The sequence below is a fragment of the Miniopterus natalensis genome, chromosome 2 (genome assembly GCF_054644295.1).
Source record: "Miniopterus natalensis isolate mMinNat1 chromosome 2, mMinNat1.hap1, whole genome shotgun sequence".
NCBI classification, from domain to species: Eukaryota; Metazoa; Chordata; class Mammalia; order Chiroptera; family Miniopteridae; genus Miniopterus; species Miniopterus natalensis.
Genome location: NC_142082.1, coordinates 172,654,456 through 172,877,942, shown reverse-complemented (window position 1 = coordinate 172,877,942; position 223,487 = coordinate 172,654,456). Strand labels below are relative to the sequence as shown.

The 223,487-nt window shown below is 42.7% G+C and overlaps 2 protein-coding genes across 2 annotated transcripts; one reads left to right on the top strand and one right to left on the bottom strand.

The window, feature by feature from the left end:
- The first annotated feature begins 38,451 nt into the window (after positions 1-38,451).
- SLC5A8 (solute carrier family 5 member 8) lies at positions 38,452-76,052 on the top strand. The gene is made up of 15 exons (XM_016223161.2): positions 38,452-38,802; positions 43,482-43,547; positions 45,816-45,867; positions 52,568-52,635; positions 53,641-53,795; positions 56,384-56,524; positions 59,433-59,562; positions 60,843-60,931; positions 61,790-61,902; positions 64,192-64,259; positions 65,039-65,125; positions 67,844-68,046; positions 69,364-69,467; positions 75,594-75,673; positions 75,927-76,052. Exons 1-15 carry the CDS (start codon positions 38,452-38,454, stop codon positions 76,050-76,052), a joined length of 1,833 nt encoding a protein of 610 aa, XP_016078647.2.
- Positions 76,053-85,491: 9,439 nt separating this feature from the next.
- On the bottom strand, positions 85,492-210,188 carry LOC107545102 (anoctamin-4). Its single transcript, XM_087813978.1, has 25 exons — positions 210,110-210,188; positions 200,578-200,714; positions 197,668-197,826; positions 173,167-173,267; positions 169,713-169,757; positions 163,601-163,732; positions 138,526-138,632; positions 133,335-133,390; positions 130,900-131,021; positions 127,532-127,666; positions 126,167-126,263; positions 121,634-121,694; positions 117,624-117,706; positions 113,667-113,807; positions 110,697-110,861; positions 107,761-107,797; positions 105,625-105,736; positions 104,629-104,686; positions 104,393-104,490; positions 102,275-102,417; positions 94,567-94,719; positions 93,420-93,567; positions 89,474-89,593; positions 87,138-87,243; positions 85,492-85,683 (listed from the first exon to the last, which is right to left on the bottom strand). The coding sequence occupies exons 1-25, from the start codon at positions 210,177-210,179 to the stop codon at positions 85,492-85,494; spliced, it is 2,778 nt and encodes a 925-aa protein (XP_087670104.1). The 5' UTR covers positions 210,180-210,188.
- Positions 210,189-223,487: the final 13,299 nt, after the last annotated feature.

Here is a 223,487-nt window from a genome sequence, read left to right as displayed (position 1 = left end):
GAATCAGAAAGAGAAGTGAGAGCCTCAGAACACCAGCAAAAAAATAAATATATATATTTTTTCATTTACTCATTCAATGAATCTTTATTGATCAGGTACTGACTAAGGGCTGAGTGTACAGCCTTCATGCATGTTCTGGTGTGGGAAGAGAAAAATAAACATGTAAACCTGTAGACAGTCAGATGGCGATAGTGCTTTGGAGATAAATATAGCAGGTGGACAGAGTGTTGCAGAAACTTAATGGTTCTCCATAATTTATCTCCCTTTCATCTCTTAGAAAAAGAACCTCTACCTCAAGTTGTAGATGGTAAGGTGGCCATGCATTAGAGACTACATTATCTCCACTTCATTTTGCACCTGGGTATAGTGTTGTGACCAAGTTCAGGCCAGTGGGGTATGGGTGGAAGTGCTGGTGAGACTTCTAGGTCTTTTGCTGCTGGATAAAGTCCCTTGCCTTGCACCCTTTCTTTCTCCTTCCCACTGGCTGGGAAATGACATTGACTGGAACATCCTTGGGAGCCAAGTGTGGAAGATGGCAGAGCCCCTAGATTTAGACTGCTTAATTTTTTATTGTTACATGAGAGGGAAATAAACTTCTCTCAAATATAAGCCACTTTGTTTTTGAATCTCTTTGTTATTGCAGCTTAGCAGGTACCCCATTGAGGGAGCACCAGAGCAAAATGGGGAGGGTTTGCTATGTTATATAAGGTGATCAGGGAAGAAGAAACCTGAGGGAAGGAGGGAGGGAAGGAGCCATGGGGTGAAGATAATTCTAGGCAGAAGGACAGCAAGTGCAAAGGCCCTGAGGCAGGATTGAGCTCTGGCCAGGTCCAGGAATACCCAAAAGCCCAGCATGTCTGAAACATAGTGAGTGCTGAGGAGGGGAAGTCAGAAGGGGTGGGGGAAGTGGATCAGGTAGGGTCTTATGGATCATGGTAGGAAACTGCTGAAACAGCCTCTTAGAGCTAACAGAGTCCCAAGGCAAGGACAATGCAAGAGAATTCGTGGAAAAGGACATTGCCAGATGCCTCATAGTGCCAGAGAAAGGGAGGTCACCGTCCTCTTCTGGAGCATCTGTAAGTTGATCTATGTTTATATTCATGGGGAATTCCAGAGCAAAGACATCGTGATTTCAACATATACTCTTGGATCTATTCTCAATTAAATGCTGTATTTGTAATCAAATGCTATCTGGGAGGATTATTTTCCAGAGATTCAGTGGTGATTTAATCTAAGCGATCAGTAATATTCCACCAACATCTCTGTCACAAGAGCTATGCAGTCACAGAATTATAAACATTCATCATTTTATAGACTAGGGAAGCCCAGAGATGACACAGTAATTTAATAGCGGAACTGGGAGCTATAATCCATGTGTCCTGACCCCAGCTTAATACCCTTTCTGTTATAATCCACTCTACTTGTTGCTAGGTACAAAAGATGATGGAGGAAATTTCAAATCCCAGAACAATCCCAGTGACTTTTGAACTGGGTTTGGCTGGGGAATATATTATTTTACACCAGCAGCAGATTTTCTTTCCTGATTCCTTGCGCAAAACAGCGTGGGATGAAAAACTGCCCTGACTGCACACTAATCAGATAATCTGGATGAAGATAATTAGTATTAATAAGGTCTTTTATTTATAAAGGACTTGGAGGTTTTCAAAGATTTTAGCATCCATCATCTCCCCTGATCCTATGGCAGCCCTGTGAGGTAAGCAGGGTAGATATAAATTTCATCATATTACAGATGAAGAAATAAAATAACCCCAGAGACAACAAGTGACTTAGCCAAGGTCATACATCTTTAATTGCTGGTGTCAGACTTTCTTATTCCCTGTTCAAAGGGCTTGTGGACACTTGCACTTTCCCAGATGACTAATAGCTGACACTTTATGGCTCTGACTACATATCAAATAATATTCCAAGTGCTTTGCATATAATGACTCATTTACTCTTCCTGTAAAGTAAATCTCTTACCCCATTTACTGATGGGAAAACTGAGGCACAGAGAGACTGAGTAACTTGCCCAAAGTCGCATAGTCTCAGAAAGCAGTCAGAACTGGAACCCAAACATAGGCAGGCTGTACCCAGAAACCGTGTTCTTAGCCACTGCACCGTGCTACCTCTCCAGTTAGGACTTGGGAGCAATTTTGATTCAGGCAGCTCATGAGCACACTTCAAGGGTCTTTCAGATGAAGTTCAGATACCTTATTGCTCCTAGATTGTCACAAGCCCTCCCTTTGATGCCTGTGGCCACTTGATCTCATTATCTACTATGTGATAGATGTGATCAAAAGTTGATTTCCAGACCATTCATCAGGGCTGGTGGAAGAAGCATTGTGCACAACAATAGCTACTTTGGCATGAGTGTTGAAAGGTTTTTACAAGTGAACTGCCTTCTGCAGAAGAATCAATGCTAAGGTCACCTACCGTCCAGAAGGCTGGAGGGCGAAGCCTGTGAGACTGACTTCACCCCACCCTTCTGGAAAAAGCATCATGGTAAAAAAGCTTGAGAAAGCCCTGGGAGTGAAGTTGCCAGAAACTAACCTCTTTGAAATTGAAGAAATTTGCAAAATTCCCGATGACACCTGTGCGGCAAAAGCTGTCGAATGCCCTTAATTTTTGAATGTACTTAATTTTTCAATAGCTCAGCTTTGTGATTTCTAAGTCACAGATGACAATAGCACCTCCTTCGTGGGGCTGTTGTAAGGATTAAGGGTGTTAGGGTGTTATGAACATTGCCTTGTTCATAGCCAGCATCCCACCAAACTTACCCGTTGCTGCTGCTGCTGCTATCAGCTCCTCCTTAGAGACTTAGCTTGACTGTGACTTCCTAGGCCCCGGCCAGGTAGCTCAGTTGGTTAGAGCGTTGTCCCGACACACTAAGGTTGCGGGTTTGATCCCCAGTTGGGGCACACACAAGAATAACCTGCCAATGAATGCGTAAGTAAGTGGAACAACAAATTGATGTTCTTCTCTTTCTAAAATAAATTTTTTAAAAAGCTACTTCCTATATGAAAGCTTTTCCTCCCTTTTCCCTCCTGTTCCTTTCTCTGCCTGAGTAACAGTGTATTATAACTGTTTTATGATTGGTCCCTCATCTGCATGCTTCTTGAGGACAAGGATTGTGTTTAGTTATTTTTACATCTTAAGTACCTAGCATAGTTCCTGGATAGGATAGGTACTCACTAAATATTTATTATGGAGGAAAAATGGAAGTGAGGGAGGGAGGGAGGGAGGGAGGGAGGGAGGGAGGGAGGGAGGGAGGGAGGGAGGGAGGGAGGGAAGGAAGGAAGGAAGGAAGGAAGGAAGGAAGGAAGGAAGGAAGGAAGGAAGGGGAGGGAGGGAGGGAGGGAGGGAGGGAGGGAGGGAGGGAGGGAGGGAGGGAGGGAGGGAGGCCATGCAAGGGTCTACATCCTCTCAAGGGTAGATTCATGACAGGGCAGCCTGGTAAACTGCGGAGCAGCTTTAGTAGTCGCCAGATCCCAGGTCCCAGAGGGTCACTTGATAATGAACCCCACCAGCTGAGGAACAAGGCTGTTTGTACACCCTCTGTGCCCTGCTTGGATGCCCCTTGTGCCCATCCTGTCGGCCTAGCTGTAGCCCGGCCACTGCTGCAGCGCCAGCCGCCAGCCCCTCCCCTCAGGTGCACTGCACCTCGTTCTGCTCTGGGGCTACTCTCACCCCACTCCTGTGGCCACACGAAGAAATGTGCTTTGAGTTTCACACATGCAAACTGCAAGAGCGAGAGAGCTGGCATCTCCGGGGGCAACTTAACCACCGAAGGATGGGAGCAGGTGGATAAATGTTTCTCTCTCCTGGCTGTTGGGCAGATGATTCTGAGAGGGTGACTGACGTCCTAGTTTTCCCAGGACTTTTCTGGTTTTCAGACCGAAAGTACCGCATTGCAGGAATCCCGATTCTGGAAGGCATTCTGCAAGGCTCTTCATGGGGTCCCAGTGGGGTAAGTCCCAGTTGCCCAGAGTTTGATACCACACCTGTGCTACCTTTTCTTTCTTCCTTGGGTTCTGTCCCAAAGTAAATTGCCTCTGTGCAAGCCGCTGTTTCGGGCTCTGTTTTTTGTGGGGAATCTTGCTGGTCTTTGAGTGGGGCAGCCCTGAGCTCAGCTGTGCAGGGGTGAGTGTTTGCAGCTTCAGAAAACTGGAAAAGGCAGAGGAAGTGAGTCAGGGCCCCAAGCAGCCAAATCATCACTTTCCTGATGTTACGAAATTAATCTTGAAGATACGGTACTGTTCAGAGATATCATCATGAAGTATTGTAAGGCTTACTTGCTTAAACAGCAAGGAGTTAGTAAGGATTACAGACAGACAGGAGACTTACGTTTTAGTCCCACTTTGGTATTTAAAATTTTTTGTGACCATCGTTTTCTTTTCCTTGGCCTCAGTTGCCTGTCTGTAAAATGAGGAGGTTTGACTGATCCATCCTTGGCTGTTGTAGTGACTTACAGGGTGAGGGGTGTGGACGGCAGAGGTTGAAGGGTCAATAGGTACGGTGGCTACGAAGGGAAAGGGGCTGAGGCTTCACATCTGCGTCAGAAGTGGAGTATGTGTCGCAGAAGGATTTTATGATGGGTCGTGGTGGGCCACGAGGAACTCCTAACTCATTTCCCCAACATTCTCGAGACTTTACAACTCACCTCAAGTCCTCTTTCCAAACTGTCAACTAAACAAGATTTCAGGGCCAAGAATATTTGCCTCTGAGCTTTAAGAAAGATCTTCTTAAATGAGGAACTTGAGGCCAGGACCACCAAGACCAGGTCGAACATGCAGCTAATGGTGTGTGGGAGCAGCTTGCACCTGTTTGTAAGAGCTGAATCACTAGATATTCAGGACATTTGTGAGCCAGAAAACCACTGGTATCTTGAAACCCATATCTTATCAATATGGGAGTATTGACACCATAGAAATAGGCAAATGCTACAAAACGGGGCTCCCTCTGCCCCCCAAGCTGGTTTGCCTACACATCACTGCATTCGTCTTTGAACACTGGTATCTTCTTATCCAGGACTGTGGCTAAATTAAACGTGTGTCTTAAAAATAATTTTTTTCTTTCCCACTTTTCGGTTTGTAGATACAAAGAGCGGAGTCATTAAAACCTATCTCTCTCCCTCAACAGTGGCTTTCCTTACAGATTCTATGAACCTGGAAGATGCAAATTCCTGCCAAGGTCTTGGCGGGACTCCACCCGCCCAGGCCCTGCAGGTCCTGACAGGCCAGGCCCTGCCAGGAAACTCTCAGAACCCCATCAGTGCATCAGGCTGCCCTAAGGGAGTCTGTCCTCATGAAGTGCCTGTTTGGGGGCTCTGGGCAATTCTTTAAGGATTTTGGGAGCCTGGTTAGAATCCGTGCTCTGCCACTTGGTCGCTCTGTGACCGGGCAAGTTTCTTAACCTAGTTGAACGTCCTTATATGTAAGTGGATAATGCATACTTGAGAGGGCTTATGGATTTACCATGAAGCTAAGGACTGTAAGCATCAGCACACCTCATTTGTATGGGCCCCTCATCAGGGGGCCTTAGGCCATGTTGCATTTTTAATTTTGTAATTAACTCATGCCCTCCCCCCAAAGTGCATAATCTTCAGAGTGTCATACAACTTGAATTGGCTCCTGTTTGTGGGAATGAATCACATAACACGTGTAAAGCAATTAGCCCAACATCTTGTCTTTTCTAAGAGTTTCACAAATATTCCTTGTTGTCATGCGGGTATTTCCCTCCATCACCACACATCCTATATAATTTTCCTCCACTCCCTCAATGCCAGCACTCATCCGTGTTTTGGTCAGAGTTCGGTTCTCTTCCACCTGTAACGCCGGCTCCTTGCCAGTAATTCTCCACTTGTCACTTTGCCAAACTTATTCCATGAGGTACAGCATGCGGTGCCCTGCTGCGTCCATTTCAATGATGGGAAAACAAAGTTTAGCAATTACAGTCCTCACAGAAGTGATGTGACAGCAGGGAGAGATCATAAATAACTTGCCCAAAGCTCCTTGGTGTGATGGGAATCAAATTCATATGAATACTTACCAAAGCAGCCACCAGGACAGAAAACAAAGGACAACTGAGGCAGTGTTGCGATGTTGTGCCAGTTGTTAAAATAAGAGACCAATTGTCAGTGGACTGTGAGGTAGAGATGCTCCCTTAAGAGCATGTGTATTTTAGAATTATCAAAGGGCCCTCAGCCACTCTAATAATGGGCTTTCACCTCAGGCAGAAAGACCAGAAGCCACATTTCGTCTTCAAAGAAGCAGCACTTTGCACTGAAGCTGAAACAAGAATCGGAGACATTGTCTGGACGCAGGGTGAGCGAGCCGACCTGGTTGTCCTCCTTCCCTGAGCCATGAGAAAGGAACTTGGCTCAGGTGCGACTTCGGTGCAGCCATTATTGGCGGCCGTTTATTGTATACAGGTGCCAGGAGGTAATGAGTAAAACCCGGTCTCCGGCACTTTCTGTTATGCTGGAAACCGTCCAGGCAGGTGGAGAGAGTAGCCGTTGAGATCAGATGAGTCTGGGTTAATCCTGGCTCTGCTTTGTCACATAGCCTCCTTGAACCTCAAGTTTCCTCGTCTATAAAATGGAAAGAGTATTACTAACCTTGCAGGATTGAGACACAGAGAGTACTTAACAAATGTGAATTTTCTTACCTCTTTCTGAAAGCATAAACCAGTGCAATTTGGGTACTCTCAGAAACTGTGTGTGTAGCTTTTCTGAATCTTGTATTATTTTAGCAGTTGGAACATTTTATTACAAATTCTTGTTACAAAAGCATACCTTTTTTTGTAGCACAAGAATTAAAATATTTAGATAAGGAAAAAATTATACATAAATTCAATATGTAGTTCTAACTTCTTTTAACACCCTCGCGTGTATCCTTCCAGAACATTTTTATGCCTATGAATACTTATTAAACTATAATTATATAATGCACATATTAATATCTGCTTTTGAAAAATACAATAGATCATTATTATGAGAAACCCTTGGGAAAACCTTTCATGACAAGGCCAGGTAAAAATTTTCCCTTGTCATGGGAAGCAGTTGAGATTAACACACTATGACAATTGCCTATTGTTACTAAGTAAGTTATACCAAAACTTTTCCTGGAGAAAGGCCACTTAGCTGCTATAAGGAAAGAAAACAAGTAACATCTACAAATCCCCTTCTTGAAGTCCCTTCCTTTAGAAATTATGCTTGTTTCCTTTTAACAGTTGTATATAAAATAGAAACTTACCCTTTTGTATTCAAAACAAGCTAAAAAGAGATTCGTGGTTGGATATTGCCTTAGTTTGTGCCATTATAACATAATGCCATAGACTGGGTAGCTTAAACAACAGACACTTATTTTCTCACAGCTCTGGGTGCCAGCAGGTTTGATTCCTGGTGAGAACTGTACTCCTGGTTTGCGATGGCTGCCTTCCAGCGGAGTCCTTCCTTGGTGGGGAGAGAGCTCTGTTCTCTTCCGCTACTTACAAGGACATTAATCCCGTCGTGGGAGCTCCACCCTCATGACCTCATCTAAGCCTACGTAGCTCTAAAGGCCCAACTCCTGCTCACATCACATTGGAGGGTTAGGGCTTCGCCGTGTGAATTTTGGAAGGGTACACAAACATTCAGATCATTGTTATAGGCCCATAACTTCTGCCCTAGGGGAGATAGTAAAAGGGGGCAAAATACCTCTACCCTCTGTGATCCATCTTGTTAGAAAAAAACAACTGCATTGACTCAGGCTACAAGGCTCCTGCACGGATGGTTGAGGAATCTCAGGCCTGGCCTAGAGGTGGAAGCTGTACGGCTAACGTTTGCATGTTACTTAGTGAAGCACATCATAGGGAACCAAGGTAGAGGGGAGCCTGTTGGTCCATCTGCTGTTTGTTGTTTCCTCAATATCCTTTTCATTATAAGAAAACAGGAGTCAAAATAAAGTCTTGACCAGAGAGCGGAAATCCCTAATTTGGGCAAGCTTTAAACTATTCTTACTTTTATACAACAGGAGAGACAATGGTTGCATAATATGCAGTTGTTCAGGTTGTTTATCAACTTTTCAAATGAAGATTAGGAGAGCGCTCCAACTATTTGTGAAAAGCCTACCTACACTCCAGGGATTGCCTCGTCTTCCCTGGAGCATGGTTTGAGCTCCTGCTGTGCTCCAGACAATCTTTTATGTGCTAGGGATACTGTGGTAAACAGGACAGGCAAAGGCTTTCTCTTCCCCGGCAACTTACCCCCTGCTGCTTGCTGCCATAAAATAGGTTCGTTTATAAACTTACCTCGGATGACCCTAGCACTGGGATGCGTCAGAAGCCAGGTGAGGGAAGCTGCACTATAAGCGAGGGCCAGCTTTCTGGAATGCCAATGTCACCTGAAGATTTAACGGAGAAAGAACATCGCTTTTTAAAATTAAAACATTGTGCGGACCTGAAGCCCAAATTTTTAATGAGATTCTAGAAGAAACGGAAGGCACACAGGTATTTCTTGTTTGTGGCATCTGTTCACAGCTGCACCCCTGGGTCACAGGGCTGAGAGCTGGCCCTCTGCATGTTAAGGGCATTTTGGTGGAACTGCCTGAAGGCTGACCTAGAGTTTATATCTCCTTTGCAGAGTTGTTCAGAGAGGTAGACAGCAAGAACAGTGCAAGACGCCTGACACCTGACTGGTTGTCCCGCCTTCCTTCCTCACAGCAGTGGGGGGGGGGGGATCCCTGGGCTTTGGGGTCAGCACACAGGTCACACAGAATGGGCAGTTTCCTAAGTGACGCTTTTAGTTCATTTTTACTCAAACAACACATGATATCCTGGATGCCTAGGTATGTGAGGCACTGTGCTAGGCTCTGGGCAACTAAAAAAAATGCCCATTTTCCCAAAAAAGAAAAACTGATTTCATGTCTCCTCCAGAACCTATGTGACTGGGGTTGTGGCGCCCCTTGTCTAGAGCAGGATTCCCAGGAGTGTGCCCACGCTCCGTGGTCACCCGTAAAGAATTCTGTCACTTCATAGGAATGAATAATGAGCCCCGGCCGGGCACTTGGTTGGTTAGAGCGTCATCCTGATACACCAAGGCTGTGGGTTTGAGCCCCAGTCAGGGCACATACAAGAATCAACTAATGACTGCATGAGTAAGCGGGGCAACAGATCTCTCCCTCCCTCTCCTTGTCTCCCTCCCTCCCTCTCTCTCCTTGTCTCCCTCCCTCCCTCTCCTTGTCTCCCTCCCTCCCTCCCTCTCTCTCCTTGTCTCCCTCCCTCCCTCCCTCTCTCTCCTTGTCTCCCTCCCTCCCTCCCTCTCTCTCCTTGTCTCCCTCCCTCTCTCTCCTTGTCTCCCTCCCTCCCTCTCTCTCCTTGTCTCCCTCCCTCTCTCTCCTTGTCTCCCTCCCTCCCTCTCTCTCCTTGTCTCCCTCCCTCCCTCTCCTTGTCTCCCTCCCTCCCTCCCTCTCCTTGTCTCCCTCCCTCTCTCTCCTTGTCTCCCTCCCTCCCTCTCCTTGTCTCCCTCCCTCCCTCCCTCTCCTTGTCTCCCTCCCTCCCTCTCTCTCCTTGTCTCCCTCCCTCTCTCTCCTTGTCTCCCTCCCTCCCTCTCTCTCCTTGTCTCCCTCCCTCCCTCTCTCTCCTTGTCTCCCTCCCTCTCTCTCCTTGTCTCCCTCCCTCCCTCTCTCTCCTTGTCTCCCTCCCTCCCTCTCCTTGTCTCCCTCCCTCCCTCTCTCTCCTTGTCTCCCTCCCTCCCTCTCCTTGTCTCCCTCCCTCCCTCCCTCTCCTTGTCTCCCTCCCTCCCTCTCTCTCCTTGTCTCCCTCCCTCCCTCTCTCTCCTTGTCTCCCTCCCTCCCTCTCCTTGTCTCCCTCCCTCCCTCTCTCTCCTTGTCTCCCTCCCTCCCTCTCCTTGTCTCCCTCCCTCCCTCCCTCTCCTTGTCTCCCTCCCTCTCTCTCCTTGTCTCCCTCCCTCCCTCTCCTTGTCTCCCTCCCTCCCTCTCCTTGTCTCCCTCCCTCCCTCCCTCTCCTTGTCTCCCTCCCTCTCTCTCCTTGTCTCCCTCCCTCCCTCTCCTTGTCTCCCTCCCTCCCTCCCTCTCCTTGTCTCCCTCCCTCTCTCTCCTTGTCTCCCTCCCTCCCTCTCCTTGTCTCCCTCCCTCTCTCTCCTTGTCTCCCTCCCTCCCTCTCCTTGTCTCCCTCCCTCTCTCTCCTTGTCTCCCTCCCTCTCTCTCCTTGTCTCCCTCCCTCCCTCTCCTTGTCTCCCTCCCTCCCTCTCCTTGTCTCCCTCCCTCCCTCTCCTTGTCTCCCTCCCTCTCTCTCCTTGTCTCCCTCCCTCCCTCTCTCTCCTTGTCTCCCTCCCTCCCTCTCCTTGTCTCCCTCCCTCTCTCTCCTTGTCTCCCTCCCTCCCTCTCTCTCCTTGTCTCCCTCCCTCCCTCTCCTTGTCTCCCTCCCTCCCTCCCTCTCCTTGTCTCCCTCCCTCCCTCTCCTTGTCTCCCTCCCTCTCCTTGTCTCCCTCCCTCCCTCTCCTTGTCTCCCTCCCTCCCTCTCCTTGTCTCCCTCCCTCTCTCTCCTTGTCTCCCTCCCTCTCTCTCCTTGTCTCCCTCCCTCCCTCTCTCTCCTTGTCTCCCTCCCTCCCTCTCCTTGTCTCCCTCCCTCCCTCCCTCTCCTTGTCTCCCTCCCTCCCTCCCTCCCTCTCCTTGTCTCCCTCCCTCCCTCCCTCTCCTTGTCTCCCTCCCTCCCTCCCTCCCTCTCCTTGTCTCCCTCCCTCCCTCTCTCTCCTTGTCTCCCTCCCTCCCTCCCTCCCTCTCCTTGTCTCCCTCTCTCCCTCTCTCCCTCTCCCCCCCTCCCCCGACAAGCCAGCTCTTCCCAACACGGATCTGTGTCAAGCCTGCAGTGGGCATAGCTGCCCGGCCTGGCAGTGTGTGGTGGCATCAGGGTGGGCTCGGTGTGCGGACACAGTCCCTGCCGTTTGCCCTGCTAGCCCCCCGTGGGGCGGCCTCTGTCCCCCGTTGGGAAGCTTCCCCGCAGCCAGTCTAAAGCCAGGGGAATGAGGCTACGAAACGCTTCACTCTGAAGAGCCTGGCCCCTTTCCAGCTAAATCTTTCGGCCACGTCGTTAAGCGGCGCGCATTGTTAGGAGGGCCAAGGGGCTCCTGCAGGGGCGCCTCTTCATTTTATTAAAAGGAATTCCGAATGAGAACGGGGAAGGCAGAGAGTGAGGCCAGAGAACTAGCGTTTATTTAGCACTCGCTCTGTGCCGGGAGTTTCTATCTGTCGTCTTTTAGGGAACCTGGACTAGAGAGGCCACGTCCTCACTTACCTGTGCACCCACCGCAGCAACTAGCACGCTGTCTTGTCTGTAGTAAGTGCTCCGCATGTTGAACGATATGAATATATACATGTTAGGCGTACACCTGTCTGTCTATCATCATCACCTATTTTTCTCTAAAGCTCACGTCATTTAAAAGTGCACTTAACTCTGGTTCAGTTGAAGGCCATTCCATAATTTCCATGTCAAATAACTGATTTTACACATAGTATCATATGATAACTGCGAAGCTAATTGACTTGTTATTACAGTCCTTTGACCCTGAAGGTGTTTTCAGCAGCGTGGATTAAACACCTCTGTCTTCTCAGGGTGACGTTCTAGCATCGAAGGACAGCTGCAGGTGACACGTGCATGGTGGGAAGTTGAATAGAGGGGAAGAGAAAGCGGGGTACGGGGGGACACACCAACATCTCCGGTTTCAACCCCCCCCCCCACCACCACTTCTTAGGTATTTCAGGTCGGGATTGAGACTCGAGATGAACTGATGGGCGATGCCACCTTCTGGGAATCGTTTGTGCCTTCGGACTTGAACACCCATCAGGTCGGTGACTCCCAGAGGTCGTCATTCTGAACTACCCTCCCAGTGTTCGCAAGACCTTTCTGTTACCTGTACTATGTTGATCTGATTTTTAAATCAACTCACTTGCCTAAAATTAATTTTTTTTTTTTTTTTTTGGAAAAGGGATTTTCTAGCATATCATCAAATTGGAGACAGCATCACCTACTAAACATTGAATGTAACTATAAAAGTAAACCTGATGAAAACAGAAAACGTTAGAAAAAATTCCAGCTAACCCTCTCTCCTGAGATTTAAGCCTGAGGCAATTCTCCCTGGGTAGCTGGCTATCAGAAGACTAGCAGCAACGGAGAGTTTACCCTGGGTGTAATCAGGAAGAGTAAAACGAATCGTAAGAGGAATCACTTTTTCCCCGTATAATTTAATATATTTTAATGCCTGTCCGAGCCATGACCTAAAATCATCGTCCATAACACACATCATCCCACACACTGCAAAACCTTTTATCAGAGGAGAAACTTCTCATGATTGTGACATTTGTTGCATGCCCGAGTCTTTTGTTAGAAACACCCGTCATAAAATTGGAAGAAGTAGCCTTCCACGCACTTTAGTTATTTCAATCTAATGTGTCTGGTTAGAGGTTTTCAAGTTAAAGGCACAATGTCTTGTCCTCTTTCTACCTCTCAAAAGAAAAGAAAGAGGCATGCTATCAAGGTCAGTAGGGACAAGGGACCAGTGGCCCACCATGTGCCTAAGGTTGCTCCCTGTTTTTAGAGGGAGTCATTCATAGCGGCATCTACCATCTCCTGGGGGAAGGGTGGGCCTGGTTAGACTGACTTCTCCGGAGCATCAGCTCACAATCTCGATGATGTTTCTGCCCTCGAGGGCTCTTCTTCCTAGACGTCTTCCGAATTGTTGCCTGTAGCCGTCAGTGCATTCTCCAGAGGGGTCCTGGTGGTTCTCCTCGAGGCCACTCGGGTCTCTCATCTCTCCCTGCAGTTCAGAGATACTTCAAGTCAAGGGCTGCAGACATTCACTTGATAAAGGATCACAGATGAGCTGCAACCACATGCTTATAGTGGAGTTGCATTAAATGCATATTAAATGTGCAAGAAAGATGTGCTAGATACTGTTCTAAGTTGCTCTATAATTATTAACTCATTTCACTTATCACAGGCTTGTGAGCACCTACCAGGTGATTGTAAAGCACTGTACTTTATGGCATTATCTCTCATTCTTACAGTAATCCTTGGAGATAGTATTATTTCCATTGTTGTTACCACTCCATAGAAATAGGAAGGATCCTCACCCAAAATTTGGTTGGTATGTCAAGACTGATGATGTCACACACACTCCAAGAGGGTAGGAAAGGTTTGTTACTCACATGATGACACTTTCTGGAAGAGCTGGTGGCTCCCAAGCATATGAAAAAATGGCTTGAGACAGGGCAAGGAAAGGACACTGGCTTGGGGGGGGGGGAAATGTGTGTATATGGTTAGGGGGTGAGACTAGGGTGAGGGTTCCCACACATGGTTTGAACTTCTCATCAGGACAAAAGGAGGGAGCACCCAGGCTTTCTGATCAGTTTTTCCAGATGTGAGGCAGAAGGGGCAAGAAGAAGGGGTGAGTCTTAAAAGCTGTTCAAAAGTCAACATGCAAAAAATGGAGCCTGATTCTTTATTACACCCATTTTACCAATAAAGAAACTGAGATTCTATGATGTTATGCTTTGAATTAGGCATGATTTTTGATCAGTCATTCTACATTTAATTTAGTTTATATTGCTCTGTGGTCACATAGTGGGTACCCTTCTTGAAAATGCACACCCCTGATCACTAAAGGGGAGTGAGAGAGGAAAGCCAAGACGTCATTGCAAATCCATCTCTACTAGGGACACTAGAAAAACAATGCAGCTTGGCATGGGGGGAGGAGCGTGGCCTTTGGAAACAGACAGATTTGGTTATGATTTGATTTTGTCACTTACCAGCTGAATCTTACTGGTACAGAGTATCTCCAGTGACATGGGACTTTGCTAGACATCCATTTTATTTTAGGGAGCTTCGTTAGAAATGTCTTTCTTAAATAATGGCATTTTGCTATCTCAAGTTTGGCTTCCATACACATTTCCTGAACACAGGCATATCAAGGCAGGTTACCAGGAATTCTAAAGTATAAAGTCATAACTGGCCACCTGGGAAAACTACTGAAGAGGACATTGGCAAGGAGAGATTAGATCCAGGGACAGTAAGATCAAGCTCCTTAACAAGTGATGAGATGAAGGCATTACTCGGTCTTTTTGGGAATCCAAAGGACACCAGGAACTACCCAAAGTGAGGAGAGAGTTGAAGAACCTGGACATTCATTGATTACTAGCAACAGATTCAGTACAATACTTGGATTTGCTACTCAAATGTTTCTTCAGTCCTGCCCCAGGAGAGTTTAATTCTCAGGATGGCTCTACATTTTACAAGCCCAAAAGTGAATGCCTTTTTTTTAGAATTGTAAGATTTGATGTATTGATCTAGATATATAGATGGATGCACACACACATACACAAACACGTATGCACAATATAAATTTTAATTGGCTTGAAGCATATGATAGAATGGTGTAATACTATTTATTTTAATTTTTATTTTTTTCAACTACAGTTGGCAGTCAGTCTTGTATGAGTTTCAGGTGTACAGCACAGTGGTTAGACATTTATATAACTTACGAAGTGATCTACCTGATAAGTCCTGAATGCCTCTTTTGTAATTGTTCTGGCATGAGTTCCAGGGATGACTCTCATTGATCCCAGCTGGGCCACGGGCCCACATCCCCACCCGTAAACCAATCAGTGTGACTGATTTATGAGGCCCCAGTGACTGGTCCGTGCCCCCCTGGCGTGCTGTGCTCAGCTCACCTGAGCTGCCTGGCGTTACTGAGAGAGTGGAAAAGGCAGCAAAATAGCACGTACGGGGCGTCCCTCAAAACGCGCACACACTTTTTCCTGATAGCTCAATTGATGTTTCTTTATTTTCAGATGTAACCCATTGGAGTTAATAATTAGTCAAAGTGTGCATACATCTTTTTGTAAATACCCACCTCCTCTCGGGAAAGCGACCTGGCCTCTCACTTTTCACGCGTCTCTAACTGTGGGCAGCGTTCCCGTGGACCACGATGGGAAGGGAGCCCCTGGGTTTGTGCGGTGCCTTGTTCATCTCCCTCTCTCCCAGCCACCGCTATAGCTTCAGCTTCTAATCTCACTAGGTAGGTATTCAACTGGTGGAGGGGAGATAGGGCTCAAAGCTCAGGCTCCCGCGGATATACTGGGACTTCAGATAAGTCACATCACCCATGAGGAGCAGCATATAGAGCAGCGATTTTCAGCCTTTTTCATCTCATGGCACAGATAAACTAGTTACTAAAATTCTGTGGCACACCAAAAAATAGTTTTTTGCTTATTTGGCCCCAAAATAAAAAGTATAATTTTGATTCATTTGCACCGGACAGCTATTGTTGCATTGGCTGTGTCATTGCTTTTTTTCATTTTTGTCTTTACTTGACAGTCTAAGGCAAAAGAGGTCAGTGCCCTGACTAAACAGTCAGCTACTGTGTTTTTTAAATACCCATGCGGCCACCAGTGGAAAACTGCTGATATGGAACCTAATGCTACGGTCTCCAGGCTGTGGACTCAGACCTTCCGGAGCACACATGTGCTTTTCCTGGAACACGGAAAACTGATCCTAACTGTATCTTCAGAATTGTTTTCTATTTATCAGGGGTCATGTGTACCTCTGATCATAATAGTAGTCACTATTTAATAAATGCTTACAGATGAGCTTTTGGAACATTTCCTGTTCATAAGCCTGTGAATTTGAGAATGTGTGTCAGCATTAAGCTGGCTAGACGTGCTGTATTGCTTATGAATTAACAGGGTTTTATTTACTTATCTGTGTGTTGGACTGACACAAATATCTTGCTCCAAACCACTCAAGTGTAGATACAGAAGTCTTTTTTCTTCATTTCTTCCCATAACCTCAAAGGGATAAAATTTGAACTAGCAGTAAGGTGGAAATAAAGATAGAATTTATCAGCTAAAGGGAAAATTATGTCATCTATCTATCTATCTATCTATCTATCTATCTATCTATCTATCTATCTATCTATTATTATTTCTATCTACCTACCTACCTATCTATAGTATATTATATATAGTACATATACTATATACTAATACTACATAAAGTAGAAAGATCATATTATAAATATAATAATGTATATTATAGATATTATATATAATTTTCTTTTTTTTAAAATTGGGAATATACCTGTGGTCCTAACCAATTTATCTTGCCTTATATGACGCATGTCTAAGAACTTATGGGGGAATCCAAAGAGATGACTAATATAAAGGCAATTTAATCGGCTTGATGGAAAAAAAATAATAAAATGCTTGACTGGCAGTATTTTCATAGCAAAACTTCCATAAGGTTTATGATACTCTTTTTATTTCTCAAGGTTTGAGGAGTACATAGGAAATTTACTAGAGTGTTTTTCTACTTTGGATCAGAGATTTCATTTTATTTACTCTGCATCATTTCCAAACTCCTTGACCTTCTGGACTCCAGACCACCCTTCATAAATACTTATACTAGCTGTGACTATACATCAGGCCAACGCACATGGCCCAGGCAGGCTAATAATTTGGAGCCCCTCAAACTAATGTTACTTAACTTTGTGTTCAATTCCCCGTTCAAGCCTTCAGATGAGCCCCTGGCCCTGGCTGACACCTGATTGCAGCCTTGTGGGAGACCATGAAGCAGAGGACCACACTAAGCCATGCCTGATTCCTGACCCACGGAAACTGAGAGGTAATAATCATGTGCTGTTTTAAGTACTAAATTTGTGGTAATTTGTTACACAGCAATAGATTACTACAGGCACTGAGCAGGGAAGGTTGCATATACCACCTAGCAAAACTTCCAGTGTTAACTAGAACCACCTCCTTACAAGGTAATTTGACAACCAGCTGTGTTACCTGAACATAACCTTCAGAGACCTTACCCTTGTATTGGTCAGAACTCTTTGGACTTCAAGCAACAGAAACCAACTTTAATGAGCTTATGTAAAAATGAAGTTTATCGGCTGACACACCTGAGAATCTAAGGGTTTCCAAAGCACCTTCAACCTCAGATCTCCTGAAAAGGATTCTGATTGACCCTTTCTGGCATAGATGCTAATATTAGGACCAATAATTGTGTCTAGATGGATGAGGTTCTCTGAGTGGTTGGCTTGAGTTGCATGCATACCCCTGTAGTGGCAAAATGGGGTCAGGGGAGGACATTGCATCTGAAAGCCTTGTCATGTAATAGATAATTATCCAAAGGAAAACTGGAATTTTGTTTCCAGGAGAACAAGAGGTATACAGAGCAGGCAAAACAGCAGCTGTCTCCTGTACTATTCTAACCAGCATCTCATGAAAATATTGCTTCCAACCACAGACAATCTTCTCTCCAAGAGTAACTCTGGTAAATATGGATTATTAGATCTCTTTATACTCCTAGTGATTATAAAGCCTTTTTATTAAACTAGAATATACATTATAATCTGCACATATTATAACAGTGCATACATAAATTTTCATAAACTGAATGCACCCTTATAACCAGCACCCAGATCAAGAAATATTACCAGTACCACAGAAGCCCTGCGGCATGTTCCTTTTCAGTCATTATTCCCATTTCCCTCCCCCACAGGGTTAACTACTGTCCCGACTTCCAACAACATTGATTACTTTTTCCTAGTTCAATATTTTATATAAAGGGAACAATACATTATGTTCTCTTTTGTGTTTGGCTTCTCTGCCCAACCTTCTGTTTCTAAGATCCATCCATATCGCAGCTGTAGTTATAAATTATCGTTCACATTCCTGCACAGGATTTCATTGTGCAACTCCACCAGTTGGTTTCTCCATTCTGCTATTGGTGGGCATTTGGGAAATTTCCATTTGGGGGCTACTATGGTGCCCCTCAAACTAATGTTACTTAACTTTGTGTTCAATTCCCCGTTCAAGCCTTCGGATGAGCCCCTGGCCCTGGCTGACACCTGATTGCAGCCTTGTGGGAGACCATGAAGCAGAGGACCACACTGAATTTCCTTTAGAGTGCTGCTGTGAACATGCTGGTGCCTGTCTTTTGGTGGCTATGTGTACGCATTTCCGTTGGGTATACACATAGGAGAATTGCTGGGTCTTGGGGGTTGCTTACAATCAGCTGTAGTACCAGTTTTCCTAGCGGCTGTACCAATTTACACTCCCACAAGTGGTGTATGTGGATTCAGGTTGCTGCACATCTTTGCCAAGTCTTGGTATTTTCCGTCTTTTTCCTTTTAGCCGTTCTGGTGGGTAAGTATAACACAATTATGGTTTTCATTTACAATTCCCTATGACTTATGAAGATGGACACTTTTTCATGTGCTTATTAGCTATTTGGATATCTTTTTTCAGTAAGTCTTCTGGACATTGTTTTGTTTTTTTTTAATTTTTTTATATATCTTCATTGATTTCAGAGAGAGGGCAGCAGAGGGAGAGAGAGATAGAAACACCAATGACGAGAGAGTCATTGGGGATCGAGCCTGCAACCCGGGCATGTGCCCTGACCGGGAATCGAACCTCGATCTGCTGGATCCTAGGTCGATGCTCAACCGCTGAGCCACGCCCGGCCGGGCTGGACATTGTTTAATTGGGTGTCTTTTTCTTATTGCTTTCTAGAAGTTTTTTACATATTCTGGATATGAGTCATTTGCCTAATAAAATGATTGCAAATATCTTCTCAAACTTTATGGGTGCTTTTTCATCCCCTTTTTAAAATATGTTCTTACTGATTTTAGAGAGAGAGAGGGAGGGAGAGGGATAGAGAGAAACATTGATGAGATTGGCTGCCTACTGCAGGCTCCCTGCTGGGGATTGAGCCCAAAACCCGGGCGCGTGCCCTGACAGGGAATGGAGTTGGTGACCTCTTGGCTCATGGATCAGTGTTCAACAACTGAGCCACACCAGTCGGGCTGCTTTTTCATTCTTAATCATGTCTTTTGATGAACAAATTCTCAATTTTAACATAATTTATTAATTTTTTTCCTTTCATGTTTAGTGGGTTTTGTGTCCTACTTAAGAAACCTTTGTAAACTTAATTCCGTGATGTTTTATCATATCTCAGTGATATTTTAGGGGCCAGAACTTCAGGTTACTTCTCATCAATAATAAACATCAATTTAGGTTGATATTTCAGTTACTTTGGAAAGATCCTTGAATTTTTGGTTTCTGGGTAGAGCCCAATAACCAACAAATGTTTCTTGGGATGTGTCACATTTCAGTAAAATATTGCTTTCACCTTACTGATTTTTTTTTTGAGTCACCTCCTACCCCTCAAATTGGGAAGAAAAATCAAAATGTTGTTTACATAACTTTTTCTCAGAGTCAGGTTGAACTAAAGGAAAGAGTACCCATTTAGTACAAATGGGCTTTTGTCTAATGCTTTTTAGTAGAAAATCATTCTCTCTCTCTCTGAACCATAGTAGCCTCATCTGCAAAAGTTGGGAAATAATTTCTGCTGTGTCAATATCATGGTATTGTTATGAAAATAACAACAATAATAATAAAATGATAAAGTGCTGATAATACACCAATACTTTATGGAATATCTACTATTAAAAGACATACTGACAAGAATTTTGGCTAGTAGAGCGGATATGACACAGAATCTGAGGTTTACTGTTGACCAGGGTGACAGAAAAGTATAAAAAATGAAATTTTTCATGGAGAAAGTTAATTCACTAGGGAGTAAACACATTTGATTCCCTTTGAAGAAATGTTCTTTTCTTGTACAGGTCTTCCCAAAGACTTTATACTTATATACAAATGACAAAACCAACCCATAACTTGTAGAGCCAAGTATATAAAAGGGTCAGTAGTTGAATTCAATTCTTGAATCTGATACTAACATTTGAAACTATCCACAGATCCATGGCTCTGTTTTGTCAGTTCCAGATCAGAATCTGGTTACCCTTTTCACTGATTATTTTGGAAGCCTGCCACAGATTAAAACCATTTGAGAAAACTGTATGTACTTCTATAAGAACCAATTTACAAGGCTCATCAAAAAACCTGTCTGCCTACTTTTTAATGTTATTTTTGACCAAAAGTGGTTTACCCTTCTTGGCATCAGACTTCACTCTGAGAGATTTTAGACTGTCTAAAAATCACAACCACCTTCCAAGGAAGACCGTGATCAGTTAAGTTGTTTACCTAGAAGTAGCCTGGTGTAGGGTTGTCAGAGTCAGCAAATAAAAATACAGGATGCCCAGTTAAAATCAAATTTAAGATAAAAATGATGAATACTTTTTTAGTATAAATAGGTTCCATGCTTATACTAAATTCAGATTCAACTGGGCTTCTGTATTGTAGCTGGCATCCCTACCCAGGTGTTGAAGATGATTCTAGAAGAGGAGTTTCTGAAACTGCTTTGCTTTGTGTAATGGTGGCATTACAGGCCTGGAGTTGCTCATGGCCACTACCTTGAGATTTTGTTTTGTTTTATTTTTTAATTAAATTTTTTTAATCCTCATACAAGGATATTTTTTCCATTGCTTTTCAGAGAGAGTGGAAGGGGGGCAGGGAGAGAGATAGAAAGAGAGAGAGAGGGAGGGAGAAAGGAACATCGATGTGAGAAAGACACGACTGGTTGCCTCCCTATTGCTGGGGGTGGAGCCTGCAACCCGGGGTATGTGCCCTTGATCGGAATCCAACCTGAGACCCTTCAGTCCTCGGACTGACTCTCTAACCACTGAGCCAAACCGGCCAGGGTGAGATTTTGTTTTCAAAAGAGGGATCGCCTTGTCTGGTTGTCAGACTTTATGACATTATAGCCAATAAAAGCACACAGGAGGCAACAAGCCACAAACAGCAAGTAGATTTTTTCGTGTACGTTGTTTGTTACACCTTGACTAGTAAATAAACATTAGTAAATAAACAGTTCCTTGGAAACCCCCTAAAGTCAACCTAGGCTTATTTAATGAGCCAGATGGTCATCTTTTCTTTTTAAAAGGAAACACTTCCTTGAAGAATGATTGACATGTAAGAAGCTGCACATTTTAATGTATAGAACTCAATGAATTTGGGCAGACCAACTGGTTTTATTGGCATATCATAGGGAACGATGGGTAAAACAAACAGAAAGGTTGTACCAGAACAACCTTTGCAAATACAAATGCGAAGACGAATTTCCCATTGAGGACTGGCCTCACCTTTGACCAGTTCCTGTCTTAACTTTGTTCCTTGTGACTGCCAGTGGAGAGGTCCAAGATTTTCTAAGTCGTACCCAGTGTCTCCTGACTTTGTCTAACTATTATTTAGTAACAGCAACTTGCCATTAAACAACCCAAGCAGTAAATGCCATCAGCACACAGCTGGCTCATAGAAATGAGAGGGCTGATGCTTGAGGCATGCGGTCAGACGTTTTGTATTCTTTCAAGTACTTGAACAGCAATGCTGATCATACACTCAGTGTTTCCTGACACAGCCTGCCTTCTACACTCAACAGGGATTTCCTTTCAATCCCCTATCTTTGCCCTTTCAGTAGTTCCCAGTTTTTTTAAAAAGTGAAAAGTTACTTTTCTGTACAAGAAAAGCAATAGAAGAACTTTGCAAGAAAGCAGAGAAGGCAGTAAGGAGTCTGTTCTCATTCTGTCAATAGGAAATGAACTTAAAAAAACTTAGTTTCTTTGATTAGCCAATTGCTTTCTCAAGAATTGTATCTTCCTGCGTATACAATGTGAGATGCCTAAAGCTGGAAGAAAGTTGAGAATTGTTCCTGCTTTTGCAAATCTGAGTCTTGGTCTCAGGATGGAGAATAACTGGGACATTAAGGATGAAAGAATTGGCGGAGAAATAAGATGGGGTGCAGGTCACAGCTGCACCCGCCGCCTCTCGCAACCACATCACAATCACAACCAAAATACAGAACCACCGTCACTCAGAGCCTCCTGAAATTGGGCTGAACAGAAGCCCCACAACCCGGGAGCTGAAGCAGCACTGAGAGCGGGAGGAGGGGCAGAGTCCCGGGTGGATCAGGGCTGGATTGCAAAGGCGCCACCGTGGGCCCACACCCGGTGCTGCGGGGTAAACCCGGGAGGGAATCTCGGCGGTGGGGGTTTCCTGGAGGAGGGAGGGGTCCCAGCCCCACAGCAGGCCCCCAGCCCAAGGCTCAAGGGCTAGGAAGAGACGTCCCCACAACTTCAGGCTGTGAAACCAGCGGGGACTGTCCCTGAGGGTCGCGGAGGCTGCGGGAGCCCCAGCAGCTCCTCTAAAGGGCCCGGCGCGGACTCACTCGGACGCTCCCTCTGAGCCCAGCGCCGGGCAGCGGCCTGAAAGGACCCGGGACACTCGGGGAGGAACTAACCTGCCTGGAGTCGGGGCAAGAGCTGGAGGGGCGGCTTCCTCCCAGGCAGAAGGGCTGGCGGAGGCCATGGCTCCCTTGGCGAGTCCTCCCCGCACACAGCCGGCAGGCAGGCGCCATGTTTGAGTCGCCAGCACCTGACTCACACCTTTGGCCCCGCCCCGTGATTCCCGGAGGCCCCGCCCCTCCCCACCTGCAGCTCATCCAGGCCGTTTCCAGGGGCTTTTCTGTGCAAGTGGCCTCTCGAGCCTCATGCTTAGGACTTTCCTAAACTCAAACAAGCAGCAGCAGGCCCCATAGGGCTTGATAAGCGGCCCCAGGCCTGGCCCTAGCGGCAGCTGCATTGGCTCATAGCTTGGCCTCTCCTGGGCTCCTCCAAGCCCAGCACAAGTAGCAGCCAACTAGGGTTTGCTGTGTAGCTCATGCTGGGTGGCCCTGGGCAAGGCACTGGCACAGGCTGACTTTGCACCTCCCGGGAGGCCCCAGAGACAGTGCACCTGGTGGTCAGACTCGACCACACTGGATTACAACCCTACCACATCCACGAGTGACACACTCAAGGGGCGCACTTGGTGAACACCAAAGCCGCACTGAAGTAAATCCTGCTCCATAGGGGTGTCTCCAGCACAGCAGCTCTTTGGCTGTATTTGCATCTGGTCCTCACAGCTGATTGGCCTGGGGGTCAATTCCTCCCGGTGACGCCAACAGCAACCAAGGCTCAACTACAACAGGACAGTGCACACAGCCCACACAGGGGAGCACCTAGAAGGCCCAGCTCAGGTGACTGGGGAGGCTGAGCCACTGGATCCTACAGGACACCTGCTACACAAAGCCACTCTACAAATTCCAGGAGACATAGCAGCTCTACCTAATACATAGAAACAAACACCAGGAAGCAGCCAAAATGCGGAGGCAAAGAAACATGTCACAAAGGAAAGAACAGAAGAAATCTCTAGAAGAGGAACTAAATGAAATAGATCCAAGCAAGCTAACAGATACAGAGTTCAGAATTATGGTTATAAGGATGCTCAAGCATATTAGTAAGACTATTATCAAAACAAGTGAGACCATCGATGACATAATAAAGTACCAATTTGAAATGAAGGCTGCACTAACTGAAATGAAGAATAATTTACATGGAATCAACAGTAGAGTAGAGGATGCTGAGAATCAAATCAGCAATTTGGGACATGAAAACAAAAAACACCCAACCAGAAGAGCAAAAAGGAAAAAGAATCCAGAAATAAGAAGATAGTGTATGGAGTCTCTGGGACAACTTCAAGCGGCCCATTCGTATAATTGGGGTGCCAGATGCAGAAGAAAGAGAGCAAGAAATTGAAAACCCATTTGAAAAAATAATTACAGAAAACTTCCCCTATCTGGGGAAAGAAATCGACTTACAAGTCCAGGAAGCACAGAGGGTCCCAAACAAGAGGAACCCAAAGAGGCCCACAGAAGGACACATCATAATTAAAATGCTAAAGGTTAAAGACAAAGAGAGAATCTTAAAAGCAGCAAGAGAAAAGCAGTTAGTTACCTTCAAGGGATCCCCCATACGACTGTCAGCTGATTTCTCAACAGAAACTTTGCAGGCCAGAAGGGATTGGCAAGAAATATTCAAAGTGATGAAAAACAAGAACTTACAACCAAGATTGCTCTACTCAGCAAAGTTATCATTTAGAATTGAAGGTCAGATAAAGAGCTTCACAGATAAGAAAAAGCTAAAGGAGTTCGTCACCACCAAACCAGCACTACAGGAAATGTTGAAGGGCCTTCTTTAAGAAGAAGCTAATGAGCAAAGGAACCTGACAAATGAAATAGATACAAAGACATTGATGCATGCAACAGACAATCATATTTCAGAGGAAAGAGGGAAGGGGGGTGGAGGGTGGGAACAGATTAACCAAAGAAATTATAGGCATATATGTATAACCCATGGACACAGTCAATAACAGGTGAACACCTGGGGAGGGGGTGGGAGTGAAGTGGAGGGGATCAATAGGGGGGGAAATGGGACACCTGTAATACTTTCAACAATAAAGATAAATTAAAAATAAAAAGATGAAAGAATTGCTGAGAGGTTAAAAGAAAAGAAGCGAATGAGGAAATAAAAGGGAAATAGTTATTAACTCTGGGGAAAGCTAAAGGTTACAAATTAAATTTCCTCTTAGTGCACCATGTGACTTGGCTGTGGATAAACTTACATAGTCATAATAAAACATATGCCGAATTTTTTTCCTTTAACAAAAAATTATGATAGATCTCTATTGGGAAAATTGGGGATGGAAAGTTTGTGTACATGTGTGTCATGATGAGGGAAAATGGGGGCCTGAGAAGGGCACTAAATTCTCAGTTTCCCTAGTAAGAAGTTAACAGGAAATACTTAAGCCTTAAATTATTAACAAATAGCTATAGCACATAGCTATTTAGAAATACGGAGGCCAGTACTAGAAGAAACAGCTGAAAGGATATGAAGTCGTTTTTCCGGGGAGTTGGAATCAGAGGTGAGGACACTTGTGGGAGGAGGGTATTGCTTATTTTCTTTTAAGCCTTGTAGTACCATTTGACTTTTTTACCCAAATACATTGATTAGCTTAATAAAATTAAAATTGTAATAAAACTAACCCAATATTAAAATTTTAAAAATAATAATAAATCAAAAGGAGATGATTTTTTTGGGAAGTGTGTGGAATATATTCTTAGTTCCAAACAAGTTTTGTAAATAAATAGATTTTAGGAGCATAACCCATTCATAAGGATGGGACTTTCTACATTCCACACTCAATAATGATGTGTGAACTGCCTTAGGAGATTCTAGGTACAACCTGGCTTCCCCCACTTTCTGGGAGTGGACAGCATTGCAAAGCACCAGCCTTAACAAAGTTAGTGGGTCTAGGTGCATCGAATTCAGTTTTTCCTAGAAATAAACATGGGAATAAAGTTTTGAAACCTCACGGGCCTCTTTTTGATCTGACAGTGAGCTGGGAAAGGGGCTGGTGATGGCTTTTGAAGGGGAGAGCTTTCCCTAGATTAAGCACTCAGGATGCCATGGGAAGTAAAGTAAATCAGCAATAGAGTCAGCTTAATGGCACTTGGCCAACTTTTGGAATTCTTCAGTCAAGCTTTAGATTTCTGGGGACAAGAGGAAGCTCTTAGTCTACCAGGTTCAGCCTTGGGTTTGGATTGGGACACAGGTGCTCTCCACTTGTCCAGCAAAATCGCCCCAACTGCTAGAACTGGAAAAGCAGCCAGGGCTGAGCTGGGAGCATGTCTCATTGCTGTGCAAGGCCATGTTTCCCCAGGAACCAATTAGCCTTTGGCATCAAACACCCTCTGGCCAGTGAAAGTCCCGACATACCACCTGGTTCAGGTGGCTGCCCTTAGAAGAAAGGGGCGGAAGAGATACTCCTGGTGCCAGTGAGCAGAGCTCTGGCAATGTGGGGATACACTCCTTCCCTTCCACCTTTACAAGAAAGGAAGTTCGGAGTGTTTGCTCTTTGGCACGTCTCCTCATCTTAGAGTCTCTGGGCCCATTTGTGTCAGTAGAAACAGTTCTCTGCTTGTTCTGTCACAGAGAGGACTGGACTGGACCTTTGCCAAAATCTCCAGTGACAGCCCATGTCACATAGAGCTTGAAAGTCAAGTACGGGCTTGCTGCTGGGGTGCCACGATTATAAGACATCTCCCTTAGGCATGCCTAGGTCCCAGGAGGAGGGGAAGCGCTCCTTATCTTAAGCCTGAAATGGAAAAACTGAGTTATAAAGTCACTTAGATAATGTATCTCTCCTTTGAGATGAGGTGCCTTTACAAAAAGAATTTCCACAGGACTTCTTAGACTATTAGATGGATAAAAATTCCATATACAATATGTCTTTTTCAGACTTGCATTGTATAGGACAATAGTGCTTGGGTTGGATATAAATGTTAACTAAAAAAATTACAACTATTCTTCTGGATGATTTTCTGCTATTAGAGACACCCCCCCCCCCCTTTCCTCCTAAGTCCTATCTCCACTAGAATATAAGGTCCTTGAAGTCAAGGATCATGTGACACATTTCTTTCTATCTCAGTTCCTAGCCCATGGTAGGTACTCAATATATGCTCTGTATTGGTGACATTTACAAATACTTTCCTCTCTACATATAAATATTGAAGACAATCCATCATAAAAACCTGGGTTAGACTGGGTATATTAGGCCTTCTTCCTTTTGTTTATCTGCAAATTCTAATTTTTTTTTACAATTGGGAGTGGGGGAGAATCTCTGTCCTCAACAGCATTCTCTCCTCCTTGAGGGACAAGGGGCCACAAATGTGTTTGAATGTAATAATAATAAATAAAACAACCAAAGCTAAGTTTTATTGAGCACTTACTTTATGCCAGGAATGGCTTTAAGTTCTTTACATTGTCTTAGCTCATATGATTCTTCTAATCCCAGATGTCAACATTGTCTTAAGAAATGTCCTGGGCTCAAAAAGCTGGGTTATTTCCTGATTTTACGTAAGTAAGCAGATTGGTGTGCTTACTCTGTGAGTCCAGTCATAATGATGCAGCAACACGTGCACATTCTTTTGAAAGACTTTAGGGGAATTGGAGTGCTTTCCCTCTATCATGAAATTGGGACTAGTGTGTGTCATAAGTAGAGGTACAATCAAACTAAAGAAATTCTTGTGATTAGAGATTTTGAAACTGAGCGTCAGCTGGGCCCCATGTCACTGCTTCCTAGCATGGAGAGAACTTGCCACTAGATGAGAATGTTCCAAGCACCACCCTCACTGACTAATTCATCTCAGGGCACACAGAGTGACCACACATGCACTTAAAGTGGCTCCATTGAAAGTGAAATACAACCTGTGACATACAGGTGTTTCAAGGTTGGCCTTTTAGCCCCAAGGACTGCCTCAGCAGGTGGGCAGTGGAAGCCAGTTCACCCCACCTGTGATTCTCTAGCGTCTCCAGGAAAGCAAATAGTGTAGGCAATGAAAGCAAAGAGAAATCAGCTCCAGCCCAGGGCCAACCCATCACCCCACCCAAACCAGAAGAACAGGAGCTTAATGCCATGGAATGTGCTGGGCTTCTTCCTCCCTACCAGCTACTAGCTAGACTCCTGGCTGTCGGAGGTGCTCCTGGAACTCAGGGCAAATGAAATTGGGAGAACAGGTCACACCGCACTGCCAGAAACTGGAGCAGTCCCTGCAAGGACAGCAGAACCTATTGCTTTAAAGAAAATAACAATCATGGAGACTATTAGTGATGAAAGCAATTCCACCTGTTTTGTTTAGATTGGCCTACTACCATTCTAGAATGTTTCTACCCTCTGGCCCAGAGTGAAGAGTAGGCACCACAGAGGGGATGGTGGGAGTGGTTAATGTTGGCAGGAAGGAGAATTTTGGAGCTGGGAAGTCCTAAGACCTTCTACTTCCCAAGAGGCACAGAGAAATTCAGACTTACCTAAGATCACACAGCATAGTCAATATTAGAATCTGGATCTCTGGATTTGCAGTTCAACGTGCTTTCACTTGGGACAGGACTTTTTTTTTCTTTTTAAATAAAACAATGTAACATTTCAGAAAATTTGGAAATGTTCGCAAAAGAATATCACCCACCAATAATCACAACTTTCCAATAACTATTAGCATTTTTGTATTTTTTCTTCAAACATGTCTTTATCTCATGTTTAACATAACCATAATTACCGACCATAAGTGTTCCTGTTTTTAAAACAAAAGAAAAAGTGTTTTCTCATTTGCAATTTAAGTACATTTTTTGTGTTCATTCTTATTTATTTATTGAATGCCTACATGTATCAGGTACTTTTCTAAATAAAAGAGTGTCCCTGTCCCACAAAACTAACATTCTAGTGGGGTAGACATAAAACACATAAATAAACAAGTAATGTACAATACCTCCCCCCACAATGTGGATAATTGTTCCTGAACAAAGGCCCTTATGGGGAGAAAATTCATTTTCTTATAGGCCGAAAATGTCATCAAATATTTAATGCAAAAAAGAAAAGATAAGCAATAAAGAGTAAAGATGTGGATGAAAATGATGCACAAGATGAGTACTTCCAACAGTACTTTAAAAGAAGAAACTTGGGCAACCTGCATGTTTTCCAAGACTGCAAAGATGACACATGGGCACTTACAGTGAACGTGCCCCATGGCTTCCTAGCCCAAGAAATCCAAATTCAGCTTCTAAATGTGAATACTGCCTCGTAAGCTGAAGTGGAGGTATTAAATAAAACTGATTAAGTCTATTTCTTAAAACCGCCCCCCCCCAACACAGTTTTATATAGGGTAGGACTGAGCAGCAGGAAGTTATAAGTGGTAGGGAGAAAAACACCAAAGTATATAATACTACATATATCTATATCTATGTGATTTGTGTTATATATACGTCTCTATAGATATAACAAAAGTAAAATATACATCAAGAAGACAGGGAACAATGGAGGTAGAGATGGGGTGAGGGGGGTTACAGCTAATACAAGATACAAGGAAGGAAGGTCAGACTGGTCAGAGGTGACATTTCAGCACAGCTATGAATGATATGAGTGAACCATGGGACACTCTAGGGAAAGCATCTGTCATGAGAATAGTATGTGCAAAGGCCCTGTGGCAGAGCTTGCTAGCTGTGCTCAAAGAATGGCAAGGAGCCTGGTGTGAGGGAGCCCAATGAGAAAGGGCAAAGTGGTAGGAGCCCATGTTGGTCAGGTAGCCAGGTGCTAGGTTAGGGAGGCTTGTTGGCTACGCTCAAAACCTGAGCGCTTTGGAATCCAGTGGAAGATTTTGAGCAAAGAGTGATACAATCAGATTCATATCTGAAAAACAGACTATGGGTCAGGGAGATAAATTAGGAGAACATCATGGAATTCAACTGAAAGTAGGAAATAGCTTCGGTCAGGGGTACAATGGTGCAGAGACAAGCAGTTATATAGTATTTTAATTGTATTTTGAATACAAAGCCAACAGGATCTTCTTTGAATTGAATGTGATACATCAGAGCAAAAGAGGAATCAATACTATTAATAACAGCAACAACTAACAGAAACCTAATGCATGCTCTGTGCCAGGCCCCATTTCTATGCTCTACTTAGAACAATAATAACATTGAATGTACTTCTAGTGCCTTCCCTGTGCCAGATTCTAAATGCTTTAACACATTCACTCACATCTTCACAACAGTCCCATAGGGCGGGCACTTTTATCTCCATTTTTGGATGAGAAAACTGAGGCAGAGAGAGGTTTGAAGGTTTGTGTAAGGTTAACCCAGACAGGAAATAGCAGAGCTGAACTTTGACACCAGGTATTCTGGTTGCAGAGTCGAGATTCATAACCACTGTGCACAAGGCCTCTTGTGATTACAAGATTTTGACCCAAACAGCTGGGTAGGTGATGGTGCCATCGGCTGAGACAGGAAAATCTGGGGCACAGCAGCGGGTTTGGGGGCATGGATATCAACAGGTTGGGGCTTGGCCATGCGAAATTTGAGATGCCTATTAGACCTCCAAGTGGAGATGTTATGTGGCCCTGGGCGGATGTAAAGAGCCTGGAGTTCAGGGCTGGAGAGGGCGATGGGCTTGATCAGCCTATACTGTAAGTGGGATTTAAGGCTAAGAGTCTGGACGAGATCAGCTACGGTGTGAGCGCTGGAGAGGCCTAGACCCTGAGGCCCGCCAGCACTTAGAGTTCAGGAAGGGAAGGCAGCTCCCGCAAAGGACCCTGGGAAGGAGCCGGTGTGAGGCAGGAGCCAAACCAGGAGAATGGGCTGGAAGCCAAGATTTTCAAGGAGAGAACCATCTACTTTGTGAAATGCTGCTGAGAAGCCAAGTGAAGCAAGGACGTGTCAGTCCTCATGGCGCTGAGTTTAACTGATGCACACAGCTCCTGCAGGTGGAGGAGGCCTTTTATTATTTACTCTCGCGTTTTCAGTTCCCTCGCAGATAGCTCGCCAAGTGGAGGAATCAAGCTCACTTGACTTCAAGTTACGCTGTTAATTTGAATTCAAATTAAATGACTTTTGGGTATCAGGTATGGTACGAGGCACCAGAGACGTAGGGGTAAGCGAATCCCTGATTGTTTGCTCTTGAGAGTGGACCAGGCAAGAAGGGGGAAAAACGGGGGGGGGGGCGGGGGGGGGGGAGCGGAAGGGAAAGAAGACGTTGATGACACTGACACCCAACGGCTGCCTGATGAACTTAGTCTGAACACTCCATAGAAAAGCCCCAAACAGTGACGAGTCACTTAATCTTGGGCTTAGGCTCTGAGAAATGTGCGGTGAGGTGATTCTGCCGTTGTGTGGGCACCACAGAGAGAACTGAGACAAACCTAGACGGGGTGGCCCCTACATGCACCGAGGCTCACGGCCTAGCCCAGTGCGTGAAGCCTGCGAACCCGCACAGCCTGCTGCCGGGCCGGACACTCCGGACCCCTGTAACACGGCTGTAAGCACTTGTCTAAACATGTGCAAACATAGAAAAGGGACAGTGAAAATACAGTGAAAAGAGAAAAGCAGTTCACCTGTGTAGGGCGCGCACCACGAGTGGAGCTCGCAGGACTGGAGGTTGCTCTGGGTGAGTGAGCGGTGAGTGAACGTGCGGGCCAGCACATTGCTGTGCGTTACTGTGCACCTCATAAACACTACACTTAGGCCACGCTAAATTTATCAAAAATATTTTTCTTTCTTCAATAAATTAACCTTAGCTTACTGTAACTTTTTTACTTTATAAACGGTTTCGTTTTTCGACTCTTGTAATAACACTTAGCTGAACACAAACACCTCGCACAGCTGTACAAAAATGCTTCTCTACGTCTCTGCTCTGTGTCCGTCACGGTGAGCAGTGCACTCGCTACAGCGTTAGGATCCCGGCCACGACATAACTCGGTGATGTAAGTGTTTCAGCTCTAGTACAAGATGACAGGATCATCGCTGTATGTGCTGTCCGTTGTTGACCAAAATGTCGCTATGCGTCAGATGACTGTAGCTGACGCGCCCCCTACCCAACGATCCCCTTAAGTATGAGGGGGAAATAAAGGCTTTTTCAGACATGCTGGCTCTTCAAAGAATTACCTCCTAGGGACTCTCTCTCAGGAAGCCACTGGATGGTATGTGCAGCCAAGACAAAGGGGCAAGACGATCTCATGTTTATTATCTGAAACACGAGATTCAGATAATAAGCGACCATTGATAAAGACCTGGAAAATCCCCAGAGTGTGATAAGCGGTGATCCCAGGCCAAGAGCCCGGCGGCCTGCGGCCCAGAGAGCAAACAGTCCGCAGCGGCTGCCTGGTGCGGGGAGACCTACTGAGTGGGCATTTGCACTCTTGAGGAAAAGTCTGGGAAAGCGACGAATGGGGGGGGGGGATGCAGGCGGTCTTCTTATTTTGAATATGTAGAATTCCCTTAGTCCCCAGGTTTCAGTACAGAAGCTTGACCACCGATGTGCCCAGGGTCCTCTGTCCAGAGTCCCTCTGGTGTAACCTCTTCTGTGAGCGAAGCTTCAGGCTTCTGCTGGGGGGGGGGGGGGTTGAGGGGAGGGGGGCAGTTGCTCAGCTGCATGGGGTAGGTGAGGGGATGAGGTAACATTTCCTCATATACAGATTCTCAACCAATTTCCTTTTCTGCCCCCTCCCACCACCTTCCCCACATCAAGGACTGCTGTTACCTCCAATTCCTGACCCCTTTTGGGCTTCTAAGGCATAAGTCAGCCTCCTTTTGGGCCTCCCATGCTGCTAGCTTAACGTTCAGCTTTCTCTGTTTTTTTAAAGTAAGTTTCTACTTATTCATCTACTTTTCAGCTTCCAAAATTGTATCCCTGTTTTTTTTTACTCTCTTTATCTTTTATGGTTGATGCTGTTTTTATTCCACTACAGTCATTTTAGTGAGGTTTAAGATGGAACAAAAGGTAAATATATGTTCAATCTGCCATGCTCTGTAAAAAGCAGTTTTTAAAAAATTGTATGATGTTTGTTTGGTTTAACAAATAATTATAATGTGAACAATCATTAACCAAAACTCAAAGAAACAAAACATTGCTAGCACCCTAAGAACCCTGCAGGTGTCCTGATCATAACGAGGTCTTTAAGTTTCATATTTCAGAAATTTTCAGGACATTCTCAATGCCAGCGAGCATTATAAAGTAGGATCAGTACAGTAGCAGGTTTAGCATTTTCTTTAGGCGATAAATAGTGCTGGGTTCTTTGGTTTATAAAGATGAACAAGCACAGTCCCCTTTCCCAAGGAGCTTATCTCCTTTTCACAGGAGATAATTAAATGACAGACTTTTTGTTTGCTCGTTTAATTTATTTTTATTTTATTTTATTTTTTCCAACACCATTTATCCCCTCTATACCCTCTTTCACCTCCCCCGCCCGCCCAAAATCACCACACTTGTCCATGGCCATGAGTTCTCTTTTTTGCTCAGTCCCTCCATCCCCTCACCCTTCATCCCCCCACCAGAGCTGTCTGCCTGCTTTCTATCTATGAGTCTAAATGACAGGCTTTTAAAATATATATATATCTTTATTGATTTCAGAGAGAGGAAAGGAGAGGGAGAGAGAGAGAGAGAAACATCAATGATGAGAGAGTCATTGATTGAGCCCACAACCCGGGCATGTGCCCTGACTGGGAATTGAACCCCGATCCCCTGGATCCTAGTTCGATGCTCAACCGCTGAGCCATGCCCGGCCAGGCTAAATGACAGACTTTTAACAGAGAAGACACCTTTCCCAGTGTCTAGCCAGCTCACCACCTTCCTATGTGGGGAACTGGTCTGCCTTCCCCAACCTCAGAGTGAATCTGTGCAGCCCCAGTGGGAACCCTGCCATTCTGGCCACAGCCAACTGAATTAGAGGTTCAGGGACATGGGACCCAAATTTCACCAATCGGATTTCTTCTCCAAGGGATTTGAATTAAAATTCAAAGATGCTAATCGTTCTCTGCTGCCCACTGAATTGAGGGCATATAAGCACTGGCTTGGACATTTCTGACCATGTGCCTGTGTCAATGCAGAGAAAACCCTCTGGAGAGAGAAAGGGAGAAAACCAAGCAGGCATGTAGAGTGCCTTTCCAGTTTCTGCTTCTGGGCTCATGGGATCCATGGGCTATTCCTGCCTTGATTAAAGTGACTATAACACTGTACCGCCATGAAGGCCAAAAAATTAATATTAACATGCAAAGGGGGCTCAAAGCAAGAGACAGGGTTTATGTATCTGGTTGTAGAACAGGTGGAATTAGGAATAGTGAACTATTACATGAAAAATGTTGACAATGGAGTACGCCACAAATGATGGGTAAGATTCTATCAGGAGGAGATGGGGTGAGAGCATTTATAAGTGAAAGGAAACACACAGGGGAGAGAAAAATTGGCAACCTTGTTCCTAGATGAGTGGGAGAGTTATGTCTCCTTGTGAAAACTCAGGAGCTCCTTGAGCAGTTCCTATCCTTGCATGAGCTATGACACATTCTAGGTCCTTTCCCTACTTGAAAATAATTACCAGCAGTGTCACTTCATTCTCATCAGCCTCCCTCTAGCTACTTTGCTATTAACAACAACCAAAAAAAGGGCATCTAGAAAAACTCCTGTATTTCTACAGAAAAAGCTACTCCATAAAGATGTGAAGTAATTAATGATGCAATGCTGTGACCTCCAGTATAAATTTCATTCTTGTTTCCTTGTTCCAGGACAAGTGGTAGTTAAATACTTCCCAGCAGTGTGAGGTGAGTTATAGGAAATTCAAACATAATTTCACTCCAGGGAAACCTGTTTGGCTCTGTTGGCCCTTTTTTCAACATTTATATCCCTGGCCTTCAGATGTATTAGGCCACCCATTTTCAGGACCACCAATTACTTTTCTGGGAAAAGAGATACTTTGACAAATTTTATAATCACACCAAAGATGGTACTTAAGAAAAAAGTGTGTAAAATAACTTTTGTGGTTTAAACAGCCATTTTTCATAAACTATGCTTCTAAAACTTGAATGAACTACATCCAGTAATAAGGAATTGCATAAATAGGCATATTTTATGTTTTTATATCTTTATAAGTACATTGGCTAGTGAGAGGAGTAAAACTGAACTCAGTAGGGAAGTTTTGGAGAGAAACAAAAAGGGGAGAATTTGTACCTCATAGCGAATATTATTTACCTTACTTAGGGAAAGATCTAGTTTTTATGCAAAAATAACTTTTAGGCAACAGCCCAATGAAGTTAGAAATTTGAAGGAAGCTCATGTAACTCTCTTAACTGTTGTCCTGTTCACAATTTTAAGTATTATTTATTACCAAACCAATCTTTATCATAGCCTTATATTTAGAACTCCTGTGAGCTCAAAATCCTGTCTTTTTTTTCACTGAGGGTCTGACAAAGATATTCTCGTTACAACAGATGTCACTGCAACACTTTCTATATCATGAAGAGATTTCATATGCTAGTCTTAAAATGGCATCATCTATATGACAAAACAACTGGGATAGTGCCCTGTACATGATCTTAATGAGCTTTGACTTTACTCCACTCTGTCTGCTAAGTGTGCTCTTAAAGTCCATGCAAACGCATTTAAAAAAGCAGATCGCATTTCAAAACACACTTGAGAAATGCTTTCTTCAAGGGCTATGAGCAGCCGAGTAAGGACTTGCCCACTGTGGCCAGGTACCACACTGGCTGCTCGGTGCCCTGACACTTCACGTGTAGCTCCTGTCTGCTTCTCTGTGGCCCTAGTTCCTTGAAGAGAGAACAGCATTTGAAAAAACACAAGGAGAAACTGGAGACTATCAACTTTACACAGAGATAGGCAAAAGTCGGAACTAGTCATTGTTGCAATCAATCTGTGTTTTTAAATCTGAGAATTCAGTGTGTCAGCAAAGGATGATCTACAGGGAAATAGTAAAACTCTTAGAAAATCGGTCTCTGAGAAAGAAGTCTGGTGAAAATTGTGCTTAAGTTGGATGTGGCAGAGACAGCTGGTTGTCCCCTGTATTCACACTTCCCTTCGTCCTTAGAAATAGAACACCCCGTTTTCAGTTGGGCACATGGCCCCTTGGCACAAAGTCTTTCTCAGTCTCCCTTGCAACTAGATGTCCCACATGACTAAGTTCTATCTGATGGGCTATAAGTGGGACGGTCACATAAAATGATGGGAAATGTCCTTAAAGGGTATGGACATATATCCTGAGTACTGACATATGCATCCTTATGTTCACTGCAGTATTATTTACAATACCCAAAATGTGGAAGCAACCTAAGTGTCCATCGTAGACAAAGGAATAAAGAAGATGTGGTATATGGTAGAATATTACTTGGGCCATTAAAAAGAATGAAATCTTGCCCTTTGGGACAACATGGATGGACCTAGCGGCTATTGTGCTAAGTGAAAAAAGTCAGACAGAGAAAGACAAATACCATACATGTCACTTACATGTGGAATTTAAAGAACAAAATAAACGACCAAAGAAAACAGAAACAATCTCGTAGATCCAGAGAACAAAGTGACAGTTGCCAGATGGGAGGGGGAGTTGAGGGGTTGGGTGAAAAAGATGAAGAGATTAAGAAATACGATTGGAAGTTACAAAATAGTCATGGGCATATAAAGTACAGCAAAAGGTGTACAGTCAGTGATATTGTAATAGCTTAGTATGGTGGCAAGTAAGTGCTTAGAGGTATCAAGTGGATCACTTTGTAAGTTACATAAATGTCTAACCACTATGGTGTACACCTGAAACTAATATAATATTGAATGTCATCTGTAATTGAAAAAAATTTAAAAAAAGAAAGAAAAATATCTACAAATTTTGAATAAAAAAGATTACTACCTAAGGTTTCTAAGCTGAATCTCCTCCTCATGTGTGAAAACAATAAATAACCTCATATATTCCACGGCTCAGAAAATAGAAAATTCATGTATTCTTTTTGAAAACATTATTTGAATATATATGTCAGACATTTGAAAGATCTGAAAGTAGACCAGGGTATAGTTCATGGCATAGTTCATGGCATTATATGAATGTTATAAATCAAGGAAAAATAACTAGGGAAAACAGGCCATTTTGAATAGTACTTCCAAGACTCCCATCAGCCCCATTCTCAATACATTGGAAAGCGGCTAAGCAGTTATACAAGGCCAGCACTTATAGTTCCAAGGGCTATTTGTATCTAATCTCATTTAAACCTCTATAACTCTATGAGAAAAGAATTATTATCCCCATATTAGACATGGGAAAGTAAACCTCAGAAGTGCTTGCCCAAGATACCATGCCTAGTGGATAGCAGTCAGAAAGTCCGGTTTCAGAGTCTAGTTTAACCTCAAGTCATTCTGCCTCTCATTTGACTACAAAGATATATTGGCCATTAGCTGCCTGAGATTCTGTTCTTAACTTTAAATGTCTAAGGAAATAACATTTTTCACATCTAAAGTTATTGACTTTAAAGGAAGTTCCCAGAAAATTGATTCAATTACTAGAAGAGTTTTTGAGCTGGATTCCTCTGTGTTATGCTTACAGGCTCTTCCCTCTCTCCCCCTCTCTCTCAAATCCATGCATTACTTGTATTTAAATTCCATTTCCTTCTTTATTTCCTTGTGAAAATGTTATGCAAATAATGCCAGGTTACAAGAAATAAAAGGCTTTATTCTCGTACTGGGCTGGGCTAAACGCATTCTGAGGATTGTTTACCAAGACCAACTGATAAATTATACAGATGTATGAAAATGGACAAGGATGGCCTGAAATAGACCTATGCCTGGGCAAAGCTGGCTGGACGGTCTATTTTATTTTATTTTTTAAATTTTAAGTTTTTTTTTTTTTAAATATACCTTTATTGATTTCAGAGAGGGGAAGAGAGAGGGAGAGAGAGAGATAGAAACATCAATGATGAGAGTGTCACTGATGGAGCCTGCAACCCAGGCATGTGCCCTGACTGGGAATCAAACCCCGATCGCCTGGATCCTAGGTCGATGCTCAACGGCTGAGCCACGCCGGCCAGGCTGGACGGTCTATTTTAGAAGAAAAACCTGAGAATCACATTGCTTCACAAGTGCGACTCATGCATTATTAGTAATATTTCAGGGCGAGGCACTTAAAATATACCCTGAGTACCGCCCCAGGAAATGATCTTGTCTTCCTCATGCTTTCAAGTATTTTCACTTATGTGTACATATTTATGACTACATTGAACACGTATCTACATTGGGGCTCTACAAGTATAGCACGTGAGAACAAATTCTGAATCAGGCCTGGATGACACATCGCCGTCTCCACCGTTTCCTTGGGCAAGCGACCGAAGCTTTCGAAACCAGTTTTGTCGCTTGAAAAACGGAGATGCTCCCTCTCTCAAGGGTCCTAATATATGGTGAGGGGAGAAGATAGGACTTTGGGGGGTGGGCACGCAGAGCAATACCCAGGCCTTGTAACACAGGAACCCACCCCTGAAACCTGTATGTTCGCATGAACCATTGCCACCCCAATACATTTAATTTAAAAAGGGTACTAGTAAGAATTACACTCGTTGATGCACAAGGTGTCAGGCACGTTGCATGTCACACGGTAAGGCTCATTCAATGGCAGCTATCATTTCTGTGGAGACTGTTGGGCATCAGAAATATTTGCTGAATGACTGTCTCTTCGACAACCGCTTCCCTGCCACCTGGGCTCAGCGCGCACGGCCACCCGGTCGCCCCGCAATGGATCAAATAAGGCGACGTAAAAGCCCCAGGCGTTATCTCCTCCTCAGGACCCGGACTTTTGAACTGGAAAGCTCAAGGTTAAGGCGTGACCGCTGCCCTTCGACCCGCAGTCCCGCAACAGCCTCCGGCTGCGGTGAGCGGCGCACCTGCCCGCGCGCAGCTGGTCGGATTCGCGCCGAGCGCCCCCCGCGCTCTCGTCGGGCGGGGGGGGGGCGGCCGGAGGCGCCGGGACTCCCCTGCCCCGGCGTCCGTGGCCCTGGGAGCCGGGGGCACCGCGGCCGACCCCGGGCGGGCTCCGCGGGCGGCGGCGGGCGCGCGTCCCTCCCCCCGCTCGGGGCGGGCGGGGCGGACACCTGGGGCCGCCTCCAAGCCCGCGGGGCGCCACGCCCGCCACGCCCGCGGCGCGGGGAATAAGAAGTGAGCGCCAGGCGGCCGGGGCGCTGCACCGGCTCCCGCTGCGCTCCTCGGTCGGAGCCGCCCGCTCGCGCGCAGGGGCCCCGGCGACGGCGACCGCGCGGCCATGGACGCGCCGCGCGGGATCGGCACCTTCGTGGTGTGGGACTACGTGGTGTTCGCCGCGATGCTGCTCATCTCGGCCGCCATCGGCATCTATTACGCCTGCACCGGGGACAAACAGCAGACCTCCAAGGACTTCCTGATGGGCGGCCGCAGGATGACCGCCGTGCCCGTGGCGCTGTCCCTCACCGCCAGCTTCATGTCCGCCGTCACTGTCCTGGGCACGCCCACCGAGGTCTACCGCTTCGGGGCCATATTCAGCTTCTTCGGCATCACCTACCTGCTCGTGGTGGTCATCAGCGCGGAGGTCTTCCTGCCCGTGTTCTACAAGCTGGGCATCACCAGCACCTACGAGGTAGGGCGCGCGCCCCGCGCACGGCGCCCGTCGGCTCCCGAGGGTCCGGCAGCTCGCCGCCCGCCGAGCGCTCCGCCGCCGGGCCCGCCTCCTCCGGCGCCCCCTCTAGGGAAGGGGTGCCCGCACAGGAGGAGGGGTCCTTGGGGCTTGCTCTGGGGACCTCAGTGAGGACGACGCTTCCTAGGACACGGCGCGACCCGGGCTCGTGCCCCCTAAGGCCCCTTTCTGCTTCCACATCTTTGATTCCCAGTCAAGAATTTAGGTTTTTAAACTTTTTATCTTGGGGGAGGGCAAGTCGTTCCAGGCTCAGCTTCTCCTCCTGGCTGCGAAGGCCCTTGTCCCAGGTCCTGGGGCGCCGCTCACTTGCCCCAGGACAGCTGGGGAGACGTTTGTAGCCTTACCCCCCCCCCCCCCCCCCACAGGCGTTTTCCAAAGAGAGGCAGGCGCTCCGGCGGGGAAGGCGCTGTCTCTCCTGTCCCAGGACCTGGGTTGGTGACCAGATTCCACCTCTCACCAGCTGCGTGGCTTTGGGTGACTTGCTTAACCTTTCCGCGCCCATTTCTTCATCTCAAAATGAAAATAATAATGCCGCCCACCTCGCCCAGACGTTGGGGGGATTAAGTGAGATGATGCAACTGTAGCATTTAAAATAGCGTCTGGTCCGGGGGAAGCACTGAGTAAATGCTGGCGGTAAGGATCCGCGTGGTGCTGGTGCTGGTGGTGCTGGCGGTGGTGGTGGTGGTGGCAGAGGTGGTTATCTTGGGATCGCTGGGAAAACCTGGCTTGTGAGGCTCTCAGACAGCTGTACCTTCTCTCTCGAGGGAAAGGCGCTTAAGGAAAACCACCTCTCCTAGTGCACAGGTCCCCTGGTTGTGGGTTTTCTCGAGTCGTCCGCAGGAAAAGGCTTTGCAAAGGTGGCGAATGTTTGGTTTAGTTTAAAGAACTGCTCAGGGAACCAGTGGGGTCCAGCTCCGTGCCCTCGGGGGTCTCTAGCCCAGGAGCCACATACACAAACCTGCAGATGTTTCCTCTCTAATAGGCCATTATCCGGAGGGCTGAGGCTCATTCTCGGCAGCTGCCTCTGTCCTTGAACTTGCAGAGTCTTTGCTCCAATCCAGAGTCACTGGCAGGTGGTTTCCCAGTAAGGCTGGTTCAGCTGGTGCTCCGGATAGGGCCCTTATGGCTCAATTTGTGTTGGTGACAAACTGCGTGGGTTCCAGTGATGTCATCCAGGGCAGGGCACACCTGGGACAGCGTTGCTTTCCTCCGGTCGTTGTGTTTGGGAGCATTCATTCATCACCCTAGAAGTGAGCAGGGTGCAATTTCTGTTTTGCTCAAAGGTAGCAAACTGGCTGCCCCAGGCCAAACGCAGTCTTCAGTCATGGTCTTTTCTTTTTTCTTTTCTTTTTTAACTTTATGGCGTTTTGGAAAAAAAAAATTAATTTAGCATTTAACGATGGTGGAAGTCAAATAAAATTCCAGATTCTGGCTTCTTTTGAAAACCCAAAAAGACTCGTGACACTGAGCCCACATCCCCTGTGGCCCCAGGAACTCCAGTTTACAGCCGTCGCTGTCACTCCCTGTTTCTCTATGGAGGTCCCCTCATCGCATCTGCACGGCAACTTCCGTGAGCTAGAGAAACCTTTATCTGCGTCTATGTCTTTATCAAAAATGCGAAAGGGAAAATGGACAGGGGTGAAGGGAGCTATTGTTTCGGGGGAGCTGTGGGAGGACATACGGCTTAGTGGCCATGAGGAACGTTCTAACACATGGCTATAGGAAGGCCTGGCCAGTGCCACTCACCCTGCCCCTCATGGGCCCTGCAGGCATTGGAGCCTGTGAGCTCTGACCTGTGGCTAACCAGCCCCAGCTCTCAGAAGGAGTCTGAGGAATCTGGCAAGAGGACTTCGGTTCTCACGGGGAACGCAGCTCTCAGGGCCACTGACCCGTGCGAAGCAGGGCGCAGCGTTAACTCGGCCAGAGCCCGGCTTCCCACGTGCTGCCCGAGTGGAGGCCGTTAGCAGGGTGCCAGCCCAAACCGGCAAAACAGCGCGCCAGTGTTTATTGGGCCCTGGCTGCATGTTTTACATATGTTCTCAAACTCAGTTCTCAGAACCAGTCCTTTATTAGGGAGGCCCTAGGAGAGCCCCACTTTGCAGACAAAGAGGCTCAGAATAAATTAAGCTGCATAAGAGAGCGTGAAGCAAAGCGGGCACTTGCCTAGAGGCTGAGCGGTGGGGCGTATTGGCCGCTTCTGAAGGCCCTGCTGAGTTTCCCGGAGGAGTATTTTGTTTTATGGTGAGAGATGGGGCCACCCATGCAGAATAAGTCCAGCATTGGATGACACTGGCATTCTCGCTCAGGTATGAAGTCTCTCCCTATTTACAGTCTCTGAGTGAAAACCGGCCGTCCAGAAGAATTTTTGTCATCTATTTATCGCTGCCTTCAAAGTGTAGTCCCGATAGGAGTTTAGCAAGGTCCAGACTCACAGATAACAAGTAAAAGGCAGGAATGCAATTTCATTCATCACTTCTCCGGTCCTTTCTGGAGCCAGCGGAATCTGTGTGTTTGAACTGAATTGTCCAGACTTTAAAAATATTATTCAGTAGAAGCTTTAGTGTTCCTAAATCGTTCAGAGTTCTGAGGACTGCCACAGATCGTGGGTGACTATGGGCACCTACTATTTGTCACTAGTTTTGTCTGGGAATCCTAGAGCTATTCCCTGAACCTAGTGCTCAATGACTTGAGTTTCTGGAAGGTCTTCAGGTATTTCTCTAGCAGCCCAGTAACCACTGATGGCTGAGATAATGATAGACTTCTTGGTTCTGTCTTGAGTCAGTCTTGTGTGAGTTTAGATCTATAGGTCTGTCTGGATCCAACTGATCTTGGGGGAAAAAATAACTTGGTTGAACTAAGTTATTTGGTTCAGTTTCACTACATACATTCTTACCTTCATCACATTTTTCTCTTCAGTTTTCTTTAGTTTCCAGCAATTTAGATTCATGCACCTAGAAAAGGCAAAGACTTCTCTGTCTACTCATGTACATTCATTTTTAATAGTTTTACTAAAACAATTCTGAAGAGCTAACACTGCCCTTCCACGCTTGCTTCTTGAGTATTCTAAAAAGTCCTCTAAATTATCCTTGGATGATTTTGACATGTAATTCATTGAGATTCAAATTCTCAGGGCCTATGGATTTGAATACCAGCTTCTTCATGTCTTACTTCTGAATGAACAGTTTACAACATTTCCCCACCCCCTTACATCATATGGTAGTCTCCAAAACCCTGAGAAGCATGAGGGGAAAGAATTATTTCTAAGAGCTCATTTTCAAGAGGAGGGAACATGAGATTTTGAGTGACTGCCCCAAGCTTGTGGTGTCAGGAGTAAAGCTGGGACAAAGGCTGGAACTCTTCCTCTAATGTGCTACACTGTACACATAGATTTTACCCATTAGTTGTTTTTGGAGGTCCTACTATGTGCCAGTGCCACCCACTCACTCTGTAGGAGTTTTAGACAATGGTCAGTTTGTTTACTTGTTTATTTCAAATAATATAGTGGTTACATGAACAGATCTTGGCATCAGATGGTCCTAGATTTGCATCGTGGCTCTGACAATTATTAGGTTGCAACATTGTGGTTCTCTCTGAGCCCATGTCCTCATGTGCGTATACTTGGTACCTGCTCATTTATAAATGTTAGCTGTGATTATGGAGCAAAAATACCCCACCCACCCCCCCGTTCATTACCTAATGTCAATTTTTTATTTCCTCTTTTTTCCCCTGCTATATGAAAAGACTATTGTCCATCTTAAAATTCTCTTTACATGTAATAATAATAATAAAGTTAGAGAATGTCTTGGACACCAGCTTCATTCCAGCTGTGAGATTCTAGGATTCTAACTCCGCCACACATTCTGCCCTATAATGTAGGAGATGAGCAGACTATATTATGAGATATAACAGATGTCGAGGAGAGTTGGAAGCATGACAAGGCTGTAGGCTCTGAACAGGAATTGACTTGGGCTGATTTAAGTTAAAAAAAAATATTGGAAGACTATGAGAGTAGCTCATATAACAGAAGGAAAAGCTGAACAGACTAAAGACAGAAGCCAGGGCGGCCTCTTAGACCACCCACTCAGAAGCAGTCTGCTTCTGCTCCAGTCATTTTCTGTCTTTATATCTTGCCCCCAAGATGCAAATACCCAGAGAAGAGAAGCTGATTGGCTGAGCGGAGGTCATGTCACCACTTTTTGGTGGGAAGAGGCGTGGCACCTTGATGGACAATTCCATCGAGACTGCCTGTAGTGGGAAAGGGTCTATCCCCTAAGTGAATCCAGGGGAACGTATGGCGTAGATACCAAGAGCAACACTTTGCTCATTCTAGTAATGCAGAAAATAATTCCATTTACATGACCTTCTGGGGGCAGGGTTTGACTACAAAAGAGCAACAAGAGGGGTGAGGGATCTGTTCCGTAGGTGTTAAAACTCACTGAACTGTACTCTAAGTAAGAGTCAACTTTGCTGTGTGTAAGTAAAAATAACAGTCAAATAGAAAAAGAGAATACAAATTAATTACGAAGTTTAAATTTCTAACTCCTTTACTTCTTAAGCTGCTGTTTAAAAAAAAGTATCCAGAGGTTTTACATATTAACCATTTTTCCTTTTCTTGGAAACAGTATTTAGAACTTCGATTTAACAAATATGTTCGTCTTTGTGGAACAATCGTCTACATTATTCAGACGGTGAGTAGCTCTCCGTTAGTCTTTTTTACCTTTTGTCATCTAAAATGTTTCTAATCAAGGCATCTGGGCCAAGCTTTTTTGGTGAACACATGAGAGATAAAAAAGAGATGCCGAAAACAGGAGGAAACAAAAAAGGCAAAACGCTCGTCGCTACACAGCATCAACCCTCAAGATCACCAGACAGTGTTTTAACAAATGCATTTCCTCCTGGGAAAACAGAATGATTTCAGTGAATGTTAAATATCATATTGATCAAGCACGGTTTTGTGTTTTAGAAGAATATGCTTTTCCTCCCAACCAAAGTGACAGTAAGGGCACGGCTCAGATGACATAGAGTTCTGAAAGAGCTGTAGTAGCTGAGAACAGGAATTGTAACAAAGGGGAAACACCTTGTATGTGTCATAGTATTTTTGCAACATGTTAAAAAAATAGGTTTGAAAAAATTAATTGACGTAGGAAGACATTAGGAAATAATTTTTTTTGAAAGCATACTTAAAAAATGAATCTGTTCTTTCCTTTAAAAATGGAACCTGAGACCCAACTGAAGCAATCACTGAGGGTAAAACAATAGAACCATATACTCTGGAGGTGTTTTTAAAGGCAAGCACACAACCCAGTCATTCAGGAATGTGCAGGTACAGATTCACTGATTGACATAATAGGAAGCGAAGCTTTGCCAGCAGCCTAGATGAAGGGCCAGACAATGCTTCCCGCCCTTCATCCAGGCCGCCGGAGGCCTGTCGCAGTCATTGTCACGGGATTTATGTATATCTTCTCTTGGCAGCTAGGTGCTTTAGGGATGGGCTTGATAATGGAAACCTAGGAAGAAGTTTTTATTCTCATCTTTACTTACAACGCCGTTTCTCCAATCAACAGCTACCTAAGCATTTGCCTCAGCCCGGCAGAGTGCCTTTGTAAATTATTTGACTAGACACCTTCTCATATCTTTCTGAATTATATAATTTAAATTGTATCAGTCCTTAACACTTGCAGTGTAGAAGGAAGGAGCCCTTTGGGGTCTGGTAGACATTCTGACACAGAGCTGAGGCTGGTAGCTTGGGTTTGCTAACAATTCAGACCCTCTTTGGATCATTGTTGGAAATACCAACAGAAATGAAAAGTGGGGACTAGTGTTAAAAAGTGGGCTGTGGCCACATTTTCAGATCTTCAACTTGGACAGGATAATGACTGGAAAGCTAGTTTATTCTTTCTAAAAGAGGGGAGCTTTAGCATTTCCCATTTGAAGGACTCACTTCTAATACTGTGTTCTTTTCATAATATGTTTATATAGAGTAATCATAGAATTAACTTCTATGTGCTATATTTGAAAGGTGAGTTGCAGGCCTGGCCGGTGTTGCTCAGTGGTTAGAACATTGGCCCTCGCACCAAAGGATCATGGTCAAGGGCACGTACCTCGGTTTCGGGTTCCCTCCTCGCCCCTGGTGGGGGCACATGCTGGAGGCAGCCAGTCAATGTCTCTCTCTCACATCGATGTTTCTCTCTCTCTCCTTCCTTCCCTTCCACTCTCTCTGAAAAGCAATGGAAAAAATATTTATGAAATGTATGAATGAAGAAAATAAATAATATAAAAAGGGTGGAATGCAGTTATGGTTGGCTTTCAGGAGTTTTTAGGGCAAATTTACACTTTCGTTTAATTAATGGGCATGCAAACTTTTGCAAACCAGTTTCTAAAATTTTCAGTTTTCCTAATTAATTATGCAGTGATTAACAATAGTTTGAAGGCAGATGACTGAGGGACCATCCGCTTTTAAATTTGTATTATTTCCTTTGAATTGTTTTAGATCTAGGAAAATTGGTTTCTAGCTTGAGTTGATGGATCAGTGACTATCTCTACACATGAAGAGTCCCTGTTTTTTAAAAATGTTTTTATCGATTTTGAGAGAGTGAGAGAGAGAGGTGGGGGAGAGATTGATATGCGAGAGAAACATCTATCAGTTGCCTCCCACACCTGGGATCAGGCTGAAACCTGGGCCTGGGCCCTGACCGGGAATTGAACCGGCAACCTTTCAGTGCATGGGATGGTACTCAGCCAACTGAGCCACCCCAGCCAGGGCAAGAGTCCCTCTGACCGTACCACAGATGGAAAAGGAGAGTCAACCTTACTTAAATAACATTTTTTAAGTTATAAACACATTTTATTAAGTATGTTGAAAGTGCTGTTTTAATTCATGATTGAATTTGTAGAAAAATAGTGGTATTTCATTTTGTAATTCATTTAATTTATCTGGTCTGCTTTTTCCCCCCTAGGTGCTGTATACTGGAATTGTTATTTATGCCCCTGCCCTGGCTTTGAATCAAGGTACATTTTAGAGTGACCAATTATGTCAATTTGGGGCTTCTTTTTTAATAGACCTGATTCTCTGGGGGGATGGAGGAATGCTTCCAGTAACCTGTATCAGCTTGAGGTGGGGAAGGTGAGTTCAGTGTCTACACTAGCAGTTTCTTTGGGTTCCTGGATCCATAGCTTCAAAAGGTCTGTGCATTAGTAGGACAGACTTCACTGAGCAAGTGAGTCCCTGGGACACGCCAAACAGCTGTCCCCGATCCCTTCAGAATGAGCGTCCCCTGTAGTCTAAATCGTGAACGGCTGCACATCCTCCCTGTGGCTACAACCTCCAGCCCATCTCCAAGAGGCTGTTTTCCTGTGTTCTTTGGCTCAGTTACTTTGTAAAATGTGGCAAGGAGAGAAGCTTTTCTTCTCGCTTCCAATGTGGTCCAAAATGCAAAATATATAGATCTGTGTGATATGAAATATCAGACTGCTCCTAGTGACCAAAGGACAGATGGCTATAGAGTCCTTATAAACAAATATATGAAGGTTGTGATGATCAACAGCTTATTATACTCTCTAGATTTGGGCAGATAATAGCAGTGAAACGGATAGTTCATTGAGGCCTCTGTTCATTTTCGTCATATTCTCAGAAGGCTTCAGGGAAACTCCACATTCTTTGGATTCTTATCAATCAGAAGGGAGTTTGTCTCTGAAACTTCCTTGTAAAATGGACAAATGGACTCAGTGATGGGAAAATGTGGCGCAATCCCTGGAGTCAATATAGAATGAAAAGTAACCTTGCGAACTCCACACTCATAATTTTTTAAATTTCATGACAGGTAGAAATCGGTTATCACTGAGTTATCACCCAAGTTTATGAAGTACAACAGTATCATTACAAAGAGGAATTCCATTACATCATGTGCTCCTGACTTTCGATTGTTAGGCATGTTCCGTGGCGATAGTGCCAACATCGTAAATGAATCATTTCACGTCTAAGCTATTAAACTTCATAGGTTATGTATTGGCTTAAGTGTTATGAAGACGTTGGCTTTAGGGTTTTAAAGTGCAGTTCTAGGAAAAAGAGAGCAGTGCCTTCAACATGTAAAGAAACCAAGGACTCTGTTCTTATCCGTTTATTGAGCAACTCCCTTGGGATAAATGAGAACCTGAGGGAGCGTTTGGCCACCTGAATATCAGTTGTGTGTTTCACAGTGGCCAAGACAGTAGACATGCTACTTATGGCGTAACAGGTGCTCAGTAGAAACTTGTTTAACTGAATTGGCACTTAACATTCTCTATGTCCCATCTCTTCCCTTTTCGTGGAAAGCTCCAAACATCTACTAAAATAGAGAGGACAGTATATTAAACCTTAATGTACCCTTACCTCTACACTAATAATTATCAGCTCTTGGTTTAATTAACTCTCTGTTTCCCTCACTAGATCATTTTGCTGTGAATCTGAGATATTTTATATTTTTAATTAAGTCAATGTCTTTTAAAAACAAATACATGCTTTTTTCCCCCCATTGAGGTTAATTGACATGGAACATGATGTTAGTTTCAGGTATACAACATAATGCTTTGATATTTGTGTATTTTGCAAAATGATCACCACAATAAGTCTAGTTAACACCCATCATCACATATGGTTACACATTTTTTTTCTCTTGTGATAAGAGCTTTTAAGATCTGTTCCCTTAGCAACTTTCAAATACGCAATACAGTATTATTAACTATAGTCACCATGCTGTGCATTACATTCCCATGACTTAACGTATTTTATAACTAGAAGTTTGTACCAGGATATGTTTTTAAAATATTGCTATACCATCATCATATTTAAAACATTAACATTAATATCTCATTTTTGTCTAGCAGGAGCCTCTTTAAGTTGTCTCTTGAATTCTTTTAACATGATTCCAGTAGCATTTAATAGCTACCTTGCTTTCTGGAATGGCAAGATGTTTCAGTCTTACCTTGTAAATTTCCTGGCCCGGTCCTGGTCTCAGCTATTTTTTTCAAGGGGAAATTGTATGTAGAGATCACAATCTAAATATTAGAGGTATTTATTGCTACTGAGTTGTTCATTTATTCTAGGTCTTTTCAGTGGACAGAACTGGGGGATATATATCAAAGAAAAAATAAATTAAGAGTTCATACTAATAATTGCCAGTTTTTCAAATTCAAATTTGTGTGTTTGCCTAATTTGTTTTAATATTTTGTTTCTTACTTTATGCTGAAACTCTTGTTTTTTTTTAAACGATATTAATGAGGTTATTTTCTTTATGCAGATATATATATATATATGTATTGTTTTCTCAACCTTGCTTGCACATTGGATTCACCTGGGAAATTTAAAAAAATACTAATGCTTAGCCTTCACTCCTTGTGATTCTGAATTAATTGGCCTGTTGAGTGGCAGAGTCATTGGGATTTTTAAAATCTTCTCTGGTGATTTTAATGTAGAAATTTGAGAACCACTAATGTAATAGTTTTAGATTAGCAATTCCAATACTTTTACTAATAATATGATGGCCAAAAACAGTTAAAATTTATTCCCTTGAAGTTTTTTCCCCCTTAGGGTGTATCCCAGTAGGGATGGATATGAAATTATTGTGCATTAAAGTCTTTTGACATATTTAATTTCTGTGTGGTCATGTCACATACTTGACATACACCTAGGTTTATTTATTTCATTTTGCTTTTGATTTTTAGGAGTTTTTAATTTTAATTTTTATAATTATATAGAACATTTACATGGTTCCAAAGACCAGTCTACAAAATGAGATCTATTTAGAGAAGCCTAATTTATATCACTGTCTCTTCTACCCTGTTCTCCCTCCCTTATAGGTAACTCTTTTTCCGTTGTTTTTTAAATTTATTTTTCCTTTTAAAAAAACATACTTACACTTTTTTTTAAAGGTAATTTTTTAGAGCAGTTTTAGGTTTCAACAAAATTGAGAGGAAAGTACAAAGATTTTCAATATAGCCTCTGCCCCCACACATGCATAGCTTCCCCCCGTTATCAAAATCACTCACCAGAGTGGCACATTTGTTATCTAGAATGAATCTACATTGACATGTCATAACCACTCAAAGTCCATATTCACCTTAGGGTTCACTCTTGGTATTGTACCTTCTGTGGGTCTGGACAAATGTGTCATGACATATATTCATCATTATAGCATCACAGAGTAGTTTCCCTGCCCTAAAAGTCCTCTGAGCTCTGGCTGTATTCATTCCCCCCTCCTCTGGCAACCACTGTTTTCTCTACAGTTCTGCCTCTTTCAGAAAGCATGTAGTTGGAATCATGCCACATGTAGACTTTTCAGATTGGCTTGTGTTACTTAGTCATATGCATTTAAGGCTCCTGCATGTTGTTTTGCAGCTTAATAGCTTATTTCTTTTTAGTGTTGAATGATATCCATTGTCTGGATGTACCACAACTTATCCATTCACCTCCTTAAGGATGTCGTGGCTGTTTTCAAGGTGTGGCAGTTATGAGCAAAGCTGCTATAAACACACATGGGCTGGTTTTTGTGTGGACATAGTTTTCAACTCTTTTGGGTGGATGCCAAGGAGCACGATTGCTGGATTATATAGCGAGAGGATGGTTTTGTAAGAAACTGCCGAACTATCTTTCAAAACGGCTATTCCCACCTTACGGTCCCTCCAGCAATATATGAAAGGATTCTGCGGTTCCACTTCCTCGTCAGCACTCGGTGCCGGTGTTCCAGGTCTGGCCATTCTGTTAGGTGTGTGCTGGTATCTCTTTGTTTTCATTTGCATTTCCCTGATCACGTATGATGTGGAGGATTTTTTTCATTTGTTTATTTTCCATCTATATATCTTCTTTGGTGAGGTGTTTGTGAAAATCTTTGGCCTATTTTTGAATCAGGCTGTTTTCTTAGTGTTGAGCTTTAAGAGTTTTTTGGTATAGTTTTGATAACAGTCTTTTATCATACACATATATATATATATCTTTAAATATATCTTTATTGATTTCAGAGAGAGGACAGGAGAGGGAGAAAGAGAGATAGAAACATCAATGATGAGAGAGTCATTGATCGAGCCCGCATTCTGGGCATGTGCCCTGACCGGGAATCGAACCCCGATCGCCTGGATACTAGGTCGACGCTCAACCGCTGAGCCACGCCCGGCCGGGCTATATATATATATATTTTTTTTTACAAAATTTTCTCCAAGTTTGTGGCCTGTCTTCTAATTCTCTTGATACTGTCTTTATAGAGTAGATATTTTTAATTTTAATAAAGTCTGGCTGATCAATTATTTCTTTCATGGATCATGCCTTTGGTGTAGGATTTATAAAGGCATCACCATATCCTAGGTATCTTGTTTTACTCCTCTGATGTATTCCAGGAGTTTAATAGTTTTGCATTCTACATTTAGGTCTCTGAGAGCCATCTCGATTTAATCTTGGTGAAGGGTGTAAGGTCTGTATCTAGATTCATGTTAATTTACCTGTGATGTCCAGCTGACCCAGCACCATTTGTTGATAAAACTATTTTTACCCCATTGAATGGCCTTTGCTCCTCTGCCAAAGATCAATTGACTATATTTATGGGGTTTATTTCTGGGCTCTCTGTTCTTTTCCATTGATCTACTTGTCTGTTCTTTTGCCAGGACCACACTGTCTCGGTGACTAGCTTTATAGTAGGTCTTCAGGTGGAGTCAGTCCTCCAGCTTTGGTCTTCTCCTTCAATGTTGTGTTGGCTGTTGAGAGTCTTTTGCCTCTCCATGGAAACTGTAGAATCCGTTTGTTGACTCTACACAGTTTGTAGTTATATACCAACTGACTTGCTTGTATTTTGATTGGGATTGCATTGAATTTATAGATGAAATTGGAAAGAACTGACACCTTAACAATATTCAGTCTTTCTGTCCATAAACATGGAATTCGATTTATCTAGTTCTTTAATTCTGTTCGTCAGAGTTTTGCAGTAATCCTTGTACAGATCTTAGATATATTTTGTTAAATTTGTAGCTAAGTATTTTATTTTTGAGATGCTAATGTAAATGGCAATGTGTTTTTAATTTAAAATTCCATGCATTGATTGTTGGTACATAGGAAAGCATTTGGCTTCTGTATATTAACCTGTGTCCTGAAACCTTGCTATAATTCCTTATAAGTTTCAGGAGATGTTTTGCTGATTCTTTCAGATTTTCTCATAGATAATCCTGTTATCTGTGAACAAAGATAGTTTTATACCTTTTATTTATTTTTTCTTGCCCTATTAGCAAGGACTTCCAATATGATGTTGAAAGGAGCGGTGAGAGGGAACATCTTTGCCTTGTACCCAATTTTAGTGGGAAAACTTCCATTTTCTCACCATTAAGTATGACTTTAGCTGTAGGTTTTTTGTAGGTAGTCTTTATTAAGTTGAGAAATCTCCCCTCTGTTCCTAGTATACTGAGCGTTTTTATCATGAATGTGTGTTTGATTCTGCCAAATGCTTTTTCAGCATCTATTAATATGATAATGTAATATTTCTTTTTTTAGCCTATTGATGTAATAGATTTCATTAATTGATTTTCAGATGTTGAACCAGCCTTGCATATGTGGGATAAATCCCACTTGGTCATGGTGTATAATTCTTTTAACACTTTTATGATTCGATTTGCTAATATTTTGTTGAGCACTTTTGCATCTGTGTTTATGAGAGATATTGGCCTCTAGTTTTGTTTTTTTTTTAATTTTTTAAAAAAAAGTCTTTATTGATTTCAGAGAGAGTAAGGGAGAGGGAGAGGGAGAGAAAGAGAGATAGAAATATCAATGATGAGTCATTAATCAGCTGCCTCCTGCACACCCCCTGCTGGAAGTTGAGTCCAAAACCCGGGCATGTGCCCTGACTAGGAATCAAACCTCAATCTCCTGGATCACAGGTCAATGCTCAACCCCTGAGCCATACTGGCCGGACAAGTTTTCTTTTCTTGTAATGTCTTTGGTTTTGGTATTAGGGTGATGCTGGCTTCATGGAATGAGTTAGGAGGTACTACTTCTGCTTCTGTTGGTATATTTTTTCCTTGAATGTTTGCTAGGATTCACCAGTGAACCCATCTAGGCTGAAGCTTTCTGTTTTGGATGATTATTAATTCAATGGATTTAATATAGATCTATTCAAATCAACTATTTCTTCTTGTGTGAATTGTGGCAGATTGTGTCTTTCAAGGAATTGGTTCATTATCAAATTTGTGGCTGTAAAGTCATCCTTCTATTTATAAAATATAATATGCCCCTCTACTACTTAGATAAATGGTAGCAAATTATATAGACTTTTCTCTACCTTAGTCCCATTTTAGTAACATGCACAACTTGTCTTTCAAGGATTAGTAGGATAGCATGTTTATTTGAACCGTGGTGACAAACACCTTGGTCTCTATTCAGTCCAGATAGCTAGTTCATAGTATTAAGCAGTTTCTTAGCTTAATTACAGTGTTAATGTGTTTTAATGTAATTATTTTAGCCAATTTTGGATCTATATATGGTGTCTGAGGGTAGAAACCAGGTCCATGTAATTCATCAAATAGAATTAGAAACTCCAATTGTTTAAGTATATCTTATAAGATTTGGACCTAGTTTTAAGCAAGTGGGTTAAGAGGTAGATACCCAATAAACAATATAGCTTCCCCCTGATTTTTTTTTGAGAAGTACTTTTGTTATCCGTGTTTCACAGTTATACATGCATTTTCTTTTCTTCCACAGTCACAGGATTTGATCTGTGGGGCGCAGTGGTGGCTACAGGGGTGGTCTGCACTTTCTACTGCACGCTGGTATGTCAAGAAAATGAATTCTCCTTTTACTCTACACACTTGCTTTGCAAAATTGAAAGTTCCAGCAGTTGTGTGCTACCATCAGGGTTTTTCACACCTACTCTCCTACATCCCACATGTAGCTATTTTTGATAAGGTATATTCAGTCTGGGATAAAACTTGATCCTTTGCAGAACAATGGTCATAACTGAAAATGTTTTCTTTCATTTGAGCCATACAGTGGTCCCTAATCTTGTCTCCTAATTCACCCTCGCTCTTGCTAAGTTATTAATCTTGTGTTTATATTACTCCTTAGCCCCGAAACCTGAGATAACTTTCCATTGCCTTTAGTGACAATCAAAATATTTAAGAACCAGTATGGCACGGGCACCTTGCTCCCATGGATGCAGGCCATACACAATGGTGCAAGTCTTGGCAGATCTCTGATAGGCTAGGTTTTAACCCTTTAATTGCTGGATCTTTTAGGAGACAGGTCGTCCTAAAAGGAAGGGCTGTGTCAGCCAAGGTCAAACGGACTGAAGGGGATACTCAGGAAGTTTGTGGCAGTGGCTAGTACAAAGCAATTTTAATATTTCAACAATTGATATGACCTTCTGTGTGCATAGTGTCTGAATGTCAGCCCTGCCTATAGGATAAAATCTATGACATCGGTGTTTGCAATTTCACTGAATTTTCTTCCCAACAATCTCTCCGTACCACTCCACTTTACTCCAAAATATATACGTATCTTTCTACACTCTACATGCCATATACTTTGAGCTATCTATGCTTTTTCCCATGCTTTTTTCTCTGCTGGGAGGGCCCTTCATCTTTGCCTCTCATATGTTTGAAGGTTTGGCTTAAGCATCACCTTCTCTTGAAGGCTCTTCCCACCTGTCTCCCTTGGGTGCACTTCTTGGCCAAGATCCATGTATTCAATAAGTTTGTACAGCATGATGTATAAGCATATAGATGCTTAATAATGTTTGATGGAACCATTAATCCTAACACACTTTCCCCTCAAAGGGTGGTCTTAAGGCGGTTGTCTGGACGGATGTTTTTCAAGTCGGGATCATGCTGGCTGGATTTATTTCTGTGATTATACAAGCCTCATTGGTTCAAGGTGGAATGGGCTCTATTATCAATGATGCCCGTAATGGTGGAAGATTAAACTTCTGGAAGTAAGTTGCCATTTACCTCTTGACTAATAGAATATTCTTTTTGTTTTTGTTTTTCTATAAAAATAATCCCTTTATTGAAACAGTAAGTTTACATTAGAAAACAAACAAACCACTACAGAAGTCTGAAGCTGGCAGTAAATGTATAAAGAGTTTTCACCAGCTCTCTAAGGGGTTAAATCAGTCAGATGGTACTTAGTTACCCAGTACTTAGGATGGTGCTTCCTTCTGAGAAGGGACTCAGGAGGGGATTTCCTTCCAGATAGTAAAATCCGGACTGAGTCAGAGGCTAGGGTAGGGTGATAAGGGAAGGGATAGTGGACAGACAAGAAAAGGAAACCTCTTAAGAGCAAAACACTAAAAGACAGTGGTTTCATTTTGATGGTTCTTTGTTTCAAGCAGTCTGGAGAATTTTTCTCATATTTATGTTGTCCTGGCACTATATAGCATATTATCATTATGCATACATTATTATTATAATATCTATTATTATGCCATATATATAATATGTATGTGTCAATATATAATTGCATTATATACTATAATGTATTTTAAGAGAATTGACTAGAAAAGTATGGCTGATGCCTCACGTGTCAGTACAGCACATGATACAACATATGTTCAACAGCTGTGCAGTTTTCCTAAAGAAAGGAAACTAGGTATGTCACCACAACTGTATCGTACAATTTAAAAGAATATTTAAAACCCTTTTCCTTTTGGGCCACTGGTGTGATTCTTGCCCTTCACGTTCTGTGTGGGGAGCGGTTCGTTTTGCACCGAGCGGCCTATTTTCTCCTGGTGCAGCTCTGTTTGAGACAGGCAAGCTGAAATTATTTCAGGAGGGGAATAATTATTTTGCCCTTGGCTCTCTTCTGGCTTTCTGAAAATAGGCGCCAGTGCTGGAAAAGAGCTTCTCCATAAACTGAACAGGGTCACCGTGTTAACCTGCAGGAATGTGTCACAGAGAATCGACTTCGATTTTCAGGATTTCTTTTCTCTTTTACCTCAAGATTCAGATTCCAAGGCCGAGAGCCTCCCATTGGCGCAGTGTGGCCATGATGCCATCAGGACATTTGCACTGACAGCCATTTAGACTATTTAATGGAGAAACAGTTTCCCCAGAGCAAACCTGGGCCGCTGTTACCAGAAGGGGGAGGAATGGGTACCAAGAAGCGGGGCCGCTCAGGAGACCTTGACTACGCGACTCCCACAGCTCTTCCTAGCGGCCTAGGTCGGGGGAGAGGGTGGGAACCAGTCATTTTTCTGCAAAACAGCTGTCACTCTATAAAGAGGACATATTGCCACCTTGAAATAACTTATACATCAATAAGAGATTCTAAAAAGGAAAAGATTAGACATTTTTAATGGCCTTTACTTTGAAGGTTGCCAACCAATTAAATAGTAATGAATATCCTCATTGAATATCCCTTGCTATTTAGATATGTTTTAAGAATATTGCGGGAAAAAGATCTGCTCTGGTTGAGATAAGAAGAGGATTTTGTTTCAGTGCAGTGCATATTTTCTGTGCAGTGCGTAGCTGGCGTTTGTCTCTCGGATGGCCTGAGGCCTCTGAACTGGGTGTTCTGAAGCTGGCATTGCCTCAGGTAGCTCACCAAACCCTTCTGGCTGTTGACTTCCAGAAGGAGCCCCTCTCTGTGGGAGAAAGGGTCAACACTATTGAAACTCTTGATATTAGATGCTAGAACAGGGAACAGAAGCTCTCGTATTTCCATAGGAATGCCAGAATATGCACAAAAATTGGAACATTTTTACTCAACCAATCTCAAATATAAGATTTGAAATAAATTTGCAGAATTTTATAATGTTCAGAAAGTTTCCATGAAAGCTAATTTTGCAGAAATTTTTCAAGCCTATATTGCGTATCAGAGATGAACAGAATGATTGCTCCCAAGGTAATACATTAAGAAGGGTTAAAAGATGTATTGAACGTGGACTTTGAGCTTTCTTTGTAACATATTTGGTACGTGTCATAAAGGGACTTTCAACTGTCAGTATTTAGCTTGTGCACACAGCATTTTAAGAAAGCACAATTATAATGGCATAGTAGTTTTTCAGCGTGAGAACCTTTAAACTGAATTGACTGAATTCTTAAGTTTGAATATAAATTAGAACTATGACTATACATGTGCCAGGAGAGGAATTATACACACAAGATATGTCAACTTTGTGTTCATTTCAGTACCTTATCTATTGCTGTGATGTACTTAAGTACTTATCTCTTTCCTTTTTTAGCTTCATGCTCTTCCCTAATTACAGCATGGCTTGTTTAAATGATTTCCTACAGCCACGGGAGAGCAATTTATATAAATGCTCAGAATGATTAGAATATTAATGTTCCCCCAATCAAACCAGAATTCCCAAATCTCTGAAAGTATCGATTTTATTTCATTGAACTTAAATTAGGAATGTTTCTACCTTTTGTAATTACTTAATAAATTTGTGCATGTGTATGTATATATATTTCTGTAGGATACATTGCTTGCTTCCAAAAATACTCTGGGGCGGGGGGTGGATTTCTGTAGTTTTTTCCCCCAGTAGTTCAGATTTGTTTTCTGTTTGTTTTCATTTAGTTTTAATCCTAATCCTTTGCAAAGACACACATTCTGGACAATTATTTTAGGAGGGACCTTCACGTGGACCAGCCTGTATGGTGTCAACCAATCCCAAGTGCAGAGATATATTTCCTGTAAAAGCAGATTCCAGGCAAAACTGTAAGCAAAACTATGATATATGTATTGTTAATAACCCTTAGCTGTCTTTATGGAAACTCTTCCACAATTCAAGCTTAAGTTTGCCCAAGTCTGTCTTCTGTGTCATGAAATTCCAAGATAAATTATATACTTACTTGTGAAAGGATGAAGTAGAACAAAGTGGTACTGTATGTTTTAAATAAGGTAGTTAAAAATATTTATATTAATTATTAAGTAAAACAAATCTGACCAAGTAAATTGTCATATGTTGTGCATCTGTTTGTATAAGGAATTACAGGGAAAATTATAAATATATGGCTCTTGTCATGAAGTAACTTAGCAGCAAGTTAGGAAAATATGCCCAAGTATATAAAAAGTGAAATAACACTAGAGAGGGATAGGGGTTCCATGAAACACTGTAACAATAGAGGAAATGTTCCAGAGCATTATAGTGCCAGATGTGCTGATGTATTTTATTTTCAAACACAGCCAAGGGCCTGTAACTCTGCTCTAATACTTGCTACTTGAGTGATCCTGGGAGAGTTAGTCTCTCAGAACTTCAGTTTCTGAACTTGTAAAATGAGCAGTAAGACATATTATACATCTCCTGGGAGGTATTGTAAAATACTGTGTTCAACACACAGATGGTAGGGGTCCAGTGAGTAGGAATTCCTTTTCCCATCTCAAATCGTGGGATGTGAATCCTGGCTGAGAGAGTCCTGTCAACCGGGCACTATATAGTATGTCATATATATAATATATATCATTCTGAAGAATGATCCCATGTGGGCAGGCGGAGAAGCGTGAGAGAGCATTGCAGGCAGGGAGAGTGATTTGGACAAAGCACAGAGGTCAGAAGGACAGCATGGTCAGAGAACTCTCCAGCCCATCTTGGCTTGAGCCAAGAGTATGAACAGTGGCTGGTTCTTTCCCGGGAGGCCTTGGTGACCACCACTCCCCATGCTGATCAATAAGGCTGACTCTGCCCACAGGTATTTGGGGACTTCAAAACGCTACATAGACTGGTTAAGAGTAACACGGTGATCAGAGTAGGAGATGGAGTGACAAGTCTATTTCTGTTCAAAGGAGAACATGAAAATATTGTGATGTCACATGTTAGAACTCAATATATTGAGAGTAAATTGGCTTAGCCATGATCTGTCTTTGGAAAATTCCACAGTGAAAACTCTCTATGAATCTGAGTACAGTAACTGGACAGGCAATCCTCCAAAAGTGAGCTTAAGAGGTGTGGTATTTTAAGGAACATGTAATTTATATGTCCAGCAATCCACCAGAGTTCAAATCTATACCAGAAGTGATACCTTTCCCAAAATAATTGTGCACATGCTCTTCTGTTGCCCTGGGAACACGAACCTCAAAAAGCCCACTTTTATAATAAAAAGGACAGCATTAGAGGTTTCTTAAAAAGAAACGATTTCCTTCAGAATAGCCCAATGGGTCTCCTTAACAAGGCAAGACCCCCTGAGCTCAGGGGAACCGTTTTCTCCGGCCTTCTAACACTGGCTCCCTGGAAAGAATGAATCTCAGCCCCAAAGTCAGACTTACAACCTTGATTGACCCGGGGCAACATCAGATGTTGATAAGTGATCTATTTAAATAGCATTAAAGTCAAATAAAACAATATGGTAAAGTATTAAACTCATATAAGCAAGGGGGGTGTCTGAGCAGGAAAGTGCCTGGAAATATTTTCTGATGATTCAGAGGTGAGATATAATTACTTATCCTATTTTGAGGCAATAACAAAACACTTAGCTTGGTCAATCAAGGGGAAAGGCTGTTGTTTGGCACCCGCTGCAGGGCGGTTCTCCCCGAGTGGACTCTGAGGTGGAGGTTAGCATGCCCGAGCCCATTAGGGAGGTGAAGGGAGGGAAGAAAGCAGGATGGCCAGGGGGAGAAATTGGACTCAGTCTCAACAGAGGCCTCAGGGGAGCTCTAAAGCTTCTAATCCAGTGGTCACTGGACGCCCCAGGGAAGGAGCCATGACTGTGGGGCTGATACCTCTCCCCACCCTCAGGCAGCTCATCCCAGTGTCCACTACAGCACCACTGGGGGAAAATGCAGGCACCTTAGCGAGAGAAATATTTACTATTGAACTGATTATTAAGACATAGCCTTCAATGGCATCAATCCTAATAATATCAAGAACTACCATTTAGCAAGTGTTCATTACTTGCCAAGCTCTCTGCCATATAATATATATTATTTCATCTAGTCTTATAACTCTGTGAGGTAGACATTGTTATCTCCAGGTGCAAATGAACAAACTGAGGATGGGACAGGCCAAATCATTTGCCCGGGGTCACGTATGGTAGGTGGGGACAGGACTTATGCTCAGGTCTGGTTCCAGCACTGTTCTATAAGCCCTTGCACGCTCCTGGGGCACACACTGTGTACATGATGCTGAACACTGTTGGGAAGATACTGTCCAAGGAATGCAGGTTTGCCTTTCATACTTCATGGATGGTATTATAAACCACATTTAAACATGCTTGATGAGTTGCTATGTAGGTGCTGAGTATATTTAGCACTTTATAATTGTATCACTTTTAAAAGGAGAATAGTTGCTGCTCTGTTGACTAATAAAACCTTTACTTCATGACAAGAAGCCCTGAAGTAGTATAATTAGATACCATTATAAAGCTAATAATACCCGTGGAACTCTGACCAGGAGAATGCATTCATTCAATGGAAAAACATCACCTATCTTAAGTATTTCCAAACACACTGTTGATTGATATCATAAGAGGAAGGCTAGGCCAGGATGAAATAAGTAGCATTTTTGATAAACAAGATAATATGCATTTATTGAGTATAATCATGCAAGTTTCTTCTGTTTATGTAACAATTTCCCTCTCCTTTGGGATGGAAATCACAACTGCCGTTTGCTGGCTTGTTTCCACTTCTTTAGGTCCCTCTACATCAATCTCGTGGGACTCTGGGTAATCCTCGTCTGCGCAGTGCTCTGTGGGCTCGCCCTGTATTCCAGGTACCACGACTGCGATCCTTGGACAAACAATAAAGTGTCTGCACCGGACCAGGTTCAGTACCATGCCTCTCTTCCATGTGCATTTTTGACATTCAGAAAGCTTGTTAGTTGGGAGGAAAGAGTGTTCACGTTCTTATAGAGAAACAATGAATAGGCACCATATGAGTCATCTTTAATTTCTATAAAGCATTTGGCAAAATTTTGCTTTAGCGGATATAGCAAGAAAAAAGAATGCTGTATCCAAGGTTAAAATATTGAAATACACGAAAAAATTCCAAGCCAGGTGTTAAACAGGGAGAGTTCAAGGCTGAGAGTAGAAATGTAAACACAGTTTTAAAAGGCCAATCTATCCACAAACCATGTTAGCATATAACATTTCATGGTATTGTTACATCTCCCATTTGTAAACAGTTTACTTATCAGTTTTTAATTTCTTAGATTAAAGTATAGTTGGTATACAATATTAGTTATATTAGTTTCAGGTGTACGATACACCAATTTACCTTTTTATATCGTACAATGCCGTCATCCCACTAATTCTAGTGTTCATCTGTCACCGTGCAAACTTGCCACAATAGTATCCATTATATTCCCCTTACTTTCCAGTTTTCAAGTGACAGAGAAATGGATCTAATGAGTGAACACTGACTGAATACCAACTATGGGATGAGACTGTGTGCCGAGAGCTTTGCATGCTTTATCTCATTCTCACAGCCTCGTAATTCTAATTTTATAGATGAGGGAATGAATCTCAGAGAGGTTAGAGAAATTGCCCCAGGTCACACAGCTAATAAATAAGAATTTATTTATTATTTATTTATTTTGGTAGGGTCAGGTACTGTCATAAGTGCTTTGTATAAGTTTCAACTTTTAGTTCTCCCAGCTACACTCTGAGGTAGGTTCTATGATTATTTCCCTTTTAAAGATGAGGAAACTGAGGCACAGAGAAGTTAAGTAACCAGCTGACAAGCCTGGACCCTTTTATTAAGCATATTCCATATACTTTACTAAGAGCTTTACATAGATTATCTAATTTAGGTCTCATAGCAACTCTGTGAGGTCAGTATTATCACCCTTATTTCACAGGTGAGGAAACTGAGGCTCAGAGAAATTAAGAAGAGCCACATCTGTCCGAATCCCAAGCCTGTAGCCTTAACTACTACACTCTTCTTTAAGTCCTAGCAGTCAAAAAGTTTAATTTTAGGTATTTGAAAATTTCAGTTTTGTGGAATAGCTACCTTTCGTTTTTGAAAAAACACAAGATAAATGAGGCATTAATTAATTTTACTTGGTAGCAAATGGTACAGAGGAGTAAATTTTGGAATTTTTCAGCTCATGCCTTATTTGGTGCTGGACATTCTGCAAGATTATCCCGGACTTCCTGGACTTTTTGTGGCCTGTGCTTACAGTGGGACATTAAGGTATGTACAGCAACTCTAAAAATACATGGTTCCCCTGTTGAGATCTTTCATTTTTATTGGATATTTGTGGGGATAAAGCTGAACTCTGACATGGGCACAAATGGCCCAAAGGAGGCAGTCTACCCCGTGTCCTCTGTCAGTCTGCCTCTTATCTTTATGGGCTAGCAGTCTGTTATCATCAGTCTCCACTTTCAGCTTGGTCCCTTCCATCTAATACACTCTCCTGTTCCCGATAGGGCCACAATAATGGTGATCAGTGATGGTAGCTTTCACTAATTATCAAAAATGGGTGCCTACAGTCTTGGTTTAATATATACATGTAGCTGAAGTGGGGTCTAATGGGAAATTAGAATTAAAATTTCCTATTTACATAATATACTCTATGTTTGATCATATCCATTGCACTTTCTGCGTGGGTTTGCTGCAGGGAATTCTTCTTATTAGCAAACTACAGCATGTGTTAGTGAGGAGCCAGGAAATAAATATTATCGATACTTACAGCATATGCAAGTGGGGACTTGTGACAGTCCTTCTATGCACAAAGAAAAGTATGTTTTGAAGTCATTATGAAAGACTACTGCATAGCCTGTGCAGATTCTCTCCATAGACCCCGAGGATGAATTGCAACCTGGAGGCAACAGTAAGTCGCCCTTTTCTTGAGCACTAAGCCTGCGAGTGTTGCCGGAGTCGTTCTTGGTTAACAGGCTCCAGGCAGAGGACTGGAGGTCATTCAAAATAATATAGCAGAAATTGGGTTATATTTCAGAAGTATCAATTTCTTCCCCCCTTTCTCATTGCCACTTAACGTACTATTGAGGTTTAAATATTGTAAGTCAGAAGGCTCACCTTCCCTTTCAGCACAGTGTCCTCCAGCATCAACGCCTTGGCAGCGGTGACCGTGGAAGACCTAGTCAAACCCAACTTCCGCTCGCTCTCAGAGAGGTCTCTCTCTTGGATTTCCCAAGGAATGAGTAAGTTCCCACCCCCACAGTCCCATTTCTGAGCTCGGCGAGACGATGCTTTAGAGATACTCTTTTCCACAGAAGATTTGCAGTAGGAACCTCTGAATGTAAATATGTACACATATTCACGCCCATGACATTTGCCATCAAGATTTGGGAGACACGCCCAGCAGTTCATCGTCAGGAACCACGAGGAGTGATTTCCCAGCCCAAGTCTGTTAAAATCTTAGCCACAGGGGAAAAAAACAGCCACCATTCAACCCTTTTCCTTTTCAACTTTAGACCAAATTTTTAAGAACTATTCTAGTTTGGAACCAAGAGCCACACTTTTCCTATGTTCCCTAAGAAGGAGCTGTCAGTTTAATTGTATGAACCGAAGATAAAGAAATAGACTTTTGACCCGATTTGATTGTCTCTTCCCTCTGCACCCATAGAGTGCCCTAGAGATGGCCCATAAAGTTGTGCAAGGAATGCTCAAGTTCTATTCTTAGGTTATAGAACCTGACTGGGGGTTTAACATCAGCCTGAATGGAAAGGCTGAAAGGCCTCCAGTTCCCAAATGGCTCAACGTGTAATATCTTGTTCAGAGAAATCCGCCTAGTGCACTTCACTCTTCAAGTCAACATCTTGGGTGCACATGTTTTAGAATGAACGACTAACAATTTTTTGTTAAAAGAATCTTTAAACCTTAGCACAATAACGCTAATAGACTGTCAAAGAAATTGTAATACCCTGTTTTGAGCCATACTTCTACATATAATTGCCATGACTATAGCCTGGAACAATACTTAATTTATATTCTTCATTGTCCCCTAAATTTAAAGAGTATTGCATCATTTTATTATGTACCCAGGTTTAATCCTGAAGCATAATTTCAGAATGATACAATGCTTCCTGAGGAGTATTTAGACTGGCTCATTATGGGATTATTGAAGCTCAGTGGTTTAGTAGAATGAATAGAAGCTTTTGAAGCCAGATGAACCCCATCTGCCTCATTACTTTACTTGCTATTAGGCTTGAGTAAACCCGATAACCCACTTGAGCCTCTGTTTCTTTGTATGGAAAATAGGAAAAAATATTCACCTTGCAGGGATACTATGAGGTTTAGAGATAATGCATATAAAACAAGAGACACTAGCTGGTGCTCAAAGAAGGGTGCTGCTGCTGATTAATAATGAGATTGATATTAAATTATTATCTCAAGGTATTTCCAGTAAGGGCTTCATCGAGAAGAACATGGCAGATGATTTGACTGTGTTTTCAATAACTTCGAAAGCCTAAGTCCACAATGGTGACCGTCTTGAGCTATCCAGTGGAGTAGAATCAAGCTAATACTATTTATATTAGGATTCAGAGGCATGAAGAAAATCATTGCAGTAAGAGCTCTTTGCAAAAAGTTAATATAAGGTTTTCCATTTAGGTGCAATTAGATTATTTACCTAATATACTTAACAAAGGCATGAGGGTTAGTGTAAGTAAGATAGGAGTAACATAATATAAGGAATGCACTAGTTTTATGATGAGCCAATGTGTCATTCATGTTTCTATATTTTGAATTTTATATGTGAGAAATAATGACTGACTTCAGGCGATTTTTGCTGAATGGATGTCTTTAAAAATAAAATTGGGGGCTGGGTAAGCCTTCCTATAATTTAAATAGTAAAACATGTATTTGGAGAAAATCTGGGGGGGGGGGGAATCCCATAATCTGACCACCAGCAGTGGCTTGAGAATTTCTATAAACAAGTTTTGGGGGGAAATTTAGCAGAAGGGAGAGTGTGATACTGGTCTTGAAGTTGCCTTTCTTTGCCAGCTTAGCAGGAAAGGCTTGGGCCTGTTGGTGGAGATTATGAGAGGGCAAAGACTCTGATTGCTGAGGTTTATTACTCCCTTCCCCCACCATGTCGTACAGAGTAGAGTTGAATTGTGTCCTATTTTTAATAAACTGAAAACAGACCTGACCCTTCCTTTATATAAAAAAAATGTTGATGGAGGATTAGATTGCTGACACAATAGTTCTTAGGTTTAAAATCCCTATAGTTAATTCTAGGGATTCTCTACTTATATAACCTAGTGCTGTAGTTAATCCTTGGACACAATGTCAGGATTTTATTTCCTCTTCACACACTGCTGATTGCGTAGGAAAACGCCCCTTTCCTTTCTTGCTGGCTCTGAAGTACGCAGCCTTTCTTCACCAGTCATGTACTCACTGGAATCAAAGGTGTGGCAGCTTATTCTGTTGAGAATTCTAACCCTCTGGCTCTGGACTTTACACTGACTTTTACATTGTCCATCTAGGTGTGCTGTTTGGAGCCCTGTGTATTGGAATGGCTGCTCTGGCATCACTGCTGGGAGCTCTGTTGCAGGTAAGAGCTGACCCTCAAAACTTTGAGTCATAATCACTTTTTATTTTTTAGTTTTATTTTAAAATATCTTTTTATTGATTTCAGAGAGAGAAAGGGAGAGGGAGAGAGAGATAAAAACATCAATGAGAAACACCAATGAGCTGCCTCCTGCACGCCCCCTACTGGGCATTGAGCCTGAAATGTGCTCTGACTGGGAATCAAACCGGTGACCTCCTGGTGGGCGGGCCTATGCTCAAAACTCTGAGCTACACCGGCCAGGGCTCAAATAGATTTTAAATCTCTTTCTAGATAATTTGATCAATTATCAATCTTTTTTTAAATCATGTTTTTCATTCTAGTTCCATACTTAGGGAACCAAGGATGGCATTGGGTTTCTTTGCCATCTGTGGTCACTTAGTGGTACTTATCTGTAGTCTTGTTTTGAGGAGGATTCGGAGACTGTTAAAGCATAGGGAGTGACGTGATTGATTATTAAGGTCTGGGGGGAGTGGTGCCACTCTTCACTTATGCGTTCATACGGGTGCTCCCATTGCCTCATGGGTCTCCACCTCCCTTACAGTTTGCTTCACTTATTGAGGATATCTGACGGAGCATATGGATACCTGGGACTAAGAAGCCAACGCTTCCAAGTTCTATTGATCTCTTTGCCAATGACAAGGCTTCCATGCTTTTTGAAAGGAGCCCAAATACTTTAAATCCTCTACCTGATGAAATTACTTTGAAACATTTTACCTCTGGATTTGAGATTTCTAATTGCTGGCTTTATATTATTTTCACAGGCAGCACTCAGCATAATTGGCATGATCGGTGGACCACTTCTGGGCTTGTTTAGTTTGGGCATTTTGGTTCCCTTTGCCAACTCGATTGTAAGTATAAAGAATGAATATATGTAAAGATTTCTTTCCAAAATATGATAGCAGCTTTACAGTTTTTTCTCAGTTGTAAAGATGTGGTTCCCATGCTTTCCATCATTAGTGACTTGTCTCAGTGACTTAGATTACTCGTATCAGCTTTGCTGGGGTGTACAGTGAGGCACTCGCAATGGGGCCCTGCATTTGTGAAGTTCAATGGAAACTGTCCAAACAATATAGTGCAATTTCAAATATTCATAATATAACTAAGGGGCAACATTTCTTACGGATTTATCTTTTTGCCCTTCTTGAAAATTAATCCCTAGCAATTAACCAAGGAGACTGACAGGCTCAGGTGTGAGAAATTTAAGGACGGTAGAGTTGAGAATACCTGTGAATATCCAGAGTTCAGCAAAGAGGAGCAATAAGGTCTTCACCACTTTGGCCAGAAAGTTTCTACTCCCGATATTTAAAGCTGTCGCTCCAACAACATGCTTCTAGCCCCAAAGGGGTGATCATAACTGGGAACAGTATCCAAACGAGGGAGTAGCTCTGCTCTTCTACATCTACATTTCTGTGCTTTGAAGAACTAAATTTTGTTTGTAATAAGTGAAATTGAAATTATTTATCTGAAAGCCAGGTAAAAGTCCATTGGTTCAGTCTCGCCATGAGATGAAGTTCAGGAAAAACTGATCATGTCCATGGTTGTTTCCAAAAGATTGAGAGCAACCATAGAACTATGACTTTACATTTAGAACTCAGTGTTCCTCATAATGCATTAGGAATCAGTAAGGGAGATACTAATAAGAGCTTTACTGTCACTATTATGAATTATTCTCAGTGAAGTACCATATGAAAAGCTAGTTTGGTAGAAATTAATTATAATGAAAAGGAATGGTTGGTGTCTACCTCAGAAGGTTAAAGCTCTGAGTAGACTCTGCGTCATGAAAGGCGCAGTGATTTGCCGAGTGTTTGAAACACTTTGAAAAGGCTGCTTTTTGGGTTTTGACATTTCCACCATGAATCTCTTCCTCCAGGAAAGCTGGACGTGGCTAGATCCAACATGTTCTTTTTCAGAGAAATAAGATACTAGTATTTTTTATAAAAAGGGGCAGGTACCTTGCCTGTACTAGATCCACATTTTCACCAGCCAAATACCTACCCGCACCGTGGAGGGGGCGCCCGCCTTCCCTCCCTCTTCCCCCTTCTCTCCTTCCTTTACTCTTCCTCCCTCCCTTCCTCTCCTTTCCCTCCTCTCACTCATTCACTTATTTATTCATTTGTGCCGTGAATATTTATGGCCTTGGAACTGTCCTGGGCCTAGAGCGCGCTGGCGCTTTCTGCCCACGTGGGTTTTGTTATGCTGTGTACCCTCGGCAAGTCCCGTCGATGCTGGGAGGGAGCAAGCCTGGCTGTTAGCACCCGGCCACCCTCCCGTTCCAACTTCAAGTTGTTAAAAGAGTATTTATTGTGTGCCTACAATATGTCCAACACTGCGGTAAATGTCGGGGCATCAAAAATAAAGAAACCGAATTCTGCTTTCCAGGGTTCCCAGCTTAATGAAAGGGCTCGCACGCCTGGTCCCAACAGAAACCCTCGGATGTGGTCAGCAGACTGCTCCCTCTCCCGACACGCTGCTGCTGTGTTCCTACCCTGTGACTGTGACTTACGGGGCCCCCTTACTTCAGATATTCTCCCCTGTCCTATGCACAGGCTGCCCTCTCTGATCACTATTCTTTTTTCTTTTCTTAATACGTCTTTACTGATTTCAGAGAGAGGAAGGGAGAGGGAGAGAGAGATGGAAACATCAGTGATGAGTCAGTGATCAGCTGCCTCCTGCACGCCCCCTGCCGGGGATCGAGCCCGAGACCCGGGCATGTGCCCTGACCAGGAATCGAACTGCGATCTCCTGGGTCCTAGGTCGATGCTCAGCCGCTGAGCCACGCCGGCCAGGGTCTGATCACTATTCTTAAACGAGGGTGGAAATTGCACCACAGAAGGAGGAGCTTCCCAGCTCCAGGTTTGCTTCTGTCTCCACCATTCGGAACTAGGGCTTAAGTCGTGGAAGGGCTGGCAGAACATCTGGATTCCTGGTGACAAGCAGGGGCAGGGAACCCCAGTCTTCCACAGACTGGGAAAGCCAATGTCTTCAGAGGGGACATCTCCATTTGTCTCTAGAAAGGTCTGGCGGGGCTGTATGCACCGGCGCGGTCACTGGTGCAGAATGCTTGCTGTTCGCCCCCGATGACCCTGTGGCTGCACCCGGTGTCAGGCCCGGAGCCAGCTCTGCGCGCGCTTGCTTCTTCACAGTGTGTGGCTCGCATGGCATGCCATCTGTCACAGAGCTAATACAGCTGGAGCTGGCTGAGAGCCAGCTGTGGTCCCGTTGTAGTTGTCTGGGTGTGAAGAGACAGGAAGGCCGGAGCAGAGGGCCGGGCGTGGGTGCAGAGTGGAAGAAATGCAAGCATGAGGCATAAGAAAAGAAAAGAAAAATGGGCCGGGCTTGGCGGGCTAGGCAGGGCCATGCAGAAAGGGAGCGGGGCGCATCGTCCTGGGCCGAGGGGCCGGGCCCGCGCTGCCCTGGCAAGAGGGAGGCACCTTGTGAGGGGCAACAGTTTTAGGGGGAAGCTGGTGAATGCGGCTTAGACCATTTGAGCTTAACCTTCTAATGTTAGTTGCCATCTCAAAGCAAACGGTATTGCTTTTCTCTTAAAAAACACTCTTGCTTTGCAGGGAGCACTGACCGGCCTGATGGCCGGGTTTGCCGCTTCTTTCTGGGTGGGGATTGGGGCTCAGCTCTACCCCCCACTTCCTGAGAGGACCATGCCGCTCCGCCTCGAAACCTACGGCTGTAACAGCACACAGAATGGGACCGGATGGGTGACAACCACAGCGCCATTTTCTACCAGTACCGCTCAAGTACACAATGTTGAAAGGTATCGAATTAAGCTTTACGATGTCATAATTTAAACTAATATATGTGACAGGTACAGAACCCTAGTTGCTTTTTGTCTTGCCTGCAACACTGCGATTTTTTGCATATTTCTGAAATGAGCAGAGCTCATGTGGCTTTCTGCCTATAATATTTTGTTCAGAAATAGCAAAAAAAAAAAAAAAAAGCCATGTTTTCTAGGTTTCTATAGAAACTTCTGCCTCACCTACAGATTCGGAGCACTAAATAGCAACAACAACAAAATTCCCTTCTAGGTAAATGCTGCCAGCTCTAGTTGAATGAAAAATTGTCTTTGTCAACTGAAAATCTTTTAAAATGAAAAGCCCAATTATGAAAAAACACACACATTGTTTATATAGCCTTTGAAGTATAGCCTTTACTGACTAAAAGCTACAATTATCTAAGTACGTTGGAAGTTGCTATTTGTTCAGTTTTCAAGAGTCCAGATCTTTAGAGCACTAGCAATGAGATGCACCCGAGCTCTTTCTGCTTTAGTTTTCAGCACGCAGAACACTTTTGAGCTTCTGGATACTGACGTCGTCTGACTTAATGCAACGATGTAGACCTGTTGGTAGATGGGTGTTTTATTGTATAGAGGACGTGAGGGCAAGGTTTTCTTTAGTGGTATACAGCTGACCCTTGAATAACACAAGGTTGAACTGTGCAGATTCACTTATACACAGATTCCCCCCCCCAGTAAATACATACAGTACTGTAAATGTATTTTCTCCTCCTTATGATTTTCCTTTCTCTAGCTTACTTTATTGTAAGAATATAATATATAATACATGTAATGTACAAAATATGAGTCCATTGACCGTTTATGTTATTGGTAAGGCTTCTGGCTGTAGTGTAGTTCCCTCTTTCCACCCTGCTAATGGCGTATTACCTTGTTTTCTTTCCCATACAGCACTTTCCATCAGTGGAAATTATTATATTTATTAATTAGTTGACTTGTCTCTTGTATTTATCGCCCCATTAGAACGTAGGCTTTATGTTGGCAGGAACCTTATCTACCGTTTTAATGACAGCCTCTCCAATGACAGCCTCTCCAATGACAAGAACAGTGCCTGGGACATCCATCAGAGTTAAATGAATCATTTAGTTTTTATTTTCGTGTAAGGTCAAGGTTAAGTCACACTTTTAATTCCTGATCCAATAAGATAAAATTGGGACAGGAGATTATGACATTAAAATCACTATTAAGTATTATCTTTTGACTTTGCCACGAGGATTATTGACACTCTTAGCTGCTGGTAGCACTCCGTGAACTCTTACATTACACTTTGCTCTCCCTTAGGACCCCACTGATGGATAACTGGTATTCACTGTCGTACCTGTACTTCAGCACCCTCGGAACGCTGGTAACATTATTGGTGGGAATGCTGGTCAGCTTACCAACAGGTAACTATCTGAGCGTTAGTATTGTTGTATTTATTTACCTCGACATCAGTTTCTACCACGTCTGTTTTACACTATTGATGGCATTTCACCGTAGTCCTGTTAACAGCTGGCTTGATTATTTGTTCCATTTCACTCGTGGGAAATTCGAAAGCAGAAGGCTCCTCTCTGCTTGTTCTGCCACTTACTAGCTGCATGAACTTGGAGGAGTCTGTGCAGACACTCTGAGCCTTAGCTACCTTCTGTGTGAAATGAGAAGGAGGACTGACCTATCTCATAGATTGCTTTAAGACAAAAATAAAATACTTGAAAGAGACTGTGTATAGCTACCACACTGCTAGGGATTTTACATATATTGTTACCACAGCCCTGTGTCGTTGTCCCATATGGACCTTTGTAAGCTGTAAAAAAGTACACACAGGTGAGGAATGATGATTATAATCTTCATGCCTAAATAGCGTGTGAAGGCTATTTTCAGATGTTCGTCAACTTTAAAAAATAATTAAAAAAATAAAATGGATAATACACAGTATACACTGCTCTCTGCATTGCTAGAGCTGTTATCCTGGGACTTCAGTTTGTCCCTGATGTCATGAATTCCCTTGGTCTCCCTCCTGAGTTAGACTCCCTGCCCTCTGTGTCCCTTTACTCCTAATTCTTGTTTACCCCTTTAAATAAATGGACCACATGGGAAAGAGAGGAGATTTTGGAAATGATGCATGCCTGAAAAAAGTGTTTTTAATGCTCCCTTATACTTGATTGATTGTTTGAGCAGAGAATCCTAGGTTGAAAGTAGCTTTCTTGTTTCTGAGAGGATGTCTTAATTTTCTTCTAGCTTACTATATCTCTTTTGAGAATGCCAGAGCCATGCCACCTGCTGACCCTTTGCAAGGGACCCACTTCACAATGACTGCCTTGCCCTAGGCCTTTAGTAGGGTCCTTTCAGTCTGAAGACTCATGTCTTTCAGTCCTCGGGCATTTTCCTATATTATTTCTGTTGTAATTTACTGCTGTTTTCTGTTTTCTCTTTCTGGAAACTCCTGTTAGTCAAATTTTTGAGTCTTGGACAGTTCTTCTAATTTTCTTGTCTTTTCTCTCCTATTTTCCATCTCTGTGTCTATTAGGTCTACTACATGTGGTGTTTTTTTCAATTACTTTTCCAATAATTCTCAAAGGAGAACTCTGATCCAGCCTTGAGAATAGTCTATAAGGGAAGGAGAACAGGTAGGAGGCTACTGCAGTGATCCAGGTGAGCGATCCAGGCTCGGACCAGGGGAGCAGTGCTCAGCTGGTGAATTGTGCTTGGTTCTCTAATTTCCTATGTCCCCTCACACATGCACACATGTACATCCCCAGCAACCAAAGTAGGGGAAGGCAGCTCCACTGCCCTCTGGAGCAAATGTGTAATAACTAGTCAGAAATTCCACACGCTGTCCAAGTATGTGTGATGTCTTTGTTTGCTTTATGCCACAAAGCTACCAGCGCTATGACACTTTAAGGAATCTTGCTATCCATCATCGTTTTCTGCAACCTGGATAGCACTGTCTTCCAAACATGTATTTGTAATTAATAAGTTACGTTAATAATTACTGGTGACATTAACATAATTATAGCCATAATCATATTACTTATAATGTAATTATTATATATTACAATGTATAATTATTACCCATTTATAATAAAGTTGTAGCTAATTGTTACCTCTCCTCAATTGTTTTAAAGTATTCTTTTTTTTTTTTAATTTAAATATATCTTTATTGATTCCAGAGAGAGGAAAGGAGAGGGAGAGAGAGAGACAGAAGCATCAATGATGAGAGAGTCATTGATCAAGCCCACAACCCGGGCATGTGCCCTGACCGGGAATCGAACCCCGATCGCCTGGATCCCAGGTCGACGCTCAACCGCTGAGCCACGGCCGGCCGGGCTAAACTATTCTTTCTTTTCAGAAAGGCTGTGCTTTTTCTCATAAACAAAATTAACAGCACAGGAGGTTTATTCTCTTGTCTGTTTTGATCTACAGCTTGGGGCAAAAGTAGGTTTACAGTTGTTCCTATGGAAAATAATACAATAATTAATAAATAATAATACAAGAACAAACTGTTTCCGGGCCTCACAACTGTAAACCTACTTTTTCCACCCTGTACAGTAAGACCGACTTTAAACCTTTCTCACCAGTAACCCCGTTGTTCAGATCAAATACAGCGAACAGTCTTCTGTGCTGTCGGACCTTTGGTCCTTATTGAACCCATTTTTCCCCTTTCAGAATGGGGTATCAGAGTCCTCCTTTTTCTTTAAATGCTTTCATTCTGGTAACCATATACAACTATATATTTTGTTTTAAAAAGTAATGCTCTCTCCAGGTGAACAGGCATTTTCAGTGATAAAAACAACAACAACACACACACTTCAACTTTATGAATTTATAAATGTCTTAGTCCCATGCTACAGCAGCACCTTGGGGGTAAAAATCTAGAAACATAAGATTCTGATGCTCCTTGGAAAATATGTTTTAAAAGCTACTGTTGGGGAGAAAACCAAGATGGCACATAGGTCACAGCTGCACCCGCGCCTCCCGCAACGACATCAAAATTACAACTAAAATACAGAACCACCGTCACTCAGAGCCTCCTGACACCTGGCTGCACAGAAGCCCCGCAACCAGGGAGCTGAAGCAGCACCGAGAGCGGGAGGAGGGGGGAGATGCGGGCGGGTCGGGGCTGAATCGCAGAGACGCGGTGCCGCAGTTGAAACTGGGAAGGGAATCTCAGCGGCGGAGTTTTCCCGGAGGAGGGAGCAGTCCCAGCCCCACAGCAGGCCCCAGCCCAGGGCTCCAGGGCCGGGAAGAGACGTCCCCACAACTCCGGGCTGTGAAACCAGCGGGGACTGTCCCTGAGGGTCGCGGAGGCTGCGGGAGCCCCAGCAGCTCCTCTAAAGGGCCCGGCGCGGACTCACTCGGACGCTCCCTCTGAGCCCAGCGCCGGGCAGCGGCCTGAAAGGACCCGGGACACTCGGTGAGGAACTAACCTGCCTGAGATCCGGGCGAGAGCTGGAGGGGCGGCTTCCTCCCAGGCAGAAGGGCTGGCAGAGGCCATGGCTCCTGTGGCGAGTCCTCCCCGCACACAGCCGGCGGGCAGGCGCCATGTTTGAGTCGCCAGCACCTGACTCACACCTTTGGCCCCGCCCCGTGATTCCCGGAGGCCCCGCCCCTCCCCACCTGCAGCTCATCCAGGCCCTTTCCAGGGGCTTTTCTGTGCAAGTGGCCCCTCGAGCCTCATGCTTAGGACTTCCCTAAAATCTCTCAAACAAGCAGCAGCGGGCCCCATACGGCTTGATAAGGGGCCCCAGGCCTGGCACTAGCGGCAGCTGCATTGGCTCATAGTTTGGCCTCTCCTGGGCACCTCCAAGCCCAGCACAAGTAGCAGCCAACTAGGGTTTGCTGTGTAGCTCATGCTGGGTGGCCCTGGGCAAGGCACTGGCACAGGCTGACTTTGCACCTCCCGGGAGGCCCCAGAGACTGCACCTGGTGGTCAGACTTGACCACACTGGATTACAACCCTACCACATCCACGAGTGACACACTCAAGGGGCGCACTCGGTGAACACCAAAGCCCCACTGAAGTAAATCCTGCTCCATAGGGGTGTCTCCAGCACAGCAGCTCTTTGGCTGTATTTGCATCTGGTCCTCACAGCTGATTGGCCTGGGGTCAGTTCCTCCCAGGGATGCCAGCAGCAACCAAGGCTCAACTACAACAGGACAGTGCACACAGTCCACACAGGGGAGCACCTAGAAGGCCCAGCTCAGGTGACTGGGGAGGCTGAGCCACTGGACCCTACAGGACACCTACTACACAAAGTCACTCTACAAATTCCAGGAGACATAGCAGCTCTACCTAATACATAGAAACAAACACCTGGAAGCAGCCAAAATGTGGAGGCAAAGAAACATGTCACAAAGGAAAGAACAGAAGAAATCTCTAGAAGAGGAACTCAATGAAATAGATCCAAGCACGCTAACAGATAGAGAGTTCAGAATTTTGGTTATAAGGATGTTTAAGCAAATGGTTAGGGAAATCACTGAGAAAATCTATAACATAATAAAGTACCAATTTGATATGAAGGCTACATGAACTGAAATGAATAATTTACATGGAATCAACAGTAGAGTAGAGGATGCTGAGAATCAAATCAGCAATTTGGAACATGAGGAAGCAAAAAACACCCAACCAGAAGAGCAAAAAGAAAAAGGAATCCAGAAATATGAAAATAGTATAAGGAGCCTCTGGTACAACTTCAAGAGGCCCAACATTCGTATTATTGGGGTTCCAGAAGAGGCAGAGAGAGACCAAGGAATTGAAAACATATTTGAAAAAATAATTACAGAAAACTTCGCCTACCTGGGGAAAGAAATCGACTTTCAAGTCCAGGAAGCACAGAGGATCCCAAACAAGAGGAACCCAAAGAGGCCCACAGCAAGACACATCATAATTAAAATGCCAAAGGTTAAAGACAAAGAGAGAATCTTAAAAGCAGCAAGAGAAAAGCAATTAGTTACCTACAAGGGAGCACCCATACGACTGTCAACTGATTTCTCAACAGAAACCTTTCAGGCCAGAGGGAGTGGCAAGAAATATTCAAAGTGATGAAAAACATGGAACTACAACCAAGATTGCTCTACCCAGCAAAGCTATCATTTTGAATTGAAGGTCAGATAAAGAGCTTCACAGATAAGGAAAAGCTGAAGGAGTTCATCACCACCAGACCAGCACTACAGGAAATGTTGAAGGGTCTTCTTTAAGAAGAAGCTAATGAACAAAAGAATCTGATGAACTAAATAGGTCCAGAGACACTGATGCATGCAACAGACAATCATATTTCAGAGGAAAGAGGGAAGGGGGGTGGAGGGTGGGAAGAGATTAACCAAAGAAGTTATATGCATATATGCGTAACCCATGGACACCGTGAATAACGGGGTGAAGGCCTGGGGAGATGGTGGGAGCCAAGTGGAGGGGGTCAGTTGCCAGGGAAAATGGTATACCTGTAATACTCTCAACAATAAAGATAAATTTAAAAAGTAAAAAAATAAAATATAAAATAAAATAAAATAATAAAATAAAATAAAATAAAATCTACTGTTGGACACTAGGAATCTGTAAAGATCCAGGCCAGACAGACTCGGTGGGTGCTGCAGCCACCTAACGATGTCCTGTGCTCCATGAGCGCGTTTCATCCGAAGGGGGGGCACACGATTCCCTAAGGAGACCGTGAGCTACGAGCGAGGTGATGGCCTTGTCTCGGCCTCTCCAGCACCTAAGAGTGTCTCCAGCACGTGGTAGGCGCTCAACAATGTTGAGTGAATTAATTTAAAGTTGGTCTCATCTTGAGAACAGCAGAGGTTCCCATAATTAAAGATCTAGGATGTTTACTAAAGTGGTGCTTCTCAAACATTTGAGGGCATACTGATCGCTTTGGAAATTTGGTAAAGGTCACCCCAGAGGCTCTACTTGGGTCAGTCTGGGTTGGAGCCCAGGGATCTGCATTCTGAGCACTTCTCCCGGGTGATTTGGGAAGAGGTAGGCTGAGAACCACCCTGAGATACATGGTTTTAAAAGCATCCTCTTGGATCCACAAATAAAATAACAAACCAAAGCAAACTTTTAAGGAAGAGCAATTGGATCAAGTACCACTCACTGTACTGGTTCTTATTTAAGTAATTTATTCAGCAATTCATAATCGCCTGCATCTTCTCACACATCCCTTCCAGAGCCGCCAGGCTGGGGAAAGGCAGCTCCCCGCCTGGCGCGGAGGCGGGTGGTTTGATATTTTATGGGTGGGTCATGAAGGATGCTTTGAAGCCAGTTTTCCGACCAGTACTGGGCCGGATGACTTGTCCTCTAGTTGGATACCAGAGGAGGCCGTCGGCTCGCGTTTCTCTTCAAACCCTGATTCCTGTTGACCACAGTGAGAACCCTGCAGGATCCGAGGCTGGTCCCCAGCACCCCGGGGTCCCTTTCTCCTTGTGGTTACGAGTGTGCAGAGTTGAATGTGCACAAGTTACACACCTGTATGATGGACCATCGCTGGGTGGTTACAGGTGGCCTTGTCACAATGTAAATACTCTCTGTTTTTCAGGAGGAAGAAAACAAAACTTAGACCGAAGATTTATATTGACTAAAGAGGACGTTTTATCCAACTTTGACATGTTTAAGAAAGTAAGTTGGCTTTCTTTTTTCCTAGTAAGACTGCTTTTATCACCTGGGTAGACTCCTAGTTGATCTTCACACCCTCCTGGACTCTGATGGATAAGGGGGGTGTTTGCCCTATTTCATGATCTATTTGTGTTATATGTCTCCTTCAATAGACCTCTAAAGCTGACTAAGAGAAAGAAAAGCTGTAGTAACTGTTTAGATCTGAGCGAATGAACAGATTCTTTTTTCTAATCACCATTCCAACATTTTCTTTTAGAAGGAGCCAGTTTTAAGCTATAAATCTCATCCAGCAGAGGATGGTGGAACTGATAACCCTGCTTTCAACCACATTGAATTGAACTTCACAGATCAAGGTGGCAAGATCAGTGGGACGCATTTGTGAAGCAGCTGTGATGCCAGATGACCTTACACAGCGTCCCTGTTATATATGTTTTCTAAGATAGTTCCATCAGGTTTAGATATTTTTTTGGTCTATCATGAGTGTTTGAGGGGAAGCTTTCAGGGGATAAAATTTTGTTAAAGCAATGTCCTGACTGTCCTCACTTCCTACACTCATCCAGCAGTGAACTCACCCCATGTGGAGTTCAGAGCTGCAGGGTCAGCATTTGCCTCTCCCACTTGGTTATGTCCTTGAAGCTACAGCTGTGGAAGTTATGACAGTTCTGACTCTCTCCATGCCGAAAGGCTGATACACACATACACACACACACTTGACGGTCAAAAGCATATCCTTAGATTCAGGCATTGTTAAAAATATTCCCCATTCTTTCGGTGCTAGCATATCATAACAAATATTGAAAGGAGCTTTTCTCCCTCCTACACACTCTGTTCTTAGGGAGGAATGAGGGGACAGGTCTGTGTTGTGTGTGTCTTTGCTTCTCATTGACCCCCATCAGCCCAGGAACCGACTGTGGCTCAGGAAGGTGGTGACCACGAAGCATGCTGTTTGGGACAGAACATGGGTCCAAGGATCACGGTCTTCTGGGCGCTGTGCTTCTAGTCTTACGTCTTTTTGCTTGTTAGCAAGACTTCCTGGCCCTGCTGCTTGTATTGCCTTTCTTAGACTGTGCATTGCTGGCTTCTCACCCGTCAACTTTGGTTTTGCTGTGCCCTTTACCTTTCCCTGCCTTCCTAATTTCCTGTTTTCTTTGTTGTCTTGAGACAATTCACACCCCATGGGAGTCATGCTAACCCACGTCCTGGTTCACTAAGCCCCGGCCTATAAGTTAGAAACACCCGTGAGCCTGACACTGACTAAAATATCTTCAGCCTAGGTGCTCATGGGTTTGGTGATCCAGGGACATTTGTGTGATTAAAAATGGTTAAGCTCCATGGAGTTAGATGATTACACTGAATGCTATGAAGTTGAATTTTTGAATGTCAACTACTTTGTAATTAATTAAATTTAATGATACATAGGCTTAGAAATCTTGACCTCTAGTATATTCACCCTGTTAAAGAGCTAAATTACACAGGCAAACACTTGTTCTTTAATGTTCTGAAATTATTAAATATGTGCTTTGTTCCATGTTTTACCACTTCAAGTAGCAGTTTCAAAGTTTATTTTATTTTGCTACAATTCTAGCTAAGAGTTTGGTAAGGCTTTCATCAATAACTTATTTCCTGTGTTACCACATTAGATACGGTTTAGAGTTATGTGTGTGTGTTTTTTAGCTTTGCAATGTTTTAAAATAATTTCAGAAAAATTTAAATACATTAAAATATTTTACAATTAAATAATTTTTGCTTATTTTCTGATATTTAGGTAAGCATGCTCTGTACATCTATGGTTGCCAATTGAAAATGTTAAGAAATAAAAATCAGGAAGTAGTATTTAAAATGGAGATTTATATAATTTAAATTAACAACATATTCATATATTTTATATGCGTATAGATGTTATTTTTTAATCAATATATTTGTAAGCATACATTGAATTTTATAAATCTGTATGTTTTAATGAGTAGAAAGACATAATGTTATTTGTTTTATGTGAGTGTGATTTGAACTACTGTTATTTATTTAATAATCCTAAATGCACGTGTGTGTAGGATTCTTCGGTTTTGGAAGTCAAAGTCAGGCAATGAAGTAAGTTTTTCTCCTCTGGCTGCCATGGGATTTTGCAGTGTGTTCTTAACGAGAGAGAAGGTACTTCCATTCTTGTCCACTTTCTTTTACTAAAGTACATATTTGTGATATTAGGAACTGTTGATCTTTCACTTTCATAAATACATGATATAATTCTTAAGAAATAAAAGTTATGTTATTAATTGTTAAAGATTATTTATTTTATTTAAATCTTTGGGCAAAATCAAAGAGAGGTAAAAGTTACTATATTATAATATAAATAATCTAATGTTCTTAATTATTTTTCATCACAACAACCGTAATAGAAACACAAGTTGTCTATTTTTATTTTGCCACTGACAAGTTGTATGACCTTGGATTTATCCTTAATCTTCTCTACTGATGGAACATAACACTAAACACCTGCGTCACAGGAATAATGTGAGTACAGGAGATCAGATAGCACTTTAATAACTCAAATAGTGTTACTTAGAATCCCAATATGATTGGAAATAAAAATTTGAGACAAAGCTCATTTGCCACTTAAAAATAAAAGATAAGCTATTAATAATTTGCAATGTAATGATGTGGGGATAGTTTCTTCTCTAGAAAATATGTGCCATAGAATTATTAAAATATATTTAGTGGTCAGCAGGATTACATTTAAAGTTTAAATGTAAACTTTAAAGAAGGCTGTAGACCAGTCATATTCACTTCATAGAGAAATGAAAATTTTGTATGTAGGATGTAAGAAAGTATAAATTATATTCATCTATTTAGTTGCTTATGCAGTCATTTTCTCTCTTGACTAAAGGTTCTCAAGGGGGCAATTCTGCACCTCAGGGGACATTTGGAAATACTTGGATACATTTTTGGTTGTCATAGCTGGTGAGGAGGTGCTACTGGCATCTAGTGGAATTTAGGGATGCTGCTAAACATCCTAGATGCACGGGGCAGCCCCTCTCCTCCACAACAAAAATGATCCTGCCTCTGATACAACAGTGTTGAGTCTGAGAAGCCCTGCCCTGGAGGCTAAGGTTGCAATCTTGATTGTCCTGAAGTCACACCCCCCGGTTATGTTCCTTTAGGGAAATTTCCATGAGTCTTCTGATCTCTCCCGTCTACACGCGAAGAGTCAATATCACTAAACATATGGAATGTTATGATGTGGGATAACGACCTTGTATTTTCACAGCACTTTGAAAATATTAAGGACTATAGACTTGTGAATAACTATGAGAACAACTCTTAACACTTTTATTTTCCAACATGATTTCCAGAATTAACACACATTAGGATGAAGGAAACATTAAGTATATGAATATGAAGATTTTATAATAGTTTTACTTATGAAAACCCCAGAAAGTATCACTTATCGTTAACAATGGAGTGTCTGTCCGTGATGTAGACACAGACAGGGATGGCGTGGAGAAGGGGAAGCTACTTACTCTCTGCGTCGATTCTTAGAGGAAATTCTGACTTCTTTCCAATGATGGTTGTCGGTAGGAAGCCAACTGAGTGCATGACCATTTAGTTACTGAAAATTCATTGCACAATTTAGTCATGGCAACATTTACTTTTACATTTAAGCTGTGTGCCTATTGTTTGAATAAAACTTGAGAGACTTGGAGATTGTAATGTAAAACATGGTTGCATTTCTGATTTTTCAACTTGCTGATTAAACTCTCTACAAGTGTCTTTGAAGTTGTCTGTTCTTGGGGGATTAAACAGAATTAATTTTATCAGCTTTTACAAAAAGTTATTTCCACTCAATTTACCACATAAAGGACTCTTCCTATATACTGTATATAAATTATAAAAGGGTAAGCAAACAAACATGCACAATTTCTGTCCCCAAACAATCTATTTTAAGTAATTAACTGTGTTTGAAAATAGAAAGTCACATCTATAATATTGGATATTTCTTAGCCATTAGCTCTTTGCACACCCCCCTTTTCCCATTTTCTCTATTCCGTAACTCTTTAACTCCTGAATATTGCTACCTTTTATCCTGTCCTCCAATCTTTTTATATTTATGCATTGCATCCTGATGATTACCAAAAAATGTTGACTTGAGATCTAAACAGAAGTAAAATATAATGTTATTTCGAAATGGAGAATTACGAAGCCTCCTATCCACACATTTAAAACAGAGGAAGAAGCAGGGCGTTTCAGTAACTGGGACATACAAAGTACAGTGCGACTTAAAATAGGGCCCGTTGTGGAGGCAGATGGAGGGGGAAAGGAGGGAGGTGAGCGAGGCGGGACAAGAGGCGGGAGACAAGACCAGGCTGGTGCCCTCCCTTCTGGGGCCGCGCCCCGCAGCCTAGGATGCTGTGTAGAAGCCGGGACACCCAGGCAAAGACAAGATGTTTAAAAATGGCAGGAGAGAGTCAAGAAATACCTTGTGTTACACGCTGTTGAAGAGGCGAGGGCCTGGCTCAAGGAGGCTGCCTTCAGGGCAGTGATCAAGCAGAGAAGAGAGGCGGGGGAGCAGCTTCGGAGGAAAGAACAGGGGTGACACAATTCAGGAAATTTAAGCAATGACCCCCTCTCCCTGGAGCATTCCGTTCCCTCCTCAGCTCTTTTCCACATTCAAATAATCAGGTCTTTGATGTTTGTAACTCAGGAAAGGGATGCTTCGGCAAATACCAGAGAAAAGAGGGATTTCTTCTTGGTTTTTGAGTGTCAAAAAACTAGCTCTTAGGTTAGCAAGGATAAAATATCTTGGAGGGTGAGGGCTAGGCTCTCGAACCCCTAGAGTGGAAATGGGTTCCTTCTGCTGGGAGGGTGAGAGGGAGGCGATGAGAGTGAATATATTCCTGAGTCTCTGAGGAGGGGTCTCTGTGGGTCACTACTCCACGTGCTGAGCCCTGGGATGGCCACAGCAAATCACCCTAAGTTTGTGGGATATAAAAGTCAACAAAACTTGTGCCCCATTTCCTGGTTAGAGCTTACAGCCATAAGACCCCAGTAAATGCACAGCTGAGTGATAGGTCTGGGCAGGCATATGGCTTTGGGGTGTTAGACTTTACCATGTTTAATAAGCACAGAAGCAGAAATTGCTGAATGAGGCATCCAGGCAAATAGGAATTCAGCCTCACAATTCTCTGCAACCTCGTGTGGTAGGAGGTAAGGAAAGAAACCCATATGGGAATTAGGCTCAAACAGGATGAGACCTGTCTAGACTCGACAATCAAGGATTTGATGGTTTCTGAACAGAACATGAGCATTACAATCTCAGACAATGAAAAATATCTGGGCAGGTGAGGGAGTGGTGCTGGGAGGAAGAAATACTATTCTCTTTACAGCAAGTAGCCAATACTGTAGCTAAACATTTATTTCAACCTCAATGATTTTCATGATCTCTTTCTTAAGCATACTCATCTGTGTTCACTGCTGTATTTTTAGCATCTAGAACAGAGTCTGGCCCAGTAAATGTTTGTTGAATGCATGAATTCATGCAATTCCTGCCTTTCAGAGTTTTCACCCACCTTTTTGCTTGTTTGTTTGTTTTTAAATGAGTGTCACAGGTTTGATTCCCTAGGAAGCAGTCTGAAATGCACTTTAACGTGCTCAATGTTTATTACGGAGTGCCTTTAGGATCAACACCTGTGGGAGGAAGGCGACAGAAGCCGGTCTGAGCAGAGCTGGAGGTTGAGCTGTAATGCAGATTCCAGGACAATCCTCCCACAGAGACTCAGAAGGCAGAGGAGCCCTTTGGAGTTATCCCAAGTTGGGCTAAGATAGCCAAGCTTTCCTGTTCCTGCGTCAGGAATTAGTTGTTGACACGGGCTGACACGAGGAGTGTCTCAGACCAGGTGATCCTCTGCAGGGAGGCAGACAAGAAGGGGTGGAGAGAGGAAGGCTTTCTGCCAATACCGCCCCCCACGGCTGGGGCACAAAGGCCTTCCTTGAAGGGGGAGCTCCACAGGGTACTACAGTGTCCACTCCATAAGGTAACTGCATTTCAGAGAATTTCAATCCCTTATCCAAGTCGTACACCTTAGATCTGAACTTAGTTTTATCTCACTCCCATGTTTCTCGGCCCAACAGAGCCACTGGCTTTGCCCTGCAGTCAGCGGCTCTGCCTGCTGTTCTCTGCTTGAGTGTTGCTGGGGGACACAGCTTCCAGGAGTTCTAGCTAAACTTTCTGGCTGGGGGGCTGGGAGCTACACTCAGCATGGGGTGGGGCTATGAATTAACACCCCGACTGGGTGGATGGGAGGCCAGCTCCAAGCGGCCTCCCGGGGGATCTTGGTCCAGCTTTCGGTGGGAAGGGACTAGGAGCCACCCTCAGCAGTGGGTGGGCCATCAGATCAGGAGTACGAGAAAGATGAAACTAAGAAACGGCTGAAGTTCCAGCTGCCCAAAGTCACCAACAGTTCCCATCCAAGGGATGAAAACCAATCAGCTCAGGTGAACCCACAGCCAGAAGAAGGCAGCGTTTGACGTATGTGATAATGGGAGCACAGTCCCCTCCCCAGCCGGCCCAGGAAGGGTGATTACACGGTCCAAGGGCAGGTTCTACAACCTCTGGAAGAAGAGTAATTGCAACAACAGGCGTTGCTCGGAAACACCTTTCCCCCCAGAGACAGCCCCTGTCCTAGGGTGAGCAGAGCACACCAGTAGGCAGGGTAATCAAAAGCACTGTCAGTATCAGTGGCCACGTTTTGTGTGTCAGTGGCATTTTCTAAGCTCTTCTAATTAGTTGGCTCGGCACGCTAAGAAGGTAGCATGGAAGAAAGATGGAAAGGGTGACAGGAGGAAAACTGTCCTGTCTCTGCAGGGTAAAGGGATGTCTGAGGGGGGCTTGGGAGTGACAGGCATTTCTTGAAAGACTCCACTCTGCTACGTTTCCTCTTATTCTCTGAGGAGCCACAACAGAATTTCAGAAGACCCGGCTGAAAATATTCCATGTGCATAAATTTATTTTAAATCTTATTGCATCACATTATACAAGCATTAAACATGGCTTCATGTTGGTGACTATTTAAATGTGAAAATTCATCATTCATGTCAGTACCTTTTGGCTATTTACAAGTAAGGAATTTTTATGTACTTTATATATCTCTGTACTTGTATGTACATATGTAAGAATACATGACTATACATATGTACACACAGAAATACATCTATGGCCATACACATAGCTATAGATATGTCATATATAATATTCTCCTCAGAAAGATCTGAAATTAAAATAAAAAAGAAAGAAAAAGTTGTAAACAGGGTCTTGTTTGGGTGACATGGAATTAGGACTGTATGATGACATTCTAGGAATGCGTGTCCAGGTGTCCAAATGCCATTTTCAGCCCAGTGTCTGTAAAATACCCATGGGATAGAATGCAAAAAAGGTAGCAAACAGGCTGAAAAACAGGCCCAGTATACAAGTTCCCCTTGGTTTTAAAAACTTGAGAAGGTGACTGCCCGTGACGTGCATGCTTGCTCGGCCGAGCGTGGTCTATGGGTAGATAGCGATTGTGCGCCGGACTGCACCGTGCTCTCGCGGGCAGTCCTGGAGGGTGCCAGCTCCCCTGCTGCTGCCGATGGCTGCGACATGCACCGCGCTTGCATTTCGGTCATTCACTTAGTGTGCTTTTGCACAGCCAGGAGAAGTAAACAGAATCCAGGTCCTCGGCCTGGAAGTGAACGATTACCTGGGGAGAGAAAAGGAGGCGTTAAAACTCTCCGTACACATGCTGTGCAGTGGTTTGCACTCGCCGTGGGTCAAGGGCACTCAGAGCATTTGTGACCCCGAACTGAGTCGGGCACGGTAGAAACATCACTATGCGTGCTTTCAGGGGAACAGACTGAGTGGGTGTGAAGTGAGGTGACATCCTGCCTCACGTTGGGGGAGTAGAGACAGACAGATAAACACTATGCTCTTAAGCAAAACTTAGAAATGGCCTTGTCGGGGAGAAAGCAGCCCCTAACGATGAGGCCAAAAGAAACTCCCAACGGGTGACTGGCCCCGCAGCCCAGGGCCGCCCTGAGCATAGAAAACGCCACCGCTCTGCTTTGGTTCTGGCCCCTGGAGCTCCGGGGAGCAATTCTCTTCACTAATGTCTGCCTCCCACCTCAACTAATGCTGTCGGGATATTCAGCCCTTCTCTTCTGGGGCTGATCAGGAGGGGGTGATTAGAATTGGGGGAGAGAGGCCAGCGGATTGGGGCAAATTATAGAATCTGGGAAGGGTAAAGCAGAGCAGGCTCTTAAAGTATTGTTCAGTCCAACTTCTTTACTTTTGGAAATGTGGAAATCGAATCCACTTCAAAGCCACCCCAGGCCATACAGATACAGATAGAGAATGGAAAAGCCAGGTTTAGAACCCAGTGGGCTACAACAGAATGCTTAACAACAAACAAAATCCCGTATTGTACTCTGCAGTATTTTATTGTTTCATCAGTGTCTCACATACAGTGCCTATTTGAACTTAGTTCTGCCAAATAAGCAGGCTCAGAAAAATTAAGTATTTTCCCCAAAGTCATGTAGCCAAATGGCAGATCTGGGAAATGGCAAAATTACTAAGTAGCAAAACATTTCTTGCCTTTGGGGAAGCCAAGGTCTAATTTGGAACTGAAGGCAGAGCTGGTGTTCCACATCTACATACCACTGATATCCCTGTGGGCCTGGGGCCTAGGTGAGGTCCTCCTATTCCACCCCCATATCCAACTTATAATAACCTCCTGGACTCTCATCCCACATCTGGCTTGATACAACCTCACTAATTTAACAACAACATCTCTGCAGATATCTGGCATATCTTAATCTATATGAAAAGTGAAAAATGTACTTTTCCCCCTGGATATCTCATATTTCTTTTACAGGCCAAATTTTGCAAAATGTTTTCAAAGTTAGTCTTCAAACAAGTGGAGAGAGAGAAGGGCAAGAAGGAGAAAGAAAGGCTACAATGTCATATTCACTGAATATCAAAACTGAGAGCTCATCTAATCATTCCATCACTCGGAAACTGAGGCTCAGAGAAGTTAAGTGACCTGTCCAAGGACACACAGCTAGTAACTGACTTGCCAGAGGAACTTCAGAAGAACTTTTTCATAAGATATGTGGGAACATTATGGAACTTTCTTACAATATTTTTACCCTTAATCTATCCAAACTTTACTAATTGAATGTGCATTTAAATGGGTGCCATGTGCTTAACACTGTACTAATGAGTTCGATGAATAAATTACCATCCATAGAGTCTTTTGTGAAGATGCTTACAGCTGTGCTGGGGAAGCCTAATAAAACTGATGCAAAAACCAGAGAAGTTTATAAGGAGACAGTCTCAATGGGCTGATAAGTCTCGGGAAAACTGCTTAAAGGGTATGGCATGACATGGATCAGTCTGGAAGGAAGCAATAAATGGGTGATGGAGAGAAGGCCATCCTGGATGAGGTGGGAAGGTGACTTTAACCAGACAGAAGGGAAATGCTGCCTGGGGACCTTCAAGAGAACAGCCAGGCTGGAGTAGAAGGGGGAGGTTGATTTCAGGGAGCACCTAGGCCAGCTCATGAGCACTGACTGACAGGCCAGAGGCACGGAGGCAGAGGAGAGTTGCAGGTGTTGTGTATAAAGGGAATGTCAAGTTAAACTTGCAATTAAAGGAGAAAACAAGCTGGTTTTGGAAGCTCCTGAGGAGTTCTTTTGATCCCTAGCAGTAGAACAACAGCAAGCTCTGATTCAGGGAGTTTACAGCTGCCCCCAGCCCAGGAGGGATTTCACCCCTGAGCACACTCTCACCTACCTCGTCATGGCCACTCGTTGTGATGTGCTTTGCCGTTTTTCTTTCTCTCCTTCCGTTCCTTCTGGAGGCGCTCCAGTTCTGCTTCATACATCATCTCCTGAATCAAGTACTTCTCCCTTCTCATTCGATCCCTTAGATCTTTTGGGAGGTCTGGGATCAGATATGAAATGAGGTGCTTTATACAAAACACGAGGTGCTAAAAACACAGAGGAGAATGCAACAGAGTCAGGTCTGCTGTCCCTCCTTAGCTGGAAAGAGCTCTGGGAGTGGGTTCAAGAACTCCTCTCGACCCAGGGACACGGAGCCTCCGGAACGCCTGGGGACTGGGCCAAGGCCAGGGACGTGTGTGTGAGGAAAGAGCTCAGGGAGAGGTGAGCACAGAACTTCATCTGATGGCACCACACAGGGGAGGAGAAGAGGGGTGAGAGGGAGGTAGAGAAGGAATGGTCAGAGTGCATAGGAGAGCCAGGAAAAGTATACTGTGGAATCAGGAAACCCAGGTTTGAATCCCAGCTCTGTAGCTTTTACTACTTATGAGCCGTCTATGAACCTAAGAAAAAGTTACTCTGAGCCTCAGTCTTCTCATCTATAAAATGGGTATTGTGAAAATTATATGAAAATGCCTTTTTTTTTCATTTTAAAATCATTTTTATTTTTCAATTGAAGTTGAAACACATTCATTATTGCATTAGTTTTGGGTGTACACCCCAGGGATTAGACATTATAGAACTTACTAGGTGATCATCCCCCAACATCTCATACCCATCTGACACCACACATAGTTATTAGAATATGACTATCTTCCCTATGCTGTGCTCTACATCCCCATGACTGTTCTGTAACCACCAATTTGAAATTCCCAGGGAAGAGCAGCTTAATATTATCTTTTCTTGGTTCCCCGGAGTGAAAGAAAAAACAGTGATAGAATAGTTTCAAAGAGGCGTAGGAAGCTTTTAGTCCACGACATAAGGCAGCCTTGGCTTATGTTAATTTGGCTTTACTGTATGTAACAGGAGATGAAATTTCTATTTATGAGTACGGTAATAGAAATGCAAACTATTCTTAGCACCAATTTTCTTAATGACTAAAAGAAAATAGGTACTATATTTTTATTGACACATAATACATGCAATTACTACACAGATTATACCTTTTGAGTATAATTATACTTTTTAAGTCTATTTTGAATCTTAGGTAATGAATGCTTATTTGTGTGCTTGAACATAAGTAACGTCATGATGCTCCACAACCAGAGGCTACCACTTGTAATTCCCAGTTCAGTGGTTTCCAAACTATGGTCCTTGAACACCTGCATCTGGATCATCTAGGAGGGCTTGTGAAAAGCAAATTGCATAAATGATGTATCAATATCTCTAGGAATGGGGATGGAAAAAAGGTAATTTTCCTAAAGTTTAAGAACCAAAGCCCTAGAATATTAAATTTAGGACCAATAATTCCTGATTTATCCATTAAAAATCTACAATGGACTTTGAAATATTTCTTGGGAAAAGAAAATAAAGAGTTTCTATAATAGCACCATACTGCTTCTGGACATACATAACCAGAAAGTTCTCATAGCTTATACTTATTCATTACTTCTAGTTACTTCATTATGTCAAAGGCTATAAAGGAACAGTTCTGAAAACCTACCTCAAACACAATGATGAAAGCCAGGCGAGCTGCTAGGACATGCCAGAACTGCAGCGTGTAGCCGTAGGGCACCAGTGAATGAGGGGGGTCACGGTAGTCTCGGTATCTAGAAACACACAGGGCAAGGTCACGCTCCCAACTGATTTTCCTGACTCCCAGATCTCTCTCATTCCCACTATGTAGCCCTTATTTGTGGGAGAAAAATTTTAAAAATTAATCGTTCTTTACATTTTCTTTTTCATATTAAAAAACACACTCATGGCTGTGGTTATTTGGCAAAACATTTTAGGTAGGGAATTTCCCGGTAAGGGTCCAGTTGTTGAGAACGGGCATCTCTTGGCTCAGCCTAGGAGTAGTACATGTCCACTGGTAGATGCATCGCGGGGCTCTGCTAACCTCTGCCCGGAGGAACGCAAGGAGTTTTACGGGGTTAAAACCCGGCGGTGCTGCCCTGGCCAGTACGCCTCTGTTGGCTGAAGTGTCGTCCCGTACCCAGAATGGCCATGGGTTCAAGTCCAGGTCAGGGCACATACCTAGGTTGTGGGTTTGACCAGTTTGGGCATGTTCAGGAGGCAACCAATTGATGTATCTCTTTCACATCTTTCTCATCTCTCTCTCTCTCTCTCAAATCAGTATAACATTTTTCAAAAATCCTCAGTGGTGCCAATGAATTGGCTGTCACCTGATTCGCTACCTTGAGGCCGTCTCCGAAATTATGCACAGGAGAGCATGCTGGAACCAAGTTTGGCATTTGCCTGACACACGTGGCCTTGGGTAATTCATGAAGCTTTTCTGGATATCAGTTTCCCCTGCCAACGAACGCAGGGTCTCCATCTCACCCCGCTGTAAAATGCTGAACTCGCGCTCTCGTATGAGTCGCATGACTGCTGAAAGCGGAGCTCTCCGTTCGGGTGCCGGCGCACCTCCCATCCTACCGGCCTTTTCCACGAGGCAGGGCTTTGGGGGAGGGCCGTGCTCAGCCGTCGATTGTGCCCCGTGTCTCTCTCTGATGTAGTGCTAGCTCTTTGCGTAATGACGGGCTACACGTTCCCTGGCACTGGTACAAAGAAAACACTTCTCTGTCCTGCTGTAGAAACAGCCAGAAGCCAAGCTTCAAAGCTAATTAAATCAGTGTTACGCCTCTAATCTTTCCCTCTAGTACCTTCGAAGTCATTAAGTATCCCAGTGGCATTAATGTTGAGAGGAATTTTTTCAAGTGAGTCAGAGTTATTTTTAGATAGTAACACTTTTAGTTTTACATGTGGGAAAGGTGGGATGTTCCCTTTTGACTTAAGTTAGTGCCTCCTCTAAAGCTGCTCTTATTTCTCAAGAAATGGATGATCAGCTTGCAAACATTATTTTTCTAGCACTGAGTATAGTTCATTTACTCGCATTTTTAAACTGTGGAAATAAAAGTGTATGTACATTTGAAAGAATGGTAAGTGCACCTCATGTGGTCAGTGGCTTAGAAACGCCTCACTGGCAATCCCAGACACCTCGAGAGGGAACTGTGTAAACTTTCTGTTTTTCTTTATATACTACTTATGCCAGCGTCCCGAAATAAAACAGTGTTTACTTTTGTCTGCTTTGAAGGCTCTATAAATGGAATCATATTGTGCTATTTGTGATTATATATTTATTATGCAATTTACTTGGGAGTTCTCAATTCTATTCCATTTTCTATTGATCTGTTACCCCTGCCACCACCACACTGATTAATTACTATACATTTATTCTGTGTCTAACATAAGGTACATCTCTACCTCATTAATACTCTTCAAAACTATCTTGAATATTCTTCATCCTTTGCATTTCTGTGTAACATTATTTGGGTACAGAACTGGCTTAATCATAATTCTTAAATTTTTATAATGAACCTAATTGGTCTATCCATGCTCTTTTTTCTCTGATTTTTACATTTACTTAATACTTTAATAATATAATGAATTCTCATAAATCCACAATTTGACCTGTGGCTACCCTGTTTCCCACTACCGTTTATTGAGGAGACTGTTCTTTCCCCATTGTATATTTTTGGCTCCTTTGTCATAAGTAAATGGGTCATATATGAATTTATTACACTTATTTATGGGCCCTCTATTCTGTTCCATTGATCTGCATGTCTGTTTTTATGCCAATACCATACTGTTTTGATTACTATAGTTTTGTAATACAGTTGACATAAGAAAGCTGATGCCTCCAGCTTTATCAAGAATGTTATGGCTATTTGTCATTCCATATAAATTTTAGGACTGTTTGTTCTATATCTGTAAAAAAATGCCAGAACCTCCCTGTGGGAGAGCCAGCCCATCTGAGGCTAAGAGTGCCACACTCACCTGCAGTACTTGAGAGGAGTCCCTGAGAACTCGCTGCCATCAGACTCAGGCTCCGATCGGTTCTCAAAGTCAGCAATTCGAAACACAGACAAACTGGCATTCACATAGCCAACCATGCACCTAAAAGAGAAAGCAGATTCTATAATTAGAACTCCTATCATCTCTGCATCCAATTCACTAAAGGCTCTACTTCCTAGAATTTCCTATAGTTGTAAGTGCCTTTACCTGGCCCTGCATTGTCATAAGCACTCAAGTTAGGATACACTGAAAAACTCTGGGTGTGTTGAATCAAGAACAGTCATTTCTTTTGTTCCAGTCCTTTTTGTGCAGAATCATAATAATGCTTCAGAGAAATAGGTGAACGACAACATTGCATAATCAGCATAAATTACAGGTAAGCCACTGCTTCTTTCACTGATGACATACACACACAGAGAGACAACACACACACACAAACACATTACTTCATTAATGAAATGTATGCTCTCTCATAATGCCCTGAATCTAACTGACGTAAATATGGGCCCCCCTCTTCGACTCACATCCCACGCTACAGTCATGACAGACTATATGCCCTGCATGTATCACATGCTTTCATGCCTCTGCTCCGCTTTCCTTTTCTATTGGGATTCCCTACTCATTTCTTTAAAAACGAAAGCAGTGCTCATCTTTCAATAGCCAACTGAAATGTCACACCCTGGGAAGATGTCCTAATCACCCGTCAGAAGACTCATTCCCTTCTTCCTAAGGTGCCGCATACTTACTTCACAATTACCATATAGCTTGGACTAGAGTTGGCTGCCTGCATGTGTGTCTTCTCCTTTGAACTATAGTTGTGGTTTTTTTTTTGAAGCAGAACAGATGTCCTGGATATTTTTGTATCCTTGGTGCTAGGACAGTCTCATGCAGTGTAGGAATCCAGTAATATTGATTTAATTGATTTGATTGGAGGCAAACTAAAGTATCAGAGATTCTATCAAGGTCTTGAACATGGACCAGGAATAAAACTATTGCCTGGATCTAGGGATTATAAAGTTCTTGAGGACATGGCTTTCATTCTGTCCCGGGGTCAGTACATTATAATACTAAGTACTTGGGCTTTGGTGTTAAACTGTAGCTCTGCTGTTTTTTAGACATGTAATCTTGGGAAATTATGTAACTTCTTTAAGTGACAAAAGTCCCCACCTCATAGCGTGATTGTGGGGATTAAATGAAATGATATATACAAAGTAAGTGATATAGTGCTTAGGTTATAGCAAGATCTTAGTAAATGTGAGTGGCCATTATTAATGCATTTTATTTTTTTGTACCGAGCAGGAGATCAATAATACTTACTGATTAAATGAATAAATCCTGATCTTCATACCCTCTTCATTAACATTTCCCTGGTATGATTATTCTAAGTTGCTTACCACCAAACCAAAATGATGACATGAACATAGTTCTGAGAACACATGGGCTCTATGTGTTGTCTCACTCAAGACAAATCACTGGTTTATCATGGCCTTAAAAAATGAACCAAGCAGGACCCATTTGTCAGGTCACTCATGGGTGAAACAGCCAGTCAGTGTGTGTGTAGCATGCCTTCATCCAACTGGCAGCCGGCCTCCCCTACTACTCCTTGGAAGGGTGATTAGGATTTATGTCTCCCTCATCTATGAACTGCCTAGAACACGACATGAGAACAAATGAGGGCCTTAATGATTATTAGCTGTCACAGAGAGGCAAGCTGTTTTTGTGAAGTACGGGAAATAGCAGAGTCTTCTCAGGAGCTGAGCAGTGGGAAAGGAAAGGTGCCAAAAACAGGTCCAGCATTAAAATGGAATATTCACCACCCCTCCTGCACTCTCTTCTCACAAAGCAGCTCCGAGCTTTACTGAGATTAAAGCTGCTGTTTAATGGATACTCTGTTCGAAAATTCAACTGAGAAAATCTAAATTCAAAGGAAATACCTGTGTCAAGGACTGAACACCCTACCGTCAAAATAAAGAGGATACATCTTTAAACTATGTACAAGCATAGTCATGTCATAAATCCAAGCTGAAAACGTGCCGTTAGTGGGTACGTACTCCTTCTAAAGGCAAAGCGTTACACATGGACCTGGTATCTACATAGAGTTATCAACTCTAAATCTTCCTACATAATTTCCACAATCATGGAAGTAGAGGGACTGCTGATACTGAACTACTTAGGCATTTCTCTCATTCTTTCCACTACAACAGAATCTTAGCTTGCCAACATCAAAGAGCTGAGACAGTCATCAATTCTAGAAAATGAAATTTCCCGTCCTTTGCTGTATCGAGTTCAGCCAGATGGCCCTGCCGTGTCAACTCTGGCCTGGTGCTGCGGGAGCAGATTTCATGTCTATCGCTCGGTTTGCTGGCAGACCGCCATACCCTCACTGTGACACCACCAGCTCCAAGTGAGACAGAGACGCTGCTACACATAATCAGGAGAAGGGAGAGGTGCGGAGAAAAGCGTATCAGACAAAGGGAGGATTTCCAGGGAACATAAAATAATGAAGTCAATTTTATCTTACGGGAGGGGTAGGTGGCCTCTCAAGGGATTTCCAAGAAAGGAGATTCAGAAAATGTCTACATAAGGACAGCACTGTTTGAATGAGGATGCACACTTCTTCAAGGTAATTTCTGAGAAGACCACTCATTTAAATGTGAGAAAATCATTCATTACTTATTGTTGTCTTGATTCAGCGACACTTGACTCCTTGGGGCTACTTGAACTACAATGGTTATAGAGAATGAATTAATTTGGCTTAGACTAGTAAACCAGAAGGCAGGACTGCTTATATGAGTACGCAGCACCCAACTTGGGATGATTTGGGGGGCACTGAAAAGATCCTATGATCCCAGCACACCCCTCACTCTGACCAACAGACATGTAAATCCAACAATTTGAATTAGACTATTTTGACTTAAGCCAAACAGGGACATACTTTCCATGAAAGTATGTTAAGACTTCTTGTCTTGCCCTAGCCGGTTTGGCTCAGTGGTTAGAGCATCAGCCCTCAGACTGAAGGGTCCTGCGTTCGATTTGGGCCAAGGGCACGTATCTCAGTTGCAGGCTCCATCCCCAGTCGGGGCACGTGCAGGAGGCAACCAAACTATGTCTCTTCTCACATTGAAGTTTCTCTTTCGCTCTCTCTCCCCTCTCTCCCCCTTTCACTCTCTCTGAAAAAGTAATGGAAAAAATACCCTTGGGTGAGGAGATATATATATAAAGACTTTTTGTCTTTTTCCAAGGGTACAGCAATGAAAACCAGGGGACAAGTTATAATTTTGCCAAGGCTTTCTTTGATCAGAAATACAGAGTCCTGGCTTTGGGAACCATTTAGGTGATGCCACAGAACTGAGATCCCAGGGAGTTAAGTTCACCCAATTTGCCTGCGGTTATATAGACACTGGTCAGGTCATGAGCCAGGAAATAATCATTCAGTCACTAATTTCACTAATATTTATTGAGTCCCTTGTGGGTACTCAGCACGTGGTTACACAGTCCCCAGGTAGAATTGCAGAGTCTACATATAAAGAGACAACGGGAATCAGATTGTTACTATCCTTTTACAAACTCACAGAAGGGGCAAAACTACACACTGCATCATGTACACTGTTCTGCTACACACATGACAATACCACATCACACATCTCTGAATTTATAGTGGTTGGGGGATGGGGAAAACGGTTCATTGTTGCTCTCACACTGGATCCCATTTAAAACTTGTCTGACTTGCATGACCCCAATCCCTTCAATAGGTCAGGTTGCGTTCACTTCGGCTGAAAGTGTTACATCATAATCCCCCCGCCACCGCACCACAGGCCTTCTTGTCCTGGGTTTGTGTCCCGTGCACTCCAAAGCAGAGGCCTCTGTCTGTCGAACACCACAATGGCCAGGCAATGGAGTTTCCATGATGGTCTCACAGCCAACTTACTTTTGCCCAGCTTCTCCTTGGCCCGCACAAGGTCCGTACTTATAAGCGTACACCAGGCGAGGGATGAAGTCCGACGTTATCGCTATGACAAACGCATTGGTAATAACGGAGAGAATGCCGATGCCTTCAAGAATTCCATACCAAATTCCTATTCAGAGAGAAGTGTGTATTAATTCCAGGCACACGGCAGAGGTAATAAATATGAAATTAACCGGGGAACTGGTTTTCAATAGTTCTTTCCAAGGGTCCTTTCATCTTCCCAAATACTGACCCTGGCAAACAGGAGCAAGAATTTGTACTTGCAAACACCTTGGCAGGGAAGGAGTTCCTGTGAAAGTGCCAATGCTCACGTCTTAGAAACTCAATCAGGATCAGACATGAGTAGAGAATCCTGGTCAATGATAAGGCACCCAAACCCCCTTTGATAATATTCGCACATGCACTGTCACACGGCCACCAGCTCCCTAGGGGTACAGACGGGGTTCCTCTAGTTCATCTTTGTGCGCCCAGTTCATGACACACTGACCCAGAATAGGTGCTCACCGAATGTGTGTCTACTTCATATGGATAACAGACCACTGCGAGCCAAGTACATCCACAGTGAACCCTCTTCCCGACTCACTGGCTGGGCACCTGCCTGCCCTGTGCTAAGCACTGGATGCCGAAATAAATAAAGGACAGTCTCTGATCTCAGTCAGTCTCTCGAGGCTGCACCTGATTCAACTCGGCATCTCTAGTCAAAGACCGAGGGCCATCTCTGCGGTTAGGAACACTGGGTCATGCTTCATGTGACTCAGGCACACATTGAGGAGAGAGCAAAGCATAGTTAAGCTGATGGAAGATCTACTTTGAAAAGAAAATAAGGGATAATCAAAATTTTAGATTTCAAAGTCTTAAGACAGAAATAACTAAATTGAGAAACTGAGTACAAATTCTCTAGCAGCAGCAATTATAAATCTCCAAGTAGGCAGCTTTCCTTCTCATCTGATATCACTCAAAGTTAACGCAATTATTCTCTTGCAAGAGTTAGTTGAGTCATCTTATATGGAAACCATAAGTAAAAAAAAAATCTAAAGTTGGTGGCTGTTTTTATTTTATCTACCAGATGGTTAACATCTTTTAAAACACATACCCAAATTCAACATACCTATGTCTTTGGCCCTTGAAGCTAAAGGTCGCCTCCATTGTGTGACAAATTTGTAAGCATCAAGTCGAATTTCGATTACGTTATTCAGTAAGGCCAGAAGTGGTGCTAGAGGAAAGGCTGCCACAAAGATAGTTGTGAATCCAAACTGAAGAACTGGAGAGAAAAAGAAAAATGTGGATTTGCTTCTCGTGACTATTTTCAAAGGAATAATAATATGAATTTCTCAGTGTTTTAACCCACACTTTCCCCCAGTACCAAAGCACAGGGAACAGAAAGATGGGCAGGGATACTGAAAAAGAGGCACTCCTAAGCCTGGAAGCAATGGCATCCTAGGAGCAATGATCACACCAAGGGTCCAGATCTTGTTTTCTAAATACAATCCTCTAATAAAGGGATCAGCATCTTTGGAGAAATGCTTGATTCCAGAGCTATAGCAGGGAAAATATGAGATGAGCCTGGAATATCTTGTGATGTCAGAAAGTTAGGAAGTGCTTAAAAATGATGGGGCGCATCAATATGACATATGACAAGCTTGAAAAAAGTGCCCAATGGCCAAAGCTGGAACAATTTGTGTAACAAAATGATGATATTGGATTATGACCTAAAGACTAAGTATTTACGTCCATACTGATATAAATAGATACTGATCTAAATAAATAATTGAATAATAACTAAATGGGGGAGAGGAGGCCATTCTTCCTCATGGTAGAATTCTAATTAATAAATGTAGAAGTAATGATGAAAACAGAAAATCACCATTGATCAAATATCATGGTAATGATCGTTGAAGGCAAGAACCATTAAAGAATGTTAAAATTAGCAGAGAGAAGCATATTTGTATATTATTAAAGTATTTCCCACATTACTTATTAATCACACAGGGATTTACATTAGTATATTTACAATGGAGAAACCTGGCAGATGCCACTTTAACCAAGTGATCAAAGTTAATATCACCAGTAACAAGACACAGTGACACGACATACCCCTGGTATGATATGCTGAGGAGAATACAGAATCATTTCTGTGGTACTCTTGCCAAAAATGCATAACCTCAACCTAATCATGAGACTACATCATACAATCTCATACTGAAGAGCCTTCTACAGAACCACTGACCAGTAGTCTTCTAATGTCAAGATCACGATCAAGTCAAAATTATGAAAAACAAAGACTGAAGAACTGTCTTAGACTGGGGTAAACTACGGAGATAAGAGCATCTAAACGCAGTATTGAATCCTGAATGGATCATGGACAAGAAATACAATAGTGGAAAAATAGGCATATAACTGGTACCACACAGAACTTCTTTCTCTGTCTTATCTCACTTAGCATAATATGCTCAAGGTCTATCCACATTGTTGCAAATGGCAAGATGTCCTTTTTTTACATAGTTGAATAATATTCCATTGAATATAACACTACCTCTTTATTCATTCATCCACTTATGGACACAGGTTGTTTCCATATCTTGGCTACTGTGAAAAATGCTGCAATACATATAGAAGTTGAATATATATCTTCAATATCCCATTTTCACTTCCTTTGGGTATATAACCAGAAGTTTAATTGCTGGATCATATGGTAGATCTATTTTTAATTTTTTGAGGAATCCCAATATTGTTTTCCATAGTTATTGAATCAATTTACAGTCCTGCCAACACTGTACAAGGGCTCCCTTTTCTCCACGTTGTCACCAAAACTTGTTATCTCTTGTCTGTTTGACAACAGCCACTCTAACAGGTGTGAGGTGGTATCTCATCATGGTTTTCATTTGCACTTCCCTGATTAGTGACACTGAGCATCTTTTCATGTACCTGTTGCCCATTTGGATGTCATCTTTGAAAAAATAATCTATTCAATTCCTCTGCCCATTTTTAAAAAAAATATGTTTTTATTGACTTCAGAGAGAGGGAGAGGGAGAGAGAGATAAAAACTTCAAACTTCAATGATGAGAGAGTCATTGATTGGCTGTCTCCTGCATGACCCCTACTGAGGATCAAGCCCAAAACCCAGGGATGTTCCCTGACTGGGAATTGAACTGTGACCTCCTGGTTCATAGGTCGATGCTCAACCACTGAGCCATGCAGGCTGGGCCCCTCTTCCCATTTTTAAATAAGACTTTTTTTTTAAATTGAGTTGTATGAGTTCTTTATTATTTTGGACATTAACCCCTTATCTGATACACACACACACACACACACACACACACACGGTTTACAAACTTTTTCCCCCATTATGTGATTACCTTTTCATTTTGTTAATTGTTTCTTTTGCTGTGCAGAATCTTTGAAGTTTGACATAGCCCCATTTGTGAATTTTTGCTTTTGGTATCATATCCAGAAAATCATTGCCAACACCAATATCTAGGAACTTCTCTGTTTTCTTCTAAGAGTTTCATCGTATCAGGCCTTATGTTTAAGTCTCTGATACATTTCGAGTTAATTTTTGTGAGTGATTTAAGACAGAATGTCCAATTTCATTGCTCTGCATGTGTTTATTCACTTTCCCCACTGCCATTTGTTGAAGAGATTATCCTTTCCCCACTGGATGCTCTTGTCTCCTTTGTCGGATATTAGTTTGTATTTGCAAGGGTCTAATTCTGTGCTCTATATTCTGTTCCACTGGTCTAAGTGTCTGTTTTTGTGCCAGTGCCATACTGTTTTGATTACTATAGCTTTGTAGTATAGTTTGAAAGCAGGAAGTATGATGCCTCCAGCTTTGTTCTTTTTTCCCCCTCAGGACTGCTTTGGCTACTCAGGATCTTTTGTGATTCAAATACAAATATTAGCCCGGCCGGGTGTGGCTCAGTGGTTGAGCGTCAACCTAGGATCCAGGCGATCGGGGTTCGATTCCCAGTCAGGGCACATGCCTAGGTTGCTGGCTCGATCCCCAGTCGGGGGTGTGCAGGAGGCAGCTGATCAATGACTCTCTCATCATTGATGTTTCTATCTCTCTCTCCTTCTCCTTTCATCTCTCTGTAATCAATAAAGATATATTTAAAACAAAAAACAAAAAAAATAACAAATACAAATATTAGAATTGTTTTTTTCTATTTCTGTAAAGAATGCCATTAGCAATTTGATGCGGATTGCATTAAATCTATAGATGGCTTTTGGTAGTATGAACATTTTAACAATATTAATTCTTCTGATCTATAACAGATGTCTTTCTATTTGTCTGTGTCTTTGATTTCTTTCAGCATAGTCTGTAGTTTTCATTGCACAGATCTTTCACTTCTTTGATTAACTTTGTTCCTAGGCATTCTATTGTTTTGATGTTATTGTGAATGAATGGGAAACAAAGATAAGTTATCAGCATAAAATTAACTTTCATCTGATGGATAACTTTGTCAAATAAAGTATTGCTAACTAGCAATTTTCATTTTTAGCACTTTGACTATGTTATCCCAGTGGTTCCTGGGCTGTAGAGTTTCTGTTGAGAAATTTATAGCCTAATGGGGCTACAGTCCTTTGTAGGTTCTAGTACTCCCCCCCTTAGGAGGGAGGCGTCCCAGCCCCACGCCAGGCTCCCCAGTCAAGGGCAGAAGTGCTGGGAAGAGGAGTCCCCATAAAATCTGACTGTGAAAACCAGCAGAGATAGCATCAGAGAAAAACAAAAGACTGCTAGAGACCAAGGCATTGCTCTTGAAAGACCTATGCATAGAGTCACTCATCAACTCTCTTCCTCTAAGCTTTAATGCAGGAGCAGTAGCTCAGAAAGTGCCAGAAACGCGGGGATGAACTAAATTAACTAACTTCAGGGTGAGGACTGGAGGGACAAGGGTCAGGGTCAACTCTCTTCTGGGACAGAAGTGCTGGCAGGCACCAAATCTGTGCTCTCCATTAATCTGGCTAACACTATTCACCCCATTTAATTTGCTTACCCACCCTGAAACTCTTCCAATGGCTCTGCCACACAAGGGCCCTGCTTTGGCTCATGCTGTGGACTTTCCCAAAATCTCCAAAGGTCCATAAACCTCAAACAAGTGGTGGCTGGCCTCAGTGTGCCTTGTAGCTCTTGCTAAGTGCCCTCAAGTGGCGACTGGTCTCAACTTGCATTCTAACTACTATCAGGTGGCCCCAAGCCTGGCCTAAGTGGTGGCCAGTCTTGGTCTGAAATTTAGCTTCAACTAAGCAGCCATGATGCACAGCATAACCTCTCTCAAGTGCCTCCAAACCCAGCACAAGCAGCAACCAACTGCAGAACACTTTGTACTTACTACAAAGAAATCCCAAGCCCAGCACCACTAGCAGCTGAACTTGGCCTGCACCAGAGCCCCTCCCAAAAAGCTGAGGACCCAATACATCTGGTGGCTGCCTTTAAAACCACACAAGAGGACCATCCGACGAGCCCCACAAATGACACACCACTTTTATTCAACACAGTATTGAAAATCCTAGCCACAGCAATCAGATAAGAAAAAAAAAAAAGGCATACAAATTGGAAAGGAAGAAATAAACCTGTCATTACTTACAGATGACATGATTTACAACTGCACTAAAATTCATAAAGTCCCTAAAAATAAACCTAACCAAAGTTGTACAAAATCTGTATACCAAAATCTACAAAAAATTGCTGAGAAAAATGTAAAAGGAAATAAATGCAGAGATATATCATATTCATAGATTTAGATCTAAATTCTCCTCAAATTGATCTAGGGATTCAATTCAATCCCAACCAATATTTCAGTAAGATTTTTGTAAAAATTAGATATTGGATTCTAAAAGTTATATGGAACCAATTTCAAGAAGAATAAAGTAGAAACTTCTGTTCACTTAAATACTCCATCAAGAGAGCAAGAAGCCAAGCCACCAATCAGGAAAAGATATTTGATTTACAACATATATATCTGGCCAAGAACTCATATCCAGAATATGTAAATAAATTCTATAAATCACTAAGAAAAAGGAACAAAAATATTGGCTTGAATGGGAATTCACAAAAGAGGATATTCAAATGACCATCAGCATATGAAAAGGTTCTCAGCATCATTAGTTGCCATAAAATTTCAAATAAAAATTGTAAAAAGGGTGACACTAACAAATTTTAGTCAGTATGTGGAATAACTGAAGCTCTTATACTGCTAGTTGGAGTGTAAACTGATAACAGCTCACTTTTGCAAGTGTCTGCTGAGTATCAACAAATGCATATCTATGACCTAGTAACTACACTCCTATATAAGTTCTCTTCAGAAATCTGTACATACTTGAACCAAAACACATATACAAAAATGTTCACAGCTGTATTCTTTGTAAGAGCCCACACCGAGAAACAATAAATGTGTCTATCAGAGGTAGACTGGGTGGATAACTAATACTGCATTCCTATTTTCAGGAGCCTAGAAGATCTGCAAACTCATAACATGGTTCATCTATTAGCACACTGATGCCTGCGCTTACACAGGTAAACTTACCTTTCTTTAACTCCAACTTGACGGAGGCTTTGATTCCTATTAAAATACACCTATCTAGCACATTAACCTTTAGCAGTGCTTAGAAGTACATTTCATGATATGGGACAGTTGAAGGACTGGTTGGTGGGGGCTTAGGGGGGTTTTGTGGGGGGGCAGAGGAGAAGGTTAGGGAGTATCTGGAAGTGGAAATGCAAAAAATATGACTAAAGGAAAGATGAGAGTGGGTATCAAAAACAAACTGTGCCTCTTTCATAATTTTGCTTCATGTACACACTCTAGGAATACTATACAGCAATGAAAATGAAGTCCTACTACCTGTAACAACCTGGAAGAATCTAATAAACATATTGAATGAAAAAAGACATTTACAAAAGAGTATGTATTGTACAATTCCATATATGTGGAGATCAAAAAAAGGAAAAATTAATATATGGTGTTAGAAGTCAGAAAAGTGTTTGGGGGGGATGTTATGACTGGGAGAGGGGACAAAAGAGCCTCTTTGGCAGTGGTAATATTCTGTTTCTTGATCTAGCTCACAGGATGGCAAACATTTCCTATAAAGAGCCGGATAGTAAATATTTCCGGCTTTTTGGACCATACAGTTTCTGTCAAAACTACTGAACTCTGCTGTTGTAAAGCAAAAGCAAGTATAGATAATATGTTTAAAAAAAAAGGTGGTTTCTCTGTACCAATATTTACAAAAACAGGCAGTGGGCTGGATTTGGCCTATAGGCGGTAGTTTGCCAACCCCTCTCCTACAGGTTGGTTACATTTGTGTGAAAATGCATTGATCTGTACACATGATTTATATATTTTTCTCACTCTACATAATATATCAATGAATACACTTAAAAAATATAACAAAGCAGGAAGTCACTATGAAATAACAAAGCAACAAAAATGGAAGTAAGCAGTGAGAATTCACTGAGACTTGTTTCTTGCTGCAAAGATACCGCAGTATTTGGAGCACTCCAGCTCCCGCCACACAAAAGCTTCCTCGAAAGCACTCAGTACACCACCATTATTTGTTCATTTCCTTCTTTATGGGAGAAGAGTCCATTAAGAGACCTCAAAGCATTTCTCTTAACGAATTCTCTTTATTAAGTTTTATTATTAATACCCACATTGATTTCTTCTCCAAGTTATATTGCTCTGCCATTTTGTAACTGGAACTCTGAAAACATCAGTAGATACGTAGGACATAAGCAATTTAAGAAATATTAAGCATCAATTCTACGGCTCCTTTAATTTTCAGATGCCCCAGAAAGAACTGCCTCTTTCGGAAGTAATGCCTCTTGCCCATCCCTACCCCCAACTTCCACCCCAATGTTGCAAAGCTTAAACATAATTTTTAAAAAGAAAGAAAAACCTCCACATGATTATTATGCTAAGGGATTCTGTTAGCTTTTCTGCCCCAGGAGATAAGATTAGGGAAATAATAATAGTGATATAACAGGTACTAAGAGCCTATGCCCTTTCTATGCATTAACTCATTTAATCCACACCAAGACCCTATGAAGCAGTTATTCTAATTATCATCCCCATGTTAGAAATGAGAAAATTAAGACAAAGAGAGATTATGTAATAGCCCGAGGTCTCAGTTAATAGGGCTGAGATTTGAATCCAGGTAATTTGTTTGCAGACCCCATGCTCTTAGTTACATGGTACAGTAAACAGTTTGGTTTTGATTATAGAGAAATCTGGTTTCTTAAATAAAAGTGTAGCTTCTCTTAAAACAGTCCTTGCTTCCTGCCAACCCCTCCGAGAGAAATGGCTGTCCCCACGATACCCCTCCTGATGCCTACTGCATCTTATGACGCTTTATTACACTTCCTCCGTATATGGCTGGCTCCCCCCACCAGTCTGGGCGCTCTCCGGACGCCGGGACCCTGCCCTGCCCCCTCTCATAGCCCTGAGCGCCAGGCACAGTGTCTGCCTGAACGCAACACGGCTCAACAGATGTCTGCTGAAGGGATCAGTTACGCCGTGAGTGATAACGCCTCTTTCTTTGGTTCGTCAAGTTTTCCAACTCATTTTATTTCTCTGGTGATTTACTGCAACAGACAGGACCCAATGCCGTGACAAGTCTGATGCGACTACAGGCTCTTGGCACCATCCCCATGGACTGAGCTTCTTAGAGCAACAGGCTCTTCCCTCGGGTTTAGCCGAGAGCCCCCACCCACGGTGGCCGCGATGGTAACTGGCAGGCCCCCGAATGCAGCGAGGGAGCGGAATTTGCATCTCTACCGAGTAGGACAAAGGATGGGAGGATATAGCAGAAGGTTTCCATACTCATTTCTAGGTACTCATCGAAGAGTCCGTAGGCGTTCATGGGCTGCAGGTTGTAATCCTTCTCCCACTGCGGGAAGCTCAGCTTCCTCTCGGGCCCGTGCTCTTGCCGCACCTTCCTCCGGGTCCACCAGTTCTGAATCAACCTGCACAGCGAGGGCAGTGTCTTAAAAAACGCGCAACTGTTCGTGAGACTTAGGTTAGACACGGGAGCGTCTGAACATAGACTCACGCTTTAAAAAGACCGAGGACAGGCTGCCAAGGAAATTAAGCCTCGGATTAGGATTAGGAAGGAAAGGACAACGGCGACTATGCCTCACGGGATTAAACGGAACGACGGGTGAAGTCATTTCAGTCGTTCATGAAACCGGCTCATGTTCAGCGCTGCCGATGAGGGTGGGATGAAGGACTGAGAACATCTATAAATCGACCCCCCGGTACAAAAGCAGCACCCAGATGTCCGAGGAGAGGAAGACGCGGCCTCGCTGGCTTAATTTAGGACCCACAAGAGCAGTGTCACCACACGGGTGCCGACCTGCATATGCTGATTTGGGGGGCCTAGAAAATCTGCAAAGCCACAAAATGCTTCCTCTCTGGGGCACTGAAGCTTGCAGTTCCACAGGCGACTGGCCTGCTTTGGGCTTGAGCTCCACAGGGGCTCCGACTACCAATAAAATGCATGTCACCCTGGGAGGTCAGCACAATAATCCTTAGCAGTGCTTGGGAGCTCATCTTATCACCTGGAACAGGGATGAGGACATTGGGGGCAGGCCTGTGTACTGCAGGGGACAAAGAAAAGCTGAAAGGTTTCCAAAAGTGGACGTACCACAAAAACAAAACAAAAGTGCAATAAAGGAAATAAGCGGATGGGTCTCAAAGACAAACTCTGTCTACTTCACAGTTTCACTCTATGTCCACATTGCTAGATGATAAAATATAGTTCCCTTGATGTCCATGACATTTTGATAAATTATGGTTTATACTTTGAAGTACAATATAATGCTTCTAAAGTTTTAATATTATGCTTTATTTAAAAAAAAGTTTTAAAGAAAACATAAAACACTGGTAGTAAGCTTTCTACAAATAAATCTAGAAGAGAAAATTACCAGTATCGGTTCTGATAGGGAGTGAAGGGATGACTTCAAAGCGAACAATTTCCGACTAACTTTTCTGGCTGAGTGGTCCTCCCTGGAACCCAGGGTTCTCTGTGGAGACACTGAGCTGACATGGACATCAGCAGGTGTGGAATTAAAGCAGAAGTGGGAGTGTTGCCGATTTATGACCCTTTAAAACCTAACTGACCAGAACTGACCAAACACAGAATTCAAGGTTATCCTTGCAGAGGTGATGCAAGTTTTTGCCTGATGTCATCAACATAAACTATTATCGCCAGGTAATAATATTTTGCCTGGTTAAAATATGCTGACTTAGAAATATTCTGGTTTCTTTCCTAAATCCCTAAACTTTTGTCCTTTCCATGTTTCTTTTATGTACAGTCTGAATTTAAGGTAGTTAAAAAACTGCCCTTCCTGATTTATCTCAGGGATGGGGAGTAGAAATCTATTTAATATGCTATAGAGACTTGTAATGCTGGAGCTAAAAGGGTCAGAGACATTGCTGAAAGCAGCTTGCATGCAAGTATCCAATGCTGAGGGGCCCAATCTTCTTCCTAAAAAGCATTCATTTTTGTTCATGTGACTTGTACTGAGTCTTCCAGAAGAACCAATACTTCTTTCTTGTTTTGTTTGTTTTGTTATAGCGATGACTTTTTTTAATTGATTTTTTGAGAGGGAGAGAGAGAAACATAGATGCAAGAGCAAAACATTGATCGGCTTCCTCCTGCACATGCCCTACCAGGGACTGAGCCTGCAACCCAGGCATGTGCCCTGACCAGGGATTTGAACTGGCAGCTCCTCAGTGCACAGGACAGTGCCCAGCCAGCTGAGCCGCACAGGTCAGTGCTAATGTTTATTATTCTCACAAGTGTCTTTGAGTACCTGAGCATAAACCCTTAGCTACTGGCTTAGCTGCCAAGTCTGCATTGCTTATCTTACTTGCCACACCTAGAAAAGCCAATAATGAGCAATGCTGCCTCTCAACCACAGACATGAAGGTACTTACGGGTAGCCAAGTTCCATGAAATTATTCCAGGTCTGCTTTAGCACCATTATAATACCCATTTGCATACAGAGATCAATAAGGCATCCACTAGGGTGGCACTGCGAGGTAAGCAAACACAGAAATTCAAGAATCAATGGAGGGGAAGAAAGGGTGTCTGGTCGCTAATCTTCACAAAGCTGCCCTAAGGCGGTTGAATGCAGGCCTTCAGGAAACATGGAATGACAGAGAATACACACCTCTTCCAGTCTCCACCTGTTTATCAGCCTCAAGTAGGCACCGGGGTGTCCTGCAAATCTTCAACACAGAGAAACAGACCATTAGCATCCCGTGGGTCTAAGCCTTCAGTGAATATTCTACTCAGATTAAAACATCTTCCAATGAAAACTACTGGTACAGTAAACGAGGGCTGAGGGAATCAGGAAACTGCAGAGCTGGGATGACTGCAGCTACTAGTCCTATCCGGGAGATGGGACTCTTCTGGCTTTTCTGCTTGGCTGCCGAGCACAGTTCTCATTGTTTTCTGAATATCAAGTGCTCTGGCCTATGTAGGCAGCAGGTGGGGCTGAACACATCCTGATTGTTTTGAATAACAGTAATGCTGTGGTTTTTGTTTTGTTTTTAAGTAAACGAGTTGACCAGGATTCCATTCTGAAGTACCTACTACTGAGGGGAGGCTGCTGCATTCATCTGACCAAAACCCAGTCCCCGGCTGCTGCTGGTTCTCAGCTGCTCAGAGACGCTTCCTGGCGTGGTGAATTCATGGGACGCGAATGAACCGGGGACCCCCTCCGAGCCCTCGCCACTGCTGGGTTGGGAAGTTCCCCGGGCTGCGCTGGCACCCCATGTCAGCCCCCTTTCCTGTCTGGGTGCCCGTCCCCCTCCTGTGAAGTCAGGGACTAGACACGTTGCAGGCCCCCCCCCCCCCCCTCAAGCCGCCTGCTCCTAGAGGTGTGAGGTCCGGGGCCCTGATTCAGGTGCCGACGGAGCCCACAAGTTCTCAATCCATCCTTCCTTGTGTGCAAATAACTTTCCTCCACTTAACCTTGGTTGGAAAAGGCGCACTTGGGAGTGAAAACCATCTCCCGCGATGGGCAGGGAGGGTCGGGAGGAGGCTGATCTCTCTGTCCACTCTGTAGGAATCACACTAAAGGAGGGGCGGCTCTGTCGCCCCTGGGCAGTGACCGCTGAGCGTCTGTCCCTGGCCCAGGCGTGTGGGGAGATGGGGTTCCTACCTTCCGAGGAAGAACGCAATGTAAAACGTGGAGCTGTTCAGATTGACAAACTGAAAAAGAAACATTTTCAGGGTGAAGCTGTTCTCCCACTCGGACTCCGTGCGAGGCTGTTCTGTGGACGGAAAGGAGGCAGAGTCTGAAGGCTGCCTCGGTGGAGGCCGCCCACCTCCCCCGGCCCCCCATAAACACAGAGCGGGGGCAGCGGCGGGCGAAGGCGCTGCGGGAGGCCCGCCTCGCCTTGCGGACGGCGCCGGGCGCAGCGGGCCACCCGCGGGTCCTGAAGCTGGCAGCGCAGCCCCGCAAGAGTTTGGGGGGAGGCGGCTACCAACTGCTGGAGGGGGCAGAATTCCCAGTTTGCTCCACTGGCACAGGGCGCCTGAGAGCCTGGGGTGGAGACGGCGGGCTGAATGAGCCTCATTCCAGCTTGACTCCCTGCAGGGGACTTCCCTTTTGCTCTCAGTTTTTGCCTGTGGGTGAGGCCTGTATGGTGTCAGGCCCCCTCCAAGCTCCTAATAATTCTTTGGTCTTTGGTCTCGATTTCTATGGCTGATGAAATACCAGATGCTCTCGGGGAGAGGGTGTCAAACCCCCATCTCAGGATGCCAAGATGACCTCATCTTTAGAGCTTTTATTGTATGTCACCATCTGTGTCTTAGGATTTCCTGACCTCACTGAGGTGCCAATTCTCATCTCCTTAGATTCTGACTTCCAGAAAGCAGATGCTCTTTGAACATTGTGATATGAATGAAAGTATGGACCAAACCTCCAACGTGACATCTCATATCAAATGCACTTGTCCTGCTCCTGGAGCTGCAACCTCACCCTCAGCAAAGAAAATGTATTTAATGCCATCACACTTTCTGCGTTTCCACATTCCCCGAGCTTGCAATTGCTCATTTACCGTGTCAACCCATTCATTCCTTTTCCACGACATTGTAACTCAAAATGCTTCCTAGGAGCATATCAGAGAAAGGATGGAAGAAGGAGAGAGAATCTGATTTAAAACGGTGTAAATGTCAATTTTGGAAACCAGGCTGCATTGCTGTGGAGGGAAGAAAAGTAAAAAGGATTCTTAAAGGGTTTTAGCTTTATTTTACTTCTGCTACTGAACTCTTGGTTACACAGGAAGGTCTCCCAGGTTGTGAGCCAGCTGGGAGGGTTCCCAGGTGTCCCAACCACAGCTGGACCAGGGCTGTATCTCCACTGGCATCTTTGCCAGCCTGGATCAAGGTGCCACTGGGCACAGTCTACCAAGGCACAGTTACCTCTTCCGTGGTCATAAGCCCCTTTCTATCTTTTTGGCAAGGGATGGTGGTGATGGAAGATTTCAAAGACCTTAAAGGAGATGGGCCATGTGCCTAGCTCTGTATCTGGTACATATAAGGCCTAAACAAGTGGCATCTTGTATTACTGTGATTATTATAAATAAAAACATGTGCTTTTGCCCCCCTCTGGATAAGTAACATATGGAAATGCACTAAAACAGGTTATGTGTGGGAGCTATAATTGCCTCAAACGGCATAGAGTAAAATGACTATCTCAATAATAAAATTGGCATACTTTCTATACCTTGGAAATGTGGAAAGTGTACAGTGCACAGCTGGCTACCAGATTACTCTAGTGCTTTAGGGAGTCAGAGAAATGTTCTTAGGGATGACTCATCCAGGTGAATGTTATTTTATGTGTCAGTGATGTTTGGCCTACCTATATTCCCAGGAGAAGGCCTCCAGTCTTCAAGGCAACGAACCCTGCTGTGATTTTTCATCCCACGAAAACCTGACACATTCTTAAATAAATAAAAATTGTAGGCTAGCAAATGGACACTTTTCTAAATGAGTCTGGGCACTTTGTACACATGTACTTTTGGGGTAGTATATTTTTTGTGCATAAAAAGAAAACCCACCTTACATTAGCTCATGACAGATCAAGTTTGTGACAGGTTTTAAATCTTTAGATAGAAAAGATCCCCTGATTATTAGGCATATTTAAAATGTCCTGTTGAAGGCAAAGAAATTGCTGTGTGCAATTCAAAATAAAGGGAATGTTTCTTTTCAGCAGTGTTTCAAAGATGAATCTTTGAAAAGGCACTTTTCAGACCAAAATACTGTACCGTGAAATAAAAAGGGTTTCACTTACCTAAATTAGTCAGAAAAAGCGCAACTTTTTCATAGAGCTGTAAAATAAATTTTATACTTTTAACAAATGAACTGTAGATGCTCTAAAACCTGTAATTTAAAGGAGACAGGTAATCAAGTCATGAGTGAAAATGATTTCATTACCCATCCATGGCTCAAACAATAAAAATAATGCGAACAATTGTGTTCTTTCGGGGTAACTGGTTCCTGCACCAAAGGGACCCGGATGAGGCTGCTCTGAGAATTCCTATGTGTACTTTTAATTTTCTTTCCTTCCCCTAGCTGTGCCTTGTCATTTCCTGTCCTTGTCAATATTCTAGCCTTAGTAAATTTTTGTTATTCTAGTTTGGTGTTGGCTGAGGAATCAGAACAGCAAAGATGTGTCTAAAATAAATGAAAATACACTTTCAGGGCCATTCATAAGAATAATAAATGTTAGCTTTAGTGTGTGGACTCTGCATTACCCATCTGGGGACTCTGAAACCCTCCGATAGATAAAACATAAGCTGCCTACTAGTCTAGCCCCCAGCGCATAGTAGGTGCTTTGCAATGTCCATAACTACACACTTTTCACCCCACATGCTCCCGACTTCAGTTTTAGTTTGTTTACTTCATCTTTTGTCTGTATCTCATGAAGGAACGCTTGCTGGATAAGAGATTTCCAGTGAAACGAACTGTTACTCTGACAACATTGGCACCTGCTCAAAACAAATGAGCAACCAACTGTGTATTTGTGGACTCACTGCATGTACACAGAAGTTATTTCGTAAGATGTATAGATTACATTTTAATCAGACATTACAGAAAAGAGGTGATAAACAATACCGTGAGCTTTAATTCATTGCATCCTGCCTGGCCACAGAATCTTTCCCGCTCTGGCTGGCTAATTTCACTGTGAATCACTCACCTTTGCAACATGCAGTCCACAGTTACCTCTGAGCCTGGCTGCGTCGGGGAGGGGGCAGTGCCGGGAGCGCCAAGCATCCATTGCAATCTCCACTCGACCAAGCAGTTACCCAACCATCACGTCAAAACAATCAGCAACTGCTCATTTTTCATCTTTGTCATTTCTGGATTTTGAAACTTTTTTCTAACATAATAAATTCCTCTGCATTTAAATTACCTATATTTCATTAGCTTAGTGACTACTAGTTCACCTAAGAATCATACATAAACTTCATTACTGGTAAGTTGAATGTTCTTAGGAATCACTCAGAGTTTATTGACTGTAGAATTTAGGATTGTTTAAAGAACTAGAAATGACAGTCTGAGTAGATAAAACTGTGTTGCTAACAGTATTAAATTACTTGGCCTTTAGAAAGCCCTTTTCTAATAATGAGAACATTCCAGTATCATGGCCCAGATTTAAAATGCAATATAAATGAGGGTGAGGGAAACTATAATTAATTGAACATCTCTAGGCATAACACTGTGCTTGGTGCTCCACATACTTTATCTTACTTATTCCCTACTGCCAACCTCTAATGTCAGCATTTTTATGTAAAGGTTCACCTCAAGCCTAACAATGTCCCATTCCTCCTTCTGTTTTGCAAATGATAACAATTTAATGAGTGTCTACTATGTGTCTGGCCCAGTTCCAGACATTGGGAAATAACAACAGTAATAGAAACAGACAAAAGTTTCTGGGCCTATATTCCAATGGAGAGGACAGATAACGAACTAAATAAATGTAAAAAAAAATTGCATATGGGATAGTGATGAATGCCAGAGAGAAAAATAAAGCAGGCAAGGAGACAGGAGGTTGTCAGATGGCAGGAGTGGCTTGCAACTTGAAATTGAGTGACCAGGGAAGCCATTAGAAAGTAACATTTGAACAAAGACCTGAAGGAGGCGAGGGACCAGCTGCTCTGCACACCTGGCAGGGAAGAATATTCCAGGCAGAAAGAAGAGCAAGTAAAAGGCCCTAGGTGAGAACATGCCTGGCACATCCAAGGAACCAAGGGAAGGCCAGCAAGGAGCAAGGGGATCGGTGGGCAGGGAGGAGACTAGGTCAGAGATGTCCCTGGGGCCAGATCTGGGAGAGCCCCGGAGGCCATGTGAAGATGTAAACTTCTATTCCGAGTGAGAGGAAAGCCCCTGGCCACTGTGAACAAAGGACTGACGTGAGCTGATGTCTGTATAAGAAGCTGGCTCTGTCTACTGTGATGAGCGCAGCCAGAGGACAACAAACATGGAAGCAGGGAGGCCAGTCAGGAGGGCACTGCGTCACCCAGGTGGGAGTTGGGGACGTGTGAAAAGTGATCCAACTCGGGAAACATTTTGCCGCTGAGAGAAACAGCGGAGTCAAGGGCAACGCCAAGGTTTTCACTGAGCAACTACAATCGGGGAGGCTGAGGGAGGAGCCGATTCTGGAGGGAAGATGGTGAGTCTGGGTTTGAGTGTGTTAGGTGAGGAGGGTCGAGTAGGCAGCTCGACATATGAACGTGGGGCTCAAGGGGCTGAAATACACATTTGAAAAAAGCGTGAAATCAACACAAGCAACAGGCACCAACCACCCTGAGATGTTCCTTGCAGGGTCATCTCAAGGAATGCTGTGGATACTGACAACCTTCATGTCATTCAGGATCGAAAGAGAACGGGAACCAATACTGTGGAGCTACATTACAGATTATGAGCTGGGCTTTCAGAATGAATTCATTTTCTAAATTTCCCCAAGAAGTCTTCAGTGTTGTCTTTTTGGATAAATAAGAAAACTAAGGTCTGGAGAGGGCGAGTGCCTTGCCCATAAATCTGACACTAGAAAAATCCTGGAGTGGAGCCTAGATTTGGCTTAATCCCCAGGCCCGACTGTTATCTCGTGCCAGGAGCTTTGCTACACGACTGTCTGAAGCCAGGTGCCTTTAGCAGCAGCAGCAAACTACCAGCTGCAGCCCACGTACGCGATGCACTTGGCCGGCTACCTTGCGGCGCACGTACCACGTTCAGCAGCATGATGATACAGAAGTTGATGCACACGGCAGTCCCTGTGGTTGCAACCTGCGAGTTATTCCTGATCAACGCCCACTTGAAGGCCGCGAAAGTGCTGACGGTCACCACCCGGTAAATGACGATCCCAAACACGGCGGCGATCACCACGCAGATCTGCCGGGAGACAGGAGACCCAGTGAGCAGTGTGGGGGACATTGCAGGGAGAGGGCTCCCACCACCTGGCAAATCATCTGGTGACCAAACAAAATAAAGCAACTGTGGTGCTGACTCAAGAAAGCCCAACAAAATGCATGCTTTTCACCGCCGTTAAGGCTTTCTCTCATTTCTTTGCATTTACTTATTCAAATAGAAAAACCATAGTGCTTGAAAGTTGATAAGCTCTGTAAGCTATGGGTTAACATTTTATTAAGTGGAATATTAGCCTGAGCAGATAGATGGACACATATTTATTATGGAAATCTTACAATGTCACTCTTCTCTTTAGAATTATTTACTGGTTTCCTTTTACTTAGGATAAGAGCAAAGCCCTCATGAAGACCTACAAGACTCTCTCCAGCCCCACTGAGTGCCATTTCTCCCGACTCAGGGACTCCAGACCTTCTCTCATTGTTTCCAGTGGGCTAAGCACCCTTAATCTTCAAGGCCATTTCCTTTGCCTAAAATGCTGACGCGCCCATTCCCCTGCCAAGCACACTCACAGCCTAGTTACCAACTGCTCATCCTTCACAGCTCAGCTCAAAACTGCTTCATAATTAAAGCTTTTCATGACTCCCCAGGATTTTTTGTTTGTTCTATGGTACCCATACCCTTCTTTCAGTATCTTATTAACATTTCCAACAATTTGTAAGTTTGATTACTGTCAGTCTCTCCATGGGGGCAGGGACGTATGTGCGTGCTCACGTGGCTACTGCAGCCCCTCAGCATAATTACAGGTGTTCCGCTACTTGTTGCTAAATAAGATAGCTGTGTGATAGGTACATAATCTTTCAGTAATCAGATATAAACACAGACTGCACCGAGACATCTTTCTCTGAAGGTTTCTTGGTACTGGAAAAGAATACAGCCTGTCTTCTATGTCTATAAAATAATGGGAATCTAAGACTCCAGGAAGTTTTGTGACTTTCCTTAGGTGACTCACTATGTCAGAGTAGAGACCTGAGCCTACTTACTTATCAAAAACTGGATCTCGAAGCTGGGCCTTTGGAAGGCCTTTGCTGACTTACGGATTTCTTTCTTTTTTCCGTTTTCCACAAGCTCTGTTTCTGGCTTACTATGAGTGACATGCTCTAAAAGCTTGAGCATGAACCCTCGCTGGAACTGGCCAAATTATTATTATATAGTAATAATAATCACCAAAGAAATGAAAAACTGCCCATGAATTAATCCTAGAGCTGTTGATAGGGAAATGGGTGAAATCTACAACGGATTTCGGATAGGGGTGGCGATATGATGGAATGGACAGCTTGCTGGGCTTAGAAATCAGGTCTGAGTCCGGGCTCAGTGTGATCTTGGGTAGCTGGCTTGTCCTCTCCATGACTTCAGTCTCCTATGTTCCAGGTTCTTCATCAGAAGGACAAGGAAAGCTTAATTTATGTCTATAAATCTTGTTGTGAGACACAAAAACCAAGGCAATAACTTTGAATGTACTCATAACAAGGCACAGCAATGACACGAATGCATACACATCCGTCTCTGTGGAAGGGCATGGATTGAACCTGCATCTGAGCCGAGGGACCCTTGGGCGTCCTGCCTGCCCTTTCATCTCCCCAATTTCCTTCTAGCTAATGGGGATGTGTTGTTTGGATCTGCTGCAGTCTTATCCTTCCCACTCTACTGACCTAGGATATATATTTACATACCTGCCTTTTGAAAGGGGAAGGGAGAACCCTAACTATCCCTTATGGCTCTAAAATAACATTTCTAAGAAATCTATGTGTGTTTTGTTCAGTCATTAACAGGGTGAAAGTTGATGGCAAAGAGACTTCTTTTTAGGAAAAGCTAACAACCCAGCTTCAAGTTAGTATTTTTCAAACTATATACCATTAGTGAGCACCGAAATCAATTTTAGGGAGTTATTAAGAAAAGATTATAATAAAACAGAAAACATCAGACTACATTAAACATTAAAAAAGATTATAATGAAACAGAAAAAATCAGACTCTATTAAATATTAAAAAAAGACTATAATAAAACAGAAAAAAATCAGTTTATTGCATATTATAAAGGTGAGCATTTTTCAGTTACTCTATTAAGTTTTATATATCTATTTGCAAAGCATATACTGGGTTATAACAGAAAATGTATTTCTTACATGAGCATGGTAAAAAGAAGTCTGAAAAACACTGCTGCAGATTCTAACTCATATTTTTAGTTCCTTTCAGCATGACTTAGAGAGACAAGTGGAAAGAATATTGGATTAAAGTAGAAGACCTGAGTTCTTGGCAACTCACTGGCTATTTAGTGACTAACTGGACAAGCCCCCTTAAGCTTCTGGAGTCTCAGTTGTTCCACCTATAATATGGGGACAATATCCCTATATTACCTCAGGGAACTATTGTGATGGTTAAATAACAGAACATGTGCCTTCACCAGTTTGCTAAGTGGTTACAGCATCAGCCTGTGGACTGAAGGGCTCTGGGTTCAATTCCAGCCAAGGGCATTGTTCCTCAGTTGCAGGCTTGATCCCTGGCCCTGGTCAGGGCACGTGTAGGAGGCAACCAATCGGTGTGTCTCTCTTACATCAATTTTTTTCCCCTCTCTCTCTCCCTTCCACAGTCTCTGAAAAGCAATGGAAAAAATATCCTCAGGTAAGGATTAAATAAATAAATTAATTAATAACAGAACATGAAAAATGTTTTGTAAAACATAGCAAATGCCTGACATGACTACTGCTGCTCCTGTGCTATAAGTTTGTACTTTATGAAACAAACAAAAGAGTTTTGTAAAAATGTTCCAAACCATAAAAAATATTCCTGATGCAGAGACGATCAGTCGGCTGCATTTATCTGTAAATGCTTGATATGGTTCTGGCTTTCCCGAAATGGGGTTCATCCGCTCTTTCTTGGAATACTTGGCTTCAAACTGGGGCCGTATTTCTTCCTAAAAAATCAAACAGGGACATTTTATGCTCTGAAGAGGTGCACAAGTAGTAAGAAAAAAAATCATTTTACCTCCCAGGGACACTGAGTGACCGACCAGCTGCCACATTAATCAGTCAATCAAGGAGGTGGGTTTGAGACCCAGGTATCCATGTTTGGAAACTGGCCACTTGGAGAAAATCTAAAGAATGGTGATCTAGTTTATTATCATCAAGGCACTGTGACTTAGACTTATAGTTATAATGGCTGTCACCTTCTTAGACTATGCTTGAAGAAAGAAACTGCGAGTGACAAAAGGGACCACCTGTCCTGTCTTGAGTGGTGTGAAACAACTAAGAAGCTTTTGCCGTTGTTACGGGAAAATGAAATGGACACAGGGGCAAAGAAATTTTCTGAACAGCAAAATGCTCAGAATTCATTTTGTGAGTTGTGATGATGACATGACTCTTAGTATTCTCCGATCTTTTTTGTTTTGTTTTTTATTTAGGCAGCTAAGACCACGGTTTCTCTCTGTTTAAATAAGCTCCTATAGGAGTCATGCGCATTAACCATAGATTTTAAATTATTCTTAATTGGTATTGAAAACAAAGTAAATACCTTTCAAATCCAGCTAACATCAACGCTCCTCCGATGCTAAATCAAGCTGAGATTTTATTTCAATTAGTTGGGGCCCCACCTAATGGGAAAAGCTGCTGAGTGAAAAGCAATTGTGGGATTAGCACGAGGCAATCAGCAAGAGGGCGTACCGAAGTGGTTCCAGATAATTAAGTACATGTTCTATTTGAGGGTCTTGGAAGAGGAGAGAAAATGAGTGGAAACTGGTGAAATGAAGATTGAGCTGATCTAGGCAGAAACGCTCAAGACTTGATGGAGGTGCTGGCAGAAAGCAAGGAAGCGCTGACGGAAGAGAGGTTGTGAAGGACGGGCACAGCCTGTGTGGCCGAAGGGCAGCCTGGCTCCTGATCCAGAAGCCCAGTCTGGACACTCGGGCAGGTAATGGGGAAGGTCGGGGGAAAACGCTGTTAGAAACCGCTTCTGCCTCCTTTCCTTTATTTTAGGCATTTATACTTGAGAATATAAATAGAACAGACCTAGACTCTTCTGCTTCTTTGGGAAACTTTAAAAAAAAATATGTTTTTGTTGATATCAGAGAGGAAGGGAGAGGGGAGAGAGAGAAACATCGATGAGAGAGAAACATTGATCAGCTGCCCTCTGCGCATCCCCTATCGGGTATCGAGCCCACAACCCAGGCATGTGCCCTGATCGGGACTTGAACCGGCAATCTGCTGGTGCATGGGACTGTGCTCAAACACTGAGCCACACCGGCCAGGATGGGAGGCTTTTCATTTATCAGGCTGTGTCATCAAGAGTTGTTGAGTTAATAATCATCAAGGAACTGAGGCCAATCTTCCTGGGTCTTATGGGCTAAATTGTGTCCCCCACGATTTTATAGATTGAAGTTCTAACTACCAATACCTCAGAATGTGGTTGTATATGGAGACAGGGTCCTTGAAGAGGTAATTAAGTTAAAATGAGGCCATTAGTGTAGCCCCTGTTTCTCAGAAGAAGAGGGAATTTAGACAGAGACAAAGAGAAGACAGTGAGAAGGCTCAGGGAGCAGATGGGCATCTACAAGCCAAGGGGAGGGGCCTGGAACAGATCCTTCCCTCACAGCCGAAACCAACCCTGCCGACGCCCTGATGTCAGACTTCCAGCCTCCAGAGCTGCAAGACCATACATTTCTGCTGTGTGAACCACCCAGTCTGTGGTACTTTTCATAGCAGCCCTGGCAGACTAGTACCCTGAGTTACCCCTGCAAGAGGCATGCAGCAAGTCTGGGCATTTCTGCACAGCAAGCTGAGAGGCACAGGCTAGAGGAGGCATTTCTCCAGGGAATCTCAAACTGAGAACTGCAACTTCACATGGCTACTGGGGCAGGCTCCTGCACAGATACAGATGTAGGCTGAGTGGAAGACTGGCTCACTCTTTCTGTTAAATCCTCACTGGAGTATGTGTGTGTGTATATATATACATACATACATATACATATATTTTATTGAGTTTAGAGAGAAGGAGGGAGAGGGGGGAAGAGATAGAGAGAAACATTGATGTGACAGGGAAACATCTATCGGTTGCCTACCGTATGCGCCCTGACTGGGGATCGAACCCACGACCTTTGGGTGTATGGGGCGATGCTGCAACCAACTGGGCCACCCAGCCAGGGCAAAAAATGGTTCAAGCTTCTTAACAGGGCTGGGAAGAAAGAGGGCTCCAGACTTAAAGGGGTGTTTATCCTGAGAGTACCCACATCCTGGGCCCCGAAAGTGCCAACAGTGATTTTGAGACTAGTTTTGTAAAAGTTACTTAAGGCCACACTGTATTGCTGAAAGAGGAAAATTTAGAACCACCTCTTTTCTATAGAAATGAAAAAAAAGTCCAAAGGTAAAGTAATTTGCCTCAGATGACACAGCTGCTTAGTGGTGTCTCAAATTCCCAGGAAAGAACATTTCCCATCCCATTTGAAAGTCGCTCTCACGACCACATGTGACAAGAAATAGCAGAACAGCTTCACCCGGGAGGAGGTCCCCAGTGCGGCCTGGAAGCTGCCGTCAACTCCGGCCACCTGGGCAGTTGCTTCAAACCCAGAAATTGTTTTCTGGGGAATACTTACAAAAGCATGATGGCGGCCTTATAAAAAACAACAGCAACAACAACAATAAGGACTCCTGAAAATCCCAGTATTATTTCCAGATCTGAAACTGCCCACATGTGTTCATGGGCAAGAAGGGAAAAAGTCACGAGGCGCGATTTGAAGAAAAAAAACCAAAAATACCTCTCAAAATGATCTCCCCCACCAAGCCTACTGCGGGGCTAAAATGATCATTTATGTTTCTAGAATAGTCCTTTTAACATATAAAAATATATATGCATGGAAGGAAAACACCCAGTAACAGCCATCATCACGTCATACATGATTAGTTTCTCTGATTTACTGGCACAGCCAGGCTCTCAGGAAGTGGGACTCGGGAGGTAAGAGACAAGGAGTGGAAGAGCCAGGCCTGGAGCGACTGACAAGGGAGTTGGGTCGGACGTGGGGACCAAGGCCAGCCTGGGTACTTGAGAGGCTTCTGACAGAACGCGAGTCTGAAGGCCAGGCCCGGGAGGAGGGCGCGGTGCGCTGGCCTGGAGGGGAGTGCGGCGCTGGGAGATGGGGGCGAAAGTGGAGTGAGGGGCTGAGGTTACGGCTCCTGGCGGGCCATCCAGGGCTGGCCCTGCATTTGGGCCACGCACCAAGGAAACCACGCACCAAGGAGGCCGCTTGAGGAGTGGTTTCCCTCGGCTCAGCCTTTCCCACCTCAGGCAGCGCTGCGGAGTCTGCGCACACGCGGGCTCTGTCCAGGGTCCTGGCGAGCTCAGGGAAGCATTTCCCACGAGTAGTTCTCTTACCAGGTTTGCTTCCCCGTGCCTAGGGTTGTAAAACTATTACCCTCCTTCCGCTGAAGTAAGGAAATGGATAATATTTAAGAAAATGAAACGAATCTTATTTCCAATCCTTTGGATGCCTCTACCTAAAAGTAAAATGATTTACTTAGCTATGGACTTTGATTCCACTATGCAATCAAAATGTCTTTTTAAAAAATTTTAATTCTGCTAGTATTTTTATACTGCTTGGAGTTTTCTACAAAAACAGATACTGAAAATGCTTTATGGGTAAACCTTACTTCTGTCACAGAGCGGGAGTGATAACTCCAGGGGATTGTGTATTTCTTGCTGATTTGCTTTTTATTTAACAAATTCTGACATAAATGATACAAACCTCCTCCTCTTCCCAGTCTATCAAATCCCAGTCATAAGCAATCACTGCTCGCCGTCTTTTCCAAAACTCCAGGAAAACTGTCGCTAGAACAAGCACAGAAAGACATGAACATTTTAAAATAAAGTGATGCTGTTAACTGTGTTGCTAAATAATGAAGCCATTGCAAAGAATGACAGCTGTTTGTGGAAGCATCCTTGGGCATCTGAATTCCCAGCCAAAGTTAACGTAAGTAGGAATATTTGCAGAGAATTACTAGGCTTGTATCATGCATAATGAAAAATTAGAGATTTCATTTAGAATAAATTAGGCTGATCTGCAAGTCGGGCAGAACAGCCTTATTAGGATGACAAAGCCCCCCGGGATATAAGAATACAGAAAACTAGGTTACTAACATCTTTCTAATTGATGGAGCATTTATTTTTAAAAGCCAGAGGCAGGTAGAGGCAGAGGCAAAAACAAAACTTAGCAGTATTTGATTGGCGGTGATTCCTTGTCCCCCCAAATCCTCCTCGCAGCAAATATCTATGTAAAGTGTATATGTCTATTTCACTGAAGGAAGCTATTTTATTGGAGGAAGAAATCCCACTGCTTCTCTTTTTCTCCAAACCATCTCTTTATTGTTGCATTGAAGGCAGATGTTGCAACTTGTCAATCATAAGGGGTGATCCCGAGGCCATGAACCTGGGCTCCATCAGGACTGACACTTTTATGGAACACCCACTGCAAAGCAGTATAAATGGGGCTCAGGATGAGCGTAAGGGCACTTTACCTTAAAGTTCAGATCTCTGAAGCAGAAACAAACAGGGTTACAAACAGTACTGGATCCTACGAGTAGAGTGTGGGAGCTGAGACTTGCCAGTTTAACTCTCGGCTTTGCCGCCTTCTAGCGACTGCCTCAGCTCCCTCTATCACACGAGGGTAACAGTGCCAGTACCTTCTTCAAAGGTTGCTACAGAGATGAACTGAGATGATGCTGTACAATGCTCAGCACAGTGAGCATAATATACACTGTTATTATAGCTGTTGCTATTACTGGCCATTCCGGGTTTCGGCAAAAGGCATAGCCCTAGCTACGAAGAAACACCTGGGGTAAATCATTCTTTTTCTCATTTTTTTTTTTCTGGGAACAATATAAGATTTAAGCAATAAGTTGTCAACTAAAGCAAAGCAATTCAGACGATGAATTATTCCAGGCTTGCATTGCCTGGAGTGAACCTAAAATGTGCCCAAAGGTTATTAGAAAACATCTATCAGAGTCTTACTGAGTCCCCTTCAAGGTACAAGGACTGTCAAATCTCCAATCCACCAACTTACATCTTCAGAAGCTCTCAGCTCCATCTTACAGGCAGCCACTGCCCATCAATCAATTGAGGTGGGCAGGCATAAAATAAAACCTATCTATTATGCCCAGCATAAGACATTCCAACTTGCAAGGAAGGGATGCAATCCCCTTGGTAAGGGTGGTGCTGCGTGAGGGGTGGGGGAGATGACAACCTCTGCCTTATAGACAAATGTCATTATATCAGAACTTTACTCTTATATATAGTCTCAGAGGGAAAACTGTGGGAGAAGGAAATATTTCAGTCCAAGCGTATCTAAAATAAGTGAAACATTAAAGTGATTAAGGGAGTTTTATATGTGAATTCTTCCAAATACAATTCTCTCTATAGAAGCATTAACTTATTACACAGTAGACTGGTAGCCCAGAGAAGAGCTTCCCAATGGGTATGCCAGGAATGGACTATAGATCTGCAAGAGGTAATAGTCCCTTCAGCCCTTGGAGTGGCTAGGGTCAGGGTCCTTCGGGCAGTATTATCCCAGGCCATGAGCAGACTCCTTCAAGTGCATCTGTATACTGTGCAAATCTTATCATTTTCTCTGTGCGCAATGACTTGAAAAAGGTTGGGAACACTGGTCTAAGAAATAAATATATTTTTCAAAATCTCCTCGCTTGTAATCATGGCAAAATTTAAGCACCAGATCGCTCATTATGCTTCCTGATCATGGTTACCGATACTGATAAGGTCTAGAGAAACCAAATACACATTCCTGATCTGAGAGCTCAGTCCGGTAACCAAAACTCTGTTAATGAGTAGATTCCTTTATTTGCAAGGGACAGAGACACACATAGTGAGGGTTTTCTGCAAGGCCCACCAAGGGAGGCAGGAATCGCAGGGGAATAAAGACTGGGCCTATTCAGAGACAGGGTATGGGAGCCAGCAGCTTGAGAGACCTTAGTCACAGGAGACCCTGGGTCTTCACGCTGATACCCCACTAACGACATGGCTTGGCTACACTCTCTCTTTGCTTCTCTTTGGGGGATTGTTCCACGTTTCCTCCCAGTTGGCCACCAGTTGGCTCCTGCACCCTGTATTCTATATCTTTTCCACTAGTTCTTCATTTCTGTTTATTTGGAGGTTCTGATTTCTCATAACTTCAGCCTTTTCCTAATTCCGCCTGGTCCCTACATCTACCTGATGGTCAATCTCAATCTCTCCCTCCCTCCTTCCTTCCGTCTCTGCATCGTTCCCTGTCAGTTTCTGCTGCTACCTTCCTGTCTCTATCTGCATTCCCCAGTCCACATTCTTGAGAAGGCAGAACATCAGGTCTTCTCCCAGGCCACTCAGGAACCTAGGGTTTGACTACTCTTGGGTCAAATACCCACTGGCTGAAAGGGGCTGAAGTCACAGAAATCAAAATATGTCCCTTGAACAGAGCTGTGATGGGTGGGACAATATTCCTTTGAAGATCTCTAGGTAGGCTAGCCTTCTCAAGAGAACAAGACTTTATATGTCCACCCATCAAAGAGCATTTAAACACACTCATGGCATAAACAAATCCTTTTGGTAATTTTCTTCCCATTCCCTTTTTTCTTTCATCCATCCATCCATCCATCCATCCATCCATCCATCCATCCATCAATATATGAATCTTCTTTAAAAGAAATGCATGAGGTCTCCAGTGACCCTTGAGGACCACAAACCTCCAGGGGAAGATAAAATATGTATGCATATTATAAGTTCCCCTACAATGACGTAAATCAAATGCTATGAAAGTTCAAAGGAGAAAGACATCTTCTGGCTGGAGCAGATGACATTTCAGCTGGGCCCTGAAAGATGGGGAAGATTCTGATATTCATCCCAGGCAGACGGAACCACCTGAGCCTAAGCCTCAAGCTCTGTAGAGTTTGGTAACATCAAAATCCAGATTTGGCATTTTAAATTTTAGAAAAAATACATAATCACTGAAAAAAATTCAAATCAAACTGAAAATATATAGTGTAAAAAGTCTGTCTTTCATCACTGCTCACACTTACCCTTCCACAAATCCTCTCCAAAGGTAACCACCATTCACTGTTCACTATGAATTTGTCCAGACTCTTTTCTATGCAATTAAATTAAAGCTTTATAATTATTTGACTAAGAAGATAACCCATTAAAATGCACCAGTTTTACAAAGACGTGGGTTAAGTAACTTTGGGTTAAGCGATTCCTTAAGTGAATGTTTCATCACACCTTGTTATTATGGGGCTGTTGGCTTGAACTTATATAGAAAGACTCGATTCAGCTTTTTAAGTAGCTCTAGTATAAAGATGGTCATTTTGACCAGAATTGGAAGAAATCCAGAGGTGAGTACTCATACGTTAGCCTGATGAAAAGATCCCACTCACAACAGAAAGTCCTATGCATACTGAGGTGGATATTTAGGTCTTACCATATCCAATGTACCCTAAGCTTTATTTTTATCTCCAATAGAAAGTAAATTTTACTCAAATAATAGAATGCTGATGTAATTGTTGAAGGTTTAAGAGAAATTAGACATGTTTCTCCTCGACAATACCACTTTTTAAATAAATCAAATGAATCATTTACCAGCTTGTGTCTAATGAAACAGGCGACTGAATTTACTCCAGCTTTTTACTTTCACATCCAAAGTCTGATTTCTAAAGGAACGTATCACAGAGCATGTGAGGGGATGGAACTCAGGTTATATGGAAGTGGAACACTTACCCCAGACTGCCATGAACACAGCAAAGAAGACAGTGGCTCCGTTGTCAAAAAGGTGGGTGACCTGGGAACATTATGAATCATAGTTAAGCTAACTTCTCATATGCTATATTCCAATTCACACTTTTTTTCAAGTTCTGTAAAAATAGCTGTGATGATCCAATTAATTTTGCAGGGTTTCTTTGGAAGATGTTCCTTTTGGATCATAATCAAGAAGGGAATTCCTCTGTGAAGTAGTTTGGATATGGAAGAAAGAATCTGTTCCCTTATTGTGGGTATCAGCTAGTTGAACATTTATCAGCAGCCCCAACAGCGCTAGTAAGAATTTCCTTTTGTGCACTATAAAAACTATTACGTGTGCAGATTAATAGATGGATATATTCAAGACCAGTAGGTATTACTGTTGCTGCTTTAAAAGTTTCTGGTTTCCCAAGTACTGTTCTTAATGCTTCATTTATTCACTTTGAAAACATCGCTATTTTGTTTGTGTAGCTTTGAGCAAGCATTTTCTGGGCTGCCCTCTGGGTTCCAGCACCATGAAGAGGAGAGAACAGCGCATTAACAAAATCCGCTTCCACCTGTAGTAAAGCCTCGGGTAATCACACTATTTACCTATTACACACATCACAAAGACAGCTAGCAAACACTTTATTGTTAGAATAATATATTCTATTGCAAACACCATGGCAGAAAGCAAAAATATTCTTGCTGCAAAACTGCCAGGCTTATTTCCGCCTCCAGGATAAATCACACGAATCTCATGCCAAGTGGAAATGATGACTGATACGTTCATAAAGCCTAATTTTTTGGGTGCTTTATAGCTTGCTATGAAGTATGCTTTACTGTCCCTCAGAGAGTGTGCCAAGCATAAACAGATATTTTCCTGCTGTATCAGAGTGTGAACTATTTCAAAATTTTCCAAAAGTTTATGCTTTCTTTTTTATTTTTTAACATTAGGAAAGAAGGCAACATTCAGATATCTAACGTGAGATAAAAGTCTAAAGCTGATTTATTTTATATGCCAGAGGGAGCGTGAGGCTGCATATTGGGCACTCAGCATCAAAGCAGGCCCGAGAGCCCCAGTGGCCTGGGGGGTGCGCGCTCTCCACCGGGGTATTTCCTGGGAGCTGGCAGGAGCTGCAGCCAGCAGCATCGGTGCAGATCCTGGAATGGGCTGTGGTTATCATAACTGCTGGTTGCTCAGACCTTTTTTCCTTCCTTCTCCAGGTAACAGATCTCTCTCATGCAGATCACTAGGGGGCACATAGCTCAAACAGAACCACTCTGAGTCCTTCCCTGCGACTGGTGTGAAAACATTCGGAGAGAGACATTTTTCTGCTGCAGTTACCAATTTGAGAACATGTGAATCGGGAGGGGTGGTGAGTTAATGGGGACATCTGGTTCCCACTGACATGGTAAGGTGGCAGAAGCTGATGGCTCCCTCTGCCAAAATCAATCCTAGAAAGGCAAGATAGTAGATTCTGGGAACTAACAAAACATAAAAACAAACAAAGACCCTGAGGATCTCCAGGAGAGATGGAAGGTTGCCTTGAACCGAGGGGGTGGGGGTGGGGGGTGGTGTGTGTGTGTGTGTGTGTGTGTGTGTGTGTGTGTGTGTGTGTGTGTGTGTGTGTGTGGTGATGATGATGATGATGGTGGTATATGGGGTGAGTTAGGTAGCGGTCCCCAAGCAGAGTGAGAGCACAGGTTAGAGAAATACCTAAATTCTATTCCAGCCTCTCCCTCAAGGGTCATTGGACAATTAATTTTCCCTTCTAAGAAATCAGCTGCAACAGGGCAAACCACAGGTTCTGGTGTTCTTGGGGCAATAACAGGGGCACTCAGAGTCCTGCTTGGTCCAACAGCGACAGCAGGTGCTGCCTGGGCAGGTGCCTTGGGTCTTCACTTCTCAGTACATTCCCTCTCAAGCCCCGGGGCTGGTGGATTGCAATCAAGGGAGAGTGCCTCCTCCCAAGTGTCCCCTCTTCTACGTTTCAAAATGCATCTCCTGCCAGAAAAGCCCTCTGGAAGAGTGGTGGCTCACAGTGATGCCGGGGACATGTCCTCTCCTCTCTGTAAACTCACCAGATAGACAGCCCAGAGCCTGGCCTCTGACCTTTACCCAAAGTGCTTGTGACCTCCATGGGACAAGCACCTGCAGGACAAAATTATGGAATATCTGGAGAAGACAGCTGCCTCCCCCAAAGTCAAAACCAGGCAACATGTACCTTCTGAAACAGGCATTCTTTAACAGCAGATGAAGAATTTAAAATAAGCATAAAAATATGCTCAAGGAGACAAAGGAAGGAAGATATAAGCCTGGAGCTATGGCAGTCAGCAGCCACCTTCCCCATCATCTGTCTGCAGAACGATCATGTAGACAGGTGGCAAGAGAGCCACACCTGGGGGCCTGGAGGACCAGTTCTAAGCCACGAAGCCCTTGTGCTTAGATAATGTGAACTACTCCAGTGTCTTTCCCAAGGAAATGAGCCAATAAGTCCCCTTCTGCTTCAGTCAGTTAAAGCTGGGTGTCTGAACCCCACAAATACAAGAGTTGGGGAGAAAATATTCCTGATCAGCAGAGCAGTCATTGATTAAATTGGATCTGGGCTCTGATATGATTCCTATGTCCTCAGTCCCAGGAAATCAGTCTGGCATTTCCGATAAGTTTTTCTAAATGAAAGTCTATACAACTTCAATTCTGTCATTCTGAGACTTTTTAGCCTTCATTTTACTAAGTTTCTAGGTAAGACCAAACTTAAAATCCATAATCTAAACACCTTGTGACTCAGTATGGCATGCTGACATGTTTTGTAGTCAGATAAACTGAGGCACAGCCACTTACTGCTGTGCGGCCATGGATGAGTAATGTTCACCTCTCTGCGTCTCTGAGTAAAATGGGAATAATAATAACATCAACCTTGAAATTGCTGAGAATTACAAAGAATAAATGTAGTTTGCCCAGTTATTTTTATAGCTATAGCCTAGCTTTTATTATATAATTAGCATTCTAGATGTTATATTTAGGAAGGTAACTGCCCAAAGGAGCCCCTATAAAATCTGAGCACTCAAAACATAATCCTTTTAAGGAATTATCTTGGATCTCCTAAGGAGAGGACTTCACTCAAGGCATGCTTTCCCAGGTAAAAAACAAACGAACAAATACCCTAAAACAACTACAACAACAACAACAAAATGGGCTTCTGAGATACCCCAAAAGCAGGATTTTTGTACCCAAATCATTCAGGCTTAACTCGCGATCTATAAACAGAAATTAAATTACTGACAAAACTCTTTGTTCCTCATTAAAATCTATGTTTCCCTGGCTCATTCTACAAAAATTGTCCTCATGTACTCGGGGCTATTTGTATGTTCTCCAAAGGTAGGGAGAGTATTTTGTGCTTTTTTTGGTTCCTTGCTACACATACTAAGAGCCCAAATCATTTTAAAATCGCAGCTGGCTGCTGTGGCTCAAAATCCGCATAGACTGGCCACCTGCAGTGCTAAAAACATCACCATGGATGGGCGGGCTCCTGGGCTGCCTATCAGATGTCCTCTCATTTATAAGGTGCAAAACTCTGCAATGCCAACGGCGTAATCGGACAGGGCCAAGCTGCAGTGATCACAGAGGTTCAATAAAACCCGCCGATTCCTTTCGTATCTGGCATCTGGGCAAGTTAATAGGCAGTGGGTCTTAGAAAAGTCCTCATCAGCCCATACTTCAGCTACTGCTATGCATTAGCTGACTGCCCCTAAGTAAAACACCATAGGAATTTGATTAATATGTCTAAAATTTTAATAAAGTAATAAGGTATAACGTGAGGAAGGCAGATGCAATAACCTGTCAAAGACATAATGGTGCTGTATGTTTCTTTGTTTCAAAAACACTTTCACATGTACTATCTTCCTTGGCTCTCATGACATGTCATGGGGCAGAGAGGGCAGGTGTGCATTTCAGAGGTGAGAAAGCTCAGCCTCAAAGAGGCTGTACCTGTGCAGGGTCAGGGAGGTAAAAGTAGCTGAACTGGCCTTGGATCTAAGCCTTTTTGACAGTAATGATGAGGAGGAGGAGGAAAGTGATGGCTTCTCACTCACTGGTATATTACCATTTTGCCAAGCACTTAGCGCAGCATCTTATCTCATTTTTTTTTTTATGACAACTGTGTGAGACAAGTATCATGTTCTCATTTTACAAATGAGAAAACGGGCTCGGGGAGGTTAAACAACTTGTTCCTTGACTGACAAGTGGTAAAGAGAGCAGCCAAGATCTGAACCTTTCTCCGACTCTAACAACTGTGCTTTTTGTACTCTGTGTGCTGCAGCTTCCTGTGATCATAATCAGAGCCAATTCATTTAATATACATATATAGTAAAAGATAACAGAATTAAAATAATGAATGATGGAGGTAGGTCTCTCCTACAGCATAAGCTTGAGGATCAAAGACCAGAAATGACAGAGAACACAGTTGGCTTCTGTTCCTCAGGAAAGTGTATGTAAAATTCAATCCACCTGAAATGCTGCATATTTGGAATTACCTTGGCATAAACGCAGCTGTCTGACAGCCTCATGAATGGACAGTATTTATCACACACAGGACACATGATGATATCTGTAGCTTGGCAGACTTCTTTACTGGAAAAGAGAACAGGAAAGGACTGCTTTTTGATGACATAAGAGCATTTCCCCTGCTCCAATTTCATGAGAATATTCAACCAGTAAGTAAGATCCAGTAGATCACATTTTTGTCCTTCAAAACTTCTTAGCCTTATCTGCTATTAACATAAACAAGATCCTGCACAATTTAATAATTTGATACAATTATTTATGAAGCTGTTTCTTGGACTTACATATCAATAAGTTAAACTCAGGAAAATACATGAAGCAAAACATTGGTTGTCATGCCCCAAATTATGAAAAAGTCATTCATAACATCACACAGGTTTGAAGCAATTTCACACTGAATTGTGGGAACAATGTGATGCCTAAGAACACCTGCCTCAATTACTATATGCATAAGTTACAATTAATAATGGAGGAATAAATAAAAATATTAGGGATTAGTTCTGGGAGAAAGCTACATCTCATTAACAATTTTACCAGAAAGTAAAATATATTTTTAGGCAGGATGATTAATCACTTAAAAAAATTTTTTTTAAATTTATTTTCTTTTTTAGAGAGAGGAAAGGTGGGGAGGGGGAGGGGGGAGAGAGAGGAAGAGAAAGAGAGAGAGAAACATTGATCAGTTGCCTCCCGCACACACCCTGACCAAGAATCTAACCCTCCACCCTTTGGTGTACAGAATAATGCTCCAACCAACTGAAACACCCTGGCCAAGGACAATCAGTTTTATTTTGTGATCAATTCTAAAAGGCACGTGTATTTTTTAAGAGCACTGTCCAGCCTTGCAATAGCTCTATGGATACCTTAAACTCTATTTTGGTGAGGGAGCCAAGATAATGGTCATCAACACTGAATCATTAGGAAGACCCCAGCATGTGGGCGAGATGGCTTTCTGGTTTAGGTTGAAAGGGTCCTTGTAAAAACACAGAATTCATACAGAATTACTGTTAACCCACTATTTTGCAGGTTAACAGAGAGAAAAAAGTGCAAGTCAGAAAGAGCACATTTTGGCCAGTGAATGAAAGTGATTTGTTCTGTGGACATATCATGGCTATATGTCCAGAAATCCAAATTTTGCTTCCTTCGTAGCTGGAGACCACAGCAGCGAGGGCAATGGATGGAGAGACTTAGTAAGTTGAGCCTTTTGAATTTTTCCAGAAGAGACCCAGAAGGAAGTTAGAAGGAAAAGCTAAGAGGGCCCATGGTCTGCGAACACCCCCAAAGCACCAACACCCATCTTTAAATATTAGCAAAGGCAGCCTCCCCCAAGCTCCCCGTACCTGACTTGGCAGTGATCCAGAGTGATGACTCCATACAAAAAGACAAACAGTCCAATGAAGGCAGCTGGGAAGAGCATGCCGGTGTACCACCCCAACCAGGCAAAATACAGGCCAATCTTCTCTCCAAAATACCGCCTGTTTGAGACACAGCAGCCTTACAGGTCATGGTGAAGTGTTGAGGGTTAAGCACTGTAACACTTTGCTCAGTCTTTTATTTTGTAGTGGTCTTGCAGATAACACGTAGACAAGGTAAGCCAAGGGGATGGAAAATGTGACCCAATCTAGGCTTTGGGCTTAAGCTTCTTCTACTACTCTATCAGAAATAGAATGACCCCTTTATAAAAGGACATACACAAGCCTTCTCTGAGAAAACAGAGTAAATCCAATCTTATTCAGGAATATGTAGTAACACTGTTATTAATACAAACCCAGAATTTGAAGAGCTGGTGCCAACACCTCATTTTTGCCATTTCTGAGTGTATGCTTATTTGTAATGCATGTATTATCATCATATATTTCTTTTTAAAATAGAAAACAAACTTATTATTGGTTTAAAAACTTTAAATATTCCTTTCAGTATTTTGTAGCTTTACTAGATGTTGACAACGCTAGAATCACATGATACTGGAAAGAAAACACACACCTGTAATTACTGAGAGCCAACATGAATAGATACTTAGAGCAGGTCCCTCTTTTACATGGTGACTTTTCACAGGCTTCAATATCTGCCTCTATGAATATTTTTCTGAGGCCAACCAGCCTGCCTAGTATCCTGTGCTCTATGAAGTTTGAAAGTGTTCAAGATATTCCTTGATTTTATTTCTTAAATGTCAATAACATGATCAATCAACTTATGTTAGAATATAAACCAAATTGTGCTTTCTGTGCCTTTCATCTGCTATATTTCATGACACAGGAGGCAGTCATTTCTTAGCTCAACATAAGAATATTCTAATTAGTTTTTTCAATCTCATTCTAAACAAATGTTGATCATCTGCTTCTAAATACTGGCTGCTTGCTGCTTTCCTCTTAGAATGTCCAATGGCTCCTAAGAGCATGAGATTATTTATTTATCCCATCTTCCACGGTGTCCCAATAGAAACTTTCCCCTCCCTGAAGGCTTTTTCAGCATACCCTTATATACATATATTTATATATTCATTCAACAAATAAAAAATACCTACTATGTACCAAATACTGTGCTAGGTGCTGAGGATACATTGGTGAGAAAAATAAGCTTGGTCCCTGCTCCTACGAAGCTTGCAAGATAATAGAGGAGATTCATGTATATCAATTAAAGAAATAAGTTTATGATGACAAAACTGGGAAAAGAGCTAAAAGGAAGAGGATTACCATTTTATTAGCATATATAACAAGCCCATTTGACCACCCTAGTCAGGGAAGCCTTCTTTGAGAAGGTGACTGTTGTGCTGATGACAGTGAGTTAGGTAGGTAGGGTTGGTGATAAGATAGTTTCCAGCAGAGGAAATGGTGTGTACAAAGGTCCTGTGGTAGGAGGGACCAAATGAATTAAGGGCAGTGTGACTGGAACACTGAGAACAAGAGGTGGGCGTGAGGTAGGTGAGGGCTGGGCCTCAGTGGGTCTTGCAGAGAACATGCTAAATGCATCAATCTTTGTCCTGAGAGAAATAGAAACTCATGAGAGAGTTTTAACGATCAAGGGACATGATCAGATTCACATTCCAAAAAGGTCACTCTGTTTTCTGCAGGGAAGAGTACGGATTGGAAGGGGCCAGAGTGGGGAAAGGGAGACCAAGTAGGGGACACAGACATAGTCTAGGTGACAGGGGAAGGAAGCAGTATGGTGGAGGAGAGAGGCTGGGTGTGGCCAGATTCGAGAGATGTGGAGGAAGCACAATTTATAGGACAAGAACTGTTTTAGAGATGAGTTTCTCTAGATGCTCCACACCTCACGCTACTCAAATCTCGCTTGTGCTTTTCCTCTCCCTTTCCTTTGCCAACACCAGTCCCACTGCTTGTTCAGGGCTCAGCTCCACAGAGCCTTCCACAGAGGCACATCCTTTCCAATTTTCTGAATTCTTGTAAAACTTACCACCTCCATCAGACATTTTACGTAATTGTGCATAGTCTTGTATTGTTTCATAGTTGTCTCAAGTATGCAGGGCCTGTTTCCCTGAAGGAAACCAAGAGTTTCTCAAAGCCAGAGACTGTGGCTTCTGTGTGTCTTTGCCAATAGTACTTAGCATCATACTAGAAACACAATGGCAGCTATTAATACTCACTGACAAACTGCAAAGTATTAATCAAAACACGGTCATGAACAAGATATGTTTTGCCTCCATGAGCTTTCTGTAATTTTTAAGCACTGTAATCGGGTAATACAAAACTGAGGCTGGGAAGAGAATTTGCTCTTATTCCCTACCCCACCCCCCATTGTTTTATCTTGTATTAAAACTGGTCAATGGAAAATGATCTCATCTCAGGAAATATTTTCCACTCACACAAATCATCTGGATCACTTATTTTACCAACACAAAGAATGGGACACAATTCATCAACGTCCTTTAGTCAACAGTAGTAAATACTTGGTAGCAAGGACTCTGGCAGGAAGAATGACTACCCAGGGAGATGAAACGTAAATGAGTTGTCTTACTATTTCACTTTCCTCTGGGCTCACTTTTTGAGGGCCCCCGTGAAAGTGAGACAAATCCAGCTAGTCTAGGAAATGAGACATGACTTTCTCTTTAATAAGAAATCCATGAGGTGTGGACTGTTGCTACCCAGTTTTAATAACCAGTCTTCTAAATAAATAATGAGATGTCAGAGTAGAACACAACCATGACAGAAAGTTGGGCATATATAGACACTTAAAAAAATACATTCTCACTGCGCAATTATTATTGATTAAAAGAGGATCTACTCTTTTGACCTGAAGTATTAAAACAATCTATAAAGGTTATAGTTTCAAGTGACAATTGAAATGAACATGAAATTTATTAGCATGACTGCACCACGTATTTCTTACTTACATCATAGTAACTAATGTTCCATCTGTCACTTAATATATGTCAGCAGTGTCGCCTCTCTACAGTTGCTACTGATAATTTGTCAGCAAGTCACATGGTGACACGCTCCTTATGGAGTCTTGTGGGAGACCTGGCTGATCTCACAGGCCCCTTCCGCAGGCCTATTTGGGAAACACACCCTTGTCGGAGGGAGGTCTGGTTTACCAAGAATGACCCATGGCCCCTGACAGCTGCCTTCCTGGAAAGACGCCAGATGTGAGCAAGAGCTGTGCGCCTCAGACTGGTTTTTCTTGTCCCAGCAGACAGTCTGTTCTAATCATCTTGTACAAGCTTTAGAAATACAGTTGGTTAAAAACTCACCTTACGAGATCCAAAGGCTGGTATTTGTACCACACGCCCCAGGAGGCCCAGCACTCATAGAGCAGGTGTCGGTGGTTTTCCGCTCCATGGGTTCTAATGGAGTTTTTACTCCTGTAACCTCCCTGGGAGGAAAACACACTGCTGGTGAGGTGAGGCCCACAGAAGCCACAAGGAACGTTAACAAGAATACTAGTCTCTGATGGCAAGAGTAGCCATAGAGGTATGAGAAAAAATGGATCCGTACTATTGAAGGGAAAGAAGTTTGGTTAGTCATTCTGGACATTATCTTGTTGATGATCCTGTGCAGTAAGAAGCACGTGTTTGCTAGAATCTGCAGGTTGGAGCTGAGTTCAGATTCAGTTCTGTTACTGTGCAGTGAGGAGACCTTAAGCTCTCTGAGCCTTGGGTTCCTAGTTCATAATGGAGCTAATAGTATCTGTCTCATGAGGCTTCTTCTGTGGTTTAAATGAATAAAGTGACTTGCTCAGAGGCTGCACCCAAGACCTATTAGTTCTCTTTGCTAAGTCAAGGCTATTTGGTAAACAGCGGTAGTGGCTCCTTGTCACATGGCCTTGTCTATGAGACAGTGTTAGAATGTAAAAGCTGGAAGTCACTTGAAAATTAAAAATTCAAAACTAATTCTACCTCCTCATTGTACACATGAGGAGACCAAGGGCCACCGAGGTGGGGTTTTCTGAGTTTCGTTAGTGGCAATGCTAGCTTCACAAACAGAAAAGGCACTTCCTGGAGGTGAGGTAATTACTGGGAAGTCCTTTAACCCGAGAAGTCCTTTTTTAGTGGAAAGTAAACGGGGCAGGGGGACAAGAAACTCGGGTTCTAGTCTCAGCTCAACCACCAACTCCCTGTGTGACTAGAGGGGGGCTAACCTTTCTCTCAACTTCTAAATTTCTTTAAAATTTTAACATGAAACAAGGGCACTAATATTTGCCCTCCCTGCCTTCCTGTCCCTGAAGGTTATGAGGTTAAATAATTTCTAATCAAGTTAAACTGAGAGTAAAAAGGCAAAAGAGCAATTATGTTGTTGCAGCTGCTATTAATTTGGACATTCTCTTAAAACATAGGGCTTTGCCAAGACATGAAAACCACAGAGAAGGCCCTGGCTTACTCCATGGGGCTTCACAGCTGCGTCTCCTCAGACCCCCTCGTGCCCGCCACCCCTTCACCTGCACAGACACTTCTGCCCACCTACCACTGCTCAGACACTGCTCTTACCATGGGCGAGGGCTAGGCAGTGGGCGGGCGCAGCACCCACCAAAACTCTTTTTTGGCAATGCCAACTAATAACTCCAGGAAGCCATGTGCTGTTCTGGTGGGAAATCTGTCTTTAGAGCTCAGAAACACCTCTGTGTGGCTCTAGAAAACCTTTCCGTCAAAGACTTTCCTTCTGTGATACTAAAAGGATCATTCCATAAACGTTTCATGGTAGACTATAAATAGGGTCTCAGACCAAAGCAACTAGTTTTGTTATGAATAAAGTTCTAAAAACTCTAAGTCACCTTTTACGTCCTCATGGTGTTTGAAACCAAGGGAAGAAAACTGTTAGACAAAAGAGAAGACTTGCCACGTGGGGACAGGTGAATTGTCCTCTAAAGTTTCTTGGCAAACTGTTAACATTGTTTCTAGTAGAAAACTGTTCTGGAAATCATTCTAACAATAGTTTCCTCCCGGTAGGTTGTGATGTCCTAGAGGGCACGCACCATATTTATCTTTTATTCTCTGTGCCACACAGTGACCAGTACGGCGCAGGGGCACAATGCTATGAGAAAGATAACAGTTTCACCAATAATGAAAAATCCATCTGTAAGGAGAACTCTGGGTGAAGTAACCCAAGATCTAATGGGGACATGGAGTTAAGGGTAACCACAGTTACTTTTATGAAAGTTCTAATATATGGCAAAGAGCATGTAGTAAATAAGAAAAAAAGTAATAGTACGCTTTGAAAAATCAGATTGCACATCTCTTTAAAGAGCAATGATAAGTACACTACCATTAATTTCCATTTTTCACCCTTTGGTTACCAGAGACTTTGCAAGATGGCTTCTTCCCACTCTTTAAAGAATAACCATGCGTTTCTTTGTTGCAGAGCCTATATATTTCAGGAACATTTCCCCCCTGGGTCTGGTGCCTCATGCAAATTTTCAATGCCTCTTTAATTTTATGACTTGGAGTCCCTCAGCTATTCCTCTGAATTCATGCTGAGTGACTCCTGTTTCAAGTATTCTTGGAATTACATAAAAAGACACACAGAAATAAACCAAACGATGCTGGGGCACAAGGCAAGTAGGCCTAATTATCTACTGAACAAATTAAATTCATTCTGAACAAATGTCATATCAACAAACTCAATTAATGACTATCTCCAGAAGCTGATTTAAGAACAAGAAACTGGGAGACGGACAATGGGCAGGACATACCTCGTGCAGAGGGAAAGCAGCTTCATAGGAGCCATTGGTAAGCAAACGATTCAGACCTAAAATGACATAAGGTCCAGTTCGCATTAATGCAGAGTTTCAGCTCTCACAATACTCAAGACTAATGTAAGGGTGGTACTTTCAGGAGAAAACCATCTCGGTTTTCGAAAGTGAGGTGAACCCACTTGGGAACACCAACAGTTTAGAGAGAACATTGCTATTTGCTAGGAAGCTGGAATCAAGACCTGGGAATTTTTAAACAGAAAACAATGAAGTACACCTGGTACAGAGGCTGGCATAGAGACTGGAATATACTTATATGAGTGGGCAAAGGTATCATAAAAAAACATGATTTTCCACCAGGAGCTCTTCTATTTTTATCCAGAAGCTTCTAATGTGGACAAGTCTGACTCTTGTGTACTGAACAAGTAGTATCACTTTGGAAAAGTCCTCTTGTCTTCGGGCCTCAATTTTCTCACCCATAAAATGGAGTTTCTATATAGATGATCAAGTCATCTGAGGAGAAAGGCAGTTTTACTTCTTTTCTTGTTTTATTGCATAGGCTAGTAAAATGATGAATATATGAGCAGACATACTTGAACTGTTTCTTATCTAAGGGGGAAAGTGCTCTGTCTTTTACCATTAAGTATAATGTTAACTATAAGTATTTCATAGATGCATGTTATAAGGTTGAGGAAGTTCCTTTCTATTTGTAGTTTGCTGCGTTTTTATCAGGAACACATGCAGGACTTTGTCAAATGCTTTTTCTGTGCCTGTAGAGATGATCTTCTGGCTTTCCTTTTTTACTTTGCTAATACGGTGAATTACATTAATTGATTGGATAAACCCTACTTGGTCATGATCTATTATACTTCTTATATATATTGTTGGATTTTGTTTGCTAAACTTTGTTTATTATGTTTGCACCTATATTCATAGAGGCTATCAATTTGTAATTTTCTTTTTTACTATTGTCTTTGCCTGGTTTTGGTACCTAGGTAATATAACCCTCATAGAATAAGATAGGAAATAATCTCTATTACTCAGTTTTGTGAAAGACTCTTATAGAATTGGTATTACTTCTTTCTTGAATGGCGGATAGAGTTCACCAGTGAAATAATCTGGGCCTGGAGTTTTCTCTGTTAGAAGATTTTAAAGTATAAATTTAATTTCACACATATACACACAATCAGATTAACTAGTACATTTTTTTCTGTTTTTCCTTTTTTTATTGTTTCAGGTGGGACAGAAAATCTTGTGCCTGCTGCTCCATCTTGGCCAGCAGTGGAAGTTTAATGTGTTGATCTTTAAAGTTTCTTTCAGATTGAGATTTATGCTACCTCCTGAAATGTATCCGAGAGAGGATGACTGGAAGGATGTCTCTCAAGTAGTTTATAAAGAAATGCTCTCTATGCTTAGATCCTGATTAGAGTCCAGTCTTAGCCTAACTGGAAAATGGAACATGCATGGATTTATTCTGTATTGATGGAGTATCAATCAATGTTTAGGTACTTTTAATCATAGAAACACAGTAACATGCTTTAAGATGCTTGACATTAACACTAAATGTCTAAGGAAAGCATCTGAAATACAAATATCCACAGGGCTTTGTATTTTATCTAGTACACAGGAGGCTCTCAATAAATACCTTTGTAATGAATAAATGTGTAGAAAGCTTTGATTTCCTGGAGTTACTATTGAGAATTTCACATATCTCATCAATAACTTTCAAACATTCCAGATATTAGAAAAAACAGGATTCACATGGACCTAAGAAGGGACTCTGCTGATGCCCTTTGTAAGTTTATCACAGTTTATCAAAGTCTTGCAAAGTAAGAAAGTAGTTAATATTTGAAGTCTATCAGTTTACTAACTTCCCCTCTGAGCACCAATTTTGAAAATCAACTTCAAGGCTTATTTTATGCATTTACATTGTTAAATAAATCTCTGTTGATCTATCAATTGCTGTATTTTGAAAATGAATTTCAACAGGTTTGATTTTCAGTTATAATAAATTCAGAGTGAAGCTGAAAAACTTACATAGTGGTAGTTTATATTCCAATGAAATTCTCTTATGAATCGTGTTTATAAATCAGTATCTTTTGTTATCTCTAATCAATGCTGGTTCCTGCAAGATACTTTCAGAAAAAGTTTCAGGCAGAAAATAACATTGGATAAACATTAATTCTATCAGTAAATTAAATTTTTTCTAATATGTTGTTTCTTTTATTAATGAAACCAAAGATGACAATGAGACATTGGCTTAACAGAGCATTTGTAGTTTTATTTCATATTTTTAGCATAATGCCTAATCCTGGGTTAATAATTCACTTTGTAACTGGCTATCTCTAATTTTTCAGTTCATCATTACTTATTTTCAAAGCACTGGGGGTTCTTGAGTAGAATTCTCTATTTTTCGTCAAACGATCAAGCTAGTAAGAAAAGATCATTTCTTACTAGTGATATTATACTCCCTGTGCTCTTTCAGAACATTTAAAAAACACTGTCTCTGCCCTTCTTTTGTCTCCATCTTGACTAGTTGTAAAAATAGCCCACATTTGAGATGAAAAATTAAGCACAGTAATTGCTATATGGCTTCATTATACACAGTTTTTTTACTGTATAAGGATGCTATAGTTGGACATTGATCATGTTAAAAGATTTCCAATTCAATTCAACAACACTTCTGTCATATGCCAGATACTGTGCTAGGCAAAGATGATACAAAGACAAATAAGGGGACTTATTTACAATTAAGGAGCCTGTTATCTACACTTGTAGTTTTCAGATGAAGATTCTCAGCACACTAGTGCATCACAGTGAGTTATGAGGTGTGCTGCAAATTATAATACCAATTTAGCAAAGGCAATATTTAAAAAAATGATTTCCATTTTATATGAAATAATCTAGAATAGCTGCTGCCATATCATTTCACTCCCATTCACTTATTTTCTAGTATGTTCAAGAAACAATGTTCACTGATAAAAATGTATGATAAACAGTAAGTGTAGTGCATCCTACATTTGTTTTAAAAATCACATGGACAAATAGGGGATAAATATCAAGAATCAACTAATGTAATATTTAAATTATTTAGCACACCAAAATGTTAACAGTGGTTCTCTTTAGTTGGTAGAATTTTCATAATGTCATTGAAAATAAATAACCCAAGGTAATAAGAGAAGAGTTGTAAATGATTAATTATCAAATAAACACACCGAAACAATTGCCATATGAATACAGAGGGACTGGTTCCTTTAAGCTAGAATGGTCATGGGGGACTTTATGCAGAGGGGGTGTCTCAAAGATGGGTGATGCTGCAGAGAATATGAGGACGTGCTAACCCACCACACTGCTGAAGGTAAGTCAGACCTAAATCAGGTTCACTGTCATCATTCCCACCCACACGGACTCTCACTGAAAATATTATTCTAGGTATATTCAGATCTGGACTAAGTAACTGTCAATTTCTCCCTATTATATTTCAATTTATGCAGCCTGGGATCTAAGTAGTTTTTGGCAGCTTCACTGAACTAGTGACTCACGCTGAGCTCCATTCCACTAAACCTCTCCAGTCTGTTCCTCCCTGATGTTGAGCAACATTTCTCCACAGCACCAGGGTGGTTGCTTTGCTGAATGTAAGTGTAAGACTTTACATTTACAAACTATCAAATGTCATCTTGTTGGATCTGGCTGAGATTCCCGGATCCCCGGGATCAGCTAGGCTCTTGACTGCAATGATGAACATATTTAATGCCTCCTTCCAGTCTCCACCCCACCTGAAAGCTTGATGAGCAGGCTGTTCGGGCTAAGTGCCAGTTATCAATTTATTGCCCCTTTGCTCCAAAGGTACTTAACTGCCTGCTTTGCAAGAATGGAGTTGGACCTTGCAAATATTTCTCCTTTGCCAGATGGCACAATGTTAAGCGTTAACAGAAGGCCCTGGAGGGACACTGGAGGAGGGAAGAGTGTGTCTCCCTGGTACCAGCATGCTCCTCTCAGCAGGCTTCTGCAACACGTGGCTTCTGTGGCACCCAGCTCCTGCAGTGCATGGTAGCCAGTGGCACATGGCACCTCCCCAAGGGCAGGAGCCCCTTGAACAGCCTCATAGAGTAGTGCTGCTCGAATGGCATCCTTGGACCTCTCCAGGCAGCTTCTTCCAGTACTGAAAGGGCAGGTTCCCAGAGGCCTGCTGGCAAGGAACCCCAGCCAACGGCCCTGCTGGCTAGTGAACCACATCTGCACCCCGCCCAACAGGGTCCATCTCAGCTTTGTTGGGGGGAGTCTCTCCAGGGGTGGTGACTGCTCCCAACACCTGTTATTCCTCTCTTCTTTACAGTTCTCCTTACTCTTCACTAGCCAGTCCTACATTCCTCCAATCCTCTGTCCCAGTGGGTTTTTTATATTAAATGTTCCCTCTTCAACTTATGTGGGATTTTTGTTTTTCTGATTAGACCCTGACTGATATAGGTCATTATTCAAACTATTGATAAAAATCTTGCTGTGACAGACATAGGGACAAAGCCACCCAAATTTTCCTCCTAATACAACGATCTGTTTAATAAGGCAGGAAATTTGGTAACATAGCATGGAAAAGTTCTTGCAAAAATGTCCAAAATGTAAATTGTGGGGGCTGGTTAATGGGGGAGATGATTATCTGGAGAATTTGCTGGAGTCTGACAGCTCATCTCTGCATGTGCATCGGCCCACACTGGCTCCCTTTCGTCACCTCTGTTCAAACTTCAGCTTCTTGGTGACACTTTCCCTGACCATTCCATCTCAGTTTGAACTCACCCCCACCCCTTCCCAGTCTATCTCTGAAATGCCACCCATTTCAAAGTTTTCATGCTACTTATTATATTTACTTATTTATTGTCTGCTTTTAACTTCTTGCACATAAGCTCCAGGAGAGAGCACATCTCCCAACATTTAGTCCAGTGCCTGGCCCGTAATGGGCACCCTGTAAATATTTGTCAAATTGAGAGAATTTCTGCATGATCTTAGATACACGAGGTAAGGAGATCTAAGGATGGTATCGAGATTTTACGCCTGTGAGTTGCCCATCAAGGGCAAAGTCAGAGGTTTCACAAAGGATGAGCATTTCTAGAATGGATATTAACTTCATAAAACCAAAGGAAAAAGCTTGCAACCCCCCAAAGTCAAACGTAGCTTTTTATACCAATACGCTACTTACCGATTTTGTTTTTCCCTTCTTCATACTTTATTCTCTGTAAAATATGATGTACGATTCTACTTCTCGTGGCGTTGTTGAAGAACGTGTCTTTGTTGTGTATGATGAAGCTGCGCACACATATTGAAAACACAAGGTGAGGATTAGTTGGAGGTGAGGAGTCTGCTCTTGGATGTAATTTGGTGCTACTCATACATGGTATCTTCAGTCAGTCACAGGGAGGGCGTGTCTAGAACAGCAGGGGAGAGCCCGGAGGTCACCCAGGGCCAGGAGTCTCACAAATCTCAGTTGCTTTGGTTCTCAGTCTCCTGAGCATTAACATCATTATGTCGGGAAGGAGCTAGAGCTAAACAAAATTAAGAAATCTAATAATAAACTAATAGCAAGTCTAGGCCTCATATCTTGTTTTTTTCCTCAGTATGGTATGGTCATTAGATAAATTCAACTAAAAATGTATTTTGTTTGTATATGCTCTTCTCTTCTCCCCCATCCTGAGTTTTCAGGAATTTTATTATCTGAAACTGGCTTGGGTGGTGGATACAGGAGTTAGGTAATGAGCTCTGGCTCAGGAGTGAGGTGAGTATCTGAAAATCAGCTCTGTCCGTTCCTTTCCCATTCTCTCTCCTGGATGAGGCCCCTCTTCTAAAGCAAATACTTAAGATTGCTTTCTCTCTCAGCCAGTGGCCCAGCCAGCCTCCGAAGTTTCTCACAAGGCTCATACACACACACCATGACCTTGAATTTTTCAGTGGGTGTTCTTACACGACTGGGAGGTTTTCTAGGTAAAATATAGAGCTTCCAGGACCCCATAATCCAGCATGAAATAGCCATGTCTTGCCCTCCCAGGCATGAGTTAAATAATAGAATATTTGAGATACTGTAAGTATAATTGCTTCATAAATTGCAAAGAGCCCAGCAAACTTTTATTTGGTACTTTCTATGAGTTGGACACCACGCAAGGCCTATCAATGTTGGTAGCCATCACTCTCAAAATCCAGCTCAGAAGTCACCTTCCCCAGCAAGCCTCCCCACCCCCGCCTCTGCACTCCCGCCCCGAAAAGAATTCAGCACTCTCTCCTCTGAGCTTTTTCCTATCTTGAGCACACATTAATTTACTGATCATTCTGTACTGTCTTTGTTTTCATTCATTTACACAGCAAATGTTTACTGAGGGCACTTTGTAAGGTACTGATTGTACATGGTAAATAAAACAGATGAAATCTCGGTCCTTGAGGGGCTTACAGGCTAGTGGGGAAGACAAACCATAATAGAAGTGAACATGAGCATAGGACAAATGGCGAGAATCAACCTCCTCTCGCATGCCTTCCCCCCGGGACCCTGAGCTCATTCAGGACAAAAGGCCGAATGATCATCATTTCTGTGGCCCCAGGATCTAGTGAGTGCCCAGGACACAGCGCGGGTACAGATTTCTGAATAGCAGTAAGCGAGGGTCATGGGGATTTAGGTTGGAAAAAATTGCTATTAAATGTTTTTCTTCAAGAAGATGGATTCTCAAGTTGTTTAAATGATGGGAGGAAGAGAGAAAACTGGCCTGGAGAGAGGGTGGTCAGAAATGGGGTTTGGTTTGGGAATGGAATTGGGAATGTGAGTTTGGGACAACATATAAAGGAGAGAAAGGCTATGAAGGAGAGACTATGAAGACAAAAATGTATGAACCGATTCCTTAGAGAAGTATTTTCCTCTCGCTTTTGCTTCTCTTGGATTCTGTGAGAGAATATCGTTCTCAGAAAAAGGTAATGTGACTTGATGGATGAGAGATAAATGCTCTGTGGGTGCATGAGGAAGTCACAGCATTTATCTGATATTGTCTCTAGGGTTTTCCCAAAAATGCGTGATGGCATCAGCGAGGGAGAGGGGAGAACCGGGAGTTACCTTGAAAGTGGTTCGTTTTATTTCACCCTCCTAGCCTTTTCACCTTATTTGAGACAGACCATTGCATTTTAATACCAAATAAAGATGTCATAAAGAAATAGATGGCCAATAAAGAAGCCCACTTGGACTCACAATTTCAGATGATAACTGAAAGCTGAAACGCAGGACCACGCCTGACACGATCCCAGGCTGAAAGCCCGCGTCCCTCCTCCACTGCACGGTTTCCTGCTCCCTTCTTCTCAGCACATGACATTTTGTGAGCTCAGGTAACAGTTCTCTAAATCAAGCACTACTGACAAGCTATCAAGTTGGGTTTTCCTATTCTGGAGCCTGGAGATTCTACAGTGGGAACAAACATAGGGCCTGGGCCAGCCGCTGTTCTAAGCATCCCGGACATGCCAACCTGTCCAATCCTCACAATAAGGAGCTGAGTACTTCATAGGCTAGTCTTACAGGTGAAGAATCAGAGAGGTAAAGGGATGTGCCCGAAGTCAGTCAACTAATAAGAGGCAGAGTCCGGATTTGAACTCAGGCAGTCTCACCTGCCTCCCTGGGTTGGAACACCTCTCTTTATATTCCCATTCGCTTGTTTTATTTTCTTCTTATATTTTACTCTCTACAAATCTTTTTTGGGGGTGGTGTTGGGGAGAGATGTGTGTATATGTTCATTGCCTGTCCTAACTCGAACATTCTAAAAATCAGTTTATTTTAAAAAATAAGTTTATCATTATGCTGTCTAAGGGATACTACTTTGGGGAAAATAAAGGTAATGGAGAGGCTTTTCAAACTTGATTTAATACCTATTTTAAAACTTCTGAGATTGATAAAACAAGCAAGTACCCTCAGAGGTATGAAAATCTCCATGGTTTAAAACTTCAAGTAGTGTCTTTCTCAAGAAGCATCTACCTACTATAGATGATGCTGTACAGTTATTTTAGAATTATAGCCACATTATTGACCTCTATAAACTTAAAAACCTCAGGCACAAGGCAAGTGGGCAACAGAGCCGGGTAACTGATCAAGGCCTGCTTCTCGGCCCTGGAGTGGAGGAGCCTGAAGCATGTGCTTGCAGTGCTCCGGAGCTGCTCTGGCTCGCTGGCTGCTCCATGCTTCCCACTCTCCGGCAATAGAAGCATCTATTGCAACTGCACCGTGCCCATCTCCCCACTGGCAGCCGGAAACGTAGGAGGCAGTTGACTGGCCTTTTTCATGAATAGATCTCTGGTTCAAGAAGAACCATACCTGAAGGGCTGCTTCTGAGGGTCCTTGTCCCCAATCGAACCTGAGGCTGGCACATGAGATCCTGGACGTTGAACCTGATGCCATATTGGGATGAGACTTTGGGGATCCTAGAATGGGAATTATATTTTCTAGATGAGAGAAATGTGCATAAATTATGGCCAGAGGGAAGACGGTAGTAGATTGCACAAAAGGCCACAATTCTTCCTGTCCCTATACACACACCCCTTTGTGAATTTCTTGCTTCCTCTATCAACAATTAGAGTCTATCTCCCCACCTCTCGAATCCAGGCGGGATTTGGGGCTGCCTTTCATCAACAGAATGTGGCAGAATGATCTCTGTGAGACTTCTGAGCCTAGGCCCAGTCTCTGTAGCTTCCTCTCCTGCCTGCTTGAAATACCCGAGGCTGCCAATGTAAAGAAGCCTGGGGGAAAAAACGCTTCAGGAAACGTTCTTAATTAGGTTTTAAATAGAGATTTCTTTTTTAACAAGGAGAAGCAAAGGTGATACAATTAACTGTCACTTAAATGATGTCCTCAAATTAGTGAAAATCAAAGTAGGAACAAAGCAACCAATTAATTTTTTATGTGACAAGACCTATTTTGAGAGATTTTTGGGGCTTTTGGCAACCGTGGTGCAATAACTAACTCCTTATCTCAAGTATGCTTGTCATGAGTAAAAGAATGAGATGATTATCAGACTAAATATATAATATTCAGAGTTCTGACTGTACGCTAACGATTTTCAAGCCTCATTTTAGGATTAAGTTGATAAGCTCCTGGAATATAAAGCAATGTCAGACATTTTTCTTATTCCGATGGTCATTTCTAATTGCACTTCATCCTATCATCTTTGCTATTTGAATGTTAAATACAAACTAAGAAATACTCCTTCCTCTTGAGACTTCCATAAAGATGGAAAACTAAACACTTGTATTCACTTTTCCTCCCTCTCAAAACCTGATGAAAATAACAGTAAAGTGTGTGTGTGTGTGTTTAAATAAAGGCATACATACTCAAGAAACAAAGATAGTAAAAAACAACAGCAACCAAATGTTGGAATGTGAAACACAGACAGACAAGTGGTAACAGATCTAAGAGACCAGAAAAAAAGCTAAATCCTAAACCAGCTCTGGGGAAAAACAAGAACAATCACATTTATGCTGCAAAATCTCATAAAGTTTCAGAACTGGGGGACCAGAAACCTCTAGAAATAGGATAAATGAGGTTATTGAATAGGTACTAGTTAAAAGCTGTTTAAGAAGAAGCTAGATGCCCGTATCCTCACCTGTACTCTACCAGACAACTGGAGTTTTGTCTTTGTTTGGTTTTTATAGGGTAATGCGATCTCTGAACTGTGAGACGCTAGGCATGGTTAGAGATAGAGGTACTAGAGTGAAAACTGAAGGATCAATTGAATCCTGGAAGCTGAGCCTCCCAGCTATCTTCATTCCCTTAGGCTCCAGAATATTGTCAGCCAGGCCTTAACTTTCCAGGCAGAAGACTGGCAAATTCTTCTCTGGGGAACCTGGGCAGCCTAAAGATAGTGACATTGGAGACTCCAAAAAGAAACCACCCAGCCATTTTCCTACAATGAAGCCCATAGTGGGAGGCTCCGCCTATTACTCTGAACTTACACCCAAGTTTTGCATTTCCTGTTCTTAAGTATGGACCAAAGATCACTAGGTGCCTGAAGAAATCCATTAAAATCCATTAAAAAGTCATGATGAATAAAGCCATATATGTTTAGCCCCCAGTTAAAATCATATTTAACAAAGCATTGGATGTGTTAGCCAGAGCAATTAGACAAGAAAAAATAAATAAAAGGCATCCAAATTGGAAAGGAAGAAGTAAAACTGTCACTAGTTGCAGATGATGTGATATTATATACAGACGATCCTAAACACTCCACCAAAACTGTTAGAACTAATAAACAAATTCAATGAAGTTGCACAATAAAAAATCAATACACAAAAATCTGTTGCATTTCCATATACTAATAATAAACTTTCAGAAAGGAAATTAAGAAAAATATCCCATTTACAATTGCATCAAAAAATACCTAAGAATAAATTTAACCAAGGAGGCAAAAGACCATACAATGAAAACTATAAGACACTGATGAAACAAATGGAAGAACACACAAATAAATGGAAAGATAGTGTACGCTCATGGATTGGAAGAATATTGTTAAAATGACCATACTACCCAAAGCAAGCTACAGATGTAATGTAATCTCTACCAAAATTCTAAGAGCATTTGTCACATAGATAGAACAATAGCATTTGCCACATAGATAGCCAAAGCAATCTTGAGAAAGAACAAAGCAAGAGGCATCATGCTCCCTGATTTCAAACTATATTACAAAGCTATAGTAATTGAAATAGTGTGGTATTGGCATAAAAACAGACACATAAAACAATGGAACAGAGAATAGAGAGCCCAGAAATAACCTTGCACATATATGTTCAGTTAATTTATGACAAGGAAGCCAAGGATATACAATGGGGAAAGGGCAGTCTCTTCAGTAAATGAAGTTGAGAAAACTGGATTTTAAGCAAAAATATAAAACTGGATTTTATACCATATGTAAAAATTAACTAAAAATGGATTTAATACATGAATATAAGACTTGAAGAAAAGATAGGTAGTAAGGTCCTTGACACTGGCTTTGGCAATGATTTTTTGGATTTTATGCCAAAATCAATGGCAAGAAAAGCAAAAAATAAACAAGCTGGACAACATCAAACTAGAAAGCTTATGCACAGCAAAAAAACAAAAACTATCAACAAAATAAAAAAGCAACCTACAAAACGGGAAAAATATTTGTGAATCATATATCTAATAAGGGGTTAATATCCAAAATATATAAAGAACTATACAACTCCACAGCAAAAAACAAACATCCTGATTTTTAAAAATGGGCACAGAATTTGAATAAACATTTTTCCTAAGAATGTTTGGCATACAGATGGCCAATAGATACATGAAAAGGTGCTCAACATCACTAATCATCAGGGAGATGCAAATCAAAACCACAATAAGACATCACTGCATATTGGTTCGAATGGCTATTATCAAAAGGACAAAAAATAACAAGTGTTGGCAAAGATGCGGAGAAAACAGAACCCTTGTGCCCTATTGGTAGGACTGTAAACTGGTATAGCCACTATGAAAAACAGCATGGAAGTTCCCCGAAATTTAAAATAGAACTATCATATGATCCAGCAATTACACTCCTGGGTATTCACTAACTTGAAGATATACGCACCTCCATGTTTAGTGCAACACTATTTACAATAGCCAAGATATGGGAGCATCCTAAGCGTCCACTGATGAATGAATAGAGAAAACATGGTATATTATTCCAAAAAGAATGAAATCTTGCCAGTTGCGACAACATGGATAGACCTTGAGGGCATTATGCTACGTGAAATAAATCAGATAAATAAAGACAAATAACATATAATCTCACTTACATGTGGAATCTTAACAAACAAACAAAAACAAGTTCACAGATACAGAGAGCAGAGGTAGTGGGTTGGGGGTAGAGAGGTGGGCACAACGGGAGAAGGGGTCAAAGGTAAAAACTTCCAGTTATAAAATAAATTAGTGATGGGGATGGACAGCATGGCTTCTTTAGTTAATAATACTGTATTGCATATCTAAAAGCTGCTAAGAGAGTAAATCTTAAAAGTTCTCATCATAAGAAAAAACTTGTAACTATATATGGTGACAAATGTTAACTAGACTTATTGTGGTGATCATTTTTTAATATATACAAATATAATCATTATGGTGCACACCTGAAACTAATATGTTATATGTTAATTATATCTCAATTTTAAAAATTATTATGCTCAGAGAATTAGGATAATGGAATTGTGCAAAAAAAGCTCAAAATATGATTTTTAAAAGCCAAAACATTATAAATATATAATAGCTCTCAGAAACTAAAACAAAATGAGAGCAGAAATTAAAACTCAACAGGAGAATTAAAAAGTTGAGGAAATCTTTTGGTTATAGATAACAAAATGGGGAGAAAAGATAAGGGCATGAGAGATTCAATTCAGGACGCTTAAAATCTGAAAAATAAGAATTCCAGAAAGAGGGAAAAAAGAACAAATCATCCACAAAATTCAAGAATTATTCAAGGAAACTTCCCTAAACTGACAGACGAGAGTATTCAAGTTGAAAGGGTCTACAGAGTACCCAGTACAATAGATGAACACAGAGCCACGTCAAGAGACAGAGCTGTGACATTTCAGAACTGGGGACGAGCTTCCACAGAGGGGAAAACAGGTGACACAGAGAGAATGAGGAATCGGCACGTGTTTGAAGTTCTCTGCAGCAACACTGAATTTTAGAATCAAAGGAGCAAGACTTTAAAAATTCAGAGGGAAAGGATTTTGGCTGCATATAGAAGTCTATACCTCGTAAGACTATTATTACGAGTGAACTATAGTATGTGCATTAGTTTGCTACAGCAGCCATAACAAAGTACCATGGATTAGGGGGTTTAAGTCACAGAAATGTATTTTCTCACAATTTTGGAGGAAGAAGCTGCTTCATGAATAGTAAGACTATTTATTATATGAGCCTAGGAGCTCAAGAGCCAATGTAATAAAATCTACTTTATTAGTTTAAGGTAAAACAAACCCGGGTTAGAGTCTTGGTTCTGCCAGATACAGCTGACCATTGAACGATGTGGGGGTTGGGGGCACTGACCACCCCATCGCACCCCGTGCAGTTGAAAATCTATGTGTAACTTTTGACTCCCCAAAAATTTAAGTACTAAAAGCCTACTGCTGACTAGATGCCTTACTGATAACATGAGCAGTCGATCAACACATATTTTGTGTGTTATATACATGTGTTGATACAGGAGCTCTTACAAGTCTATGTGCAAGTCCACTGTATGAGGACACTGCAGTTAATAGTTCATTCTCTTGCTGGTGGACATTTAGGCTATTTCCAGTGTTTTATCATTATAAACAACACTGCCAAATGCATGTCTGCAAATGTTTCTCAAGTACGATGTACCTATGAGTGGCATTTCTGGTATGTATATTTGGACAGGTCTTAAGAAGCAGCAGTCAAATCTGGAAGTCTAATTCACCCATGCGCTGCAACATCCTGCTATGACATGATTAATGGTGAGGTTTGTTGCAATTAATTTGATGCTAATAACGACTAAAGTGCTTAAATTCGGATTTTTTTTTTTTTTTAAAGACTGTTACATCAGAATGGATTAGAACAGATGTGAGGTGCCTTTATAACATCAGTTTACTCCCATGTATTCTAATGTGCTTTCTAGAGGAACAAAGAATGTATAAAGAAGTGCGTTACATAAGTAAACATTACCATATGTCATGCTAGAAAAAAGTTGGAGAATCAGTTTGAATCAATAAATATTTTTGAATGTTAGTTCCATAATAAGAGGATATGCATTAATGGGGCCGGAGGTTGAAAATCTATCGGTAAGACCTACTAGGCCAATCAGTACCTTTGATGTTGGGTAAGTGTTCACAGAGCTAAGGAAACCGGGCATGTGGACAGTAATCTGAGTAAGGAGAAGAGGAAAGGATAGGGGTAAGAAGGAAATAGAATACTCTAGGAAAGAGAAAAAAAGCAATATCCTGGAATTGGTAACAATTCCAACCAATCCTCATCTATTGCCACCTTCAGCAAAAGTGAAAATCAACATATATAGAGCTACACATATTATAATTATCTATTACTATATCAGGTATGTACATTTTCAATAATAAGAGACACATTTATTGAACATTTACCACACGAATTTATACACTGGGCTGCTAATTTTCCTAGGAGTACTATTATTACTCCCAATTTACAGATGGAGAAAATAAAGCTCAGGGCCATACAGTGTGTGAGTTGCAGAGCAGGGATTCAGCGACCAGGCCCCACTCACTCCAGAGCCTGTGCTCCTAGCCAGAGCTTGTGTGAGATCAACCATTAATCCTTAAGAGCAGAAACTATGACTAATTCATCTTCATCCAGCCCTATACGCTGCTTGTCACTGAACTGGTGCTTGACGCTGACTGAACTGAGATGGCTATGCAGAATGAAAACACAAGCCCGGCCGGGCGTGGCTCAGCGGTTGAGCACCGACCTAGGGTCCAGGAGATCGAGGTTCCATTCCCGGTCAGGGCACATGCTCAGGTTGCGGGCTCGATCCCCAGTCAGGGACGTGCAGGAGGCAGCTGATCAATGACTCTCTCATCACTGATGTTTCTATCTCTCTCTCTCTCCCTCTCCTTTCCTCTCTCTGAAATCAATAAAGACATATTTAAAAAAAAAAAAAAAATGAAAACACAAAAGCACTGCAACAGTCAAATGCATGGGAGATCCCTTTTATTTGCTATTTAGAAATGAGCCAGAATAAAGAAAAAAGCATTTTTTAAAAAATCTATAACAACAAACTTGGAAACATAAATGATTTCCTAATTCATCTTCAGATCAGAAAAACCCAATTTAAAATAACCCAGGCCTCGGCATTCCACTAATTAGGGTGCTACTGTAATTTAGTCAATAGTAAATTTTTGTCCAAATTACCTAGGCAATTGTCACTGCACAAATTGATCATTCAGTGACTCACTCACAGCTACCGTCTCGGATCTCATAATATCACTACTGGATCTGAGTCAGCGGGAGTATTGAGTGAAGGGACAGATCTATCTACTTTTCTGCAGTTCATTTATATCACTGTGATCAGCAAAGACCTAGACACTCTGCCAAGCATCTACAAAGCTTGAAAGTTGGTAAAATTTATTTTCCATAATCCCCCCGTGTTCTTTGTCCATTCTTGACCTTTTTTCCCCTTTGCCATCTTAGTGGCATCCTCTGTCTATCTTCACTGCAGCCAAAGTAGCCCTCTACGGCTCTTCTTCCACCTCTCATTTATTTTCATTCCCTAGAAGAGATCTGATAGACGTGTTCATAATGGGTGTAAATGAAGAGTAACATTAAACATTTCATTTTCCCCAGGAGCATATCAGTTTTAGATGGAGATGACTTTAGCCAAAGGATTGAAGTTGAAATTGTAAAAGCCCAGGTCTGAGGGTGTGTACTGCTCATTAAGTCATCTCCTAGCTTCCCTCTTGTACATGCTCCTCTAAGAAGCTGGAGCAGGAGCTCTGCCACTACAATATTCTGCTTTGAACCTGGCTCTCTGCTATGTGTGGCCAGTAGGGGGCACCACAGGAGACCGAAAGGGGGAAAGGGGCATGCAAGTAGGTGGCTTTTCCTGTTTTCCTGTTGTTCCAGTCCATGTCACCCCAGCAGTGAGCAGTGATTCTTCAACCTCACAGTGACAATTGTTCCAGTTTCCTTTTTCTTTTTTTTTTAGAAAACACCCCCAACTGTACTCACTGCGTTGCCCAAGACCCCAGAGGTACCACCGCCAGCAGGGCAGCAGCTCCTCATTAGAGGTCTGGGGCTCAGATCCAGGGGCCCCTCCTCTGCATTTCTAGGTTCTGGTAACTCTGGCCTCTTCCTTCTGTTCCCCCAGCCCTAGGGGCCATCACTGCCTTGCTTCCTCCAGTTGTCTCTGTGGCCTCGGTGCTCCTTTTGGGATTTTAGTTCTTTAATATCAATCCCACCAATTCCCCATATTAACCTCTCTGTTGAAATAACTGCAGGCTTCACTTTTCCCGAATGGAGCCTGAGTGGTGCAGGGAGTTAGAACATACGCATTCTTTGGGGCGCTAAGAGGCTTCTCTCTCTCGGGAATCACACAGCCCATAAGCAGCCATCTACCCACCCTGCTTGCTAATCTGCCAGCAGTATCTCCATAGTATAAAGACGGTTTCTGAATCTGAACTTTGAAAGATTTTCATCCCCAAGTCTGATGTCTACCCTACATGGTTTTCCTTTCTTCTGCCCAGGTCTTTGCAAACTTGCAGGGACACTTCCTTTTCTAACAATACAGAAGGTGTTAGAAACAAAGCAAAATAGTATAAGACATCACCTGAGTCCTAGAAGAGCTCACGGACGAATGTGTTATATAAATGTGACAGGACAAAAACAGTAACAACGAGAGGCATTCCTGGGTGGACTGCATTGTCATCCCTAATTTGCTGCTTTACTTTGTGAGGATTATGTGTTCCTATCTATTATCATGGACTTGATCCCTGCTCCCTGGGGGAGATCTATAATTCCCCACCCAATTACCACACTTGGCCATGAGACTTGTTTTGCTTAGTGAAATGTGACCAGAGTGATATATGCCACATCTGGGCAGAAATTTTAAGAGCCAATGTGTGACTTTGCCATTACTTTTCCCTCTGCCATGAGAATGCTTGTCTTGGGTACAGGTTGCTTCTTCAGCCAAGTTCCCATAAGAAAGAAGACATGTGAAGCAGAGCCTCAGCTCACCCATGGGGTGAGGTGTCAGCAAAGATAAAGGGATGTGTCTCTCCAGAGCCTGTCTCAAAAGCCCCAAGTCCATGTCTGGGTGTTGGTAGGCTTGTACAGCAGGCTTGCCCCCTGAAGACACCTCTGTGTCTGACAAGGAGCCAAGATGCCTGCAGGGGGCCCTGATGGCACCTGGGCATGGGGTTGGAGTGTCCACAGGCATAAGTCTGAAGCCCCTCAGTGTGGGATGGAGCTATGAATAGGAAGAGAAGTGGACAGGCCAAGAGGGTTGGGGAACAATTTCCCCCACACCCACCAGTGGAATAGATCACTGAAGATCCCGAGAACTAGGATTTCCAGGTCATTATGCACATGCATCTGCCAAGGTAGAAAGCAGGATTGTGGAGAAAACATACTTTTCTCCTGTTTACTCATTTGCCATTGACTGAACTTTACCAAGCCATTCAGTCTCTCTGGCCATCATATGACCCATACCCTCAGAGCTGTAATGGGTCTACCGTGTAACCCTTGGAATACAGGGGTTATTTATAAATGGCGGTCACTATTGCTTTCATCACTGCAAGTGTTGTTACCACTACCTGAAGACCACCATTTGACCGATCACTGTGTTGTACTTAATTGTTAACATGATTTATTACTTTCAATTATTTAGACATATAGTCTACAGACTTCATTTGTACTCTTGCCCCAGGCCCTACAGTTGTTAGTAGCCCTTCCCTTAGATTCAAAAGAAGTGATTTAAAAGAGATAGATCTATTGTCTTTCATCCCAAACCCTAATGAAGATAAATATGGGAGCCTCAGTGTGAGGGTGATAACACAGTCTGCAAGAGTGAGCTCCGGGAATCGGTTCAGGAGGGCTTCCTGCTTCTGCCAGCATCTAACTCGGGTAACTTACTTTCCCTCTCTGTTCCATGCTCCAACTCTAAATGCAGACAACGCTACTAGTCTCACGGGCAGCCTGATGTCTAGTGAGTGCTCCATGACAGTCAGCTGTGCTATCTCACGGGTTTGGAATCTGGCAGATTTGGGTTCGAACCCTGAGGTCTGCTTGTTACTGTGTAGCCCTGGGCAGACTGTTGAACTTCTCCGAGCCCGGGTTTCACCTTCTGTAAAATGAGGATAGTGAAGGCATGTTGCAGGGTTGTTGCAATGGTCAAGTGAGACAATAGATGAAGAGCGTGCAGCACAGAGCCTGGCACAGGGTACCCACAGGCACAATTGTTTCCACGCCCTCTGATCTCCGTTTCCCCTCCGACCATCTCCTAGATGATGTAATGCACAGTGTAATTACATAACACAATCCACTCACAGATGCCATCCCAGTCCCCTGATTTCTCTTTAATTAACCCTCCCTTACTCTGTACCCAAATTTGGCAAATCTTCCCTTTTCCTATAGGTGCTTTAAACTGCCTTTTGTCACTTTGATGAGCAAAACAGTCTATTTCCCATCAAATTTACATGCTCAAATTAAAATTTTAGATACAAAATATGTATATACGAACACAGACGTACATATGAACACACAGTAATATATACATTTCTCTACTACCATACAATACTCAGCACATAATACATTAAAAGTATTTGTTGACTGAATGAGATGATAAAAACCATGTTCATGTACAGGTGGATAAATAGCAAAACAAGATTTCTAAGTGACATGTTCAACGTTGGTCCCACAAACACTAAGAACACAGCTAACTAGTGACTCTCCTGACACCCAAAAGCGAGCTCTTCCCACATGATTAGATGATCTCTTCAACCCTTAAACTAAGCTCATTAAATTCTGTCCTACGTAAAAGAAGCCACATCATTTTCAGGAGCACAAGTCTCAGGCTGGTTCGTTTGTTTCATTTTCATCTCAGCCAAAAACTTTCCAGGAGAGAGCTATGTTCCCCCAACTCCACGGCTCGATACAAACAACCTGCATACTGAGGATCCTAATGCCAAATAAGTGACTGCAATAAAATGAGTGTTCTGAGTCTGCTGGGAGTCACAGGGCACTGACAGAACATTAATCCTACCTAAATCAATCTCAGTAACTCTCTGCCTAAAGAACTCGCTAAAGATTTCAGATAATGAAAACAACTAAAAAACCGCCCCCCCAAAACAAAAACAAGTCCAAATACTGAACATAAAATACAGCAAAAGGCAGATTGCTAGAAGAATCAGTATCTTCAAATACCTATGCTGCAAGGGTTTAGAAAATAAATACACATGTGTCACTAATAAATAAATGTGTAGCGGCAATCCCATTTTAATTTGGGCTGTTGTAGCAAATTATCATAGACTGGGTGGCTTAGAAACAACAGAAATTTATTTCCGAGAAATTGATGTCTGAGATCAGCATGCCAGCAAGGTCAAGCCCTGGTGAAGGCCCTCTTTCAGTTTGCAGAATGGTGGAAAGAGAGAGAACTATCTCTCTGGTCTCTCTTTTTTTTTTTTAAAGAATTTTCTTTCTTTCTTTTTTTTTTTTTTTATATATCTTTATTGATTTCAGAGAGAGGAAAGGAGAGAGAGAGAGACAGAAACATCAATGATGAGAGAGTCATTGATCGAGCCCACAACCTGGGCATGTGCCCTGACAGGGAATTGAACCCCGATCGCCTGGATCCCAGGTCCACGCTCAACCGCTGAGCCACACCCGGCCGGGCTCTGGTCCTTTCTTGAAGGGCACTAATCTCCTTTGTGAGGGCTCCACCCTCATGACCTAATTCCCTCCCAAAGGCCCCCCCTCTTAATACCATCACATTGGCGATTAGGTTTCAACTTACAATCTGGGATGAGAGGGACACGAACATTCAGGCCACAACATATCTGAAACACCGAGTAACATTTAGTTTAAAAGTAATGTAATTCCAGCTCAGGTCAGATATTTATCTTTGCAAAAATCAGTCTTTTTCACCTCAAACATTCTCTTTATACACTGACTACAAATTTTCAGAGATTTTCCCAAGAATTCTCATAGTAGTGTCAGCAGCAGCAATAATAACAACAACAATAATGATAATAATAATAATAAGCAATATCAGTTAACTATTGAGTGCTTTCTATGGGCCAGGTACTGGACTAAATATTTTATACATCATTTCCTTTAATGCCCCCAAATCCTCCTGCCACGACCCTCCCTTGCTTCCTGCTTTCTTTTCCCCCATTAAAACTGACGTGCCCTCTGTCCTAGACAGACCCTTGAATTTCCAGATTGGCAAATCTAAATAGCTGTACTAGGCAGAATAACATTCCCCAAAGGAGTCCCCATCCTGACCCCTAGACCCTGTGGCTATGTTAAACTACATGGCAAAGGGGAATGGATGTTGCAGGTGGAATTAAGGTTGCTAATTAGCTGACTTTACAACAGGGGGATTGTCCTGGACTATTTGGGTGGATCTGATGTGATGAAAAGTGTCCTTAAAGATGGAAGAGAGAGGCAGAAGAGTCAGAGGAGAAGATGGGATGGGAGGACTCCCTGCCATTGCTGACTCTGCAGATGCAGGAAGGGGCCACAGCTAAGGAACGTGCCAGCCTCTAGAAGCTGGACAAAGAAACAGGGCCTTTGAAAAGAATGCGGCCTTCCCACACCCTGATTTTAGCCCAGAGTAATCCACATTGGACTTCTAACCTGCAGAACATAAGAGAATTTGTGTTGTTTTAAGCCACAGATTTCATGGTGATCTGTTACAGCAGCTGTAGGAACTAACACATCATGTTAAGAGCATAAGACTGGAGCTAGAATGCCTGGCCTTAGAACCCAAGCCCAACCACTTACCAACTGTATGACCTCGGGCAAGTTGCTTAACCTCTCTGTGCCTCAGTTTCCTTCTCTATAAAATCAAGGATAAAGACTCTACCTTATTCACAGGGCTAAATGAGTTTATAACTGTGAAGTACTTGGAAACTAGTATGTACCATATAAATATCAGCAATCATTATTTCTTCGATAAACTCCCCACTGTTGTATTACACCATCTTCTCTGAAATTGTTTGAGTTTTGAAAGGAGCCTTCTGGAACTACAATGCTTCAATAAGATGACCTCAACGCTGACAACCTAGGGTCCTGTGGCTGGCTCATGCAGAAGAGCTTTCTGTGGGGTCAGATCTTTCAGTGCCCACACGACCGTGACTGGTAAGCCGCCTGCAGGCCCAGCTCGGTTGATACCATATACAATGACCAAAGAGCACTGCATATTGACTTATTAAAAATGCATGCCCACAGGTTCGTGTTATTGCTTTTCATGCACAAATACATATTCAAATGGAATGTGAGGCTATTTGTTTTTTAATCAGTTCTCAACTTTAATTTTTGTGGAATGTAGTTAAAACAACCAAGATTTACAATTCAGTTAGTTTAGGGTATGCTGCAATATTTCACTGAAGACATGCCTAAACTCCTAAAGAATTTTATGACCATGAGCACTTAATGAATTCTCCAGAACCATGCTGAGGGACCCACTGGAAACAGCTCCCAGAAAAGCCCTACAAGGCATTTGCTCTAACAAGGTTGCTGAGTATCCTGTCCACTCCTCCCCTCAGAGACCCCTTCCCCATGCAAGAATTTCATTTCTTGCAAATTCTAGAAAATGTTAGGACTGCACTACTTCACTAGGGATTGATTTTCTTTCTCCCTGATAGTCAGAACCATGTGACTTACTGTGTTTCTCCCTCTGCTCTTCCCACTCGGCTTACAGCCCAGTTCATTGGCTCTGTTATCAACCATTACAGTTACAGAGACCACTGAGAACTGCCAATCTGAGTCCATTTTCTCCTGAACTTGAAAGCCTACTCTAAACGATATTCTCCTTGGTTCAAATATTAACTTTCTACTTAGCATGTTGTTTCCTTTGTCTCTAACCCACCTGAAATGCTTTAACAGTAAACTCCAAAGGCAACCAGGTATCTTTAAGCCCACAGGCTCACATTAGTGTAATGTGGCTGAAACACTGCATTTTGGCTCTGCTCATGTGGCACAGACATGAGGTGGCAGCATTGTGGAGAAAACACCCTTTCTCCTGTTCACTCATCTGCCATTGACTGGAGTGACCTTGAGCAAGCCATCCATCTCTCTGACCTTCACAGTATCACTCATACCCTCAGAGATGTAACGCATCTATGGCGTAACTCGAGTGCAGGACTTATTTATGAATAGTGGTCACTATTGCTTTCATCACTGCAATTGCTGCTACCACTATCTGAAGACCACCATTTGACTGATCACTATTTCTATACCTCACTGGTAGAAATTTCTACACCTCACATGGTCTGCTGGCTTGTTCGGCTGAGAGGAAAGTCAAATGACAAGGAGATCAAACGGAGGTTTCAGAGACTCTCCTACCCAACTGCCCTTCAGCAGCTTACTCCCATCCTTACCAGCCCTCGGGGGCCCAGCACCAACATTTCCATGATTAGTGCTTTCTTGGGCACTATGAGCTGTGTTGTTTTTTTATATTCACTATACTTTAAAAAATTATTCTCTAGCTTATATTCTAGAGGGGAGAAAAAGGGAACGTAAGCAAACTTCATGTCAAGTGGTCTTTTTGTCCTGCCCATTTTATATATATGCTCATGACACATGAATTAAAATGTGTGATGCATGAGCTAAATATCTAGGGGTCAAGCATTACTCCCAATGACAGAATTTAACAGCCATAAAACTTTAGGTGGGGAAGATGGTCAATCAGAGACCAGAAATAAATCACCAAGTCAGGGGCAATTCAAGTTGAACATGGAGGCCACAACTGACTGACTGATTGACTCAATTTTTCAAATTTTCATCTGAATATTCTGCATTTAGGATACAGAACAGGATCCATCCTCCAGCCGTGGCCACAATGCCAACTCTGTCACACTCTGTTAGATCTTATAGTCATTCTCCAGGTGCCACTCGATGCCAGACACACTGTTCCCATCCTCAGTGGCTCAGTCTAGTAGGGGGAGAAAATCATGTGAGCAAAAATCATTTGAAGGAATCTTTTTATAATGTCCATTTCCTGTATGCACAGGACACACGTTACAATATTTTGTGTACAACCAAGCTTTGCAAAGAGTTATGCATGAGTTATGCTGAGTCATGTGTGGTATATACTTTCATTATAGGCTCTGAGAAGCTAGAAACCAAGCTGTACGTATAAATATACCATCTCTCCCTTGGATGACGGCAGTTGCCCCCTAACTGGTCCCTGCTTCTACCCTTGCTCTGTACAATCTGTTCTCAACACAGCAGTCAGAATAGCACTTTCCAAAGTTCAGTGAGTTTTATATATATCCCACATATGAGTGCAATCATATGGTTCTTAACTTTTCCTGTCTGACTTATTTTGCTTACCATGATATTCTCAAGATCCATCCATGAGAGCAACAAATGAACAAAGAAGAAAAACGACAAACACAGACACAGATAATAGTATGGTGGTTACCAGAGGGAAGGGGGTGGGGGGAGTAAAGGGTCAAGGGGTCAAAAATATATGGTGATCAAAAAAGTTTGATTTTGGGTGGTGGGCACACAATGCAATATATCGTAGAATGGATGTATCATGGAACTGTACACTTGAAACCAATATAATCTTACTCACCAACGTCACCCCAATAAATTCAACAAAACAAGAGTGAAAAAAAGTTCAGTCAGACTCATATCAGTCCTCTGTAAAAGCCAAAGTCCTAGCAGTGGCCCACAGGACTGGTGTCATTCCCTCCCCGCTACATCTCTGACTCACTGCTATTGCCCATCTTGCTTCCCTGTCCTTTCTGCTCCAGCCACAAGAGCCTTACTCTCCGCCAAAACACACCCTGAGGTGCTTGCAAATTAGGGCCTTGCTCTGGCTGTTCCCCTACCTGGAGCTCCCTCCTCCGTCTGACTTCCTTCTAGTCTTCCTTCAATCACACTTCCTATTTGAGGCCTAACTCGAAGAATATAGACAGTTTTTTTACAATGCAATCTGCACCCTCACCCAGGCATCAGCATTCTCCATTCCCCTCCCCTACAACTCTTTTCTCTTTTTCCACAGCCTTCATCACCTTCTCACACACTTTACAACTGACTTTTTAAAAAATGCTTGCCTCAGCACTACCGACACCCAGAGCTGGATAATTCTTTGTTGGGGGAAGGACGGTTAGTACAATCCTTGTCCTACACCCTCTGGACACCAGCAGCACGCTTCAGCCCAAGTTGTGACAACCAGAAAACATGTTCAGACCTTGCCAAACCATCTCCTGATTGAAAACCACTGATTCATAATTCACTGCCAGTCACCCCCAGCTAAAAGGTAAGCGCCCGGAGGGCAGGCATCTCGGCCTCTCCGTTCACTGTTGATTCCCAGGCACCCAGAACAAGGCGCATGGGACATGGGAACAGATTAATACCTATTTAAACGGACGAACCCACAACGAACACAAATTTCAGACTCATCTATTAGAAGGTGGTCAATATTTAATTTTATCTCACCTTTTATGGATTTTCATAATAATAAAATAATGGTAATGACAGACATAATAAATACAGAAAGGAATATTTCTCTGTCTGTATCTAACACAAACATTCTCCTGAAAGGCAGTTCAGAATTAACGTATTTCTAGAAAGAATACTCTGCCTATCTATGATAAGAAGCGACACGACTCCTGCCCACACCTCCTTTTCTCTACCTGGAGAAAACCTCTATTACGAGCATCGACCTTAGAAAGTAATTGTCTCAAGGGTGCTGCTAATGCCATTTTAAGAATGAAGGGAGCCCGGCTGGGATTGGCTGAGTGGTTAAGTATCGACCCAGGATCCAGGAGGTCACTGGTTTGATTCCCGGTCAGGGCAGGTGCCGGGGTTGCGGGCTCGATCGCCAGCAGGGGGCGTGCAGGAGGCGGCTGATCAATGACTCTCTCATCATTGATGTTTCTCTCTCTCTCCCCCTCTCCCTTCCTCTCTCTGAAATCAATAAAGATATTAAAAAAAAAAAAAAAAATGAAGGGCAGTGAATGGGCCAGGCCAGCGTTCACAGGCAAGGGGTGAAGAGGGATGAATTAATTTCTAAATGGACTTGTCTGTCATAGTCATCAGATGTCTGACTAGAATTTAATTTATCCCAGACAGTGGGTGGTCCTGCCTGAAGGGTGTCACATGATAAAAGACAGTAGAGCCATGGTTATCAAGGGGGGACAGGGGTGCAATTCTATGTCCACCTTACCACCACCACCAGGGAACACTGGGCAATGTCTGGAGACTTTCTATTTTCACAACTAAGTGGGGAGCGAACCGTGACTAGCATCTAATGGATAGAGACCAGGGATGCTACTAACCATCCTGCGATGCATGGGGCAGCTCTCACAGCACAGTTATTCAGCCCCAACTGTCAACAGTCCTGTGTCAGAGCACCGTGTTTAGGAGCACGGTATCCTAAGGCTCCCTGTCTGAATCTGAATTCCTGCTCCATTCCCAAGGCCGACTGCCTAGTTGTTCAGCAACACTGTTCCCCCGTTCCTCCTGGGCAGGCAGATAGACTAGTTACCCTAACATCTCTCAAGTTAGGAGTAACTACACGGCTGGGGTCTAGACCATGAAATGTGGGGGAAAGTGCGGTACACCACTTGTAAGCCTGGCCCATATAAACTTCCTACTAGGGGCGGCAGAGTCGCTGGATAAAAGTAGCCTGGTACCTTGAGTGACAGCATGGAGCTGAGACACTACACCTCTTTCCCCGCAGTGACCCACACTGGGCAATGATGTGAACCACAATAAGCTTCCATAGTGTGGAAACACCAATATCTGGGGGTTGTTCAGGCAGGTTGACTATCCCAGCTGTGTGGTCGACTGCAGGTTCCTTAACCTCTTGCAGCTTCATTCTCCTCATCTGTAAAATGGTGATAATACCTCCTCTCTCATAGGGTTGTTGTGAGGATTAAAGTACTTAAAATAATGTCTGGCACCTAGGATGCACTTTCCCATCTGTAGGCCCACCTTTGGTGGTACAGCATAAAATGACCGCTGACATCCTTCATCAACGGAGAGAGATGTGTACATGCAGGTTTGCTTGTTTTGCTTCTGAAAACATGGAGATATGTTCGAACAGAATGCCAAGCTCTTTGTTTTCTAATCAGCTCTCAAATTTAAGTTTTTGCACAATTAGTTCAAAGTATAAAGATTTATGATTCTATTATTCCATGATGCCTTTTTGCTTTTATCCTTACTTCCCCCACTCAGTAGGCAAGCATTGAGCACCTACTGTGTGATAGGCACTGCATTAGGTACTGGAGATAGAATTGTGAGCAATAACAGACACGGCCTGTAACTCCATGGAGTCTGAGGTTTAGCTGGAGAGTTAGGCTAATAACTCTCCAATAATACCCAAATAATTATAAAATATCAAATGTGAAAAATGTTACGTAAGAAACATGCAGCTAAAAGAGTCTTCAGCAAGGAGACCTTGTCTTTGGGAAGACGGGAGAGGGCTTCCCTGGGAAGTCTTTGGAGCTGAGTTTTGAAGGATGAGTGAAAGTAAACTAGGTAATGGGAGGAAATGAGACAAAAATTCCAGGGGTAAAAATCAGCACGTGCAAATGCCCTGATGCAGAGAGCACCCAAAGAGCTGAGAGAGAGGGAGAGAGAGGCTGTATCTGTCTGAACCACAGGAGTGAGAGGTGGGGGCAGTGAAGGCAGATGAAGCTGGAAAGGAGTTAGCAGCTGGCAGTTCGCTATTTATTCTAAGGTTTTTAAACAGGGTGACGTGACATGATTAGACGTGTATTTTGAAAACATCACTCTGCATGCACTTGCAAGAATGGCATGGAGGTGGGCAAGGAGAGAACCAGGGGGACGTTATATTATTTCTGGGTTTTACAAGTGAGATAACGGTGGTAAGAACAGAGAGAAGTTGCTGGATTAAAGAGGCACTTAGGGTGTCGAACCATGAGCCCTTGGAGACATGTAGGACACGGGAGGCAGAGGTGAGGGAGGTATCCAAAATAGCTTCCAGGCTCTGGTTTCAGCAACTGGACAAATATCAGTACTGTTTCCTGGCTAGGGGACAACGGGCGTGGATCACATTTGAGGAGGAAATGTCTTCCATTTGGTCTGAGATAAGTGTGCAGTGAGTTAACTTCACATCATTTTTATTCGGGACTCGTATGATTCCCCCATTTTCATTTTTATCTGTTCATTTATTTTCTCATTTAACAGGTCATTATCGAGCACCAATAATGGGATTCAAAGATGACGATACAGACACAGTCTTTCAAGGAACCTACGGTCTAGGAGAAAGCAATTAAACTTGATGGTACCATCAATGCAGAGCTATGACGGGGGAAAATATTACCAAGACAGAAGAGCACACCTCAGCCAGAACTCGGGGGCGGAGGCTGGAAACCTTGGGAGGATTTCGGAAGGAAATGTCTCCGATGAAACCTGAAAGAAGGGAGCCTAGGAGAAAGGGCATTCCAGGCAGAGGGAAGGGCATGTGCAGACAGCAGGCACGAGGACTCCAGAGTTAAGATCAAAGCAGCTCCGTGCTCCCAAAGCACACGACCGGGGGATGGAAGCAGGAGCTAGTGAGCTCACTGAGGAGTCAGGTTTTACTCTGAGAGCAAAGTCTTTTTAAGGCTCTTTCCCACTTTGATCGCTCTTTATTAAACTTTCAATTCTCTTTTGTGTCTTTTCCTACTACATTCATGTAGACACACACCAATTATTCTCTTTTATTCCTACACAAACACAGTATCAAACATTCTGCAAAACCAAGAAGTCACATGGGATTTTGAATTGCATTTGGAAAACCAGCAGATCATGTTATAACTGTCAAAGCTCATTAACCACCTACTTCTGATTACTTTCAAGCCATTAACATCACTCTCAAAGAATCCTTAGGCAAATGTTTTTCTGACTGCACCAAACAGTTGTTTCCAATTTGACAGCCAGCATTCTTCGGGTCTTACTTATACACGTTCACTACAGGGATGTGGTGCCCTGGATGGTGTGGCTCAGTTGGCTGGAGTGTCATCCTGTACACCAAAGGGTCTCGGGTTCGATTCCCAGCCAGGGCACATACCCAGGTTGTGGGTTTGATCCCCGGTTGGGGTGCGTATGGCAGGCAGCCGATCGATGTTTCGCTCTCTCATGTTTCTCTCTCTCCGCTTTTCTCTCTCTCTAAAATCAATGAAAACACATCCTTGGATGAGGATTTTTAAAAAGGGGTGTTGTCTCTGTGGCATGAAGATTTTCAAAGAGTAAGAAGTGCCCACTTCCCATGACATTCAAGACCACGCTGAGTTTCTCATCTCTCAACTGCATGACAGAACTGCCTACACTTTCCTCTGGGTTGCACTAAGGTCTGGTTCTTAGCTTTGCTTCATTCCAGCTGAACCTCTGCTTTTTCCTTAGTTCTCTGGCCTGGAAAGCTCATCTTCCACATGTGAAAAAATTATTCGGTTTTCGAACAAATCACTTCTTGAACAGCCTTCCGGAACAAATTAAGTTTGAGAACCAAGGTTTCACTCTATGATCCCGGTTCTAATACCTAGAGATCCTGATGAGTGCCCAGGTGCTTCTGACTTTGAGAGCCCTGCTGAGAAACTTTGTCCTAAAGCAAGAACATCAGAAAACAGAACCAGCATAAAGATGAATAGTGGGTAACTTTCCTCTTCCATTTACATATGTCTTTGAAGTAATAGTGAAACCCCAGGTGCACACCGTATATTTTATTGATTCCTCCATCCATCCATCTACCTACCTATCCATCCATCCAGTTCCTCTTCCATTTACCTTTATTCCTTTTAAGCAAAGCATAACTCCAGTGGACACAACATATACTTCATCAATTCCTCCCTTCATCTATTCAACTATCCATCCATCCCATTCCTCTTCCATTTACCTATGTCTTTGAAATAAAACACATCCCACAGTAATTCATTGAGCCCTCCATTCATCTACCCATCCATCCATCAATCATCCATCTATCTACTCATTCATGTATCCATGTATCCATGTGTCCATCCATCCATCCATCCATCCATCCATCCATCCATCCATCCATCCATCCATCCATGCATCTATCCATCCATGCATCCATCTATCCATGCACTGTGCCAAGAGACCCACCTGCACTGTGCTAGGCACTCTCTCAGGCAAGGGAGAAGCAAAGGGAAAATATGAATGTGAATCAGGCTCTATTCCAGAAGAATTTAAAACCAAATAATCACTTGCGTAAGAAGCTTCAAGGTGAACAGCAAAGGCACAATGAAGGTTTAAAGAGCAGGAAGGAACATGTCAGCTTTCATCTGCCTTTTTCTCTTAAGAAAACACCCATAGGTCCTGATCTCTGAGTTACCAGGAAGTCCCTCTCAGTTCTTATTTCCCAGGAAGAGTGAACTAGAATTTTGAGGCCGGGATGTGAGTTTCATGTTTTCTTCAATGACCCTTTTAAGTGTTCATATAATGTGGCTGGGTTGGCATCAGTCTGACCTGTGGGGATCTGCAGTTTGGTTATTTCAGAGGCTTACTGAGTTGCTTCCCTTGCATTATGCATTATATATTTTGATGCAGAACATCTATTTTTGAGTGTTCTTCTCTCCTTTGCTCTCTAGAAGTCCAAAGACTTTCATTGATTTTTCTGTTGCTAAAATGTGCCCCCACCTTGTGCTCCCTGCAACCTGACAACTACCATTTGGCTTAATTTTTCTCAAAGTTGACAATTTATTTATTTTTTAATCTGCCACCCCACCCCTCCCCTCCCCTCCCCTCCCCTCCCCTCCCCTCCCCTCCCCTCCCCTCCCCTCCCCTCCCCTCCCCTCCCCTCCCCTCCCCTCAGGTAAGTCATTTTACCGAGGCTGTCTCCATGGCTGGAGCAGGGAGAGCCAGGAATTCCTGAAGTCTGGCTGAGAGAGAGGCTGGGCTGACCTGATTTATGCCCCCTTTAAAAGGCTGTTTTTGCCTAGTTTACCATCTTTGGCACTCTTTTCTCTCTTGCCGCCAACCCTGCCATCTGGCCATGATCCTTGTCATCTCAGAAGCTTCAGTCAATTCTCTATGACTTTTCCAAGTCCTCAAAGGCTCAATTACTTAGCCGACTCCTCCCCTTACCATGTATATGTCAAAAGTGACAATGTATTGTTCAGAGACTGTCTTATAGATGAGCCTGGAAGCCAGCTGCTAGGCAGTGTAGCTTTTCCTGGGGCAACTCAGTTGCTGAAGAAAGGAGAACTGAACTAAGATTTAAAACAAACAAACCAACAACCCCTTTTTGAACAGGGAAAGGTATAGACCAGCTTCCGTGTCTGCTGGCTGGCTGCAGATGAGCCTGCAGGGGTCTCTGATCTGGGGATTGGCAGAGCCACAAGGTAGAAGGAGCCTGGGTCTCTGCATCACCATGCAGGTCACTCATCCAACACACATATGACCTCATGTTCGATTGTGTTAAGCTACTGAGATGTGGGGATTGTCTGTTAGAGCAGCTTGCTTACCCTGACTAATATCAAAGGGATATGGGCACTCACAGGACTCTCAGGGGAGAAAGGCTCTCCCACAGTGGCCCGTCCTTGTCCTTTGTAAGACAAGAACATTCACAGGAAACACTCACTGATGGATCCTTTGCTGGCTGAAGGGGGCAGTGTAGCAGTCATTCTCCTCCAGGTCTGGCAGTGTCTCCTTGTCCAATCTCATTGGCTTCCTAGGTAACCATCTCCGAAACCTGCTTATTTGTTTATCGATCCTGTGGGACATGAAAGGCAAGACCAAAGGGTACAGAATGTCAGCATTACACGGAAACACAGGTGGGAAGTCTCCACAGAGCCACGACTGTGACCCCACACACTCCAGGCACCCTCACCGCACTCAGGAAATCCGTTCCCCCATTTCCCAGATGGAAAGAAGTGAGCCACAGCTCCTGTGCTCTTCCTATTTCACCAAGGGGCTTCAACGTGACCGTCTACACGATCGCTGCCCCACGTGACACCACCACATGACTTAGGACTCCTAACCAGACTAGTAGGTTCTGGAAAGGAAGGTGACAGTCCCTTAGGCAAAGCAGCAGAGACCCTAACTGTATACATTCTGCAGGTTCTAGAAACTCATTCTGTGCTTCGGATAGCTCTTCACCCTCCCTTGGTTAGGGAAGAGCTCCAGCTGTAGTTGACTTCGGGCAGGGAGGCTGAGAGCACATCCCAGTGGGGGGGCTGTGCAGAGAGCCCCATGTCTTGATTTGCTTCCTGCCTGTCCCACCTTCCCCGAACCCTCTCAGCAGGCAGCAGGTTCTTTAGTTTTCACTTCTCTCCTTTTAAACTGACCCCATGGTTCTCATGCTGCTGGGGCATCTCTACCCACATGCATCATTCTGGCCACGGCACACATGATGTCAGGACAAGGAGAACAGAAGTATCTGAAGAGTGGTTTTCAAGCCCCGGTTTCCCCCTGGCTACCTCCCATCCCCTCTGACTTTTGCTGATGAAAACATCTGGCTTCCAAGCAACCAGATGCTCAATCACTCACAGCACCCACTGGCAGGAGCAAAAACCACAGCAGACTTCAAAATGATGGTGCTCCCTCAGGCATCCATACCACGGGATGATACGTTCCCCAAGGGCACACATCAAAGAGCATCTCTGTGAGGCAGAGCGAACAGGTCCCCTCCTCACTTTACTCATTTACAGGAGAGATCCAGGGCGGGGAGGGGTGACTGTTTAGCCCGAAACCCCCAGCCGATGCACAGAGCCAGGAGCAGAAAGCAGATTTGGACTCTTGATTCTAGAATCGCCCCATCCAAGTAGCTGATAGTAGAAATCTTCACTTAAGGGTCCAGAAGGGACAGATCCCTCTGGAGAGGAAAAATATCTGAATGCCATCTAAGTCTATTCACTGAAAACACATGGAATCCCGGCACGTTTTACTTTTTTTTTTTACAATTTTTAAAAATATTCACATGGCAGTTTATCTTTTTCAGTGGAACTCCCAGATGAAAAAAAAATATTATTTTTTATATTACCAATCGACTCCAAAGTGAAAAATAACAGCAAACTCCTTTCTTTTTCTTTTCTTTTTTTTTTTACCACCTCTTTTATTCTCAGCATTGTTCCAGCCTCACCTGGCCACCACTCCGCTTGGGGGTGGCTGTCCTTTTGCAGAACCCCTGGAATTTCAAACGGGAAAGAACCTCTCAGCTTCTCTAGGCCTCTCCTGTCGCCAGAGGACCTGTCTCCACTCTATACACACATAGAAGCCAAGATTCCACCCAGGGTCGTGGAGTCAGAACAGTAGATTGGAAAGGCCTGAAGCCCCCCAAAGGGAAAAGGCTCCAATCTCCTCCATCTTTCACCCTCCTGGTCCCTACCCCTCACTATCTCTTAAAAGACAATATAAAATATAGTGAGATGATGAGCTTCAGAGGAGCGGTGTGATCGCGACTGAGAACATGGGGCTGGAATGCACAGATGCAAATCCTGGCTCTGTAAGTATCAGCAGTGTGACCTTGGGCAAGGTATTTAACTTTGCTGTGCCTCAACTTCCTTATCTGTAAAATGGGCATGATAACTGTACTCAGCTCACAGGGCTGTGATGATTAACTGATAGGCACACAGAGTCTCTAGAACAGTGACTGGTGTACAACAAGCATTGGCTATTATTACTCTTTTTTCTTTTTTCAAAAATAAGAATTTGAGCAGCCAGCTTGCCTCTCCACATTGTTGTCTTTTATCTCTTTAATTCAAAGTTAATTGTGCTTCGCCAGCATGTATCACTTGTCCAAGTTCAATGACTTAGTCCTTAAATGGCATCACAAATTAGGCTTCCCGGGCTAAGCTGGTGGCTTTCCCCACGGGCCTTGGCTTTATTTCATCCGATTGCCTTAAAACTCATTCAAGAAAGGGGACACTGTATGGTGATGGGTGGTAACTAGATTTATGGTGCTGATCACTTTGTAATGTATACAAATGTCAAATGATAATGTTGTGCACCTGAAACTAATATGTTATATAAAAATTTTCCCTCAATAAAAAAAGAGGGCATTGGCTCAGAGGTTTTCCATAACCGAGTTTTTACCTCCCACGCATCTCCAGTGCGCAGCCCTCAGCGGATTGCACTGGGAGGGAGTCACGTTCTCACAGAATCTGGGCTCTGTGTGCAACGACTGTGAATGTGCTCCAGCCGGGTGCGGCGCTCAGCGTGGATAAAAACAAACAAAGCTGTGGAAAATCGGGCAGCGATGCTCTATGGGAATGAAATGGCAGCTTTCAGCAGCCAGCCTGCAACCCACAATTTAGATGAGATGTGGGGATGGTGAAGGGAGAGTAAAACAGGGTAAGGAAAATGATTAATTAACTCACTAAAAATGAGGAGACGCAGAACGAAGTGAAAGGGAAGGAAGAAGCAGTTGCCTGTCGTGGTGGAAAGAAGCTGGGAGCTGAGATGCGGATGCCTAAGTCCTGGCTCCGTGGCTTATCTGCTGTGTGACCTTCCACAAATCCCTCACCTGTCTGAGCCTATTTGTCAAGGGGTTTTGAGCAGAATCAGCATTATCACCATTATCATCATCATGAGCTTCAGGGCTGTTAGGTTCATAAAAGGTGGTGAGCAAGAAATGCTGTGGAGAAGCCGCCAGGGAGAGGACAGTGTCCTTAAATACTTATTGAGGATGATGGGACTGGAAAGTGACGGAAAGCAGGGGCAAAGGGGTTTTTAAACACTATCGCAGAAGAAAGATATTCGAAAGAGAGCTTAAGATTAAAGTCCCCGAGACACTAACTGGGGTCTGGGGTGTGGAAGGGCCTTCCCTGGGGCAGCCTGAGCAGAAGCAGGAAGACCAAGCGTGGCTTGTCCGGGTCCCAGCACACACGCTGGTCCACACTGTGTGCTCTTCATAACAACGAAGACAGACCAGCCAGCGTGGTCAGCAGCTTGTGTTCCTTTCTGGTTGGCAGAATGGACCTCCCTAGGTGTGTGCCCCCCAGTCCTCGGAACCTATGAATATGTCATGTGACATGGCAAAGGGGGCTTTGCGGATGGAAGTAAGGTTACAGGCCTAAAATAGGGAGAGCATCTGGTTACTCGGGTGCACCCGATTGAATCCCATGAGCCCCTGGAAGGCAAAGAACTTTCTCCGGCTGGAGACAGGGGAGATGAGGCAGAAGGGGAGGTCAGAGAGATTCAAAGTGTGAAAATAACTCAACCGGCTACTGCTGGCTTTGAAGATGATGAGGGCCAGCAGGGACGGCAGCGAGAAGGGGAGAATGACCTCTGCCCACGAACCGTAAAGAAACAGAGCCTGCACTGCCTGGAACTGAACTGTGCCAGCAACCTGCCTTTCTCTCTCCTTCTCTCCTCCTTCCTTCCTTCCTTCCTTCCTTCCTTCCTTCCTTCCTTCCTTCCTTCCTTCCTTCCTTCCTTCCTTCCTTCCTTCCTTCCTCCCTCCCTCCCTCCCTCCCTCCCTCCCTTCCTTCCTCCCTCCCTCACCCCCCTCCTTCTTTCTTCCTTTTTTAAAATGAAAACCCCACACACAGCCCTGCATTGCAGTCACTGAAGCCTCCTGGACTGGTAACAGTGAGACACCAGTGGGCTTGGATTTCTTTTCCTTCTTCTTAGAGCCAAGTCCCCTGTATTTACAGCCTCTCTTGGATATAAGTGAGGGATCTTTGGAAGTTGATACGATTCTTTTTAGGTCACAAGGCTACTAATTGGGGCACAGCCTAAATACCTTACAGGAGAGTCCAAAGGCTTTGGAACATTTACATATATTAATTTTTTAAAATGGGGATGGAAATATACAAGCTCTTTGCCTGCATATGCATCTGATACAGTTACAGCCGTGCTGACTGTCTCATGCAGCAGGGCCAGCATCATGCTGAAACAGTTGCACAGGACAGCCTCAGGCAGGATGTGTGGGGAATGGAGGGAAAAGTAGTAATGAGACCTCAGCTATGAGCCACCACAACAGTCACATTTGTTACTTTGTAATCACATCTTTTACAGACTACATTTGTACTACTGGGTGAAGGCAAAAAAATTTTAAAAATGGTGAAGAAAGATGATAAATTCCCTTTCTTTATAGGATACATAACTTCTCATGCTTGTTAAGCGTGCCTAAAGATAAGTCAAAACAACATTTAATAGACCAAGTACATGTATGAAAAGAGCATTTACTCCAAAACTGTATGTCTGAACTATGTGAGTATGATTTATGGGAGTCAGGTGACTTTTCAAAATGAAGATGTTTGTGAAAACACACTTTATTTCTCTGCCTGCTCAGAAACTTTATAATATCACTTCTCTTATCCTTAAAGGAGATAGGTCTGTTTCAGGGATCCTTTTATGAATTAATGAAATGAAATATCATTTATAAGGGTGAAACTAAAAGCTAAATTAAATATCCATATTTGGTATGCCATGAGAATTTGAGACCATTGGAGATCCATGTTGTATTACTGGCGTATGACCAGAACCACAAATTGGACATGTGCCTTTCCGTTTAACATCAGACCTGGCTACGCAGAGACAGACACGCTTCATCATCTAAATCAACCTGTTCTGCGGTGAAAGGAAGAGTTCACGTATACACAAAATTTTTTGACAAGGTGCATTTTAAAATCTACACCAGATACTGGGCTTCACAAAGTTGCACCACCAAAGTGATATCCGAAACTTAATTCTACGTGGCAAGCAATGCAATTCATCCTAGGAGCCCATTCTGAATCAAAGTGCCACACCACCATAGTTAGCTGGTCTTTTTTCCAGAATCTTCTAGTGCCTCCTAACGCCAAAATTTGTCTATGGTTTTCATTTATGTACTTAGAGTAGCATCAACTTTTTGAGGCCAGAGATTAGTGTTTAGAAAGCTGTCCTTCCAGTTCTAGAATCAAGGACTTCCCAAGCTCTTATTCATTCAAAACTTCCCCTCTGCACACATGGAGACTATATGATCGGACACGTCTCCTCTGCTTCCCTTCTTTCGGCTCCTGTTCTAAATCCTGTCCTCTTTCTGCTTTCCTCTGCCACAAAACTCATCAAGGTAGTAGTGAACAATCAATGCTTCTATTTTCTCTGGACCTCACCCATCTCCACCAGCTGGAATTGGGTTTCCATGACCCTCCACTTCATGGTCATCAGTCTACAAATGTCCTAAACCGGCACCATCAGCATCACTTGGGATCTTGATGGAGATGTACATTATTGAGCCTCACCTCAGAAACCCTGGGAAGGGGCCCATGGATCTGAGTATGAAAGAGCCCTGCAGATGACACCGATGCTTGCTAAAATCTGAGAACCACTGCTCCATGGACGCTGCTAGCACGGCGGTTACCGTGGTGACCAGACACTGACTCAGCTCTTACCCTTCACCAGTAGCTGAAGACCAGGGACTCGCTCCTGGTGCCTGTGGCACTGCCTTCCTCAGCTCTCCTCCTACTTCTTAAATGGTTCCTTTCATCCTCTTTCCATTTCTTCCTGTCTCCTTAATGCAGATTTTCCAAGGAATGGCCACGAGCCCTCTTCTCTCCTCTCTCTCCATCCCGCCCTGGGAAATACGATCCACTCCCCCGGCTAACGTCACTGCATCCATGCCTCTGACCCCCCAAAGTAGCTATTGCTGGAACATGCAGGGCAGCCAGTTCTCCCGTGTGACAAAGGCGCCTCTTGGATTCCTTGTCGTTTGTTCGAGCACACAAGGCGACAGGTCAAACACTCCCACGACAGAGCATGCCACTAACCTGCTCATGAACTTGTACCGGCGGGGCAGGTAATAGATTTTTCTCCTGGAAGAACAGCAAAAATGAAGCCAGTCGAGAAGAAAACCCATCGTCAGTTACAGTTTGAACTAGCAAGGAAGGAAAGGAGATTGAAGATAGAAGCCTGTAAGAGGTGAAGGAGAAAAAACTAAAAAGAGATTAACAGTGAGGAATGTAGTGGGAGCCTAGGGCATGCGTTTCTGAGCCACAGAATCTTACGAGACGCTGATATTTCTTTCTCTCCTCATTACCAGGATAGTTTATGGTTGCCACTAGTCTATAAAGCCCTGGACAGGGCGGTGATGTGGAGCAACTGGCATTCGCATGGATTCAGCTGAGGTCACCTTTTCTCAGGGACGCAGAGATGGGCTGCCAGCCTGCTGGCAATGTACGTAACTTAACGGGACACTGTTATACTAGCCAATATTTACATAGCACTTTAAGTTTACAGAACCTTTCTCTCATGTGATACAAGCAGGGGCAATAGAAAAAGATAAGTATTTTACAACCAGTACAAGAAGAACACTAACTGGTCAGCATCAACATCCAGCTGGAAATACTGCCTAACCGGTGCCCTGCTTATAGTGAATTACAGATATAAACTAAGGCATCGGGAAAATACCTGTAAAAATTGTACTTAGTAAGGCCATGTCATACTTCTGTGTATCTGCATTGTTTAAATATCAGCAATGAAAATTCTGGGTGTAGTTGAAATAAAGAGCGCATGTGCTGGCTGCTTTATTAAAATGCAATTTCTCTTTCCATATTTTGGGCTTTGGCCAATGGAGTAGCCATGAACCAGAGGTGGTTTATAGGTTTTCAGAACTGTTACTGAGCTATCTCACTTTTGAAAAATGGAAAGCTTATATCCCTAAAATTATATTTAATGTCTGTGAAAAGTTAAAAACATATCCATGTTGTTAACAGGCAAAACTATAGAGACAATAAAAATGTAAGTGGTTGCTTGGGTTTGGGGTTGGGGTGGGTAGTGGGGGGAAGGGATGAACAGATGGAGCCCAGAATATGCATTTGAAATATGCATTTGTCAAAACCCACAGAACTGTGCAACAAAAAGAGTGAGCCCTAAAGTAATTCTATGGACTTTAGTTAATAATGATGTATTAATACTGGTGCATCAATCATAAGAAATATACCATACTAATGCAATATATTAATAGGAAACTGCATGGGGTGAGAGGGGCTGGGTATATGGGAATACTCTGTACTATCTACTCAATTTTCTGTAGACCTAAAAATGCCCTAAAATAGTCTATTTAAAAAACTCCATATTCATGGAATACAGGTATTTAAGAAGCAGGTTTTATCGGCAATTTCCCACCAGAAACCTATTCCTCAACTTTCCTTTAAGCACTGTAGGAATAGAAATCCAAGGAGACTAAACCAGGGATGCAGACTTGCAGTCTGCAGAAAATAGTAAATCAGATTAAGATTATTGGGGGCATTTACATTCAGGCCAACGGGTGTTTGTACATTCTGTTGAAATGATGCGGCAGGGCAGTTCCTCGTTTGGAAATGCACATACCTCCCTAGGCTAGAGTTATTTGTCTGAAATGTTGCATGAGATGACCGCACAAACTCTAAACACATCAAGTTGCACCAAGTGAAGCCATGCTCAGGTAAAATCCCATCAATATTAACAAGGCCTATTAGTGTCCAATCATTAACAGTATTTTCTCCTGAAACTGTTGTAGTGTAGGAATTCCTACACTTAAAAAGGAGATTATTATTCATTATTTATGGTTTTCGTTTTATTGCTTGGATCACATTTTCTTACTGCTACAGCAGAAAAGTACTAACGCCGCTCACAGGCAGCACTTTTCTGCTGGGGAATGAGCACGCAGAAGCGTTATTTATGACATGGCCGGTGTTCAGGTAGGAAATCCTTCCAGGTACTAAAGGAACTTGCTCTATGTTAACAGTGCTCAAGTTTTCACAGTCTGCTTGGGGTCTTGGCTCTAGACGTGTGTTCCGTTGGGAGGGGGTATCAGTTTCACTAAGTTTCACCAACTTGCTTCGACCAAAAGGTAGACTTTTGGCTTTGTTGGCTAAAAGATGTTGGTCTGATATAGGAGCCTATCTAAGCCTATTTTGCAGTGTCCCTCATGTGTGATACAGTATCAACCCATATTAGCTACAGCATTGATAACTGGCTTTAATGAATTATAATTCGAGTGTAACAATTTTCAATGGAAACTAAATTGAGAATCCTTCTCTCTCTTAGTGACAATATATATTTTTTAAATCCCTGAATGCTTAGATTTCCTTCGCAACATTTTAAATACAAAAATACATCCAAATGGGGGGGGGGGGGACACATCTGTAATACTTTCAACAATAAAGATCCATTTTAAAAAATACATCCAAAGATTAGAACTATGTTTATCTCAATTCTTTGGAGAATTCTACCTCAACGAAAAATAAATGCTAGAAATCCCAGCTTCTATTTGGACTTAATATTAGAACATAAAGGCCAACAAACAAAGAACGTAATATACACCAGGGAGATATATTACAGGACTCTGAATGGAAATTGCCCTTCTCTAAATGTGTCCCTAGCTCCTCTCTGTCTCTATGAATGTAGCTGATTCTTTGTCTCTATTACTTTCTACAGCTCATTAAGACGTATATTTTAGAATGTGCACCAGTTTGCCACGTTCCCAATGTCTGACTTGGTCTTCTTGGCAAATAGCAAACCAAACGTATATAGTGCTTTAGTCCCTTTGGAACTGTCCTTGGTACTAAAACCCTCCACCTCCTTTAGAAGATTGCATTACGGACTTCCCACATATCCTGGCATTTCACTTTTCCTTAACTTATAGGGAAACTAAGAATGTTCGCTTTGAAATTAAGGTAAATTAATCCTTTTAAATGAGCAACCCACACAAAGTATTTTCTATTGCTCTAAGAATAAATACAAATGCTTGTTTGTACTAATAAGCTGACTTTTAAAATTTTAAATATTGGTTATTTTAAAAAATAGAGCACATTCTCATGAAATTTCTTGAACTTGTTTCTATGGAGGCAGATTTTAATGTTTTTTTGGAAGGTTGCCGACAATAAGGACCACGAATATCACTGGGCACCATGGATGCCTAGAGTCTGGCTCAGCAACGCAGCAGTAAGAAGGGCTCCCAAAAATGGCACTTGGGAAATGAAAATGCCACTTGGAAAATTCTTTTTTGCAGACACTTGAAACATCTAACTGCTAAGGAATGAATTAACCAGAAACTTTCACAAAAAGCCATGAAATCATTACTGGCCATGAAGACCTACTGCACTTCCTAAACATTTCAAGGATTTTCTTCTCTAGCAGCATTCCAGTCTGCATTTCAGTTTTATTTGTTCCGAGAGCCGAGTCCATTAGGTTTACAGTGAAGCAGCAGAGAGAAAGGGGGAAAAACACACTGACACCTACCTGAAAGGCATTCTTACATTCATTTGTTCTGCGTATCTTCCAAGCACTTCCCATGGGGCATGCAACTTCACAAAGATAATGTCACTGTTTATTAGAGAGGACTGAAACAGAAAAAAGAAACTCAATTAAAACGCTTATCCAAGTCTCCTGGGGTTGAAACTGAGTTGGAACTTAGAACGCATGACCCTGTATGGAGTTCAAGGTTGGGGCATTCTTCAATAATAGGTTGGACCACTGCAGGTACATACAGTCAGTTAACAAACAGACCCCTGTCTACCAGGCACTGGACACCCAGCTGGGAACAGAAGAGATACGAATGACATTTACACATTCTGCAAAAAACCTGTTTTTAGAAAGAGAGGCAACAAGTTAAAAAGGGAGGGATACATTGAGATAGTGATGAGTGTTGTGGGGTGGGGAGCACACACTAGAGGTCAAGGTAAGGCCTCCCTGAGGCGGGGACGTGAGAGCTGAGACATGAAGGAAGCAGCACCCAGGGAAAGAGCGGGGAATGAGCGTTCCAGATGCAAAGGCCCTAACCTGGGGCCTGGCTTGGTGTGGCCTAGGTCTGAGGGGAGGAAGGAGGGTAGAGCGGCCGGAGGGTGGGAATCGTGAAATTGGCCTAAGAAAGAGGCTGAAAAGTGAGCAGGGGCCAGAGCATGGGGTCCCTCACAGGCCACCATGAGATGGCTGGAATTTAATCTGGGAACGCCAGGAAGTCATTTGGATTTAGGTTTTCAAAGATCACTCTGGTTGCTTCGTGGAGAACCGATTATATGAGGGAGAATTCCAGGGAGAGCAGAGGGAGGGAGAGATGCTCTCAATTATCCAGGCCAAAGAAAGTTGGTGGTGGAGGTGCAGGTGGGGGGACCTAAGGGAAGCGTGACTTAAACCTGGGTCAGCATCAGGCAAAGAGTTTTTGAAGGACCCAAGCCTTTGCCTCCTGTGGGGCATTTTATCAACACGTCATTTAGACAGGGAAATAAACTGGGGCGTCCCACCCTGATAACCGCCCGACAGATTCTGGCCTATGAGCCTGGCCAAAGGGAGCCATTTCCCAGGGGGAGCGTGGGTTGTGGAAGGAGGTAGAATAAAGGTGAGAAAACAGTGAGCCGAGCCCGTGTAAGTTAGCAAAGCGGCCAGTGGCTTTCCGACCTCTTTCTCACACAGGGTTGTTCTGAACTGCGTGTCCTTTAAACTTAGATGGTTCAAGAATGTTGAAAGATATGTCAGTGTTTGTGGCTGAACTCTCCTTATAATAGTATTTAGGAAAACCCAACATTTTCACACACCTGACAAAAACAGACGCTCAACTTTAGGCACCAGAGGGGATAAATCTGTGCTACGGAAAATTGTTTCTTCAACTGTAGGTGATGTTCACTTATAACTCATTTCTGGTATTTTCATTTAGAGTCTTTTTGCTGGGCTTATAAATACTGTATTTAAGAACTCCTCAAGGTAAAAATCAAACTGGGGTCAACTACAATGTTCTCAGGACTCTGGTGATGCTGAGCTTCCCCCCCACGGTGGTGGGGGCGCCCCCCAACTGCTCTGAAAAAAATCAAACTTTCTTGTCATTCAGGCTGAACGAGGTCTTATCCTCAGAATAAAGACTCTATTTCCTAAAAATGGTTTTTTGTGTGTACATCAAAGATAGACTTCAGAGTCTAGGGCTATTTTGTGGCTTCTTCATTTGGAAATTTTCATTGGGGTCATGGAATTCTTTAAACCCCCAGCTTTCCCCCGAGAGCCTACGCCCAGCACTGTCTCTGCCCTCATCTAGGAGAGATGGTAAAGACGCACAGTGAGAGCACAACACGGGCATGCGAGTGACTCACAGAATCTGACTGAGTCACAGAATCAGCCCGACTGGATTTAGAGCAGACTCTACTCCTACAACAGGCTCTCTCCAGGGAACTGCTGTGTTGTTTGTTGTACAGAAAATAAAAAATCCAGTGGAAGAATAGTCATTTCCTAGATCCCCACGAATGTATGAGACCCTGGCAAGAATACATCAGTATCCTCTACTCAGGCCACCTTTTAAACGCCACCTTTCTGTGTGTGGGAAAGCCAAGTTCATGATCTAAACCCACTGAATCAACTAAGATTCTAAGGTGGGGTCTCAACCATTTTCTGCTAAAAAGCACAGCTGTTTTGTGATTCACTCAACATGATAAAAAAAAAAACCTTATGTTTCTTGTTATTTTAATTATAATAATTCTAAGAGCACCACTTAATTTTTTTAGTGCTTTGAATTTTGGAAACACTTCCCCACGTTATCTCATTTTATTACCACACAGACCTTGAGAGAGAGGCTGTCCCTTCCTTTTCTCAAAGGAGCAGGGAGAAAACAGGTCCAGGAACCCATAAGCAAACGGAGCATTTATCCAGACAGAGCTGAGTCCCTTGTCAATTTTTAAAATTTATCTTTACTGTTGAAAGAATTACAGATGTCCCCTTTCCCCACCCACCCCCATTGAGTCCCTCCACCCCACATCCCCCCACCCCTTGTCAATTTTATCTAATAAACTCTGAGGTTCAGATTAATCCATGGCTTCATACCTGCAAGGAAGATGAAAAACCCTTGAATTACCCCTTTATCAGCTTATACAAACTAATCTGAAAAGAATTTCACACTTTAGGAAACAAAGAAAAACGAAAAGGAATATTAAGCTACTAATGAACTGAGATGCGATTCAAGACTATTAAAAGTTATTTTGATACTCTTGAGAGAAATGTTAATGGAATGCCCTTGAATAACGACGTATGTCTATTTGTAGGTCCCGTGTGCATGTATGCACACACGTGCGGTCTGTGTGCACACGCACATGCCTGTGTTTGTGTGTGTGTATGGGGCTTATTATTTGTATTCAGTTTTTCAAGGAGCAGCTGAACTTCAGCCCAGAAAAAATAAATGTGAAACAGATGATCGCTAATTAAATGACTTATATATCATTCTTTCCTCTACTGCTGAGTGATTACGTTACTGTCTCTAAATAGGTTTATCTTCATTATTAAGTATTCGCTTCCACATTAAACCAAGTGCAAAAGTGCCAAAGTGAAGAGAAATGAGAATGACTTGTTTGAAACCTGGAGCCGTTTCATTAACATACTGCAATAAAAATCCCTTAGGTTAGATCCCTGGGGAGAAAAAAAATGACCATCGAGAGAAGTTTAGAAACTATCCTTTGAAGAATAACTGGAGCGATTAAGCGGTAGCACCAAACCTACCTGGAGTGGAAACAAATGCAATCCACAGAAAACATTCCGTTTCCCCCTTCATTCAGAAAGAACACACCGAACACCTTCTACGTACTTGATGTCAGGAACACCAAGGCACGTAAATCAAGGTCCTTGCCTTGGTTCGCCAAAATTTAGTAAGGGAAATTTAGATAAGGCAATAGTTAGAAAAAGAAAAAATAGCATGCTGTTATCTAATCCAAGTAATCCATCTCCCATTTCTACACATCAGCACCCCTGACCCCACTGCTGAGAGGGGACTCGGAGGGACAAACGGGTTTGGGAGTGGGGTCATGGAGACAGATCATAAATTCAGTTTTGGAAGTGTTAACTTCAAGACACCCATGAGGAGGTCTTGTGGGTGGTTAAGAGAAATGAGTCTGGAGCTCAGGGGAGCCATCTGGGCCAGAGTAAATGTGGCCGGGATATAGACAATATTAAAGTCCATGGGACTGAACGAGGTCACTGGGAGAAAGTATGGGTCCAGAGCCACATAGGGAGCCGAGTCACAAAGGTTAGTTGGAAATGCAGATTCTCAGGCTGGATTGTACACATTTATGCTCACGTTCATATGTCTGCCTCTTACTGACTCTGTGACTTGGACAAGCCTCTCTATGCCTCAGTTTGTTCAACTGTAAAATGGGAAATGATAGTTGTATCTATTTACTGAATTGTAGTAAAAGACATAACACAGGTAAGGTACACACAGTACATCTAAAAACATGTTGGTTATTGTCTCCAAGAAGGGTCACAGCATACTGGTGGCGGTGGGAAGTACACAGCACTCATCCCAGTTACAACCTGGGAAGAAATAAGAAACCAGTATCTGGGAAGGCTTTTCCAGTCTTTGACTACAAGGCTAAACCAGAAGAAATCCTGAGAGTCAAGTCCCCAAATCCTGCCTCCTGTCCCTCCACAGTGCCCAGCGTCTACTGACTACACGTTCCTCTAAGGACATTCATCTATTCATCAACATTCTACAGACCACATCCCAACCCTCATGGAGTTCAGGGTCTGTTGGGGTCACAGACCCTCAATCAACACGCCTCTCTGTGCTTAAAAGAATAAAGGAGAGTAATGAAATAGAAAGGAATGGTGCAAAGGAGATGCTATGTTAGATAGAGTGGTGTGGAGAGGCCTTTTGATAAAGTGCCATTTGAGCTGAAACCTGAAGACAGTGCCGGCAAAGGCTGTTCCATTATCTCAGAAGAGAGCACTGCAGGCCACGGGAACAGTCAAAGGCAAAGTGCCCGAGGCACCTATGTGCCCGCAGGTTCCACTAATCGAGCATGAAGGGTCAAACCAGGTTGGCCACTTGCTTCCGTTCTGTATCCCTTTAGGCAACTACCTGGATAGCACTTTCCCACAACCATGCTGCTAATAAAACAAAGCAAACCTCTAAAAGGCTGGGGCAAAAAGGAGTTATTAATTTCCAACTGGGAAGTCAGATAAGCTTCTGGGAGAAAAAAAGTAGAGTAATGTTTGGGGGCTTCTGTACAAATTAAATCCACTAATCTCAGGCCAGCCTGGGAGGCAGGCATCGTTACCCTGACTTACTGCAGGAGGAACTAAAGTAGGAGTCGGGGTGCCTTGGCTAAGGTCACACTGTGAGTGAGGAGGGGGCCCGGACCCTCCCCAAGGCAGCTGGGCTCCTGAACGGCTGCTCGGCAACGGGAAGCTGAGGCCAACGCGAGCTCAGCTCCACTGTCATTTTGATTTTTGGATAAATGCTTGGTTACCTATCAGAATCCAGGGCACAGTGCACACAGTTTCCGCTGCATCCTAAAATGAATGTAAGGCCAGTGATAAAAATCACCTTGAAGTCTGGTTCTGCCACTCACTACTTGTGTGTCTCTGGGGGCGCTATTTAATTCATGAGCCTCAGTTTCTGCATTTTAAAAAAAAAACGTTCTCATTGATTTTTAGAGAGAGAGGAAGGGAGAGGGAGAGAGAGACAGAAACATCATCACTCAGCTGCCTCCTGCAAGCCCCTTACTGGGGATGGAGCCGCAACGCGGGCATGTGCCCTAACCGGGAATCAAAGCAGCGACCTCTTTCTTGGCTCATGGGTCGATGCTCAACCACTGAGCTGCACCGGCCAGGGAGTTGCCTCATTTGTGAAGTGAGGATAACAAACGCCCACCTTGCAGGGTTGTTCTAAAGCTGCCATAATCGCACAATAGGTGGTTCAATAAGTCAGACTTTCCTTCTTTCTCCCATCGTCACTGAATGCTCCGTGTATATTCTGCTAACCCATAGATGATGCTAGAACTTCCTGATGGGTCTGGAATCCAGCCTCTGAAACTGACTGAGAAATGTACATTTCTGGAGGGTGAAGGGGCCTGAAGTAATTGCTAAGAATTTCAACTCCTCTCCGCAGGGCTGCCGCCCAACCAGCTGTGTGTCACTGGGTAAATGACTTGCACTTTTTTGCACTTCAGTTTCTCTGAAAAATGAGGGCATATGTCTCTAAAATAACTTTTGCATTTTTAAATTCTTTTTTTCCTTAGGGACAAACCAGGATTTGTGAGTGTAGTTCGAAGAAGCTCTTCAGCCGATTGTGATGCAATTCTCTCTCCACAACACACACACACACTCACAAACACTGACCGCACCTGGTCAAGAGAAGCCTGGGAGGCACTGTATGTTCCTAAATGATCAGTGTTCATTCCCTAAAGATGACATTAGCATTAGTGACAGGAAATAGGTGTGTGAAATGGCCATTCACTACCTCACAGCACATCTTTAAATGGGGGTTCACTAAGGACTGCACTCAGGTCCTAGTCTCATCTACCTGTTCTCCATGGGTGATCTCATCCCTTCCCAATGACTTCAGGCCTGTCACCTGTCTTCTGATGTCTTCCAGATTCGTATCTTTGGCCCAGACCTCTCTTCCAAGTTCCACATGGGCACAGCCAATGGGCTACACGATACCTGCCCTCAGCTGTCTCACTGGCGTATCCGACTCAGCGTGTCGAAAAGGAATCTGTTTCTCTGGCAAACTGCTCCTCAGTGGCCCCAAATTTGGGAAGTGACACAACCATCCGTCCACTCGCTCAAGTCCAGGAGTGTTTCTTAGATTACTTTCTGAACATCGTGAGATCTAGACTATGAGTATGTTTCTCACATTACTGATTGGCTTGTTAAAACATTATTATTAGACAGAAAAATTCCATCTTCTAGCCACTACAAAGGTTCCAGTATGGTTTAAATTTATGAGAAGCTCAAGTAAACACTCCTGTAGGCCACAGACAGGGGAGGTCTAGTGCTGAGTTGCTAAGCACAAAGTTTCAAATATTTTGTTAAGTGAACAGTGATACAAGGTGCTCCTGATGACTCTGCATCGACCCTGGCAATCCCTACATCGAGCCTAGGAAAATTACTGCATCAGCATAGCTGAAGAAAATCAGTGTTTGGTCTATCAGTCAGGACGGGCTAAGTTAGGCTGTAGCAACAAATAACTCCAAATATCAGTGACTTAACTAGACCTGTACTGTCAAGATGGTAGTTGCTAACTACATGTGACTATTAAGTACTTGAAATATACTGAGTCCAAATTGAGATGTGCTGTCTGTGGAAAATATACACAAGATTTTGAAGACTTAGAATGTCTGAAAAAATGTAAAATATATCCTTAACTTCTATATTGATTACATGTTTGATAATAATTTAGATCTACTGAATTAAATGAAACATTAAAATTAATTGTATCTGTTTTTTACTTTTTATAGGTGACTACTAGAAAATCTAAAATTACATGATTTCTATTGGCTCGTGATAGGATAAAGGTTTATTTCTCATTTTGCTACATGTCCACTGCAGGTCAGCTCACTGTAGTGACTCACGCTGATGGGCCACTGTGCTAGAGGGAAGGCAGAGCTCAGAGGGTCCTGGCAGTTCTGCACTGAGCCCACTGAACAGAAGTAGTCATATGGACCCATTTGTCTACAAGGTCAGCAGGAAGAGAAATTATATCGGATAAGTAATGCTAATTAATGCATCCTGATGTGGAGTACCCTTCCTCCATCACCTACTCAGGATCACAGATTTACGGTGTAAAAGCAAGTGTCTTCCTCACAACAAGGCTACTCATAAAGTCATTCAAAAAATGCCTCAAGAAAATCGCAACTACATCCTAGGTACTATGTTGGCCCCTAGAAATACAGAGAAGGCTAAGAACATGGTCTTGGATCTCAGGGAACTTACATTTCAACAGAGCAACTGTTATACTAACTACAAATGATGTGATGATTATAATCAGAAGTTGGTCTAATTTCCTCTAAAAGCACAGAGAGAAAATGCTCCCTTTCTGGATGCTCCCTCTATGTAGCAATAAATCTCTCCTTAGGAGTAAGCAACGTCAGCTCCGACCCACACAGCTCCAAAGTTCTTTCACTTGTTACAGATCATCTTAACATTCCCTTATTCCTTCAAGGCAGCATATTAGATAAGTTGAACTTAGGGACAACTATATCATCACAGTTATGCTTTATATTATCACAGATAATCAACCCACTGATAACTATACACAGGTATGACCCAATCAATAACCTGCGAGCATTCTGTCCTTCGCGAGGCGCAATGATGAACAGACCTGGAAAGGACCCATGAGCAGGGTGCCTCCTGCCAGGGGAGTAATTTTACTTGGGAAATTCTTTCTAATGCTCTTGGAGGCTATGAAGATCACGACATCCCTCCCAGGCCCATTCTATTTATCTCTTGGTGGAGTGCTGATCAAAATCAGAGAATGCAGAATGGTGTATGTAGCCATATAGCTTACAAAGTTCTTTTTACCTAAACATTATTAAAAAGCTGTCAAGAAACGGCTCATATGATTTTAATAACAAAAGAATGTAGCTGACAGACTATACCTCAACTCATATCAGTTTCCCATTGGTATAATGATGCTATAAATCCTTTGCTTACTTTGCAAGGCTAAGCCTTGCACATATATATATGTGTAGATATATATATCTACATACAATATATATATGTAACCACATTTATTATTATATAATATTATATAGTGATATATTATTACACATATGTATTACACAAATTAATATACATTATATTAGATAATGCATTTGAAACTATGTTTTTTAGGTGTCATTATGCGTCTCTGGTGTCTGGTACTCCTCCCCTTTGGGACACATGGAAGTCTGACCTTCCTGGCCCACTGTAGTGGGCTGGAGCCATAGGATGAGCTCTGGCCATTGAGTTGTGAGCAGAAGCCTTGAAGATTCATCCATGCCACAGAGGCAGGTGTCCGAATGAAGTTGCTCTACTGCTGGGTCCCTGGTAACTACAAAAACAGTCCCCTTCCCTTTCCCCCTCCGATCCTGAGATCAAGAACTATCCCTGTTACCTTAAGCCTCTGAGTGACATGGAGAATAGTGCAGTGTGCAGACAACGTTTTACTGAGTTGTACACATGAGCCTGTATGGTTTTGCCAACCAAACTCACCCCAACCAATTCAATTAAAAAATAATAAAGACCTGCATGGAACTTTAGGAGATCACAGGGGGACAGAGATATAGAAGGAAAGGGGACCCAGGACCAAGTCTTAGGAGGTCTCACATTTGCAGAGCAAATGCAAGATGAGGGGGAGCAAAGGACATTAAAAAGGGGCCAGCGGAGAAGGGAAAGTTCCAGAAGAGCACGCCCTACCTCCTGAGTCAAGAAAGGAATGTTTTTCAAGGAAGGAACAAGCCACTCTGCACAGATGCCGCTGACAAGGCCAATGAGGTAACAGGGATGGCATGACCGCTGGGTTTGTTCGGAGCCGACCTTCATAAAAGCAGTTTCTATGGAATGATGAAGGAGAAAGCCCGGACTGAGCAATTCGAAAAGTCTGGCAGGCAAGGACACGGAGACAGTGATGCTAGACAAAGCTCTCAAGGCTTTTCTGTGAAGCCGTCAGAGGAGACTAGGGGTCCAGGGCTATTGCTCGTTAGGATGTGAGTCACAGAAGCATGTTTGCAATGGCTGGGCAGAGAGGAAAATGTGATGATGCGGGAGAGAGAGGAGACAATTACAGGAGCAAAGTCCTTGAGAAGGCGAAACGGGAGGGCTCCCGGGACAGCAGCGGGCGCTCCACTCATAGCCACAGAGGGGGGCAGAGAGTGGGGGACAGTCGCAGAAGATCCTGCCTCATTGCTTCCATCTCTGTCAGAGTGCAGGCAGGGCTGTCAGGAAAGCTGGTGTGTGCATGGGGACAGGGTGGCACAGACAGAGAGCAGAGGGTCAGGGGCAAGAAAAACGTGTGAAGTAAGAGTTGGCAGCTCCCTGGCGTATTCACTCTTTGGTCAGATGTCTCCTTCAGTGAACCCCTTATCCAACACCCTATTTAAAATTACGATCCCTTCGCCCCTAGTACTCTTAGACCTGTTCTACTACCTTTCTCATAGCACTGATTCCCTTCTAACATATTACGCTGTTTCTTTATTTACCACACTTATTGTTCACTGCTTCCCCCACTGGAGTGTGAGTGCCACCGGATAAGGGCTCTTTGTTGGGTTCACCAATATGTTCCAAGTGCCTATAATTATGCCAGACACTATATATTTATCGAATGATTGAAAATTTTTAAATGAATGAATGAATGAACAAAGGAAGCAAAGAAAGGAAAGAAGGGAAGGTGGGAGGGACGAAAGAAGTTAGTTCACTGATAAGGTCAGGCGGCACTATAAGCCTCCGAGGCTCACTGGGCACCCTTGGGTGCTCACCTGAGACACTGGTCATGATTTAAAGTGAACCAGCAACGTTCAGCCACTCAGGCGCCGGCAAAAAGAAGGTGGGGGTTAATCAAGGTCAAGGCTTTTCCATGCAGAAAAGTCAAAGAAATAAAGGAACGAGAGCATTCAGAGGCTTGTAAGTGAGTGGTCACAATGCTGGACCATGAAATTGGAGCGAAGTAATGAGGGAAAGAAAATGACAGCCAAAGAAGGGGCTGGGACAATTAATCAGCAGGTTCATCATCATGTTCAATGTACTTTCCAGTGATATCTTGGACTATTTAAACACACTCAAAGCAAGTTTCAGGTCCAAGTATTAGCTTCAAGTATTTAAGGGTTTGTTTAGATCTCTCCTTCCCTAAAGAGACTTCATTTTAAAGGAAGATGAAGGTACAGCTTTGCTAAGTAGAGAGTAAGAGAAAGAAACAGGCAAATCACAACTAAAATTCAGGACTTACTTGCTGAATACTTGTCTTTGCTTTGCCAACCAAATAAAACACGGTGGAACCAAGAGAATCAAGACTAGTAGTTTTCCATTCTACTGGAGTCTGTGCAGAGAAGGGCAGGGTGGGGGACCCCTTCCAGCAACTGGGAACAACATTAGATGCCTCTACCACCATGTATCCATGAGTCACCAAATGAAGGACTGGATTTCAGAAGACCCAAGAGTATTTATTAGAGTCTGAGAAACAGAATCAAGGCAGCCTCAAGTGAATGTCAAAGTGATTTACTGCTGTGCAGTCCCAAATAACATCCTGACTAAACCAAAGAACCTACAGACTGTGGAGGAGGAGAGGCCCCAAGAGGAGACCTAATGCGTTTCTGAAACACTAATGGACGTGAGGTCTCACTGCGTGTCATTTTCCCCACCCACCGGACTGCTAAGGTCAAGGAAAAGTGTGTGCAGTACAGCTTCATTCTTCTGCCTACTCTCCTCCCAGCCTTCCATAAAGCTCTTTTTCATTTCAACATATGTAGAAAAAGTCAGCATGGAGAATGGAGGTGAAAACAAAAACCCTAGTGAGCGATAAACACTATCTGCTTGAAGACCATCCTGATCTTGGTTAACTTTGCAGGTAATAGCTGGTGTAGCTCATTTAGTAAAACCCTTGGCCTGAAAGAAATCCAGCGACGTGATAACTTTATTTAAACAGAAGTACTATGGGATAGATTTGGTTGCAAAGAAGCTAAATGATGTCAGGTTAGATCACTTTGACAAAAATGACCAAAAGGTGCATATCTGACCAGCATCAACACAATCATTAAGGCCTACAACAATTATCTCTGTTATAAATTATATTCATGGGAAACTGATGAGTGAGCACCAGCAACGTGAAAGTCAAGATGAAAGGATGAGCCAGGCACTATGCTGGGCTCTGTGGGGGAGCCTGTGTGGTCCCCATGGAATTGCCACTCCAGCTGGAGAAGCTGACACACACGGAGAAGCCGTGCGTGATGCCTCCGCTGGAAGTTACTGCCCCTTTGCTCCTGCTGTTTCCAGTCTCAAATGCTAGCCCTGCCTTCCTCCTTTCCTGCTTGGTAAACATCTAGTCATCCTTCGAGACTCAGGTCCCTTCCTCTAACCTTCCAGAAACCTCTGGGGTGAAGCTGAAGTGGCCTTAATGCTTTTATAGAAACTCTTCAGACTGTGTTCCAATCACTTGTCTTAGGTCTGTCCTCATTGCTAATCACAAGCTCCTCAAAGACCCCAAGCACATCATGGCAGCTTGCGTTATCCAGACATGACCCCGACCACAGCTTTCATCCCATGTCTTCAGAACCTTGCACTCCCCAGCAAGAGGTGGAATCTACGTGCCTTCCTGTTGCTCCTGCCTCTGCCAATGGGGTACAGCACGCTTCTCAGTCCAGGTCCTACCAACGCACGTCTGCCTGGTTCTGCTGGAACCCAGCCACCATGGCATGAGGGGGCCTGAGGCAGCGGAGCCTTGGAGAAACCCGTGGAGAGAGCCGCATGGAGGGGAACCAGGGCCCGTGGCCCGCAGCCTGGCTGAGCTCTTGGCTGACAGCCCTCTTGAAAGGGGGTCCGCCAGGCCCCTAGAAGTGATGCTTCAGCCGATGCCTCATGGAGCACAGAAAAGCTGCTTCTGCCAAGCCCGGCCCAATTGCAGATCTGAGAGTAAAATAAATGACTGTTGTTTAAGTCGCAAGTTTTGGAGTCGTCATGCAACAATGGATAACTGGAATGCTCTTTCAATTTTGATGCCTGGAATATAATAGGCACTCACTATCCTGAGGCTCTACCACTACAGGAGCCTAAGTGAGGGAGGGAACCTTTCTCTTTCCCTTTCCTCGCAGGAAGGAGTTTTCAGCTTGTCTTTCCTTCATTCCCTGCATCACAAACACATGGACTTGTGACTGCTGCTGCTGTCTGACGTGCAAATGAAAGATCTGGCCTCAATGCACTTAGGTCTTCCTTGAACTAAGAGAACTGTCTAGTATCAGTATCAGAACAAAGGCGTGGGTGTGGGGGAGGTGCTGCGACGGTGGGTACCAGCCCAGCCACGGCCATGTGGAACAGCAGGGGAAGCTACTCCACCCTCACCTTGAGGTGCCCTGGAAGATTCATGACTTAAACTGCAAACCCACTTGGGTAAGGCACAGAGGGGGCTGTCAGAACTTAAGTGAAGGGACAGGTGGCCAGTCAAATCTGTTCGGAGGAGGCTGGTGGCTACCCTGGGCTGTCTGTTGTCAGCTTGGCATCTCAGTTCCCTCCTTCTGAGGTCTCCATCCTTGTTGTCAGGAAGAAGCTCGGACTACATTTCCCAGGATCCCCTTCCCTGTGGGAAGATAAGGGGTGCTCAGGTGAAATCTTGAAGGTCAAAAAGAAGAGGTTACTTCTCCCCCAATGCAGGATGTTAGAGATAGTTGTTTAAGTTAGAGACAGCTTCAGCTAACTTTTTATTTTTTTAATGTTTTTCTTAATTTTAGAGAGAGAGGAAGGGAGAGGGACAGAAAGATAGAAACATCTATGAGAGAAACATTGATCGGCTGCCTCCTACTGGGGACTGAGCCCACAACCCAGGTATGTGCCCCGATGGGAATCAAACTGGCAACTTCTTGGTTCCTGGGTAGGATGCTAGACCACTGAACCACACCGGCTGGGCCAGCTAAGTTTTTTGAGAATAATTTATCTATGTCACATCAGACATTCTTGAGATCCCTAGTGGCTTCCAGGCCAGCTTTGGGGACGTACCACTGTGGTGTTGCAGGAAGCAGTTGGGGGTGGCTTCCTGACCTTCACCCCCAGCCTTTTCAGCAGTGGTATAACCCTCTGTATTAAACACTTTGTTTTTGGAGGACACAGAGTAGCCTGCCTTCCTGCAAAACCCTATCTAACAGAGGGGCCAAGCAGTTGCAAGCCCTAGGGAAGACTTTAAGAAGAAACCATGGGTAGAAAATAGTGGACGACCACAAAAGAGGTAGCCCCCAAAGCGGTGGAAGCTAAACCGATAAACTGCAAAGGACAAGTCAGGGAGGGGGGCTGCAACCAGGTCAGGTCTCCCTAAGGTCCCAACACTGCTCATCCACTCATTTGTCCCAGCTCTGTGCCCTGGGAGAAGTAATTCTGCTGCCCCCTCCACTGGCCAAATCCAGCGAGTTTCCCTCCTCCTATAGTGAGTGCATCCCCACCCCATTCAGTTACTGTTCCATTTACTCTTCCCACGCTCATCCCAGCCCAGGACTGTGAAAACAAACTAATTAGGATGCAAATTCCAAAGTCTCTCTGTGCTCAGTTCACCCATTATTTTAGGGACTTTCCTGAACTCCTATAATGAAATAGTGGCTCCCTCCCAGGATTCCTGCATCTTTTCTCCACAGCACTCATCACGCCTGACATGTTTACTTGTTTATATAATGCCTCTCTTCCCTCCACAATAGTAGACACTCAGATATTTGATGAATAAATGAAAAATGACTCCATCTAGAAATGGAATCATCAAGTGCTATCAACTGCTCTTAAAATATGACTAAGGCATGACAGGAAGTGAGTTAAGCCCTGGTCCCTGCCTCGAGGGACAGTGCTGCATCATCACTTTTGCAACTGAAGTATACCAGACTCAGTTAATAAAATTCAGCGTACCATTCATCTTTGTCAAATTTTCCACTTGCAAGGATCACAAGCAGGAGACCATGGACTTACATTTGTCTGGACAGCTTCAAAGCTTTGAAATCTCTCCATCTCACCAATAAATAATTAGTGTTGTACCCCGAGCATGTACTTGGAGTAATTTTTAGCAATTTAACATAACATGTAGTAAAAACAACAGGAACAAAACACATAAAGCAAGGGCTTCAGTTCCTTTCACAGCTGCAACAGTGCAATGCCTGCACTGGTACGTAATAAATGATGACAGTGCAAAATGTGTTTTATATCAGACAAGTTCAATCGAGACCACTGAGAAGACCTTTCAGATGAACGATGTTCTGGTTGTGGGGTGGTAACAATACTTCACAGTATCACTTCAGTTCTTCAGCTGTGCCTGGTCTGATGGTTATGTTTTTCCTCTAATGTTGTGCTGTCTTGAGTGAAGGACTATTCGTGAGTCATATGAAATGTAAATTGGTTTAGAATAACCCTTTGAGTATATCAACTCAAGATAACTTTGTACTGGTCATCTTGACCTAGCAACAGAAATGTTTTGATTAAACTTTGTCTTCTTAAACAAGCAAAAACAGTCGAGGCAGTAAAAATTAGGCGCTCAGATCTTTAACTGAACCGTGAAAGTAAGGGAGGTTGGGAGAGGAAGACAGAAAGACAGAAAAAAAGGAGAGAAAAAACAGACAGACTAAGACAGAGAAAAAGAGACGACACAACCCCCCTTCCCCTAATTTGATGAAGCTGCCTTAAGAAGATGGACCAGTGAGAATAAAGCTGTGATTCTGATGGACTGATAGAGGACAGTGGTAGATGACACCAAAAAGGACTGAGTCCTACCCACCAGACCCCTTCAGCTTTCTCCAGACACAGGTCAGGGTCTCTCAGTCCAAGAGGTGATGAGGTTGAATGCCTAAGATCAGGAAAGAGGGCGACCAGTGGTTGAAGCCACTCCCTTCTTTATCAATACCAACAACAAGCAGTTACTGAGCGCTTATTATGAGCCAGACTCTTCTAAGCACATTGTAATGTATTAACTCATTTTATCCTTGTAACAGCCACATTAGTTAGGATTATCTGCTATGTAATAAATGAAGAAACTGAGGCATAGAGAGGTTAAAAGCCTAGTTATTTACTTAGAAAGTGATGAAATAGTAAGTGGATCTAAATCCCGGTTGTGTGGTTTGAAAGGCCAATCTTAACTTCCCCTCAAATACATCAGTCTCTCTTCTGATTCAAGAGTCTGATGTTAAGAGTGCTTCAGTCAGCTGGTGCACACGAATGAAAGATGGAATAGCTGCTTTTCACGCCTCCAGCTGCCTCCGGGACACTGCAACAAACTACACAAGGCTGGGTCAAAGCGTCTAACTCAGTGGTTCTCAACCCGGGATGATTTTACCCCACTCCATCTCGGGGACATATGACAATGCTTGGAGACACTTCTGGTTGTCATAACTTGGGGAAGTGCTACTGGGATCCAGTGGCTAGAGGCTAGGGATGCTGCTAAATACCCTACAGCCCCTCCCAGCAAAGACTTATCCAGCCAAACATGTTAATAGTGTTGAGGTTGAGAAACCCTGGAACTGAATTAATTGGTATTACCGAAACACAGCCATGAAAATCAGTCATTCACAGCCATTTGGGGCAAGGTCAAAATTCCATAAACTCAGCACTGGGTTAAGTCTTTAGGGTATAAAAACCAGTATGGCACAGTTACTGTGATCATTCCAGCCCCATGGAATCTTTGCCTTTAAAATGTTGTATCTTAAACTTAGAGGGAAACTGGGTACATTCAAGCAGAGTAAATGCCTGTGTGTACCTGTTTTCTCTCTCTTCACTTTCATCAATTAATTAATTCTCTGACTGCTAGGATCTCCGGGGGCGTCTGAAACCACAGAGCTGACAGCGTCTCTACTGCGAACTCTATCAGTGGCAGCGAATGCTGATGGACCCCAGCCCGAAGTGGAGCAGCAGTGACTGCTGGCGAGTCACCGTCCTCCAAATGGGAGCAGAGCCCACCTGCTATCACCTCCGCCGCCAATGACTGACTGACACGGGGCCCTCGCTCTGTGGTGCACCCTCTGCTCCAGAGCCTCCCTGTTGGATGAGAGGACACATTCCTGGCGTAGCTTTCCTCCCTGCCCCCTTCTCCTCCCCTCACTCCCCCTTCTCCTGAGAGCACTGCACCAAACAATATTAGCAAGAACCCTCCCCTGGGCTCTGCTTCGCTGAGGAAGTTCTACTGAAGACGTCACTTGAGGTGACAAAAGGTCACCTCAAGCGTGCATCAACAATGGGAACTCTTGAAGGACACTGCCATGGTCTGAACGTTTTTGTCCCCTGCAAATTCATATGTTGCAATCCTAACCACCCAAAGGTGATGGCATGAGGAGGTGAGGTCCTTGGGAGATGACTAGGTCAGGAGGGTGGTGCCCTCATGGGTGGGATTATTGCTCCTATCAAAGAGGCCCCAGAGAGCTAACTCCCCCTCTCCCCCTGTGTGGACACAGAGAAGGGGCTGCCTATGAACCAGAAAGTGGGTCCTCAGCAGGCACTCAGTCTGCAGGTGACTTGATCTTGGAGTTCCTTATCAGAACTATGGGAAATAAGTGTCTGTTGTTTGTAAGCTACCCATTCTAGGTATTTTGTTATAGCAGCAAGAACACACTAAGTCCCTCAAGGAATCTCCAGGGCTTTCTGGTTCAGAAGAAAATCTGTTTTCTTCACTCTTTGCTTATGATGACCCTTACTTTTCCTTTCTCTTCACCCCAACCTGAGACCCTTGGCGATACATACAGGTGACATATAAAAAAATGGGGTCAAGTCTCTCTTTTGAGGCCAGAAAGCACTAAAGGACAGGAAGCCGGACAGTTCCGTTTGTGCTGACACCCATTTATTTTAGACACTCCTTATCATAGTTTTCACCGTGAAGAAGAGAGGAGTCCCTGGTTCTCTCATTTTCAAAGCTCTGGGTCCTGAGGGAGCATCTCCAGCAACACGCTGCGTGTGGCCACAGAGCAGAGCAGGGATGGACGCGGGAGAGGCAGTCAGGGCAGGAAGTGGCGCCAGAGAACAACCTGCGTTAGACAAGCGCTTTAAATGGGGACGCGTTTGTAAAGTTTTCCCTGAAAAGGGTAAAACAAGATTAGGATGGGCAACTGAGTACAGTTTTTTAGCTCTGGGTTGATCTATAATTTCATTCCTGATGGGTTCAAGCCAATTCCTCTGAAAGAAGATAAATGCCTGAACCCTGACAATGCTAAGCCTGCAACCCACTGTATTCTGAGTTCTTCCAAGAGCACTAAAGATAACCATTAAGCCCACTCATGAAAACACATTAGCAACAGACGGTCAGTTGATGTTGCTATTCCTAATGGTCACATTTTAAGGGATTTTTAAACTGTAAGAAGATTTTTCTAGAAAGTTTGCCTTGAAAACCTGTTTCAAAAGTAAAAGTATTAATGCACTGTATTCAGCTGTTAGGATAACTGTAATGATGATAATAATAAAGATTTAGTAAATGCTTATAATATGACAGGTACAGAGATAAGCACTTAATATGAATTATCTCATTTAATTATCATAATAACCCATGAAACAGATCTCATTATTAGCCTCATTTTGCAGATGAGCTAGCTTTCCCAAGAGCACACAGGTCTTAATGGTGGAAACAAATGAGCACACAGGATGTCTGACCCCAGAGTCTTAAACACTGTCTCAATTACTTATTGCTGCATAACAGACTATAAACTTAGAGGCTTAAAACAACACATTAATGATCTCACAGTTTCTATAAATCAGGAATCCAGGCACAGCGTAGCTGGGTCCTCTGCTCAGGGTGTCACCAGGCTGCAACATAGGTCTCGGTCAGACCTGTGGTATCATCAGAAGGCTCGACTGTGGAAAGACCAGCTTCCAAGATCCCTCAGGTGTTGATCCCCATTTTCTTGCTGGCTGTCAGCTGGGGGCAACTATCAGACACTGGAGGCCACCCCACCTTTATTTGCCCATGGCTCACTTCAGACTGTCTTGCAACATGGTAGCTTACCTCCTCAAGCCAGCAAAGAAGAGTCTCTCTAATGCTGAGACAGAATCATATATACCATAACACAATCACAGGAGTGGCATTCCACTACGTTTGCCATATTCTATTGGTTAATAGCAAGTCACAGGCCTCAACTGCACTCCAGGGGAGGGAATTACACAAAGGTGTAGCAACCAGATGGCAGGCATCATAGACTTTAGGGCCTGCCCACCACAACCACTAGCCAAGTAAGAATGCAATCATTGCTTGTGTCCCTCAATTTCTAGCCAAAATTGTACATCATCTATAATATTTCAATTTCCTATATTTCCTTAAATTGACTCACCATTTAAAATAATTATTTATTTTACAAAGAACTTTCATATCACAGCCATAACTGGAAAATCAGTATTACCTGCCGTAAAGATAACACAAAATAAGAAACAGAAATTTGCCCGGCCGGGCGTGGCTCAGCAGTTGAGCGTCGACCTAGGATCCAGGTGATCGGGGTTCGATTCCTGGTCAGGGCACATGTCCGGGCTGCGGGCTTGATCAATGACTCTCTCATCATTGATGTTTCTATCTCTCTCTCTCCCTCTCCTTTCCTCTCTCTAAAATCAATAAGGACATATTAAAAAAAAAACACACACAGAAATTTACCCCATACAATGTATTCACCTATATGGGCTCATTTAATCCTCATAAAGTTCATGGTAAATAATATTATCCTCATTATTAAAAATGTGAAAATTGAGATCCAGAAAAGTTTCATAAACTGCTTAAGGCCTCTCAACTTGTATGGGATTGTACAAAGAATCAAATCCATGGCTACCGGCAACCAAAGTGCAAAGGACTACAGTCTAGAAAGCAGAGACTTCATTACGCACCCCGATTTTCCTGGTTCCTTTTCTTAACTCCAACGGTCTTCTCAGCCTGTCTGCTAACCTCTTCAACCCTGAGATTCATCTTTAGATACCAGGAATCAATGTCATACAAGGGTAAAAAAGTAAGTATGCTCAGGTTTTAATCTTGGCTTTATTTCTGGCCTTGTCACCTGGGGCAAGTTACTGCTTTGCCTCAGTTGTCTCATCTGTAAGATGGGACAATAATGGCAAGTGATCAATAAATGCAAAAGTGAATATTTTAATAATACTATTTTGTCCTCATCTCAAAGAAAAAATGTCCAAGATACCCAATCTTGAGTGTTGTGTATGTGTTTACTGCAGTTAGATTTTCAGTCCTTCTGAGAGATGAGTGAAAACAGAAACAGACTGCTTTGACAGACTGCATTATTTTCTGCATTTCTGTTTTTAAAGCTCACTGTATCTCTTTTGGGGAAAATGTCTTGGAGTAGGACTGAAAGGGTGGGGTCTTGTGCCCAAAGCAAAGGGCTGGCCTTAGCTAGGAGCATGGTCAGGGCATCCTCAGCAGCAGAGGGAAGGCTGCATTTGTGGGCGCAGATGCAGGCAGGTGGGTCCATGCAATGGGAGGAACTTGTCATTCTCTCCTTGTTGCTTCAAGGACATTGCTCCAAAGAAAAAATAAAAAATTTTTTTCTTTGCTCTTCTACATCAATTTTGCCTTTCAAATAAATGATTTCTATTAGCACAAAAGCCTGCAGTTATTTCTCCTGTCTTAAATAGAAAGAACTCTTTCTTGACCTAACTTCTTACTCCAGTTACCACCCATTTCTCTCCTTCCCTTTATAGTGAACTTCCTTGGAAGAACTATTTATATTTCCTGTCTCCAAATTTTCTCCTCCCATTCTTTCATGAACACTCTTTAACTATGTGCTTACATCCACCTCTGCACGAAAATGTCTCTTGCTCAGCTCACCCAAACCCTCCATGTTGCTAAATTCAATGGCTAACTTTCTAGTCTTGATTTTGCTCATTCCATCAGCAGCCTCTGATACAGCCCATCACTCCCTCCCTCCTGAAACAATTTCCTCCAGGCACCACAGCCTCTAGGATCCCTTCTAGCTCCTTCCTGCTGACTCCTTTATACTCCAAACTCCTAACACTGGTGCGTCCCACAGCTCAATATTTGGACCTCTTTTCCATTTGTAGCCGCTCCTTTGGTGATCTCATCCAAATGTGTATTTCCAGCCCAGGTCCCTCCTGTCTTCAAGACTTTTCTATCCTACTCAACATCTCCACCACTGGGACACCTCAAACTTAGCATGTTTAGAAGAGGACCCAGTCCTCTCTGCACCCAGGTAAATGACAACTTCTTTCTTTCAACTCTTTAAATGAATAGCATATGACACATGAATAGCCCATGACTCCTCTCTTACATAAGTTGTTCAATCTGTCTGTAATTCCCAGAAGCTCTCTACTCTTCTCATCTCCTCTGCTGCGTGCTTAACCAAGCCACCATCATCTTTTTCCTGGATTCTTGCAAAAAATAGCCTAATTGATATCCCTGCTTCTGCCCCTGCCCCCTCTACTCTTCCCCCAGTCTAATATCCCCAGGCAACCAGAGTGACCCTAATAAAATAGAAAACAGATTTTGTCATGCCTCTGCTCAAAACTGTCCAAGGATTTTCCATATCACTCAAAGAAAAGCTGAAGTTCCCCAGTGACGACTGAGGCCCGATGTCACCTGGCTTCCATTGTCTTTTTGGTATAATCTCTTACTATTCTCCACCTTGCTCAGTCAACTCCTGTCATATTAGCCCCCTCACTGTTCCATGAACACCCCAGGCATGCTCCTGCCTCAGGGCCTTTGCACTTGCTGCTCTCTTTCCCTGGAAGAGAGTCTCACCTTTGCCAACTTTTATAAAATTGTGCACCCCTCTCAACACTCCCCACTTTACTTTCTTCTCTTTAGCAAGTATTGATATTTTATATATATATTTACTTATTTATGTTGTATATAAATTCCAACAGAGATTTTATCTGTTTTATTCATTGCTGAGCTCTTAGTGCTTAAAGCAGTGCCTGGCATAGAATGAGTGTGTAATAAATATTTGTTGAATGAATTAACTATCATCAAGATGGAATGATTTATCTAATTATAGTTATTTTATAATGACTGTAATGACATGGGTTTTCTCCCACATTCTGCATGATTCTAAAGAGGAAGAATTTGTTCCTTAATACAACTGCTTTTCACACATTCTAAATAATTCAAAAATCTTCCATGACTTGACTGCTTATATGAAAGAAAAGGTGAACTGTATATTAATGATAATCATTTCAAAATAGGTACAAAAGTGTTAATGATGGACATAAAATTAAACATATCTAAAACAGAAAATGTGAATTAACATATATGTGTGTACCTTTAGGATGGAAATCTCTTTAAATAAATAGGCACTAAGAAGCAAATCACTTGGAAATAATACTTTATTGGGGAATTTTGCTGTTCTTTTGCTTTCCCTGGGCTAATACAGGTTACAGAATATTAAAGGCCCAGGGTGCCAAAGGAAGCACGTACCCGCTGACCCATCAGGCTGGGGCAAAGGTTTTGAGAAAGATTAAATTTGACTATGTCCTCACTTTTATCACGAGATAAAGATTCTCCTAGCTGTGCCCCTTGAAAGTCAATGTTTAAAAAGATAAGGACTCTCTTACTGTCACACTGTTCAGCTGCAGAGCCTGTCTTTGCCCTTTTGGAAGCATAAACCTCTGCACCTGTATAACACATCTGCCACCATTTTTGGACATCATGATACACAGCTTATGAAGGAGATACTAGTAATTCACAAAGTGTACTTAGTGTTAAACATTTCAGATGTATAGGGATTCCTGGGTTTTCACTTTTCTTTCTCACTTGAATTAAGTTCTTTGTTTTATGCATAAAAGGTTGGAGTAACGTCTGGAAGCTGAAACAGTCATTAAAATTGCCTCTCTGTTGCAGCTGTTTATAAAACACTTGATTGAAATAAGAGTGTTTCTGATGGTTTCTAAATCTAACAATGCCATGTAGATACAGGTTTATTGTTCAACCAAGAGACATTATTTTAATTATTTGTGGCAGGGAAAAATTAATTTTTCTATAACTTCCTTGCTGAGCTGACTGAGGCCGTGAGGATGCGCAGCAGAGCTCAGAGGCTGACTCACAGCCCATTGTGCCACTCAGGCAAAGGGTGGGGGTGGCAGGAAAAGACAGGGACCCGGGGGAGGGAAAGGCTACTCAGGAAGACGGTTCCTAGCTGTCAGTAATGGAGAGAACATTGTGGGGTAAAGAACAGGGACGCTGCCACTCGAGAAGATCCTTTGGAGGGAAGGGGAGGAAGAGACGCTTAGAATGTTTTTATGAAGTTTTGCCATATGGTGACTTCACCCTTTTCCCAATTGCTGTGTTTTTCCCCCTAGTATACATTAAAATAAATACCAAGCTATTAAAAATGTTAAGACTTATAACCAAAAAAAATTACCTTGTGTACAACCACAATCCTGAAAGCAGCTCATCATCACACTATGGTCAGCACAACTATATAAAGAGTAGAACAGTCCTTCTCGGCTTCCCGCTCTAATTCCGACAGACGGATACTGTAGCCTAGATGTTTTAGGAGGTATGTAAGAGATTTGTTATCTCTTGAGTAATGTGTATTACTTTAAAAAGTATTAGGTTTTTTGAGTTTTAACTAATAAGTCATGAAATGACATTGCAGAGATCTGTGTAGAAGAAACCCCAGGAATGGTGAAAACAGTCATAAAACTTAGATCAGTGGTTTCCAGGGGGTATGGGTGGGGGGTACGCTATAACTATAAAAGAATAGCATAGTGAGTTTGTTGGGGTGATGTAAACATTATATTTCCTGATTATGGTGGTGGCTGGTTGTGTAAGTTTATATATGTGTGTGTGTGTGTGTGTGTGTGTGTCTTAAAATTCATAGAACTGCGTACACAAACACAAGTGTCAATTTTACTTCATGATAATTTTTTTGGAGTGTCATCTACCAGCTAGACCCAAAAGAAATATCAACATTTCCCTTTCCCTTTTCCTGAACTGGAGTGACTAATTGAATGAAGCTACTACCTAGTTTTGATGGGAATCAAAGTTTTGAAAGAGTCAGAATGAATCAGAAAAAGGACTGACATTATTGAGGATCATGTGGCCATTCAGAGCTTTTATTTCTTTATATAAAAATCCTGAAATTAAGCAGTAAGAATGAAAGATGAAGGAATGAATTTTAAGGTAAAAAAATTAATGCATAATTAATGTTAAGAAAAGAGAGTGTGCAGTTGCCTCAAGAAGAACTTAAAGAACAAGATTTATCAAAGATATATTCAATGGGTATAGGAAAGATTTTCTGGAACCCCACACTAATGGAAAACAACAGCATATTTAATTCTGTTTGTTGCTCAGGGGAACTTCCAACTGGAACAGTCTTTTGAGCAACCTGGTTCCACTTTCCTAAGAATGAGACCCTAAGGCCACATTCATCTCGCTGTTTTTCTAATTCTCTTTTTGGAGGCATTCTAGAAAAATACTGCTTGTTTTTCAAATCCTCAAGCATTGAGACCAGTCTAACAGATCTGGAAAAATCCCTTGTATCTGAAGGGTCCCAAGATCGGCATGTAACCTGCGCCGTACAAAAAAAACCACTCAGGATGTCTGATTTCAAAGATCTATCCCGTCAGCCTTGATGAGCATCATCAGAAACGAAACCATTTAACTGCCAACATGTGCTTCCTATTGATTAGAAAAAGCTCCGGAATCGTTGCACAATACTTAGAGCAAATCTGAGAAGAGTTACATAATCCACCTACCAGGACCAAATCCTCCACATGCCCACAGTACTTCTGGGTACACCAGTCTCATTGTGGCTTATTAACAGGGGCCTGGCTGGACCTCTTGTACCTTCCTCACTAAACTGACCCTTAAAACTCCCCACACAGAGCAGGAGAGAAGGGGAAGAGAGAATACGGGAAGGTAACTCTTGAGTCTGGGAACATGATAAAAACAACCTGAATATTTCTTAAAACTGGAATCATTTTGTAAGTTCCAGCTGTTTGGGACCAAATCGGTGAGTCTTTTCTGGTGAGTGAGGATGGCCAAGCTCACTACGTTTCCTGAACTATAAAAACAGCCTCCAGTGTGGGGTGATTGCATTTTATCCAAAGTTGTCTTTAATCCATGAGACGAGGACACTCCAGGAAGTCAGGTGAATGACAACCCTTCGAAACAACAATCGACTGCATGAGAACAGAGTGTCTTGATTTTCACGAAATCGTTTGCTATTAAAATGCTTCCAAGGCAAACTGCGCCGTGAAAGCAATTGCTGGAACATTCCCCAAACCGCGCAGGTTGGCAAACTCTGACCAAATGAAACATTCAGTCAACGTAAGGACTAACTGCTTAGTTTCCAAACTGCCTCTTGATAGGAACGGGTGTATACTTATATTTTCCCAGCCAAGCCTCCCATTTACCTCTTTCTCCATTTGCAATCCTTCTGCTCTGATGTTTCTCTCAAACACTTCCCTCTTTTCCGTCTGGGGGTTGGATTTTCTGTACACAAGGACGTAGTCGATGCGGCACTTGCCGTCCCTGAAGCGCAGGCCGTTGGATCTGTGCTTGCCCCGCGCCGCCTGCACACAGGAGAAAGGACGGGCTTGAGGCGCTCGCAGGACGGCGCCCTGGGCGGGCGCTGCAGGCAAGGAGAGCTCAAGGCACTTTGCTTGGGTTTTAGCCAAGTTACCTTTTTTAATCCCCACCCGAGGATATTTTCTCCATTGCTTTTCAGTGAGAGAGACATGTCCATTGGTTGCCTCCCGCATGCACCCCACCGGGGCTGGGGATCGAGCCTGCAACCGAGGTACGTGCCCTTGGCCGCAATGGAACCCGGGACCCTTCAGTCTCCAGGCCGACGCTCTCACACTGAGCAACTGGCCAGGGCACATTTTTATTAATAAAAATGTAGACAAGAGGAAACAAAGTAAAGATTGGAAAAAGCATGGAGTCAACTGGGCAAAACTTAGGACACCTAATAATACCAAATGCTGGCAGTGATATATAGCAACTGAGAATTCTCATATCCTACAAGTGAGAGTGAAAATTGACATATTTACTCTGGAAAACACTGGCATTTTCTTATAAAATTAAACATCTGTATAGCATACAATCCTAGAGAAATTTCTGATAAAACAATGAGGAGACATGTATATGAATATTCATAGCAGCATCGTTCATGAGCGTAGAAAATAAAAAATTGGAATCAATTCAAATGTCCATGAACAGGTGAATACATAAATAAATTGTAAAGAGTTATACGATGGAGTATTCATGCAACGCTGAACATGAATGAACTGTAGTTGCATTTAGTAATAAGCATAAATCTTAAAACAATATTGACAGAAAAAAACCAAGTCACTAAACACTTTATACTACATGATGCCACTTTTTATAAAGCACTAAACAAAATAAATCCCAAAAGAAGCTGTTAAGGCTACATGTGTATGTGGTAAAACAATTTTTAGAGCAAGAGAACAAAAAACACAAAAATTCAGGAAAACAGTACCTCTGGTAGGGTCAAGGGGTGGGACTGCAGTAGATTTGAAGGTTACAGTAATATTCTAGTTCAATGTTTTTTGAATTCTTTTGGCCACATTAAGAAAAACATTTTACGTTGTGACATTTGTGTATGTATGCAAACATACACAAAATATCTGAGACAAAAGTTTTACGAAATAATACCTATTCTTTCTACTTGCATGCACACTAATATTAATTTTCCATTCCATCAAAAACCAACTGGAGTTAGTCACCTACAATTAGATTGCCACCGTAATTTGAAAAATAAGCTCGATGGTGTTTCAAGGTGTTCGTCTTTTTATGCTTTATCACTTACATATAAGTTACAAATATTAATTTGCAGTAATTTCATCTATAAAACTTAAAGAACAAAAATAGTAGGTGTCATTTTTATCCAGGCTCCATGGGCTTGTTGCAACCATGAACAATGAAAGAGACCACCAAGTGTGGCGGCCCTCGCTGGGGCCAGGATTCTCAGGCTGATAGAGTTCAAACACATGTCTGTAAACTAGCAAGTAGAAATGGGGGAGCTACCTTTTTCCTAGGTCACAGTATACATTGGTTCCCAAATAACAAGATGAAGAAGGCAGATAGGCCTGACGGCCAAGGCCGTTGTTGGAATCCATATTCTTGCACACAAGTGCCATGCATGCAACCTCATCAGAAAGGACCATCTCAGCCAGGAGGGATGGAAACATCCATGACCACAGGCATTTACAACTGATGACCCATTTTCAATGAGTGTTTTTTGACTTTTGCCTTAAGAGGTACTCAGAAGTCTACCCAAGTAAACACCTTCTTAATTATTTTCCAAGCAAGGGAACTGCCCTATGGATTTAGCACATCAGCACCTGCCTGCAAATGAGGGCTTCAGCGAAGGGGCCAGGAGGAGGGTTAGCAATGCCTGAGAGCCTTTCCTCATTTAAATTAAAGGGATGCGACTACAGTTGCATTTTGAGGTCCCTTTCAGGATCCCCACCTTTAGTCTATGGCATTCAACTATCTGTGTGAAGATGATGACAGAATGAGTTTTTCCTTTAAAAGTAAAATACATGGATAGTTGTAGCATGTGGTGCTTGTTGGATGAAGGCTGGGAAACTTGGTAGAAGGAAACATTTTTCTCTGTCGTCTTTTCCCTGGCTAACTGGCTCCGGAATAACAAAAATATTAGGAATATGTAGTAAATAAATGACTTCTTCTGTGTCCCTATTACCTATACCCTGTGCCTATACAAAGGAGATAGGAAGTTCCATGGAGACACAACCTGAGCAACAGTGAACGCCTCTAACAAAATACCTCTTTTTCCAAAATGACACAGGAGCAGATACAATTACAACGAGTTTCCAGATTACAGAGGCAAATGGAAACTCAGAGAGGCTCGAGGCAACACAGTCTATTGCGGGCTGGTGCATTCTGTGTCACTCATCCTGGTGCGGGGGTGGGGGGGCAGTTACACAAGGAAATCCATCCTTGTAAAGCTTACATTTTACTAGTAGTAACACCCAGAATGTAAATTTTCTTAAAATAACAGGTGGCGTTAAGAATCTTCCTTTGTATAAGCAGAACGTCTTCAGGTATACGATGGGAAGTGCCCGACTCACTGATGGTTTGTTTCGAGCCTGGGTAGATTTGGGACTGCTGAAATATACCAGACCCACGGGCGATATCACAGAATATAGGACCTGCCCCGTGTTTGCCAGGAGCATACAGCTCGATGACATGATTACGTTAAACAATTCCCTGGCATATGTTTTACAGCTTCTCGCCTGGATCGAGAACTGTCTTTTTAAGAAATCACACACTCTTACCTCTCCCCCTGCTTCCAATCTGCTGGCATCATCTGAAGTACTGGTCAGGTTTCCAGGGTGAAGGAGAGAATCGTCATCTTTGCAAGGGCTGTTGACAGCTTCTAACTCATCGAAAAGAATATTGACATCCTTGGCCACTAGAACCAAAGTAAATATATTACAAGTGTGGTCAAGGATCTGAGATCTTAAAAGCAATGCTAAAAGAGAAGACGTCTCCCTTTGGCTTCATATTTTCCCATTGTTTCAATAACACCTTGAATGACAGGTATTTATTTCCTATAAGAAAAGGGTGTCTGATGGAAAAACAAGTTTGTCTAAACAGTGTCTTCATTAGATGAGATTAAGGACAATGGGGAGCAGACTAAAGCAGCTGCATAATATAAATATAACTTGCCTTCCAGATAACAGGAGAGGTTCTGTTGAGCTTTCCTTCACTTAGTTGTTTAGCATAAGGTACTGTTACTTAAGACTTCTAAGAACTCATTCCCAGTGCTGCAGATGACCTATTCTTTATTTTTTTTATTTATTTATGTGCTATACACCTTGCTAAGTGAACCCATAAATGTGCCACTTGCATAGTTCAGTAAGAACTGTGATTTTGTTCCTTCTTTGTTACTATTTTAAGGCCTAATAGAGAAAACCCGAAGCGGTAATAAAACATGCAGTTAGATTTTCTGCCTTTCTTCTCTAATCATGGGTTGAAATCATAAAATGAGCTATTCAGTAGCTCTCCCAAAAGTCTGTTGATGCTAACATGTCAATATATGAAGCACTGTATATCAGAGTTCCAAACACAGAGTACCATGTTCAAACGCTCAGAGCCTCGCAGCCTACTGGAAACGCAAGTTCAGCACTGGTGCATGAAAAAGGGTAGTGCCAGGTATCGGTCCCTTCTTTATCAACTTGAATTGCAGATCAACACTGAAGTTCACTTTTTCCTTTGATGCTTTAAAAATGGTGAAGGATTTTTCACCTCTCAGAAGCCACTTCACAGAATAATTTGTAGGATATTGGGCTCTATATACCCAAGCATACAAAGACTCTTCATTCTGTCATTCAAAAAAATCTTTAGAGACAGGCACACTGTGTCAGGCACAGAGCTGGGTGATGGTGATACCTGGGTGAATAAAATCATATGTCTTCTTGCCCTTGTGGTAATAAGAAAAACAAAATAAATAATCAAAGAAATGCTGAGTGCTGTAAAGAAAAAAAACAGAGCTTACATAGAGAGAGAATAGAGATGATGCATTTAGATAGGGTGAGCAGAAAGCTGTATCCAAGATGTGATTTTAGGCAATTTCTTTAACTTCAAGTTTTTCATCTATAAAACAGAGTGGATATGGAAATAAAAGTAACATTTATTGCTTACTGCGATAGACTGAATCACAGCCCCCAAAGGTGACCTAATTCCTGAATGTGAGAATGTGTTACTTTATTCAGCAAAAGGGACTTTGTAGACATGATTAAGTCAAGGATCTTAAAATGGAGAGATTATCCAGGATTATGAGTGGGCCAAAGTCAATACAAGGGAGGGACCAAAATCAGAGAGAGAGATTGGAAGATGCTACACTTCTGGCTTTGAAAAAAAGATGATGGGGCCAAGAGCTAAGGAATGCAGGCAGCCTCTGGAATATAGACAAGGCAAACAAGCAGATTCTCCCCTGGAACCTCCAGAAGGAACACAGTCTTGCTGACACCTTGATGACTTCTGGCTTCCAGAACTGTAAGTTAATACATTTGTGTTTCTTTAAGTCACTAAGTTTGTGCGTATTTTTTTGCAGCAGCAAAAGGAAACCAATTACACTTACTACAGGTTTTTAGACTCGAAGGCTACAAAGAAAAAAACATCATGGTCTTTTCATACAACCAAGGTTTAAGGACATCTATTCTGTGCTTTGTACTCAAAGACAAGTACTAATACTTTTTGAGGAAGTGCCTGAAAAAGCTAGCATGTCAGTGTCGTGAGAGGTGTCAAGACACAAGACAACTTCCCCGACTACCCTATGTAAAGTAACTCCCCCTCACCCAATTTTCTCCATCTCCTCTCACTGTTCATTTCATTCACAGCACTTATCACAATCTGTAATTATATCATTTATTCATTTATTTACTTGTGTACTAAATATTTCCCCTCTTAGAATGTAAGTTCCATTAGGGCAGGGACCCTGTCTGTCTTGACTGGTGTATAAAGGTCCTGGAATGGAGTAAACCTTCAACACTATTTGTTGAAAAACAGAATAATGACCTTGGAGTGGTCACTGACTAATGATGTCTGAGATCCGCCTTTCCTATGGCTCTAGGACCTTGCCTATATGTTTCTCCTAACACATCTTTCATTACAAACCAGGAGCTCCACAGTTTTAAGTCAATACTGAGTAAACTTTGAAGTAGATAGTGATCAGATTTGAACAACAGGATAAAATATGATTTTAACAAAGTCAGAAGACCTGCTCCCTATTCCAGACTCTTAGCCGTGTGAATTTGTGCTCCTGTTTTCTCATTGGTGAAACATTTTTAGAAAACTGCTCTCTCGGGTGACTGAGAGGGTTACATGAGGTAATATGCATGTTAGCAGGTAGCTGACACAGCAGATCCACACAAAAATGTCGATTTGTCCAATTTAGACCCTGGACCTTATGTTAGCATTTTAGCCTTATCAATACAAGAAGGCAGAGGAGAAATATAGTCAATAATATTGCGGTAAGTATGCACAGCGACAGGTGACTAATAAGATGATCACATTGTAAGGAATGTAAACAATGAGTCACTATAGTGTATACCTGAAACTGCTATAATACTGTATACCAAGTATAAATTTTTTTTAAAAGTCTAAAAAATATGGAACGGTTGTTAAGAGGGATAGATTGGGATAAAGGGGAAGCTAAAGAGGATACTGGTATTCTCCTCTAGGTCGTTGGCTCGGACTGGGGAGAACTCTTAAATATCCATTAATCCATCCATGAGAACTGCCCATGCTTTCGTCAAGGATGGACAATTACCAGGTCATCTTCTCCCAGTATCACTTTCTGGTGCTGGCACAGTCAGTTCAATAAAGCCCTCTACATCTGTCGTATAAACCGTCACCCTGGAGACATCTGGCATTGTCTAGATACGCTTTTGATCACTGGGGCTGTGCTAGTCGGATCCAGTGGGTAGGCCAGGGATGCCGCTGAACATCCCACACTGCACAGAGGAGCCCCCACAACAAAGAGTTAGCCAGCCCAAAAACGTCAACAGTGCTAAGGCTGAGAGGCTCTGCCCTACATTAAAGCCCCAGCTATTGATTCTGCACGGACCAGATAACCTGGAAAAGGGAGAAGAGCCTTACTGCTGCCCATCAGAAACACTTCTGAAAGTCATCGTGGAACTGATGCCACCTGAGTGCGCAGGGGAAATCGGTAGGTCATGGTAAACTGGTCGTCAGATAATAAGTGATACCGAGGCACCGTTATTACCTGCTGGACTCTCCTGAGCGTCAGCAGAGATTAGAAATGCTGAACTGTCAGAGAAGGCTCAGAAAGAAGACTGTAGAATATAGAAACATTCCACAATCGGAAGAAACATGCCCTTCATCAGCATTTCCTCACTGTAACTGATCCATCAGCTTTCACTACATGGCAAATTTTAGAAACAAACTACAATAGCCTTTGATGCAAACTTACATTATTTTCCTTAAAGAGAAAACAACCCCCAACTTCTGCAGTTAAAATTTTTTAAAATCTATTTATTAACAAGTATTTATCATGTGCCTACCATGGCCAGACACTGCGCTGGGCTAGAAACTGGGCTCAGGTGCTGGCCACGACAGGCATGGCCCCTGTCCTCCCAGAGCTCACTGACCAGCCAAGATGGGAGGGTGATCTCTCTATACACAGGCACGGATGTCACAAACGTACTCTTCATCCAGATAAGGTCACTTGTTAATGGATGCTGTCTCCTCCCTTATACTTTTTCCTCAAAAAAAAATATGTCTGTTAAGTACCTGCCTCGAACAATTCTGCTGTTAGATTCATTAAATAAGAAAGGGAGCCAAATGTTCTAAGGAGCTGATTAAGAATGATTAGAAGGAAGCCCAGATGGGTGGCTCAACTGGTTGGAGCATCCTCCTGTAAACCAAGACGACAGCGAGTTCGATTCCTGGTCAGGGCACCTACCTAGGTTGTGGGTTTGATCCCCGGTCCAGGCCCGTACGGGAGGCAATCGCTAGATGTTTCTCTCTTTCTCCCTGCCTCCCTCCCTTCCCCTCTCTCTCTCTCTCTCTCTAAAAAAATCATTAGAAATATATCCTCGGGTGATGATTTAAAAAAAAAGAAGAATGACTAGGAGAGAGAATGCAAATGCAAAAGCTTCATGCAACCCAAATAATGGACTTCCACTGCATTTAGACTCAGGAAGGGCTGTGTGAACAGAACCGGGCAGCTAAGATGGGTCCGGGCGGCTGGGCAGCATGCATTTGGTAAAGCAGGGGAGACGCCCAAATTATTCTGTTTTGCAAAAAGCAGGCACTCCGCCTAGAAAGACCTGGAAACGAAACAGCAGAGATGTACGTCTGCATATAACCACCGAGCAAGGGTGAAGAAACCCAAATTGCCTGGGAAGAGCGAAAGTCAGCAGCAGAGTCTGAGCAGCTCCCCAAATGCAGCGCAGCAAAGAGATTTCTGCGGCCGGCTCGCTATACACCATCCCGGGGAAACCAGAGGGCCAGAGTCATACAGCAATGAAAACAACAACAGCAACAAAACAACAAATAGTAAATACGTTTTAGAAATTGTCTAAAAGAGAATAAGAAATAAATACCCCAAAAATCAAATAGTGGACTCACTGCTCTTCTCTTTCTCTTTCCCACATGCAGCGGAATCACCCCACCTTGGTGCTAAAGGACAGGAGTCCTTTGGTCTCAGTATTTTCTGATGCAGAGAAAACAAAGTGAAATTATAGGTCACTGAAGCCAGGAGGGGGTTGAGAGGCATAAGCTAAGTCCCTATTTGTCCTTCAGAGTGCCAGTTCATTACACTATTTTTGTCCTGAGTTCCACATTATCACAGCTGATACTCGGAAACCTGAACATATTGGCATATTGACCTCATTAGAAAATGCAAAAAAAAGGGACACCTTCAGGAACAATTTAGAATGCACAGAAGGTTGTTTATATCTCAACCTGACACTTACCTGGCTGTTTTACAAGTTCATCTTTATGTCTAGGGCCCCTTTCAGGGCAGCTCTAAAATTGCTAGCAAATAAGAGGCACTCAATGTCCATTTTAAAACAAATGAAAGCTAGTTGTAAGATTATATAAACTACTATCTTTCCCTTTCTAATTATCTTAGTGAGATTATTTAAAAGAATCTGTTTCTCTCTTAGGTTCGGAGATTAAATTTAAAGGAAGTGAGAAGAGACAACAATTTATTGAAAACTGCGTTTCAAGAATTGTCAGGTCTGTTTTCTCTTTTCATCCTCAGAACACCTAATGAGACAGATATTACGAGAAAATAACCAGGTCCAGAGATGCTAAGCAAGGCCACACAGCCAGTAAGTTACAGAGATGAATTCTAACCCAGTTCTGACTCCTAAATCCACGCTACTTCTAACCAGCTCCTTTTTTGCTTTTGGAAAGCATTCTATTATTCTTAAATCACGTTAGGCTTCAAGAGCAGGAAGTCATCTAACCACCAAACAATTATGTTGTCACAGTTCTAAATAAAGCTAGATTTTACATCTACAGCTGACAGATCTGACACGTTTTAAACTTTAACAAACAGATCAGATTAAATGTTTTTGAAAATTCAGGGAAACACACAGACTCAGCACAGCTTTGAGCACCTTAGGCTGGGATTTTTAAAAACTAAACAGTACTTAGCATTTAGATGACACTAGCAAGCCTAGGACTCTAGATGTTCACTGCTCTTCAAATGAATCTGATAATGTCCCCAAGGCAGAGACCTCCTGGTTTACCAATAGAGAGGAAAGAGAGAGAGAGAGAAAAAGAGGGGCTAATTTAGAAAACTCTAAATAAATAAATGAAGTCACTGGAAAGGACATAAATCCTTTCTTAGCTGGCTTTCTTCCTTTTCAATAGGCCAGTGGTTTTCCAAGTGTGTTCCTTGGAACCCCAGATCCTTTTGGGAGCTTCAGGAAACCATGGGGGGGGGGTAAAGAAGAAGCTGAGTGGGCAAAGCCCTGCAGCCTCTACCCCCCACCTCACTCCACCCCATCCCATCCTACCCCAAAAGGCCTAGTTATCTGTTTTATATTTGAGATTATACGTGAAAGCGTATCTGGCTCTCATTTCACACCCTCTGCTCTTTGCTCTCTTCCCTTCATTAGAACCTAATGGACTATAACACAATAGTGTCTGTTAGGGTCTGAATGCCACTCAAGAGTCCCCACATGGCCCTGGCCGGGTGGCTCTCAGTTGGTTAGAGCGTCGCCCCGATACGCCACGGTTGCGGGTTGGATCCCGTCAGGGCACACACAGGAGTCAACCAATGATGCATGAATAAGAGGAACCACAAATCAAGGTCTGTCTGTCTCCTTCCCTCTCTCTCCCGCCCCCTTCTCCCGTCTCCCCTCCCCCTCTCTCCCCACCCACCCTCCTCCTCCTATCCAAGCATCGCCCACCCCGAAATTCAGGCCTGCAGAAAATAAAAGCCAGGAACTCTCGACAACAGGAAACTCTGCTGAAACAAGGGAGCTCCAGGCATCCCTAGCTGCCACCATGGGGTGAGGAGAGAAGAAAGAGATGGGGGAAGTGACCTCAAGGAACACGCGCACACACGCACACACACACACACTATACAGCCACATTGAAATGCTTTTTTCCAGAAAGCAATCAACTCGTTCTCGATTTGAACAATGAAACCAAATGTGACCTACAAACGTTTTAATTTTTCCTGAGTTAAACTATGCACCAAAATGTTCAACGCTGCTTTAAAATGTGATGCCCAGCACAGTGCCTGGCACATAACCAGTGAGATGGGCGCATGGATAGATGGATGAAGGGACAGAGTAACTCTTTTCTTCCTTATAAGTTGTGTAGCTGATATGAGGGAAGTTGAGAAACAACTTATGGACGGCCAGTGTCTCTGAGAAATATTTTTCTGATAATGAAGCTATTCAAAGGGCATAAGCACTACAGGAAAAAATGCAAATGCACTTTACAGTGTGGAAGCATGGGGAGGAATTCTTATATTACGGTGTAACAACACAATAATACAATTTTTTTTTAAATCCAAAGTAGTACATTTTTCTTAATCATTTTTATTTAATCTTTTGTTTAGCAGAACAAGGACTGATATACGATTAAATATTGACTCTATCATATATTAACCATATAGCCTTGGGGAGGTATACTCAGTTTTTTCACCTTTACAATGAAGAAATTACTATCTGCTATTACTTAGGGTTGTTTTAAAAATAAAAATCCTAAAACATTTCTTGAATCTGGCCTATTTCAGACTCAAGAAATGTATGAAACACACACACACACACACACACACACACACACACACACGCTCTTATAGCTGGATCCTGAAGGGCATACATATAGTCCACAAAATTCTAAGAACACAGTGAACTCTTTCCATCATCTTGCTAAAAATGTAGCAGACAAGGAGTTTTACTGATGTTTAAATCCTACATTTTTTTTTCATATTTATACATTGGTCTCTCAAAATCCATAAACAATATTCTAAGGTACAAGTCCCTTGAGGAACCAAACCGTGTATTTTTATACTTAGAAATTTCAGTGATGCATATACAGAATCTAGACAGAAACTAAAGGTAGATAAATAGCCCAAATCTTTCGTACCAAAAATAACCCAGGTTACGTGAGCAGCTTCGCAAACCTACTTAGCATAAAACTTAGCTTTTAACAAGAAAATAGATTAGTTCCAAAGTATTAGAAAATTCTTACACCTATAAAAAATTTGATTTGCATTTTAAAGTGAAGTAACATTTCCTTTTTCTTATTTTTAAATTTAAATATTAAGTACTCACAGACTTATACTCTTCTACCTGTTCATAAAGATGTCACCACTTTGAACTACAAAGCTATAAAACATCATATACAAATGTTTTTACTAAGATGTGTAAACAAAAATTACCATAAAAATAGTCTCATAAACATTTAGTCCATTCTGGTGTAAGTTCATTCAGCCCTAAAAAAATTCACCTCCTGTACTTGCACAGAAGCCATTTTATCATTTATTAAAACATTTTTAAATCCTTTCAGCTCTGTATAATCTATCTTCTTTCACATCAAAGAAAGTAATTACATCATTTTACAACTTCCCATGAAAAGTTACTTTCTCTCTAATGTCTATTAATTTAATTTTATTTTTATTCTCCTGGGGAAATTTTTCTCTTTTCTTCACTAGCCTAATCTGAAGGGACCGCCCAGCCAGAGCAAACAGACGGTCCTCGTAGGTTCCTCATGGAAAGTCCTTGTCTCAGAACGAGCCTCGCATTCAGCGCTGGGGCCGTCCACCTCCGGGGGTTAGGCCCTTACACGAGCACATTCACCAGGAAACCCTCCCTTCAAGCCTGGTCTCCGTTACTCACCACGTTACCTGGTACTTAACTTCTCCCACCCTAAGCTGTCCAAACTCTCAAGTGGAGACAGGCTCTCGGAAGGTTAGGAGAGTAGTATAATGACAAAAGGGGATCACTTAAAATGCTTACTATTCTTTATTTAAAAAATTCATATAGAAATGCAATGTCACAAAACTAAAGTTAGCAAAAAACTGCAGTGGTTCTTCATGCAGTGCATGATCTTTGCATCCAAATCCTTCAAGTGCAACATTATATAATATACTGTTTGTTCTTTGAAGAGCAGCATCATTATCTAGAATTAGAGCTCTGATGATGAAACACAGAAGTTAATGACTTAGTATGTGACACCGCGTCACCCATCCTCAGGGCTAAATCTATAACTGGGGTAAATGCATTAATTATGATAAAATTCTTAGTGAAAACCGTAAAACACAAATAAGGTAGTGTAGGAAGAGTAAACCTTGATTAATCAAAATGCTTAGACGAGAGAGAGGTTCACTTGCAGGTCACAGCCCATCATCAATGACTCCTGATCCCCGTTTTGGAGAATAAGTTCCTGATTTTGGCTTCCTGCATCAACGCCCACTTCCTACTACTTACATCTGAGCAAAGGAACAGTATTCTGGTTTCTAATAGATTTTTCTTTCAGTATGATCAATCCAGGAATTTAACAAATTACAATACCCACTGATTTATTAAATATGATAGCATGTTCCATATACAGAATTTATCATTCCACTAGGCTTCTTCAAAGACCCCGATATTACGTGATTCACAATTTCACAAATTAAACTAACCATCTCTTTTCATCTCAATTTCACTAACCATCTCTTCTGGTCTCAACATCAGTTAACCCATATCTCTTTTAAGACATCACTGTATTTTTTAGAGCCTGGCATCCAAGGTTTCTAGGTTTAGTCCCCCACCCAAGTATTATAAGTTTCTTCTTTCACGACGAATTTAAAATTTGAGTGCAACTTACTTTCTTGAATTGCATTAAGAATCTCTGAAAAGTCCACATCACTCTTTGGGCCGTCGGGTAGTATTTGCATATCCAGCTGGTAGCCTCCTTCTAGAGAAATGAAAGATATTCATGGAGTTTGCACTGGTTATCAGAAAGCCCAGCACCAGGGTCCCAAGGAGAGGCAATGTCAAACTCTCAAATGAACAGCCAGCTGCTCTGCCAGGCATCTTCCCTCTTGGACAAACGACTTTTAAAAAAATAAGGAACATTACCAGCCATTTGCTCCTTATGGGACCAAAAGCTTTAATTGTATTTCCAATGCAAAAATAAGGCAACTACTTTATTGCAATACCACATACGTTATAGTATTTATTGATGACTTCCTGGGTGAAGAATATAACACGGTAGCCTGCACCCAAGGATATTTAAAATTATTTTCAGCTTCTACGTGGCTAATAAGTGACATTCAACACAAAACTTTATGATACTGTCTCCTTTAAAATTATAATAATTCACTTGTAGGGAAAGATTTAATATTCTTGACATCACAGAATAAAAGGTATCACTTTTTCCCCCTCACAGGTGGACTTCCTTGCCATATCATGTATTTTTTCAATTATATCAGAATATTTTATTTATTATATCATGTAATTAAGCCTCTTGTGCTAGTTTTGTCTTATGTATTTTGATGTATAAAGAAAGAGGATTTTTTACGCTGCTCCACACATTTATAGGACATTTAAGGAAATCAAAGAAACAAAGATATCAAAAAGTAACTTTATCATAAATAATAATAAACCTGAACGCCTCTTAAAGTTCCAGTAAGAACATCTCCTGTTTGAGGAGTCTGGACAGGCTAACGGCCAGCGCTAAAATAAACAGACAGCCTGGTGAATAGAAGATGGATGCCCTGGCTTCCAATACTTTTGTAGAAATAATTCTTTCATTAGCCCAGAAATTATTCTTAGCTTGGAGTAAAATTTCAGTTACATCCCTAAAACTCAAGAAGAATTAGACAGTCACTGCCTTATGGGGAGCACTCATTCTGGGAGGGAAATGGACACAAGTAACTGAACATAATAGAAGGTAAGCGTTAGGAGGGCAGGAACTTCTGTCTGCGTGCTATCACCCAGCACTTAGAGCTCGGTGCGGGGGCACAGAGCAGGACCTCAACAAATGTAGGGTGAACCAATGAATGAGGATCTGCAGTAATTATGAAACAAAGGCAGTGGAGCTACAAGTAAAGAAAGACTAAGCTTCTCAATGGGACAGAACTAAGGTGCCTTCCTGCTGGCCCAGAATTCAAATGGGTTATTTGCTTTTGTTCCCATGGCCATGCTTTCAACTTCTACTAAGGCTAATCACCTTTGTTCTGTCCAATAACCAAAGGCTTCACAATGACGAAACAAACCAAAACAAAATACAAGAATATTCAATACTGCCTACTGGCCAGGCTCTGTGCTATGTACTTCATTATCTCATTTAGTCTTTAACACCGAAAAGGAGATGTAATAAGAAGGTGCAATTTGCCCAAAGTCACAGCTACTAAGTTGTAAAGATACAATACTACCCAGCTAGCGTGGCTCATCTCCAAACTTGCCTTTAGCTTTTCTCACGCTTGATAGACCTGTTTCTACCTAAATCTTAATTGTGATTCTATAGCATAAGCAAAGTTGGAAGCGGTTTCAATAAAAAGTAACCTTGATAAGAACATTTACTTTTTTAATAAAAGTTCTTCAGCTGAGCAAACAAAATTTTAAAGATTCACTTTAGATTTGTATCTAGCTTACATGGATTTTAGCTCAACGCTTATCGACAAAAGGAATCAGAGAAACAAGCTCCAAAGATGAGTTTCTCGATCAGCAAATATGTCAATGCCTTTCCCATTCCATCTCTGGCTGTAGAAATCCCTTTCTGCTTTTTTAAAAAATATTTTTATTGAATTTATTGGGGTGACATTGGTTAATAAAATTATATAGGTTTTGGGTGTATGACTGTATAACACATCATCTGTATATTGCACTGTGCTCACCACCCCAAGTCTAGTCTCCTTCTATCACCACTTACCCCCCTTTACCCTCTTCTACCTCCCCCATGCTCCTTTCCCTCTGATAATCACCATACTATTGCCTGTGTCTGTGTTTTCTTTCCTTCTTTCCTTCTTTCCTTCTTTCTTTCTTTCTTTCTTTCTTTCTTTCTTTCTTTCTTTCTTTCTTTCTTTCTTTCTTTCTTTCTTTCTCTCTCTCTCTCTCTCTCTCTCTCCCCCTCCCTCCCTCCCTCCCTCCTTTCCTTCCTTTCCTCCTTTCTTTCCTTCTTTCTTTCTTTCTTTCTTTCTTTCTTTCTTTCTTTCTTTCTTTCTTTCTTTCTCTCTCTCTCTCTCTCTCTCTCTCTCTCTCTCTCTCTCCCTCCCTCCCTCCCTCCCTCCTTTCCTTCCTTTCCTCCTTTCCTCCTTTCTTTCCTTCTTTCTTTCTTTCTTTCTTCTTTCTTTCTTTCTTTCTTTCTTTCTTTCTTTCTTTCTTTCTTTCTTTCTTTCTTTCTTTCTTTCTTTCTCTCTCTCTCTCTCTCCCCTCCCTCCCTCCCTCCCTCCTTTCCTTCCTTCCTTCCTTCCTTCCTTCCTTCCTTCCTTCCTTCCTTCCTTCCTTCCTTCCTTCCTTTCTTTCTTTCTCTTTCTTTCTTTTTCTTTCTCTCTCTCTCTCTCTCTCTCCTTCCTTCCTTCCTTTCCTCCTTTCCTCCTTTCTTTCCTTCTTTCTTTCTTTCTCTCTCTCTCTCGCCCCTCCCTCCCTCCCTCCCTCCCTCCCTCCCTCCCTCCCTCCCTCCCTCCTTTCTTTTCTTTCTTTCCTTTCTTTTCTTTCCTTTCTTCCTTCCTTCCTTCCTTCCTTCCTTCCTTCCTTCCTTCCTTCCTTCCTTCCTTCCTTCCTTCCTTCCTTCCTTCCTTCCTTCCTTCCTTTCTTTCTTTCTTTCTTTCTTTCTTTCTTAATCCCCTCACCTATTTCGCCCAGCCACTAACCCCCCACCCCTCTGACAGCTGGCATTCTGTTCTCTCTATCTGAGAGTCTGTTTCTATTTTAAGGCCCATCCTAAATGCTTCGCTTGATCCTAACGAGTAAATGCCACTTTCCACTCCCTGAACCCATATAGCTGTCTGCATTTTATCTTTTCTATGGCACATGTTTTCCATCAGGAATAAGGTAAGGTAAGTAGCTAGCACAATGTGGAGCAGACACAGACAAAACGAGAGTCCCTGCTGGTCATCTCCATCTCTTCTCGGCTCCAGCACCCTCAGCTAAACCATAACAGGATGGAGGCCTGGGACCCAACCGCATCTCCTTTCTTATCTCCTACAGAACCTAGAACAAGGCCTTGAAGAAACAGTAGTTGCTCAGTTAATGCTTTTACTTCAATTTCACATTATTAGTATCACTGAGCATAGACTAAGAAAATATCCCAGTTTTCCTTTCTAGTCCACAATTTTAAGGCATCTTGATATGCTATCTACAGGTGACCATGAAAGACATATTTTAGATCATGCGTTTGCTTTTTAAATTTTGTCAAATAATAAAGAAAATCTTAACATACCAAAGGGCTTATAATGAAAATCAATAGTTGTTAAACCCACCTTTCTCAAATCCCATCCCAGTCCCCCAGTACAACCCCTTTTAAGAGATTGCATTATTACTTCTTTCAGACACATTCATGTGTGTACTCCATTGTTTCTTGATCAATTTTATGTATTACTTTTTGTTTTCTGCTATAAGACAATATAACTTATGTTATTGCCACTCTCCCTTGCCCTCCACCCACCCATCAAATCACTATTCTTTTTTTTTTTTTTTTTTTTCAATCCTCACCCAAGGGTATTTTTTCCACTGCTTTTCAGAGAGGGTGGAAGAGAGACAGAAAGAGAAACATCGATGTGAGAGAGACACATCAATTGGTTGCCTCCCGCAAATGCCCCGACTAGGACCAGGGATCGAGCCTGCAACTGGGGTCCATGCCCTTGGCCAGAATCAAACCTGGGACCCTTCAGTCCATGGGCTGATGCTCTAACCACTGAGCCAAACTAGCCAGGGCCAAGTCATAATTCTTAGTTATTATATTATATTGCCTCAGTTTAGTAAATTTAAATAAATTATTTATTTTTTGTTTGTTTGTTTAAAATATTACAGATGTCCCTTTTCCTCCCCAACGACCCATTCCGCCCGGTCCCGCCCCCCTCCCCAGTCCCCTTCCTCACCATTGTCCGTGTCCTTGGGTTGTGCATATATGCATATAAATTATTTGGTTACTCTCTCCCCCTCCACCCACCCGCCCTCCTCCATCCCTCTGACATTCGTGAGTCTGCTCTATGCTTCCATGTCATTGAATCTATTCTGTTCATCTGTTTATTAAATTCTTTAGAGTCCACATATAAGCGAAATAAATTATTTAAAATTCAATTTCTTGTTCACTCAAATATAGACAGTTCTTAGATTTGCAAATTACACAAAGTGGTATAAAACACTGATTTTGACACTGCACTAACCTGGGTTTGAATTCCATTTTTATGTGACCCTGAGCCATTAAATAATGAGTCTTGTTTTTCTCATTTATAAAATGAAGAGGTTGAAATTTCTGGAGACTCTATTAAAAAATGTTAAAAATAATTTGGCTCATAGTGTTAAATCATTATGATCCCCTAAAATTTTTATGTGACATATTCCTTCTCTGCACATTTAGGGCCAATTCCAGGTTGAGGGCCTAGTTAAACAACTTACCAAAAAAAAATCCTATAATTTAGACTTGGAATAGTTCTTCCATGTTTAAGCAGAAATAAAGAAAATTGTGACAAATCAAATTTTACCTTCCCCGTAAAACAGAAAAGATGGCAACTCTGTAAAGTAGGCTTACGGGGACAAATGGCATTTTCTGTGATTTCCTCATAATACATGATGCTAGATCTGAGCGTCTGTCTACATTCTATTTATCTTCTGGAATAAAAATTGGTAGTACCTGCCCTGAGAGGTATATTTCATATCAGTCCTCAAATGCAGCATATTTTACAGAATAGGAAGCAGTGATATTTCAAAAGGTAATATCAATATCTAAAATAAATCCTCAAATGTAATATTTTTGGACTTGATGCGCTGCAAAGACACCATTTTTGAAACTGGGAGTTTGCTTTCAATTCCCCCTAAAAGTGAACTCCGAGTTTCTAAGACAGTGCTAGGACAGAGAATGATATTAAGAAGGGAGGGAGGTACAGACTTTCCCTGTATCAGCCAGTGTCCAAGATAAATCTTTTAGAAGTAAAGAAAGAAAAGGAATTCACTTCTTCTGGAGGATCTGAAATTGAGAACTCTAGATTTACATGTGGGATATGCCACTGGTTCTGGAAAAACTTTCCATCCCTGGTTCTTAACTTCGTTTATAGTGCTTCCCCAAATCTATTTAATGTGCCATAAGCTATAAAGGTATTGCAATAAAGCATGCTGCATAACTGCTACTGTAAAAGACACCCCCGATCATGCTCTTTTTATATTAGTGTTGCATAACTATAAATCTAGTGATATGACAGATCATTTTTTCACAGTAGAAAGCTCAGCTTTGTATTAGTAGGAAAAAAAACAGATCAGTTCACCCACAATAATCACTATGAAAGCTACAAATATCCCTCTAAATGATTAACGCTGAGTAGTTTTAAGGACCCAGTTCTGGACTGGGTTACCGGAGAACCACATTTGGCTAATAGCTGTCGGATGTTTCCCAGGTTGAAAATGGAAATAATAATCCCACTGCTTCTGCCAGTAATGGCTGACCTTCAGCAAAATTGCTTCCATGTGTCCCTGGGTTGGCAAGATAGTCACCTCCTGGATGATAATGCATCCCTGCACTAAGAGTTCCAGAGAGGGCTTGGAAATCTGAGCTCCAGAGCTGCAAATGGCAGGAAGGATTGGTGCCTCCTGCAGGCAGAGCCCCGCGGGGGCCCTCCAGGCTCCCAGAGGCTGCGGTCTGTTGTTATGACAACAGAGCTCACAGCGGAAGGGAAGAGGGAAACGAAGGATTAGGGGGGGTTACAGAACAGACGCCATGAAACTTGTTTACTATCTTAACTTGCATGACAAATCTGGGTGTCCAGGGGCTTGGCTGGATATAAGGAGGGTGGTCCTTACAAGACAACCAGCCTCATGAGAGCTTGTACATCAGTCAGCCTCTCGCCTCCCAGTCAGGGAGTTAAGCTTAACAGACATTACTGTTAACTGAGTACCACGGTCAAGGGCTTAGGCTCAGTTTAGGGTTTAGGCTACTAGTTAGAGTTGTATAATCTTGAGTTAATGGTTACTTAAATCTCTCCAAGCTTCTTAATTATAAAATTATTTGAAAGAGCTGCAGGCAGAAGATGCAGTTTTATATTTCCCAAAACACAATACCCTGTCCAGAAATTAATCATTTGGTTTTCTTCGTGGTTGCCTTCTCTATAGCTTTCCATCATTCATTTTGAGTGTTCCAACACTTGTGAAAAGATTCTTAGGGAAATTCTCTATAAATGCATCATATAGGTAGGAGTATATGCACATGTCCCTCAGCAGAGGGAAAAGAAAATGCAAATATTGAAGGGAAGAATCTGGTATGTATTTTTAGGCACAAGTTTGTTATTCAGCACACAGATATCGATGCCCACATTTGCCAACGCCCAAAATAGCTTGTTTTCCTAAGCACCCCCGATTTACTAACCTCACATCACACGTCTTCTAAAAACACATAAAGAGGAAGCGATTCAGATGAGGGATGACTTCAGATGTGGTGTTCTTTCTACACCACAGCACTAACGGGTCTGAAATGCATCACACTGACCTTCAAAGCAGTGAGAAATAAAACAGAAGCCCCTTTAAGGAGCTCGCACCATTTGTATTCAACATAATCTCAAAGCCATGAGGAAGATCTTATCTTCCAGCCACACCAAAAATCCATTCCACAGATAGGAAAACAAATATATCCTTTCATCCAGGCTTCAGGTCTATTCAAGGGAAGCCAGATTCCTTAGGCTCAGTAAGGAAGCAGCAGCCACAAATCTCAAAACAATGTCTGTATTCAGATAAAGTGATGTAAAAAACACCAACATCTCACACTCAACTGATTCTCATCTTCAAGAAAAAGAAAACGGTCACAGTGAAAATAACAAAGACAACAAAAGAAACACCCATAAGAAATTAAAGACATAGGTTTTAGCTGGGGTCTATCAATTACTAATTTTGTACTTTGGAGCAAGCAATTTCATTCTGAAAAAAATAGGGGTAATTCCACCTCACCAACTGCTGCCAGAACTAAATGAGATGTGGGAGAAATATTTGTGAAAGCCCTTTGGAAACAATAGAGCAGCATCTAATGTGAGGTGGTGATGCCATGATGATTACTGTTGTTGAGATTGGTCATGCATTTACTTTTTTCATTTTTTCCCCCTAAAGAATGAGTTGGATCTTGACTCTCATCTTGGCAGAACCAGGGACAAGTCCGCCCAGAAAGACTTGTCTGTTGGCTGTCTTTCCTTGTTTAAATCTTTCCTTAATGGCTCCTCATCTCTAGCTCTCCCCACAGCCTCTGGTACTCCTGGGTTGTTTATTTGTCGTTTTTTAGCATGTGGAGTTCTGTTTATTAGTAGAAATTTTACATGATAATAGTATCTTCGAGGTCAAGTTGTGGTATAAATTGAAAAGCACTAGACTAGACTGAGGACTCATTTCTTCTATAATTGCTTGTTTATAAACCAAGTGAAATTGCAATTTTCAATGCTATCTTTAAGTAGAGTTTATTCTCTTTTTCCTAGCCATTTAGTTGTGTGTGTGTGTTTTTCATCCCACGTATAAGATTTATTTTCTGCAGTGTGGCTAAAACATGACACTGCTGTGTACAGGGTGGAAGAGCATCTGAAAGGCCCTGGCTGAGTTCAGTCTGTTCCCTAACCTGAGACCAGGCCTTGACATGAGGGCCCGGGAGTAAGCTTTGAAACTCAGGGAAGCAGGAGTGAGTTTTGTTTGGAGCTAGAAAAAGGGAAGATGAAAAAACAAAGGTCTACTGCAGAGTAGAACAAAAAAGAGGCTACAAAGTGGAGCATCACTTACCTAGTATGAGATAATAACCCGTTAGGGTGACTATGTATATTTTCAACACAACCCTGGTGGTTCCTTCTTCGGTATGGTCTTCATATGCTAAGGATTGAACTATGACAGGGCTTTTAATTTAAATTTTCCAAGGCTTTGTTACACTACCTTGCTAGAAATATTGCTATCAATTTGCTTAAAGAACTAGGTAACAGCACAAGGAACGAGAGACTCCAACCCCCGGGTTGGAATCTTGCCTCTGCCACTGACTGGCTGTATGTCCTTGGGCAAGTTACTGAACTTCTCTGTGCCTGTTTCCCCAACCATAACAAAGGACAATAGCATGAGGATATTATGGGAATTAAATGAGATAATGGGTGCAAACAGCTCGACAGTGCTTGAGGTTGGAAATATGGGGAAATGCTTAACAAATTGTAGCTGTAATTTTATTACTATCAAACATTTAATTCTTCTGTACACAGATAGCACTCCAGTTACTCTAGCTCAGTGGAAACACCACCTTAAAGTTTCTCTCCTATGATATCAACTTGTCCCAGCATTTAAATGCCACAGCTACATAAGCAAAAAGTAACCATGCATAAAGGGGGAAAGGGCTGCTTACGTTTTTAAAAGAGAGATGAAAGAAGGTTAAAATTACTTGGGAAAATAACCAAACATAGCAACAAAACATCATTCTATAAACTCTACAAGAGAATAAAGGACATATCCCGTGGCCAATGACATTTCTCTAGGACTATATGATGCGCCTCACAGATGGAGAAGCAAGAGAAATACTTCAGGTTTCAGAAGGGTTGTTATTCTATATATATGGCATAGTCATCAAAGTGGGATAATTTGTTCCAAACCCACTAAGCTTTACAGTTTCCAATTCAACAAACTGCAATCAATGCTCAGTTGACTCTGTTCTTGACTCTTAAATTATATTCCCAAGCCTGGTGCTCTTACTACTCTTAGTATTAGACTATGAAAGGGAATAGAAAATAATATTCATTAATTATGAGTGGCTAAAAGATAAAGTCAAATGAAATCAATACGCAGGGAAACATCTGACACAATCAGAAGGAAAGAGAAACCATAGGAATAAAGACAAGGGTGAGCGGCCCTGTGTCAGGGTAGAAAAGGAGAAGTCCTCTTACTGGTGTCGACACGAGCTAACCGGGAAATGGTCTATGGTACAGTACTGAGCAGGAAATGATTAGAAAAATATGGTCTTTCAGGCTTCAGAAATATGCCTGTGATGATGGTGACAACAGAAACCATCACTGCCATTTATTACTGAGCATCTGCTATGTGACAAGGATCAGACTGAGCTCTTTAGGTGAGTGAATTTGCTTAATTGTCAAAACAATGCTGTATAGGGTTGCCAGGTATTAAACATCAAAAGACAGGGTTCCCAGTTTAAATCTGAATTTCAAATAAACAACTAATAATTTCTTCTTACAAGTGTGCCCCATGCAATATTTGATGCACACACCAAAAGTAATCATAGTCTGTCTGAAATGTAACTGTGAGCTCTGTATTTCATCTAGCAACCCTAACGCCGTAAGACAGGTATTAATATCCTCATGTTGCTAATGAGGAAACTGAGATTCAGAGCAATTAGGTCATTTGGTCAAGTCTGTAGAGCTATTAGGTAACATATCTGGGTTTAAAAATCTAACAACAAAGCTTGCATTCACAATCAGCATAATGCACTGCCTCTATTATTATGTTTGTTCCTATATCTGAGTGGCCACCCCCCCCCATGCTCCTGGTTGGCCTTCAAAGTCCAGTTTTTAAACCGCATGCCTTTTGAATTCTTCTTAAATTTTCCGCAATAAGAATGTTCCCATAACTTTATTTATATCTCTGTTCCAGCCCTAGCACAGTCCGACTTCTATTCTAGTAGGTTAAGTACAGATCTCCGCACTGTGTGTTTTTCACGTCCATCTCCCTCTTCTAACACCACCTCTCTTTCCTTGTGGGGAAGAGTCTGTCCTTTACTGTGTGCAGCCTGGGAGGGAGGAGAAACCAAGAGGTCCTACCCTCCTATTATAAAAGCTGAAGGAGAGAGACGTCTCCTTCTGCCCTGTCCTTTCTCTCATCACCCTCTACCCGACCAAGGGAAAGGTGCACAGCCAGGAGGGTGTCTCTCCCAGGTCTTCAAAACTTGAGCGAAAAAATGCAAAACTAAAAAAAAATGGTAAGGGTTCATTTATTCCAGAGAGTCAAATAGCTCTTTTCTTGGATTCTGTTCCTTTTCCACGGGTGGTTCTCCGGCTTTTCTTTCCATATCACTCAGATTTAAATTCCTTCTTTGGGTGGATTAAAAAATTGGTTTCAGTTATTTATAACCAAAGAACACTGACTGATCACCTCTTTGGATGCGACTGTGAGCTTAGGGCCATGTGTAGTAGCTCTACGCCATTTCAGCCCTGAGGAAGTATCTTCCAAATAAATGCTAGTTATTACCTAGTAGGCACTCAGAGAAGTCTTTAAACTCAGAGGGACATGAACTAAAATCATCTAGGGTGATGGCACAGAGATCTACAAGATTGTGTTGCTATTTCTTTTCGTACTTAACAACTGGCATTCAGAAAGCACTTTGGAAACTGGGATTATTAATTTTGTAAAAAGTAGGTGGATGACTTAATAGGCCTCAATGTGGCTAAAATGTCCATGTTGTCTCTAAGATCTATGACTCACTGCAAATAAGAAACTCAGTTTCAGAGCTCTTGTATAATCTCTCAACAGAGCTATGATGCGTTAGTATAAGTCCAATAAAAACAAAAGAAAGAAATCGAAGTCCCATCTACCTTGCAGAATAATATGAGTTTTAAATACGTATTTTTCCCATTTTAATCAGTTTTATTGATTCATGCGTTCAGTTCTTATTTGGTTTAAAACAAGGCACATGATATACATCCTCTTATTGCTCTATAAATGCACGCGGCCCATTCCGTATATCAAAAGTAATAAATAATGGCACTAAAACACCAGGATGGTTATAAAAATGACAACCCAGCCTCAAACATAGTATTTAAGAGTCCAATCTAGAACAACCACCCAACACGATACATAAAAGTGCCACCTATGAAAACATGCAGTGTGTATACCCACTTTGGTACCAGGCTTATACTTGATATTCTTTAAACACACAGTAGGCCCTTTTTTACTCCCTGAAAAGGGTTGACCTAATACAAAACAGTGCAAGTTATAGAGCCAGCGCTGTCAATATTATTACATTCATATGCCAAAAATCTTTACAAATACATGAAAAAGAAGAAAATAAGATCAATGATCATTTTTACAGTGTGTGTTTAGTAAAAGTCAGAATGAAATTTTCACTGTACAAAAGAGCAAGCTACATAATTTGGGAAAGACAAGACAAAGCTAGAAAATAAAGCAGAACAGGGAGCATGCATTTCATAGTAGACCCCGAACAGTGACACTGAGTATGAAGGGACTGAAAGCAGGAGTCCTGCAAACAGCATGACTGAGATGAGGCAGGCAACCAGCAGACAACTAATCCACAAAGTCACTACTGTGTGCCTGGGGGAGGGGCACTCAGAGGAGCAGCCAGCTCCCCACCACAGATGGGGGGTCCTTCACCTGAATCCCCCTAAAGGCTTTTGAAAGGAATCTCTTGATGATAAAAGACAATCTCTGCACCCCCCCCAACAGAATCATCTACATCCCATTTATGTGAAAAGGAAAACAAATCCTGTTGCAGTTGGAGTAGGTTTTGAAGGGGCTCATCCCCCCATTTGTCTCCTCCCTTTCTGAAACCAGGCTAAGACGCTGTGCAGGGTTAATTAAGAACTTGCACAGAACCGCGGGGGCGATTTATTCACAGCAAAGACTTGGAACCAGAGTTTCCAAGACGGGGCTCTGGGATTGGGGAGGGAGCGCATGTTGTAGAATTAGCAGATTTTAAGCAAAAGCAAATATGCTGAAAAGAAGAAAAGTGCGCTTTCCTTTGTCCTTAGAGAGCCCATTCATAGCAAAGCGTGCCAAGCAAGGCCTGTGTACAACACAGCTCTGCCCAGGCCGCTCAGGGTTCAAGCTGGTCCCCCCTGTAACGGATTCGGGGAGGATACAAGTCATCCGTATCCTGCTCTAACTAGAGAAAGGGGGGGGAGCACAGATGTACAACGTTGTGGCATGTCATCTGCAATGTTTGCAAGGACAGCTCTTCTATCTGTTAAGTGTTACTGAATCCTAAACGGTGAAATTTATTGTCTTGATAGAAAAACACTCAATTATAAAGCCATATGCTCCCGTTGCTTAAAAAAAAAAAAAAAAAATAGAAGCCAGTGTAAAAAATTCACACCTTGAAAGAAAAACTTCACAGTGGTACCTGGGAGCTTCACTTGCTCTGTTAGGTTTTCCTTTCGAAGTGGTAAGTTTTAAAACATCCTTTAAAAAACAAAAGAAAAAAAATGAAAAAATAAAGCAAATAGAGACAGACTCAGAGAGCAGGCTGACAGCTGTCGGGGGGCTGTGGAGGGCTGGGGTGCGGCTGGATTCAGCGAAAAGGGGAAAAAAGAGAAAAAACTCATGGACACAGATAAGAGTGTGGTGATTGCCGGGGGAGGGGTTGGGGGAGGTGGAGGAAGGTAGAGGGGGGATAAACGGTGATGGAAGGAGACTTGACTCTGGGTGGAGAACACACAATACAGTGTACAGAGGATGTGTTGTGGAGTTGTGCACCTGAAACCTGTATAATTTTGCTAACCAGTGTCACCCCAATAAATTCAATAAAAAGGAAAAACCCCCAATAAAAACAAAAGGAGTTAAGAAGCTACCTTGAAACTGTTGCGTTAGTGAGGGTGGGTGCTTAAGTGAGTGAATTTCCGGTGTTTATATTATGACATCCAGGCTCATACCCCACTAGAAAGAGGCATAAAGATATTCTACAACATTGGCATAAACAGAAATAACAGCACAAAAGTGTTTTAGGTGACAGTTTAAAAAACTAAGACTTTATTTTTACTTTTTCCATCACCATTTATCCCCTGGGCCCTCTTCCACCCCACCAACCCCCCTCCTCCGTCCCATAGTCACCACACTGCTGTCCACGTCCATGAGTCCTCTCTCTTTATTTTTTCTTTTTTGCTCAATCCCTCCCCCCTAACACACTCCTTCCATCAGAGCTGTCTGCCTGCTCTCTATCTATGAGTCTGTCTCTATAAAAAACTAAGACTTTAAGTTTGTGCTATGAAAACCTGACATTAAATAAAGGGTTAGATTTCTTGCAACTCAACTTGATCTTGAGAAACAAAAAGTAGGTAGTTAACTTCACAAAAGGAAGCACAAAC

Bases quoted from the DNA above. Each gene is read 5' to 3' on its own strand.
- SLC5A8 (XM_016223161.2), top strand. From the start codon at position 38,452: ATGGACGCGCCGCGCGGGATCGGCACCTTCGTGGTGTGGGACTACGTG. The intron at 38,803-43,481 runs GTAGGGCGCGCG...TCTTGGAAACAG, and splicing joins GCATCACCAGCACCTACGAG to TATTTAGAACTTCGATTTAA. The intron at 61,903-64,191 runs GTAAGTTCCCAC...TTGTCCATCTAG, and splicing joins TTGGATTTCCCAAGGAATGA to GTGTGCTGTTTGGAGCCCTG.
- LOC107545102 (XM_087813978.1), bottom strand. From the start codon at position 210,179: ATGCAAATACTACCCGACGGCCCAAAGAGTGATGTGGACTTTTCAGAG. The intron at 104,687-105,624 runs GTAGGAACCCCA...TCTGTGTTGAAG, and splicing joins ATTGCGTTCTTCCTCGGAAG to ATTTGCAGGACACCCCGGTG. The intron at 87,244-89,473 runs GTGAGTGTGGCA...GTGTGTTTCTAG, and splicing joins ACTCCTCTCAAGTACTGCAG to ATACCGAGACTACCGTGACC.